A 288358-nucleotide genomic window follows, 5' to 3' on the forward strand; every position below is an offset into this window, starting at 1 on the left:
GCAGGCAAGGAGAGAAGAGGAAAAGATAACATGGTGGAGAAGGTTAGGAGAGGAGTGGCGGGTGGGTGGGTGAAGAGATGGGAGAAGGGGGGAAGGGAGGTAATGATAGGTAGATGATATGAGAGGAGGGGGAGAAGATGGGAGGAGGGGGAAAGTGAAGAGAGGACAGGAGAAGAAAGGGGAGGAAATGAGAGGACAGGTGTGGGAAGAACAAGAAAAGTAAAGAAAAGGAAGAGAGAGGACAGGAAAAGAGAGGTGAATGGTGAAGAAAGGAGGAACATAATCAGTGATTAAAAACTAGGATCCAGCCTGTCCCTTTAAGACTATCTTACTTCTTGCACAGAATAGAAATGAAGAAGCCGAAGGAGAGGAGAGTAGAGGGTGAGAAGAGGAGAAGGTGAGGGGAAGAGAGGAGATGAGAGACATCTGGGTAATTTCACATGCACAGTATATCTTGAAAAAGCATTCCAATTACTGTTTCCCTTTTAGGTTTATATTGGAAAGTGCCATGCACTCCATTTCAATGCACAATTACTGTCTATGATCCTTGATGGTCTCCAGAGCTGTACGGGGCCCATCACTTCCCAGTAAAGGAATGGAAATCTTCTTTTTTTAAAGATATCTAATTGTCTCTTCTTCTGAGCGTCTAACCTGCTGGGCAGACGGGGAAATGCACGGCACAATCAAATTAGCCAACCTGCTGAGGATCAGCTACTGACATAAAGCACATTGCCATTGATCGGTTTGTGTAGAGACGGCCCATGGAGGGCTCGGACCTCCATCACTGAGATAGAAATACTAGCATTAGGACAGAACTCACATGCACCATTTAATACAGCTGTGTTCTTTTATAAAGAAATACATGTATTTGTATATACAACCAACATAAATACCAGAATCTGACTTTATATCAGCTACTGCCATTATCTGTATTGGGTGGGGGGGAAAGGGAGCCCCTTGCCGGGACAAGGCCATCTAAAGCCCAGGGCGAACATGCCAAACGGACAAATGTCCCCCCTTTCCAACTTTCCCCTCCTAGTACAAATACCCTCCAATCATCCCTACTAGCATCAATGGGGGATTACAGTGACAGCCCCCCCCCCCAACACAAATCTTCTCCCCACTTTACTATATCATCTCTTCTAGCACAAATCCTATTCCCCCCATCCCCCCTCCAAACACAATCCCCCACCTTTCCTAGCATACACTCCCAAATTTCCCCTCCTAGAACAATTCTTGTCCCCTGCTGCCCCCCAAATTCCCCCATCCAACACAAATATCTCCCCCCCATCTCCTCGTGGCACCCCCATACCTCGTATGATACCACAGTGCCCAGGGCAGCCACCCCTCCTGCCTACCCCTTGTCCCAGTACTGTGGTGGTGCATTACCATGCGTTGTGGTGTGTTGCAATGCATGTCCAGCGGCAAGGCACACTGGGCTGCCATTAAGAATGAATGATGCCAGAACACATCAACCTGCAGCACATGCATTTCTGTGCTCTGCGGTGGCACAGGTTATCAAGTCTCAATAATATCTGGCTGGCAGGTCATGCTGGGACTAGTAGTTTTTCTATTGCAATGCGCTGAAATACATTGTGGTGGGGGGGAATTGCCGAGACAAGGCCATCTAGAGCCCAGGGTGAACATGCCAAACTGACAAATGTCCCCCTTTCCAACTTTCCCCTCCTAAGCACAAATACCCTCCAATCATCCCTACTAGCACAAATCCCCCCCCCCCAACAAAAATCCCCTCCCCACTCTACTATATCATCTCTTCTAGCACAAATCCTCTTCCCCCATCCCCCCTCCAAACACAATCCCCCACCTTTCCTAGCACACACTCCCAAATTTTCCATCCTAGAACAATGTTTGCCCCCTGCTGCCCCCCAAATTCCCCCACCCAACACAAATCCCTCCCCCATCTCCTCGTGGCACCCCCATACCTCATTTGATACCAGAGCAGTGGCGGCTGGTGATCCGGGGGGGGTATTGGCAGACAGACCACACCAGCTCCAGCCTGCACACCATACCCAAACCCCCCCCCCTTCCCCTGGCAGCAGAGGCAGCGGCTTCCCCTGTGTCTCCTCCCTCCTCCTCCTTTTTGGCCAATAGCATGGCTTCTCATTTCAGCCAATTGGGAAATGGGTCTCAGGACCTGCTTCCTGATTGGCTGGGAGGAGAATCAGTGTGATAATAGCGAATATTCATTTGGCTATTGTCACATAACTAGGTAGGCTCAGGGCACAGTGCTCTGCGCCCTGAGCCCACCCTTTTTTGAAGCCTATTAGAGCCTCTGGCTCTAATCACGTGCTTAAAAAAAAAAAAAATCCATTGGAACCAATGCGTCCGGCTCCCTGCATGTAGATTAGGGGGCTGGACATATGGATGGGGGGGTGGCGCCCCTGCACCCCCAATGAACAGGCCGCCGCTGTACCAGAGTGTCCAGGGCAGCCGCCCCTCCTGCCTGCCCCTTGTCCCGGCCCTGCCCTCGGGACATAAAAATAAAAGCAAGGAGAATGATTAGAGTTGATAACCAATCAATATATTGCTGCTCCTTTATTGTTGAATCAGCAAATGTGTGTGTGTGTGTGGGGGGGGGGGTGTTGGGGTGCAGAGTTGGGGGGACATGACACCAAAACCCTTTTTTTAGTTGTGTATAGAGTGGTGAAGAATTAGACCCCCTGTCATGGTTTTATTGCAGTCTGTCCCCATTGGGGGGGGGGGGGGGGGCGGATGTATTTTTCCTTTTGTCTCCAGAACAGAAGTAGTAGAAGCAGGGCTTTTTTTCAGCGGGAACGCGGGGGAACGCAGGACTGAATGTATGTAATGGCAAGGGGTGCTGGAGGTGTGCTGCAGAGTCTGTTGATGCTGGTTGCTGGGGATCTATTGTCACTGGAGGGAATCTATTATTGCAGGGGGGTCTGTTGCTGGGGAGATCTGTTGTTGCTGGCAGGGGATCTATTGTTGCTAAGGGTGGGTCTTATGTTGCTGGGGTGTCAGTCGTTTCTGGGAGGGATCTACTGTTGAGGAAGAGGTCTATTGTTGCTGGCTGCTGGAAGATCTGTTGTTGCTTCTGGGGGTCTATTGTTGCTGAGGAAGGGGGTGGTATTTTCTTGTAGGTGGTCCATTGTTGCTGGGGGGGGGAGAATTTATTCTTCCAGAGGGTCTGCTGATGCTGGCTGCGAGGAGATCTGTTGTTGCTGCTAGGGAGGGGGGTGTTTTGTTGTGAGTGGTCCATTGTTGCTGGCTGCAGGGAATCCATTCTACTGCTTTTCTTGTCATCATTAACAAGCTCAATACAAATTAGTTAGTACCGCAAATGTTACTGTATTATCTAAAAGGGGTGGTCTTGGGAGGTGGGTAATGGGTGGAACCAAGAAACGGTGCTCGGAGGTGGGTAGGGGGCGGAGACAAGGGGTGACTTGAAAAGGGGGAGTTCCTGCACCTATTCTCTGTGAAAAAAAGCCCTGAGTAGAAGGGTAATCTTTTGATGGGGGACGACTGTCAATGAGGATTTTTCCTCACTTTGGGTCTGTCTGTCTAGTTCTGTCTGTCTGTCTGTCTAGTTCTGTCTGTCTGTCTGTCTAGTTCTGTCTGTCTGTCTAGTTCTGTCTGTCTGTCTAGTTCTATCTGTCTGTCAAGTTCTGTCTGTCTGTCAAGTTCTGTCTAGTTCTGTCTGTCTGTCTAGTTCTGTCTGTCTAGTTCTGTCTGTCTGTCTGTCAAGTTCTGTCTGTCTGTCTGTCTGTCTAGTTCTATCTGTCTGTCAAGTTCTGTCTGTCTGTCTGTCTGTCTAGTTCTGTCTGTCTGTCAAGTTCTGTCTGTCTGTCTGTCTGTCTATCTAGTTCTGTCTGTCTAGTTCTGTCTGTCTGTCTGTCTAGTTCTGTCTGTCTGTCTGTCAAGTTCTGTCTGTCTGTCTGTCTAGTTCTATCTGTCTGTCAAGTTCTGTCTGTCAAGTTCTGTCTGTCTGTCTGTCTGTCTGTCTAGTTCTGTCTGTCTGTCTGTCAAGTTCTGTCTGTCTGTCTGTCTTGTTCTATCTGTCTGTCAAGTTCTGTCTGTCTGTCAAGTTCTGTCTGTCTGTCTGTCTAGTTCTGTCTGTCTGTCTGTCAAGTTCTGTCTGTCTGTCAAGTTCTGTCTGTCTGTCTAGTTCTGTCTGTCTGTCTAGTTCTGTCTGTCTGTCAAGTTCTGTCTGTCTGTCTAGTTCTATCTGTCTGTCAAGTTCTGTCTGTCTGTCAAGTTCTGTCTATCTAGTTCTGTCTGTCTGTCTGTCAAGTTCTGTCTGTCTGTCTGTCTGTCTAGTTCTGTCTGTCTGTCAAGTTCTGTCTGTCTGTCTGTCTGTCTATCTAGTTCTGTCTGTCTAGTTCTGTCTGTCTGTCTGTCTAGTTCTGTCTGTCAAGTTCTGTCTGTCTGTCTGTCTAGTTCTATCTGTCTGTCTGTCTGTCAAGTTCTGTCTGTCTGTCTGTCAAGTTCTGTCTGTCTGTCAAGTTCTGTCTGTCTGTCTGTCTTGTTCTATCTGTCTGTCAAGTTCTGTCTGTCTGTCAAGTTCTGTCTGTCTGTCTGTCTAGTTCTGTCTGTCTGTCTGTCTGTCTGTCAAGTTCTGTCTGTCTGTCAAGTTCTGTCTGTCTGTCTAGTTCTGTCTGTCTGTCAAGTTCTGTCTGTCTGTCTGTCAAGTTCTGTCTGTCTGTCTAGTTCTATCTGTCTGTCAAGTTCTGTCTGTCTGTCAAGTTCTGTCTGTCTAGTTCTGTCTGTCTGTCTGTCAAGTTCTGTCTGTCTGTCTGTCTGTCTGTCTAGTTCTGTCTGTCTGTCAAGTTCTGTCTGTCTGTCTATCTAGTTCTGTCTGTCTAGTTCTGTCTGTCTGTCTGTCTAGTTCTGTCTGTCAAGTTCTGTCTGTCTGTCTGTCTAGTTCTATCTGTCTGTCTGTCTGTCAAGTTCTGTCTGTCTGTCTGTCAAGTTCTGTCTGTCTGTCAAGTTCTGTCTGTCTGTCTGTCTTGTTCTATCTGTCTGTCAAGTTCTGTCTGTCTAGTTCTGTCTGTCTGTCAAGTTCTGTCTGTCTGTCTGTCTGTCTAGTTCTGTCTGTCTGTCAAGTTCTGTCTGTCTGTCTGTCAAGTTCTGTCTGTCTGTCAAGTTCTGTCGGTCTGTCTGTCAAGTTCTGTCTGTCTGTCTAGTTCTGTCTGTCTGTCTGTCAAGTTCTGTCTGTCTGTCTGTCAAGTTCTGTCTGTCTGTCTGTCTGGTTCTATCTGTCTGTCTGTCAAGTTCTGTCTGCCTTTCTGTCTAGTTCTGTCTGTCTAGTTCTGTCTGTCTGTCTGTCAGTCAAGTTCTGTCTGTCTGTCAAGTTCTGTCTGTCTGTCTGTCAGTCAAGTTCTGTCTGTCTGTCAAGTTCTGTCTGTCTGTCAAGTTCTGTCAAGTTTATATTAGGGATTTGGGAGACCCAGGCAGTATCACCAAATCAGAGAATGATTTCCTATTCCAGGATATAATATCTGTAAGGAAGTCATTGTGTCTTCCTGCTCCCGGTTTCAGGTTCCAAGGTCACAGAAGAAGCGGACGAGGCGTCCTCATATTGTGCTGTGATATGAGATAAGGGGATCGGATTGTCTCATGGAAGCAGAGAGAAGCCTGAGTGGGGGAATGAATCTCAGCATTGAAGCTGCACAGCTAATTGATTAAACGTTTACATTACAATTTACATAGAAATAGATATGTGCTATAAAGCCGTGACGAGTGATAAATGAGCCGAGATTGGGCTAATGTGAGAAGGAAAGCGACTCCCATCAATCGGATTATTGAAGCGTCCGGCATTTTTACGTCATTATGTTTCATTTTTCAGTTTTTATGGCTTTATTGTCAAAGAAGTATAAGAATATGTTTCCCATTAGTCCGCAAATATATACTCTGTATTGTCAAAAGTATTGGGACGCCTGCCTTTACACGCACATGAACTTTAATGGCATCCCAGTCTTAGTCCATGAGGTTCAATATTGAGTTGGCCCACCTTTTGCAGCTTCTTCCAGAAGGACATTTGTGAGGTCTGAAACCGATGTTGGATGAGAAAGCCTGGCTCGCAGTCTGCGCTCTAATTCATCCCAAAGGTGTTCTATCGTGTTGAGGTCAGGACTCTGTGCAGGCCAGTCAAGCTCCTCCACCCCAAACTCGCTCATCCATGTCTCTGTGGACCTTGATTTGTTAACTTTTGCGCAGTCATGTTGGAACAGAAAGGGGCCATCCCCAAACTGTTCCCACAAAGTTGGGAGCATGAGAGTGTCCAAAATGTCTTGGTATGCTGATGTATAAAAAGATACCTCACTGATAGTTTCTAAGTCAGCCTTTTTTTAACCAGGGTGCCCAGGCACCCTAGGGTGTCTTGAGGTTTCTTCAGGGGTGCCTTGGCAAAATGCTTAAAATTGCCCAAAAATTGTATATAAGCCAGCAGATGGATGATGCCTGCCTCAGGTTTTCATTGTGCATTATTATGACCTTCTAGCCAACAACCAATGAACCTCCCCTGCCCCTCTCTGTCAGCATTGGGGTCACATTAGCTGATTGATGGAAAAAAAAAATTGAGGGAGAAGAGAAACATTGGAATACTAGTCAGTGCCAGTGTGCAAAAGTGTATTGGATTTGAAAGAATACATCACCTTGCACATGTGTTTGCTTCTGCGCGTGAGCTAACGGGGACGGGGCACTTTAATTTTTTATTTCCTATTTATTTTATCTTTTTTTTTTTTTTTTTAGGTTTTTTTTTTTTTTAATATCACTTTTATTCCTATTACAAGGAGATACAGAGGGGGTCTTGAGCTAAAATTATTGCTCTCTCTCTAAAGTTAGCGTCAATACCTCACATGAGTGGATTGAATGCCGTTTACATATGTGGGCGTGATGTATGTATGACGGGTAACGGGGGCATTTTAATTTTTTTTTTTTTTTAATTTTAATTTTATTTTAATTTTTACACTTTCCCTTTTATTTATTTATTTTTTTTTGATCACTTTTAGTGCCCATTCACACTACCGCGACTTGTCAGGCGACTGGTCAGCCTGACAAGTCACGGTCCATGCAGTGCTACGGGAACTGTTCTAATAGGAGCGACTCAATTCGCTCCGACTTAGAAAATAGTTCCTGTACTACTTCGGGGGCGACATCGGAGCGACTTGCATTGACATTCATTATATGAAGTCCGTGCAAGTCGCGCCGAAGTCGCGGTGCACGCGTCTTCACAGGTCGCCCCCAAAGTCGTGCCGCGGTAGTGTGAACCGGCACTTATTCCTATTACAAGGAATGTAAACATCCCTTGTAATAGAAATAAGCATTACAGGTCCTCTTTAATGTGAAATCTGGGGTCAAAAAGACCTCACATCTACACAAAAAAAAATGGGCTCTTTAAATCCGTTGCTAGGAAGTGACGTATGACGTCACTCCGGTCCTCCAAGGCCATAGAGTAGAGTGGGGGGCCATCTTGCCCCCACTCGACTTCCTGCCTAAGGGGACAGCGGACCGGATCGTTTTCCCCACTACTGATGGGTCCGGTAAGCGGGGAAAACAACTGGGAAGCAGCGGGGGGGGGGGGGGGGGGGCACCTCTCCTGTCGCCCATAAACGTGAGCCCGCGGTGAATCTGCTGCTAAGACCACCCTTATGTTAAAGCGGGCCACCCACTGTTTAAAAAAATACCCGGGTTATGGCAGCTATCTGCTATCTGCTGCCATAACCCCGGTATTTAAAGTCAAATTATCGACGTAGATACACGGTGGGCGATCCGTAAGTGGTTAAGGGACCACCAACTCCACCATCAAGCATGGATCATTTCCTCACATATGGAGCGAGGCTGAAGAAGGGGAGCAACATGTAAGATACCTTGAATATTAAAGTGCTGGCAGCCAACCCAGGAGTGCAGAACTCCCTCCCTTAAAGTCAGTGGTGTATTTAGGTTTTGTGCTGCCCTAGGCCTGACTAAACTTGTGCACCCCCTAATTTACATATGACCCACCCCTTCCTGTAAAGGCCACGCCCTTGACTGTTTACAACCCGCCCTGTCATCTGTGAACCACAGACCACAAGTCTATCAGTGCCCACCAGCGTAGCCTCATCAGTGCCCATCTGTGCAGCCTCATCACTGACCGCTTTATGGGGTTGCCAGACTGATTTGCCTCTTGGACTCTGCCCTCTGGCCCAATTCACCCCACAAGACTGGCACTATATTAAAAGTGTAGCGCAAGTCGACGAAGACTCTTTTCGTGCGGGACCCGGGAGGAGGCTGTTTTTTTTTTTGTGCAGGGTGCAGCTTTTTTGCTGCCCCCCTGCAAAGTGCCGCCCTAGGCCTGGGCCTTGTTGGCCTAGGCCAAGATACAGCACTGCTTAAAGTCACCCTAAAGTTTGTCCTTCAGAGAGTGGTTATGGAAACATCCCTTTACTGATGAATATTCACCTTTCCACCGTAGGTTGATTGGGTCCACGTGCTTTGGTAAGCATATTCAATCCCATAAGGTAAAAATAGTAAAATAAACAGATACAGTGGGTACGGAAAGTATTCAGACCCCCTTAAATTTTTCACTCTTTGTTATATTGCAGCCATTCGCTAAAATCATTTAAGTTCATTCTTCTTCCTCATGAATGTACACATAGCACCCCATACTGACAGAAAAACACAGAATTGTTGACATTGTTGCAGATTTATTAAAAAAGAAAAACTGAAATATCACATCGTCCTAAGTATTCAGACCCTTTGCTCAGTATTTAGTAGAAGCCCCCTTTTGATCTAATACAGCCAGGAGTCTTTTTGGGAAAGATGCAACAAGTCTTTCACACCTGGATTTGGGGATCCTCTGCCATTCCTCTTTGCAGATCCTCTCCAGTTCTGTCAGGTTGGATGGTAAACGTTGGTGGACAGCCATTTTTAGGTCTCTCCAGAGATGCTCAATTGGGTTTAAGTCAGGGCTCTGGCTGGGCCATTCAAGAACAGTCACGGAGTTGTTGTGAAGCCACTCCTTCGTTATTTTAGCTGTGTGCTTAGGGTCATTGGATTGTTGGAAGGTAAACCTTCGGCCCAGTCTGAGGTCCAGAGCACTCTGGAGAAGGTTTTTGTCCAGGATATCCCTGTACTTGGCCGCATTCATCTTTCCCTCGATTGCAACCAGTCGTCCTGTCCCTGCAGCTGAAAAACACCCCCACAGCATGATGCTGCCACCACCATGCTTCACTGTTGGGACTGTATTGGACAGGTGATGAGCAGTGCCTGGTTTTCTCCACACATACCACTTAGAATTAAGGCCAGAAAGTTCTATTTTGGTCTCATCAGACCAGAGAATCTTATTTCTCACCATCTTGGAGTCTTTCAGGTGTTTTTTAGCAAACTCCATGCGGGCTTTCATGTGTCTTACACTGAGGAGAGGCTTCCGTCGGGCCACTCTGCCATAAAGCCCTGACTGGTGGAGGGCTGCAGTGATGGTTGACTTTCTACAACTTTCTCCCATCTCCTGACTGCATCTCTGGAGCTCAGCCACAGTGATCTTTGGGTTCTTCTTTACCTCTCTCACCAAGGCTCTTCTCCCCCGATAGCTCAGTTTGGCCGGACGGCCAGCTCTAGGAAGGGTTCTGGTTGTCCCAAACGTCTTCCATTTGAGGATTATGGAGGCCACTGTGCTCTTAGGAACCTTAAGTGCAGCAGAAATCTTTTTGTAACCTTGGCCAGATCTGTGCCTTGCCACAATTCTGTCTCTGAGCTTTTCAGGCAGTTCCTTTGACCTCATGATTCTCATTTGCTCTGACATGCATTGTGATCTGGAAGGTCTTATATAGACAGGTGTGTGGCTTTCCTAATCAAGTCCAATCCGTATAATCAAACACAGCTGGACTCAAATGAAGGTGTAGAACCATCTCAAGGATGATCAGAAGAAATGGAAAGCACCTGAGTTAAATATATGAGTGTCACAGCAAAGGGTCTGAATACTTAGGACCATGTGATATTTCAGTTTTTCTTTTTTAATAAATCTGCAACAATGTCAACAATTTTGTGTTTTTCTGTCAGTATGGGGTGCTATGTGTACATTCATGAGGAAGAAGAATGAACTTAAATGATTTTAGCAAATGGCTGCAATATAACAAAGAGTGAAAAATTTAAGGGGGTCTGAATACTTTCCGTACCCACTGTATATAACATCAGCTTTAGGCCTCATGCACACAAGACGTTTTTTCCTGCCACTTTTAGGAGCATCAGGCCTTTTTTTTCAAAAGCTTAAGAACACCTCTCCATGTTATTCTATGTGTCCATGCACACATGGGCTTTTGGTGGCATAGGCGTTTTCAAGCTGTAAAACCCCAGGGCAAGCATGTTCTGGAGCAGCAGCGTTACAGCTGTAAACAAGCTGTAAACAAGACTGACGTGGCTAAAATGCAGCATTAGGTTGCGTCAAACATTTTTAAGCTGTAGTAATTGGATCTGGTAGTGGAAAATAGAAGATCAGAGAAACACTGCTGAACGCTAAACGCGCATTAATGCCAATGCAAAGTGCTTCTAAAAAGTGTATTTATACAGCTGCTTTTTCCTGGAGTCGGAAACCAGTTTTGCAGCTCATTTTGTTTAACCACTTGCCGACCGCCGCAAGTACATATACTGCGGCGGTCAGCCCAGTGCAGGCAAAGTGACGTACCCGTACGTCATTCGCCCGCGAGTCAATAGGGGGCGAGCGCGCGCCACCGGAGGCACGCTTCCGCCCCCCACTCGTTCACTGACATCCCCGCGCGAGTGACCATCGGCTCTGATGTCCGCCAGCCACTCGCAATCTCCCACTGGAGAGGGAGAAAGGCAGGCGGCTGATGTAAACAAAGCCGCCTGTCATTCTCCCTGGTGTAACTGCAGAGATCATACGATCCTGCTATGTAGGATCGTATGTCTCTGTGGTTACATCAAAATCCACACCCCTTTACAGTTAGAAGCACACCCTAGGGACACACTTAACTCCTTGCTCTCTAATAAAGTTAACCCCTTCCCTGCCAGTGTCATTTTTACAGTAACAGTGCATATGTATAGCACTGATTACTGTAGTGATGTCACTGGTATCCCCAAAAGTGTCAAAAATGTCAGTCAAGGGTCCGATCTGTCTGCTGCAAAGTCGCAGTCCCGAAAAAAAAATTGCAGGTCGCCGCCATTACTAGTTAAAAAAAAAAACAATAAAAATGACATAAATCTTTCCCGTAGTTAGTAAACGCAATAACTTTTGCGCAAACCAATCAAGATATGCTTATTGCGATTTTTTTCACCAAAAATATGTAGCAGAAAACAAATTGGCCTAAAATGTTAAAAAAATTTTGATTTTTACATTTTTTGGGGGGAATTTCATATTAAAAAATGTTAAAATATTGTTATTTTTTTCAAAATGATTGCTATTTTTTTGTTTATAGAGCAAAAAGTGATCAAAATACCACCAAAAGAAAGCTCTGTTTGTGGGAAAAAAAGCTCTGTTTGTGGGAAAAAAAGGACGTAAATTTCATTTGGGTACAGCGTTGCAGGACCGAGCAATTGTTCGTTAAAGTCACGCAGTGCCGAATCGCAAAATATGCCCTGGTCTTTGAGCAGCGAAATCCTCCGGGGCTTAAGTGGTTAAACGCCCTGTGTGCATGAGGCTTGAAACTTTGTAAAGTAAAGACAATAAATGATATTTATGACACGGTTTTGGTTTCCCTCCTGATTCCATAAACCATGTAAAGTCTGGGAATAGTCACTATTTACTGAGCCATCTCCAATGGTCCGTAGAATGAGGCCTTGGGTCCATAAATGATCTCTGACAGAAGTACGGGAGAGCAGCATTTCTACTGCTCACAAATCCACCGAAATGGCAGACAAGGAACCTCAACAATAACTCTAAAGATTGATTTCCTTTATTAAGTTCTCATTCCTCTTATGTATTGTCCGTCTGCTGTGATCCATCTTGTGCCGCTCGTTTCCGATTCCTTGGTTCGGCCGTAATTCTGCTCTCATATTGATTTCAATGTTCACTTTCAATGCTTTGTGACTGCCTGACCACACATAATGTCGTCAGGTGACACATCTTGAAGCAGTTTTGTTCTTAGATCTGCATTATCTATACACAACAATATAATTACCATCCACTCCATCCAACAAGGGGAGAGAATCGGCCCATGTAATGATTGCATAGATAGGGACATGGATGGCGTGCTTGGCTCCAAGAGTTGGCGTTGAAGTAAAGTGCACAGAAACCCTGAGGCCGGGTTCACATACACAGTATTATCAAAAGTATTGGGACGCCTTCCTTTACACACACATGAACTTTAATGGCATCCCAGTATAAGTTTGTAGGGTTCAATATAGAGTTGGCCCACCCTTTGCAGCTATAACAGCTTCAACTCTTCTGCGAAGGCTGTTCGCAAGGTTTAGGAGTGTTTATGGGAATGTTTGACCATTCTTCCAGAATATTTTAAACTATGGCTTGCGTAGGCAACACATTATCTATGTATTTCCTTACTATTTTCTAGGCATACAGACAATTGAATAGATTACCTTGGGTGTAAGAAAAACGTTGCACCAAATCACATCCACATTCGCGGCCGCCGATCCTGCAGGAGACACTGTGATACCGGATCCTTGGAAGTGGCACGTGCAAGATTCCATTGAGTGGCCTTTTTGTTCCTCATGCAAGATATTGGTTCATGCTTAGCCCTCCAGTCATCTTCCTATATACTTGACGAAATTACCTTAACCCTGTGAAGGGGACTCAGCACCCCCCATATTGAGGTACCTTGGAATCCTGGGAATCCTCTACCGTTGGTTGCCTGCGGCCACCTGCAGCGATCCATAGGGGCGATGACTGGCTTGATCCGCATGAGTGTGTCAGTCTTTCTATATAACATTGTTGTCTGGTCCTTAACCACTTAAGCCCCGGAAGATTTTACCCCCATTCCGACCAGGGGGTATTTTGCGATTCGGCACTGCGTGACTTTAACGGAGAATTGCGCGGTCGTGCGACGCTGTACCTAAACGAATTTGGCGTCCTTTTTTTCCCACAAACAGAGCTTTCTTTTGGCGGTATTTGATCACCTGTGCGATTTTTTGATCACGCGCTATAAACAAAAAAAGAGCGTCCATTTTGCAAAAATAGCAATATTTTTCCCTTTTTTTTATATGAAATTCCCCCCAAAAAAAATGTAAAAATCAAAATTTTTTAAAATTTTCGGCCAATTTGTTTTATGCTACCTATGTTTGGTAAAAAAAATCGCAAAAAGCGTATTTTGATTGGTTTGCGCAAAAGTTATTGCGTTTACTAACTAAGGGAAAGATTTTTGTCATTTTTGTTGTTTTTTTTTTTAACGCGTAATGGCGGCGATCTGCGATTTTTTTTGCGGTACTGCGACATTGCGGCGGACAGATCGGACCCTTGACTGACATTTTTGACACTTTTGGGGTTACCAGTGACATTTCTACAGTAATCAGTGCTATACATATGCACTGTTACTGTAAAAATACACTGGTAGTGAAGGGGTTAACTTTATTTGAGAGGGAGGGGCTGTGTGTGTCCCTAGGGGCGTGATTCTAACTGTGATTGGCTGGGGCTTCAGCTGTATGCAGAGTGATCAACGGATCTACATAGTAGATCCATGTGATCAGCTCTCATACAGCGAGGAGAATGACAGGCAGCTTGTTTACACAAGCTGCCTGACTTTCTCCCTCTCCCCCGCCGATCGCAGAGTGGCCGGCGGACATCGGGTCCGCCGGTCACACGCGCGGGGGGGTCCGTGACCACTCGGGAGCGGGAGCGCGCCTCCGGGGGCGCGCGCTCGCTCCCTAGACCCTCACAAGCTAGTGACGTAGCCCTACGTCACTTTGCCTGTGAGGGGCTGACCGCCGACGTAGATAGTCGTGCGGCGGTCGGCAAGTGGTTAAAAAGGGTCTCTGAGGAAGCAGATTTTGAACTCAAATGTTCAAGTGAAACGCGTCAGCCCTTTTACACCCAGCTCAAACTTGACTGACTTTGTCTAATTGAGGATCAACTAGTTGAATTAACATGTTTGTACCAATGTATACATTGTCTGATCCTTTGATCAGTGAATTTTAATGTAAAACTAATAAAATATTATATTTTTTATATGTCCTGTCTTGGCTGCTTGACTACGTATATTGCACCCTCACATCCTCTAAAGTCCATCATTTTTATTAGATGTTATTGGGACCATTTATTTTGGACCAATTCACACCTGTATTTTATTTATTCTATTTTCTAGACATCTCAGATAAAGATCCTGTACATACAGTACTGTATTATGTGTAACCTAAAATAAGGATGGGTATGGGGGTTTATCCTCATCCTGACCTCACACTGACCATCAACAAGCATGATTATGGAATCATTGGAATGCACCATGGATAGGAACCCCAGCTACGCACCCAGGATAGTGGGATCACCAACATATGGACAAATTCTCCTCACACGTCAATTGTAAAATACGTTTATTCAGATGAAATACATTCACAAGAAAAATGGTCTATAAAAGACAAAAGGCACTAACATAGTTTTTAGGCTCAGGACCTCTATCACACAGAGGGATTGGTATGTTCACCATGATATGCAGTCATTATATATCGCTGCATTTCCCAAAGAAAAAACTGCAGCCTTCCTTGGCTATGGAGAGCAATAAGGCACTGTGGTGAAGAACAGTACAGCACTTTGGTGGAAAACAGTAGGACACTGTTGGAGAATAGAACTTCACTGTGGTGGAAAGCAATAAGGCACTGTGGTGAAGAACAGTACGGAACCATGGTGAAGAACAGTACGGAACCGTGGTGGAGAACACTATGGCACTGTGGTGGAGAACATTAGATCACTTTGGTAAAGAAAAGTATGGAACTGTGTTGGGGAACACTACGGAACTGTGGTGGAGAACACTACAGAACTGTGATAGGGAACACTATGGAACTGTGATAGGGAACACTACGGAACTGTGATGGGGAACACTACAGAACTGTGATGGGGAACACTACAGAACTGTGATGGGGAACACTATGGAACTGTGATGGGGAACACTACGGAACTGTGATGGGGAACACTACGGAACTGTGATGGGGAACACTACGGAACTGTGATGGGGAACACTATGGAACTGTGATAGGGAACACTATGGAACTGTGATGGGGAACACTACGGAACTGTGATGGGGAACACTACGGAACTGTGATGGGGAACACTACGGAACTGTGATGGGGAACACTACTGAACTGTGGTGGAGAACACTACAGAACTGTGATAGGAAACACTACAGAACTGTGATGGGGAACACTACAGAACTGTGATGGGGAACACTATGGAACTGTGGTGGAGAACACTACAGAACTGTGATGGGGAACACTATGGAACTGTGGTGGAGAACACTACAGAACTGTGATAGGGAACACTACAGAACTGTGATAGGGAACACTACAGAACTGTGGTGGCAAACACTACAGAACTGTGATAGGGAACACTACAGAACTGTGATGGGGAACACTACAGAACTGTGATGGGGAACACTACAGAACTGTGATGGGGAACACTACAGAACTGTGATAGGGAACACTACGGAACTGGTGGAGAACAGTAGGGCACTTTGGTGGAGAACAAAATGGAACTTTGGTGGAGAAGACTACAGAACTGTGGTGGAGAAAAGTATGGCACAATGGTGGAGAAGGAGAAGTATGGGTGACATGGATTCTTCCTACTGGCTATCTTGTAATGAGGTCCTCTAAGGACCTGAAAACTAGAGCAGTGACGGGACCGGTCAGAGATGGGCACAGACTTTGCTGGATAACCAGTGACCTCCACACCTGGAAGAGGCATCAGGGAAGGATACTTGACAGCAGAGGCAAATTTAAAACCGATTGAGAAGCATTTTTTTTAACCCTGTTGGGTAGGTAGAATCGATTGGTGGGGGAGATAAAAGGAAGGAATAAAAGCCATTCATGAAAAATAAAAGATTGGAGAAGAGGGGTAAAGGCTCTGGGTCTAACAGTCCTCACCTTATGCTATGCTCTGATGCATGAGGTTGTATATATCATGTCACACTTCATACATGTCAGCACTCGTCTTCATTCATTTTATGCCTTTGGCTATCATAGTGCAGATAGTGGCTATCACATAGTTTAATACATGAGATAAACTCACCTAGAAGGTCATGTCCCTTGCCATTTAAAAGAAGCTGGACTTTGCTCATTTTGTTAAAAACTCAGAACTTCTGAGCATGAAGGAGCATGTAACTCTACCCTATCCCAGTGGTGTATTTAGGATTTGTGCTGCCCTAGGCCTGACTAAACTCGTGCACCCCCTACTTTAAATATGACCCACCCCTTCCTGCCAAGGCCACACCCTTTCCTGTTTTAAGACCCCCCTGCCATCTGCAAACCCCACCCCTTCCTCTTTAGGCTTCACTAGTGCAGCGGCTGGTGCAAATGGACCCTAAGCTGTGTTGAGAGGCTTTTGCTTGCTTCAAGTAGGTTTTCCATACCTATGCAAGTCTAGTTGGATGCTTATGGGGGCACCAGACCGATTTGCCTCATAGGCCCTGCCATCTGGCCCAGTCTGGCCCATAAGAATGGTGCTACACTAAAAGCCAGGAGGAGGCTGTATTTTTTTTTTTTTTTTTTTATGGGGGGATGGCTTTTTTGTCACCCCCCTGCAAAGTGCCGCCCTAGACCTGGGCCTTGTTGGCCTAGGCCAAGATACAGCGTTGCCCTATCCCCCACAATGCAGAGTTCTCAATCTTTAGGCTTGAGTATTGCCAGACCACAGCAAGTCCACAGAACTGTGACCAGACCCAGTTCGGAGCTTACACATTTTGGAATTGCTCAAGTGGGTGCATGGGGTGAAGCTATGGGTAGAAAGTAAATAAAAAGTAGCTAAAATTTACCATAATGAACAAACGTCAGGTTCATTTTATAGTTTCCTGTGGCTCTTCATTGCAAAAATGTAGCAAAAACTACTCCACTAATGCATACATATAGCGCTAGTGGAAAACTTAGGACTCCTGCCTCCTATTAGGAGGAAACACCTTGACCTTAAATCGGCCCTAAATCATAAATTGGCCTTCAGAATTAAGATCTAGAAATCCATTAAAGGCATTTGAGGCATTATTAATGAGTGTTATATACACACAAGAGGAATAATGATGCAGTGGGAAGAAGTATTTCTTCAAATTTCACTTTATTGAATATACCACTCCCTTGGACATAGTTGTCCTGTTTTATAGGGGAGGGGGCGATGTGCTTTTCTTTTTGTGTATATACTACTTACTAATATTCACTAATGGCACTTTTCCACTGCAAGTACCGGCTCGACTCTACTTGGCCCTGCTTGGCCCTGCTTGGCCCGGTTTGCTTTTCCACTGCTGGTACCGCATGGTACGGTGTTGGAACGGTTCGGTACGGAACGGTATGGTTTGCTTTTCAACTAAAGTAGTACTAAAGTTAAGTGGGTGGGATAACAACGGGGTGGGTGGGATTCTCTGACCAATCAGTGGCTAGTAGTGACTGCATGCAAAGGATTGTGTGATATGGTACCAGGTATGGTACCTCTTGGAACCTCAATCGAGGTGGTACTGTTTTTGAGAGCCGTACCGTTCGGTTCCATGCAGTGAAAAAGCGCTGCCGTACAGTACCGTACCGAACCGTTCCTACACCATACCATGCGGTACCAGCAGTGGAAAAGCACAAATGCGAGCCAAACCGTCCGGTTCCATGCAGTGGAAAAGCACCATAATACATCTTCAATGGACTTCTGCATTCTAATAATCTAAGGACAATTTCTGTTCCATCCTCTTGAAGACCTATTATGACATTTAAAGACTCTTCATATTTCTCTTGTGTATATAGCATATGTACTGTGAAAGACACCAGCTTAGTGTTGATGGTAAAGAGTTTCAACTTTTTGGAATTGTCTTTGGATCACAATTTTTTATAGTTGTATAAATGTACACATTATGGATAAATGTGTAGACCACGAAGAGTGTGACCTTTACATGCATTTCCCGGTAAAGTATTCTTCTGAACATTGGTCCAGCCTTTAGATTGGATCCATCCACTTAGTAATTTGTAGTATGATTTAAGAGAATGGTTGGGCAAGAAAATGGCAAACAGCAGTATAATTGCACTTCTTATAATTCTATGATGCTCTGTGGTTTCCAAAACCCTTTCCATTAGCAGCAGCATGAAGGAAACTAGGAGCAAGGACACCTGCAAAGTCAATTTACCCTAACCGGAGAGCGGCAAACACTCTTCCAAGCCCACAAGGAAAGCTCTTAGGGTTAGTGGAATGCAAAATGTAACCAAGTCAAGGAATCAGTCATATATCATAGGTGCTTAATGATCCCTGGATTCACATTAGGTGCTTGAAGCCATTCATGTCACTCCTGGCATTTAATAGAAACATTTAATTAAAGGAGTTTCCCTTTATAGAGATAGAAATAAAGAGATACAAGGAATGATGGTAGGAGTTAATAAAATAAACTTGATTCTTAAAGCTTAGCCATTGGCTTACGTTGGATTGTTACTATTATCTTGGTGCATCTCACTGAACCAGTTCTTAAGCAACATTGATTTGGTTGGTTTGGGTCCAAATGGAGATAGAGAGCTTCCATCAGATTGTGTTTCTATCAGCCGTATAATGTATCATTCGTGTTCAGCTGGTAGAACCTGAAATCCACCTAAAGCCTGCCAAGAGGCATTGGTTGATATCTTAACTGGCTTCTGATATCTCTCCAAGATGTTGTGCAATGGTTGTTGTCATGGAAAAGGAGGCGTGTGCCCGCTCAGGGTTTGAGTGTTTTGGTATGTGTGGACTAAACCACCATCAATGGAGAGTCTACAAAGACCTGAAATATTCAGATTTTATAGCTGGTCCAGATTTTTTACCATTGCCTTTTTCTCATTTATCTTGAGGGATTCCGGGTTTTTTTCTGCTTCTTGTTGAACATTGTCTTTGTGACGTAATACAAAATAAACGGCAATGAACAAGATCAAAGCTCCAATCTCAAAGAGGATCTGAAGTCCAATATACCTAGAGAGAGGACAACGGAGAATAGTAAGGTCAGCGTGTTAAAACAGGCAGCATTGAAATACCTGAACAGGATTAAACCAACACAATATTTGGCTTTATATTAGAGAGAAGAGCACATGATGCCTAAATTACAAAAAACAAAGGAAAAATCATATAATAATAGCCAAAAAGAAAGAAAATTAAAAAAATGAAAAATATTGTAGCAATTCCACGATCAACTGTCTAAATAATACTGTATATCATAATCCCCATAGCATCAAAATATATCTAAAGCCAAAACGTTTTATCATTACAAAGAGTAGGGGAGAGTTAATCATATTCAATCGGGGTGCAAAAAAGGCTTTTCTTTTACCATCTATGTCTTGAGACATTTCCATTTTTTTTCCTGGGCTGTAGACTTAAAGAGGACCCCCCCCCCCCGTGCAATTTTCTTTTCCCTCTAACTAGGTTTCTTGGGGTTTCTCATCATTGGCGGTCAGTGGCACATTAAACTCTCCATCATTAGTAGTCCCTGGCACTTTAAACCTCTCCCACCCATTCATTGGTGGTCAGTGGCACTTTAAACCTCCCTCACCCCATCATTGGTGGTCCGTGGCACTTTAAACCTCCTTCACCCCATCATTGGCGGTCAGTGGCACATTAAACACTCCATCATTAGTAGTCCCTGGCACTTTAAACCTCTCCCACCCATTCATTGGTGGTCAGTGGCACTTTAAACCTCCCTCACCCCATCATTGGTGGTCCGTGGCTCTTTAAACCTCCTTCACCCCATCATTGGCGGTCAGTGGCAAATTAAACTCTTCATCATTAGTAGTCCCTGGCACTTTAAACCTCTCCCACCCTATCATTGGTGGTCCGTGGCACTTTAAACCTCCCTCACCCCATCATTGGTGGTCAGTGGCACTTTTTAAGCCCCCCTCCCAACCATTCATCCTTGGTGATCAGTGGCTCTTTAAACTCTCCATCATTAGTTGTCATTGTCACCTTCTAACCCCCCCCCCCCCCCAATCATTGGTGGTCAGTGGCACTTTAAACTCTCCATCATTATTAATTGTCATTGGCACTTTATGCCCCCCCCCCCCATCATTTGAATCAGTGGCACTAAACTCCCCACCCCCTTTACCAGAAAAAAAAAAAAAAGAACTCACAATCATTTGTGGTTAGTGGCATCCCTCATTATTAGTGGTCAGTAGCACTTTTACACCCCCCCATCATTGATGGTCATTGGCAGTTTTAACCTTTCAAACCCCATCGCTGGTAGTTAGTGGCACTTTAAACCTTCCCCCACCCCATCATTGGTGGTCAGTGGCACTTTTTAAACCCCCTGATGCACCTCCCATCATTGGTGGTCAGTAGCACTTCCCATCATTATTTTTTATTGGCAATTTAAAACCTCCCTCCCAGCATTTTGATCAGTGGCACTTTAAACCAACCCGACCCTCCTCACCTTTAAAAAAATATTCTCACAATTATTGGTGGTCAGTGGCAATGAAACTCCCCCCCCCCCCCCCCCCACCCGTTGGTGTGTACACAAGCTGGTAACACTGCACCATTTAGGAACTTTGCTCAGCAAATAGGCATCTGTCTACCCACCATTTTTTTTTTAAATAATTTACGACAGTGGTAAGGTGGTTAATTAATGCCTGTAGACACGTCTAAAAGATTTTGTGTATCATAAAGAAACATATTTTCAAATTACATATTTGACACTCTACGCCATTCAATCCACAAGACTGAGGACATCTAGTGGGGGATCAGAATTACTGCATCGGACATCTCCAGAGAGGAGGTGAGTGCTGCAGTCAGAGGTGCTTTTTTGTTTTAAAGCCCCCCCCCCCCCCCAGGGGACCCTTTAAAACAATCAGCCCATAGTTGGACATTAATAATCACAAAATAAGATTGCTTACACTAATCCCATTCTCACACACAGACCAGATTCCTCAGCTGTCATTCTTAGTGCCTATCTTAGCAGATCGTCCTATTTCCTGTACTGAACAGAAGAGGGCACTCACCTTTGTCTCAGTAGATTGGTATTGTAGTACTGACAGGCTGCCTTCGATCCGCACCTCTTCCCCCATTGGATGCAGGTACTGTCAATCATACTGCCAAACATCACGGGGCCCGGGAGCCAAGCTGGAAGGGAAAGACTCAACATATTAACTACTTCCAGTCTGGGCCTTTTCTGGCACATTTAGTTAACAATTGGTATTTTTTGCTAGAAAATTACTTAGAACCCCCAAACATCCCTTGTGACAGTAATAGGCAGTGACAGGTACTCTTTATGGAGAGATCGGGGTCTAAAAGACCCCAAATCCCTCCTCTACAGCTCAATGAATTCAAAATGCCCAAATCGGCATTTTTGAATACTGACAGTTTTTTTTTAATTTGGCGCCATTAGCTGCCGAGTAAACTAGAAGTGACGTCACGATGCCGCTTCTGGGTTACTACATCGGAGACCCGATCAAAGCTGAATACAGCTTTGTTTGGGACTCCAACCAGCCGGTGGACGTGCCGGATGGTTGCTTGGGTCTCCCAGTGGGACAGGAGACCCAGGCAGAGCCGCGGAAGGTAGCGGGAGGGGGGGGAGGTCTCCTCACGCTCGCTGGGATAACGGCCTAATGGCTTCCGACCCGCATCGGCTGTTAACTCCTGAAAGCTGACTGCCGGCTGTAAAAACGGTACCGGGGTGATGCCTGCAGCTGCATATTATCCTGCTACAATCACTTCTCCGAGCCAACATACAGGGACACGTACAGGGACAGGTACAGGGACATGTACAGGGACAGGTACAGGGACAGGTACAGGGATAGGTATAGGGACAGGTACAGGGATAGGTATAGGGACAGGTACAGGGACAGGTACAGGTACAGGGACAGGTACAGGGACAGGAAAAGGGTACAGGGACAGGTACAGGGACAGGAAAAGGGTACAGAGACAGGTAGAGGGATAGGTACATGGACAGGTACAGGGACAGGAAAAGGGTACAGGGACAGGTACAGGGAAAGGTACAGGGACAGGAAAAGGGTACAGGGACAGGAAAAGGGTACAGGGACAGGTACAGGTAGAGGGACAGGTATAGGGACGGGAACAGGTACAGGGATAGGTACAGCGACAGGTACGTCCATTCGCGGGAAGTGGTTTAAAATGATTTTTTTTTTTTACTATTTGGGGCTAGTTTTTCTTTGAATAAAAAATAAAAAATCAGGAGATATCCATTATTATTTACCACCAAATAAAAGCCCAATTTGTCCCTGAAAAAAAAAACAAGGTATAATCTACCTGGATACACAAAGTAGTTGTGATGATATGTACAGTTTTACTAACACATGTCAAAGTTGCAAAATTGTGCTTAGGCATTAACATTTGTTTTAACCTTAGGCGCGAAGGGGTTAAAAAAAGTAAGGTAATACCTGTTGATCCTGCCAGAAACTCTGTGAATTAATCACTTCCTATGCTTCACTCATATAGGTTACATTGTTCCCAGCTATATCGGTGGACTACAGAACAAAACCCATGTTATGTAGATAAGGAGAGGAGGAAGTATTCAGTATTCCTACGCTAAGGTGATAATACTGCTCCTCCACAGATACAGTGCGGCGGTAAGGGTTGTCACCCCAGGACAGAAACTGTGTTACTGGCAGGATCACCAGGTGAAAAAAAAGGAAAAAAAGCCTAAAAAAGAAAACAAATGCAGCCATTACATCCAAGGGTTGGTAAGCTGCGATGTCGGACATCTTTGTTCACGGTATCTGATCTCAACAACTTTCTACTTTAAAACAGCAATTTTCAGTGATGTTGGAGAACTTCTCAAAAGAAAACTCACCTAAAATTCTTAAAAGCATGAACTGTATTCCGATGGCCAGAGACTTGTCTGCCGGGCGCACACTCCTGTGGGGGGAGAAAGGTGTGAGATTGCGTATAAGGAACACCAAAGATGAACTCCAGTGGGTGGATGGAGTGGGGGGAGAGGTAAAATCACTGTCACGTTTCAGGAGGTTACACTCCCCCTTCATCAGGGCTTATAGGTTTGACCAACATGTAATGCAAAGTAGAGCAACATTTAATGGGATATCTAGAAACACTTTCCAAACCTTCTGGAGTCCATGCCAGGGCTATCTTACCCAGCCCCAGCCCCAGCCAAGCATTACTCCCGATTCCCCTGTGCATCCCGCCGTCAAACTTAGCAGGTGGCAAGCACCTGTAGGCCCTGCGCTGCTATCAGGTCACTTGGGCCATGGAGGGGGGGGCCCACAACTGCAGGAATGCCTGTCCACCCCCACGGGAACAGGCACACACAGGACAGTCGGGTCTGACTCCCGTCAGTGTGTGTGTTCACCGGACCCAGCCGCCCAACCTGGAAGTTGTCATTAGCCTGGCACTGCTGTACCAATAAATATTGCCTTATCGATAATTTGCATTTTTATTCTCGTGGGTGATTGTGTAGGCGGGGCCTCAGTGCACTGCATTGCCCGGGGCCCTTTAATGCTCTTAAGATGGCACTGGTCCAGGCATATCTATCTATCTATCTATCTATCTATCTATCTATCTATCTATCTATCTATCTATCTATCTATCTATCTATCTATCTATCTATCTATCTATCTCTGAACTAAATTAACTAATAAAGATGGTATCACCTGGATTACCTGAGTATGAGCATGAAGGACGGCGTCTGGGCGGTGCTGGCGAGGGCTCCGGCTAGAAAGGACAGCACCATGAATGGCAGGAAGAGGTGCTGGCATCTAGTCCCACATGTTCCTGGAGTCGCAGTCCCTCCAGAACCTTCCGCTGTGATACAGCGACACCTTGTGTAATTCTGTAACCAAGAATACATTTCTGTATGAGGACACCATACTAACACAGGGTCAGCTCTGATAAATGTAAATGTCTGAGCAACACAAACTATCACAACATCATCCTTCAGGAGGATAAAGTGGTTTTCAAAAACTGCCCTGTATAAATGGAGCTGTGTACTTATATGATGGAGCTGTGTACTCATATGACCATCCTAGTAAATGGAGCTGTGTACTCATATGACCATCTTAGTAAATGGAGCTGTGTACTTATATGACCATCCGAGTAAATGGAGCTGTGTACTTATATGACCATCCTAGTAAATGGAGCTGTGTACTCATATGACCATCCTAGTAAATGGAGCTGTGTACTTATATGACCATCCTAGTAAATGGAGCTGTATGCTTATATGACCATACTAGTATGTGGAGCTGTGTACTCATATGACCATCCTAGTATGTGGAGCTGCTGTGCACTCATATGGCCATCATAGTAAATGGAGCTGTGTACTCATATGACCATCCCAGTATATGGAGCTGTGTACTCATATGACCATCCTAGTATATGGAGCTGTGTACTCCTATTACCATCCTAGTAAATGGAGCTGTATACTTATATGACCATACTAGTATGTGGAGCTGTGTACTCATATGACCATCCTAGTATGTGGAGCTGCTGTGCACTCATATGACTATCATAGTAAATGGAGCTGTGTACTTAAATGGCCATCCTAGTAAATGGAGCTGTGTACTCATATGACCATCCTAGCAAATGGAGCTGTGTACTCATATGGCCATTTATATGGAACAGTGTAGAACATATGACCATATTACAGTGCCTTGAAAAAGTATTCATACCCTATGAAATTTTTCACATTTTGTCATAACCAAAAACATAAATATATTTTATTAGGATTTTATGTGATAGACCGACACAAAGTGGCACATAATTGTGAAGTGGAAGGAAAATGATACATAATTTTCAAATTCTTTTACAAATAAATATGTGAAAAGTGTGGCATGCATTTGTATTCAGCCCCCTTTTCACTGATACCCCTAACTAAAATCTAGGGGAACCAATTGCCTTCAGAAGTCACCTAATTAGAAAATAGAGTCCACCTGTGTGTAATTTAATCTCAGTATAAATACAGCTGTTCTGTGACGCCTTTAGAGGTTTGTTAGAGAACCTTAGTAAACAAACAGCATCATGAAGACCAAGGAACACACCAGACAGGTCAGGGATAAAGTTGTGGAGAAGTATAAAGCAGGGTTAGGATATAAGAAAAAAAATATCCCAAGCGTTGAATATCTCTTGGAGCGCTGTTCAATCCATTATCTGAAAATGGAAAGAGTATGGCACGACTGCAAACCTACCAAGACATGGCCTTCCATCTAACCTGACAGGCCGGGCAAGAAGAGCATTAATCAAAGCAGCCACCAAGAGGCCCATGGTAACTCTGGAGGAACTGCAGAGATCCACAGATCAGGTGGGAGAATCTACCCACAGGACAACTATTTTCTCCCCAAATCTGACCTTTATGGAAGAGTGGGAAGAAGAAAGCCATTGTTGAACGAAAACCATAAGAAGTCCCAGTTGCAGTTTATGAGAACGGAATTTAACTTTTTGGCCTAAAAGCAAAACGCTATGTGTGATGGAAAACTAACACTGTACATAAACCCTGAACACACCATCCCCACTGTGAAACATGGTGGTGACAGCATCATGTTGTGGGAATCATTTTCTTTAGCAGGGACAGGGAAGCTGGTGAGAGTTGATGGGAAGATGGATGGAGCCAAATACAGGCCAATCTTAGAAGAAAACCTGTTGGTGTCTGCAAAAGACTTGAGACTGGGGTGGAGGTTCACCTTCCAGCAGGACAACAACCCTAAACAGAATGGCCCAGTCAAAATCCAGACCTAAATCCCAATTGAGAATCTGTGGCAAGACTTGAAAATTGCTGATAACAGACGCTCTCCATCCAATCTGACAGAGCTTGAGCTATTTTGCAAAGAAGAATGGGCAAAAATGTCCCTCTCTAGATGTGCAAAGCTGGTAGAGAAATCCCCAAAAAGACTTGCAGCTGTAATTGCAGGGAAAGGCGGTTCTACAAAGTATTGACTCAGGGGGGCTGAATACAATTTATTTATAAAAAATGTTGAAAACCATTTATCATTTTCCTTCCAATTCACAATTCTGTGCCACTTTGTGTCGGTCTATCACATCAAATCCCAATAAAATACATTTATGTTTTTGGCTGTAATAGTAACATGACAAAATGTGGAAAATTTCAAGGGGTGTGAATACTTTTTCAAGGCACTGTATATAGAGCTGTGTACTCATCTGACCATCCTATATGGAGCTTTATACTCATATGACCTTGCTAGTATATGGAGCTGTGTACTCATATGATCACTGTATTTAGAGCTGTGCACTCATATGACCATCCTATATGGAGCTGTGTACTCATCTGACCATGCAAGTGTATGGAACTGTGTACTCATATGTACTCCATTATGGAGTTGTGTTCTCATATGATCATTTTATATGGAGCTATGTGCTCTATGACCATCTTATATAGAGCTGTGTAGTCATATAGCCATCTTTTATGGAGCTGTATAGTCATATGACCATTTCATATAGGGCTTTGTACCCATGACCATCTTACAAGGAGGTGTGTAGCCAAATGACTATACTATGGAGTAGAGTACTGATATGAACATCATATATAGAGCTGTGTACTTATATGGCTATCCTGTATGGAGTTGTATAGGCCAAGAGATAGGGGTAAGAGAAGGGCACATGGGCCTTGGAATATAGGCCATAAATTGGTAGAAGGGGAAAAAGGGGTATGGGAAGGCAGCATAGCCCTTGGGATGTGTGGAGGGAAGGGATGTAGACCTCAGGTTGGGTGGAGGAAGTATAGACCTTGGAATGGGGAAAGAAAGAAAATATAGGCCATAGAATAAGGGGAGAGGGGGAGCATATAGGTCTTGAGATGGGTGAAGGGGAAGGGGAAGGGGGTATAGGCCTTGGAATGTGGGAGGGAAAGAAAGAGAGTATAAACCTTTAGGATGGCAACAAGAGAAGGGAGCTTAGACTTTTGGATAGGGGAAGGGAAGGAAGTCTAGGTCATGGTGTAGAGCAGGGATCCTCAAACTACGGCCCTCCAGCTGTTGCGGAACTACACGTCCCATGAGGCATTATAAAACTCTGGCATTCACAGACATGACTAGGCATGATGGGAACTGTAGTTCCTGAACAACTGGAGGGCCATAGTTTGAAGACCCCTGGTGTAGAGGAAGGAAGTATGAGCCTTGGGATGGGGGAAGGTTAAAGAAGTGTATGCCTTGTGATTGTGGGAGGGAGTGTAGGCCTTGTGATTGTGGGAGGGAGTGTAGGCCTTGTGACTGGGGGAAGGGGAAGGACGTGGGGAGAAGAGAAGAGAAGTGAGTGTAGGCCTTGTCTTGGGGGAATGAAAAAAAGAGTGTAGGCCTTGGAATGAGGGGAGGGAAGAAAAGTGTAGGCCTTGGGATGGGAAGAGAGTGTAGGCCTTGCAATCGGTTGATGGGAAGAGAGTGTAGGCCATGTCATGGTCGAGAGGAAAGGAGTGTAGGCCTTAGGATGGGGGATGGTAAGGTAGTGTAGGCCTTGGAATGGGAAGGGAGTTTAAGCCTTGGGATGGGGGACAGGAAGGGAGCGTAGGCCTTGGGATGGGAATGGAGTATAGGCCTTGGGACGGGGGTGGATAGGAAGGGAGCGTAGGCCTTGGGATGGGAAGGTAGTGTAGACCTTGGGATGGGAAGGGAGTGTAGACCTTGGGATGGGAAGGGAGTGTAAGCCTTGGGATGGAGGATGGGAAGGGAGTGTAGGCCTTGGGATGGGAATGGAGTATAGGCCTTGGGATGGGGGGGGGGGGGCATAGGCCTTGCAATGAAATTAATTTTACATGATATCACACGACAGGCAGATTAGTCTGATCTGAATTTCCACTCTGATAATTTACAATTCTCATCCTGCGGCTTTGCCGTCATTTCCCACATGAATTCCCTCTGCAATGGCCGGAGCATTATCTGCAAAGTTCTATTTATTATTTATATTGACTCTCGGAGAGAGGGGAGAATCCGCAGTAATGGAAACCAAAATTACATTATAGAATTGGTTCTCCTTCACCAACTTCCTCCTCTGCAGAATCCGAAAACAAATGGAAAATCTTTCTGTTCCTTCATAATGGAATATTATCAATGAGAACAGTGCACATCGCTCCACCAGTAACTGACGAAACATCATAAATACACAAATTACAGCTAATAGGCTGGTTGTGGATCAGGAAACTCTCATCTCATCTAATGGTTCTTTAAAGAGGACCAGTCATGTCTGGACTTATGTGCAAGGCTGAATATTCAGAGCTTTACCTCTACATAGGAAATATCAGGACAAATTTCACATCAGAAGCATAATAAAGAGACCCTGTCAGGTCTTCCTTCACCATTAGCTGATCGGATTACAGAAAATGACATTATCGCAGCTTCTTACATTCATCTGGTGACCTTCCTTCTGCTGGTGATCCCTCTAGTGATATAAGGATCTATACAGAGGAATCAGGACCTCCTTCCTCCGGCTGGTGACCCTTCTAGTGATTATAAAGAAATATATAGAGGAATAAGGACCTCCTTCCTCCTGCTGGTGGCACCTCTAATGATATAAAGATCTATATAGAGGATTTAGAACCTCCTTCGTCCTGCTGATACCCTCTCTAGTTATATAAAGATCTATATAGAAGAATCTGGAACTCCTTCCTCCTGCTGGTGACTCCTCTAGTGATATAAAGATCTATATAGAGGAATCAGAACCTCCTTCCTCCTGCTGGTGATACCTCTAGTGTTATATAGGTTTATAAATAAGGAAACTGAACCTCCTTCCTCCTGCTGGTGATCCCTTTACTGATATAAAGGTCTATAAAGAGGAATCAGGGCCTCCTTCCTCTAGTTATATAAAGATCTATATAGAGGGATTAGACCTCCTTCCTCCTGTTGGTGATCCCTCTAGTGATATAAAGAGCTATATAGAGGAATCAGGGCCTCCTTCCTCCTGCTGGTGACCCTTCTAGTGATATAAAGATCTATATAGGGGAATTAGGACCTCCTTCCTCCTGCTGGTGATCCCTCTAGTGCTATAAAGGTCTATATAGAGGTATCAGGACCTCCTTCCTCCTGCTGGTGACCCCTCTAGTGATATAAAGAAATATATAGAGGAATCAGGACCTCTTTCCTCCTGCTGGTGATCCCTCTAGTGATATAAAGATCTATATAGGGGAATTAGGACCTCCTTCCTCCTGCTGGTGACCCCTCTAGTGATATAAAGAAATATATAGAGGAATCAGGACCTCTTTCCTCCTGCTGGTGATCCCTCTAGTGATATAAAGATCTATATAGAGGAATCAGAACCTCCTTCCTCCTGCTGGTGATTTCTGTAGTGATATAAAGATGTATATAGAGAAATCAGGACCCTTTTCCTGCTGTTTGTGACCCCTCTAGTGATATAAAGATCTTTATAGAAGAACCAGGACCTCCTTCCTCCTGCTGGTGACCCCTCTAGCAATATAGAGATCTTTAAAAAGGAATTAGGACCTCCGACCTCCTGCTGGTGATACCTCTAGTGTTATATAGGTTTATAAAGAGGAAACTGAACCTCCTTCCTCCTGCTGGTGATCCCTTTACTGATATAAAGGTCTATAAAGAGGAATCAGGGCCTCCTTCCTCTAGTGATATAAAGATCTATATAGAGGGATTGGACCTCCTTCCTCCTGTTGGTGATCCCTCTAGTGATATAAAGATCTATATGGAGGAATCAGGACCTCCTTTCTCCTGCTGGTGATCCCTCTAGTGATATAAAGATCTATATAGAGGAAATAGGACCTCCTTCCTCCTGCTGGTTACCCCTCTAGTGATATAAAGGTCTATATAGGGGAATTAGAACCTCCTTTCCCCTATTGGTGATCCCTCTAGTGATATAAAGATCTATACAGAGGAATCCAAACCTCCTTCCTACTGCTGGGGGTCCCTCTAGTGATGCCCCAAATTCTTTTCTCATACTCTCCTTTTTTGTGCTGATATAATGATGAAGTATACCTAAAGGTATTTTTTTTTTTAGGAGTGTGGAAAGGTAATAGCCTTTACTATTACTGTTTCTGTCATTGCTCAGAACATGGCTTTCCTCTTCCATGCACAGAAACATTTTACATAGTTACATAGTTACATAGTAGGTGAGGTTGAATAAAGACAATAGTCCATCCAGTTCAACATGTGTAGGTGTGTGTGACCCTAATCGTCTCTCATACCCCTGAATGTTCTGATCCTTGAGATGTACATCTAAGAGTCTTTTGAAAGCAACCATACTTCCCGCAGAAACCACCTCTTGTGGTAGAGAATTCCACAATCTTGTAGCCCTAACAGTAAAGAACCCCCCACGTTGCCTGAGGTTAAAACACTTCTCCTCTAATCGCATTGTATGCCCTCGAATCCTCATGCAATCCTTTCGACTGAATAGCTTTTTTTCTATGCTGAGATCACCTTTGAGATATTTATAAATTGCTATCATGTCCCCTCTCAGGCGTCTCTTCTCCAGGGAGAATAAATCAAGCGATTGCAGACACTCTTCCTAATTAAGGTCCTCCAATCCCCTAATTAGTTTACCTGCCCTTCTCTGGACTCTCTCCAGCTCCAACACATCCCTCCTGAGGACTGGCGACCAGAACTGGACAGAATACTGGACACAATATTTGCACAACTTTATTCACCAATCAGCAGGCTGCAGGGGTGTCCTTCACCAAGCTGTACTTGCCACCTGCAGAGGAGGTCAGGGACCTGGCTGTGCTGTCTGGCAGGGATATCTGGATCACAGGGATGACTGAACAGAGTTACAAATCTCTTGGCATCTGCATCCTTTCCCTGAATTCTTCAATTATGACAACCAACAGATACAATGCCATCATACAATCCAACGTAAACACATTTTATGCTCACCATAACTTTATTCGCCTCATAATCAAAATTGACGACTTCACAGCCGGCGTAGCAGGGCGAGATGTACTCAATGCCGTCAGAGCCGCAGATGGGGTTGAAAGCGGTGGCAGAACATCCACAATGGCTGCTGCATTCACTTACATTGTGCCACAATCCAACACTGCAAGATAAAGGGGAACTTGTGAAATATCCGAGAGTCAATCAACTGTCTACCCAAGCATCTCAAGACAGGCTCCACCCAAAATTAAAAAAAAATAAAAAATAAATAAAACATGCATACCTCAACCAGTAAGAGGCCAAGCTTCACATGAGGATTATATCAATAAGTTTTATGACTACTTAAAACTTGTGGAGCTCAGAATCAGAAGAGCATGGCCTAAGCCATACTGGGCACTTTCACCCCCTTCCTGCCAAGGCCAGTTTTCAGCTTTCAGTGCTCTCACACGTTGAATGACAATTGCGCGGTCATGCACCACTGTACCCATATGACATTTCTTTTGGTGGTATTTACCCGCTTGCCGACTTTATACTGTAGATATACGGTGGCAAGGTGGCTCTCCTGCGCTGGATCAACGTACCTAATACGTGATCCAGCACTTTCGGGTTTGGGGCGCACGTGCGCGCCACCGTCAGCTTGCTCCTGCTGTGACTGCACACAGCGGGAGGTGATTGGCGGGTACAGCAAACTTGATGTCCGCCGGCACCCGCAGATGCTTCGGTACACTGACAGAACGGCGGTCTGCCTATGTAAACAAGGCAGATCACCGTTCTGTCACTACAGAAGAGATGGATCTTGTGTCTCTGATAAGCAGGAGCACCGATCCATACCTACCCCCAATACAAACACCTCCCCCACAGTAAGAAAGCACATGTCAGGCACACATTTAAAACTTTGATCGCCCCTGATATTAACCCCTTCCCAGCCAGTGTTACCAGTACAGTGACAGTGCATATTTTTTTAGCACTGTTTACTGTATTGGTGTCACTGGTCCCCAAAAAGTGTCAAAAGTGTCTCCACTGTCCGTCACAATATTGCAGTCCAGATATAAGTCGCTGATCCCCTCCATTACTAGTAAAAAATCAATAAAAATATCCCTTAGCTTATAGGCGCAATACCTTTTGTACAAACCAATCAATATATGCTTATTGGGATTTTTTTATCAAAATTTGTAGCAGAATACTATGGAAGAGCCCTGGGGCCATCGTAAAAAAAAATTCAAAGATTTAGAAATGTTTTTTTTTTTTTTACAGAATTCTGAGTTTGCAAGTCAGAATTCTGAGATTACAAGTTTGGACCATGCTAAAATTTATTAAAGACAATTCTGAGATTAAAAGCCAGAATTCTGAGTTTAAAAGTCAGAATTCTGAGTTTAAAAGTCAGAATTCTGAGTTTATTACAGTAGTCTTTATTAGGATGATTTTAGAACCAATGAGGAATCATGTAGTAACACCCACAGAGCATCTTTCTGCAGACATACATATCTTCTGCTCTGTAAGATTTGTAAATCTATCCTAGTTACAGCACACAGTATATATATAGGGAATTCTGACGTTCAAACTTAGAATTCTGTAAAAAAAAAAAAAAAAAGAAAAATGTTTTCAAACTCAGAAATCTTTGAAATTTTTTTATGATGGCCCAAGGGCTCTTCCATAGAATACATGTTGGTCTAAATTTATGAAGAAATTAGATTTTTCCATTTATAATTTTTTTTTATTTTTGATTTGTTTTATAGCAGAAAGTAAAAAAATATTTTTTTTTTCCAAATTTGCCTTGTTTTGTTTATAGAGAAAAAAATAAAAACCGCAGAGGAGTTCAAATACCAGAAAAAAAAATCTCTATTTGTGGGGAAAAAAAAAAGAACATCAATTTAGTTTAGGTACAGTGTCGCAAGACGGCGCAATTGTCAGTTAATGTAATACAGTGCTGTATCGCAAAAAATGGCCTGGTCATAAAGGGGGGTAAACCTTCTGGAGCTGAAAGGAGGGGGTAAACCGTCTGGAGCCGAAGTGGTTAATCATCACTGGGTTTTTATTTTTGCTAAATAAACCAAAAAAATAACGAAAATTTTGAAAAACAAGTTTGTTTCTGTTATAAAAATCTGCAAATAAATAATCTTTCTTTTTAAGTCAATCTGTATTCTGCTACAGTTCTTTGGTGAAAATAACTCAAATCAGTTATTTATTCTGTAGGAAAGTTATAGAATTTACAAACTATAGGATATTATATCTGACAAATTGATCAATCTCATTTCCTGAGGCCCGAAATGCCAGGATAGTACAAATTTCCCCCAAATGACCTTTTTTGGAATGTAGACAGTCGAAGCCCATAACAGACATGGTGAGTTTTTTGAAGTTGTACATTTTTGGGCATTTTTTTGGGAAAATTAATAAATAAAAAAAAAAAATGTTTGTTTTTTCCAATTTTTTTAAATACTGTCACTAGTGCAGTACAGCGTCAGCATCATAATATAACTGTGGTGGTGATCAGGGATACTGACTGGTGACAGTAAGTAAATTAATAAAAATTAATCATTTTATTTTCTTTTTTTACAGCCCTGGTGATTGGCAGATGAAAGTGCCAATACACTTGTACAGTGGGATACTGCATAAATCCCAGGAGCACATGTGCTTGGGGATTTTCAGCTGGAGAGCAGAGTCCTGGAGGGAGGGGGGTGGCTGCCTCCTCCCCTGTAAAAGTTGCTATGCGCCCTCAGGTGGTCGACCTGAGTGCCTAAAGAGTAGAGAGGAGCTGAACCCGGAGGTCTTGTAGAGCTGACTGGAAGGGAGACACTGAGGGATCTTGTTCTGTCTACAGTGAGTGCAGATCTGTCATGGGGCCTGACCTGAGGGGGGCCATCCCTGCAGCTAGAAGAGTCAGTGGGCGGGTGTCAGTAAAGGAGATACTAGAGAGTATCCTGAAGATAATGTAGATCACCAAGTCTATTGCAAGAGAGAGAGCAAGAAGACTTAACCCTTTCCATACACGTGGCAGTATGTTCAAAGCAGCGTGACTGTTTCCACAAGGAACCTGGTGAGGCCAAGTGAGAGTTGTCCTTATCAACTGTAGATAGTTCAAGTTGGAGTATCCCACTATTCCCTTATTCCATCCAAGTTCCACAATAAATAATAGAAACCAAACACCCCTGGACTGTTTATTGAGTAACAAGCCATTGGAAGTAAGGATGAATGTGTGAACTGTATCCTAAGTGACTGTGTGCTGGTAATCAGAGGAGGCCCAACAAGTTACAGCAAGTCCTACGGGGACAGTGCTACACAGAAGCAGCGTCCTTGGCTGTATAGGATAGGAGGGTTTAATTCTAAATGTAAGGCTGTCAGCAGATCAGTCTCTACAAACTCAGCAGTGCCTAAAAATGTCTAAAATGGGAGAGCAACTGAGCATGTGCAGACCAGGGTGAAACAGTGTATTACTGGATTTTAAGCAGTATAGACACCAGGGGAGGACTGGGCCAGGGGGCAGGGGGGGGGCAATTGCCCCCTGGGCCACTCTGATGTCCCATAAAAAGGCTGCACCGCTTCTGCCACAGACATGCCTAAAGTCATAGGTGTGCGCAGCCAATTGCATTAGGGTGTGCACCCCAAATCTCAAACACACATGGCTTTCTCTGCAGCTTCTGCTGCACTGGACAGTGAATGAATGGAAAGTGCTCTGTGCTGAGCAGCTTCCTGTTCATTCACAAATTGAAGCATAGTAAACACAGTTTACTATGCCTCAGCTATGAATGAATGTGTAGTGAGTGAGTAGGTTCCCTGTGTTAATTTATAAAAGGAAGGCACTGGTAAATTACATATTGACTAGCCTCCTCCCCTGCTCTCCATCCTAAAACTTTCCCCGCAGCAACCTGGGGGAAAGGAGGGAAGCCAGCAGCACTGCAGGTGGGGGCGTAATACAGGGGAAACCTGGGAAGTAGGGGGAATCATCATGGCACGTAGTGATTAGAGTGTGCCCAAGCACACCTGACACACCCCCTGCGCACGCCTATGCCTAAAGTTTTCTGGTGAAGAGAAGTAAAAAATCCTTGCCACTGACCTACTGGGTTGAAGGCAAGAACAGAGCGCAGGCCCCCCCAGCATGGATGGTGTAAACTGTCTGAGCAGAAACTATCCCAGCTCCCCCCAACTGCCCCCTGCTGGCCTGGATTCAGCCAGTAAGTAGAGAGTACCTGGAGTGGAGCTTCAGCCTGGAATGGGGGTCAGGAGGAGGCCGGAAAGAGGGAGAGTGGGAGGGGGGGCCGAATCGCTGCACCATGGGCCTCTGGTTTGTACTTGCCCCCTGGGTCGAAAGTTTCCAGTCAGGTCCTGATAGACACTTATTTTGAATGTACATAGTAATACCTGCAAAATGGGCAGGACTTCATTTTCTGACTAAAGTTCTACTTCAAGGACAGCTAACAACCAACTACTCTTCACACAGAATTTGAATCAGTCGATCAATTTTCGACCAATTAGATTTCCAATAGTTCCAAAAATTTTGAATTTGTTAGAAAATAAAGAAACCAACTGCAACTAAACCCCAACAAGTCCCATCAAGTTGCAATGGAAATTGCACTATTTTTAAGTCCCACAACTGTGAACGCTCTGAAGAAGCCCGTGTTTACAAGTGAAACATGTCAGCACGGTGTCATTACCCTTGTGATGTCCATTTCTAGACCAGACCCTGCAGACTCCTACACCCACGTCATCTACCTGTGGACCGACACTGCACACACACAGGGCCGGTGCTTCCAGTAGGCAAACTAGGCAGCCGCCTAGGGCGCATTGCCACCTAGGGGCGCAGCCATGAGTCGGAACTCTTTCTCCATCATTAATGATCCTTGAGAGCTGAGGGGAGAGGCGGCAGTGGGCGAGGAAGAAGGGACAGAGGAAGATGATAGGTGTCTGGGGCAGTGGCAGAACTACCAGGCCTTGGCTTTCCACCGCTGTTTGGGGGGGCCCCAATAGGCAGGAAGGGAGCCCACCGGAGTGCTGCCTGCATGATGATCCTCTTCAGCTGGAGCTGAATGGCCTAAACCCCGAGCAGGAAGTGTTACTCTGCACTGAGCTGGTTGGCAGCTGTTCACGTCCCTGCAGGGCCGCTGATAGGGGGGGACCACCAGCCCTCTTGTAGGGGGCCCGAGCACACAGGGGGGGCCCACACAGAGAGGGAGATTAGTGATGGACAACAAATACAGAAATCTTCCTCCAGCACCTGAATCTGATCTGTCCCTCTCCCTGCTATCAGCTTTTATCTGTTGAGAAAGAGACAGTCGTCCCTCACTAGTCCCCCTCCCTTGTGTGGGCCCCCCCTCCCAGCACTTATCTCTGCTCAGGAGTTTATTTGTAAATTGTAGTGCATTAGCAGATCCATCCCAGCAAGGAGTGTTGTCTCCAAGGGTTAGAGAGGCTGGATTCACCCCTTTTTTATGGATAGTGTAGGACCCACTGATAATGGGGTACTTTGACACAGTGGTGGGCTTGAGCACGATATGGCCATATGGTGGGACTAAATCCCCATTTTTATTTATGGATTGTCTTCATATTTAATAGTCATTTCTTTTGCATGGTTGCGCTATTCTTTTTTAATATAAATTGTAACGTTGTTTCTCTCTCTCTGTCTCTCTGATCACTGAGCTCCAACTGCCCAGCCTGTATATTTTTCTCATCTCATCTTCTTTTTTATTTAACATAGTTTTTTTTTAGATTTAGCAGGAATTATGCGAGTTATGTTATATTTGTGTCTGATAATAGTGATTTTGTTGTAATTTTAACTAAACATATCTTTAATATTTTCTTGGTGGGGCCCTGCCAGGTAGTCTGTACGGGGCCCCGCGATTTCTAACAGCAGCCCTGCGTCCCTGGGTCGATATTAAGCAGGGAGCGGAGGAGAGCTGAACCTGAGCCGGAGCTTGGCACTGACTGCTGCTTCTCCATCCACCATGAGCCGGTTGGAGCCGTGGTGAGCACTGTGGTCCAGGAGAGGAGCGTCCTGGAAAAAGGAATCACGGTGAAGGAGGGCAGAGTACGGACCACTCTCTTTATACTGCCCAGTGGGTGTCCCCAGAACAGGGGATCGGGGTCCCGGGGTGTGACATGGAGGATCCCTGGTGTGAAAGGGAATCGGGGTCACCAGGTTTGCCATGGTGAATTGGAGTCACTAGGTGTGACATGAGGGATAGGGGTCACTGGGTGTAACAGGGGTTCGGGGTCACCATGTGTGCCCTGAGAAATTGGGGTCCCTTTGTGTGCCATGGGGGATTGATGTCCCCAGGTGTGACATGTAAAAACATCAGGGTCTCTCCGAGTATGACATGGAGGAACATCAGGGGCCCCTGGTGTGACAGAGGAACATTGGGGTCACTGGGTATGACATGGAAAAACCTCAGGGTCCCTGGGTGTGACATAGAGGGACATAAGGACATGAAGGAATATGGGGGTCACTGGGTATGACAGCATAACATGGAGGAACCATCAGATCAGGTTCACTGGGTATTACATAGAGGAGTTTTTAACCCTTTCCCTTTATATCTTGCCTAGGGCGTAAAATAGTCTAGCACCGGCCCTGCACACACAGAGCGACAGGAATGAAGAGTTTTCTGGTGGACCACCTCTATGTGGGTTCTGTCCATGAGTCAATCGCACTATTTTGTTAACTGGGTATATTTATGTAATGTAAGTTCATCTGATCAGTTTTTTTTCCAGGAATGTTTAGAAGAGGGTTGAGGTTCTACCCATATAGTAGGTTGTGAGGTTGGATTTCTAATTGTGGAGGAGTTCCCCTTGTTTATTGGAGACCTTGTAGGACTTTCCATGTAAGGGTGTTTTGGTCCCGTCCATAAGGCATTAGGAGACTTCAGCGTGGCTGGGGAGTGGTGGGATTGCACTGACTTACTTTGTGTATACTGTCCATAGGACACCGAATCACCCACATGTAGCCGGCCTCCTAGCAAGATATTGCACGCACACCGCTCCTATTTGCACCGTCCACACAGCCACAGTCCAGCTTTAGACAGCCAGGTTAGCTGGTGGGCTACTATTTAGTACATCAATGTGCAGACCGCATTCAGCCCTTACCTGTACCTACAGCTATAATATGCAAACCCACCACTGATTGACTCTGTTTCAGCGGATTCAGCCATCCGTCATATACTCCCCATCACATCTGGCCCTGTACTTCCTTTGACTGGCCAACTGTGGTAAAAAACACATTATACTCCATCTGTAGCCACTTGCACTAGTGCCTCTTTGGTTTTACCATCGGATTGGATGAGTGTGTGGTGGGTGCAGTGCTGTATTTTGGCCTAGGCCAACAAGGCCCAGGCCTAGGGCGGCACTTTGCAGGGGGGCAGCAAAAAAATCCCCCCCCCCTCCACCTGAGACTCTTATTGGCCACTGGTTCCTAGAGCCGCCTCTCTCATTCCCCCCTCTCTCTCGCTCTCATCCCCCCCAATCTCTCACACCCCTTTCTCTCTCTGTCTCACCCCTCCTCTTTCTCTCTTTCATCCTCCTCTCTCTCTCACCCCTCCTCTCTCTCTCTCTCTCTCTCTCTCTCACCCCCCCCCTCTCAGGCCACTGGTTGCTAGAGCCACCTCTCTCATTCCCCCCTCTCTCTCACCCCCTCTCTTTTGCTCTCATCCCCTCTCTCTCACACCTCTGTCTCTCTCTCATCCCCCTCTCTCTCTCTCTCATCCCCCCCTCTCTCCCTCACCAACCCCCCCCCTCTCGTGAGATCTCAGGGGTTAATGCTGGGACTTGTAGTCCTTCAATTTTCGGAGGGAGTCACATTCATTAAAAAAGGATTGGGGCAAATTTAAATAGGAGGGGGAGGGCACCCAATTTTAGTTTTGATAACTATTTGTTTACTGGTCACTTTCAACCACTTCCTGCCAAGGCCAATTTTCAGCTTTTAGCGCTGTTGCATTTTGAATGACAATTGCGCGGTCATGCAACACTGTACCTTGATCACCACAAGGTTTTTTTTATTTTTTGCTAAACAAATTAAAAAAGACTGAAAAGTTTAAAAAAAAAAAAAAGTTTTTTGTTTATGTTATAAAATGTTGTAAATAAATGTTTTTTACTGCACTGATGAGGCCGCACTGACAGGCACTGATAAGGAGGCACTGATGGGGTGGCACTGATGGGGTGGCACTGTTATGCAGCACTGATAGGCGGCACTGATAGGAAGCACTGATATGCAGCATTGGTGGGCACTGATATGGCACAAATAGGTGGCACTGATGGGCACTAATAGATGGCACTGATGGGCACTAATAGGCGGCACTAATTGGCACTGATAGGCACTGGTGGGCAGCACTGATAGATGGCAATGATGGGCACTGGTGGGCGGCACTGATAGATGGCAATGATGGAAAGCACTGATGAGGAGGGCTTTGACAGACTCCCTGGGCACTGATTGGCATCCCTGGTGGCCATGGGTGGGTATCCCTGGTGGCCATGGGTGGGCATCCTTGGTGGCCTTGGGTGGGCATTCCCTGGTGACTCTAGTGGCATCCCCCAAGGGTCTGCGCTGGTAATCAATGCTGTGATTACCAGCACAGACCCCCCCTGTCAGGAGAGCCGCCGATCGGCTCTCCTCTACTCGCGCCTGTCAGGCGCGAATTGAGGAAAGCCGATCAGTGGCACTTCCTATTTACTATGTGACCAGATGTGATTGGACACAGCTGGTCCCATGGTAAAGAGCCTACGTCATAGGCTCTTTACCAAGATCGGAGATGCGGTGAGTCAGAGTGCATGTCATATGACGCCCAGTCAGGATAGTGCAACCACTTTGCGGCCGTCATTCTGCTATATGATGGGTGCAGGGCCAGATTAACGTAGGGGCTATTGGAGCTGCAGCTCCAGGCCCCTACCTTTATATAGGCCCCGGGTTGGCCATATTCACTGTTACCGCTCTTCTGTCACCTGTAAACACAGAAGTCTGGCTTCTATGCTCGCTTCCCCAGGCAGCTCCCTCAGAACCTCCCCACACAGCACGAAGGCCGGACAAGGAGGGACATTTGCCGATGCATGGGTGTGTTTATGGGCTTCAGAGACAGCATCCCATGTTGAATTAGGCATGCATGGCTGCACCCTTCCTCCTCTGGGTGCATGCCAAGGCACGGCCCTTAAGGCCCTTCAAAATCCTCAGCACCAAGCCCATGATGCTCTTAATCCGGCCCTGGATGGGTGGGAAGTGGTTAAAGTGTCACCATAGAGTGGCACTGTGGACACTAACATATAAATATGTGCCCCATCCTATATCAGACTAGTGTCAGAAAATTGCGTAGGAAAATGGACATTAATGGCACAACACAACCTTACACAAGACTAAAATAAATTTAAAAATATGCATTTTGTTACAATACTTTTTAAAAAATAATAAAAACAGTTACAATATAAACACAACACGCTAGTATTCAGGATGGACCAGTGTCCTAAGTATTTGATGCAATTGCCCAAAAATATTATAAACCTGGGTCCCTTGGCCAGGGACTACTTATATATCAATAGAGATGGGCGCCCAACACAATGGCCACTTGTCCGATATTGAGGTATAGTCAGCGTCTCTCAGCCTATAAAGCTTGCTGAAAGAGTCAGGGGGTTGGAGCTTTAACAGACAGCCAGAGCTCAGAGGAAAGCAGAAGTTCAGGTGAGTAAATGTCCCTCCCTGATATTTTTTGTTCCGTTTTCGTTCGTTGACAAAAATCTGAATTGATTTTCGTCATAGTTTTTGCCAATTGACTTAATTGGAATGTTTTTTTGGTTTAGTTTTGGTCACTGAAAACATGCAGCTGACGAAAACTATGATGAAATTATTTTCATTGATGAAATAACACTGCTGCCTCAGCAATATGGAGTGCCGGTTTCCACCATCTCATAGGACAGAATAGGAGGCTTGTAACTCCACTTTTATTTCAGACAGTATGTAGTTGAGATTTGAGATCCAATCAGTGTCCATATCTATGAGGTCCAACTGTTGACTGGAGTTTGAGCCCCACCCCCTAGGGGCAGATGGGATACCCCACAACAAAAGTGAGTACACCCCTAAGTGAAAATGTCCAAACTGGGCCCAATTAGCCATTTTCCTCCCCGGTGTCATGTGACTCGTTAGTGTTACAAGGTCTCAGGTGTGAATGGGGAGCAGATGTGTTGAATTTGGTGTTATCGCTCTCACTCTCTCATACTGGTCACTGGAAGTTCAACATGGCACCTCATGGCAAAGAACTCTCTGAGGATCTGAAAAAAAGAATTGTTGCTCTACATAAAGATGGCCTAGTGATGGTGAACCTTGGCACCCCAGATGTTTTGGAACTACATTTCCCATTATGCTCATGCACTCTGCAATGTAGTTGAGCATCATGGGAAATGTAGTTCCAAAACATCTGGAGTGCCAAGGTTCGCCATCACTAGCCTAGGCTATAAGAAGCTTGCCGAGACCCTGAAACTGAGCTGCAGCACGGTGGCCAAGACCATACATCGGTTTAACAGGACAGGTTCCAATAAGAACAGGCCTCACCATGGTCGACCAAAGAAGTTGAGTGCACGTGCTCAGCGTCATATCCAGAGGTTGTCTTTGGGAAATAAACGTATAAGTGCTGCCAGCATTGTTGCATAGGTTGAAGGGGTGGGGTAGGTCATCCTGTCAGTCCTCAGACCATACGCCACACTCTGCATCCAATTGGTCTGCATGGCTGTCGTCCCAGATGGAAGGCTCTTCTAAAGATGATGCACAAGAAAGCCCACAAACAGTTTGCTGAAGACAAGCAAACTAAGGACATGGATTACTGGAACCATCTCCTGTGGTCTGATGAGACCAATGTAGCACCCTCCTAGGTAGGTGATAGTGAGAGAGTATAGTTTTTGGCTCTGTCTGCCTATCAGAGGAGCAGCAGGCAAATCTATATTGTTCTCTGCTTATCGGAGAGCAGGATCTGTTAGTAAGGTTTGCTCATTGTGCTCAGTATGCAATTCATTATGTCTAGACAGTGTTTCACACTGGTCCAATAGGGAGGCATGTTGGACAGTGGAAGGAAACCTGACAAAAGGATGCATAGGCTTTGGTATAGTCCTTGTGATTGGCAGGGGCAGGTCGCCTCAGTGCATTCTGGGATACTGTATAAAAGCCAGGAGCATATGTGCTGCAAGGTCTTTCGCTGGAGGGCAGAGTCCGGGAGGGAGGGTGGCGGCTGCCTCCTCCTTTGTAGCAGTGGCACGTGGTGTCAGGTGGTCGTCCTGAGGGCCAGAGGAGTGGAGCTGAACTCAGTGGTCCAGGAGAGCTTACTGAGGGGAAGACACTGGAGACCCTGGAAAAGCAGTATCATGAGTACAGGGGATCGTGTCAAGGGGCCTGACCTGAGGGGGGCCACCCCAGGAGTAGGATATTCAGTGGATGGGTGTCAGCAAGCAAGTAGGAGGATACTAAGGAGAGTGTCCTGAAGATAAAATCAGTTCATCAAGTCATCTGGGAAAGAGACTTAAAACTAAATTCACCTCAGTGGCAAGGTGGATCAACAGCCTGGCTGTACCAAGCGATAGAAGTCCTCAAATCTTGTGCATAGTTTATCTCACTATTCCCTTCTCCCATCCCTAATTTATCAAAAAAACACAAAAACAACTACATACCCCTGGATTGTTTATTGAATGAGCCAGGAAGAAAAGTGGAAGACTGTTAACGTTAGGGATGCTAATGGCAACCCAGGGGGACCCGTAAGTGTGAAATCCAGCAGTCCTCAAGGGGGAAGTGCTACACCAAGATAAACTTATTTGGTTCAGATGGTGTCAAGCGTGTGGTGGCAACCAGGTGAGGAGTACAAAGGCAAGTGTGTCTTGCCTACAGTCAAGCATGGTGGTGGGAGTGTCATAGTCTGGGGCTGCATGAATGCTACCGACACTGGGGAGCTACAGTTCATTGAGGGAACCATGAATGCCTACATGTACTGTGACATACTGAAGCAGAGCATGATCCCCTCCCTTCAGAGACTGGGCCACAGGGCAGTATTCCAACATAACACCCCAAACACTTATCCAAAGTGACCAAGCATGTCTCCAGACCTAAACCCTATTGAGCATCTGTGGAGCATCCTCAAAAGGAAGTTGGAGAAGTGTAAGGTCTCTAACATCCACCAGCTCTGCAATGTCGTCATGGAGGAGTGGAAGAGAACTCCAGTGGTAATCTGTGAAGCACTGGTGAACTCCATGCCCAGGAGGGTTAAGACAGTGCTGGAAAATAATGGTGGCCCCACAAAATATTGGCACTTTGGGCCCAATTTGGACATTTTCACTTAGGGGTGTACTCACTTTTGATGCCAGCAGTTTAGACATGAATGGCTGTGTGTTGAGTTATTTTGAGGGGACAGCAAATTTACACTGTTATACAAGCTGTACACTCACTACTTTACATTGTAGCAAAGTATCATTTCTTCAGTGTTGTCACATGAAAAGTTAGAATAAAATATTTACAAACATGTGAGGGGTGTACTCACTTTTGTGAGATACTGTATATATTCACTGCCTGCCTTTGGGTATATTATCCTTTAGGATGCCAAGGACGTATCCTACAAGTCATGGCAATCTAAATGGTTAAAAAATAAACTCACGGCCGCAATCTCCCCAGTGGGATTTTAAATAATAGCCCAACAGGGGTATTAATCATTCCCTACTCTTTCTAAAACCAAAAATAGTTTTGTCAATTGGTACACTTTAACCTTCTGGCAAAGCAGATGGAAATGGGAAAATGGGAAAGCCCCTGTCTGACTGGTTACCTGAGATTCGGGTCGGCGTTCGGACTGGCAAACTGCTGGGTAGAACACCCCAGGAAGAGCAGTGGGAGAGCGAGGAGGATGCAGAACAACATGCCGATGACGCACATGGCTCCACACTGCTTAGGCGATAACTGGAATCTCTTCATGATTACTCCACCCAGAACTATACCAGCCATGGCTCCGGGGATGTTCACTGAACCTGCGGAGAGTAAGAGGAGGTAAGCACGTGAAGGACACATAATGGGCTGTTGTATGGTGTGTTGATGTTGGACACAATTTTTCAGAACTTCAGAGGCAGGATTGGGAAATTCTCAGAATGTAGGAAATGTTTCAGGACATGATGGCAGGTTTCAGTTGGCTGAAAAGAATGAGAACACAACCAGAAAGGAAGCTTTGGCCATTGCCCTTCTTCTATGGCAGGGGTCTCCAAACTTTCTAATAAAAAGGGCTAATTTACTGTCTTTCAGATTTGGGGGGGGGGGGGGCAGACTGTGGCCAGTGGGAGTAGATAATATTCTGGCATCAGAAGTAAACAATGCCCCATTTTTGTTGTCAGTGGGAGGAATAGTGCCCTGTTGTTAGTGTCAGTCAGTGAGGGAGCGGTTGAGCCCCATCGTTGTCATTGGAAAGAATTCTGCTCCATCACTGGTGTCAATGCCCCATTTTTGATATAAGTGGGTAGAATTATGCCCCGTTTTTTGTGCCAGTGGAAGAAATTGTGCCTCCAAGGTCAGATAAAAGCAAGCAAAGAGTTGCATCTGGCACCCGGGCTACAGTTAGGAGACCACAGGTCTATGGCACCTAATCTGGGTCCTTATATGCTTATGTTGCCCATTTTCCAATCATAACCATGGCCACAATGGTGGAGGACCAATAACCGGTTCTATAGCAGCAGATTTTTACTTCTAAAGAGCAAAGAAAGCAACCTTGGAGGTTCTAGTACCATATCTATGGAACCCCTGGAAGCCAGAATCCAGAGAGCACCTCTCTCTCCAAATTCAGTTCAATTCAAATAGGTTTTATTGGCAGGACCAAATACTTTTTAGCTGCAAAAGCAATTGAAGAGTTAAGTTGGGGGGAAACCTAGGACATTGTCAGAGGAAAATAATTATATAGGAGAATAGGGGTTTGAGACAGGGGTCTGAGAGATGATTACGGCCATACATTCCTACACAGGTTGAACTGGATGGACTATTGTCTTTATTCAACCTCAACTACTATGTAATTATGTAATAGTAGGTTAGTCCAGGGAGATTATCAGGGGTAAGGTATAAGAAGGATAGGGGTTGAGCCCAGGGGATTTAGAAGTCCTCAACATGTCCATCCAATCTGTGAGATTTCATACTGTGCAGCTATTTTACTCGTTGGATCCCTATCACCCAATAGAATGTGGTTTATTTTTCTCTTCTATAGAAGTTAAGTCCGGGATGAGCCTCTGAAAAAAGAGTGCCCCTCACTGCTGAATACTTGGGACCCCATAGCAGGAAGTAGAAGACCTCATCTTCTAGGGCTCCTTGGTCATACCACTGGCACAGTCTACTCACTTCGGGTTTATAGGTCCGCCTGTGCCACCCTGTGTGACTTCCAGGCTGTGGGTCTGCCTGTCTATCTTTGGGGTTTTGCAGCATCTCCAGGTATGGGGCCAGTTTGCAAGCTCTCTGCAGTAACTGATAAGTAGCTAGTTTTTGGAAGTTTATTCCATGTCTCTGTTCTCCCACATAATATTCTTTGGAATCATTCACTATGTCTTTAATTTGATATTTTGACAGGTCGAAATAATGGTTGACATTTAGATAGGCAAGGTGCTGATGAGTTGCTGCATGCCGCACAGCTTGGATTGCTCCTAGTTGGTCAGTTAGACTTTATGGTGGTATGGGTTGGCGATGCTGTTTGGTAGATGGTCCAAGTATGATAACACCCTCTTCTGTACTGCTAGCTACCCAGCTCAGCACGACAGGCATTGTTGAAGGTTCTCCAATGGACTTTAAGGAGGTTCTTCCAAAAGGAATATTACTGTTCAGTTGGAGTCCCATTTAGATTGGTCTCTGGTAGGTGACAGAGCTCCATACTTCCATAAAGGAGGTGGGGGTGACGACACTGTACTGGCCGTTTTAATTGGAGCAGTTGTCTCATAATCGTTCTCCTTATCCATCTCTTTCTCTTTCTCTGACTCCTTCCCTCCCTCTCTCCCAACCTCTACAACTTTGGAACTCACCGATCATCAGGTTGGCTAAGGATGCTGTGATGGTGAACTGTCTCTCCAGGAACTTAGCCATGAAGGTTGCCAGCCCGCACACCATGGCTGAGAGGTTCGCTTGAGCCATGACTACCAAAAGATAAATCGGGTTCTTCAAGGTCCTGAGCAAAACTTTTGGGAAGACTGAAATAAAAGATTGGATAATAGGAGAGTTGTGTTATATGAGTGATAATGAAATCGACAATCTCTGTACACAGTGAACGGCTTTATATAGGAGAGAAGAATTACGTACAAAGTAAAAGTAAAGATCAGAAAACAGAAAGAAAGAACATGCGTGGAGGTCTGATATAGTAACAAGACCTCAAGTCTTTACAAAAATCCAGGGTTTTAAGTTCTAATTAAACAAAAAAAGTATTCATACAACATGAAATCTTCCAAAAACGTAAATTTATTTTATTGGCATTTTATGTGAGAGATCAGCCCTCAAAAATTCTACTCGCCTGCTCGCATTTTGCGAGTGGAATGATGAGGATGGCGAGTAAGGGCTGTGCTGTATGGGGAATGTATTAGTGCCTGCCGCCATTCACAGAGTAGCCTGCATTCTTCTTCAGAAAAGGGTGGACCTGGGGCGCAGAGCAGTGCACCCTGAGCCCAACCATTGTGTGACAATATCGAATGAATATTTGCTATTGTCACATGGATCCTCCTCCTGATCCTCCTCCTGGCCAATCAGGAATCGGGTACGAGACCCGTTTCCTGATTGGTCGAAAGGCGAACAATTGCCATTGGCCAAGGAGGAGGAGGAGGATTGAGGAGAAGCCGCCGCTGCATCAGGTAAGTGCACGCTGGTCTCTCTGCACGCTGTGGGCCCTCTGCATTGAAAGGGGGCACGCTGTGGGCACTCTGCGTTAAAAGGGAGCACACTGTGGGCACTCTGCGTTGAAAGGGAGCACACTGTGGGCACTCTGCGTTGAAAGGGAGCACACTGTGGGCACTCTGCGTTGAAAGGGGGCACGCTGTGGGCACTCTGCGTTGAAAGGTAGCACGCTGTGGGCACTCTGCGTTGAAAGGGAGCACGCTGTGGTCACTCTGCATTGAAAGGGGGCACGCTGTGGGCACTCTGCATTTAAAGTGGGCACGCTGTGGGCACTCTGCATTTAAAGGGGGCACACTGTGGGCACTCTGCATTTAAAGGGGGCATGCTGTGGGCACTCTGCATTGAAAGGGGGGCATGCTGTGGTCAATCTGCATTTAGGGGGCACGTTGTGGTCAATCTGCATTAGAAGGGGGCACGCTGTGGACACTCTGCATTGAAAGTGGGCATGCTGTTGGCACTCTGCATTGAAAGGGGGCACGCTGTGGTCACTCTGCATTGAAAGGGGGCATTGAAAGGGGGCACAATCCAAACACAGCCATTGATAAGTGGTATTTTTCATCAGAAAGGGGACGTTACACAGGGCTTGCTACTTCTGTACAACGCATAGAAAATCTCTGTCTGAAATTGGCTTCATATTGTTATGCCATATTGTTTGGCATGAAAGGAAGCCCTGCTTTATTTGCCTTAATGCCACTCCTATACTCAGGGAAAGCACTTTTTAGCTTTTATGTTTACATTGATACTGTTAAAGTTGTTGTTGTTAATATTTTTTTTGTAACTTAATTCTGAATAAAACATTTAACAGTGTAATTTTATGAGATATTTTACGAGGGTAGGGGCAGAGCAGGGTAAGGTTTGGGTGGGGCAACAAGTGGCAAGGCCTGGCTAGTAGCTCATGACTTGAAATTTTGAGCCCTGTGATAGATCGACACAAAGTGGCACATAAAAATTGTGAAGTGGAAGGAAAATGATAAATGGTTTTCAAACTTGTTTACAAATAAATATCTGAAAAGTGTGGCGTGCATTTTTATTCAGCCTCTTTTAGTCCCCGTTCACACTGGGGCGACCTGTCAGGCGACCTGGTCGCCTGACAGGTCGCCGTAGGTCGCCTGGCATAGAGAAGCTGTGGACCCGTTCTAATAGGAGCGACACAAGTCGTTCCGACTTAGAAAAAGGGTCCGGAGCTTCTTTGGGGCGACCTGGAGCGACCTGCATTGACTTCAATGTTATGAAGTCCGTGCCGGCCGCTCCGAGGTCGCGGTGCGAGCAGCGCGCCGCGACCTGTGAGGTCGCCCCGGGAAGTCGGATCGCCCCAGTGTGAACGGGGCCTTATTCTGATTTAAAAATAAATAAATGAGAGACAGTGCAATTTTTTGTTCTTAAAGCGGAGCTCCACCCTGGGAATACTTTTTTTTAATAAAAATACCCCCGGGACAGTCAGGGCTAGTACATTCCACAATGGCTAGCCTCTGATCTGTCCTGGGTTGCACTTACCTTTTAGGAGAAATACTTACCTTGAAAAAGTATTGTCCAGCGCTGCCATCTCAGGTGTGGGCAGCTGAAGCCAGCGCAATCCTCTTCTGCTTCCTCTTCCATCTTCTTCGGTCCCACGATGCACTGCACCGGCCCCAACGTCAGTTCCGGTGCCGCAGCGTCATCCCTCCACAGCTTCTGGGCATGCCCAAAAGCTGTTTAAAAGGGAATGACGCGCGCGCACCGGAGCTGACGTCGGGGCCGGTGCAGGAGCATCGATTCCTGGGAGCGATGACGTTCAGCTCCCAGGAATCATTGCAAAGCCAGGAAGTGACGACGGGCCGTGGCCGCCGAGGGGAGGAAGAAGGAAGTAAGGTGAGTATATTTTCTTCTATACGAGGTAAGTAAAAAAAAAAAAAATAATTGCGATTATCCATTTGTTTTGACCCGGAGGGAGAAGATGGAGGTAAGTATAAATTTAGGGTGGAACTCCACTTTAATAAAATAAATATTAAAATAAAAAAAATGATATGTGCCCCCCCCCCCCGCCAAGCTCACGCGAAAAGGTAAGTGAATATGCAGTTACACTTATATGTAAATTGTATTCGCACCACACGTGTGAGGTATTACCACAAATGTTATAACAATAGCAATAATTCTATCATCAGACCTCCTGTGTAACTCTAAACTAGTAACCTGTAAAAGCGTACAAAGCATCGCCTACGGAACTTTTTTTAGTACCGTAGTTTGATGCAGTTCCTTGAGCATGCGCAATTTTTAAGCGTGACATGGTAGGTATCTATTTATTTATTTTTATTTACTAAACTGGATATTATAATGTGCTTTTTCTGCATTAAATTCACCAAAGTGTATTTTTTTCAAGGAAAATTGCTTTTGAAAAACCACTGTGCAGATGGTTTGGAACTACATTTTCCATGATGCTTATGCACTCTGTAGTGTAATTGAGCATCATGGGAAATGTAGTTCCAAAACATCTGGGGGGCCAAGGTTGGCCGTCACTGCTCTTGGGCATTTGCTTAAAAAGGTATAAAATGTTTGGGGATTCTAAGTCATTTTCTAGCAAAAAATAAAAAAAATGTGGATTTTTACATACCGTATATACTCGAGTATAAGCCGAGTTTTTCAGCGTGTTTTTTCAAGCTGAAAATGCCCCTCGGCTTATACTCGAGTCACTGGCTTCACTGTCTTTTTAAAAATGGTGCCACTCGGTGCCGACATGTCACTGCGCATGTGCCACATGCCCGGGAATAGCCGAACGCGTTCAGGCTTTCCCGAGCATCGGCGGCGCATTTGCGGTGACGTATTGGCGCCGGGCGGCACGATTTTTAAATTGAAGGCGTCTCACTGACAGGTAAGTGAGACTCCTCCGCAGCCCCTGCATTTCCTCATGCAGTGCTGCGGGCATGGTACAGGACATTCTCTTGTACCATGCCCGCAGCACTGCATCTCCTGCGCCATGCCTGTACATACTGTGCCATGCCTGTACTTACTGTGCCATGCCTATACCTACTGTTCCATGCCTGTACATACTGTGCCATGCCTGTACTTACTGTGCCATGCCTATACCTACTGTGCCATGCCTATACCTACTGTGCCATGCCTGTACATACTGTGCCATGCCTGTACATACTGTGCCATGCCTGTACTTACTGTGCCATGCCTATACCATCACCTGTGCTATGCCTATACATCACCTGTGCCATGCCTACACCATCTCCTGTACCATGACCTGTGCCATACCTGTACCATGACCTGTGCCATGACTGTACCATCACCTGTGCCATGACTGTACCATCACCTGTGCCATGCCTGTACCATCACCTGTGCCCTGACCTGTGCCATGCCCTTACCATGACCTGTGCAATGCCTATACTATGACCTGCGCCATCCCCTGCACCATGCCCGCAGCCCCTGTTTATCAGATAATACACCGTATCAGCATTTACATTATGGCTTAAAAATTCCAGGGGACAATTCATGACAATAATATTAAGTATAGAAGTTTTTTGTACGGAGAACCATTTTAATGAACTCCAGTAAGCGTAAGGCTCCATTCACACTAGGTTCACACCTAGCATCTAGTGAACGCGTGATTGTACATGTATTTTCGTGCTACACGCATAGGACATCCCATTGAAATAAATGCGCTACCCAATACACGTGGCGCAAAAACGCATAAAAAAAGCACACAAAAATGGGCGTTAACGAGACACTAGGTGTGATCTTCACCTTATTTATAGTATTTCTGGTTGGACTCAATACAAAAAAAAAAAAAGATTAATCCCTGCAACCCTCACCGCCCTACCAGTGCAACCAGGTTGTGCTTCTTCTCTTCAGCCACTAGATGGTGCACGGCACAAGTAACATGAGACATAGGCAAAATAAAAAGAATCCTGACCAATATGATTGAATAGAGTGAGTGGGGAAAGAGGATTTGAGCTCAGAGGCGAACTTTGAGAGTAAGAGGATCTGTGCTAGGCGTGATTTTTTTCTTGGAGGGGGGGGATTTGTGCTGAGGGGGGTTTGGGGAGAGAGATGGTTTGAACTGGGAGGTGGGATGGGGAGCAAAGACAAAGAGTACTGCTGGGACGGGGGATTTGTACTGGGAGGAGGGGGAATTTATACTTAGGAGGTACGCATGCAGGTTAGTACTCAATTTTTTTGTTGGCGGGAGAGTATATTTGCTGACACATAATGCTAATACATCTTGCGGGGGGGGGGGGCAGTTTGTCATGTTCCTCCTGGGCTTTAAATGACCTTGTCCCGCCACTGGGTCACAGCTTTAGAATAAAGGTGTTGCAAAAGTTGCTTTTGTAATGTAGCACCCTCCTAGGTAGGTGCTAGGTAGGTAAAGCCTAGTGTCCCCATCTGCTTATCAGGGGAGCCTGAATAATAGCTAGGCCTGTTACACGTGTCCAGGATGTGATTAATCTGGGCTGAGGGAGTGTCCCCACTGTATCCAATAGGGGTGCCGGTTGGACAGTGGAGGAAACCCAGCCAGTAAAACACAGGCTTTTGTAACTATCCTAGTGGGTTGGCACAGACAGTGGTGCATGCTGGGATATGTTATAAAAGCCAAGGGCACATGTGACAGGGTGTCTTTGGGCGGGAAGCCAGATCCCTGAAGGAGGGTGACATTTGTCTCTCCTTCTGCTGCTATGGAAGGTGGTCACAGGCGGTTGGCAACCTTGGGAAACACAGTGTCCATGGGTACCGGGAAGCATGCCAGGGGGTCTGACCAGGAAGGGGACCACTCCAGTGGAGAGTCAATTACAGGTTTAAGCACACACAGCAAGTGAGAAAGGGGGGTGCCAAGTTAGAATCCTGAAGAGTAGTTCAAACAGGAACACATTATCTATCTTCACTTCAGTGGCAAGGTGAAGCAGCAGGCCTTGCCGCACACTACAGCTAGTTGTCCTCAAGATTGTGCATAGTTGGAGTATCCCACGCATCCCTTCTCCTATCCCAGTTCCAAATAAAAACACAAAAACCAATATCCCCTGGATTGATTATTGACTGAGCCAAGGACTTTCAAATTCTATTTGTCTGCTATCAGTTGCTAAGGGTAACCCAGGGGAATCCAGAAAGTGTAATTCTCAGCAGTCCTCTAGGGGGCAGTGCTACATTACATTTATCTTTGAATGGGCTATTCATTTTTTTTTGCCTAAAGTGAATTTGTTATTTTGTCCGATGTGGAGACAGCAGGCCTATTTCAGCCTTCAAGTCATGAAAGGGATAAAATGTAGTGGACAGCACAGAGTATGTATTGTCCCTTCACAGTGCATTGGCTGCTAATGACATCAGAGGGAGAACTCGTGGGATTTGTCAATGACACTCCAATGTATTTCCAGTATAATGTACAGAAAATCAGCATCACAAACAGCCGGAGCTAAGGCAGACGTGTTAATTGAGCGATTCCCACGTGGACTAGACGAGTCTTCACACCTCAGTCCTGAGGGATCCTGGCACCATCTGTGGACCACACAGAGGACACTCGGAGTTCCTCCACTGTGACAATGGAAGTGGGCCGCTTCCCCAGGGAAACCGCCAACCGCAGATTGTTCAGATCAGAAATAGTACGGTGGTGGAAAGGAACCTTACAAGGACAGGGAGACACTCCTCCGGGAAACCTTATGTGATCAATGGAAGGGGAAAGACATTCTAAATATTTCATATTTAATGTGATTGTGTCCCATTGGAGGCTCGATCACAGTCCATCCAAGTAAGGAATAAAATTAGTTTATTTCCTAAAGTTGGTTGTATAATCTCCTTTTGATTTGCTGAAACTATAATAAACAGTGGGGAAAATAATTATCTGATCCCCTGAAGATTTTGTAAGTTTGCCCACTTACAAAGAAATGAAGGGTCTATAATTGTTATCATAGGTGAATTTTTAATGATAGAGACAGAATATCAACCAAAAATCCAGAAAATACACATAAAACAAATGCTATAAACTAAGTTGCAGTTCAGTGAGTAAAATAAGTATTTGATCCCCAAGCAAAACGTGACTTAGTACTTGGTGGAGAAACCCTTTTTGGCCAGCACAGAGGTAAGATGTTTCTTGTAGTTAGTGACCAGGTTTGCACATATCTCAGGAGGGATTTTGGTACACTCTTCTTCAGGGGAGGACTGGGCCAGGGGGCAGGGGGGCAAATGCCCCCTGGGCTGCTCTGATATCCTGTAAAAAGGCTACACTGCTTCTGCCACAGACATGCCTTAAAGATTCCTGGTGAAGAGAAGTAAAAAGTCCCTGCCGCTGACCTACTGAGTGCGGGATGAAGACAAGGACAGAGCGCAGGCCCCCCCTAGCATGGATGGTGTAAACTGTGTCTGAGCAGAGGCCGGTTCCATGCCCCACTGGAGACTCTCCTCCCTTGGCCAGCCCCAACCGAGCTATCCCAGCCCCCTGCTGTTCAGGTTAGGAACCCAGATTCCGCCGATGAGTAGAGAATACCTGGAGCAGGGCTTCAGCCTGGAATGGGGGTCAGAAGCAGGACGGGAAGAGGGAGAGTGGGAGGGGGGCTGAGTCACTGCACCATGGGCCTCTGGTTTGTACTGGCCCCCTGGGCTTAAAGTTGCCAGTCTGCCCCTGCTCTTCTTTACAGATCTTCTCTAAACCCTTAAGGTTTCTTGGCTGTCTCTTGGCAACTTGAATTGAGTTGCAGTTCAGTGAGTAAAATAAGTATTTGATCCCCTATCTGGCTCCCACAGACAGGCTACAGTAGGTGCTCATGTGGTACACAGATTAGTCCTGACAATTTAAGAAGGTGTTCTTACGACAATTCGTTATGTGTATAAAAGATACCTGTCCACGGAATCTCTTTCTTCCATTCAAACCTCACCATCATGGGCAAGACCAAAGAGTTATCAAAGGATGTCAGGGAGAAGATTGTAGACCTGCACAAGGCTGGAATAGGCTACAAGACCATCAGCAAGAAGCTTGGAGAGAAGGAGACAACTGTTGGAGCGATTATTCGCAAATGGAAGAATTACAAAATAACCATCAATCGCCCTTCGGTCTGGAGCTCCATGGAAGGTTTTGCCTCTTGGGGAAAGGATGATCATGAGAAAAGTGAGGGAACAGCCCAGAACTACATTGGAGGAGCTTGTGAATGACCTCAAGGCAGTTGGGACCACAGTCACCAAACAAACCCTTGGTAACACAATACACTACCATGGACTGAAATCCTGCAGTGCACAGGTCTGTCTGACATTTGCCAATGAACATCTAAATGATTCAGAGAAGGACTGGGAGAAAATGCTGTGGTCAGATGAGACCAGAATTGAGCTTTTTGGTATTAACTCGACTTGCCATGTTTGGAGGAAGAAAAATGCTGACTATGACCCTAAGAACACCATCCCTACAGTCAAGCATGGAGTTGGTAACATTATGCTTTGGGGCTGTTTCTCTACTAAAGGTACAGACCAACTTTGCCGCATGGAGGGGCCAATGGACGGGGCCATGTTTTGTAAAATCTTGGATGAGAACCTTCTTCCCTCAGTCAGAACACTGAAGATGGGTGTAAGAATATCACATATTTATCCATTTGCGTTCTACCACTCGGTCTGGTGGAACGCATACGTCGCATGCTGACGTTGGACGTCACGTGTGACGTCACTTCCCAGCGCCGTTCCGAAGGGCTATTTAAAACAACGGTATGTTTCTTTTTTTTTTTTGTGTAAATGATTTTTATTGAAAATTAAATGCATACATTGCAAATGAACAACCATACAAATACAGTAACATATTGACATGGTACAGGCTTAACGAAACATAACAGTACCAGCCGAACAGTGCCTGTCCCATGGGTGGGGGAGGAGGAGGGGTAAAGGAGGGAGGGAAAGGTACAGGTTAGGTGAGGTAGAGTGGAGTAAGGATGCAGTAAAGAACAATAATGTCAGTACATTAGAACTGGTCTACAATGTTGTTGCCCAGAAGTTCCATTGGGAGTTGAAGGATTGCAGTTTCAATTGGTTGATGGCGATAGCCTTTTCAAATTGATAGTTTGTTTTTAATAATGAAACCACCTCTGACAGGTTCGGGGCATCGGGTGTTCTCCATTTACGTAGGACTACCGTCCTGGCCGCCAGAAGAACATGGGTCACCCAAGGTCTATACATGACAGGGATTTTATCTATACCTAGATGTAATAAGGCCATAGCTGGGGACGGTGAGGTCAGGCAGCCCGTGTGAGAAGATATGTAAGAGAACACTTGGTTCCAAAAACTGCGTAGGGAGGGGCACGACCATAGTATGTGAAGCAGAGTGCCCACCTGGGAGCACTCCCTCCAGCATAGTTGGGAATATTTTGGGGAGAAGCCTGCCAGTCGAAAGGGGGTGTAGTACCACCGATTCGTTATCTTGAGAGCCGTTTCCCAGTGGGTGGCACAGTGTGAATATTTGTGAATCGCCTGGAGAGCTGCCTTCCACTCAGTAATAGAGAAAGTCGCATTCAGGTCCCTGTCCCATCTGAACATGTGTGTGGTCTTGTGAAACGTCACATTGTCCAGCAATATATTGTAGTAGGTCGACAGTCTAGGGGAATGTCCCGACGTGTCTGTGAGTGCGTCCCATAATTTCCCGTCCACGGTTATTTTGCATAATGGGTGAGATAGTAGGAAGTGCGTTACCCTGAGCACTTGGTAAAAGGAGTTGTGTGGGAGTGCATACTTGCGAATGAGGTCGGGAGTTGAGAGCAAAGTGCCGTTATCATAGAAGGAGTTAAGTGACCTAAGGCCCCAACTAGTCAGTAAGCGTGTGGGGAGATCAGGTATATGCAATCGGAGAATAGAAATCGGTAATAAGGTTTCGGACAGAATGTCTCTTTCATTGAGCGGGACTGGAGAGCGACGCCACACCCTCAACGAAGCTTGCATAGTAGGAGGCAGTAAGCGTAGGTCCCAAGCCTTCCATTTATCACTCAAAAGCAGCGCTTTGAGGTCCGAAATGGGTGCAATGTCTCTCTCCAGGTCCACCCAAATCGGGTGTTCGGCAGAGTTTAGCCAATGTCGTAGCTGAGCCAAGACAGTGGCCCAATAGTACGTCGGTATGTCTGGGATCGATGCCCCCCCAAATTGTTTCTTCCGAACTAGAGTCGCGAAAGCACAGCGTGGGTGCTTGCCCTCCCACACGTAGGTCGTCAAGGTCCTAGATAGTTTGAGGAGGTGCGTCGTAGGGAAATGGATAGGGAGAGCTCTGAACAAATACAGCAGTTGTGGCAAGATAAACATTTTATATGCCGCCACCCTGCCGCTCCATGAGAACCACAGGGGGCGCATGCGAGATATGTCGGCATTGATCTTTGCCTGTATTCTGGACATATTTGTTGAGAGCAATTTGGCAGGGTTTGCTGGGAGATCTATACCCAAGTAGTGTATTTTATCCGAGGACCATGGAATGGGAATATTACTCGCGAGGGATATCTGGGAGGCGGAGGGGACCCCCATGTTGAGGACCGTGGACTTGGATGCATTTAATTTGTAGTACGATACCTTACTATATGCTTGAAGTGTATCGTAAGCTGCTGGGAGGGACGTGTGCGGTTGGGTAAGCATTAAGATAATATCGTCCGCAAAAAGGTTTATCTTATGATGATAGGAAGGGAGGGAGAAGCCCATTATACCGGGGTTGGATCGAATGGTCTCCGCCAAGGGCTCAATGACTAAGTTAAAAATCGATGGAGAGAGAGGACATCCCTGACGGGTACCATTCGATATATGGAACTGTTTGGACAGAGTGCCAGCTGTGTATACCCGAGCCGTTGGGGAAGAATACAGCGCTGTAATAGCTGACAGTATTGGGCCCCGAAAGCCAAATTTCAACAACGTGGCTCGCATGTACCCCCAGTGGACCCTATCAAATGCCTTTTCGGCGTCCAAAGTGAGTAGCACTGATGGGGTTTTGGATGTATGAGCTAGATGCATGATTCCTAGGACCCTCCTAGTCGCGTCCGACGTCTGTCTACCAGCCGTGAATCCCATCTGGTCTTTATGTATAAGGGACGGCAATATAGCTTGCAAGCGTTTGGCGAGTATACGGGCGTATATTTTGGCATCGGAATTAAGCAAGGAGATGGGGCGAAAGTTAGCAGGGGTGTTAGGTTCTTTCCCTGGTTTGGGTAGCGTGACAATGTGGGCCCCTAGTATGTCAGGTGGGAGTGAAGACACCTCCATGGCCTTGTTAAACACTGCAACTAAAGTGGGGCTCGTGAGGTGGGACGTGAGCTGGAAGAATTCATTTGAGAATCCATCCGGCCCTGGTGATTTACCCTTGGGCAGGGAGGAGATGCTGGTTTGGACCTCAGACAGTAGAATCGGTGAATTCAACGATTCCAGTTGGTCAGTAGTGAGAGATGGCAGGGACACGGCCGCGAGGAATTGGTCAATATCCGCAGCCGTCGGTTGGTGTTCGCTAGGGTCGTTCCGTAAGTTATACAGCGCGCCGTAGAAATTGGCAAATTCGTCGGCTATGGCCTGCGGGTGTGTGATTTTCGATTTGGTCGAGGGTTGCAGCAGATGTGCAATCCTTGACTTAGCCTGTTTGTGTTTAACCTGATTGGCCATATATTTCCCCGCTTTGTTAGCTTGAAAATAATGTTGTTGTTTAAGGTATTGGAGATGTTTGTCTGACTGTTCTAGGAGTAGGAGTCTAAGGTCCTGTCTCAGCTTAATCAAAGCCATCGAGTCCGCATCGTTCGGTCGTGCTTTGTTGGTCATTTCCAGATTGTGAATGTCAGTCGTTAGGGATGATATCTTGTCCCTCCTCTGCCTCCGAAGCCGTGACTGCTGCTGGATGCACACCCCTCTAATGAAGGCCTTGAGTGCACCCCACAGCACCCACGGGTCGGAGACAGAGGGTTCGTTAATGGCAAGGAACTCATGTATCTCCTTGTTGAGTCTATTTCGACACCCGTCGTCCTGCAAGACCCGGGAGTCACATCTCCAGATACGTGTCGGGGAGAATTTGGCGGATTCCTCTATGGTCAATTCCACCACCGCATGGTCGGACCAGGTGATGTCAGCGATCTCAGAGGAAGTCGCCCTATTCAGCAAAAATAAGTCTACACAGAACAGATCTATCCTGGAATAGGAATTGTGTCTAGGAGAGAAAAAGGAATAGTCCCTTTCCGCTGCATGTTGACATCGCCAAACATCGTACAGCTTCTCTTTATGAAGAAGGGGCCCCAAGGACTGCCGTCGATCCCGGGGGGACGCCGAGGTGTCCAATCCAGGGTCGACGACAGCGTTGAAGTCCCCACACAACAATAAATGACCATATTTAACATCATATACTTGCGGGAGAACTCTCTTCAGGAACCGAAGTTGGTGCGAGTTTGGTGCGTAGAGTACACACAGAGTCATTGGCATGCCATTTATGTCACAGGTGGTGATGATGAACCTGCCGTCAGGATCCAGTACAGTCTTGTGGATTGTGACCGCCAAAGTGTCTCTAAACGCCAGCATCACACCCCGCTTCTTGTCGTCACAGGAGGCAAACAGGATCAGTGGAAAGTTCTTGTGGGTACAGCGAGGTTGATTGTCAACCTGAAAGTGTGTTTCCTGTACAGCTAATATATCAGCTTTCTGTGAGGTAGCCTCCTTCCACAGAGAGCGTCTTTTTGCGGGGTGATTGAGACCGTTCGCGTTGATGGATATCACCTTAATAGTCATGGGTAGACATAGGGATCCTTAGAGCTGACCTTTGGGCGTACAAAACAGAACAAAAATGCATCAGTTGCGAGTCATCCTTACTGTCCAAGGAGGAGGTAGCAGGGGAAGGAGGAATAGGTATGAGGGCAAAAGAAAACAAAAAGCATAAGAAATGGACTGTCTCGGCAGTCCGAGAGCGGAACCAACCGCTAGAAAAACAACAGGAGGCCAGATAGAGGTGCTATCCGTGGCCTAGGACAAAAAAAAAACGTGGGTCCTCAGTGTGCGTTGGGGCTGGGGTGCACTGACGGAGACCTGGAGGATCTTTTGCGCGATGCTACTTGCCATTCAGCTTCCAATGGGCGTAAAGGTGGAGAGAAGGGCGGCAAAGCCTGATCCGCCGGCAGTATGTTCCATCTACGGAGCGCTGAAATCCCTTCTTCCAGGGATCTAATAGCCACAGATGAACCTTCATGGGTGACCAGAAGGGTCGCAGGGTATCGCCACTTGTGTTGTACCTGATGGTTGCGCAGAGCCTTAGTGATCGTGGATAGGTTGCGCCTAGCCTGCAGTGTGTGCTTGGACAGGTCCGGCAAGAGTTGTACAGCGCTATATGGATCCGGTAGCTGATTGTTCTGTCTGGAGGCAAGCATGATGCGATCTTTAGCATGGAAAAAATGCACCCTCATGAGAACATCCCTGGGAACATCATGCGTTAGAAAGGAGGGTTTGGGTAGACGGTGAATCCTGTCTATTAAAAGTTCTGAGTCCGGGATAGTGGGGACCAGAGTTTTAAACAGCTCCGTCGCATATTGCAGAAGTTGTGTGGGGGGTACCGATTCTGGAACACCTCTCAGCTTTATATTGTTGCGCCGACTCCGATCTTCTAGATCGGCGACCTTATTTTTCAGCCATGCGATTTCCTCGGATTGAGTGTTCGTCCTGTCTATAACCATATTGATGGATTCAGCATGGGTATTAACAGTTCTTTCCACTAAATCTATCCTGGAGCCCAGAGAGGAGATTTCTTTAGTTATCTGCCTGGTTTGCTGCTGCATGTCAGCCTGCATAGATGCTCGCAGGGAGTACAGCATGTTCTTCATTGAGGATTCTGAGATAGGGTTCCCCCCCGAAGGGCAGGCTGCAAAGGAGTCTCCAGGAGTGGGGCTGAAGGCCGCTGAGGCCTGATTGTTAAAAGTAAGTTCCATACCTGAATCGTGCAGCGCTGGAGGAGGAGAGTCCCTGCGTTGTCTGTGCTTTGCTGGGCTCCGGGATGACGGAGAAGGTGGCGAAGGTGAACCCGAAGATTGTCCGCTATCCGGGTTTGCAATCATGCGGCGCTGAGGTGGGGTAGTCTGGAGCTGTGGAAGCTTGGGGATCTGCGTCGGGCTCGGCTTCCCGCGCTGCCCTCCGCTCGTGGTCCCGCCGCCATTTTGGCGGAGCCCGGAGGCTTGGGAGATGAGATATCCCGTCATTTTACCGGACTGTCCGGTATCCTTCTTGCGCCTAGCCATGGCGGATGGTCCCCCGCAGGTCACGGATCGTGTCCGGGGTGTGTAGGAGCTTTGTGGGCCCTAGTAGCGGCGTTTGTCCTGGGTGGCCGTGCGGAGCTGACTCAACAAGCAGCCATCTTCCGCGCTGGCAGCCACGCCCCTAAACAACGGTATGTTTCATACCGTTGTTCGTGCAACCGCAACCACTCACCTGGATCCCTTGACCTGCTTCCTTGCTCTCTCTCACTACTGGAGACTGCTGATGTATACCTGTACCTTCTCCTTCTCCGAAAACAGAACCCTGCTGAGTTTGCCTCCTCCTCTGATGTTGATGCCTGCACTTCCCTCTGTCCCCTGAAGTTGCTGCCAGAGTGATAAGTACCCCCTAGGGGACTCTGGTTATTCTCTATTTTTTTCCATATTACTTCAAAGGAGTAAGTCTACTACCACTTGGCCGCCTGCTTACTCTTATTGCATGCTTCTACAATCATGTGAGGACAGTTTCTATCTTAGCCCATCTGCTTGCTCATTCCCCTGTACGCTGCTACTACTACTGTGTGGACTCAGTGTGTGTGTATCACGCTAGTACAGTTGCTGGCGAGTGTACCACTGTGATGAGTTAAGAGATTCTAAAGTAGTCTGACTTAAAATTATCTCTAAGCCTACTCCTGAGTGGTATCTGCAGCTGACGATCCATTCCCCGGACCAAACCTTGAGTGATCGTGACAATGGGTCATGGATGGTTCTTCCAGCATGACAATGACCCAAAACATACCACTAAGGCAACAAAGGAGTGGCCCAAGAAGAAGCACATTAAGGTCATGGAGTGGCCTAGTCAGTCTCCAGACCTTAATCCTATAACAAATTTATGGAGGAAGCTGAAAATTTGAGTAGCCAAGTGACAGCCAAGAAACCTTAAGCATTTAAAGAAGAAAAAGAGTGGACCAAAATCCCTCCTAAGATATATGCAAACCTGGTCACTAACTATCAGAAACGTCTTACCGCTGTGCTTGCCAACAATGGTTTCTCCACCAAGTACTAAGTCATGTTTTGCTTGGGGATCAAATACTTATTTTACTCACTGAACTGCAATGCAATTTATCATCAGTCACAAGCTCCTGTAGTTCTGGGCTGACCCCCAACTTTTCTCATGATCATCCTTAGCAGTGGTGGCTGGTGCATTGGGGGCGCCGCCCCCCATCCATGCGTCCGGCCCCCCAATCTACATGCAGGGGCGCCGGACGCATGGAGTTCAATGTTTTTTTTTTTTTTGAAGCACGTGATTAGAGCCAGAGGCTCTAATTGCCTCTTAAAAAAGCGTGGGCTCGGGCGCAGAGCACTGCGCCCTGAGCCCACCCAGTTGTGTGACAATAGTGAATGAATATTCGCTATTGTCACACGGATCCTCCTCCTTGCCAATCAGGAAGCGGGTCCTTAAACCTGTTTCCCGATTGACCGAAAGGAGAAGCCATGCCATTGGCAAGGAGGAGGAGGGAGGAGACGCAGAAGACTTCACTGAGGGGAAGCCGCTTCCGCCTTATCCCAGCAGAGTTTGATGGAAAAAGTCTGCATCCACTCAACTGCAGGTCACTGTCTGAGAGCTCTCTACTCACCCAGTACAGCTAATACAGCCACAGAGACAGCGCTCCAGGCTACTCACCTCTGCCACCAGAAAGCCAGCCTCTATCTGCTTCCTCTCCTGACACTATCGCTGCCCGTCCACATGTCTCGGGTGAGGGGTGAGTGAGCCGGTGACGGTCGTGCGGGCTGGTGTGGTCCGGGGGGGTATGGTGTGCAGGCTGGTGTGGTCGGGGGGGGTATGGTGTGGTCCATCTGCCGCCCCCCTGGTCCATGGAGCACCAGCCGCCACTGATCCTTACCCCATGAGGTGAAATCTTGCATGGAGCTCTAGACCGAGGGCAATTGATGGTTATTTTGTATTTCTTCCAACAGTTGTCTCCTTCTTACCAAGCTACTTGCTGATGGCCTTAAAGCCCATTCCAGCCTTTTGCAGGTCTACAATCTTGTTTCTGACATTCTTTGACAGCACTTTGGTCTTGCCCATGATGGTGAGGATTGAATGGGAGAAAACGATTCTGTGGACAGGCATCTTTTATACACATAACGAGTTGACGTTAGGAGCACAGGAGGAGGACGTTAGGAGGATAGGGGATCAAATTCTTATTTTACTCACTGAAATGCAACTTAATTCAAGTTGCCAAGAGACAGCCAAGAAACCTTAACCACTTAAGCCCCGGAGGATTTGGCTGCTCAAAGACCAGGGCCTATTTTGCTATTTGGCACTGCGTGACTTTAACGGACAATTGCGCGGTCATGTGACGCTTTACCCAAATGAAATTGACGTCCTTTTTTTCCCACAAACAGAGCTTTCTTTTGATGGTATTTGATCACCTGTGCGATTTTTACTTTTTGCGCTATAAACAAAAAAAGAGCAACAATTTTGAAAAAATAACAATATTTTTCACAAGTTTAACATTTTAGGCCAATTTGTTTTCTGCTACATATTTTTGGTTAAAAAAAAAAAATCGCAATAAGCGGATTTTGATTGGTTTGCGCAAAAGTTATTGCGTTTACTAACAACGGGAAAGATTTATGTCATTTTTAATGTTTTTTTTTTTTTTTAAACTAGTAATGGCGGCGATCTGTGATTTTTTTTGCGGGACTGCGACATTGCGGCGAACAGATCGGATCCCTGACTGACATTTTTGACACTTTTGGGGGATACCAGTGACATTACTACAGTAATCAGTGCTATACATATGCACTGTTACTGTAAAAATGACACTGGCAGGGAAGGGGTTAACTTTATTGGTGATCAATGGGACTGCGACATTCCGGCGGACAGATCGGATCCCTGACTGACATTTTTGAGTGGACCAAAATCCCTCCTGAGATGCGTGCAAACTTGGTAACCAACTACAAGAAACGTCTGACCTCTGTGCTTGCCAACAAGGGTTTCTCCACCAACTACTAAGTCATGTTTTGCTTGGGGATTAAATACTTATTTTACTCACTGAACTGCAACTTAGTTTATAGCATTTGTTTTATGTGTCTTTTCTGGATATTTGGTTGATATTCTGTCTCTATCATTTAAAATACACCTATGATAACAATTATAGACCCTTCATTTCTTTGTGTACCACATGAGCACATACTGTAGCCAGTCTGGGAGCCTGAATTATTGCTGGTCGGTAGACGATCAAATATGTATTTTACTCACAGAACTGCAACGCAATTTATAACATTTATGTGTTTTTTCTGGATTTTTGGTTGATATTCTGTCTCTATCATTTATAATACACCTATGATTAAAATGATAGACCCTTCATTTCTTTGTAAGTGGGAAAACTTACATAATCTTCAGGGGATCAAATAATTATTTTCCCCGCTGTAGGAACTACAGTAACCTGAACAATAAATATGTGTAAAAAATGAATAACCTTTTACCGCATACTTAGCAGTAGGTTTAAAGGAGATTAAACAATCAGATTGTATAATGCCGTAGGAGGCCCCAACAATTCAATCAGTTTAGAAACCAGTCAGGCGGGCCCTCAGCCCACAACATTGTTGGTAAATCAAAATAAGATTGTACAGATTTTATCGTAATGTGTTCAGCTACACATAGTCTGCTTTGACAAGTAATCAGTATGGTATAAAAATATGAAAAGGCAAACAAAGATGTCATTATCAGTGGAGCTGAGAGGGAAGCGAAGATAAAGAGAAAGGAGGGGGGGGGGAACAGAGGGAGGGAGAACGATAGAGGGAAAGAGGGGGGAGGAAGAGGGCAGGATAGGGGGGGGAACAGAGGGAGGGAGAATGATAGAGGGAAAGAGGGGGGGGAAGAGGGCAGGATAGGGGGGGGACAGAGGGAGGGAGAATGATAGAGGGAAAGAGGGGGGAGGAAGAGGGCAGGAGAGGGGGGGTGGCAGGGAGTGGAGAGTTAAGGAGGAGGGAAAGAAGGAGAGAGGGAGAATGGGGAGAACAGAGAGAGGGTGGGAGACAGGGAGGGATAAAGAAGGGGGAGAGGAGAGAGGAACAAGGGGGGAATAGAAAGGAAGAAGAAAGAAGGCAAAGAGAGGATAGAAGAAAGGAAGAGAAAGAGAGGGTGAGAGAAAACGAGAGGGGGGAGGACTGAGAGAAGGAGAGCGAGGGGGAGGGAACAAGAGAGTGGGAGTGGAGGAGAGAGGAGGCAAAGAGAGGATAAAAGAAAGGAAGAGAAAGAGAGGGTGAGAGAAAACGAGAGTGGGGAGGACTGAGAGAAGGAGAGCGAGGGGGGGGGGACAAGAGAGTGGGAGTGGAGGAGAGAGGAGGCAAAGAGAGGATAGAAGAAAGGAAGAGAAAGAGAGGGTGAGAGAAAACGAGAGGGGGGAGGACTGAGAGAAGGAGAGCGAGGGGGAGGGACAAGAGAGTGGGAGTGGAGGAGAGAGGAGGGTGAGACAAAAAAAAGAGAGAGAAGAAAAAAGAAGGAGAAAGGAGAGGCAGAAAAGTGGGACAGGGAGAGAGCAGATAGGGAACTGGAAAATAAAGAGAGGGGGGAGAGAGAGAGGGAGAATGGAGAGAAGGAGAGAAAAGGTGGGAGAATGGAGAGAAGGAGCGAAAGGGGGTGGGAGAATGGAGAGAAGGAGGGGGGGGCAGGAGAATAGAGAAAGGGCGGAAGAATGGAGAGAAGGGAAAAAAAATTGGGAGAATGGAGGGGGGAGGCAGGAGAATGGAGGGAAAGGGCAGGAAAGTGGAGAGAAGGAGAGAGAGGGTGGCAGAATGGAGAGAAAGGACAGGAGAACGGAGAGAAGGAGAGAGAGAGCAGGAGAATGGAGAGAAGGTGGGAGAAAGAGCAGGGGAATGGAGAGAAGGTGGGAGGAAGGGAAGGAGAATGGAGAGAAGGAGAGAGAGAGCAGGAGAATGGAAAGAAGGTGGAAGAAAGGACAGGAGAATGGAGAGAAGGTGGGAGAAAGGACAGGAGAATGGAGAGAAGGTGGGAGAAAGGGAAGGAGAATGGAGAGAAGGTGGGAGAAAGAGCAGGAGAATGGAGAGAAGGTGGGAGAAAGAGCAGGAGAATGGAGAGAAGGTGGGAGAAAGAGCAGGAGAATGGAGAGAAGGTGGGAGAAAGAGCAGGAGAATGGAGAGAAGGTGGGAGAAAGAGCAGGGGAATGGAGAGAAGGTGGGAGAAAGGGAAGGAGAATGGAGAGAAGGTGGGAGAAAGGGAAGGAGAATGGAGAGAAGGTGGGAGAAAGGGAAGGAGAATGGAAAAAAGGTGGGAGAAAGGGGCGGGAGAATGCAAAGAGGGGGAGAGAAAAGTTGGGAGAATGGAGAGAAGGAAAGAAAGGGTGGGAGAATGGAGAGGAGAGAAAGAGCAGGAGAATTGAGAGAAGTAGAGAAAGGGCAGGAGAATGGAGAGAAGATGAGAAAGGGCAGGAGAATGGGGAAGAGGGAGAAAGGGTAGGAGAATGGATAGAAGGCAGGAGAAAGGGCAGGAGAATGGAGAGAAAGAGAGAAAGAAAGAAAGAGGGCAGGAGAAAGAAAGTTGGAGAGGAGGGTGAGAGAAGGGTGAGGTAGGGAGAGGAGGAGAAGGCAGAGAGAGGAGGTGATGGGGGAGAAAGGATAGGTTGGACAAAAGGGGAAGGAAAGAGGAAGATAAAAGGAGAAAGAGAAAAAAAGAGGAAAGAGAAAAAAGTTTGGAGAGGGAGAAGCGTCAGGAAAAAGAAAGAAAGAAAGAAAGAAAGAAAGAAAGAAAGAAAGAAAGAAAGAAAGAAAGAAAGAAAGAAAGAGAGAAAGAAAGAGAGAAAGAAAGAAAGAAAGAAAGAAAGAAAGAAAGAAAGAAAGAAAGAAAGAAAGAAAGAAAGAAAGAAAGAAAGAAAGAAAGAAAGAAAGAAAGAAAGAAAGAAAGAAAGAAAGAAAGAAAGAAAGAAAGAAAGAAAATCAAAGAGTGGAGTGATAGGAAGGGAGAGAGTGGAAGAAAAGGAGAGAGAGAAGAGAGGAGAGAGAAGGGAGGAGAGAGAAGGGAGGAGAGAAGGAGAGGGGCGAGAAAGGAGAGGCAGGAGAGAGGTGTGAAAGGAGAGGCAGGAGAGAGAGGTGAGAAAGGAGAGAGGGGTGAGAAAGAAGAGGCAGGAGAGAAGGAGAGGGGTGAGGAAGGAAAGGCAGGAGAGAGGGGTGAGAAAGGAGAGGCAGGAGAGAGGGGTGAGAAAGGAGAGGCAGGAGAGAGGGGGAGGCGGTGAGGAAGGAGAGGCAGGAGAGAGGGAGAGGCGGTGAGGAAGGAGAGGCAGGAGAGAGGGAGAGGGGTGAGGAAGGAGAGGCAGGAGAGAGGGAGAGGTGTGAGGAAGGAGAGGCAGGAGAGAGGGGGAGGCGGTGAGGAAGGAGAGGCAGGAGAGAGGGAGAGGCGGTGAGGAAGGAGAGGCAGGAGAGAGGGAGAGGCGGTGAGGAAGGAGAGGCAGGAGTGAGGGAGAGGTGTGAGGAAGGAGAGGCAGGAGAGAGGGAGAGCAGATAGGATAGAGGAGGAGAAAAAGAGGGGGAAAAGGGGGAAAGAGTGGCAGAAGAGGGAGAGGGAGAGAGAGAAGGGAGGAGAGAGGAGGATGAGGGAAGTGGGGAGCCTAAGAGAGGAGGAGAGAGAGAAAGAGTGAGAAGGAAAGAGATCGGGAGTGAGAGAGGTGGGAGAATGGAGAGATGGATAGAAAATGGGAGAGATGGGGAGAAATGAAGAGGCCATTATAGAGAAAAGAGGGGACGAGGGAGAGATAGGGGGACAGAGAAGAGCGTCTGCTATGTCTGGAGCTGCTGCCAGTGAGTCTGGTCTCCCTCAGTAATGATGTAAGAGGACCTGTCACCTCAGTCTCACCATTCATTCTGAGAATACATGCAGTTGCTACAAAATGTGCAGCTATTTAAAGAAATGGAGTTTTGTATAATACACACTACTCCATACTAGAGAGAGGTGAGGTGTTATTATGGTGCACATCACCTGAGCTGATCCCCTACCACAAGAAACTATTTCCTTCCCAAAGTGGCAATAAAGCTAAGCGTGCCAGCCATGGTTCCGGGCACTTTGTCATCTTGCTGGCCGCTACTGGCAAGAGATCTGTAACTCACAGTGCAGGTACTGCTGTAGAAAGTGCACACAGCCTGGCATGTAAAAGCGGAATACCTTGGACACAGACCGTGGGACCCCACCATGAATTGCTTTCTGGGGCCCCCCCCAGATGTTTGGCCTCCTGGAACAAATCTTTGGAGGTATTACACACACTCAGTATCTCTCTCATTGCATGTAAGTACACAATTACCAAATATGTATTATTTCTTTATTATATGTTTTATTTCTACATTCTACTCCGCCATCAGGAGCGCAGTGATTGGACGATGAAGAGCTGACATACCTTTGATGAACTTGGACAGGGAGACCTGTTCCTTTGGATCTGGTTTATTTTTAAAGGCATCAATCAGTCCAGGTTTGCTGTCCTCTGTGCCCTCGCTGGGGGCTTGCTGAAAAAAAGAAAATGAATACATAAAAATGTGTGGATTAATCCCCATAGAGCAAAAAAATAAAAAATAGAAATTAGCAGCCATTCACACGTACAGAAATCTTAGATAAAGGAGAATGTCAAGGTTATTTATCATTACTGGCGGCATCGAGTCCTCCACAAAGGCCACATTACAGCACATCAGTGCTTCTAATAACTGAGAGTCTGAGAAAAATGCATTAGAGGAAAATTATAATGGGACCGATTTATTACAGATTAAATTATAATATATGAAAAAAATAAATATAAAAAATGAGTCCTTGACTCTTTACTATGCATGCAGTTTGGTGCACACATAATATGTGCAAGTTTGGAGGGTGCAGGACATTTCTCTATCCCTATGTAGCACCCTCCTAGTTTGTGCTAGGTAAAGGCATTTATTTGCTCTCCTGCTTATCAGGGTGCAGGATTTCTAGTTTTGCCTGTTACATGTGTCCAGGTGTGATTCATTTGGTCTGAAGGAGTGTCCCCACTGTATCCAATAGGGGAGCCTCAGTGGCGTCTCCAGCTTTCATATTTAGGGGGGGGGGGGGGTACATGGGGGGACAGGGACAAAAGGAGGGGGGCCAACAATAAAATGCAATTAAGCCGTTCACTCATTACAGAGGCTCCATCATAGCCTTGTCCAACAATGGGCATCAAAGGTGTAAACATAAAATATTCTGAACAATTTGTCAGGAAGATTTCATGTTTATGCCTTGGATGCCCATTGTCAAGAATATTTCATGTTTATGTGTTTGATGCATCAAGCACATAAACATGAAATACTCCTAACAATGGGCATCAAACGCGTTAGCATGAAATATTCCTGAGAATGGGCATCAAACGCATAAACAGGAAATATTCCTAAAAATGTGTCAGGAATATTTCATGCTAATGCGTTTGATGCCCATTATCAAGAAACAATGGAAACATGAAATATTCCTGACAGAATTTTACAGCTGGACATAGCAAACTTACTGACATGTATTATACATGTTTGCCATGTTCAGCTGTAAAATTCTGTCAGTGTCAGTTCACATTGTTTGTAACATCCCCCATATGCAGCCAGAGACATCCCCAAATACAGCCAGAGACACCCCCACATACAGCCAGAGACATCCCCAAATACAGCCAGAGACACCCCCACATACAGCCAGAGACACCCCCACATACAGCCAGAGGCATCCCAAATACAGCCAGAGGCATCCCAAATACAGCCAGAGACATCCCAAAATACAACCAGAGACATCCCCAAATACAGCCAGAGACATCCCCAAATACAGCCAGAGGCATCCCAAATACAGCCAGAGGCATCCCAAATACAGCCAGAGACATCCCCAAATACAGCCAGAGACACCCCCAAATACAGCCAGAGACACCCCCAAATACAGCCAGAGACATCCCCAAATACAGCCAGAGACATCCCCAAATACAGCCAGAGAAATCCCCAAATACAGCTAGAGACACCCCCAAATACAGCCAGAGACATCCCCAAATACAGCTAGAGACACCCCCAAATACAGCCAGAGAAATCCCCAAATACAGCTAGAGACACCCCCAAATACAGCCAGAGACATCCCCAAATACAGCTAGAGACACCCCCAAATACAGCTAGAGACACCCCCAAATACAGCCAGAGATACCCCCCAAATACAGCCAGAGACATCCCCAAATACAGCTAGAGACACCCCCAAATACAGCCAGAGACATCTCCAAATACAGCCAGAGACATCTCCAAATACAGCTAGAGACATCCCCAAATACAGCCAGAGACATCCCCAAATACAGCCAGAGAAATCCCCAAATACAGCTAGAGACATCCTCAAATACAGCCAGAGACACCCCCACTCCTTGGCAGAGACTCCAGAAGTTCAAGCAGAAAAAAGCTCGCGCACATACCTGTCTTGCAGAGCAGTCACATGGGTTGTGACCAGTTCCTCTCCACTTCCTGTACTTCTCTGTACCAGGTGACCAAACAGTCACATGGTCTGCCAACATCACCAGGGTCCTTCTACTGGGCAGGAACTATCTAGACGCTACTCTGATTGAATTCTAATCAATGAATGGGCGCAGCAAGGGAGCCTTTTGCCGCAGCTGCGCGGCGCCTTGCCATTTAAACAGCATTTTAATTGGGGGGGGGCAGTGAAATTTTTGGGGGCCACTGGGGCCCCCTGCCCCCCCCCCCTAGTGACGCCACTGGGGAGCCTGTTGAACAGTGGAGGAAACCCAGCCAGCCAGTGACACAGACTTTTGTGGCTGTCCCAGTGGGAGGGCACTACAGTGGTGCATTCTGGGATTGGTCATAAAAGCCAATGGCACATGCGACAGGAGGTCATTGGGCGGTAAGCCAAGTCCCGGGAGGAAGGTGACGGCTGTCTCTCCTCCTGTCAGGTTGGAAAGTGGTCACAGGCAGTCGGCCTTGTGGACCATAAGTGTGGGGCTGAACTGTGAGGTCCAGTGGAGACTGACAGTGGAGCAGTGGCAGAGATTCCTGCGTCTGTTAGTACCAGGCAGCCTGCCAGTGGTCTGCCCAGGAAGGGGACCACTCCAGGGAAAGTCAGTGGACAAGAGCCAGCACACACAGTGGGTAAGAAAGGGGGTGCCAAGTTAGACCCTGAAGAGAAACTCAGCATATAGTTAACCTTTGAAATATTCACCTCATTGGCAAAGTGAAGCAGTGGCCTTGCCACACACATCACAGATAGTTGTCCTCAAGTTTGTGCATAGTTACTAGTTAGAGTATCCCACTCATCCCTTCTCCCATCACAGTTCTAAATAAATACTGGGTTCTATGACTGACACTTTTCCTATGGCCCAATGGGCTCAATGGCACACAAGGATACTGCAAAATTCCTTTCTAATGCAGTAGGATGGAACATTGATGCTTCAGCAGATCTATATTCACAGGGTGGTGAAGCAATCCATATAAGGTGGACACATGATCACTAGGGATGATCGAACTTTTCAAAAGTTCGGTTCGGCCAGAACATCCGAACTTCCCAAAAGTTCGGCCCGGATTTCAGAACCCCATTGAAATCAATGGGACCCGAACTTCGGTAATCAAAAAACACCATTTTGAAGCCCTAAAACCCAATAAATGCCCCTAAAAAGTGCCTAGGGTTCTGGGTCATACCCCAGGGACTATTAACCACACAAAAAAAGTTCTTAAAAATTGTCATTTTTGATAGAGAGACAATTATTGAATTCTTTGGATTTAGTATCTGGGGGGTCTAAAAAGTGTGCCTGTGAAGTTTCAGCTCTGTAGCATGTCCAGAACCATAAAAAAAAAAAAAAAAGATTGTTTGTATTAGGTCACTTCTGAACAAATACTACTACTACTACACATACTAATAAACTAGTACATGGATTGCAGGAAAAAACTTACCAGGAAAGGTTAAAGGACCTTAACATGTATAGCTTGGAAGAAAGAAGAGACAGAGGGGATATGATAGAAACTTTTAAATACATAAAGGGAATCAACTCGGTAAAGAAGGAGAGCATATTTAAAAGAAGAAAAACTACCAAAAGAGGACACAGTTTTAAATTAGAGGGGCAAAGGTTTAAAAGTAATATGAGGAAGTATTACTTTACTGAGAGAGTAGTGGATGCATGGAATAACCTTCCTGCAGAAGTGGTAGCTGCAAATACAGTGAAGGAGTTTAAGCATGCATGGGATAGGCATAAGGCTATCCTTCATATAAGATAGGGCCAGGGACTATTCATAGGATTCAGATATATTGGGCAGACTAGATGGGCCAAATGGTTCTTATCTGCCGACACATTCTATGTTTCTATGTTTCTATATGTATATTACACTTACACATATATAGGTGTTATAGAAAGCGGAGCCATATTAGTATTAATTATTTCATTAGCGCAAGCATATATTTCTGCTACTATCACACCTATATATGTCTAGGTGTATATATACATATAAGTATGTGTGTATATATACCCGTATACACAAGTTCAGATGTTTTGCCTGCCTCCAAAAACCCCCAAAAAATGCCTGCAACAACACACCTGGGCGTTTTTTTTTTTTGGCGCTAGCGTTTTTTTGGGCAATTTTTTGGGTTCTTTGGAGGCAGGCAAAACTTCTGTATATGGGTATATATACACACATACTTATATGTATATATACACCTAGACATATATAGGTGTGATAGTAGCAGAAATATATGCTTGCGCTAATGAAATCATTAACACTAATATGGCTCCGCTCCTATAACACCTATATATGTGTAAGTGTAAAATACATATAAGTATGTGTGTATATATATATACCACTATACACAAGTTCAGATGTTTTGCCTGGCACCAAAAACCCCAAAAAATGCCTGCAACAACACACCTGGGCGTTTTTTTTTTTTTTTTTGGGGCTAGCATTTTTTTGGGCATTTTTTGGGGTTCTTTGGAGGCAGGCAAAACATCTGAACTTCTGTATAGGGGTATATATATACACACACACTTATATGTATTTTACACATACACATATATAACTGTAACTATATTGGTGTTAATTATTTCATTAGCGCAAGTAGTGTTTTCTGCTCCTTTCACACCTATATATGTGTATGTGTATATATACATACATGGGTGTGTATATGTACACATGTTCCGATGTCATGCCTGACTCCAAACATGTGCTCAAAAAATCCCTATAAACGCCTGCAGCCAAAAAGCAGGCTGACTGGCGAGAAGCCATATTAGTGCAGCGAATGTGACTTGAGAGAAACTATCTTTTCTCTATAGCAGTCACCCTGATATGGAAGGGTTTGGTCACCCTGCCATAGCAGTCAGTTAACCCTACACTACATTACGGTCACCCTGGCACTTAACACTTTCCCTACAGAAACTCAATTTTTGCATCTAACTAAAGTGTAAAAGAGCACCCTAACTACACTAGATATCCCTTTCCTCACACTAATTAATGCTAAATGACACTTTTAAAGTAAAATTAACAGAACTGCTTCCACTCTCTTCCATGTCCCTGTATTACAATGCTAGGAATTTGGCGGGGGCTATCTTATATACTGGGGGGCGTATTCACTAATGATTGGCCTAGGGACCCCTTAGTCACTCCAATCACATTCCTAGCATTCTCCTGCCCCCTCAATTGGCTTTTGCTAATGGTTCTGGTCCAATCATGGGCTTTTAAAGCCCATTTCCTGTCCTATTGCATTTTGGTCGGTTCTGGTTGCCGAATTCCGAACTTTTTCAGCAAAAAGTTCTAAATTCGGCCGAACCTCGAACAGTCAATGTTCGGGTCGAACCGATGGTTGACCCGAACCGTTCGATCATCCCTAATGATCACAACCTCAAGAGACACTGGCATATAGTTCCTCCACATCCGGAGATAGTAACATCGGACGCCAGTCTGGAAGGATGGGGAGCTCACTATCGAGACCAAGCGGCCCAGGGACATTGGCGATTCCAAACACAAAAAGTGGTTTCAAATATACAGGAACTCAGAGAAGCCTTCCAGGCACTTCTAGCATTTGCTCCTTACCTAAGAGTAAAGAACGTTCTGTTACGCGTGAACAAGGTAGCGGTAGCTTACACCCAGAAACAAGGGGGAACCAGGAGTCTTACACTTCTAAAGGAAGTTTGTCCTATCCTGGATTGGGCTTAAATACATCTAAACAGATCTTAGAGTCATATATGTCCCAGGAGCACAGAACATTTTAGCCGATAGCCTGAGCAGAGTTTGTGTCAAACAAGGAATGGTCCCTGAGTCAGCAAGCCTTTTCCCTTCTGACCAAGACTTGGGGAACGCCAGAGATTGACCTGGCAGCAACACCTGCGAATGCCAAGTGTCAGAGATACCTAGCTAGATCATTTTACCCCTCAGCCAAGGGAGTAGACTGCCTTCACCACCCTTGGGATTTCCAGCTGGGCTACATCTTTCCCCCAACACCTCTGATTGCAAGGTTCCTATCCAGACTGAGGAGATTGGCATCAACAGTGATAGCAGTAATCCCCTTTTGGCCGATAAGACCATGGTTCATGACCCTTCTGCAACTGAGCAGAGAGAGCCCCTTGCTTCTACCAGTTATGCAGGACCTTCTCTCTCAAGGCCAATTCCTACACCCAGCTCCGGAGAGACTGCACTTGATGGCATGCAAGTTGAGAGGAATAGACTCCTAGAACAAGTCTGTTCTGGGAAATTGTATCCACCTTGCTTCAAGCCAGGAAAAAACACTACTAACAGCATATATGGAATATTTGCTAAGGGAAAGGAGTAGAATCTATTGTCTCCAGAAATATTGCAAATCCTGGATTTTCTCCAATCAGGTTTAGAGAAAGGCTCAAGCCCACTGAAAGTTCAAGTTTCTGCCTTGTCCGCCAAAACAGGCACAAAATGGGCTTTGCACCCCCTCGTCATTCAATTCATGAGGGCAAGCCTGAAAATCAGACCTCCAAGGAAACCAACATCTCCCACCTGGGACCTGACGGTGGTTCTGGAGGCACTTTCTCATCTACCCTTTCACCCGGCTGACTCAGTTTCCCTATGGGAGTTGAGTCGACATTGAAGATAACCTTTCTCATAACCTGGGCAAAAAGAGTTTCTGAGATGCAAGCATTACTAATAAAAGAACCCTACTTGGTCTTTTACCCAGATAGGGTAATCTTAGGACCTTCAGACCGTTTTATTCCCAAAGTAGCAACTGCCTTTCACCTCAATCAAGACATAAGCCTACGAACCTTTCTCGACAATCAGGGCAAATCACATCCTTTGGACATAAAAACTACTATCAATAATTATCTTTAAGCCACAAGCTCCTACAGGAAGATAGACGACCTCTTGATTATCCCTCATCATCTCAGGAAAAGTCAATAAGCATCAACATGTACAATAGCATTATGGATCGTTAAGACCATAAAAAAAGGTATACTCAGTCCGACAATTTCCGATACCTGACGGCTTCAAGGCTCATTCTACCAGGGCAGTGGTGACCTCCTGGGCAGCATATTGCAGAGTGTCTCCTGAAACTATATGCAAAGCAGCAACCTGGTCGTCAAGAAACACATTTATGTCGCACTATTAAGTGGATTTTGCTCAGTTAACAACTGCGGAATTCGGAAGATCGGTTGTTCAAGCCAATTCTACGGTTCCATGTTAATAAATGATATTTGCTAGCACCCACTGGACTGCCCAGTTATTTCTCAGTGTGTGCTTCCATGATGCGTCAGAAAAACAGAAAATTATATACTTACCTTACCGTAAATTTCCTTTCCTGCCACATCTTCATGGCAGCACATAGATCCCACCCTTTCTTAGGTGATATATACAGAGAATGCTGTGGGGTCTCAAAAATGTATAGCTAACCAATCCTATTAGGTTGTGGGGGCGGAGTCACAACCCAATGTGTGCTACCATGAAGATGCGTCAGGAAAGGAAAATTACGGAAAGGTAAGTATACAATTTTTTTGTTTTTTGGCGAGTTCCAGATGCTTTTTTCCTGTTTTTTTTTTTTTGTTTTTTTACTGTACTGGGATCCAGTGCCTTTTTGATGCATTCTAGTGCATTTTTTGATGCTTTTTTTTTATATTTGAAGATTTTACATAGTTACATAGTTAGTAAGGTTGAAAAAAGACACAAGTCCATCTGGCTCAACCAATAAAAAACAAAAAAAAAACAGTGATGAAAACCCAACCATACAATCCCATATACACAATCCTATACCCGCAGTTGATCCAGATGAAGGCGAAAAAACCCCAGCAAAAGCATGATCCAATTTGCTACAGCAGGGGAAATAAAATCCTTCCTGATCCCCCGAGAGGCAATCGGATATTCCCTGGATGAACTTTACCTATAAATATTAGTACCTACTTATATTATGTACACCTAGGAAAGAATCCAGGCTTTTTTTAGAGTAATATAGTGAGCTGGCCAGAACCACCTCTGGAGGGAGTCTATTCCACATTTTCACAGCTCTTAGGCTGAAGAAACCTTTCCGTATTTGGAGACTAAATCTGTTTTCCTCTAGACATAACGAGTGCCTCCTTGTCTTCTGTGTAGACCTTAAAGTGAACAACTCAACACCAAGTTCACTATAGGGACCCCTTATGTATTTATACATGGTAATCATATCCCCCCTTAACCACTTAAGCCCCGGAGGATTTTCCTGCTAAAAGACCAGGGGGTATTTTGCGATTCGGCACTGCGTGATTTTAACGGACAATTGCGCAGTCGTGCGACGCTGTACCTAAACGAATTTGATGTCCTTTTTTTCCCACAAACAGAGCTTTCTTTTGGTGGTATTTGATCACCTGTGCGATTTTTTGATCACGCGCTATAAACAAAAAAAGAGCGACAATTTTGCAAAAATAGCAATATTTTTCACATTTTTTTATATGAAATTCCCCAAAAAAAAAATGTAAAAATCAAAATTTTTTAACATTTTCGGCCAATTTGTTTTATCCTACCTATGTTTGGTAAAAAAAATCGCAAAAAGCGTATTTTTATTGGTTTGCGCAAAAGTTATCGCGTTTACTAACAAAGGGAAAGATTTTTGTCATTTTTGTTGTTTTTTTTTTAACGCGTAATGGCGGCGATCTGCGATTTTTTTTCGGTACTGCGACATTGCGGCGGACAGATTGGACCCTTGACTGACATTTTTGACACTTTTGGGGTTACCAGTGACATTTCTACAGTAATCAGTGCTATACATATGCACTGTTACTGTAAAAATACACTGGTAGTGAAGGGGTTAACTTTATTTGGGAGGGAGGGGCTGTGTGTGTCCCTAGGGGCGTGCTTTCTACTGTGATTGGCTGTGGCTTGAGCTGTAAGGACACTGATCAATGGATCTACATAGTAGATCCGTGTGATCAGTGTCTTTACACCGAGGAGAATGACAGGCAGCTTGTTTACACAAGCTGCCTGACATTCTCCCTCTCCCCCGACGATCGCCGAGTGACCGGCGGACATCGGGTCCGCTGGTCACACGTGCGGGGGGGTCCGTGACCGCGCGGGAGCGTGCCTCCGCGGGCGAGCGCTCGCTCCCCAGACCCTTCCAGGCTAGTGACGTTAATTAACGTCACTCTGCCTGGCAGGGGCTGACCGCTGCAGTAAATCTACTTGCGGCGGTCGGCAAGCGGTTAATCTCCTCTTCTCAAGAGAAAATACATTCAGTTCCTCTAATCTTTTCTCATAGCTGAGCTCCTCCATGCCTCTTATAAGTTTGGTTGCCCTTCTCTGCACTTTCTCCTTTTCCCTGATATCCATTTTAAGAACAGATGCCCAAAACTGAACTGCATATTCCAGATGAGGTCTTACTAATGATTTGTACAGGGGTCAAATTATATCTCTCTCTCTGGAGTCCACGCCTCTGTTAATACAAGAAAGGACTTTGCTTGCTTTTGAAACCGCAGCTTGGCATTGCATGCTATTATCAAGCTTATGATCTACCAGAACACCCAGATCATTCTCCGCTATGGATTCCCCCAGATCCTTCTCCGCTATGGATTCCCCCAGATCCTTCTCCGCTATGGATTCTCCCAGATCCTTCTCTGCTATGGATTCTCCCAGATCCTTCTCCATTATGGATCCCCCCAGATCCTTCTCTGCTATGGATTCCCACAGATCCTTCTTCACTATAGATTCCCCCAGATCCTTCTTCACCATTGACTCCCCCAGATCCTTCTCCTCTATGGATTCCCCCAGATCCTTCTCTGCTATGGATTCCCCCAGATCCTTCTCTGCTATGGATTCTCCCAGATCCTTCTCTGCTATGGATTCCCCCAGATCCTTCTCCACTATGGATTTCCCCAGATCCTTCTCCTCTATTGACTCCCCCATATCCTTCTCTACTATGGATTGCCCCAGATCCTTCTCTGCTATGGATTCCCACAGATCCTTCTCCGCTAAGGATTCTCCCAGATCCTTCTCTGCCATGGATTCCCCCAGATTCTTCTCCGCTATGGATTCCCCCAGATCCTTCTCCGCTATGGATTCCCCAGATACTTCTCCGCTATAGTTTCCCCAGATCCTTCTCCGCTATGGATTCCCCCAGATCCTTCTCCGCTATGGATTCCCCCAGATCCTTCTCCGATATGGATTCCCCCAGATCCTTCTCCGCTATGGATTCCCCCAGATCCTTCTCTGCTATGGATTCCCCCAGATCCTTCTCTGCTATGGATTCCCCCAGATCCTTCTCTGCTATGGATTCCCCCAGATCCTTCTCTGCTATGGACTCCCCCAGATCCTTCTCCGCTATGGATTCCCCCAGATCCTTCTCCGATATGGATTCCCCCAGATTCTTCTCTGCTATGGATTCCCCCAGATCCTTCTCCGCTATGGAAGCCCCCAGATCCTTCCCCACTATGGATTCCCCCAGATCCTTCTCCGATATGGATTCCCCCAGATTCTTCTCTGCTATGGATTCCCCCAGATCCTTCTCCACTATGGATTTCCCCAGATCCTTCTCCGCTATGGAAGCCCCCAGATCCTTCCCCACTATGGATTCCCACAGAACCTTCTTTTGATGCATTCAGTGCATTTTAAAAAAAAAAACAGTAAAGAAAACACAACCATACAATCCCATATACAGAATCCTATACCCGCAGTTGATCCAGAGGAAGGCGAAAAAACCCCAGCAAAGCATGATCCAATTTGCTACAGCAGGGGAAATAATTCCTTCCTGATCCCCCGAGAGGCAATCTGATATTCCCTGGATCAACTTTACCTATAAATATTAGTACCCACTTATATTATGTACACCTAGGAATGAATCAAGGCCTTTTTTAGAGCAATCTAGTGAGCTGGCCAGAATCACAGTGAAAAAAAAAACAGGAAAGAAGAAGAAAAAAAGCATCTGTTATGAATTGGAAACATGTCAAAAACGCACCAGAGCGCGCCAAAAATGCCACTTTCCAAAAAAAAAAAAAACAAAAAAAAAAAACGCAATCTTTCTCCCAGCTGTATGAAGGTAGAGTATAATGTGAAGAGCTGCGATACGTTATATATCTATCATTAATCCGGGATAATATTTGTTCTCAGATAACACAGAGCTGGATGAGGACGGGGTCACATGACTCGGCTCTATAATAATGATAATTAAATTATTAATTTCATTATATTATGTATTACATTAATTATTACAAATATATATATATATATATATATATATATATATATATATATATATATATATATATATATAATATAATATAATAAATAATATAATGAAAATAGTAATTTCAATTATTATTATTATTATTATTATATTAATAATTCACAAGTCAAACTGCTGAAAAGGTGGTGTTATGTGGAGGAAATGTAATTATTATAATATATATCAATATCTATCTATCAATATCTATCTATCTATCTATCAATATCTATCTATCTATCTATCTATCTATCTATCTCTTTCATTATAATATACATTTAATTTATCGGAAACGTGTAAAAAAAAGACGCAATCTTTCTCCCAGCTCTATGAAGGGAGAGTATAATGTGAAGAGCTGCGATATGTTTTATATCTAATCATTAATCCGGGATAATATTTGTTCTATAAGGATGGGGGTCACATGACCCGGCTCTATAAACATCGGCTTCCTATATCTCAGGGTTGGAATGTCTCCAGCATTGTGTGAATTCCGGGACTCTCCGGGACGCTCCATCCCGTCCTTTATACAGACTTGGAAGCCATAGAAGGGGATTTCTGTACAGATAAAAGGCTGACATTATACAACACGAGCAACAAATATTCATCCCCTCCCAGGGACACTTCACATCACAGAAACGCAGTCCCCATGGGTTCCAGATGCTTTTCTGCATGCACATTTTTTTTTACACGTTTTTGAAGCGTTTTAGAGCATTCCTGTACAGTCCAGCGCAGGAAAAATTCAGCATATTCTACTTTTTTTTTTTTTCTAGACCTGCAAGCACTGGTGTGAACTTTGCCATTGAAAACCATATAACCTATTTTCCATGCGTTTTTAATGCAGAAAAAAAAACGCAGTGGACTGCATGTGGTGTGAACGGGGTCCTTACATCATAAGTGATACAAAATATTCATCCCCCCTTCAGGGTCTTCACACCATAGAAACACAGTCTGGATGTGTTCGGGATGCTTTGCATCATGCATGGTTTTGGTGAGTTCCAGTGCATTTTTGACACGTTTTGATGCTTTTCAATGCATTTTTGATGTGTTTTTGATGCTTTCCAGTTAATTTTTTACGCATTTTTGGTGCATTCCAGTACATTTTTGACACGTTTCGATGCTTTCCAGTGCATTTTTGATGCACTTTTGATGCTTCATTTGGTGCGTTCCAGTGCATTTTTGACACATTTTGATGCTTTTTAGTGCATTTTTGATGCATGTTTGACACATTTTTGATGTGTTCCAGTGCATTTTTGATGCTTTTTGGTGTGTTTTTGACAACAACAAGGACATGTGCGTTCCAGTGCGTTCCTAGGCTCAGTTCACACTTAGGGCCGGTTCACACTGGTGCGATGCCAGACATCGCATGTGATTTGCACCCGGGGGGGGGGGGTTACCAAAAATATGTAGCAGAATACATAATTGCCAAAAATAACCAAGCAATTTTATTTTTTTTTATTTTTTTGTTATTGGATATGTTTTATAGCAGAATGTAAAAAAATATATATTTTTTTCAAAATGTTTCTGTCTTTTTTTTGTTTATGGCCCAAAAAATAAACTGCAGAGGTAATCAAATGGCACCAAAAGAAAACTATATTTGTGGGGAAAAAAAAGTACATACATTTTATTTGGGTACAACGTCGCACGTCCGCGCAGTTGTCCGTTAAAGTCAAAAGTGTCAGTTAGTGTCCGATTGGCCGCCGCAAAATCAAAGTTCCCACTATAGGTCCATGATTGCCGTCAATACTAGTAAAACAATAAATAAATAAAAATCCCACTATACTGTATATCCCCTAGTTTGTAGAAGGGATAACTTTAGCACAAACCAATCAATATACGCTTATTGTTTTGTTTTTTTGTTTTTTTACCAAAAATATGTAGCAGAATACATAATGGCCAAAATAAAATCAAGTAATTAGATTTTTTTTATTTTTTTTTATTGGATATGTTTTATCGCAGAATGTAAAAAATATATATTTTTTTTTTTCAAAATTGTCGCTCTTTTTTTTGTTTATATTGTTTAGTTTTTTGTTTTTTTACCAAGACTATTGGCCAAAATTAAATCAGAAATTAATTAAAATTAAATAATGGCCAAAATTAAATCAAGGAATTAGATTTTTTTTTATTGGATATGTTTTATAGCAGAATGTAAAAAAAAATATATATATATATATTTTTTTTTTTTCAAAATTGTCGCTCTTTTTTGTTTATAGCGCAAAAAATAAACCACACAGGTGATCAATTACCACCAAAAGAAAATTCTATTTGTGTGGAAAAAATGGACATCAATTTTATTTGGGTACAGCGTCGCACAACCGCAAAATCAAAGTCCCACTATAGGTCGATGATTGCCGTCAATACTAGTAAAACAATAAATAAATAAGAATTCCACTATATATCTCCTAGTTTGTAGACGCGATAACTTTAGCACAAACCAATCATTATACGCTTATTGTTTTTTTTGTTTGTTATTTTACCAAAAATATGTAGCAGAATACATAATGGCCAAAATAAAATCAAGTAATTAGATTTTTTTTTTTTATTGGATATGTTTTATCGCAGAATGTAAAAAATATATATTTTTTTTTTCCAAAATTGTCGCTCTTTTTTTTGTTTATAGCGCAAAAAATAAACTGCAGAGGTAATCAAATGGCACCAAAAGGAAACTATATTTGTGGGGGAAAAAAAGGACATACATTTTATTTGGGTGCAGCGTCGCACGGTCGCGCTGTTGTCCGTTAAAGTCAAAAGAGTCAGTTAGTGTCTGATTGTCCGCCGCAAAAATCAAAGCCCCCACTATAGGTCGATGATTGCCATCAATACTAGTAAAATAATAAATAAATAATAATTCCACTATATATCCCCTAGTTTGTAGACGCGATTACTTTAGCACAAACCAATCAATATATGCTTATTGTTTTTTTTTTTTGTTTGTTTTTTACCAAAAATATATAGCAGAATACATAATGGCCAAAATAAAATCAAGTAATTAGATTTTTTTTTTATTGGATATGTTTTATAGCAGAATGTAAAAAAAAAAAAATATATATATATATATATATATATATATATATATATATATTTTTTTTTTTCAAAATTCTCGCTCTTTTTTGTTTATAGCGCAAAAAATAAACCACACAGGTGATCAAATACCACCAAAAGAAAATTCTATTTGTGTGGAAAAAAAGGACATCAATTTTATTTGGGTACAGCTTCGCACGACCGCAAAATCCAATCAATATACGCTTATTGTTTTTTTTGTTTGTTTTTTACCAAAAATATGTAGCAGAATACATAATGGCCAAAATTAAATCAAGAAATTAGATTTGTATTTTATTGGATATGTGTTATAGCAGATTGTCCATTAAAATAACGCAGTGCCATATCGAAAAAAAAAAAAAAAAAAACGGTCTGGTCATGAAGGGGGGGGGGGGGGGGTAAAACTTCCAGAGGTTCAGTGGTTAGGGTACACTGCCAGCTCATTTAAAATAAATGGGCTCCAGCACGTTAACACACATGGATGTGCTACATTGGCACACATGCATTAATAGAATGCATAGGGTCAGGGCTGGGACAAAGGAAGGGTGGGAGGGACAAGGGTTGGGTGGGAGGTACAAGGGGTGGGTGGGAGGGACTGCTGCCCTGGGCACTGTAGCATCATGTGAGGTAGGGGGGGACCAAGAGAAGATGGAGGGGGAGGGATTTCTTTTGAGTGGGGGAATTTGGGGGCAGCAGGGGGTAAGAATTGTTCTAGGAGGGGAAATTTGTGTGTGTGTGCTTGGAAAGGTGATTTGGGGGGGGGGGGGGGAATTTGTGTTAGGAGGGGGGATGGCGGAAGAGGATTTGTGCTAAAAGAAGTGATATGGTAGAGGTCATTTGTGCTAGGAGGGGACATTTTAATGGGTGGGGAGGGGGTATTTTTGCTAGGAGGGGAAATTTGACGGGGGTTTGTGCTAGGAGTGGGGGGGAGAGATTTGTGCGGGGAAGGGAGATTAGAAGTGGGGGAGGGGAGGGAGGATGTGGTTTTGGGGAGGAAATTTGTGTGGTAGAGAATTTTGCGCTAGGAGGAGTAATTTTTTTTTCTGGGGGGGTATTTTTGCTCGGAGGGGAAATTTGACGGGGGTTCGTGCTAGGAGTGGGGTGGAGAGATTTTTGCTGGGAAGGGGGATTTGGAGGGGGGGATGTGTACTTGGAGAGGAAATTTGAGGTGTAGAGGATTTGTGTGCGCTAAGAGGAGTATTTTTTTTTCTGGGGGGGGATTTGTGCTGGGGGGACTTGAGGAGAAAGAGGATTTGAGCCGGGAGGGGTGATGGGGGGGGGGGCAAATATTTGTGCTAGGAGGGGCAATTTCAACATGGGGGTGAATTTGTCCGTGGAGGAGGGGGAATGTATTCTTAGGGGGTGTGCATGAAGAGTAGTGCTCAATTTTTTTTTTTAGGAGGGGGGATTTTTGCTGACACACAATGCTCATTCATCTTGGGGGGGGGGGCACGCAGTTTGACATGTTTTTCCTGGGCTGTAGGTGGCCTTGTCCTGGCACTGTATAGGGTGATCGGGCTCAGGCTGGCAGCAAACCCTAGGAGCCGTTTCACACTGCGGCGCCACAGTTTGGCCGCAGAGGGCGTGTACCACTGATTTCACCACCCGCGAGTAATATTAGAGAGCTGAGTCAGCCATTTTTGTTTTCTAACTTTCTCTCTGAATGTAGCTGTACACATTACAGAGAAAGGGGGAGGTAAGGAAGGCTCATTCAGCTGTGTGTATAATCTGAACTTTAGCTATTGAACTATGTTAACAACTTTTTTTTTCTTTTTGGTGAAGCAGTTAGTAATAGTGAATATGTAAAAAGGAACCCAAGACTCTGTAAGAAAAGATTTGTGACACAAGCATGCCGGTCACATAGCGCGTAGGAGTATGACTGTAGAGGGGGGGGGGGGGGGTGGAGTCACTTACCAGACGTTGTGGTCATCCTCGACCTTCAAGCAGTGACATCACAGAGGAGGGCACCCTTTCCACTAATTTCACTGCAAACTTTGTTCTGTAAACTGATGAAGTGCAGCTTTGTTTTCGGGGATTTGATGATTGTTATTTTTAAAATTGGGAAGTGCGGAATGCGACTGTCACCCAACTTCCTCTTCCCGAACATCTGTCATCCACTGCCATGTGCCCAGACTTCTTGTGTAACCTGTGTGTAAGGACATGAATGTCCTACATACCCCCAGAAACTGTATATATATATATATATATATGACTGTGGGAGGTTATTAGAGTGTAAGCTCCTCTGGTGCAGAGACTGATGTGACTGGCTCAGTGATCTCTGTACAGCACTGCGGTATATGTCAGAGCTATATGCATGTATAATAATAATAATAGTGTGACTGTGGGGGGACATTAGAGTGTAAGCTCCTCTGGTGAATGGATTAGTGCTCTCTGTACAGCACTGCGGTATATGTCAGAGCTATATAAAATATATAATAATAATAGGTGTGACTGTTGGGAGACATTAGAGTGTAAGCTTCTCTGGTACAGAGACTGATGTGACTGGCTCAGTGATCTCTGTACAGCACTGCGGTATATGTCAGAGCTATATAAATGTATAATAATAATAGTGTGTGACTGTGGGGGGACATTAGAGTGTAAGCTCCTCTGGTACAGAGACGGATGTGACTAGTTTAGTGATCTCTGTACAGCACTGCGGTATATGTCAGAGCTGTATAAATGTATAATAATAATAATAGTGTGACTGTGGGGGGACATTAGAGTGTAAGCTCCTCTGGCGAATGGATTAGTGCTCTTTGTACAGCACTGCGGTATATGTCAGAGCTATATTAATATATAATATTAATAATAGGTGTGACTGTTGGGAGACATTAAAGCGTAAGCTCCTCTGGTACAGAGACTGATGTGACTGGATCAGTGATCTCTGTACAGCACTGCGGTATATGTCAGAGCTATATAAATGTATAATAATAATAGTGTGTGACTGTGGGGGAGGGGACATTAGAGTGTAAGCTCCTCTTGTACAGAGACTGATGTGACTGTGGGAGGACATTAGAGTGTAAGCTCCTCTGGTACAGAGACTGATGTGACTGTCTCAGTGATCTCTGTACAGCACTGCGGTATATGTCAGAGATATATAAATGTACAATAATAGTGTCTGACTGTGGGGGGACATTAGAGTGTAAGCTCCTTTGGCGAATGGATTAGTGCTCTTTGTATAGCACTGTGGTATATGTCAGAGCTATATAAAATATATAATAATAATAGTGTGTGACTGTGGGGGGACATTAGAGTGTAAGCTCCTCTGGTACAGAGACTGATGTGACTGTGGGGGAGACATTAGAGTGTAAGCTCCTCTGGTACAGACACTAATGTGACTGTGGGGGAGGGGACATTAGAGTGTAAGCTCCTCTGGTACAGAGACTGATGTGATTGGCTCAGTGATCTCTGTACAGCACTGCGGTATATGTCAGAGCTATATACATGTATAATAATAATAATAGTGTGACTGTGGGGGAGGGGACATTAGAGTGTAAGCTCCTCTGGTACAGAGACTGATGTGACTGTGGGGGAGGGGACATTAGAGTGTAAGCTCCTCTGGTACAGAGACTGATGTGACTGGCTCAGTGATCTCTGTAAAGCACTGCGGTATATGTCAGAGCTATATACATGTATAATAATAGATTACATATTGTTTACAGTTAGAAGGAGAAGTAATTTTTTGGCAGATCAACAGTAAATTCCACCAAGTTCAGCAAATCTCTGAGACCGCAGATTCTCAAGACTGGAAGAAGATTTTGTTACACAATAAATGTTATTTAGTGATCACATGATCTCAGAAGGATACAATGTACCAGACACATAAACCCCAATACATGAGGAAGCGATGGGATCGCAGTTGATGGTCTATTTCCTGTATACTGGGAGGACTGGATAATTTTATAGTTTACTTTAGATATGTGAATGTGATCAGCGAAAGGAAAATAATTGTATCTATGTGTGTGTGTGTGTGTGTGCTACAATGTATCCAAACACAAAAACAAAATGTAATACATTGTATCCTGTCTGTACCTAGATTTGGTGGCTGCATTTGTTTTTTGTTTTTTTTCAGGCTTCTTACAATTTTTTTTTTGCAAGTTGATCCAGCCAGTAACTCACTTCCTCAACTATGGTGACAACGCTTAGGGGGCGTTCACACTGCCGTGCTGCAGTCTGGCCACAGTGGGGTGCAGCGCAGTGTTTTCGTGTAGGGTACCCACACTTTCCCATAGACTTCTTTTAGATTGGGGCATTTTTTAGGTGTTTTCTGACAGCACATTAAAGATGCAGCTTGCAGGACTTTTGATACGCTTTCAGAAAACGCACCAAAAACGCCCGAATCGAACTGAAGTCTATGAGGAAGCGTGGGAAACCCCTGTGAAAGGGCCCTTACTCACTGTACTCTATGGAGGAGCTGTGTTGTCATCCTAGGACATGCCTGCAAAACACCACCCCCTATAAAATGGGGAGAGGTGTTTTGTAGTCCTCAGTGGCAGCTCGGAACAATCTAAATGATAACAGAACACAGGGACCTATCAGCTCACTGGATTTCTGGCAGGATCAACCACCACACCACAAAAACGCACTCCAAATCTGTTCTGGATGCATCATTGCATGCACATTTTTAGCGTGTTTTTGGCACCTTCCAGTGCATTTTTGATACGTTTTTATGCCTTTTCGATGCATTACAGATGCTTTTTTTCCTGTTTTTTTTTTTTCCCACTGTACTGGGGTCTGGTGCGTTTTTGATGCATTATTTGATGCCTTTCCGTTGCATTCCACATGCTTTTTTTCCTCTTTCTTTCATTTTTTATGCGCTCCAGTGCATTCCAGCGTGTTTTTGATGCCTTTTACTGAATTCCTGTACAGTCCAGTGCAGGAAAAATGCAACATGGTCTACTTTTTTTTTTTTTCTGGAACTAGAAAGCCCCGGAACTAGCTGCACTGGCGTGAACTATGCCATTTGAAACCACAGAAACTACTTTACATGCATTTTTGATGCAGAAAAGAAAAAACGCACTGGACTGCATGTGGTATGAACTGGCCCTAAACCTCCTTTCACACTTGTATTGATTCCAAAGTCATGCATATTTGTAATGCACCTTTGGTGCAGTTTTGGATGGGTGCAACTTTGGCTTTGACCAATGATAATGGATAACTGTCGCATGTATAACATTCAGGTGTGACTTTTGAGCGTTTACATTGCAGCCTATTGCATTGGCACTCAAGTCACTTGAAAGTCGGGCCAAAGTAGGGCAGGAACCTTTCTAATTTTGCTGTGAATTTAAGTTGCACATATTTGAGCGCTTGTCTGGGAAAAACATGGAGTGTGACTTGTCAAGCGACTTTAGTATCCAATGTTGTTGACAGAGTGTGAGGAGAGGAGAGCTGATTAGTAGCATCTCCTCACAGGGAAGGCTTGTAAAGGTAATCAGGGCACTGATTATCAATGCCCTGATTACTATGCAGCCCCAACAGTGCCCATCAGTGATGCCAATCTGTGCCCATCAGTGACACCAGTCAGTGTCCATCAGTGCCACCTATCATTGCCCATAAATGCCACCTATCAGTGCTCATCAGTGTCACCTATCAATGCCTATAAGTTATGCCATTCAGTGGTGCCTTTCAGCGCAAATCAGTGCCTGCCCATCAGTGCCTCCCATACGTGCCACCTATCATTGCCCATAAGTGCCACCTATCAGTCCCCACCAGTGCCATCTATCAGTGCCACCTTTCATTTCCCATCAGTGCTGCCTATCAGTGCTGCATAACAATGCCACCTATCAGTGCCCATCAGTGCCACCTATCAATACCTATAAGTTATGCCAATCAGTGCTGCCTTTAAGTGTCAATCAGTGCCTGCCCAGCAGTGCTGCCCATCAGTGCCACCTATCATTTCCCATAAGTGCTGCCTATCAGTGCCCACCAGTGCCACCTATCAGTGCTCAACGGTGCTGTATATCAGTGCCACCTATCAGTGTCCATCAGTGCTGCATATTAGTTCCTCCTTATCAGTGCCATATCAGTGCCATCCCCTTCAGTGCCCTTCAGTGCCGCCTCATCAGTGCCCATCAGTGCCACCTATCAGTGCCCATCAGTGCTGCAAATTCGTTCCTCCTTATCAGTGCCCTTCAGTTCCGCCTCATTAGTGCCGCCTATCAGTGCCCATCAGTGCCACCTATCAGTGCCGCCTATCAGTGTCGCCTACCAGTAGTTAGTGGGACTGCGACATTACGGCGGACAGATCGGACCCCTAACTGACCCCTAAGTGAAATTTTTGACAATCTTGGGGGGGGACGAGTGACATTACTACAGTAATCAGTGCTAAAAATATGCACTGTTACTGTAATAATGACACTGGCAGGGAAGGGGTTAACCCAGTGCGATCAAAGGGTTAAGTGTATGCCTAGGGGGTGTTTTTTTAACTTTATGGGGGGTGGGGGCTTGTGGAATTAACACAGAGGCCTGTGATCCTTTATAGAAGGATCACATGCGCTCTGTGTTCATTCCAGAGAGAAAAACGGTCTGCTGTGTTTACAACAGCTGACTGGTGTTCTCTCTCAACAGGGAGCAATCGCAGGTGCCCAGCGGCCCCGTGAATCAGCTTCCCTGCTGCCTAATGGGGTCGTGTGCCTCCAGGAGCGCTCCCGCGAACCGCCGTACAGGCACAGTGGTTCGCACAGCTGAGCCAGCCTGCCGCAGTATATCTGCAAGTGGTTAAATACCACCAAAAGAAAGCTCTATTTGTGTGAAGAAAATGATAATAAATGAATTTGGGTACAGCGATGCATGACCGCGCAATTGTCATTCAAAGTGCAAACAGCTGAAAATTGGCCTGGGCAGGAAGGGGGTGAAAGTGCTACCCATTCCGTTGCTCGGTTTGAACTTCAGCAAGTCGTCTTCACCACGTCTAGATGGCTAAGCACATTGAGTTGCTGCCAGGTGATTGGCTGATTAGCAATTTATGTTACCAATCATTTGAACAGGTGTACCTAATGAAGTGGCCGGCGAGTGCATATGAATGGTTATCATTGGAATAGAAGGGGTAGGACTTGTCCTGCGTCTCTGATGTCCAAAGTCTCATGACAAGTCACACAAGTGTGAATGGGGTGTAAACCAGACTTGTCTCGCACCACAAAACACAAATCCTTCACCACATCATGTTATTCAAAATACATTTGCATTGCCATTCATTGCACTAGCATGCAGTAACAAGGCACAAAGCAGCAGTGTGAACCTTACTACAACCTGTTACTCCCTCTGAAATCACAAACTTTGCAAGTAATTGATTTGTGATATACATATAGAAAATGATTACTATTAGGATGTGAATAGTATTGGGCTAAAGTAAAACCAATATAAATTTGTATTAGTATGTTCTGTTCTCTTTTCTTTTCACAGTTATTTCTTATTTTGATCCTCTTTACCCAGTACCACTGAGGAAGCCATACAGGCGAAACTAGCGTGCAGTAATAAGGCACAAAGCGGCGGGGTGAACTAGGGATAGACCGATTATCAGCAAGGCCGATATATCGGAGGCCGATATGCACTTTCCCCGATATATCGGTATCGGCCCCGGAACTGGCCGATATTGCCGATATTTTTGTGATGTCAGTCTGCCTTCTTAGGCCGCCTCCCTCGTCTTGGACAGCCTCGTCTGGAGTCAGGACTAGTCTCACAGGAGTGTATGACAGCCATACACCCACCCACAGCAGCCCGGCGCCAGCAACCCACATCCACAGGCCCTGTACCAGCCAGTCACAGGCACTGTACCAGCGAGCCAGCCAGCCACAGGCACTGTACCAGCGAGCCAGCCAGCCACCCACAAGCTCTGTACCAGCCAGCCAGTCACCCACAGGCCCTGTACCAGCCAGCCAGTTACCCACAGGCACTGTACCAGCGAGCTAGCCAGCCAACCACAAGCTCTGTACCAACCAGCCAGCCACCCGCAAGCTCTGTACCAGCCAGCCAGTCACCCACAGGCCCTGTACCAGCCAGCCACAGGCACTGTACCAGCCAGCCACAGGCACTGTACCAGCCAGCCACCCACAGTCCCTGTACCAGCCAGCCACAGCCACTGTACCAGCTAGCCACCCACAGGCCCTGTACCAGCCAGCCACAGCCACTGTACCAGCTAGCCACCCACAGGCCCTGTACCAGCCAGCCACAGGCACTGTACCAGAAAGCCACCCACAGTCCATGTACCAGCCGGCCACAGGCACTGTACCAGCCAGCCACCGGCACTGTACAAGCCAGCCACCCACAGGCCCTGTACCAGCCAGCCACAGGCACTGTACCAGCCAGCCACCCACAGCCTCTGTGCCAGCCACCCACCCACCACAGGGTGCCAGCTAGCCATCCACCACAGGGTGCCAGATAGCCAGCCACCCACCACAGGGTGCCAGACAGCCAGCCACCCACCACAGGGTGCCAGACAGCTAGCCACCCACCACAGGGTGCCAGACAGCCAGCCACCCACAGGATCTGGACAAGCCAGCCACCCACAGGCCCTGTACCAGCCAGTCACCCACAGCCCCTGTGCCAGTCACTCACCTACCACAGGGTGCCAGCCAGCCACCCACCACGGGGTGCCAGACAGCCAGCCACCCACCACAATGTGCCAGACAGCCAGCCATCCACCACAGGGAGCCAGCCAGCCACGCACCACAGGGTGCCAGCAAGCCAGCGATCAAGCATTAAACGAAAATTAACATGTTCATTACCAGATTTGTGTCAAAAATTGTCTTTATTTTTCAAAACTTTAAATATACAAAATATCGGCCCACATCGGCCGATACCTATACGTTGTGACCAAAATATCGGTATCAGTATCGGCCCTGAAAAAACATTATCGGTCTATCCCTAGTTTGAAACCTACTACAACCTGCTATTCCCTCTGAAATCACAACCTTTGTAAGTAATTGCTATGTGATATAAATATAGAGAATGAATACTATTAGGATGTGAACAAATAGCATTGGGCTAAAGTAAAACCAATATAAATTTGTATTAGTATGTTGTGTTCTCTATACTTTTCATAGTTATTTCTTATTTTGAGCCCTCTTCACCCAATCCCCTGAGGAAGCCATACAGGCGAAACACGTCGGGAACAGCCCTGCCCTTCGACATGCACATACAGTGAATCTATGGGAGAGGCTGAGCTTTTGCATTGAGGGGGGTGATCCTCTTATGAACTTTATTGTATTACTAAACTATTATGTGTTCTATGTTATATGAATTATTTCTGTTTTGTACTAAATTTTAATCTTTTTTGATATTAATAAAGTAAAAAAAAATCTTTATAAATCTATGAATCTCTCTGTATACTGAGTGGGGTAGTAAAGCATCGGGAAAGCCCCATTTTTGTACACCATAAACCTTACTACAACCCTGTACAGATGTCACGTACCTGGTGGAGGTTGAGCTGTAGAGGGGGCTTCTCTTGCACCTCCTGTCCAACACCCCTGGTAGAGATGACAGGCGGTGTGGGGCACAGAGTGGCATGAGGGCCGGTATAGCAGGTGGCACTGGCTGTGCCTTAGCACCGGATGAGCTCCTGGAACTGGAACTCCATGATGCTGGATGAGGCAGGAGCGTAGCCGAAACACAAGCCAAGGAGTCGTCAACAGCCGGGCAGCGCGGGTGCAGGAACGTGAGATGGAAGCAGTGTCAGGATACCAGCCAAAGTCGGTACACAATCTGGTAGCGAGGTACGCAGGCATTAGGCAGGAGCAAGGTCAATCACAGGTTGGGGTCATGGGTAGGCAGGCAGGAATCCAAAGGGGAGTCAAGGACAAGCCGAGTCAGCACAGATAAACCAGAAGCAGGTCAGGGCACAGGTGAACAGGAACAAGCTGAAAGACCACTCAGCAATGTGCTCCTGTCACTGCTCAGTTTAGATAGGCCATTCGGCGCCAATGCGTGCGCGAACGCGCATGCGCACACACACATTTCTTCCTGTGCACACACTAATGTGCCTGGGCATATGCGCCAACGCCTGTTTGGGTCCAGCTGAACGTCTCTTACAACAGACCTGTATGTGTAATACAATAACTTCAATATGGAACAGCAAATAAGGTAGAGACATGAACGTCTAATACGACGGTCGGAAAACAAAAATTTGGGCGCATTTTTACATCCAGTGAGACGGAACAGAATTTGGTGGAAAGAAGATGGTTAAATAGGTTAGTGATTTCAGCCCACATCGTAAATCGATATCCTGCTGTGATCGGTTCTCACCTCTTTCGGCATCTCTCTGGGGAAGAAGAAATACGGGACGGAGGCCATGGCCACAACACTGGCCGCCACAATGAATCCCATCCACCAGGCTCCAATCCAGCGAGGGTCACTCGGAGTGAGGACAATCTCATCTGCGGAGAGATCGGTGACAATCATCATGCAGTGCATGCGGAAAGTATTCACTTTTTCCACATTTTGTTATCTTACAGCCTTTTACTCCAAAATGGATTAAATTCATTATTTTTCTCAAAATTCTACAAACAATCCCCCATAATGACAACGTAAAAGAAGTTTGTTTGAAATCTTTGCATATTTATTAAAAATGAAAAAGGAAAAAATTCCATGGACATAAGTATTCACACCCTTTGCCATGACACTCAAAACTGAGCTCAGAAGCATCCTGTTTTCACTGAGATGTTTCTACAACTTGATTGGAGTCCACCTGTGGTAAATTCAGTTGATTGGACATGATTTGGGAAGGCACGCACCTGTCTATATAAGGTCCCACAGGTAACTGTCAGGTCACCTGTGGCCAGGTGAAAACTGCACCCCGTTGGAGGCAGGGGTGCACCGCAAGGTAGTGAACCCAATAGCAGACTGCTGCGGATGGACAGAAACGTGAGTCCAAGATTCCCCAGGGCGTGGAGTCTAAGACCCAGCAGGTGTTCACCAGAGCCTCTAGTGGGGAGGATGGACTTGGCTGCAGCTGGGCCCAGGTCGTGGCCCCTGGAGTCCCCCAGGTCACGCTCCGTAGGGAGAGAGGGGAAGCAGCCACTCAGGATACAAGGGATAGTGATGGGTAAGCCGAGGTCAGGGCAACAGGCAGACTAGGGTAACCAAGGGACAGGCCAAAGGTCAGGGTCACAGGAAAACAGGAGTAGTCAGAGACAAGCCAAAGTCGGTACACAGAAAGATAGATCACGCACACGGCAGACAGGAACACGAACTAACAAACAATGTTGAACAGCAAAGCAGACCTGCAGTGCGCTGGTTAATATAGACTTCCTGGAATGGCCTGGGGTGGAGCCAAACAGGGAAGAGAGATGATAAAAGCAGCCAAAATGAAGAGTCTGGCCTCTAATGCAGACATGAGGAAAAGGTAAGCTACCAGACACTATTGCATGTCCATAACAGTAACAGTGCATGTCAGAGCACAAACCAAGCCATGAAGTCCAAGAAATTGTCTGTAGACCTCCGAGACAGGATTGTATGGAGGCACAGATCTGGGGAAGGGTACATAAACATTTCTGCAGCATTGAAGGTCCCAATGAGCACAGTGGCCTCCATCATCTGTAAATGGAAGAAGTTTGGAACCACCAGGACTCTTCCTAGAGCGGGCCGCCCGGCTAAACTGAGCAATTGGGGGAGAACGGCCTTAGTCAGGGAGGTGACCACGAACACAAAGGTCAATCTGATGGAGCTACAGCATTTTTCTGTAGATAGAGGAGAACCTTCTATAAGAACAACAACCATCTCTGCAGCACTCTACCAATCAGGCCTGTATGGTAGAGTGGCCAGACGGAACCCCTTCCTCAGTAAAAGACACATGACAGCCCACCTGGAGTTTTCCAAAAGGCACCTGAAGGACTCTCAGACCATGAAAAAACCAAATTCTCTGGTCTGATGAACTCTTTAAAACTGAATGGTAAGCGTCATGTCTGAAGGAAATCAGGCAGCACTCATCACCTGGCCAATACCATCCCTACAGTGAAGCATGGTGGTGGCAGCAACCTGCTCCAGAGTGCTCTGGACCTGCAGAATAGGGCAAAAGTTTATCTTCTAACAGCACAATACCCCTAAGCACACAGCCAAGAAAACAAATGAGTGGTTACCGGACAACTCTGGGTCCTTGAGTGGCCCAGCCAGAGCCCAAAATTGAACCCGATTGAACACCCCTTAAGAGATCAGAAAATGGCTGTTCACTGATGCTCCCAATCCGACCAGATGAAGCTTGAGAGGTCCTGCAAAGAAGAATGTGAGAAACTGTCCAAAAATAGGTGTGCCAAGCTTGTAGCATCATACTCAAAAAGACTTGAGGCTGTGATTGGTGCCAAAGGTGCTTCACCAAAGTATTGAGCAAAGGGTGTGATACCTATGTACATGGGATTTTTTTTTTTCATTTTTTTTTACCTTTTATTAAATTTGAAAAGATTTCAAACAAACTTCTTTCACGTTGACATTATGGGGGGATTGTTTGTCGATTTTTTAGGAAACGAATGCATTTAATCCATTTTGGAATAAGGCTGTAACACATTTAATCCATTTTGGAATAAGGCTGCAACACATTTCAAGATTTATAGAGATCTCACCTAGTCGACCCCCACAAAATAAGAGATGCTGTTGCCATAATAATCTACAAATCCACAGATACAAGACAAGCATGCAGCCAGGGAAGGGGGATCACCTGCTCTGGATAATTGGAACTGAACTGGATTAAAAGTGATTTAAAGCCCAACTCTTTGTTTTTCTCTCCTATGCTAAAAACTTTCCATTTACTCATTGAGTAATTGCAATAAACAATACAGGAGGAGGTTTCAATCAGACAAAGGGAGCTGGAAACCAAGCTGTGTCTGATTTGCTGTCTTCTAGGGATCCTTTGTCATGCTGTGCTCCCTGTGTTAGCAGAGCTCTGTATGAGCAGAGCTCTATGTCAGTGTGCCCCATGTGAATGGAAATGACTGAGACCTTGAAGCCAGATCAAAGTCACATATGCTGAGCTGTCACTGCCTACAACAAGCAGTTGGAAAGAGTAACCAAAATAGCAGAGACCTCCAATTCACTCCCCATCACATCCTACCCCATCTACTCTGATAGCTGGGCAATGGTTAACACTCATGGCGTACAGGTACTCACTGGCTGGGATCTTGTCTATGTCTACATAGTAACGCAGCATGGCCGACCCCAAGATGAAGGCAACTCCGGGCCCCATCACCGTCACCGCAAAGAGAATTCCTGAAATGTGGAAGAGACACAGAATATTACATGGCTGATTTCTCCAGACTCTCCAGACTACAGACATAAAACTCATATATATTACTGTTCAAGTGGGGTAACCAAGACTATGACCCACAAACACATTGTCCACTCCCCATGGTATACTCAGACAGTCACTAATACAAGTGGTAGAGGATGGATGGATGCCATGGCCATGCTGGTGGCTGGGCATGTCTCCTTTTTCAGATATAAGATTCCTTTCTTATTAAGAACATTGGCAGAAGTCCCATTTTTAACGGTCAGGTGATACTCTACTGGGGGCCACTTCTAACAGGTAAGGGCTTCACTATTACGTGAGCAGTGATGTGTCAGGTCAAACAGGACTGGTCACTGGTAAAAACAGTGATGGGGTAGGGCACAATAAGACACAATCCAACAGGCAATGTGCCACCAAGGTGTGACTGCACTTGTGGCTATATTGCGGGGAAAGTTGGGTGTGGTTTAAAGAGGTATTGTTAATGTTTGCATCAGCTTAGTGTATACATCACACACATATGCCTCAGTCCTTGTTGCTATAAATTGTGACAAAGATTATAGTGCATAGAGTGCACTCGTTGGTAGTATGTAACGTACAATATGGCATACAGAGAGCAATGGTCAGTGGTATTGGAAATACCCCCTCTCCCCCATCATTGGTGGTCAGTGATGGTAAAAAGCCCTTTTCTCCCCCATCATTCATGGCCAGTAGCATGAAAAAGTCCCCTTGTCCCCCATTATTGATGGCCAGTTGTCTATAAAAAGCCCCCTCTCCTCCATCATTGATGGCCAGTGGCATTAAAAAGCCTACCTCTCCCCCATCATTGGTGGACAGTGGCATTAAAAGCCCTTCTCTCCCCCATCAATTATGGTCAGTGGCATGAAGAGGGATTCCCCTGTCCCCCATTATTGTTGGCCAGTGGCAGTAAAAAGCCTTCCTCTACATCATTGATGATCAGTGGCAGAAAGACACCCCCCCCCCCAACATTGGTTCATTAGTGATATTAAAACTCCCCTCCTCCCCATCATTTTTGGTCCTTGGCATTAAAGCCTCCCTGCCCCATATTATTCATGGCCAGTGGCAGTAAAAAGTCCCTTCTCTCCCATCATTGATGGGCAGTGGCAGAAAACAGCCCCCTCTCCTCCATCATTGGTGATCAGTGAAATTAAAAAAGCTCCCCTCTCCTCCATCATTGATGGGCAGTGGCAGAAAACAGCCCCCCTCTCCCCCATCATTGGTGGTCAGTGGAATTAAAAAGCCCCCCTCTCCCCCATTATTGGTGGGCAGTGGCAGTAAAAATCCCCCCTCTCCACCATCACTGGTAATCAATGGCAGTAAAAAGTCCCTTCTTCCTCTCCATTGGTGGTCAGTGACAGTAAAAAAAAAAAAACCTCCTCCCCAACATTGGTGGTCAGTGGCAGTATACATCTCCCCTCTTCCTCATCATTAGTGATCAGTGGGGGTTAAAAACCCTCCCATTCCCCATCATTGGTGGTCAATGGCAGTAAAGGGCACCCCTCTCCTCCATCATTGATATTCAGTGACATTATAAATCCCTCCTCTTCCTCATCGTTAGTGGTCAGTGGCAGTTAATAACCCTTCCGTCCCCCATCATTGGTGATCTGTGGCAGTGAAAAGCCTCCTCTCTCCTATCCCTTATGGTCAGCTGCAGCCACAAACCCCCATCTCCCTCATTATGGATAGTCAGTCAGTGGCAGTAAAAAGCCCCTCTCTCCACCATCACTGGTCATCAGTGGCAGTAAAAAGTCCCCTCTTCCTCTCTTATTGATGGTCAGTGATAGTAAAAATCCCCCCTCTTCCCTATCGTTACTGGTCAGTGACAGTAAAAATCTCCCCCTCTTCCCCAACACTGGTGGTCAGTGGCAGTATAACCCCCCCCCCCCTCTCTCTCATCATTAGTGATCAGTGGCAGTTAAAAACCCTCCCATTCCCCCTCATTGATGGTTTGTGGCAGTAAAAAGCCATCCTTTCCCTTGACATTGGTAGTCAGTTGCAGTAAAAACTTCTCTTCTCCCCGACCATTGGTGGCAAGTGGCAGTAAGAAGCCCTCCCCCTCCATCATTGGTGGCCAGTGGTAGTTAAAAAAACCTCCTCTCCTTCATCATTGGTGGCCAGTGGTAGTAAAACACTCTCCAGCCACCCATCACTGGTGCTCAGAGTACACTTATCTTACAGACGTCTGTGTACCACACCTCTGCATTGCTCTGCTCCTCCTGGCCATGTCACTGCAGACACCATGAATGACCTGGACAAAATAACGGAGTGGGCAACGACATGGCAAATGAGGTTTAATGTGGAGAAGTGTAAGGTTTTGCACTTGGGGACTAGAAACATAAAAGCACAATACACGCTAGGGGGGGGAACCCTTGGGGGAATCAAAAATGGAGAAAGATCTGGGAGTCTTGGTTGATGATAGATTAGGCAATAGCATGCAATGTCAAGCGGCAGCTGCCAAAGCCAGCAGTATATTAGCATGCATAAATGCATAAAGAAGGGGATGTATTCCAGAGATAAGACTATAATCCTTCCACTTTATAAAACTCTGGTCCGACCACATCTGGAGTATTCTGTCCAGTTCTGGTCGCCAGTCCTCAGGAGGGATGTGTTGGAGCTGGAGAGAGTCCAGAGAAGGGCAACTAAACTGATTAGCGGATTGGAGGACCTTAATTATGAAGAGCGTCTGCAATCGCTTGATTTATTCTCCCTGGAGAAGAGACGCCTGAGGGGGGACATGATAGCAATTTATAAATACCTCAATGGGGATCTCAGCTTAGAAAGAAAGCTGTTCAGTCGAAGGGATTGCATGAAGACTCGAGGGCATACAATGCGATTAGAGGAGAAGCGTTTTAACCTCAGGCAATGTGGGGGGTTCTTTACTGTTAGGGCTACAAGATTGTGGAATTCTCTACCACAAGAGGTGGTTTCTGCGGGAAGTATGGTGGCTTTCAAAAGACTCTTAGACGTACATCTCAAGGATCAGAACATTCAGGGCTATGTGAGATGATTACAGCCCCACACACACCTACACAGGTTGAACTGGATGGACTATTGTCTTTATTCAACCATATGTACTATGTAACTATGTAACCATTGTGGAGATCACTCTGTCTACTAATAATTGTACACGTCCAGAGCTGAGTTCTAAACAAGTGTTCAGGTACTTGGGTCGTGGACATGTCCTGGACATGTCCTGGACCTGTAGATCCCCAGGATTGTGTTTAAATCTCGGGACAATTCTATGGGATTCAGGGCAGTTGCAGGGTATCCCTTTAAATAGGGTAGCCACATTTGTTTATCACATATGCAGCCACAGTGGTAGTCCTTTGGTCATCCTTATCTCACTGTTACCAATCAAGATCTGTCTGACTGAAAACAACAGATCCTTCAATATCTCTGCAATGCAATGAAACCCTAAAAATGCTCTTGGTAGCCATGGACCATGTCATCTAAGCTGCCAAGGCGTGGGCACGTGAGGTGCTGATATTCAGGCGAGTTATCAATTTGGATGAGAGGGCCATAGAGAGGCATTCTTTTCTAACTCCTCAATGAGGAACGGTAATTAGTGAGTCAGGGGTAAAAACCTACATAGAGAGATACAAAAAGAGGATTAGATGTTTGAGTTTATTAGGTTCAGGGCAGCCATCAGAAATTTTGGGGCCCCTTACACAGCTTTAGGCCTGGGCCCCTCTGGGCCTGACCACCAACATTCCGCAGGGCAACCCTCTTGCCGTCCCACCAAGTCCGCCCACGGACCATCCCACCGAGTCCTTCAGTGCAACCACTTCTTTTTTAACACTCTTATAACTTAATAAATGAAAATGAATCCAATCCATCAAAGAGACATCCCAATCCAGTAAAAAGACAGCCTCATATATTCAGCAAAGAGACAGTGCAATCCAGCAAAGAGACATCCCTTCAGCTGCATCAGCTTACTCTGCAGCCTCCATGCTTTAGCAATTGCTACTTACTACAACAGCAACAACTTGGTCTCGTTGGTTGGGGCCTTGCTGGCTGGGCCCCTCGGAACGCATGGGCCCCCTACATGTGTATGGGCTGTCCCCCCCTGATGGCTGCCCTGATTAGGTTCATTGAGGTTAATAGTTTATGAAACCAGAAGTGTGACAAAAATCAAATAGAACTGAAAATTAAAGTGACTGATTCTACTAGATATCCCTGCATGCCCACCATGAAATAATGATGTATTATTAATATTACATGACCCTCTTGAAAGGCCCGCAGATTACAAAGTCCACCAAAAAACAAGTAACTAATTCCAAAGCAAAGAAGAAGAGGCCTCTTCCCAAAGAAACTCACGTTTAGAAGAGGGCAGAAGGTTTTCTCTAGTGGCCCCGGTGAGCATCCTCATGCCCCTATCATGTGTCTATTACACTTCTACATCCCCCTCAATTGTCCATTACAGTTCTCAACATTCTCCCAAACTTTTCCTTTTACGTCTCTCTCTATTGTCTCTGTCCATAGCTTCTTTATCCTCTCTCCTCTAACCTCAACTGTCCTTTACAGTTTTCTATCTCTCCCAACTTTCCCTTGCACTTCTCTATACGTCGACCTGTCTGTTACTTTCCTATATCCCCAACAACCCCTTTGTGCCTTACAGTTCTCTACCCCCAACTGTCCCTTACACTTCTTTATCCCCCCCCCACCCCCAAGCTCAACTGTCCCTTACAGTTCTCTATCTATCCCAGCTGTCCCTTCTGCTTCATTATCCCCCCAACCTCAACTGTCCCTTACAGTCCCCAATTTCCTACCTCAACTGTTGCTTAAACTTCTTTATTCCCCCCAACCTCAACTGTCCCTTACAGTCCCCAATTTCCTACCTGAACTGTTGCTTACACTTCTTTATTCCCCCCAACCTCAACTGTCCCTTGCAGTTCTCTATCTACCCCAAGTTTTCCATACACTTCTTTATCCCCCTCACCTTAACTGACTCTTAAACCTCTATCTACCCCAAATCCCCCTTACACTTCTTTATCTCCCCTCACCTCAACTGTTCCTTACAGTTCTCTATCTATTTCAACTGTCCCTTTTACTTTTTTATCCTCCTACCTCAACTGTACCTTACACTTCTTTATCCCCCACCTCAACTCTCCCTTACAGTTCTTTATCTACCCCAACTGTCCCTTAAAGACCTCTATCTCCCCCAATGGTCCCTTACACCTCTTTACCCTCTTCACCCCAACTATCCCTTACACTTCTTTACCCTCTTCACCCCAACTATCCCTTACACTTCTTTACCCTCTTCACCCCAACTGTCCCTTACACCTCTTTACCCTCTTCACCCCAACTATCCCTTACACTTCTTTACCCTCTTCACCCCAACTGTCCCTTACACCTCTTTACCCTCTTCACCCCAACTATCCCTTACACTTCTTTACCCTCTTCATCCCAACTATCCCTTACACTTCTTTTTTCCCCTTCTCACCCCAACTGTCCCTTACACTTCTTTACCTCCTTTAACCCAACTGTCCCTTAAATGTCCCTGTCTACCCCAACTGTCCCTTATACTTTTTTATCCTTTCACCACAACTGTCCCTTACACTGCTTTACCATCTTCACCCCAACTGTCCCTTAAAAAAGACTGTCTACCCCAACTGTCCCTTACACTTTTTTATCCTTTCACCACAACTGTCCCATGCAGTTTCCAATCTTGCCCAACTTTCCCTTGCACTCCTGTATCCTCCCAGCTGTCCATTATCAGCTACTATATATGAGGTTCGGCTCCTGTCAAATGGGCTGAAAGTCCAGCGTTCATACGAAGGGCCGAACAAGCAAAGTTCTACGCAAACCAAATTGAACCGCAAAATCATCCCTACTTAAGAAAGATCATAAATATATTCCTGAGAGAGCAAAGCTATTTATATGTTTATTACATATCCCATCCACATACAAATTTCAGAAAACAATCATATTGAAAGAATACCACTCCATTAAAGGTACATTGATATCTCAAAAACTTAGAGAAGCACCACCCTAACCAAACTTTTCTTACCCTCTTCTGCCATACATCTTACCTATGTATAGAGGCGAGTTCCTCTTACTGGCATAATCGTCAATATACGATATTCCAAATGGCTGGATAGGAACTCCACCTATACCGAGCAGGATCTGGCCGATAAAGAGGATGGACAGAATGTTTCTGTTTTCTTGGCCCCTGTTTATGACACATTGGTCATTGTTGTTGTCCAGATTGGATATATCGGGTTGGCAAACATCAGTTATGTTGCTGTAGACGCCTAAAAAGATGGAAAAATATACAAGGTTGAACGATTTGAATGTCAGCCCCAATCAGCACCCCAACCCACATTGAACCCACATCTGATCCTAGGAAAAGGAGAACCAAAAACCTCCATTGCCACAGGCAACAGGTATAGGCATAGGCAGCAAGGACTGACTGCACTTGGGGTTCTGCTTGCCACAAGTCTATATCTAAAACTACTTAGGCTCTCTACATACTTTAACAACAATAATGGACAAACAGCTAAATAACCTAAATATTTATTCAGAATATCCAGATAGTGGAGGATGTAATGTTGGTGCAGATGATGGATTACATTTGGGTGCAGGTGATGGATGTAATATTAATGCTGTTGATTAAATATTTGTGCAGGTGATGGATGTAATGTTGGTGCGGGTAGTGAACGGAATGTTGGTGCTGGTGGTGGATGAAATGTTGGTGCTGGTAATAGAAGAACTATAGATGCTGGTGGTGAATGGAATGTTGGAACTGGTGGTGGATGATGTGTTGGTGCTGGAAGAACTGTAGGTGCTGGTGGTGGATGGAATGTTGGTGTTAGTAATGGAAGAACTGTAGGTGCTGGTGGTGGATGGAATGTTGGTGTTAGTAATGGAAGAACTGTAGGTGCTGGTGGTGGATGGAATGTTGGTGCTGGTGGCGGATGGAGTATTGGTGGTGATAATGAATGGAATGTTGGTGCTGGTGGTGGAATAAATGTTGGTGCTGGGAGAACTGAAGGTGCTGGTGATGGATTACATATTTGTGCAGGTGATAGATGTAATGTTGATGCTGGTAGTGGATGGAATATTGGTGCTGGTGGTGGATGGAATGTTGTTGCTGGAGGAACTGTAGGTGCTGGTGGAGGATGACATGTTTGTACTGGTGATGGGAAGAACTGTAGGGGCTGGTTATGGATGCAATTTTGGTGCTGGTGATGGAAGAACTATAGGTGGTGGTGGTGGATGTAATGCTGGTGCTGGAACAATTGTAGGTGCTGGTGGTGGATGTAATGTTGGTGTTGATGATAGATGTAATGTTGATGCTGATGATTAATAGAATGTTGGTACTGGTGATGGAAGAACTGCAGGTGCTGATGGTGCATGAAATGTTGGCGTTGTGATAAATTATATGTTTGGTGCTGGTGGTCAATGGATTGTTGGTGCTGGTGGTCGATGGAATGTTGGTGCTGATGATGAATGGAATGGTGGTACTGGTGATGGAAGAACTGTAGGTGCTGATGGTGCATGAAATGATGGTGCTGTGATGAATGATATGTTTGGTGCTGGTGGTCGATGGAATGTTGGTGCTGGTGGTTCATGGAATGTTGGTGCTGGTGGTCGATGGAATGTTCGTGCTGGTGGTGGATGGAATATCAGTGCTGTAGGTGGATTAAATGTTGGTGCTTGTGGTGGATGCCATGTTGGTGCTGGTAATGGAAGAACCGTAGGTGCTGGTGCTGCATGAAATGTTGGCTCTTGTGATGAATATGTTTGGTGCTGATGATTGATGTAATGTGGATGCTGATGATAGATGTTAGGTTGATGCTAATGAAGAATGAAATGTTGGTGAAGGTGATGGATTAAATATGTGTACAGGTGATTTATTAAATGTCACTGCAGGTGATGGATGGAAATGTTGGTGCTGGTGGAGGATGTTATGTTGGTGCTAGTAGTGGATGTAATGTTGCTGCTGGTGGTGGATGTAATGTTGCTGCTGGTGATGGAAGAACTGTAGGTGCTGGTGATGGATTCAGTATTGGTGCTGGTGATGGATGCAATGCTGGTGCTGGTGATGGAAGAACTGTAGGTGCTGTTGGTGTGTGAAATGTTGGCGTTGTGATGAATGATATGTTTGGTGCTGGTGATGGAAGTAATATTGGTGCAGGTGATGGATGTAATGTTGGTGCTGGTGGTGGATGTAATGTTGGTGCTGGTAATGGATGTAATGTTGGTGCTGGTGATGGATGTAATGTTGGTGCTGGTAATGGATGTAATGTTGGTGCAGGTGGTGGATTAAATGTTGGTGCAGGTGGTGGATATAATATTGGTACAGGTGGAGGATGGTATGTTGGTGCTGGGGATGGATGTAATGTTGGTGCTGGTAATGGATGTAATGTTGCTGCTGTTAATGGATGTAATGTTGGTGCTGGTAATGGATGTAATGTTGGTGCTGGTGATGGATGTAATGTTGGTGCTGGTAATGGATGTAATGTTGGTGCTGGTGATGGATGTAATGTTGGTGCTGGTAATGGATGTAATGTTGGTGCTGGTAATGGATGTAATGTTGGTACTGGTGATGGATGTAATGTTGGTGCTGGTGGTGGATGTAATGTTGGTGCTGGTGATGGATGTAATGTTGGTGCAGGCGGTGGATGTAATATTGGTGCTGGTGATGGATGTAATGTTGGTGCTGGTAACGGATGTAATGTTGGTGCTGGTGATGGATGTAATGTTGGTGCTGGTGATGGATGTACTGTTGGTACTGGTGGTGGATGTAATGTTGGTGCCGGTAATGGATGTAATGTTGGTGCTAGTGGTGGATGTAATATTGGTGGTGGTGATTGAAGTAATGTTGGTGCTGGTGATAGATGTAATATTGATACAGGCATTGGATTTAATGTGTGTGCAAGTAATGGATGTAATGTTGGTGGTGGTGGTGGACAAAATGTTGGTGCTGGTGGTGATTGATATATTTTTTACTCTTGGTGGATTAAATGTTGGTGGTGGATGTTATGTTAATGCTGGTGGGGGATGTCATGTTGGTGCTAGTGATGAATTAAATATTTGTGTTGGTGGTGGGTATAATGTTGGTGCTGGTGGTGGATGAAATATTTGTGCTGGCTGGTGATGGATGAAATTTTGGTACTGGTGGTGGATGAAATAATTGTGCAGCTGGTGGGTGGTGGAAGAAATAATTGTGCAGCTGGTGTATGGTGGATGAAATAATTGTGCAGGTGATCGATGAACTGTTGGTGCTGGTGGTACGACATTGCTAGTACTGGTAGCACACTTGCCAAAAACCTTACATTTTTCCTGGAGACAAATTCCCCCCAAAGCACTGGGGATATCCAGCTATTATATCTTGAGATGCTTCTACTTGGCTTTGCACCAAGCAACTTTTAAAATTTAGTACATGTTGCTAGAAGAGCACCAAAGTTTTATGACCGGTGAGAACACAAGGACACTTACTGGCATGGGACTTGTCATACTCATACTGTCCCATTATAAAGTGAGGTAGACACATGATGAATCCAGCAATGCAGACAACCAAAGCGCCAAAACCAATGAAGCGAGGCCGGTGCACCCGACTGCCAAAGTAGCTGACAAACACAATGAGAATCGTATTTCCGATCTGAAACAAGAAGACGTTAGAAGGGTTAATGGCGTGGTCACATCTGCTCAGTTCCCTCCCAAATCGCTCCAATGGTCCTCTTGGTTTTATTTTTCTTCAGCAGCTGAATTGGAAGTTAGACATCACTTCCCCAAAGCTGGGTTCTAATCAAAGTGAAACTTGCCAAAACCTTTGTTTGCGTGTTTTGAATAATGTGTGAGAGATTTAGAACCATATACTCCTGAAGAAGCGGCTATCCACCATAACATGTAGGGAAAATACTTGACTACTCCTGCCTGTCGGATCCTATGCAATGTATTTTATTATATTTATTTGCCTTCATTTATTTATGAGTTTATGATTTTTTTGTAATTTAGCACTGTTTTTTGCACACTCATTTATATTATTCGTGCTTGAGCACCTGCTGGACTTTAGGATGTCAATCCTTTTACGGCAGCAGTATGCATATATGTGATAGCAGGGCACGTGGGCCTTAACGCCCAGCCCCATATATATTTGTTGCTGTCTTGTTCAAGGGCAGGGATCTCTTTCTAAACAAAGGGCCAGTTTATTGTCCTTCAGACTTTTGGGGGGCTGAACTGTGACCAGCGGAAGTGGACCGTTTCCTGGCATCAATGGAACTAAACATCACTACATTAGGTATTAGTGGAAGGAATAATGTCCCATTGTTGGGTGTCATCACTACATTAGGTATTAGTGGGAGGAATGTTGGTGTTTGTAATGGAATTGCAACCGCGCAATGCGCATGTGTGCTTCCGTCAGAATACCGCTTCCTTCAGTCTTGAACATAGATATCAGATATTACAGCGCCCCATACAAAACTAGCTGGAACTTAGCTTGTATAGATCTGGAACATTCATTAAAAAAACTCATACACACTATATCCGACAAAGGAGGACCTCCCCCTCCTGATCAGATTACCCCACCGGGTCAGGTGCCTGATTACATTATCATATGCCGATGAAATTGTGTACAGAAATATAATTAACCTGAACTAATTATCTAGCCACCTGGACAGAAACAATATGTGAATGAGAATCCACAACTAGACAATGTTATAATTAACATGTTAATTAACTCAGCACCGCAACAAGGCTAAAACAAAATACATTGCGCATTATCCTACGCATATGTGGTAAGAAAAATCAGCGCAACTAAACTGAAAACAATATCGATCAAATTATAAATAAGTAACCGTAGTGCGAACAAGCAGCTGCTATATCAACTATGCTTTTCACTGCAAAACCAAAAATCAAATTATATCAAAGGTAAAGCGCTACTTAGTGCCTAGCATCAATATCACTGTGCAAATAAGCAAAATATAAGGTGCATGCAAATAATCAAAGTGCCAATGTGCAAAATGATCACAAAGTGCAAAGCATAAATGGTTCTTCTCATAAAGTGCAAATAAGTGTCCATATAAAATGTCTCAATCCATTCATTTAGCTTCTTTGACCCTTTGCAAAATTTGGCTGAAGAGTGTGCTTGAAAGTGCTAGTGCTTCCACCACCACCACCTAAAGATGGCCTCTCACCTTAAAGTTAGACCCGTGTTTTACAACCAGGTCTAAGTAAGCAGTTCCCCTGAGGGGTAAAGGTCACTCCACTACAGGCAACATTCCTTGGAAGTTTATGATGGTGACTCTCAGGCAAACCTGTTGACCACCAGAGCTTGCTGTGTGTATATTTATTATACCATGTGTGGAGTTCCTATATGATATAGAGGAATATACCTGGTTACCTGGTCTTTGGAGGAGGTGATCCATTGGAATCATTGCTTTAGCGTATGCGGCCGTTCCATTAAGTTGGAGGCCCGAGCTTCTGGTAAGCTGCCATTTTGCTACTTATATTCCACGGGTGCACTCCTGCCTCTATTTCTGGATTCTAGTCTTCGGGTCTATCATCACCTCTCTGGGACTTTTATTACCACTTACTAATAATTTTTGGAACACATTTGATGGACTTCTTTGTTCACTGTGTATCTTATGTCATTGGATACTTCACTTTGATATATTGGTTACACCATATTGGATAGCGCTGCACTATTTTTTGCCTTATATTGTCAATCTTACTATTGATCAAGTGTTTTTCAGCTGCTTTCACATTTATTCACTTTTTGCTTACTTGTTTATTCACTATTAGCGCAGGATTTTTTGTGTTTTATTTAACACTCCTTGGAACCTCTTGATGGACCGGGCTTAATATCACCTCAGATCACTCATGGCATCACCCGATGTACTTATAAAAGCTTACACTCACATGGGGTTGCACATTTAAGCTGTGCGGGCTTGTCTCACAAAAATATTAGGAGCTGGCTGCCGAGTTTCCGTCTGCCCAGAAGTCTCCGCCCCTATACGCATTGCGTCACACGTCCAAAATGCTCAACTTCTTCTAGACCCCTCCTGAAGAAGTTGAGCGTCTTGGATATGTGACGCAACGCGTATGGGGGCGGAGACTTCCGGAGTGATCCGAGGTGAATATTAAGCACGGTCCATCAAAAGGTTCCAAGGAGTGTTGCCTGTAGTGGGGTGGCCTTTACCCCTCAAGGGAACTGCTTACTTAGACCTGGTGGTAAAACACGGGTCTAACTTTAAGGTGAGAGGCCATCTTTAGGTGGTGGTGGTGGTGGAAGCACTAGCACTTTCAAGCACCCTCTTCAGCCAAATTTTGCACAGGGCGGAAGAAGCTATATGAATGGATTGAGACACTTTATATATATACACTTATTTGCACTTTATGAGAAAGAACCATTTATGCTTTGCACTTTGTGAATATTTTCCACATTGGTCTTTGATTATTTGCATGCACCTTATATTTTGCTTATTTGCACAGTGATATTGATGTTAGGCACTAAGTAGTGCTGTAGCTTTGATATACTTTTCCTACGTATAAACAAAGAACACCTTATTAAACAGACAATAGCAGGAGACCACCAGTAACAGACTGTCCGTCTCCTACATTGAAGAACCTGGAATCCCCATCCAAGTAATGCCTCGACCATTCAGAAGTCAAAGACTTCATGGCAACGGTCTACAACAGTCTATGAGGCAAAGCTCATACAATTCTATCATTCTGATACAGTGGAATGAATGTATCCTAGGTTTCTTGAGGGATATTGTGGACAAATATCACTGTCCCATTTAAAGCAATCAAAACCACATTCTTGGTGTCCACCAAGTAGTTGTCCTTTATTTTCTTCGTCACCCTGTGCTCCTAATGGACACAGGGTAACTCACACATAAGAGGGGCCTAGGGAGCTAAGAGAGGGATTTCTCAACCTCTCGAAGGTAAGCTGGTTTCATGGACCTCCCAACCAAAGTGACTCCCGTCACAGTGTCAATGGGAGAAATGGTGCACCATTGTTGATGTCAGTTGGCTTATTAGTGTCTCATATCAATGGGAGGAATATGCCCCAAGGGCCTGATAAAGGCACGCAAAAGGGCCACATCTGGCCCATGGGCCTGTAGTTTGGAGACCACTATTCCAGGGGCTCTCCTTTGGCTCCCCATAGAAGTGTGATCAAGCTGGTATAGAAAGCTTATGTTCCACTACCGATGATTGCTTTTGATGATGTCAGCACTGTACAGCCAATCACAGTGCCCCATGATGGGTAGCTCTTCTACCAGCCAGCCCATTTAAAGCTTTGGCTCCAGCTGGCATTAGGGTTTTAAAGTTTATCCAAATCCAAAAAATAAAATGTATTTATTTGCAGCTTACCATTACATAGATTTGGTGGTTCCATGATACCCGAGGCTGGTAGGAAGGCTCCCAGTCATGCGTCACTCTTATTGGCTGCACAGTGCTGACATCATCAACAGCCTGTCCTACCGGCTCCTGGTCATCAGTAGTTGACCATGGACTGTCTATAACAGCTCGGTCACTGTACTGTATCTATGGAGGAGGAATGTTGTCACCTTAGGACAGGACTACAGAAGACCTCTCTTCCCTTGTCACCTATTGGGGGAGGTGTTCTGTAGTCCAAATAGAAAACTGGGAACAATATAGGAGCAGCAAAGAGAGCACAGGAAGTTAGGAGCTCACTGGCAGGATTATGGCAGGATCAACAGGTATAATTTTACACTTCGCTAACAGATTTAGCAAAACACTTTTAATGGTATATTGAACAGACCAAAAAGAGCAAATCAAAGGAGTAAATTGTTAAGACTTACATACACTTTAATCTGCCTGATCAGGCTGAGAGAATTGGTTGGCGTAAGTCTAAACCCATGGTAAATCTGGCCAGTCACTCCAAGTGGAGGGTTACTATGACGGCTCTCACAACCCGCATATCTTTCTTCTAGTGTTTTGCTGCATAATACATACTCATTTTTTATTATTATTATTATTATTATTATTATTATTATTATTATTATTAATATTATTGTCATTAACATTGTTGTCATAATGATAACTATTAGTGCCACTATTATTTATTTATTTTTATTATTATTTTAATTTTATATTCAATTTTAATATCAATAATAACAATAATAGCAACAATAATAAAAATCATAACACTAAAAAATATCAATAATAACAATAGTTATATTATTATTATTATTATTATTATTATTATTATTATTATTATTATTATTATTATTAACAATAATAACAATAACAATAATAATAACAACAACAACAACAACAATAGTGTTATTATTATTATTATTACTATTACTATTGTTATTATTATTATTATTATTATTATTATTATTATTATTATTATTGTTGTTATTATTACTATTGTTGTTATTATTATTAATAATAATGAAAACAATTGTATTAATAATAATAATAATAATAATAATAATAATAATAATAATAATAATAATATAAATAATAATAAATATTATTTTTATAATTATTGATAATTTGCCATTATTATTGCTATTATTATTATTATTATTATTATTATTATTATTGTTGTTATTATTACTATTGTTGTTAGTATTATTATTTTTATTATTATTATTAATAATTAAAACAATTGTAATAATAACAACAACAACAACAATAATAATAATAATAATAATAATAATAATAATAATAATAATAATAATAATAATAATAATAACAATAATAACAACAATAATAACAATATAAATAATAATAAATATTATTTTTATAATTATTGATAATTTTCCATTATTATTGTTATTATTACTATTGTTATTATTATTATTATTATTGTTATTATTACTATTGTTGTTAGTATTATTATTTGTATTATTATTATTATTAATAATGAAAACAATTGTAATAATAATAATAATAATAATAATAATAATATTAATAATAACAATAATAACAACAATAATAACAATATAAATAATAATAATAAATATTATTTTTTATAATTATTGATAATTTGCCATTATTATTGCTATTATTATTATTATTATTATTATTATTATTATTATTATTATTATTATTATTATTATTATTATAGTAATACTATAATAATAATTATAATTAAAATTAATAAAATTATTGTCGGCATTATTGCTATTATTATTGTTATTATTATTATACATTTTATTGTTAGTATTATTATTACTTTTACCTATTCAGTAGAAATTGCATTTACCAGCTCCGTAAGATTTATTTTACATTTTGGCAATCCATTGAAAATTCCCCTCTGATATTTAATTTTTATCATTTTTATCAGTTTGGATGAAGCTGATTGGTTACCTCATTGAAGGATGACAGAATGCCTGATGTTTGACTGGACAAGCCGAAACGTTTCTCAATGGTCGATATGGTGCTCCTCAGGTATCCGGTCAGGAGGAGTTGAGACAGCTGAAGAATTCCATGGCAAAACACGAAGACCTGGGATTAAAATACGTCATATCATAAATATTATGTTCCAGCAGTAGAGCTTAGGTGTAGAAAGCAAGATGAGAGCAAGCACCCTTCTCAATGCTATCCAGCAAACACTGCAACTGTGCTGAAATCTGAACGTTCATTTCATTTACCTACACATACATCCTAAAAAATTGAACAAAGTACTGTGGACATAAGGTTTGTTCCTCTCCCCCCATTGCTGACCCCCCCCCCCCCACTATCCCGAGTGCTGCTCCCCTCCCACCCGTGCTGTTGCTCCCCCAACCCCTTTTTTGGATACTGCTCTCCCCCCATACGGGATGGTGCTCCCCCTGACACTATTGTCAGCAGATCCTGGCTGTAAAAATGACAGCCAGGACTTGCTCTTTATCACAGCTGCAGCCACTGCTAGGCAAATTGAAGCTTCTAAATAATATTCAGAAGACTTATTGAGAAACACAATGTAACAATTTTACAATTTATTTACTTTGTTTCATTCATGTGCAGATCAACATCATTTTTAACCACTTATACACCCACCGGCCACTTTATTAGGTACACCTGTTCAATTACTTGGTATACCAAATTGCTAATCAGCCAATCACATGGCAGCAACTCAAAGCATTTAGGCATCTAGATGTGGTGAAGACGATTTGCTGAAGTTCAAATCGAGCATCAGAATGAGGAAGAAAGGGGATTTAGGTGACTTTGACTGTGGCACGGTTGTTGGTGCCAGACAGGCTGGTCTGAGTATTGGACACAGCCGACCACATAGGTAAAGAGCCATAGCCAAGATCGGGGTCCTGGGACACAGCGCGCCAGCAAATCGCCAGGCTGTGCGCCCCCAGAAGCACGCCATCCTGGTTAAACTGAGCGCCGTCCCAGAATGAGAGCCACACCGCCATGCCGCCATTTGATGTCGGGCGGGCAGGAAGTGCCAATACTGGCACTCCGCTCCTACTTGTAAAAATCATCATTTTTTTTTGCTAGAAAATTACTCAGAACCCCCAAACATTATATATGTTTTTTTTAGCAGAGGCCCTAGAGAATGAAATGGCGGTCATTGCAACTTTTTAAGTCACACTGTATTTGCGCAGCTATTTTTCAAACATGTTGTTTTTGGAAAAAAAACAGTTTCATGAATTAAAAAAAACAAAACGCTAAAGTTAGCCCAATTTTCTTGTATAATGTGAAAGATAATGTTACGCCGAGTAAATAGATGCCCAACATGTCACGCTTTAAAATTGCGCACATTAATCGAATGGCGCCAAACTTTGGTACTTAAAAATCTCCATAAGCAATGCTTTAAAAAAATATTTACACGTTACCTGTTTAGAGTTACAGAGGAGGTCTAGGGCTAGAATTATTGCTCTCCCTCTAACGTTCGCGGCGAACACCTTTACATATGTGAGCATGATGTACGTATGCGTTCGCTTCTGCATGCGGGGACGGGGGCATTTTAATTTTTTTTATTATTATTTTTATTTTTTTTACACTCTCCCTTTTATTTATTTTTTTTTTTACTTTTTTTTTTTTTTTTTTTTTACACTTTCCCTTTTATTTATTTATTTTTTTTTTTTTTAACACATTTATTCCTATTTACAAGGAATGTAAACATCCCTTGCAATAAGAATAGTGCATGACAGGTCCTCTTTATGGAGAAATCTGGGGTCAATAACATCTCAGATCTCTCCTACAGGCTGGAAAGCCTAAAATAAAAAAAAAAAACACAATCTCGGATGTCCAGCCAAGATCATGGCAGTATTTACTGCCAGGCTGGGTGTGACGTCATAACGTCGCGCTCAGGCCTCTGAGAGTCATAGAGACTGCCGAGGACCATCTGGTCTTAGGTATTCCCTATGATGTATAGCGCATACTCAGACTGGTCTGAGGTGGTAAGCGGGGTCCCCCAAGGCTCAGTCCTGGGACCAACCTTGCTCGATTTGTTCATAAACAGCATTGAGGACGGGATCAGTAGTTCGATATCAGTTTTTGCAGATGACACAAAATTAGGCAGGGCAATAACTGCACAGCATGAAGCAGATATCCTACAGAATGCCCTGGACAAAATAACGGAGTGGGCAGCGACATGGCAAATGAGGTTTAATGTGGAGAAGTGTAAGGTTTTGCACTTGGGGACTAAAAACATAAAAGCACAATACACGTTAGGAGGGGAACCCTTGGGGGAATCAAAAATGGAGAAAGATCTGGGAGTCTTGGTAGATGATAGACTAGGCAATAGCATGCAATGTCAAGCAGCAGCTGCCAAAGCCGGCAGAATATTAGCATGCATAAAGAAAGGGATGTATTCCAGAGATAAGGCTATAATCCTTCCACTTTATAAAACTCTGGTCCGACCGCACCTGGAGTATTCTGTCCAGTTCTGGTCGCCAGTCCTCAGGAGGGATGTGTTGGAGCTGGAGAGAGTCCAGAGAAGGGCAACTAAACTAATTAGGGAATTGGAGGACCTTAATTATGAGGAGCGTCTGCAATCGCTTAATTTATTCTCCCTGGAGAAGAGACGCCTGAGAGGGGACATGATAGCAATTTATAAATACCTCAATGGTAATCTCAGCTTAGAAAAAAAGCTGTTCAGTCGAAGGGATTGCATGAGGACTCGAGGGCATACAATGCGATTAGAGGAGAGTCGTTTTAACCTCAGGCAACGCAGGGGGTTCTTTACTTTTAGGGCTACAGGATTGTGGGATTCTCTACCACAAGCGGTGGTTTCTGTGGGTAGTATGGTGGCTTTCAAAAGACTCTTAGACATACATCTCAAGGATCAGAACATTCAGGGGTATGAGAGATGATTACGGCCACACACACCTACACAGGTTGAACTGGATGGACTATTGCCTTTATTCAACCTCAACTACTATGTAACTATGTAACTATGTACATCCGCCAGTGGCAGATTTTTTCTCTGGTTGGGCGAGCCTGTAGAAGCACCGGAGGGCGGCGGGAGGGGACGTCCTCCCCTCCCTTCGCCTTCCACGGCTCTGCCCAGGATCCCCATCCTACCAGGGGACCTGAGCAACCAGCCGCCACATCCACCGGCTGGTTGGAGTCCCAAACAAAGCTGGATTCGGCTTTGATCGGGTCTCCGATGTATTAACCCGGAAGCTATGATTGTTCTTACGGTGCAGGGAATCGCTGGCTAAAAAAATATCTGTGGAAGCAGCTGTCTTTCTGCAAAAGTCCAACATAACCTCTGTCGAGTTATAAAGCTCTACAACCAGCAGGGAGCATGAGCTTTGCCCAAAATTACTAGGGGATGTGTCCGACCCCTGCAGAGAGACTGCTCTTTTCACACATAGAGCAAAGGGTCCTAATCTGCAGCATGCTGGCAGGGGACAGGCTTTTGTACTCAGGTTGTGGCTGCTTTGTAAAGGAAATTAGCTGTAAAACTTCACTCACTGCACTGCGTCAGTCACAAACTACATAGAAAAGCCTGTCCTCTGTCAGAATACTGCAGTAAAGGACCCTACAAACTGCATAGAAAAGCCTGTCCCCTGCCAGCATACTGCAGTAAAGGACGCTTTTTCTCTGTGTAGAAGCAATGTCCTCTCTGTAGAGGTCCAACACAACCCGCCACAGAGCTAGAGCTCTCCAATCAGCAGGGAGCATTAGCTCTCCCATTTTCAGCAGGGGGGGGGGGGGTGTCTGACCTCTGCTGAGAGACCACTCCTTCCACACAGAGCAAAGGGTCCTTCTCTGCTGGCAGGGGGCAGGCTTTTCTACTTAGGCTGTGGCTGCTTTATAAAGAAAACTTTCTGTCTTCCTGACACAGCTGATCAGCTGCAATCCCATGGGGTGAAGAGTTTACTGTTACGCCAGTTCCATAGCTGCCTGTTATCTTATCCCAGTGCTGTCTGTTATCTTATCCCAGTGCAGTTTAGTGTGCTTTATGTAGCTGGGCTTCCCCCAGACTGCTTCCTGACCTGTGCAACTTTGCTTCTTCTCCCCTTCACTGTCAGTTCCCTCTTCAAATCCATGTATCAACTCCTTCTATTTACCCATCTACTAACTAAACCGGCAGGAGCACCAATGCGTGTGCACTGCGGTCCTAATGGACGGCATTATTGGTGTGCGCAGCATATTGCGTTAGTGTGTGCACCCCAGAGCACAAACACACATGTGTATATATCAGCAGAGCAGTAGACAGTGTCAGTATAGCAGAGACTGGTGTCAGTAGAGCAGAGACTGGTGTCAGTAAAGCAGTGGACATATTTTTTGCTTTTAATTATTTTTTAATTATTAATTTTTACTGTTTAATTATTTTAATTTTTTTTTTATAATTATTTTTAAGATCCCAATGGGGGGGGGGGGTGGCTTTGGTAAAATGTCAAGGGTCTAAACAGACCCCTGATGTCTCTCTTTTGAGACAGAGAAAGTGACCGGGGACAGAGATTCCACAAGGCCCTTTCTCTGCAGCCTCAGCTGCATGGGACGTTGAGTGAATGGGAAGTGCCCTGTGCTGAGTGGCTTCCTGCTCATTCACAAACTGAAGCATAGTAAACATAGTTTAATATGCTTCCATTAAGAATGAACCCAGGAGTGATCAGCACAGACCACTCACTGTGTTCATTCAGAAAAGGTGTTGGTCAGTAAATGAATTATTTACAGGCATCTACCCCTGCTCTCTTCCTGAAACTTCCACTGCAGCAGACGGTGGGGGGAGAAGAGGAGAGAAGAGGAGGGAAGGTAGAAGCACTGCAGGGGGGAGACAGGGGGGCGCCAGAAAGCAGGGGGAATCTGCATCGCACAGGGTGATTAGGGTGTGCCCAGGCACATCCAGCACACCCTGTGCGCATGCCTATGGACGGCATACCATCCATTAAGAGAGCTGTGCTTTGACCATGAGTCTCGCACGCACGCATGTGAGTTACATCATCGCAGTTTGGCCAAACGACTGCAGCCCAAGAACCCAGAGAGAAGACCAGATGGAATCTCGCTTAGTAGTGACAGCACACCATTGGAGAAATCAGTTTTTTCAGGTAAGTCTGCCATAATAATTTTTCACCAAAGACTGCTTCTTCTCAACAGGGTTGTTAAAAAAAAAATTGAAAAATATAATTAGGGGCTCATTCACACAGGTATGCTGGCTGTGTGAAGGAGGGGGGTTGGGTTGGAGCCACCTGACCTTCTATGGGTATGTAGTGCCTGTATGAACACAGCCGCAGGCCCTAATTTTACAGGTTATCCGGTGAGTGGTCCCCAAATGCACATTGTCTGTGTTCAGGCTGTACACCTGCATCCAGGGGAGGACTGGCCCAGGAGGCAGGGGGGCAATTGCCCCCCTGGGCTGCTCTGATGCCCCCTAAAAAAGCTGCACTGCTTCTGCCACAGACATGCCTAAAGGATTCCTGGTGAAGAGAAGTAAAAAGTCCCCGCCACTTACCTACTGAGTGAAGACAGGGAAAAAGTGCAGCTCCCCCCCCCCCCCCCAGCATGGATGGTGTAAACTGTTTCTGGGCAGAGGCCAGTTCCATGCCCCACTGGAGACTCTCCTCCCCCAGGCAGTCCTGACCGAGCTGTCCCAGCTCCCTCCAACTGCCTCTTGCTGGCCAGATGGGGAACCTTGATTCGATTAGTAGAGAGTACCTGGAGTGGAGCTTCAGCCTGGAATGGGGGTCAGGAGGAGGCCAGGAAGAGAGAGAGTGGAAGGGGGGGGGGGGGCCGAGTCGTTGCACCATGGGCCTCTGGTTTGTACTTGCCCCCTGGGCCAAAAGTTGCCCGTCAGCCCCTGCCTGCATCCCCACGCCTTTAAAATTGGGACCTTCAGCTTTGGCACAGATCCAGGGGACCACATAAATGAACTAACTGATTCACACTGTACAGACCACAGCTCCCATGTGCCTGAACCCCTAAGGGTCCTTTCACACGGGCTTTCTGATCTGATCGGATGCTCCATGCACCCCTATGCATAGCTCCCAACTGTCCCTGATTTTGAGGGACTGTCCCTGATTTGGAACAAATTCCCTCTGTCCCTCTTTCCTCCTCATTTGTCCCTCATTTGGTCTGATCCATATAGTTGCACTTATAAAATGCACTTTTTAGCTTTTAAAAAGTTTCCCAGTGCCTCTCATCCAATTTCTAAATTGCTGCATTTGTAAATTTCAAAAGCCAGTATAAAGGAATAGTAGTGGTAAAAAAAAAAAAAAAAAAAAAAAAAAAAGCACTTGTGGTTTTAACTGATCTTTTTTTATAATTCTCCTTTAAGGGGGCGTGGCAGGGGGTGTGTCCTATGGCGACATACTTTTTCTAATAGATGTCCCTCATTCTCATCTCAAAAATTTGGGAGGTATGCCCTATGGAGCAGCGGGTGTCAGCGGTGCCATGTCCGCTGACACCCGCTTCTATAAATCCGATCCTGCCCGTGAAGTCCAGATAGATGGAAACCCTATTTTCGGATCGGATCGGATAAAATTGGACAGGCGGTCCGTTTTCATCCGATCTCCCATAGAGGAGAGCGGGAATCTGACAGCTCTGTCTCTGCACTAGCGATCGACCGACATTGGTTTTTCTATACTGATAACGATATTTTGGCCAATGCATATCGGTATCGGCCGATATGCGCCGATATTTTTGTACATTTAAAAAATAAAAGATTTTTTAATTTTTTTTTTCTTGACAGGTACTCTTGTGGAGGGATCTGGGGGTCCAAACCCCTCCTCTGTACTTAAAAGCATTCAAAACGCCAAGTTTGGCTGTTTTGAATGTTGTCATTTTTTTAAATCTGTCGCCGAGTACCCGGAAGTGACATCATGACGTTGAGTTTTCGGGTCTTCGGCGGCCGTGCAGGCTGGTTGCCGGGTCTCCCGGTGGGATGGGAGACCCGGGCGAGCCGCTCAAGGAGGCGGGGGGGACGTCTCCTCCCGCTCTTTGTAATGACAGCCGAACGTTGGTTTACAAGACAGCCGAACGTTGGCTATGGACGCCGGTACCGAAGTGATGTCTCTAGCTGCAGGCATCACTCTGGTACAGCACTTTCCCGAAATATCGGCAATCTCAGGGGCCGATTCTGATATATCGGGGAAAGTGCATATCGGCCCTCGATATATAGGCTTTGCCGATAATCGGTCGATCCATACTCTGCACACAGAGCGGAGAGGTACCTGTCATCCGCCTTCTCAGCAGGGATCAGTGGAGTCCGCCAGGTGGAAAACCCATGTAAAAGGACCCTAAAGCCCCGTACACACGTACCGATCTCCGGCCGAACGATCGGCCGTCTTTTGTCCAGGGCTGTCATGTCTGTTGAAAACTGCAAAAAACTGCACACAAATTTTTTTTGGCCAACAACAGCTGACTGCAGAAGTGATGTCATGTGATGGTTAACTTTCCGTGTGTTTTTTCTTTTCTGAGCATGCCCAGTCTTGCAATTCTGCTGATTGTTGGCCAAATTCTGTACTGACTGGCGAACAATCGGCCGTTCTGGTGTCTGCCTACAAAAATTTTAAAGCATGCACATCAGATTCTATTCGGCCGAAAGTGCGCTGTCGGCTGTTGGATGCATCATACTAACAAGCCTACAATCGGCCGATCGGTCGTCGGCCGAATATTTACGGCCGACAATCGCTACGTGTGTACGGGGCATTAGACCTCATTCACACACAGAGATTTATTTATCAACTCAGTTTCATCTTTTAGATTTAGCATTAACTATGTGAGTTATGTTGGATTTGTGTCTGCTGATAATTATTTTATTGTATTCTTATTGAAATATGGCTTTATTATTTTCTTCGGGGGGGGGGGGGCTGTCATGTAGTCAGTATGGGGCCCCACGATTTCTATTAGTAGCCCTGCTGTTACACAATGTAACTTATAGCGTGCAAGAAAAAAAAAAAAAACACACATAGTGGTGAAAACTGCTAATTCAGGATTGAATAACACTAAAATGGCTCAACATTCTCTACATGAACTGGCAGGACCAGCAGGGCAGCATTCTTCCTGAACTCTGCCATGTATTAATGATATTCACTGCTAATAGGATGACAGCTTGGTATGGAGAAGTGCACACAGACCGCTCCGGTTTGCCTCGGGTCTGTGGGCTCCTCTGCATGAATTAGCAGTTTTTGTTGCATGTGTGTGTGTTTTTTTTTTTCCTCTTGCACGCTATATGTTACATATGAGGTTGTGTAACACTTCACCTGCTATGTACAGTGTGCAATCTTATTTATCCTCCATAGACAACTGCCTGTTGTAGCAAATCCTGTAATTGCCATTCACAGGTGTGAGCCCCAAAGCTCAAACACACGTGTGCGTATATATATATATATATATATATATATTCATATATATTCATATATATATATATATATATATATATATATATTCATATATATATATATATATATATATATATATATATATATATATATATATATATATGAATATATATATATATATGAATATATATATATATACGCACAGTATCTCACAAAAGTGAGCACACCCCTCACATCGAAGTAAGTTACTGGCTGGATCAACTTTCGAAAATATAGTAAAAAGCCTGAAAAAAATAAACCTAATGAGCCACCACATCTAGGTACAGACAGGATACAATGTATTACATTTTGTTTTTGTGTTTGGATACATTTTAGCACACACACATACAGTATCTTACAAAAGTGAAAGTCCCTCACATTTTTGTAAATATTTTATTCTATCTTTTCATGTGACAACACTGAAGAAATGACGCTTTGCTACAATGTAAAGTAGTGAGTGTACAGCTTGTATAAGAGCCGGTGTAACGTTAAAAAACCATACCCCGTGAAGAAACCATACCCCTCGTCACTTCCGGTCTGAAACAGCAGAGCAGCGCAGCAGAGCGCATGCTCAGAGCCCCGGAGACGTAATTGAAGAAGAAAGAAAATCACAAGTGCGCATGCTCGGAGGGTATGATATGTTAACGGCACTAATACTTGCGGCGGAAAAATTAAAACAGTTCTGCTGCAACATCAATCATCTCTTCTCCTCTCCCTGTCACTTCCCTGATCTCCCCTAATAAATATAAAAGCGGCGGCGGGTGTATAAAATGTAAGTGACGGCGATCTGTGCTCCGTGATCCGCTTTTATATTTATTAACCGAGATCAGGGAAGTGACAGGGGAAGGAGCGGACATGAGGCAAGATGCAGAGGAGCTGTTATAATGTAACCGCCGCAAGTTAAACTACCGTGAGAAATCCATACCCTCCGGAAGTGACGAGGGTATGGTTTTCTCACGGGTATGGTTTTTTCACGGAACACCGGTTCACATTAATCCGACTTGTCAGGTGACTTGGTCGCCTGACAAGTAGCTCCCAATGCTGTGCAATGGAACCATTCTAATCAGAGCGACTCAAGTCGCTCCGACTTATAAAAAGGTTCCTGCACTATTTTTTGGCAAAGTCGGAGCGACTTCCATTGACTTCTATGATGAGAAGTCGTTTGCAAGCCGCGCTGAAGTTGCGCTGCACGGGCGACTTCAAAGTGTGAACAGACTCTTACAGTGTAAATATTTTATTCTATCTTTTCATGTGACAACACTGAAGAAATGACACTTTGCTACAATGTAAAGTAGTGAGTGTACAGCTTGTATAACAGTGTAAATTTGCTGTCCCCTCAAAATAACTCAACACACAGCCATAAGTGTTGGTTCACACTATGGCGATCCGACTTCGGGGGCGACTAGTGAAGTCGCTGTGCACCGCGACTTCGGCGTGACTTGCACGGACTTCACATAATGGAAGTCAATGCAAGTCGCTCCTACTTCGGTCAAAAGTAGTGCAGGAACTATTTTCTAAGTCGGAGCGACTTGAGTCGCTCCTATTAGAACGGTTCCCATAGCACTGAATGGACCGCGACTTGTCAGGCAGCCAAGTCGCCTGACAAGTCGCGGTAGTGTGAACTGGGACTTAATGTCTGCTAACATATAGTTACATATTGTTACACAATGTAACTTATAGCGTGCAAGAAAAAAAACACACATAGTGGTGAAAAGTGCTAATTCAGGATTGAATAACACTAAATGGCTCAACATTCTCTACATGAACTGGCAGGACCAGCAGGGCAGCATTCTTCCTGAACTCTGCCATGTATTAATGATATTCACTGCTAATAGGATGACAGCTTGGTATGGAGAAGTGCACACAGACCGCTCGGGTTTGCCTCGGGTCCGTGGGATCCTCTACATGAATTAGCAGATTTTGTTGTATGTGTGTGTTTTTTTCCTTCTTGCACGCTATATGTTACATATGAGGTTGTGTAACACTTCACCTGCTATGTACAGTATGTAATCTTATTTATCCTCCATAGACAACTGCCTGTTGTAGCAAATCCTGTAACTGCCATTCACAGGTGTGAGCCCCAAAGCTCAAACACACACACATATATACTGTATATATATAAATATATATATATATATATATATATATATATATATATATATATATATATATATATACATACACAGTATCTCACAAAAGTGAGTACACCCCTCACATCAAAGTAAATTACTGGCTGGATCAACTTTCGAGAATAAAGTAAAAAGCCTGAAAAAAATAAATCTAATGCAGCCACCTCTCTTGGTACAGACAGGATACCGTGCATTACATTTCGTTTTTTTTTGTGTTTGGATACATTTTAGCACACACACACATACAGTATCGCACTTAAGTGAGTACACTCCTCACATTTTTGTAAATATTTTATTCTATCTTTTCATGTGACAACACTGAAGAAATGACGCTTTGCTACAATGTAAAGTAGTGAGTGTACAGCTTGTATAACAGTGTAAATTTGCTGTCTCCTCAGAATAACTCAACACACAGCCATTAATGTTTAAACCACTGGCAACAAAAGTGAGTACACCCCTAAGTGGAAATGTCCAAATTGGGCCCAATTAGGCATTTTCCCTCCCCGGTGTCATGTGACTTGTTAGTGTTACAAGGTCTCAGGTGTGAATGGGGAGCAGGTGTGTTAAATTTGGTGTTATCGCTCTCACTCTCTCTTACTGGTCACTGGAAGTTCAACATGGCACCTCATGGCAAAGAACGCTCTGAGGATCTGAAAAAAAAGAATTGTTGCTCTACATAAAGATGGCCTAGGCTATAAGAAGATTGCCAAGACCCTGAAACTGAGCTGCAGCACAGTGGCCAAGACCATACAGCAGTTTAACAGGACAGGTTCCACTCAGAACAGACCTTGCCATGGTCGACCAAGGAATTCGTGTGCAGGTGCTCAGCGTCATATCCAGAGGTTGTCTTTGGGAAATAGACGTATGAGTGCTGCCAGCATTGCTGCAGAGGTTGAAGGGGTGGGGGGTCAGCCTGTCAGTGCTCAGACCATACGCTGCACACTGCATCAAATTGGTCTGCATGGCTGTCGTCCCAGAAGGAAGCCTCTTCTAAAGATGATACACAAGAAAGCCAGCAAACAGCTTGCTGAAGACAAGCAGACTAAGGACATGGATTACTGGGTCCATGTCTTGTGGTCTGATGAGACCAAGATAGACTTATTTGGTTCAGATGGTGTCAAGCGCATGTGGTGGCAACCAGGTGAGGAGTACAAAGACAAGTGTGTGTTGCCTACAGTCAAGCATGGTGGTGGGAGTGTCATGGTCTGGGGCTGCATGAATGCTGCTGGCACTGGGGAGCTACAGTTCATTGAGGGAACCATGAATGCCAACATGTACTGTGACATACTGAAGCAGAGCATGATCCCCTCCCTTCAGAGACTGGGCCGCAGGGCAATATTCCAACATAATAACGACCAAACACACCTCCAGGACGACCACTGCCTTGCTAAAGAAGCTGAGGGTAAAGGTGATGGACTGGCCAAGCATGTCTCCAGACCTATACCCTATTGAGTATCTGTGGGGCATCCTCAAAAGGAAGTTGGAGGAGCGTAAGGTCTCTAACATCCACCAGCTCTGTAATTTCGTCATAAAGGAGTGGAAGAGGACTCCAGTGACAACCTGTGAAGCTCTGGTGAACTCCATGCCCAAGAGGGTTAAGGCAGTGCTGGAAAATAATGGTGGTCACACAGAATATTGACACGTTAGGCCCAATTTGGACATTTTAACTTAGGGGTGTACTCACTTTTGTTGCCAGCGGTTAAGACATTAATGGCTGTGTGTTGAGTTATTTTGAGGGGACAGCAAATTTACACTGTTATACAAGCTGTACACTCACTACTTTACATTGTAGCAAAGTGTCATTTCTTCAGCACTTGGAGAGTCTTGATGCCCAAGACAGTGGCGGAACTACCAGGGTCGCAACAGTTGCAATTGCGACTGGGCCCTAGAGTTCCAACACTGTGGGGGGGGGGGGGGCACACCCACACTGCCCAGCCCAGCTTGCCCTGCCCCATTCAGCTTTCCCTGCCCCACCCCACTGCTGTGGTGGGGGGAGTCCGGCACCGCTGCTGTTAGAGGTAATGATAGAAGTCGGCAGAACACTCTCTGCCATACCCACACAGTGGACCGCCCACCCATTCTCTCTGCAGCTCCCTCCATTGCTGCAGACAGTTTCCATGTTGGGACAGGAGGCAGAAACTGGAGGAGAAAGTCAGCTGACCAGCTGACGGCCAACAGCGTGACCCCATGTTGGAAGAAGCATCACTGGAGGCACGACTGACACTGAGAGCAAGTAAGTGCCAGTGCCACTGATCCCCCCCCACCACCACTGCCTCTGTCTGAAACCCCCCCCCCCCCACGACCACCACTGCCTTTGTCTGAACCCCCCGCCCCCCCCCCCCCACCACCACCATTGCTTCTGTCTGAACCCCCCCCCCCCCACCACCACCACTGGTGCATGTAAATTTGACTTCATGATAAATTAAATTTTAGTTGTAACTATCATGATATAAAATAATTGATGCAGGGGCTTTTTAGTGGGTGTGTTTTTTTTTTGGGGGGGTGAGGGGGGGGGGGCAACATGGACCCAGGCAGCACAATGTCTTGGGCCAGCCCTGGTATCAGAAGAGCAGTAGAAGGTGTCAGTAGGGCAGTGGATGGTGTCAGTAGGGCAGTGGGCGGTGTCAGTAGGGCAGTGGATGGTGTCAGTAGGAGACTGGATGGTGTCAGTAGAGCAGTGGATGGTGTCAGAAGGGCAGTGGATGGTGTCAGTAGGGCAGTGGGTGGTGTCAGTAGAGCAGTGGATGGTGTCAGTAGGGCAGTGGATGGTGTCAGTAGGGCAGTTTATGGTGTCAGTAGAGCAGTGGATGGTATCTGTAAGACAGTGGACAGTGTCAGTAGGGCAGTGGATGGTGTCAGAAGGGCAGTGGATGGTGTCAGTAGAGCAGTGGATGGTGTCAGTAGGGCAGTGGATGGTGTCAGTAGGGCAGTGGATGGTGTCAGTAGGGCAGTGGGTGGTGTCAGTAGAGCAGTGGATGGTATCAGTAGGGCAGTGGATGGTGTCAGTAGGGCAGTTTATGGTGTCAGTAGGGCAGTGGGCGGTGTCAGTAGGGCAGTGGATGGTGTCAGTAGGAGACTGGATGGTGTCAGTAGAGCAGTGGATGGTGTCAGAAGGGCAGTGGATGGTGTCAGTAGGGCAGTGGGTGGTGTCAGTAGAGCAGTGGATGGTGTCAGTAGGGCAGTGGATGGTGTCAGTAGGGCAGTTTATGGTGTCAGTAGAGCAGTGGATGGTATCTGTAAGACAGTGGACAGTGTCAGTAGGGCAGTGGATGGTGTCAGTAGGGCAGTGGTCGGTGTCAGTAGAGCAGTGGATGGTGTCAGTAGGGCAGTTTATGGTGTCAGTAGGGCAGTGGGTGGTGTCAGTAGAGCAGTGGATGGTATCAGTAGGGCAGTGGATGGTGTCAGTAGGGCAGTTTATGGTGTCAGTAGAGCAGTGGATGGTGTCAGTAGGGCAGTGGATGGTGTCAGTAGGGCAGTGGATGGTGTCAGGAGGTCAGTGGATGGTGTCAGTAGGGCAGTTTATGGTGTCAGTAGAGCAGTGGATGGTGTCTGTAAGACAGTGGACAGTGTCAGTAGGGCAGTGGATGGTGTCAGTAGGGCAGTGGATGGTGTCAGTAGGTCAGTGGATGGTGTCAGGAGGTCAGTGATGGTGTCAGCAGAGTAGAGATTGGTGTCAGTAGGACAGTGGACAGTGTCAGTAGTTTTTTATTTCTTTATTATTTTTATTTTTTTATATTTTTAAAATGTATTCTTTTTTTTAATTATTTTTTTACAATATGTGTTTGTGCATTTTTTTAGGAGCCCTATTGGGGGGCTTTAGTGAAATATCAGGGGGCTAAACAGACCCTTGATGTCTCACTTTTGAGATGGTGAAAATGGACTTTGGACAGTGATTCCTCAGCTCTTTTCTGAACAGAAAGCTCTGTATAGTGTTTGTGTTCATTCACAAACAGAAGCATAGTAAACACAGTTTACTATGCTTCAATTAAGAATGAACACAATTTTGCAGTCCTTTACATACACATCAGTCCTGACTTCAAGAAGCTTGCAGCTTAAGGTGCCTATCTTACATGTCTACATACATACTAGGGCCAATCTGGACAGCAGCCAAAAAAGGTACCAGGTGGTTTCCCATCTCAGACAGTTGTCACCAGACAAGGTGTCTACATTGTTCTGGTGACAACTCTAAACTGCGGGATTTCCCATTACTTTCTGGGAACCATTGGCGGCAGTGATCACCAAAAGAAAAAGACAGGATCCCCCCTCCCCAGAGAGAACATAGACAGAAATAGGAACCTGACAGAGGGTCCAACCCTTCCGTAATCTATACAGAAGTAAAACAACGTTTGGGCTATAAATACACTTTAAAAGGGAACTACATTTTTTATTTTATTATTTATTTATTTATTTATAGTTTTATAAGTTTTTAAGATGATGTTACAGTTTATGTCTTTGTTTTTTTACTACTTACAGTAAATACAATCTTTGTTTTTCAAATAATCCCTTTATAAACGACACAGGATTCCCAGAGCACTATGGGTTAGCTAACGAGATGGGCCAAGAGTAGGCACCTTGCTTTTGATTGAATTGTCGAATACAATAATATTTGCCTTATTAGAAAAAATACCATTTATACAATGTTTTTTTTTTGAGCTCCCGACAATAATAAATAAAGAAAATAAGAAGAAACTCAATGAACATTCCTATTAATGCCCATATCCAGGCAAATGTAACCATCCACTGCTCTACTGACACCATCCACTGCTTGACTGACACCATACTCTGCCCTACTAACACCATCCACTGCCCTACTGACACCGTCCACTGCCCTACTGACAACATCCACTACCCTACTAACACCGTCAACTGCCCTACTGACACCGTCAACTGCCCTACTTACAACATGTGCTATTATATTGTTCTACTTACAACATCCGCTGCTCTACTGTCAACATCCACTACCCTACTGACACCATCCACTGCCCTACTGACACTATCTACTGCCCTATTGACAACATCCACTGCCCTACTGACACCGCCCAGTTTCCTACCGACACCTTCCACTGCCCTACTGACACCATCCACTGCACTACTGACACCGTCAACTGCCATACTGACACTGTTTACTTCCCTACTGACACCATCCACTGCCCTACTGATAACATCCACTTCCCTACTGACACCATCCACTGCTTGACTGACACCATTCTCTGCTCTTCTGACACCATCCACTGCCCTACTGACACCATCCACTACCCTACTAACACCGTCAACTGCTCTACTGACAACATCCACTGCCCTACTGACAACATCCACTGCCCTAATGATACCGTCTACTGCCCTACTGACACCATACACTGCCCTACTGACAAAGTCAACTGCCCTACTTACACCATCCACTGCTCTACTGACAACATCCACTGCCCTACTGACACTGTCTACTGCCATACTGACACCATACACTGCCCTATTGACAACATCCACTGCCCTACTGACACTGCCCAGTGTCCTACTGACAACATGCACTGCACTACTGACACAGTCAACTGCAATACTGACACTGTTTACTGCCCTACTGACACTATCCACTGCCCTACTGACAACATCCACTGCCCTACTACCACCGCCCAGTCTCCTACTGACACCATCCACTGCCCTACTGACACCATCCACTGCTCTACTGACACCGTCAGCTGCCATACTGACACTGTCTACTTCCCTACTGACAACATCCACTTCCCTACTGACACCGCCCAGTGTCCGACTGACACCGTCCACTGCTTGACTGACTGACACCCAGAGGCGGCTCTAGGCTTTGTGAGGCCTTAGGCAGAATTTAGACATGAGGCCCCACTCACCCCCTTCGCAGAGGTTAAGGAAGAACCCCAAGGCCGAGCATCTTATTACTGCTGCTTGTGTGGGTGGGATGAGTACTGTGGAAACCACATGGGATGAATAGGAGAGGGATGGGACTGGGAACCATGGGGTAGGGGAGAAAGAGGAGGGGGTAAAAAGGGGGGGAGTGGGTAAATGATGAGGGATGGGTAGAGGAGAACTGGAGTGAAACTGAGGGATCCTGGTCTGTATAGTAATAAAAAAAAAGAAGGATTTGTGCTTGCATGAGGGGGAAAGACAGAAAGACAGACTGGGGGACAGATGGACAGACAGGGGGACAGATGGACAGACTGGGGGACAGATGGACAGACTGGGGGACAGATGGACAGACTGGCTGGGGGACAGATGGACAGACTGGCTGGGGGACAGATGGACAGACTGGGGGACAGATGGACAGACTGGCAGGGGGACAGATGGACAGACTGGGGGACAGATGGACAGACAGGGGGACAGATGGACAGACAGGGGGACAGATGGACAGACAGGGGGACAGATGGACAGACAGGGGGACAGATTGGGGGACAGATGGACAGACTGGGGGACAGATGGGCAGACTGGGGGACAGATGGGCAGACTGGGGGACAGATGGGCAGACTGGGGGACAGATGGGTAGACTGGGGGACAGATGGGCAGACTGGGGGACAGATGGGTAGACTGGGGTACAGATGGGTAGACTGGGGGACAGATGGGCAGACTGGGGGACAGATGGGCAGACTGGGGGACAGATGGGTAGACTGGGGGACAGATGGGCAGACAGGGGGACAGATGGGCAGACAGGGGGACAGATGGGCAGACAGGGGGACAGATGGACAGACTGGCTGGGGGACAGATGGACAGACTGGCTGGGGGACAGATGGACAGACTGGCTGGGGGACAGATGGACAGACTGGGGGACAGATGGACAGACTGGCAGGGGGACAGATGGACAGACTGGGGGACAGATGGACAGACAGGGGGACAGATGGACAGACAGGGGGACAGATTGGGGGACAGATGGACAGACTGGGGGACAGATGGACAGACTGGGGGACAGATGGGCAGACTGGGGGACAGATGGGTAGACTGGGGGACAGATGGGCAGACTGGGGGACAGATGGGTAGACTGGGGTACAGATGGGTAGACTGGGGGACAGATGGGCAGACTGGGGGACAGATGGGCAGACTGGGGGACAGATGGGTAGACTGGGGGACAGATGGGCAGACAGGGGGACAGATGGGCAGACAGGGGGACAGATGGGCAGACAGGGGGACAGACAGAAAAGAAAGAAAGGAATGGAAAGAGATGGAGGAAGGGTGTCCCTTAGTTCAGAGTACTCACTGGAAGGGATGGATGGATGGAGGGATCAGGACTCAGGCACCATCTTTCCTCTTCTTGTTCCTGGTCTGCAAATTCTTCCCGCCCATACCTCATCTTCTGAGATGAAAACAGTCGGGGAGTGTGGGCGGGGCAAGCACAGGTGGAGAGGTCGGGAGGAGGAGCAGAAGCAGCTCTTTCTCCTCCCCCGTCTGTGGTCTGTGAGGGAGAAGTGTCAGCGCTGCGGCTCCAGTATTTGGCTGTGATCAGGAGATGTCAGTGAGCTCCCATTCCGCGGTGAGCTGCTCCTGATCACAGCCCCGAATCGTAGCAGATTCTCCTGCTTACAGACTGGCCGGGACTTGGAGTCGGGATTGTACTGATGGCAGGGAGATCCCTGCTGCCAGCCTCAGAGTCGGCTCTGTAACTCGGCATATTAGGCGGCCGCGAGGCCCCTGTGACTGCGAGGCCTTCGGCGACCGCCTAATTTGCCTAATTAGAGAGCCGCCTCTGCTGACACCGTCCACTGCCCTACTGACACCGTCCACTGCCCTACTGACACCGTCCACTGCCCTACTGACACCGTCCACTGCCCTACTGACACCATCCACTGCTCTACTGACACCATCCACTGCTCTACCCCTGTTCTACTGACACCATCCACTGCTCTACTGACACCATCCACTGCCCTACTAACACCATCTGCATAGCACAGAGAAGAAGCAGCCATTGCAGCCTGGCGACCCAATTATTTTTTTTTAATAACATTTTATTGTTTGAGGTGGAGATAAACCAATTAATGAATAATACTGATTTACGACAATTAAACTCCAGAAAAAGTTAAATAAACACAACACCAAAAATGGCAAGTGAGCAGCTGAGAGATATTCAGGGAGAGGAATTGAACCTTCTCATGGAAAAACCATCAATAAGTAAAATAAACTTTGTGATAAAATAAACAATAGATGTCGTGAGGACGCTTTGTGCGCACTGGCGGTATTACCTTGATGTTATTGAGCGGATTACGGCTGGATGCGGTATTCATGGGTTGGGGATCGGCATTATTGTTTTGTCCGCCTGCGGTCATCTTTCCCTTTGTATTTGTGTCCTGCAGAGAAACAGAAAGTCAGGTTATAACAGAATCGGGAAAGACAAATCAGCAGGAATATTTTGATTTTGGGTGGATGCCAGCAGGATGAATCACAAGAACAATTCCATTTCCATATAATTATATATAAAAACATCAGAGGAAAAAAAAGTTTAATAAATGAGGAAATTCTTGCCATGCTGGAAATATTTTAAAAATGGTTATAAATGTTTGTGTATTCTCTGCGGAAAACAAAAAAGATACAATGTATCATAGTTGAATATACAGAATATATTACTGGACATTCTACATCTCCCATAAGGGTTTATTTTCTGATGTTCATGTATAAATACTTTATATATTTAAAAAAAAAAAAATATATATAAATATATACAGTGCATCCAAAAAGTATTCACAGCGCTTCACTTTTTCCACATTTTGTTGTTGTAACGGAACCGCGACAGACAATCTGCTTGTGTGCTTCCGTCAAAATACCGCTTTCTTCAGTCTAGAACATAGATATCAGATATTCTAGCCGCCCCCATACAAAACTAGCCGAGAATAGCTTGTAGAAGATCTGGAACATTTATTGAACAAACTTACATCGAATATATACCCGACTAGGTCAGGTGCCTGATTACATCATATGCAGATGAAATTGTGTACAGGAATATAATTAACATATCTAAGGAATAACCAACACAAACAATATTCTACTTTCGCAACTGATAGATGACAGTGATTTAATTAACTTGAGCTAATTGACTAGCAGACATGCCGTCATCGAGCTCATGAAGTACAATACACATTTCTATAAGTGTAAACACATCCCCACAGTAGACAATAGGTGAGTTAATCAGCACAATCAACAATGTGTGGTAGACAGGTGGTTGAGCTGATGATATTAGCATCTGCCATGAGTCTGACTGTGCAGAGCAGTCCCCTATTGGCAATAGGCAGCTAGGCCTTTAACATGGATTCTAGACCTAGAGTCCCAGAGTCTTGGGTGTGTCTTGGGGTGTTGTGGACTTGAATCCAAAGTAGCATTACTCCAGCATACACCCCACAAAGAGCAGTGTTCCCTCACAAGCCAGTAGGCAAGAGGCTAGCCTGCAGCTTCCTCCAAAAGCCCCTGTCCTGAGTGAGTTAGTCACAGTTATCTTAAAGCCTTTTACTCCAAAATTGATTAAATTCATTATTTTCTTCAAAATTCTACAAACAATCCCCCAAAATTACAACTTGAAAGAAGTTTGTTTGAAATCTTTGAAAATTTATTAAAAGAAACAAAATAAAAAAACAAAAAAAATCCCATGTACATAAGTATTCACGGCCTTTGCCATGACGCTCAAAATTGAGCTCAAGTGCATCCTGTTTCCACTTATCATCCTTGAGATGTTTCTACAATTTGATTGGAGTCCACCTGTAGTAAATTTAGTTGATTGGACATGATTTGGAAAGGCACACGTCTGTCTATATAAGGTCCCACAGTTAACAACGTATGCCAGAGCACAAACCAAGCCATGAAGTCCAAAGAATTGTCTGTAGACCTCTGAGGCAGGATTGTATGGAGGCTCAGATCTGGGGAAGGGTATAGAAACATTTCTGCAGCATTGAAGGTCCCAATGAGCACAGTGGCCTCCATCATCTGAAAATGGAAGAAGGTTAGAAAAACCTGGACTCTTCCTAGAGCAGGCCGTCTGGTCAAACGTAAAGATCGGGGGAGAAGGGCCTTAGTCAGGGAGGTGACCAAGAACTCGGTGGTCACTCTGACAGAGCTCCAGCATTTCTCTGTGGAGAGAGGAGAACCTTCCAGAAGAACAACCATCTCTTCAGCACTCTACCAATCAGGCCTGTATGGTAGAGTGGCCAGACTTAAGCCACTTCTCAGTAAAAGGCACATGACAGCCCACCTGGAGATTGCCAAAAGACACCTGAAGAACTCTCAGACCATGAGAAGCGAAATTCTCTGGTCTGATGAAACAAAGATTGAACTCTATGGCCTGAATAGCAAGTGTCATGTCTGGAGGAAATCAGGCACCGCCCATCACCTGGCCAATACCATCCCGCAGGAACTGGGAGACTAGTCAGGATCAAGGGAAATATGAATGCAGCAATGTACAGAAACATCCTTGATAAAAAGCTGCTCCAGAGTGCTTTGGACCTCAGTCTGGGCGAGGGTTCATCTTCCAACAGGACAACCACTCTAAGCACACAGCCAAGATAACAAAGGAGTGGCTACAGGACAACTCAGTGAATGTCCATGAGTGACCCAGCCAGAGCCCAGACTTGAACCCGATTGAACATCTCTTGAGAGATCTGAAAATGTCTGTGAACCGACGCTCCCCATCCAACCTAATGGAGCTTCAGATGTCCTGCAAAGAAGAATGGGAGAAACTGCCCAAAAATAGGTGTGCCGCATCATACTAAATTTTTTGGTGAAAAAAACCTTTGACTATAGAGAGACTCCGTCCCCAGATTGCAAGTAAAAGCACAAAGTCAAGAATTTGGCAATTTTTTAGCAAAATACACAGCTGTGCCCAATATGAGGGGTACCCCCCATCCCCGTGCTGAGTTCCTGGGTCTGTACACCTGCTGTGCCCATAATGAGGGGTTCCACCATCCCTGTGCTGAGTTTCTAGGTCTGTACACCTGCCGTGCCCATTATGAGGAGTTCCCACTATCCCTGTGCTGAGTTCCCGGGTCTGTACACCTGCTGTGCCAATTTTGAGGGGTTCCACCATCCCCGTGCTGAGTTCCTGGGTCTATACACCTGCTGTGCCCCTTATGAGAGGTTTCACCATCCCTGTGCTAAGTTTCTAGGTCTTTACACCTGCTGTGCCCATTATGGGGGTTTCCCACCATACCTGTGCTGAGCTCCTGGGTCTATACACTTGCTGTGTCCATTATTAGTAGTTCCCACCATCCCTGAGCTGAGCTCCCAGGTCTATACACCTGCTGTACCCATTATGAGGGGTTCCCACCATCCCTGAGCTGAGCTCCCGGGTCTGTACACCTGCTGTACCCATTATGAGGGGTTCCCACCATCCCTGAGCTGAGCTCCCAGGTCTATACACCCACTGTGCCCATTATGAGGGGTTCCCACCATCCCTGAGCTGTGCTCCCGGGTCTGTACATCTGCTGTGCCCATTATGAGGGGTTAATTTTGTTTATTGAAAAAATCTTACAAACAACAACTTATATACAATAAAACCATAATAAATAAATTAATAAATAGCAAATTTACAAAATAATTGAATATAACTATACAAAACCAAAAAAAAAAAAAAAAAACGAACAAGAACATAATAAATAAACCAAATTGCGCACAGCATAAACCCTACGAGAGAGCCAGACTAAGGAACATCACCGTCACCATGCATGTAGCCTTTTATCAAAAATATATTTTATCTGAAAATCTGGGGGAGTGAAGCAAGGACAGAAAGAAAAGCCGCACACCCCGAGATCAACAGGCAGCAGCTACAGAGTCCTGATATTTCTCCACGCCTTTATCCAGGCCTCCTGCTGCCACCTGTCTTTCTCAAGACCCAGAATCTTCCCAACCTCACCCAGAATGTTCTTCACCACCACCTCGACAGGGAGGATTTTACTCCGTAAGGATACCTGGCACCGTGCACTCCACGTGAAATAACGGACTACTACACTAACTAAAAAAAGTGTTTCCAAATCATGATCCCAGAGAGTCTGGAATGTCCCATACATCCACTCTGCATAACTTATATGGGGGGGGAAGGGTACACTCCGAGCCCTCCCTACCCTCTTGTACACCTCTATATTAAAAGGGCACTGAAGCAGAAAATGATCCATGCACTCCACCACTCCTCCACACTCTACTCTCGGGCAGCCCCGATCACTCACAGAGAGAAACTTCAGGTTGCCCTTCACATATAGTTTTCCATGGAAAGTGAGCCAAGCCTGATCCCTAAACTTCATTGGGATTCTCTCCAAATTAATCAAATGCAAACCCTCCCCCAAAACTAGGCTTGGGCAATCCCTTAAGGCCAGTGGTTCGCAAAAAACAGAGCTCATGATCCGCTTCTCAATACGTTTCCTTGGTAGAGATCTGACCTCCCCTGCCGTTACTTGCCACTGCCGAAGTATTTTCAAACAGGGGGCAACATAAGCCGAGAGCTTATCATACTTGACCCTCAGGCTTTTCACTGGCCCACCATTTTCCCAGTGTCGCAGAAAGGGCCTAAACCAGGACTGGAAAATCTTCCAACGGGACAACCATTCTAAGCACACAGCCAAGATAACAAAGGAGTGGCTACATGACAATTCAGTGAATGTCCTTGAATGACCCAGCCAGAGCCCAGACTTGAACTCGACTGAACATCTCTAGAGAGATCTGAAAATGGCTGTGCACTAATGCTCCCCATCCAACCTGATGGAGCTTCAGAGGTCCTGCATTATGAGGGGTTCTCACCATACCTGTGCTGAGCTCCTGGGTCTGTACACCTGCGGTGCCCATTATGAGGGGTTCCAACCATCCCTGTGCTTTGCTCCTGAGTCTGTACAAATGCTGTGTTCATTATAAGGGGTTCCCACCATCCCTGTGCCGAGTTCCCAGGTCTGTACACCTGCTGTCCCCATTATGAGGGGTTCTTACCATACCTGTGCTGAGCTCCTGAGTCTGTACACCTGCTTTGCCCATTATGAGGGGTTCCCACCATCCCTGTGTTGAGTTCCTGGGTCTGCACACCTGCTGTGCCCATTATGAGGGGTTCCCACCATCCCTGTGCTGAGTTTCCAGGTCTGTACACCTGCTGTGCCCATTATGAGGAGTTCCCACCATCCCTGTGCTGAGCTCCCGGGTCTGTACACCTGCTGTGTGCCCATTATGAGGGGTTCCACAATCCCTTTGCTGAGTTCTTGGGTCTGTACACCTGCTGTGCCCATTATGGGGGGTTCCCATCATCCCTGTGCTGAGCTCCTAGGTCTGTACAACTGCTGTGCCCATTATGAGGGGTTCCTACCATCCCTGTGCTGAGTTCCCAGGTCTGTACACCTGCTGTGCCCATTATGGGGGGTTCCCACCATCCCTGTGCTGAGTTATTGGGTCTGTACACCTGCTGTGCCCATTATGGGGGGTTCCCATCATCCCTGTGCTGAGCTCCTAGGTCTGTACACCTTCTGTGCCCATTATGGGGGGGGGGGGGGGGGGTTCCCATCATCCCTGTGCTGAGCTCCTGGGTCTGTACAACTGCTGTGCCTTTTATGAGGGGTTCCCACCATCCCTGCTGGGTTTTAACCTAAATGTATACGATGCAAAATGTAACAGGAGGAGCAGAAAGGTGGGTGGAACCACAGAACTCTCAGGTATGCAGGAACAGAGTTGAGGATCATGGTGGAGAGATTATGTTTGAAAAAAAGTAAATTGCTGTCTCAGCCCACCAGGCTCCGCCTACAACTAAAAGATCACTGTTCCGTGGACATGCCCTTTAAATCCAGGTGAATGAGCAGTGGCAGGGCTCCAGTCAATGCACTTTGATTTCCTCGTAAAAATATAATGAAATAACATTACGGAGTGACTGTTGTAGGCAGAGTGGTGGGGTTACTCCAGTTACTTTGTACACAATGAGTCATTTGCTGTATTCTAAGATATAGCGGGGTAAGGTCCAACGCCAGTGAAGAGCACGCTCACTGCTTTACATTGTTATACCAGCTAAACCCGAATGTACATAGAAATACACAGGAAGCTTCAGGTCTCAGAAGTCCTATAATCCACCATCAATAGTAATGGACCTGCTCCGCCCGCCATCATCAGGAAATTCCCCCACCCATCATCATGAGATCACCCTATACATTACCACTGCATTGATCACTAGATACAGGCAACTATATCATGTGATCCTGCCAACAACACACTTACTATCCTAGGGTGACAACTCTCACAGTGCTGTATCTGTGGAGGAGCAAGGTTGTCAACCCAGGAGAGAAAGTGTGCTGGACTACAGAACTCGTTAACTGGGCCATTTGTTTGAGATAACAGCTACATCACTAATCTGGTCTCAAAATACCAACCAACTCGTTCCTCTTCGTTCCTCCCAGGACCTCTTGCTCTCTAGCTCCCTTGTAACCAGTGCTGTATATTGGCCTAGGCCGACAAGGCCCAGGCCTAGGGCAGCACTTTGCCGGGGGGCAGCAAAAAAGCCAACCCCCCCTTCACCTGAGACTCTATTGGCCACTGGTTGCTAGAGCCACCTCTCTCACCCCTTCCTCTCTTTCTCACCCCCCCTTCTCTCTCTCACTCCTCTCTCTCTCTCATCCCCCCTCTCTCTCTCATCCTCTTATCACCCCCTCTCTCTCATCCACCCCCTCTCTCTCACCCCCCTCTCTCTCTCTCATCCCCCCTCTCTCTCTCTCTCTCTCTCTCTCTCATCTCCCCTCTCTCTCATCCCCCCCCTCTCTCTCTCTCTCTCATCCCCCCCTCTCTCTCTCATCCCCCCTCTCTCTCTCTCATCCCCACCCCTCTCTCTCTCACCCTCCCCCCTCTCTCTCATCCACCCCCTCTCTCTCTCTCTCTCTCACCCCCCCCCTTCTCTCTCTCTCTCACTCCTCTCTCTCTCTCATCCCCCCTCTCTCTCTCATCCTCTTATCACCCCCTCTCTCTCATCCACCCCCCCCTCTCTCTCTCTCACCCCCCTCTCTTTCTCTCATCCCCCCTCTCTCTCTCTCTCTCTCTCTCTCTCTCTCTCTCTCATCTCCCCTCTCTCTCATCCCCCCTCTCTCTCTCTCTCTCTCTCTCTCTCATCCCCCCTCTCTCTCTCATCCCCCCTCTCTCTCTCTCATCCCCACCCCTCTCTCTCTCACCCTCCCCCTCTCTCTCATCCACCCCCTCTCTCTCTCTCTCTCTCTCTCTCATCCCCCCTCTCTCTCTCTCATCCCCACCCCTCTCTCTCTCGCTCACCCTCCCTCTCTCTCTGTACTTAACCCCCCGCTCTCTCCCTCCCTCACCCACCCCCCTCTTTCTCCCACCCCCTCTCCCCCCCCCCCTCTCATGAGATCTCAGGGGTTCATGCTGGGACTTGTATTCCTTAAATTTTGGAGGGAGTCACATCCATCTAAAAGGAAGGAGTGGGGCAAATTTACATGGGGGGGGGCACCCAATTTTAGTCTTGCCTAGGGCAGCACAAAACCAAAATACACCACTGCTTGTAACCACTTCCCATGCTCGCCTGCAGGACTTCTCCCGAGCTTCTCCCATCCTCTGGAAAGCTCTACCCCAACCTGTTCGACTATCTCCTACTTTGTCTACTTTCAGACGATCCCTGAAAACACATCTCTTCAGAGAAACCTATCTGGCATCCACCTAACCATTGTACTTTTATTTTCTCCATCAGCCCATCCCCCACAGTTATTACCTCTTGTATCAATTGACCCTCCCTCTTAGATTGTAATCTCTAATGAGCAGGGCCATCTGATTCCCACTGTATTAAAGTGTACAGTGTACATTGTACTGTCTACCCTCAAGTTGTAAAGCGCTGCGTAAACTGTCGGCGCTATATAAATCCTGTATAATAATAATATTAATAACAGTGCAGAGAGCCAAGGAAGTTATAAGCTCACTGGATTTCTTGTAGGATCAACTCTTACCGTTTTGCACTTTTCAAACAGACATAACAAAATGCTTCCAATGGTGTATTTAATGGACCCAAAGAGAGCAAATAGGAGACATTCATTGTTAGGATCTACATATACATTCATTTATTAACTCCATGACCTCAAAGGGCTTCTGAGATGAATAACAAGCTTAGTTTGACTCATTGGACATGTTCAACTTAATGGGCAAGGATGCTCATTGATTGACCTAATATACCCATGTGGCATATAAGGTCAATGATGTCATGAGACCCCCTGCCCCTTTTTATATACGTGCAGCTGTGGGGCAGGGAATGCCCAGGCCGCAGTTGATTGGGTAACAGTGGGTGGGGGTGGCTGCTTCCTTCTGGGTTTGGTTGGAATTTGGGTTTCTCCGGAACACCAAGCTCAACCCTACTTGGGTCCCATTGGGGCACATAGCAGGAGTATTGAATTAAAATCCATGGGGGTCTGATTAATAAAATTTTATTCCAGCAGAAGTCTAAATCTTATGTTTGTGTGATGTCTCAGATCCTTCCCATCACAGCCCCCCTCATTTTATATCACAATCCCGTTCTCACATCAGTGTCCTCAGTCCCCTGCACACCAGTCACCCACTTAACATCAGTTTCCCCTTGGCACTAGTGTCCAATGTAACCCTTTACGTCACCCCCCCCCCCACAGCACTGCCCCCCTTTTACATCACCCCCCCAAAGCTTTGCCCCCCTTTACATCACCCCCCCACAGAACTGCCCCCCTTTTACATCCCCCACAGCACTGCTCCCCTTTTACATCCCCCCACAGCCCCCCACAGCACTGCCCCCCTTTTACATCCCCCCACAGCACTGCCCCCCTTTTACATCCCCCCACAGCAATGCTCCCCTTTTACATCACCCCCCACAGCACTGCTCCCCTTTTTGATTCCCCTCCCACCGCACTGCCCCCCTTTTACATCCCCCCACAGCCCCCCACAGCACTGCCCCCTTTTACATCCCCCCACAGCACTGCCCCCCTTTTACATCGCCCCACAGCACTGCCCCCTTTTACATCCCCCCACAGCAATGCTCCCCTTTTACATCACCCCCCCACAGCACTGCTCCCCTTTTTAATTTCCCTCCCACAGCACTGCCCCCCTTTTGCATCACCCCCCCCACACACAGAATTGCTCAACTTCACATCTCCCCCCCTCCCCACAGCACGGCTCCCCTTTTCTATCACCCACCTTACAGCATTGCTTCCCTTTACATCCCCCCCCCCCCCCACAGCACTGCTTCCTTCACATCTTCCCTCCACAGCACTTCTCCCTTCACATCTTCCCCCACAGCACTACCCCCAGTTACATCTTCCCCCCACAGCCCTGCCCCCCTTTTACATCACCCCCCCCCCCACACATGATTGATCCCCTTTACATCCCCCCCTACATCTCCCCCCCCCACAGAAATGCCTCCCTTTTACATCTCCCTCCCCCCTCCACATCACTGGTTCCCTTCACATCTTCCCCATATAGCACTACTCCCCCTTACACCCCCCTCCACTTGCCTCCCTTTACATTACCCTCCCCGTACAGCACTTTGCCTCTTTCAAATCACCTCCCCCCCCTCCCGCCACAATAATGTGCCTTGCCTCCTTCACATCTGCAACCCCCTTTAAATAACCCCCCATACACATAGCACTGCCACACTCACGTCACCACCTGCCTCCCTGCACCCCCCTTCACAACCATATCTTCTTGCCTACCTTACACAGGGCAAAGAGTGGCCAGAAGGGACAGCAATAATGGATGGAGGAGAGGAGCAGGGGGCTTCTGAGGTTAACTTTTCCTATTACCAAGCTGGCTATCGATTGCTAGGGCTGCCCGGTGCCCTAGCAACCAATCACCTGCTAGTTAATCTAGAAAGTAAACTTATGCAGCTCCCGCTCCCACCCTCCATCCAGTGTGGTTATGCCTCCCGCTCTCTCATTGCTATCCCCCTTCCTCCCGCTCTCTGCCCTGCCTTGAGAATGACAGTGGTGGAGGCCAGGGTGTAGGAAGGCACCTAAAAGGCATGACTGCAGGTGCATTTAGTGATGCCTGCAATATAACCATACAGGTTATTATGAGATGGGACTATGGAAATCAAAAAGCTCTCCAACCAAATCAGTACGTAGTACAGTAAAGCCATCTTAGAACAGAAAGTATTAATTTGTCTTATTCCATCACATATCCTAAAATAAGAGGATTGTTCCTCAATTTAGGACAGTGGGTGGAACCATGCAAATCATTCATTCAACAGCCCCATGTACAATAAAGAATATAATGCAAATACAGTCTAATATTATGGAGTTATTTATTCTAAGTAGGATATTGGACTGAGAATAGGCTTGCATTTGTATTCCTGGTCCAATGAGCTATGGGCGGGGTATTCCACACCTGGCAGCTAACATTACAATGGACAAGGATGCTTGTGGCACTATTGACCTAATATGGCAACATGGTCATATTGGGTCAATGACATTGACCTCATTTAGCCATGTGGCCATACTAGGTCAATGTTGTCTTCAGATTCTCCACCCATACGTGCAGCTGAACAATGGGGAACGCCCTGGCGGCATTTGATTGGGTAGCAAAAGACAAAAGTGAAAACTTATTTCCAGGTTGGGTCTGAACCGAAGTTTGGACCAAACCTGAGTTCATCCCTATTTGGGTCCAGTTGAGACAATTTACCAAACAGTTTATTATGAGAAGGAATTACGGGAATTTAAAAGCCCTCCAACTGAATCAGTATGTAGCACAGTAAAGACTTCCTAGAACAGCAGGTATTCACATATCTTATTCCATCCCATGTCCCAAAATTAAGAGGATTAGTCCTTGTTTCAGGACAGTTGCCAGAGCCATGCAAAAACCTCCTTTACACCCCAACAGCCAAATATATAGTTTATAGGGCAAACACAGTCTAATATTGTAGAGCCATTTATTCCAAGTAGGACATTAGGTGAGGAATAGGTTTTTTTTTGGTTTCCTCGTCCAATGAGCAGTGGGTGGAGTATTCCCCAGCCCACAGCTAACATTACAATGGACAGAGATGCTCGTCGTAAAAACATTATACTAATATTAGGTCAATGATGTCTTAAGATTCCCAACCCTCTTGTATACATGCAGCTGTGGAGCGAGGAAAGCCCAGGCTGCAATTGTTTTGGCAGCAAGGGGCAAGAGTGACAGCTTCTTCCTGAGTTTGGTCCAAACTCAAGTCCATTGGATCCTTCTCAACATAACCTGTATGGTTACATTGTCAGGTTGAAAAAAGACACATCTAATGGCTTCAACCAATATTAGGATTTCCTCCCAGCTCCCCCCACATTCCTCCTGAATGACGTCTGCATTGATCAGATCCATAGGTGAACAGAGAGTTCCTCACTGGTGCAGGGAATGCCGTTAGTTACCCATAACCTCAAGATCAAGTCTGGGAAAACAGTGATGATTTCATGTCTGTGGTCCCTGAGATCCCCAAGAGTTCAAGAGTCCAAGAGTTATTAGATGGCTTAGCAAAGTTTGTGAGATTGTGTCTTTTTTCAACCTGACTAACTATGTAGCTATGTAACTTTGTAACTAAGTGGCTTGGGGAACAAAATTTTGGCCATTCCATGGCCAGGAAACTCCAATCCATGGCCAGAAAACTCCCCAGACCTTAATTCCATTGAGAATTTGTAATCAATCCTCAAGAGGTGGGTAAACCAAAAAAGAGCACAAATTCTGACAAACTCCAACCATTGATTAGTCAAAAATGGGCTGCCATCAGTCAGGATGTGGCCCAGAAATTGATTGACAGCATGCCAGGGCTTATTGCATAGGTCTTGGAAAAAAAAGGGTCAAAACTGCAAATATTGACTCTTTGCATAAACTACATGTCATTGTCAATTAAACCCTTTGACACTTATGAAATGCTTGTAATTATACGTCAGTATACCATAGTAACATCGGACAAAAACATCTAAAAACACTGAAGCAGCAGACTTTGTGAAAATTAATATTTGTGTCATTCTCAAAGCTTTTGGACACAGCTGTAGATCTATACTCAAAAATGCTAAAAAAAAAAAAAAAAGAAAGTAAACAAAAAAGAGTCAGACTCGATGGACCACATGGTTCCTTTCAGCTGTCACTTGTCTCTGATTCTTTATAAACAATGAATTTACTTCTCCTTGTTGGTCTGTTAAATACACCATTGGAATCATTTTCTTATATTTGTTTAACCACTTTACCGCTGCTCACTAGAGCTCTACTGCGGCAAAGTGGCTCCGTAACGTCTGGCGACGAAGACCTACGTCGCCAGACAGTCTACATCGCCAGACATTCCCCTCTCTCGGCGGCGCGCGCGTGCCGCCGGTGGCTCGCTCCCGCTGTATTCAGTCACAGCGGGAGTTGGGCCAGGGGAGGAGTGGCGGTGATCACCGCCGCTCTTCCCCGATCGTCGGGGAATCGAGTGTGGAGATCCGCCCGCTTCATCTCCTAAGTGACAGGCAGGGTCAGATTGCAGGGTTCAGCATAGCTGAACCTGCGATATGTCCTTGTGTCACATAGTCCCCCCCCCCCCACACACGTCAGTAAGCACCAGGCATACATTAACCCCTTGATCACCAATAAAAATTAACCCCTTCCCTGCCAGTGTCATTTTTACAGTAACAGTGCATATTTATAGCACTAATGTCACTGGTAACCCCAAAAGTGTCAAAAATGTCAGTTAGGTGTCCGATCTGTCCGCCGCAATGTTGCAGTCCCGCAAAAAAAAATCGCAGATCGCCGCCATTACTCGTTAAAAAAAAAACACCAAAAACGACAGAAATATTTCCCTTAGTTAGTAAACGCAATAACTTTTGCGCAAACCAATCAAAATACGCTTATTGCGATTTTTTTTTACCAAAAATATGTAGCAGAAAACAAATTGGCCTAAAATGATAAAAAATGTAGATTTTAACATTTTTTGGGGGGGGAATTTTATATAAAAAAATGTGAAAAATATTGTTATTTTTTCAAAATTGTCGCTCTTTTTTTTATTTATAGCGCAAAAAGTAAAAATCGCACAGGTGATCAAATACCACCAAAAGTGGGAAAAAAAGGACGTAAATTTAGTTTGGGTACGGCGTTGCATGACAGCGCAATTGTTAGTTAAAGTCGCACAGTGCCGAATCGCAAAAAGCGGCCCAGACGTAAGACAGCAAAATCCTCCGGTGGTAAAGTGGTTAATAAGTGCAAAAAGTTACCTGTTCATCCAACCAAAATCTTCCTATGTTCTCTGCCTGTGCACCCCTACCCAATAGCATTGTTTCCAGTTCTCTCTGTGAACTGCACAGAGGGGGTGGTGTTCTGTAGTGCTTTTCTAGGGTAGTGAGTACGCTTTGTCACCCTAAGACATCAAGTGTGTTACTGGCAGAATCACCAATAAAGGAATAAAACCTAAACAGGACAGGTAAGCTGCAATATATCAGGAAGATGTATCTAGCTCTTCACTTACCGTGTCCCAGCTATCCAAATAAGTGTGAAGATCAGAAGATATTGTTAGATAATAAAGTTATTCGTCAAATATTACCTCAACAGATTCCTCAGAGAGCCACCCAGGTGAGGACAATACACACGACTCCTGTCTGCCTTCTCATTGAAGATAACCTGTGTACACTTGTTATTTTTTGTTAGAAGCTCAATAACCTTTAAACACTCAATAAACCAGCCATGCAGCATTCAGCTCACCAGCCAACCAGAGGTTGTAGCTCCGGGCCACAAAGAGCGCGTTCTGTATTACAGGCTGGAGGTTATACAACTCTATCAATAAATACCACTCAGGGCTCTAGTTACACAACCACCCCAGCCTGAATTACTACGCTCTCAGTCAATAGAGCTACCATAGCTGGCTATGTGGTCAAAGTCTGAGAAATTGCTGCAAGAATTGAACTCAGACACCAAAGCTGGTTCTAATGATATTCATAGAGTGGGGTGATATTAGAGAGTTTGGTAGAACATCTACGTATTACATAATCTATCACCACAGCTAGTTCTTGTGACATCAACAGAGTAGGGTGACATTTCGGAGATTGATAGGACATCTAACAGATAATCCAACACCACAGCATATACTGGTGACATTGCAGAGTTTGGTAGAACATCTAAAGGATGATCCAACACCACAGCCAATGTTGATGAGATTAGGTTCACATTGTAGAGTTTTGAAGAACATTCAAAGGATGATCCAACACCATATCCCATACTGATGATCCAACACCACATCTGTTGCTGGTGACTTCTCAAAGTTTGGTAGAACATCTAAAGGATGATCCAACAAAACAGCCTATGCTGATGACATCTACAGAGCAGGGTTATATTGCAGTCTGGTAGGCATTTAATGGATGATCCAATGCCAAAACTGGTGTTGGCAGGACCAACTGGGCTGGGTAATATTGCAGAGTTTGGTAGAACATCTAAAGGATGATCAAACACCACAGCCAAATGTTGATGAGATCAGGTTGACATTGTAGAGTTTGGAAGAACATTCAAAGGATGACCCAACACCATATCCCATACTGATGATCCAATACCACATCTGTTGCTGGTGACTTCTCAAAGTTTGGTAGAACATCTAAAGGATGATCCAACAAAACAGCCTATGCTGATGACATCTACAGAGCAGGGTTATATTGCAGTCTGGTAGGCATTTAATGGATGATCCAATGCCAAAACTGGTGTTGGCAGCACCAACTGAGCTGGGTAATATTGCAGAGTTTGGTAGAACATCTAAAGAATGATCCAACATCACAGCCAATGTTGATGAGATCAGGTTGACATTGTAGAGTTTGGAAGAACATTCAAAGGATGATCCAACACCATATCCCATACTGGTGACATCCACAGAGCAGGGTGATATTGTAGTCTGATAGGACATCTAATGGATGATCCAATACCACAACCGGTGCTGTGGCATCTCAGAGTTTGATAGAACTACCACCACAGCTAGTTCTTGTGACATCAACAGAGTAGGGTGACATTTCGGAGATTGATAGGACATCTAACAGATAATCCAACACCACAGCATATACTGGTGACATTGCAGAGTTTGGTAGAACATCTAAAGAATGATCCAACACCACAGCCAATGTTGATGAGATCAGGTTGACATTGTAGAGTTTGGAAGAACATTCAAAGGATGATACAACTCCATATCCCATACTGGTGACATCCACAAAGCAGGGTGATATTGTTGTCTGATAGGACATCTAATGGATGATCCAATACCACAACCGGTGCTGGTGACATCTCAGAGTTTGATAGAACTACCCCCACAGCTAGTTTTTGTGACATCAACACAGTAGGGTGACATTTCGGAGATTGATAGGACATCTAACAGATAAACCAACACCACAGCAAATACTGGTGACATTGCAGAGTTTGGTAGAACATCTAAAGAATGATCCAACATCACAGCCAATGTCAATGAGATCAGGTTGACATTGTAGAGTTTGGAAGAACATTCAAAGGATGATCCAACACCATATCCCATACTGGTGACATCCACAGAGAGGGGTGATATTGTAGTCTGATAGGACATCTAATGGATGATCCAATACAAGAGCTGATGCTGGTGACTTTAACAGTGTGGCGTAATATTGCAGAGTTTGATGGGCCATCTAACGGATGATCCAACACCACATCTGGTGCTGGTGACTTCTCAAAGTTTGGTAGAACATCTAAAGGATGATCCAACAAAACAGCCAATGCTGATGACATCTACAGAGCAGGGTTATATTGCAGTCTGGTAGGCATTTAATGGATGATCCAATGCCGAAACTGGTGTTGGCAGTACCAACTGGGCTGGGTAATATTGCAGAGTTTGGTAGAACATCTAAAGGATGATCCAACATGGCCCATGCTGATGACATCCACAGAGCAGGTTGATATTGTAGAGTTTGGAAGATCATTCAAAGGATGATTCGACACTACAGCCTACACTGGTGACATCCACAGGTGACATTGCAGTTTGATAAGACATCTAATGAATAATCCAATACCACAACTGGTGCTGGTGGTATCTCATAGTTTGATAGAACATCTAAAGAATGATCCAACACCACAATCTATGGTGGTGAAATCAACAGATCAGGGTAATATTGCAGTTTGATAAGGCATCTAATGGATGATCCAATACCACAGCTGATGCTGGTAGCATTAACAGAGCTAGGTAATATTGCAGAGTAAAACATCTAACAGATGATCCAGAAATACAGCTGGTATTGGTGACATCAATAGAGTGGAGTGATATTACTGAGTTTGGTAGAACATCTAAAGAATGAACCAACACAACAGCCCAATCTACATCAGAGTACATCTAATATATGACCTACCACCACAGCTAGTTCTAGTGACAACTACAGAGTGGGGTGATATTGAGAAGGTTGACTGAACATCGAATGGAGGATCCAATACCACAGCTCATGCTGATGACATCCAAAGGGTGGGATGATATTGTGGAGTTTAGTAGAACATCTAATGGATGATCCAACATATCAGCCAATGCTGATGACATCCACAAAGCAAGGTGACTTTGCAGTCTAGTAGGGCATCTAATGAATGATCCAATACCACAACTGGTGCTGGCGGCACCAACTGAGTTGGGTAATATTGCAAAGTTTGGTATAACATCTATAGGATGATCCAACACTATAGCTCAATCTACATCAGAATACATCTGATATATGACCTACCACCACAGCTAGTTCTGGTGACATCTACAGAGTGGGACGATATTGTGAAGCTTGAAAGAACATTTAATGGAGGATCCAGTACCACAGCGGGTACTGGTGACATCAATAGAGTGGAGTGATATTGAAGAGTTCGGTAGGACATCTAACAGATATCCAACACTACAGCGGGTACTGGTGACATCAATAGAGTGGAGTGATATTGCAGAGTTCGGTAGGACATCTAACAGATATCCAACACTACAACGGGTACTGGTGACATCAATAGAGTGGAGTGATATTGAAGAGTTCGGTAGGACATCTAACAGATATCCAACACTACAGCAGGTACTGGTGACATCAATAGAGTGGACTGATATTGCAGAGTTCAGTAGAACATCTAAAAGGTGATCCAACACTACAGCGGGTGCTGGTGACATCAATAGAGTGGAGTGATATTGAAGAGTTCAGTAGGACATCTAACAGGTGATCCAACACTAAAGCGGGTACTGGTGACATCAATAGAGTGGAGTGATATTGAAGAGTTCGTTAGGACATCTAACAGGTGATCCAACACTAAAGCTGGTACTGGTGACATCAACAGAGTGGAGTGACATTACGCTTTCTGGAACCCAGGGAGGCACACATGTTGTGTACAGCCACCAACACCAGTGAATGACTGCTCTCAGGGAAACCCTAATGGCTTCTGCTTCTACCCACGCATGTTCAAATGGGCCCTTATCCTCAAACATGCCACTTTAATGTTCAGGGAGAAGCACCGCACATGCATGCTTGTTTAAATGCCATTGTAAAAGCCATCAGCATTTCCCTGAGCAAGGCAGCATATAGCCATTTACTTGTATTGGTGGCTGTATGCGGCTCCCAGAACTCACCGAGGATTTCACTCCTCAGCATGCAGGTTCTGCAAAGTGTCCATATGGCCGAGGCCTTTCTGGTACAAAGCATTGCAAAGATATTTACAAATGAATAAAAGGCATTTTTTTTTCGAACGCTAAAAAAAAAAAAGTAAAAATGATGATTAAAAATAGAAATAAAAAATAATAATAGGAGAAGGGAAGAAATGAGTTGATTACGGCAGATTGGGATTAACTAAATAAGGAGTTAAATAGTAAAAAAAAAAAAAAAAAAAAGTTTATTGTAAGGTTGCTATAACTGAATCATATTCAGACTAAAGGTTCTTCCCTTTTTTTCTGCAGATAAGTGAAACAGATGATGCAAAGTAACAATAATGTTGCTTTGTATCTCTGAATCCTGCTACTGAATAGTGTTTACAAACATTGATCAGAAGGGGAATTCTGTATTTACACAGCAAATTCAGGCTGTCATTATGACAGCTGGTAATTACCTGTTAGTCTCCATTCACACTACCGCGACTTGTCAGGCGACTTGTCAGCCTGACAAGTCGCAGTCCATGCAGTGCTACAGGACCCGTTCTAATAGGAGCGACACAAGTCACTCCGACTGAGAAAAAGGGTCCTGAGCTACTTTGGGGCGACCTGGGAGCGACTTGCATAGACATTCATTATATGAAGTCCGTGCAAGTCGCGGCGAAGTCGCGGTGTACACGACTTCACAGGTCGCCCCCGAAGTCGTGCCGATTCAGTGTGAATGCGGTCTAAAAGTGGTAGAGGGAGCAGCAGTGTGAACAGAGGGGCAGGGTGTACCAAGTAAACTCTGAGTATTTCAGTAAAAAAAATTAAGGGCGTATGTAGAATGCCCAAGGTACACATTATTTAATCTGTTTCTAAAGGCAAAAGTTTTTTTTTTTTTTTTTTTACCTTAACCGGTTGCCGACCGCCGCACGACTATATACTGCGGCGGTCAGCCCCGGCCAGGCAGAGTGACATATGGATACGTCACTCGCCTGTCACTGACTTGAGAGCCAATTGTGGGCCGCGGCTTGTTCACTGACAAGTCAGTGCGTGTGACCGGCGGACCCGATGTCCGCCGGTCACACTACGATCGCTCCGGTGAAGGGAGAAAGGCGTAGCGGCTTATGTAAACAAGCCGCCCGTCATTCTCCCTGGTGTAAAAATGAAGATCAGACGGTTCTACTATGTAGGACCGTTGATCTTTGTTTTTACACCAATAGCCATGTCCCTATACAGTTAGAATCACGCCCCTAGGACACACTTAACCCCTCCCTCTCCAATACAGTTAACCCCTTCCCTGCCAGTGTCATTTATGCAATAACAGTGCATATGTATAGCACTGATTACTGCAGTAATGTCACTGGTACCCCCAAAAGTGTCAAAAATGTCAGTCAAGGGTCCGATCTGTCTGCCGCAATGTCGCAGTACCGAAAAAAAAATCGCAGATCGCCGCCATTACGCGTTAAAAAAAAAAAACACCAAAAATGACAAAAATCGTTCCCTTTGTTAGTAAACGCGATAACTTTTGCGCAAACCAATCAAAATACGCTTTTTGCGATTTTTTTTACCAAACATAGGTAGCATAAAACAAATTGGCCGAAAATGTAAAAAAATTTTGATTTTTACATTTTTTGGGGGGGGGGGGAATTTCATATGAGAAAATGTGAAAAATATTGTTATTTTTGCAAAATTGACGCTCTTTTTTTGTTTATAGCGCATGATCAAAAAATCGCACAGGTGATCAAATAGCACCAAAAGAAAGCTCTATTTGTGGGAAAAAAAGGACATCAAATTCGTTTAGGTACAGCTTCACACGACCGTGCAATTGTCCATTAAAGTCACGCAGTAAAAAAATCGCAAAAAAAACCCTGGTCTTTTAGCAGCCAAATCCTCCGGGGCTTAAGTGGTTAACCACTTGCCGACCGCCCACCGTAATACTACTGCGGCAGGGCGGCTCGGCTGCATCTAGTCACGTAGTACTACGTGACTGGAGTACTTGTGGTTTCGGCGGCGCACGCGCGCCACCAGAGCCACGCTCCCGCTGTGTTTAGACACAGCGTGAGGCGGGCCGCGGAAGGAGTGGCGGCGATTGTCACTGCCCTCCCACGATCATCCGGGAAACCGAAAGAAGACCCGCCTGCTTATGTAAACAAAGCAGGCGGATCTTCTCTCAGACAGGCAGGGACAGATCAGCAGTTTCAGCTAAGCTACAACACCGATCTCTCTGTGCCTGTCACAGAACCCACCCCACACACACAGTCAGTAAACATATAGGCATAAATTTAACCCCTTTGATCACCCCCAGTATTAACCCCTTCCCTGACAGTGTCATTACATAGTTACATAGTTTGTGAGGTTGAAAAAAGACATCAGTCCATCCAGTTCAACCTGGGATGTGTGTGTGTGTGTGTGTTTGCTGTTAACCGTACATTGTATACCCCTGTATGTTGTGGTCTTTACGGTGCCCATCTAATAGTTTTTTGAAACTATCAATGCTCCCTGCTGATACCACTGCTTGTGGAAGAGAATTCCACATCCTTACTGCTCTGACAGTGAAGAACCCCCTACGTATCTTAAGGTTAAACCGTTTTTCCTCTAGTTTTAGTGAGTGGCCACGTGTTTTATTGTATTCCCTTTCTCTAAAAAGTTTATTCCTTATGCTAGGGTCATCACCCGTACAATATTTGTATATTGATATCATATCCCCTCTCATCGTCTCTTCTCCAGGGAGAATAAGTTCAGTGCTTTTCATTAGTACAGTAACAATGCATATGTATAGCACTGATTACTTCAGTAATGTCACTGGTACTCCCAAAAGTGTCAAAAATGTCAGTTAGGGGTCCGATCTGTCCGCCGCAATGTTGCAGTCCGTCAAAAAATTGCAGATCGCCGCCATTACTAGTAAAAAAAAAAAAAAAACAATAAAAATGACATCAGTTTTTCCCGTAGTTAGTAGACGCGATAACTTTTGCGCAAACCAATCAAAATACGCTTATTGCGATTTTTTTTTTTTACTAAAACTATGTAGCAAAAAACAAATTAACCTAAAATGTAAAAAAAATTAGATTTTTACTTTTTTTTTTTTTTTTGGGAATGTCATATAGCAGAATGTGAAAAATATTGTTTTTTTTTTTTTTTAAATTGTGTTTTTTTTTTGTTTATAGCGCAAACAATTAAAAAAAAATCACACAGGTGATCAAATACCACCAAAAGAAAGCTCTATTTGTGGGGAAAAAAGGACGTAAATTTTGTTTGGGTACAGCGTCGCACGACCGAGCAATTTGAACAGGCAGGCTTGTTTAGGATTACATCACTCCAAACATGACCCACCCTACGCGTTCCGACATCATGTTGTCATCAAGAATGGTAATTTATTATAAATATTTAACAATGGCTCTTGCTGCTGTCAGTCAAATTATGTGAGGAGGGAGTAGAGGGGGTGGGGCCAAGCCACACCATGTATGTCCATGAATGCACACAGCCCAGCTCGGGAGCAAGCCTGCATGAGTTCCCCCCCATAGCACACAGCTTGCTATGGGGGGCATTTTAAATAGAGGAGAGGCTGAGAGTATCAGCAGGGGACCCCAGAAGAGGACTTAAAGCATAACTCCACTTTTGTTTAGAAAAAAATGTTCCCCTCTGGGTGATCTATGTACATTACAAGGATTTTAACAACCTTTGTTGCGGATTCCTATTATTATCCTGAAGAAATCCCTGTTTGTTCCTCTGTGCCTCTGTGCTGAGTGAGTCTAATGGGGGTGGTTTCATAATTATCAACCAGCTGCTGCTCCAAAAAGGAAAATTGTAGGGTCTACATCTTTTTAGACATTATTTACTATTGGGAGTATCTTACCAAAAATGACATTTTTGTTGCAGGGGATGCCAAAAATCTGACTTGTATCTTAGGCAGACTTCTGGGAAAATATGTGAGCCAATCACACAAGAAGGAAATTAGGTTTCTGGGGGGGGGGGGGGGGGGCTTTGTGTGCATGCGGTCTTGGCGGCGCCACTCCTCCTAATTCAGTTCACTTGTGTTCTGCTGTCTCTGGGGGGGGGGGGGGGGGGGGCTTGGACGCACCATACATTATCCAGGTAGCAATATTGCATTGCGCTTTACAGAAAATTACAGAGCTGCAGATTAACCACTTGCCAGACTCGGCTGTGCATAATCACGTAGATCTATGTGATTGTGTGCATGTGGTCTCGGCGGCGTCACTCCTCCTAATTCAGTTCACTTGTGTTCTGCTGTCTCTGGGCCCCTGTGTGCTCCCCTGGTTCCCCCCCCCCACTATGCTGCCCCCCCTCCCCCCATGCTCCCTCCCCTCTTGTTCCGGCTGCTGCAGGGGATGTGTCAGAATAGAGAACCAGGAAGGGGGTCGGGAAATATGTAATTTACCAGTTCCTTCCTTTTACGAATGGACAGAGTCATAGTCAGTCACATTGTAAAAAAAATAAATAAAATAAAATGATAAAAAATAATTCAATTCAAATACCAAAAAAAAAAGAAAAAAACTACTGGCACCAGTGGTTGAACTTCCAGGATCACAAAGGGCCCTGGCATTCCACCACCGTCCCAAGATGGCAGAAAGGGGGCCCACTGCAGAACTTGTGAAAGGGTCCCGCTGTGGGACCGTAATAAAGGGCCCCCGCAACGAGAGTAAATGGTCCCAGGATAAGTGGGAAGAGCCCCAAGCTTGAAGGGAAGGAGTCAGGGGGGCCCTTCATGGTTTCTTGCACCGGGGACCTGAAGGTTCTAGTTATGCTTCTGACTCCAGCAGTGGATGCAGCATCCCTTACACTACACCCCATAGCGATCGAGCCTGAGCAGAACACTAAACAAACCCTGGGTCCCAACAAAAACCAATGATGGCCTTGTGTACATGACGAGTTTGAAACCCATGAATAAGATGCACGCTTGGTTCTCTCATCTCTCTGCAGGAGTGAAGTTCTTCTTTGTGATGATAATTTGATGAACTCTCTCCCCCAGATTCTCAGCCTTCACCCAAGGCCATCTATCACAATCACATTGTTATCAGATAAAAGGGAATTCTCACCTGACCTCCCCCAGGCCATCTAATGAACCCGGGATAAAGGAGTCCATTGTAATGACATAAAGGACAACATGACAATACAGAAGAGATAACGCCCGCACCCTCTAATGACCCTACAGAAAAGATAACCCTTCACTCTTTAATGACAATATAACACTTTTCTCTAATGGCAATCCAGAAGAGATAACACGGCACTAATGACGATATATACTATATTACCAAAAGTATTGGGACGCCTGCCTTTACACGCACATGGACTTTAACCACTTTACCACCGGAGGATTTTCCTGCTTTACGTCCAGGCCACTTTTTGCGATTCACCACTGTGCAACTTTAACTGACAATTGCGCGGTCATGCAACGCCGTACCAAAACGAAATTTACGTCCTTTTTTTCCCACAAACAGAGCTTTCTTTTGGTGGTATTTGATCACCTCTGCGCCTTTCATTTTTTGCGATATTAATAAAAAAAATGCGACAATTTTGAAAAAATAACAATATTTTTCTACTTTGACAGTTAAAAAATATCAAATATATTCAATTTTTTCATATATTTAGAACAAAATGTATTTAGCTACATGTCTTTGACAAAAAAATTCTCAATGAGTGTATTTTTAACGGCTTTAAGACCGGAAGATTTTACCCCATTCCTGACCAGGCCATATTTTGTGATTCGGCACTGCGTGACTTTAACGGACAATTGCGCGGTTGTGCGATGCTGTACCCGAGTGAAATTGGCGTCCTTTTTTCCCCACAAACAGAACTTTCTTTTGGTGGTATTTGATCACCTGTGCGATTTTTATTTTTTGCGCTATAAACAAAAAAAGAGCGACAATTTTGAAAAAATAACAATATTTTTCACATTTTTTTTATATGAAATTCCCCCCCAAAAAATGTAAAAATCAAAATTTTTTAACATTTTAGGCCAATTTGTTTTCTGCTACCTATGTTTGTTAAAATAAATTGCAATAAGCAGATTTTGATTGGTTTACGCAAAAGTTATTGCGTTTACTAACTACGGGAAAGATTTATGTCATTTTTTATTGTTTTTTTTTAACTAGTAATGGCGGTGATCTGCGATTTTTTTTGCAGGACTGCGACATTGTGGCAGACAGATCGGACCTCTGACTAACATTTTTGACACTTTTGGGGGTACCAGTGACATTACTACAGTAATCAGTGCTATGCATATGCACTGTTACTGTAAAAATGACACTGGCAGGGAAGGGGTTAACTTTATTAGAGATCCAGGGGTTAAGTGTGTCCCTAGGGGCGTGCTTCTAACTGTCAAGGGGGCGTGGCTAGTGATGTAACCACAGAGACATACAATCCTACATAGCAGGATCGTATGATCTCTGCAGTTACATCAGGAAGAATGACAGGCGGCTTTGTTTACATCAGCCACCTGCCTTTCTCCCTCTCCAGCGGGAGATTGTGAGTGGCCGGCGGACATCGGAGCCGCCGGTCACTCGCGCGGGGATGGCCATGAACGAGCGGGGGCGGGAGCACGCCTCCGGCGGCGCACGCTCGCCCCCTACAGTACTACGTCGCTTTGCCCAGGAGGGGCTGACTGCCGTAGTAAATGTACTTGCGGCGGTCGGCAAGCGGTTAATGGCATCCCAGTCTACAATTTTCTTTCAATTTTTTCCTTTAGATTTACCAAAACCATATAATATGAGGTCAAACCTAAACACTATCAATTTGTATGCAATCAGACAGGCCCTTAAGCTGGATACACACTATACAACTTTTGTTGTTCGATTTCCTTTAGATTTACCTTCAATCACGTAGTGCAAGGGCCGGCCTGAGTGCAGACAAACTGAAAGTGTTTAGGTTTGACCTCATATTATATGGTTTTGGTAAATCTAAAGGAAAAAGTTGAGTGTCATGGTCTGGGGCTGCATGAGTGCTGCCGGCACTGGGGACCTACAGTTCATTGAGGGAACCATGAATGCCAACATGTACTGTGACATACTGAAGCAGAGCACGTTCCCCTCCCGTCGGAGACTGGGCCGCAGGGCAATATTCCAACATGATAACGACCCCAAACTCACCTCCAAGATGACCACTGCCTTGCTAAAGAAGATGAGGGTAAAGGTGATGGACTGGCCAAGCATGTCTCCAGACCTAAACCCTATTGAGCATCTGTGGGGCATCCTCAAAGGAACATGGAGGAGAACAAGGTCTCTAACATCCACCAGCTCTGTGATGTCATCATGGAGGAGTGGAAGAGAACTCCAGTGGTAACCTGTGAAGCTCTGATGAGCTCCATGCCCAAGAGGGTTAAGGCAGTGCTGGAAAATAATGGTGGCCACACAAAATATTGACACTTTGGGCCCAATTTAGACATTTTCACTTAGGGGTGTACTCACTTTTGTTGCCAGCGGTTTAGACATTAATGGCTGTGTGTTGAGTTATTTTGAGGGGACAGCAAATTTACACTGTTATACAAGCTGTACACTCACTACTTTACATTGTAGCAAAGTGTCATTTCTTCAGTGTTGTCACATGAAAAGATAGAATCAAATATTTACAAAAAATGTGAGGGGTGTACTCACTTTTGTCAGATACTGTATATACTTTTTGGGGGAGGTTTACAATAATTTCTAGTAAAAGATGCTGATTTTAACAAGTGATCAAAAAATGAAAAAAATTCCCCCGGTAGGCAAATCGTTAAGGAACAGGACGCGCAACATTTTTCCGGGTTCATGTGAGTTTGGCTCAGGGAAATGAATGGTTAATGTATAACAGAACAAGTCTTTCCTTACATATATATTGTGTTTGTGTGTACAAAAGAAAAAAAATGTTCTTAAATGCACAAACAAGCCCAAAATGTCTGCAGTAATACACAATACTAGGTGCGTCCAGGAGAGGGAGGCCCAATCCTTAGCGAGCTGGAAGCTTTCTTATTGATTCGTCTGTGGCTGGGTCGGGAACCTATTCCAAGGACCGAGGCATGCAGAATGGCAGAGAGACTTTTGCCTTACTATCAGTTCTTCCTCCAAAGACTCCCAGTAATCAGGATACATATCGCCTCATGCACGCTGGGCAGTCGCACGGTGCACCGAGCGTTACTAACATTAACCACTTGCCTACGGAGCTTTTCACCCCCATTCTCCCCAGACCGATTTTCAGCGCTCTTGCACTTTGAATGACAATTGCGCGGTCGTGCAATGCTGTATCCATACATAATTTGTATCATTTTTTTCCCCACAAACAGAGCTTTCTTTTGGTGTTATTTAATCACCGCTGGGTTTTTATTTTTTGCTAAACAAACAAAACAAAAGACCAAAAAGTTTTTTAAAAAAAAGAATGTTTTTCTTAGTTTCTATTATAAAATTTGGCAAATAAGTAATTTTTCTCCTTCGCTGATGAATGCTGATGAGGAGGCACTTTTGGGTAGTAATAGGCAGCACTGGTGGGCACTGATAGGCTGCACTGATGAGGCAGCACTGGTGGGCACTGATAGGCTGCACTGATGGGCACTGACAAGGCAGCACTGGTGGGCACTTATGAGGCAACACTGATAGGTGGTACTGAAGGGCACTGATGAGGCAGCACTGGTGGGTACTGATGAGGCTGCACTGATATGCTGCACTGATGGGCACTGATAGGTGACCATGGTGGGCACTAATAGGCAGCATTGATAGGCAACACCGATGAGCGCTAATATGCGGGACTGATGGGCACTGATAGGCAGCATTTATGGACACTAATAGGTGGCAATGATAAGCGGCACTGATCAGGCTGCACTGATAGGTGGCACTGATGGGCATGGGTAGGCGGCACTGATGGGCACTGATATGCAGGACTGATGGGCACTGATAGGCAGCATTTATGGACACTAATAGGTGGCAATGATAAGCAGCACTGATGAAGCTGCACTGATATGTTGCACTGATGGGCACTGATAGGTGGCACTGATGGGCATGGGTAGACGGCACTGATGGGCACTGATAGGCAGGACTGATGGGCACTGATAGGCAGCATTTATGGGCACTGATGAGGAGGCAGTGATTAGCAGCACTGATAGGCACAGATTTGCAGCACTGGTGGGCACTGTTTGGCATCACTGATGAGCACGGTTGGGGCTGCACTGATCATCAGGACACTGATGATCAGTGCAGATGTCCCCTTTTACACTAGCTACTGGCTCTCTCCTCTCCTCACGCTGTGATTGGCTCTTTACACCGCTCTGTAACCAGCTGTGTCCCAATATGACGCCCTCCCAGTACTGGCCGACTGTGCTGTAGCTGTAATTTTGCTATAGCGTGGTCGGCAAGTGGCTAAGGGCAATGGGCACCCAAGGACGAATGCTCAGAATGTAGTCAGCCTGCATTCCAAGCATTCGTCCCTGGACTGCTCCAGTGGAACTTCACCCTCCAAATCCACAATGATTATTTTTAATTCTCATGCCGCTTTCCTTTTCACTGTCCAATCACAGGATAGGGAAGGGACAAGAACTGTAAGTGTAGGTCTCTTCTTCTGGCGGACAGGGCTTACGCTGTGGGGCAGAGCAGTGTGACGCTCAAGAATGGATTAGGAATTACCTATTGCTAATACGTTACAGACTGGCCTATGTTGGCAGCAGATGAATCCATAACAGAAATGTCCATCCACACCGATGGTCCCATATGAAAAGTGCACGAGGACTCCAACCAAAAATACTGACCAAAAACAGCTTACCCCTCCCAATGCGGCCCCCGAAATGATCACACCTTCTAACCCAGTCAATCAGAATTCGGGGCAGTTCATATGAGGGCCTAAGAAGGTCCACCAGATAATCTGTACATGTATGGGCTCCTTATGGCATTTGTAGGATTGAACGCACTTCTGCTTATTTATTCAACTGGAATGTATCATCTCAACAACCAGAGAATGTGAACAGAATGCAGTGATTGCTGGAGGGGAGGAGTTCCTGAAGGGGAATCGCTGGAGTGGAAGAGATCCTCATTCTGTTATTATTGTGCATAAGACAATGCACAGATTATCTGGTGGACCTTCTTATGAGGGCCTAAGAAGGTCCACCAGATAATCTGCACAAGTATGGGCTCCTTCTGAGATTTGTAGGATCTAACGCACTTCTGCTTATTTATTCAACTGGAACGTATCATCTCAACAACCAGAGAATGTGAACAGAATGCAGTGATTGCTGGAGGGGAGGAATTACTGGGGGGGAATCGCTGGAGGGGAGGAATTCCGAATTCTGTTATCACTGTTCATAAAACAATGCACAGATTATCTGGTGGACCTTCTTATGAGGGCCTAAGAAGGTCCACCAGATAATCTGTACATGTATGGGTTCCTTCTGGGATTTGTAGAATTAAACGTACTTCTGCTTATTTATTCAACTGGAATGTATCATCTCAACAACCAGAGAATGTTAATAAAATGCAGTGATTCCTGGAGGGGAGGAATTATTGGAGGGGAATCGCTGGAGGGGAGGAATTCTGAATTCTGTTATCACTGTACATAAGTCAATGCACAGATTATCTGGTGGACCTTTTTATGAGGGCCTAAGAAGGTCCACCAGATTATCAGCACATGTATGGGCTCCTTCTGGGATTTTTAGGATTGAATGCACTTCTGCTTATTTATTCAACTGGAACGTATCATCTCAACAACCAGAGAATATGAATACAATGCAGTGATTGCTGAAGGGTAGGAATTCCTGGAGGGGAAGAATTCCTCATTCTGTTATCACTGCATATAAAATAATGCACAGATTATCTGGTGGACCTTCTTACGAGGACCTAATAAGGTCCACCAGATAATCTGCACATGTATGGGCTCCTTCTGGGATTTGTAGGCTTGAACGCACTTCTGCTTATTTATTCAACTGGAACGTATCATCTCAACAATCAGAGAACGTGAATAGAATGCAGTGATTGCTAGAGGGGAGGAATTATTGGAGGAGAATCGCTGGAGGGGAGGAATTCCTCATTCTGTTATCACTGTGCATAAGACAATTATACAAGTGGGCTGGGCTTTTTTTTTTTTTTTTTTCACTTTTCTTTTCATGTAAAAATCTATTTTTTGATAGAAAAGTACATTCAATTTTAAGCAGCGGCCCTAGAGAATAAAATGGTGTGCATTTAAATTTTTATTATTCCACATGGTATTTGCGCAGCATTTTTTATTTGAAAAAAAATACACTTTTTTGAATTTTAATGCAAAAAAAAAAAAACACTATACATAACTCAATTGTTTTTTAACCACTTTACCACTAGAGCATTTTGCTGTCTTACGTCTGGGCCACTTTTTGCGATTCTGCGCTGTGCGACTTTAACGGACAATTGCGCGGTCATGCGACGCCGTACCCAAACGAAATTTACATCCTTTTTTTCCCACTAACAGAGCTTTCTTTTGGTGGTGTTTGATCACCTGTGCGATTTTTACTTTTTGCGCTATAAACAAAAAAATAGCGTTTATTTTGAAAAAATAACAATATTTTTTAAAATTTTTTATATGAAATTCCCCCCAAAAAAGATGTAAAAACCAATTTTTTTTTTAATTTTTGGCCAATTTGTTTTCTGCTACCCATGTTTGGTAAAAAAAATCGCAATAAGCGTATTTTGATTGGTATGCGCAAAAGTTATTGCGTTTACTAACTAAGGGAAAGATTTATGTCATTTTTGGTGTTTTTTTTTTTAACGAGTAATGGCGGCGATCTGCGATTTTTTTTGCGGGACTGCGACATTGCGGCGGACAGATCGGACCCTTGACTGACATTTTTGACACTTTTGGGGGTACCAGTGACATTTCTACAGTAATCAGTGCTATAAATATGCACTGTTACTGTAAAAATGACACTGGCAGGGAAGGGGTTAATTTTATTGGAGAGGGAGGGGTTAATGTATGCCTGGTGCTTACTAACGTGTGTGGGGGGGAGGTGACTGAGTGAGTCAGGGACAGATCGGATGTCCAGCTATGCTGAACACTCCGATCTGTGACTCCCTGTCACTTAGGAGATCCGCCTGCTCTGTTTACACAGACGGGCGGATCTCCACACTGGATTCCCCGACGATCGGGGCAGAGCAGCGGCGATCGCCGCCGCTCCTCCCCTGGGCCGACTCCCGCAGTGAATGAAAACAGCGGGAGCGAGCCTCCGGCGGCGCGCGAGCGCCGCCTACAGGGGAGGAGTCTGGCGACGTAGGTCTACGTCGTCAGACCTACAAGAGCCACTTTGCCGCAGTAGTACTACGGTACTCAGCGGTAAAGTGGTTAAAATATAAAAGATGACGTTACGCCGAGTAAATAGATACCTAACATGTCACGCTTTAACCACTTAAGGACCAGGCCCATTTCTGACACATGTTGTTTACAAGTTAAAATCGGTATTTTTTGCTAGAAAATTACTTAGAACCCCCAAACATATATATATATACATGTGTGTGTGTATATATATATATATATATATATATATATATATACTGTGTATATATATATATATATATATATATATATATATATATATATATATATATTGTTTTTTAGCAAGAATCTGGAGAATAAAATGGTGGTAGTCGCAATATTTTTTATCACGCAGTATTTGCGTAGCGGTATTCAAATGCGTTTTTTGGGGAAAAAATAAATTTCACTGAATTTAAAGAAAAACTAAACAGTAAAGTTAGCCAACCTTTTTTATATATTGTGAAAGATAATGTCACAGTGAGTAAATAGATACCTAACATGTTACGGTTTAAAAAGATGCACGTTCGTAGAATGGGGACAAACTACGGTACTTATAAATCTCCATAGATGACCCTTTAAACATTTTTAACGGTTACCATTTTAGAGTTACAGAGGAGGTCTAGGGCTAGAATCATTGCTCTCGCTCTGACGATCGCAACGATACCTCACATTTGGGATTTGAACACCGTTTACATTTGCAGATGCGACTTACATATGCGTTTACTTTGGTGCGCATGCTCACGGGGGATGGGGGAGCTTTAAATTTTTTTGCATTTTTTTTTCCTATTTATTTTATTTTATTTTTTATTTTTAACACTGTTTTAAAAAAAAAAAAAAATCTGATCATTTTTATGTTTTATTGCTGTCAAACATCCTTGTGACAGTAATAGGCAGTGACAGGTACTCTTTATGGAGGGATCTGGGGTCTAAAAGACCCCCAACCCCTCCACTGCACTTCAATCTATTCTAAACGCCAAGATCAGCATTTTTGAATATTTTGATTTTTTTTTGTTAAATCCGCGACATTGGCTGCTGAGTAAACCGGAAGGGATGGCACTTCTGGGTTACATGATCAGAAACCCGATTGAAGCCGAATCCGTGGAGGATTTAAATGGCCTCGTCCTTCTGAGCTTGTACGCAGAAGTGAACGCATATGTATGTCACACCCACATATGTAAACTGCGTTCAATCCACACATGTGAGGAATCGCCGCTATCGTTAGAGTGAGCGCAATAATTCTATAATTCTTACTGACCCCAGATCTCTCCATAAAGAGGACCTGTCATGCACTATTCCTATTACAAGGGATGTTTACATTCCTTGTAATATGAATAAAAGTGATCAAAAAAAAAAAAAAAGGGAAAGTGTAAAAATAAAAAAATAAAAATAAAATAAACAATAAAAAAAAAAAAATTAAAGTGCCTCTGTCCCCGTGTGCTTGCGTGCAGAAGTGAACACATACCTATGTCATGCCCACCTGCACTATTCCTATTACAAGGGATGTTTACATTCCTTGTAATAGGAATAAAAGTGATAAAAAAATAATTAAAAGGGAAAGTGTAAAAATAAAAAAATAAAAAAATAAAAATAAAATAAACGTTTAAAAAAAAAAAAAAATTGAAGTGCCCCTGTCCCCACGTACTCGCACGCAGAAGTGAATGCATACATATGTCACGCCCACATATGTAAACTGCGTTCAATCCACACATGTGAGGTATCGCCGCGATCGTTAGAGTGAGAGCATAATTCTATAATTCTTACTGACCCCCAGATCTCTTCATAAAGAGGACCTGTCATGCACTATTCCTATTGCAAGGGATGTTTACATTCCTTGTAATAGGAATAAAAGTGATCAAAAAAAAAAAAAAAATGACAAGGGAAAGTGTAAAAATAAAAAAATAAAAATTAAATAAACAATAAAAAAAATTAAAGTGCCCTGTCCCCACATGCTCGCACGCAGAAGTGAACGCATACGTATGTCATGCCCACATGCACTATTCCTATTACAAGGGATGTTTACATTCCTTGTAATAGGAATAAAAGTGATCAAAAAAAAAAAAAAATGACAAGGGAAAGTGTAAAAATAAAAAAATAAAAATAAAATAAACAATAAAAAAAAAATGAAAGTGCCCCTGCGTGCTCGCACGCAGAAGTGAACACATACATATGTCACGCCCATATATATAAACTGCGTTCAATCCACACATGTGAGGCATCGCCGCGATCGTTAAAGTGAGCGCAATAATTCTATAATTCTTACTGACCCCAGATCTCTCCATAAAGAGGACCTGTCATGCACTATTCCTATTACAAGGGATGTTTACATTCCTTGTAATAGGAATAAAGTGATCAAAAAAAAAATGAAAAGGGAAAGTGTCAAAATAAAAAAAAATAAAATAAACAATAAAAAAAAATTAAAGTGCCCCTGTTCCCGCGTGCTCGCACACAGAAGTGAATGGATACGTTTGTCACGTCCACATATGTAAACTGCGTTCAATCCACAAATGTGAGGTATTCTTACTGACCCCAGATCTCTCCATAAAGAGGACCTTTCATGCACTATTCCTATTACAAGGGAGCACATTTGCAGGGGGGGGGGGGGGGCACATTTGCTTTTGGGGGGCTCTCTTCTCTAAGTGGGGGGGCGATTTCTACAAGTGGAATGCACTTCTAATTCTGCACTTCAGAGAATGCACAAAGTGAAGGAACACAGGAAAGTCTGAGATATACACCACTTAGACTGCAGGTGATCTCTTTTTTTTTCATCCCTTCAACTCTCTCCTTGTAAAATGCACTCTCTGCCACTTCTGTGCTCTATCCTTAAATTCTCTCTACTTCACCCCTCTTCTCCACCCCACAGCTTATATATATCACCCTCACTTCTGTCCTCACCTTATTACTGCACTCACCATCTCCTGCTATTCCTAAATCCACATGTACACAAATCCTGAAGGACACTGGGGCATGTCCCTTCATATAAATCCCACTCTCATATTACCACCCTCACCTTTCTGCTTCTCCTGGCCTCTGGAGACATATCCCCAAACCCTGGGCCTCCATCTACCCACGCTCAATACACCACCTACCCTACACCCTCTGGCTGCAGTCGCAGTCAGCACAATCTAGTTCCAATCTCTCTTCTTCCCAAGACCGGACTCCCTTTCTCTTGCGCCCTTTGGAACGCCCGCTCTGTCTGTAATAAACTCACCTCTCTCCATGACCTTTTCATCGCTAACTCATTTAATCTACTCGCCATCACCGAAAACCTGGCTTCACGAATCCGACACTGCGTCTTCTGCTGCCCTATCCCAAGGTGGTCTTCTATGGGCTCACTCCCCTAGACCAAATGGACGCAAGGGAGGGGGTGTCGGGATCCTTCTAGCCCCACATAGCTCCTTTCAGGTACTTCAGCCGCCTCCCTCTCTGTCACTCTCCTCATTTGAGGTACACTGCATTCGTCTTTTCTCCCCTATTTCTCTAAGGATAGCTGTGATCTACCGCCCACCTGGACCAGTATCAACCTTTCTTGATGACTTTTCCGCCTGGCTACCCTACTTTCTCTCTTCCGAAATCCCCACAATCATTCTCGGCGACTTCAACATTCCTATTAATACTAACACTCCTACCACTTCCAAACTTCTCAATCTAACCTCCTCCTTTGACCTGAAGCAATGGATACATGCTTCTACTCACTCTGAAGGCAATATCCTTGACCTTGTTTTCTCCCACCTATGCACCCCGCACAATCTTTCCAACAATCCTTTCCCTCTCTCTGATCACTACCTTATTAGTTTCACTCTCTCCCTCTCCTCCACCTCCTCTCCCTCCAGCTACCTTACAGTTACCCGCAGAAACCTACGCCATCTCAACTCTTCTTTTCTCTACTCTGCTACCGACCACCTTTATGACAAAATTGCACCCCTGTCCTGCACCAAGCTAGCCACTTCTGTCTACAACGCTTCACTCTTAGCCTCCATGGACACACTGGCCCCCCTCACCACACACCGAATCAGGCCCCGACCCATTCAACCTTGGCAAACCGATAACACTAGAAGTCTGAAAAAGCATAGCCGTGCTCTTGAGCGCCTATGGCGTAAGACTCGGTCTCAGAAAGATTTCAACCAATATAAATCCGCCCTCCAAAAATACAATTCCAGTCTCCACACTGCCAAACAGACCTATTTTATCACTCTCATTAACAGCCTATCATCACGCCCCCGACAACTCTTCGCTACCTTTAACTCTCTACTCCGTCCTCCACTACCCCCTCCCACCAACTCACTCACTGCCCAGGAGATTGCCTACCACTTCAAACAGAAGATTGATACAATTCGTAAGGAGATCGTTGCTGTTCAGATACCTTCCTCCATGCCTTATGCTTCACGCCCACAGGTGCGATCATTACTTCCCTCATTCAACCCTGCCACTACAGACGAGGTTGCTAAACTACTTGCTAACATCCACTTAACAACCTGCCCTCTGAATCCTGTTCCCTCGCAAATGATACGTTCACCTTCTGGCCCTATTCTACGCTCTCTAACCCACATCTTCAATCTCTCCCTCTCTTCTGGCATCTTCCCCAACTCTCTAAAACATGCACTAGTCAGTAGGGATGATTGAACGGTTCGGGTCGACCATCGGTTCGGCCCGAACATTGGGTGTTCGAGGTTCGGCCGAATTTAGAACTTTTTGCCCAAAAAGTTCGGAATTCGGCAACCAGAACCGACCAAAAGGCAATGGTTCAGGAAATGGGCTTTAAAAGCCTGTGATTGGACCAGAACCATTAGCAAAATCCAATTGAGGGGGCAGAAGAATGCTAGGAATGTGATTGGAGTGACTAGGGGGTCCATAGTCCAATCATTAGTAAATACGCCCCCCAGTATATAAGATAGCCCCCGCCAAATTCCTAGCATTGTAATACAGGACATGGAAGAGAGTGGAAGCAGTTCTGTTAATTTTACTTTAAAAGTGTCATTTAGCATTTATTAGTGTGAGGAAAGTGATATCTAGTGTAGTTAGGGTGCTCCTTTACACTTTAGTTAGATGCAAAAATTTAGTTTCTGTAGGGAAAGTGTTAAGTGTCAGGGGACCGTAGTGTAGTGTAGGGTTAACTGACAGTGACTGCTATGGCAGGGTGATCAAACCCTTCCATATCAGGGTGACCGCTATAGAGAAAAGCTAGTTTCTCTCAAGTCACTTTCGCTGCAGGGATATGGCTTCGCCGCCGCCATCCTTTTACACCTATATGATCTTTTTTTGGGGGGTTCTGGACATGCTACAGAGCTGAAACTTCACAGGTACACTTTTTAGACCCCCCAGACACACAATCACACAAAAAAAGTTCTTAAAAGTTGTCATTTTTGATAGAGAGCCAATTATTAAAAAAAAAAAAAATAAATAAAAATTCTTTGGATTTAGTATCTGGGGGGTCTAAAAAATGTACCTGTGAAGTTTCAGCTCTGTAGCATGTCCAGAACCATAAAAAAAAAAGATCGTTTGTATTAGAACACTTTCAGCACAGGATGTTGGCTTCTCGCTTTTTACACCTTGCCGATTTAATAGCAGGCGTTTTTTTGGGCATTTTTTTTTTGGGTTCTTTTGAGGCAGGAAAAACATCTATATACTAAATCCAAAGTCAAAATCAAAAAATCTTTTTTTCTAAATTTTTTCAATAATTGGCTTTTTTATCAAAAATGACAATTTTTAAGAACTTTTTTTGTGTGATTAATAGTCCCTGGGATATGACCCAGAACCCTAGGCACTTTTTAGGGGCATTTATTGGATTTTAGGGCTTCAAAATGGTGTTTTTTTTGATTACCGAAGTTCGGGTCACATTGATTTCAATGGGGTTCTGAAATCCGGGCCGAACTTTCGGGTAGTTCGGATGTTCTGGCCGAACCGAACTTTTGAAAAGTTCGATCATCCCTACTAGTCAGCCCCATACTTAAAAAGCCCTCACTGGACCCAACCGATCTGAACAACCTACGCCCTATTTCCTTGCTCCCCTTTTCATCCAAACTCTTCGAACGTCTAGTCTACATCCTACTGTGCGACCACCTTGCCGAGAATAGCCTCCTTGATCCCCTTCAGTCTGGATTTGGGCCTCAACACTCCACTGAAACTGCACTCCTAAAGCTGACAAACGATCTGCTAACGGCCAAAACCAATGGACACTATTCTGTACTCCTACTTCTGGACCTTTCTGCTGCCTTTGATACGGTTGACCATCCCCTCCTCCTCAAAAAAACTCCATGCCTTTTGTCTCCGTGACTGTACTCTTCACTGGTTATCTTCCTACTTATCTAACCACACCTTTAGAGTTACCTACAATTCTACTTCCTCCTCTCCTCTTCCCTTCTCTGTTGGGGTCCCCCAAGGCTCTGTTCTTGGACCCCTCCTATTTTCAATCTACACCTCCTTTCTAGGTCAGTTGATAACCTCCCACGGCTTCCAATACCACATCTACGCTGATGATACCCAAATCTATCTATCCACCGCCTCAGCCCTCTCCCTCAGTCTCCTCACGTATCACTAATTTACTATCAGATATATCGGTCTGGATGTCTCACCACTTCCTCAAACTCAATCCATCCAAAACCGAGCTTATAATTTTTCCTCCACTGCTTGCCCCTTCCCCTGATTTCTCTGTCAATATCAATGGCATTACCCCACAAACCCCACATCCAATCGCTGTCCAAATCTTGCCCCCTCAGCCTCCGCAACACCTCCAAAATACGCCCCTTTCTAACCAAAGACACAACAAAGCTCTTAGTTCACTCCCTGGTCATCTCGCACCTTGACTACTGAAATTCCCTTCTCATTGGCTTACCTCTACACAGGTTATCCCCCCTTCAATCCATCATGAATGCTGCCGCCAGACTCATCCATCTCACCAATTGCTCAGTGTCCGCTGCTCCTCTCTGTCATGTCCTCCACTGGCTTCTGCTCACCCAACGAATTAAATTCAAAATACTAACAACATCTTACAAAGCAATCCACAGCCTAGCCCCCAACTACATCACTAGCCTAATCTCAAAATACCAACCTAATCGCTCTCTTCGTTCCTCTCAAAACCTCCTGTTCTCTAGCTCCCTCATCACCTCCTCCCATGCTCGCCTCCAGGACTTTTCTAGAGCCTCTCCAATCCTATGGAACTCCTTACCCTTATCTGTCCAATTATCTCCCACTCTATTAGCTTTTAGGCGATCTCTGAAAACCCTCCTTTTCAGAGAAGTCTATCCTACCAACCCCTAACAAATGTACCTCCTTTTTCTCCATCAACCCATCCCCAACGATTATTGCCTTTTGTTTCACTTGACCCTCCCTTCTAGATTGTAAGCTCTAACGAGCAGGGCCCTCTAGTTCCTCCTGTTTTGAACTGTATTGTAACTGTATTGTCTTCCTTCACATTGTAAAGCGCTGCACAAACTGTTGGCACTATATAAATCCTGTATAATAATAATAATAATAAAAGTGATCAAAAAAAAAAGAAAAGGGAAAGTGTAAAAATAAAAAAATAAAAATAAAATAAATAATAAAAAAAAAAAATGAAAGTGCCCCTGTCCCCGCGTGCTCGTGCGCAGAAGTGAATGCATACCTATGTCATGCCCACATGCACTATTCCTATTACAAGGGATGTTTACATTCCTTTTAATGGGAATAAAAGTGATAAAAAAAAAAAATTAAAGGGAAAGTGTAAAAATAAAACATAAAAGGTAAAATAAATAAGAAATAAAAAAAAAATAATTAAATTGCCTCGTCCTTCCAAGTTTGTACACAGAAGTGAACGCAAGAGAAATAATTCTAGCCCTAGACTTCCTCAGTAACACTAAACTGGTAACCTGTAGAAATTTTAAAAGCATCGCCTATTGAGTTATTTAAGTACCAACAGATGAACAGAAGGATCATGGCAGGGAAAAGGCCCGTACACACGTACCGATCGTCGGCATGCAAACGTCGGCGGACGAAAGATCTGCCGACTGTACGCTTGTTAGTATGGTGCCTCCGACAGATGTCAGCGCACATTCTGCGGACAAGAGTCTTTCTTGCAAACATTAAAATTTTTGTATGCCGACACCAGAACGGACGATTGTTCGCCAGTCAGTACAGAATTCTGCCGACAGACCGCAGATTTGCAAGACTGGGCATGCTCAGAAAAGAAAAAACACAGGGAAAGTTAACCATTACATGACATCACTTCTGCAGTCGGCTGTAGTCGGCGGACAAAATTCTTGGGCAGTCTTTGCACTTTTCAACAGACACCGACATCCCGGGGAGAAAAGACGAACGTTTGTATGCTGACGATCGGTACGTGTGTACGGGGCTAAAAAGGGTCAGAAGGATTCTGTTCTAGAATTGGAACTAAGGAGTTTTGGTTTGAAGAGGGACAGAGGGTTTGGCCCCAGAAGAAGGACAGAGGGATAGTGGTAGAAGATCAGGGACAGAGGGGTTCTGGTCTAGAATTAGAACTAAGGAGTTTTGGTTTGAAGAGGGACAGAGGGATAGCGGTAGAAGATCAGGGACAGAGGGGTTCTGGTCCATAATTAGAACTAAGGAGTTTTGGTTTGAAGAGGGACAGAGGGATAGCGGTAGAAGATCAGGGGCAGAAGGATTCTGTTCTAGAATTTGAACTAAGGAGTTCAGGTCTAGAACTTGAGCAAAGGGGTTCTGGCCTGGAAGAAAGAAGGATAGCGGTAGGGGAAAAGAGTTGGAGGGGTTCTGGTCTAGAAGAGGGACAGGCATCCCTATAAAGTTGAACTCTTACCAGTGTCTCTAGTCTCAGGCACAGTCCTGGTCGGTGTAGTCAGATGGGACAATCCTGAGCTCAGACAAGCCTGGGCTGCATTATCAGAATGAAAGGCCAGCAGGGTGCTTGGTCCTACCAGTCCCGGAGAAGTGACATCGGTCACTCTGTCACATAATGCAACTTCTGCCAAAAAGTAACAATGAGCAGAATTCTTTGTCTTTTTTTTTTTTTTTGTTTCCCATTTATTCTGCTGACTCTTTTCATCTCCCGGAAACAGAGGAATTAAAGGGTTGACGTTCCTTCCTCTGCTGCCCACACTCTAACAACAATCTACAGTACACACATGACTGACTACTGTACTCTTATAAGTGAACTCTGGCCAAAGTATGAGGGAGCATCAGAACCTCTTCTAGGATTAGGCAGGAGGAACCAGCGAGCGTTGCTGGTGACCCATCAGATAGACGCCCCGGAGGTGTTTTCCAATGGAATTCGGGGGCACCACAGAATTTAGTTAAGGACAGAATTGTTATTTTGTATGTAGATTAGCGCTGTTTATATAAAAGAATAATTAGTGAAACTGGGGATTTTTTTTCTTTGTTCATTTGCCATTAAAATAATAATAAAAAAAATCACTCATTTTTGGAAATAAAGTTTTATCAACACAAAGTTGCATTGGTTCCACAAACAACTAATATGTATCTATGTAATATGTATATGTAATGAGCAGTCCCGGCCATGCACCGCTCTTTACGCTCCTGGACGTTCCCCTCACTACGTCCAAATTCATTTTTTACATACATTCTCTTTGCATCAGACTGGGGTGGGACCCGGCAGCGCACTCTGGCCATTCCTTCCGGATAGGAGCGGCTACGGCTGCTTCGGGGAATAATACGCCAGGCCATATCATTAAAAGGCTTGGTAGGTGGGAGTCGGACGCCTTCCAAGTGTATATACCGCACCCAGAGAAGGAATTGAGATTAGCTTTTCGCAAGCTTGTGTCCTAGATGTTTTGAATAAAGTGTGTTGTTTGCTTACTCTTTTTGCCCTCTTTATTTACAGGCTACCCCCCTTACGTCGGTTCAGGCACACCACACCGACTGTCCTTACCAGGGGGTGTCGACTTTTAGTTTTGACCACAAGTGTGCGGCCGCAGGCCGGTATTTGTGGGAGGAGCTAGCGGGCTTTATAGCGCCGCCCCCCCCCTCGGATCGTCACCCCACCCTCCTTCACCCCTTTTTTCTCTACCTCTTTCCCTTGGGGGTGCCCTCTTTATTTACAGGCTACCCCCCTTACGTCGGTTCAGGCACACCACACCGACTGTCCTTACCAGGGGGTGTCGACTTTTAGTTTTGACCACAACTAATATGTAGCGATGTACCGAAATCTCGCCCGCCGAAAATTATCGGGCGACAATAGGGTATTCAGCATTGCGCCGAAAGCAAAAAAGGTGCCGATAATGGCTGCTGACAAGACCCATGAATTTGCAGGGATTTCACTGTGCTTATAGTCTGTTTTTCGTAGGTTAAAATGCATCAAAAACACAACACCGGTGCATTTTTTTGATGCATTCTTGCTGCGTTTTCAATGGTGGTGACCAAATATGCACCGAAAATGCAGCAAGCAGGATTTGTAACACCGCTTCTAAAAGTTCCGATAATGGGCAACAATAAATTCATTTTTTATTTAAGTTCATGATATTAATTGAAAAGTCAAATATAATACACTTATTTATAAAAAAATATATTTTTTATAAAAAAAAAATCTAGTTTCGGCCAAGTGCATCCTGAATTTTCGATTTCAGCACCAGAATTTTCATTTTAGTGCACCACTACTGGAGTGTAGAGGGATTATAACCCCTGTCAGGTTTTTATTGCTGTGTGTGCCCAGTTAGGCTGCACTCACATTTGGTATTTTGTGAAACTGCACAACATTTTTGTTTGTTTGCATTCTTGCGCCACATGCATATGGCAGCCCACTGTGATATCCTGATACACTCCCACTGTGATAGCCCAATATACCCTCACTGTGATATCCTGATATATCCTCACTGTGATGGCCCAATACACCCCTGCCATGATATCCTGACATATCCATACTGTGATATTCTGATATAATCACACTGTGATATCCTAATATACCAACACTGTCATATCCTGAAACTATATACTGTAGCTCCACTGTGATATCCTGATATACCGCCACTGTGATATCTCAATATACCCGCACTCATAGTTGCCAACATTTGAAAAAAATTTCCAGGGACACTTTGCAGCACAGCTATCAATTACTTACCACACCCACTTCCCCGAAGCTCCGCCCACTCCGCATAATTAATCTCCGCCTATTTATCAGATTATAGGGTCTACTTCATAAAGAGAGAATTACAGGAAATTGAAAAGGGAATTGAAAACTTGAGGCCGAAGTAGCAGAGTTGGAATAATTCTCCCATTCAGCTGCACTACTTCTCATCACAATTCCCTGCAATTCTAAAGTGTGAAATGTGCTCAGGTGTGACCATAGAAAAAATGGAATATGGAAATATAAATAAAGTGCAAGGTGTAAATAAGTACGATTATACTATCTGCTATAATTAGGTTTTATCGTACTTATTTACACCTTGCACTTTATTTATATTTCCATATTCCATTTTTTGTACGGTCACACCTGAGCACATTTCACACTTTATTCACCTGTCTTTGAATTCAGCCCTCTGTAGGGTGATCATTTTCATTTACATAAAACAATGTGGCATCCTTTCCTTCCTAACACATTACCCAGTCCATACCAGTATAGATCCTAACACATTACCCAGTCCATACCAGTATAGATCCTAACACATTACCCAGTCCATACCAGTATAGATCCTAACACATTACCCAGTCCATACCAGTATAGATCCTAACACATTACCCAGTCCATACCAGTATAGATTCTAACACATTACCCAGTCCATACCAGTAAAGATCCTAACACATTACCCAGTCCATACCAGTATAGATCCTAACACATTACCCAGTCCATACCAGTATAGATTCTAACACATTACCCAGTCCATACCAGTACAGATCTTAACACATTACCCAGTCCATACCAGTATAGATCCTAACACATTACCCAGTCCATACCAGTATAGATTCTAACACATTACCCAGTCCATACCAGTATAGATCCTAACACATTACCCAGTCCATACCAGTATAGATCCTAATACATTACCCAGTCCATACCAGTATAGATCCTAACACAATACACAGTCCATACCAGTATAGATCCTAACACATTACCCAGTCCATACCAGTATAGATTCTAACACATTACCCAGTCCATACCAGTATAGATCCTAACACATTACCCAGTCCATATCATCCTAACACATTACCCAGTCCATACCAGTATAGATCCTAACACATTACCCAGTCCATACCAGTATAGATTCTAACACATTACCCAGTCCATACCAGTATAGATCCTAACACATTACCCAGTCCATACCAGTATAGATCCTAACACATTACCCAGTCCATACCAGTATAGATCCTAACACATTACCCAGTCCATACCAGTATAGATCCTAACACATTACCCAGTCCATACCAGTATAGATCCTAACACATTACCCAGTCCATACCAGTATAGATTCTAACACATTACCCAGTCCATACCAGTAAAGATCCTAACACATTACCCAGTCCATACCAGTATAGATCCTAACACATTACCCAGTCCATACCAGTATAGATTCTAACACATTACCCAGTCCATACCAGTACAGATCTTAACACATTACCCAGTCCATACCAGTATAGATCCTAACACATTACCCAGTCCATACCAGTATAGATTCTAACACATTACCCAGTCCATACCAGTATAGATCCTAACACATTACCCAGTCCATACCAGTATAGATCCTAACACATTACCCAGTCCATACCAGTATAGATTCTAACACATTACCCAGTCCATACCAGTATAGATCCTAACACATTACCCAGTCCATATCATCCTAACACATTACCCAGTCCATACCAGTATAGATCCTAACACATTACCCAGTCCATACCAGTATAGATTCTAACACATTACCCAGTCCATACCAGTATAGATCCTAACACATTACCCAGTCCATACCAGTATAGATCCTAACACATTACCCAGTCCATACCAGTATAGATCCTAACACATTACCCAGTCCATACCAGTATAGATTCTAACACATTACCCAGTCCATACCAGTATAGATCCTAACACATTACCCAGTCCATACCAGTATAGATCCTAACACATTACCCAGTCCATACCAGTATAGATCCTAACACATTACCCAGTCCATACCAGTATAGATCCTAACACATTACCCAGTCCATACCAGTATAGATCCTAACACATTACCCAGTCCATACCAGTATAGATCCTAACACATTACCCAGTCCATACCAGTATAGATTCTAACACATTACCCAGTCCATACCAGTACAGATCTTAACACATTACCCAGTCCATACCAGTATAGATCCTAACACATTACCCAGTCCATACCAGTATAGATTCTAACACATTACCCAGTCCATACCAGTATAGATCCTAACACATTACCCAGTTCACACCAGTATAGATCCTAACACATTACCCAGTCCATACCATCCTAACACATACCAAGTCCATACCAGTATAGATATCCAGCATGAGATTTTTCCCATTGAGGATTGAGGTCTGTTTTCATTTTTTTTGAGCAATATATATATATATGCACACACATACACATACACGGATATGTACACACATTTATCTAGAGCTAGAAAACTATATATATGTATCAATTAACAGGTGTATAAATTATATCTATAAAAAAACATTATTGATAGTAGTAATTAATGGAGTGTGAGGCCTCCAGCTTGTCGGAAGGTGCTCTGTCTCCCCCTGCTGGCGGATTTTGGAAAGTGCACCATGCTGACACCCTGCCTTCGGTGACACGTTAAATTTGCGACAGGCGGGAAGAGTGGGCACAGAGGGAGAGACAACCTGCTGCCAGAACTACAACTCCTAGCTGGGGTGAGAGCGACACTGTGTGGCACAAAATTAAAAAAAAAAATGGGACAGTTGGCAGGTAGGCCAGTGTGATATCCCAATATACCCACACTGTGATATCCTGATATATACCTGCTCTGTGATATCCTGAAGCTGATATCCCGATATACCTGCACTGTGATATCACGATATACCCGCACTGTGATATGCTGATATACCCCCACTGTGACATCCCGGTATAACCGCACTGTGATATCCCGATATACCTGCACTGTGATATCCTGATATACCCACACTGTGATATCCCAATCTGCCCACACTGTGATATCCTGATATACCCCCACTGTGATATCCCAATATACCCACACTGTGATATCCTGATATATACCTGCACTGTGATATCCTGAAGCTGAATACCTCCACTGTGATATCCCAATATACATGCACTGTGATATCACAGTATACCCGCACTGTGATATCCTGATATACCTGCACTGTGATATCACGATATACCCGCACTGTGATATCCTGATATACCCCCACTGTGATATCCCGATATATACACACTGTGATATCCCAAAATAACCGCACTGTAATATCCCGATATACCTGCACTGTGATATCCTGATATACCCACACTGTGATATCCTGATATACCTGCACTGTGATATCACCCGCACTGTGATATCCTGATATACTGTACCTCCACTGTGATATCCCGATATAACCACAATGTGATATCCTGATATACCCACACTGTGATAGCCCAATCTGCCCACACTGTGATATCCTTCCTGATATACCCCCACTGTAATATCCCAATATACCCACACTGTGATATCCTGATATATACCTGCACTGTGATATCCTGAAGCTGTATACCCCCACTGTGATATCCCAATATACCCACACTGTGATATCCCGATATACCTGCACTGTAATATCATGATATACCCGCACTGTGATATCCTGATATATACACACTGTGATATCCTGATATAACCGCACTGTGATATCCTGATATACCTGCACTGTGATATCCTGCTATACCCACACTGTGATATCCTGATATACCCTCACTGTGATATCTCAATCTGCCCACACTGTGATATCCTGATATACCCCCACTGTGATATCCCAATATACCCCCACTGTGATATCCCAATATACCCACACTGTGATATCCTGATATATACCTGCACTGTGATATCCTGAAGCTGTATACCCCCACTGTGATATCCCAATATACCTGCACTGTGATATCACAATATACCCGCACTGTGATATCCTGATATACCCCCCACTGTGATATCCCGATATGTCCACACAATAATATCCCGATATAACCGCACTGTGATATCCCGGTATACCTCCACTGTGATATCCTGATATACCCACACTGTGATATCCCAATATACCCGCACTGTGATATCCTGAAATACCCCCTCTGTGATATCCCAATATATCCACACTGTGATATCCCGATATACGCACACTGTGATATTCTGATATACCCCCACTGTGATATCGTGATATAACCCCACTGTAATATCCCAATATACCTGCACTGTAATATGCTGATATATAACCGCACTGTGATATCCTGATATATAACCGTACCGAAATTTCCTGATATATACCCGCATTGTAATGTTCTGATATATACCCACATTGTGATATCCTGAAACTGTATATATCCCCACTGTGATATCCTGATATACCCGCACTGTGATATCCTGATATACCCCCACTGTGATATCCCAATATACCCCCACTGTGATATCCCAATATACCCCCACTGCGATTTCCCAATATATCCACACTGTGATATCCTGATATAACCGCACTGTGATATCTTGATATACCCGTAATGTGATATCCTGGTATACCCCCACTGTGATATCCCGATATATACACACTGTGATATCCTGATATTCCTCCACTGTGATGTCCTGATATACCCCCACTGTGATATCCCAATGTACCCGCACTGTGATATCCTCATACACCCGCACTGTGATATACTGATATACCCGCACTGTGATATCCCGATATACCCGCACTGTGATATTCTGATATACCCCCACTGTGATATCCCGCCGGCGCCACTGTGAAATGCTAATATACCAACACTGTAATATCCTGAACTGTATACCGCCACTGTGATATCCTGACATACCCCCACTGTGATAACCCAATATACCCGAACTATGATATCCTAATACACCCACACTGTGATATCCCGATATACCCCCACTGTAATATCCTGATATATCCACACTGTGATATCCTGATATACCCGCACTGTGATATCCCAATATACCCCCACTGTGATATCCTGATATACCCACAATGTAATATCCTAATATATTTCCGCACTGTGAAATCCTGAAACTGTATGTTCGCCCTTGGCTCTAAATGACTTTGTCCCGGCACTGACCTCCGCTGTCATATCCCAATATACCCGCACTGTGATACCCTGATATACCTCACTGTGATACCCTGATATACCAGCAATGTGATATCCTGAAATATTCCCACTTTAATATCCTGATATATCCACACTGTGACATCCCGATATAACCCCTTGAAAAAGTCACGTGCGTAGTGACGCAACGCGTCGGGAGGAGCCAGGTTACGTCACTTCCGATTTACGGCCGTAGCCGGAAGTCGCTGTTCTTTACCGCATCTGCAGCTTGTATCCACTGCTTGTCATTATCTACCTAGATGTAAGTGCATCTTTGGTTGGAGTGATCCATAAGGAAAGGAGAGAGATAGCTAGTTTATTGCAACACCTATCATTGAAGCTCTGAGAGTGTATTAAGAAGATTGAGTTGTGGAAATTACCTATCCATCCACTCATTCTAAAGATTATCATCGGTCCAAGTGATATTTATGAGGTGAGCGGCCATTGCACACAGTTTTATATTCTGTTCACTGGAGTGAATTATCACGGTCATCAGACAACACTTTCTGCACGTATTGGTTTTTATTCACAAGGAAGTCACCTGATATATTCATTGTTTTTACCTGCTCAAGTCACTTTATTGTTGGGAGTCACTATTGATTCACATGATTCACCATATGGACTATTTTTAGACTTTATTTTTGTTGATCCTGCCATTTGCATTGCTGCACTATATCACTTTTTCTGGTACATCACCTGCACTATTCTAATCTTTATCTATCATCTTTGGATTTTTTAAGAGAAGAAGATTGGCTTTAACACATTATTTAGCCATCTGTACCACACATTCATTGTGATTATTATTTATTCTTTTGATTATTATATATTGGTTTTTACACTGAAGTTTTAATATTTTTATCACTTTTTACTGATGCACCATTTTTACTAATGACTCATCTCGTACCAATTTATCCATCTGTACCACATGCCCACATTATCATATTAGTGTCAGTTTCCTTTCACTTTTCCTTTACATTGGATTCACATATTGGAAGATATACTTCATTCACCTTCTAGAAATTATCCATCTGTACGGATGCGTGTATTTATCCATCTGTACCATTTTTTATCATAGCAATCTTTATTATTTTTTAACACATCAGTTTTACACCTTACATAGTTACATAGTTAGTGAGGTTGAAAAAAGACATCCGTCCATCCAGTTCAACCTATGATGTGTGTGTGTGTGTTTGCTGGTAACCGTACATTGTATACCCCTGTATGTTGTACATTGTATACCCCTGTATGTTGTACATTGTATACCCCTGTATGTTGTACATTGTATAGCCCTGTATGTTGTACATTGTATACCCCTGTATGTTGTACATTGTATACCCCTGTATGTTGTACATTGTATACCCCTGTATGTTGTACAACGTATACCCCTGTATGTTGTACATTGTATAGCCCTGTATGTTGTACATTGTATACCCCTGTATGTTGTACATTGTATACCCCTGTATGTTGTACATTGTATACCCCTGTATGTTGTACATTGTATACCCCTGTATGTTGTGGTCTTTAAGGTGCCCATCTAATAGTTTTTTGAAACTATCAATGCTCCCTGCTGATACCACTGCTTGTGGAAGAGAATTCCACATCCTTACCGCTCTTACAGTGAAGAACCCCTTACGCATTTTAAGGTTAAACCGCCTTTCCTCTAGTTTTAGTGAGTGGCCACGTGTCTTATTGTATTCCCTTTCTCTGAATAGTTTGTTCCTTATGTTAGGGACGCCAGTACAGTATTTGTACATTGATATCATATCCCCTCTCAATCGTCTCTTCTCCAGAGAGAATAAGTTCAGTGCTTGTAGTCTTTCCTCATAGCTTAGATCCTCCATTCCCCTAATTATTTTAGTTGCCCTTCTCTGGACTCTCTCCAGTTCCAGCACATCCTTCCTGAGGACCGGTGCCCAGAACTGGACAGCATACTCCAGATGTGGCCGGACCAGAGTCTTGTAGAGTGGTAGAATAATCTCTTTATTTCTGGAGTGAATCCCCTTTTTTATGCATCCCAGTATTCTGTTGGCTTTGCTTGCAGCGGCTTGGCATTGCATGGCACCTGGATTATATGGATTGTTTTGGAATATGAATCATACATGAATTAGCGCTGATTTTTAAAATTGACTTATACATCCCGATATAACCGCAGTCAGCAAGTTCTGCAAAGTTTGGGATGAGAAATATAAATTATTTTTGTCTTTGGCAGCTTTTCTTGGATTGTCGATGTTTCTTTTGATGTGTTCTCTCCCACCCATTTGTTCAGCTAGTTATATCCCATTGTATGCTGATGTGAGGTAGGGCCAGGAATATGGAAAATTGTTATCAAATACTTACCGTAATTTTCCTTTCCTGGCCTATCCTCACATCAGCACAGGACTCCCTAGTGGCCTGTCGCAGGCTAGATTTTCGAACACGTCAGTGGGGGAGGGGCTGTCTCTTATTTAGGTAGGAAGAGGTGGCCCTGTGGGCTCCAGAGGAGTTGTTAACCCATTGTGTGCTGACGTGAGGATAGGCCAGGAAAGGAAAATTATGATAAGTATTTGATAACAATTTTCCGTAATATCCGCACTGTAATATCCTAATATACCCGCATTGTGATATCCTGATATACCCGCATTGTGATATCCTGATATACCCGCATTGTGATATCCTGATATACCAAGAGAGAGCTGGTAAATATCCTATTCAGGGTTTACATATCTCCCAGGCTCCTTTCCTATACATTTAGGGATCTCTGATCCACGGTCCAGTTTGGGTCTTGATTCTCTCCCCTCGGTCAATTTATTCTCATCTGAGACACAGCCAGAGCTCTCATACCTGGGGAACAGACAAGGCCTGTCTGAGAGAGCTGCTGAGGTTGGTAAGGAAGGCTTACCAACCTCAAGTTGTGTACAAGTTGTGTATACCGAGACTGAGCAGTAGGCTTGTTCAGCCTGATAGTAAAGACTGCAGTTGTATAGCTAGTGCCCGGGTATGGCTAGGATTTTGTTTTAGAGTTTTTGCCTTATTCTGTTTCTGGAACTTTGTACAGCACCTGTAAGAAGCTTTGTAAATAGAACCAATACAAACTGCACTGTTTGGACCTCCTCACTGAACTGGTATCTGTGCCTGCAAGTTTGCTCACCTAGGGAGTCTGTGTAACTGCTACCTAATCCCCCCCCCCCCCCCAAGCTTGCAACCCGCACCATAATATCCTGATATTTCTGAGATCTCTTTTCTCTGGTAAGTTGTTACATTTTCATCACCTTTTCCTCCTCATTGCTGTGCTCTAATCTCCTTTCCTGTTGCTGAAAATACTTTTCTGTTGAAGTTCAGGCAAACGCTGATCCCATCTAACCCCCCCCCCCCCCCCCCGTGATGTTCTCATATGTTTCTCTTTGAACATCATCCAGATACTTGCAGGATTCCCTTTAGAAGAGGCCGGGAATGACAGCGCTGTGTGCACCCCCTACAGCGAGGATAGGGGGAGGAGGACAATACTATACATGTCCAGGAAAACTCACTCTACACATCCAATTCACTCACTGTACGCATCCAATTCGCTCACTCTACACATCCAGATCACTCCCTATACACGTCCAATTCGCTCACTCTACATGTCCAATTCACTCACTCTACACGTCCAATTCACTCACTCTACACATCCAGATCACTCCCTATACACGTCCAATTCGCTCACTCTACACGTCCAATTCACTCACTCTACACGTCCAATTCACTCACTCTACACATCCAGATCACTCCCTATACACGTCCAATTCGCTCACTCTACACGTCCAATTCACTCACTCTACACGTCCAATTCACTCACTCTACACATCCAGATCATTCACTATACACGTCCAATTCGCTCACTCTACACATCCAATTCGCTCACTATACACATCCATTTCACTCACTCTACACGTCCAGATCACTCCCTCAACACGTCCAGATCACTCACTATACACGTCTAGATCATTCACTATACACGTCCAATTCACTCACTCTACATGTCTAGATCACTCCCTCAACACATCCAGATCATTTACTATACACGTCCAGAACACTCGCTATACACATACAGGTCACTCCTTCTACACATCCATATCACTCCCTTCACAAGTCCAGATCACTACCTCAACACGTCCAGATCACTCACTATATACATCCAATTCACTCACTCTACACATCCAGATCACTCACTACACATGTCCAGGTCACTCCCTCTACACACCCAGATCACTCCCTCAACACATTCAGATCACTCCCTTAACACCTCCAGATCACTCCTTCTACACGTCTAGATCAATCACTATACAGGTCCAGATCACTACCTCTACACATCCAGATCACTCACTATACATGTCCAGATCACTCACTATACACGTCCAGAACACTCACTATACACGTCCAGATCACTCACTTTACACGCCCAGATCACTCACTATACACGCCCAGATCATTTACTATACACATCCAGATCACTCACTATACACGCCCAGATCACTCACTATACACGCCCAGATCACTCACTATACGCATCCAGATCACTCACTATACACGTCCAGATCACTCACTATACACGTCCAGAACACTCACTATACACGTCCAGATCACTCACTTTACACGCCCAGATCACTCACTATACACGCCCAGATCATTTACTATACACATCCAGATCACTCACTATACCCGTCCAGAACACTCACTATACACATCCAGATCATTTACTATACACGTCCAGAACACTCACTACACATGTCCAGGTCACTCCCTCTACACACCCAGATCACTCCCTCAACACATTCAGATCACTCCCTTAACACCTCCAGATCACTCCTTCTACACGTCCAGATCAATCACTATACAGGTCCAGATCACTACCTCTACACATACAGATCACTTACTATACACGTCCAGATCACTCACTATACACGCCCAGATCATTTACTATACACATCCAGATCATTTACTAAACACGTCCAGAACACTCACTACACATGTCCAGGTCACTCCCTCTACACACCCAGATCACTACCTCTACACATACAGATCACTTACTATACACGTCCAGATCACTCACTATACACGCCCAGATCACTCACTATACACGCCCAGATCATTTACTATACACATCCAGATCACTCACTATACATGTCCAGATCACTCGCTATACACATCCAGATCACTCACTATACAAGTCCAGATCACTCACTATACACGTCCAGATCACTCACTATACACGTCCAGATCACTCACTATACACGTCCAGATCGCTTACTATACAAGTCCAGATCATTTACTATACACGTCCAGATCACTACCTCTACACGTCCAGATCACTCACTATACACGCCCAGATCACTCACTATACACGTCCAGATTGTTTACTATACACGTCCAGAACACTCACTATACCCGTCCAGAACACTCACTATACACGTCCAGATCACTCACTATACAAGTCCAGATCACTCACTATACACGTCCAGATCACTCACTATACAAGTCCAGATCACTCACTATACACGTCCAGATCACTCACTATACATGCCCAGATCACTCACTATACATGCCCAGATCACTCACTATACAAGTCCAGATCATTTACTATACACGTCCAGAACAGTCACTATACACGTCCAGAACACTCACTACACATGTCCAGGTCACTCCCTCTACACACCCAGATCACTACCTCTACACATACAGATCACTTACTATACACGTCCAGATCACTTACTATACACGTCCAGATCACTCACTATACACGCCCAGATCACTCACTATACACGCCCAGATCATTTACTATACACATCCAGATCACTCACTATACATGTCCAGATCACTCGCTATACACATCCAGATCACTCACTATACAAGTCCAGATCACTCACTATACACGTCCAGATCACTCACTATACACGTCCAGATCACTCACTATACACGTCCAGATCGCTTACTATACAAGTCCAGATCATTTACTATACACGTCCAGATCACTACCTCTACACGTCCAGATCACTCACTATACACGCCCAGATCACTCACTATACACGTCCAGATTGTTTACTATACACGTCCAGAACACTCACTATACCCGTCCAGAACACTCACTATACACGTCCAGATCACTCACTATACAAGTCCAGATCACTCACTATACATGCCCAGATCACTCACTATACAAGTCCAGATCATTTACTATACACGTCCAGAACAGTCACTATACACGTCCAGATCACTCCCTCTATACATCCAGGTCTCTCCCTCTACACATCCAAGTCACTCCCTCTACACGCCCAGATCACTCACTATACACACCCAGATCACTCGCTATACACACCCAGATCACTCCCTATACACGCCCAGATCACTCGCTATACATGTCCAGATCGCTCACTACACAAGCTCAAATCACTCGCTTTACACATCCAAATTGCTCACTATACACATCCAGATAACTCACTATACAAGCTCAGATCACTCGCTATACAAGCTCAGATCACTCGCTATACACGCCCAGATCACTCACTATACACGTCCAGATCGCTCAATACACAAGCTCAGATCACTCGCTATACACGTCCAGATCGCTCACTATACAAGCATTTTAAAACATGCTGGTTGGTAACAATGAGACAGGTCCTCTTCTGTCCATCATGGTGACACCTTCTTCCACCTCTAGCTTCCATAAGGGACAATGAAACCATTGCATTGTGATGCAGTGCCGTTTTAATCCGAATGTCACCCCAACGCACCTGCCAAAAGGACCTGCACTGCAGCCAGCGCAATGTATTGCATGCAGCATTTTTCTTTTTTCAGCACACTGCATGTTGGTGAGAGAAATTCTCCTCCTATTTGTCAATGGAACAGTTGTCCCTATTCCTGTCCTGGTGACAATTCCAAATCTCAGTCTCTTTCAGCCTCAGGACCGATGATGACCAGGACCAATAAAGATGGTGATTTCCCCCCAGTGGGGGACATAGACTGCAATAGAAAATTCCATAGGGCTTCTACTCCTACCTCACTCCACCCAAAACTAAAAAAAACAAAATCCCTGACTATAAATACGCTTTAGGGGAAGTAATGCGCAGACCTTTACATAGAAAGCATATGAAGAACACAACTTTATAAAAAAAAAAAAATGCATAGCCAATTCACTTAGTGAAAGTACATATACATTCATTCTGTGCAAATGAGGCAAAAAAAAAGGAAAAAACAAATACTTTTAGGCTATTTCCCATACTGGACAAATGTATTTCATTGATTTAAAACAGAAAATACCAAATATGGTCACTAGATGGCAGTCTCCTTTTGATACTGAGCACGACCTGGTGGCCAAATACGGTGTTTTAGATTGTTATAGAAACATTCGTCCAGCACAGGAAATAGCCTAATAACATTTGTTTTTCTTGCCCCGTCACACAGAACGCATGTACATGCACTTTCATCATCACATCCCATCAACTTGTGCCAAGCGAGTGAACGACCCGGACTGCTGAATCCTTGATAAAAATGCACATTGTGTAACTTTGGCTGCAAACGGAGATTTCACAATGTTTTCTGCTCTCGGCTAAAGAGAAACTTCTCCTTTCTTTTTTTTCTTTTACTGTAATATTTGTTTTATTTTTTTTTATAAACTGTTTTTTTTTTTTTTTTTAATATCCCTTTCGCTATCTTTTTTTACTCATTGACACGGGCAGAAAAAAAACTCTGCTGTGTTTTAGAGAAGTACAGGGGGATTGTTTTTTATGCGAAATATACTTAGAAACCCTAAACATATATATATATATATATATATATATATATATATATATATATATATATATATATATATATTGTAACAGGAAGTCAGCTAAATCTGGGAATGTAGTCACAGGAAGGAGATACATTTCCACCTGACTTGGAAAGTCCATTAATTAATTTAGGGTGTTGGCTACAGAGCTAGCCAGCAGGAAGTTGAGGGGCCTTCACCTGTTCAGAATGAGGGAGTTGAGGCTCTATAATTTGTTCAGATGCTTGGTGAAGAGAAGACTGTGTCTGCAAAATATGCAGAAGAACGCGACCGTGCAAAAACGGAGGCGCGTGATAACGAGAGCAAGGCCCTGTTCTTGGCTCGCTCTTTGGAGGAAGTTCTAGAGTGTAAGGCTGAACTAGAAAGTGTTAACAAACGCCACCTAGTGGAGAAAACTAAGGCTGTTGGTGAAAACGTGAAGCAAATGAATTTCAAGTGCCTTTCAGAGAATATTTCTAAAATGGAACTGGTGAAAGACGGGTGGCAGAAGTTTGATCGTGATCTTGAGATACATTCCATGTGGAATTCAGATAGAGAAAAAGAACTAGGTGACCTTGAGCGGTCAAATAGTTCAGCAGAAAGTGCATTGAAGAAACCTGTTGTTTGCAAGCACTTTTGGGCTATTTCTCTGTGAAAACGCACCCCCCAAGGAGTCATCTACGCCTACCACCGAGCTAATCCCTTACAATATATACACACACACACACATATACAGTGCCTTGTGAAAGTATTCGGCACCCTTGAACTTTGCAACCTTTTGCCACATTTCAGGCTTCAAACATAAAGATATAAAACTGTAATTTTTTGTGAAGAATCAACAACAAGTGGGACACAATCATGAAGTGGAACGAAATTTATTGGATATTTCAAACTTTTTTAACAAATTAAAAACTGAAAAATTGGGCGTGCAAAATTATTCAGCCCCCTTAAGTTACTACTTTGTAGCGCCACCTTTTGCTGTGATTACAGCTGTAAGTCGCTTGGGGTATGTCTCTATCAGTTTTGCACATCGAGAGACCGAAATTTTTGCCCATTCCTCCTTGCAAAACAGCTTGAGCTCAGTGAGGTTGGATGGAGAGCGTTTGTGAACAGCAGTTTTCAGTTCTTTCCACAGATTCTCGATTGGATTCAGGTCTGGACTTAGACTTGGCCATTCTAACACCTGGATATGTTTATTTGTGAACCATTCCATTGTAGATTTTGCTTTATGTTTTGGATCATTGTCTTGTTGGAAGACAAATCTCCGTCCCAGTCTCAGGTCTTTTGCAGACTCCATCAGGTTTTCTTCCAGAATGATCCTGTATTTGGCTCCATCCATCTTCCCATCAATTTTAACCATCTTCCCTGTCCCTGGTGAAGAAATGCAGGCCCAAACCATGACACTGCCACCACCATGTTTGACAGTGGGGATGGTGTGTTCAGGGTGATGAGCTGTGTTGCTTTTACACCAAACATAACGTTTTGCATTGTTGCCAAAAAGTTTGATTTTGGTTTCATCTGACCAGAGCACCTTCTTCCACATGTTTGGTGTCTCCCAGGTGGCTTGTGGCAGACTTTAAACAACACTTTTTATGGATATCTTTAAGAAATGGCTTTCTTCTTGCCACTCTTCCATAAAGGGCAGATTTGTGCAGTATACGACTGATTGTTGTCCTATGGACAGAGTCTCCCACCTCAGCTGTAGATCTCTGCAGTTCATCCAGAGTGATCATGGGCCTCTTGGCTGCATCTCTGATCAGTCTTCTCCTTGTATGAGCTGAAAGTTTAGAGGGACGGCCAGGTCTTCGTAGATTTGCAGTGGTCTGATACTCCTTCCATTTCAATATTATCGCTTGCACAGTGCTCCTTGGGATGTTTAAAGCTTGGGAAATCTTTTTGTATCCAAATCCGGCTTTAAACTTCTCCACAACAGTATCTCGGACCTGCCTGGTGTGTTCCTTGTTCTTCATGATGCTCTCTGCGCTTTAAACAGACCTCTGAGACTATCACAGTGCAGGTGCATTTATACGGAGACTTGATTACACACAGGTGGATTCTATTTATCATCATTAGTCATTTAGGTCAACATTGGATCATTCAGAGATCCTCACTGAACTTCTGGAGAGAGTTTGCTGCACTGAAAGTAAAGGGGCTGAATAATTTTGCACGCCCAATTTTCCAGTTTTTTATTTGTTAACAAAGTTTGAAATATCCAATAAATTTCGTTCCACTTCATGATTGTGTCCCACTTGTTGTTGTTTCTTCACAAAAAAATTACAGTTTTATATCTTTATGTTTGAAGCCTGAAATGTGGCAAAAGGTTGAAAAGTTCAAGGGGGCCGAATACTTTCGCAAGGCACTGTATATATATATATATTTTTTTTTTATATATATATATATCTATATATTTTAAATATTTTTTTATTTTTAGCAGACCTTCAAGGGAATAACATGGTGATTGTTGCAATTTTTTTTTATGTCACAGCGTATTTTCGCAGCCATTTTGCAAATGCAATTTTTTTTTAAAAAATACACTTGATTAAATAAAAAAAAAACATGCTCTACACTAAACACTACACTATATTGTCAAAAGTATTGGGACGCCTGCCTTTACGTGCACATGAACTTAAATGGCATCCCAGTCTTAATCCAAAGAGTTGTGATTTTCTTCTGCTTTTTATTTTTTTTCTAACACAAAATCGCTTCAAAAACTATTCATTAAAAAGTCGAATATAATACAATTATTTATAGATATAGACAGAGATATTCACCATATTACCAAAAGTATTGGGACGCCTGCCTTTACACACATGAACTTTAATGGCATCCCAGTCTTAGTCCGTAGGGTTCAATATTGAGTTGGCCCACCCTTTGCAGCTATAACAGCTTCAACTCTTCTAGTGTGTCTATGGGAATGTTTGACCATTTTTCCAGAAGCGCATTTTGTGACGTTGGACCTGGCTTTGCAGTCTCCGCTCTAATTTATTCCAAAGGTGTTCTATCGGGTTGAGGTCAGGACTCTGTGCAGACCAGTCAAGTTCCTTCACCCCAAACTCACTCATCCATGTCTTTATGGACCTTGCTTTGTGCAGTCATGTTGGAACAGGAAGGGGCCATCCCCAAACTGTCCCCACAAACTTGGGAGCATGAAATTGTCCAAAATGTCTTGGTATGCTGACACCTTAAGAGTTCCCTTCACTGGAACTAAGGGGCCAAGCCCAACCCCTGAAAAACAACCCCACACCATAATCCCCTCTCCACCAAATGATTTGGACCAGTGCATAAAGCAAGGTCCATAAAGACATGGATGAGCGAGTTTGTTGTGGAGGAACTTGGCTTGTGTTGAAGGGACATTGGCACTGATAATCAGGACACTGCTTATCAGTGTCATGATTATCAGTGCAGTCCCAACAGTGCCCACCAGGGCTGCCAATCAGTGACAATCAGTGCCGCCTGCCAGTGCCCATCAGTGTCACCTATCAGTGCTGCCTATTGGTGCCGCCTCATCAGTGCCCACCAGTGCAGCCTCACCAGTGCCCAGTAGTGCCGCCTAATCAGTGCCTATTAGTGCAGCCTCATCGGTGCCCATCAGTGCTGCCTCATCAGTGTCCATCAATGCAGCCTTATCAGTGCCCATTAGTGCAGCCTCATCAGTGCCCATCAGTTTAGCCTCATCAGCGCCCATCAGTGCCAACTATCAGTGCTGCCAATTAGTGCCACCTCATCAGTGCCCACCAGTGCAGCCTCATAAGTGCCCAACAGTGCCGCCTCATCAGTGCCCATTGGTGCAGCCTCATCATTGCCCATCAGTGCAGCCTCATCAGTGCCCATCAGTGCTGCCTCCTCAGTGTCCATCAATGCAGTCTTATCAGTGCCCATCAGTGCAGCCTCATCAGTGCCCATCAGTGCTGCCTCATTAGTGCCCATCAGTGAAGGAGAAAAATTACTGCAAAAAATAAAAATTGCACAGGTGATTAAATACCACCAAAAGAAAGCTCTATTTGTGTGAAAAAAATGACAAAAATGTCATTTGGTTACAGTGTTGCCTGACCGCGCAATTGTCATTCAAAGTATGACAGCCCTGAAAGCTGCAAATTGGCCAGCAAGGGGGTAAAAGTAAGCAAGCGGTTAAAAACCTTCAATTTCGGTTTTAGCACCAGAATTTTACATTTCGGTGCATTGCTACTGAAAACGCGCTGAAAACACGCGCATGCAGAAACACGCAGTGAACACAGAGGTGGTGCAAATGAGCCCTTAAAATCCCCTCCAGCCCTTTCTTGCGTGGTGACGTATGCAAACACACTGCAAATGCACACGGACGTGCGTAGACAGGCTGCAAACATGTATAAAGACGTGCAAACGCGTACAGAGGCAACCTCACTGTCAAGAAAATTAATTGAACTGAAGGCGCACAGGGAACGCAGAGATCGCGGTGTAAATGAGCCCTTAAAGTCTCCTCCAGCCCTGGCTTGCGTGGTGACGCACCAACAGGGGGGGGCGGGTCCGTGACAGCCAGGGCTGACTAAATGGGGGTAAATAAGACCCAGCAGTGTTAATTTCGTCGACTAAAACCGACTAAAATGTTTTCGTCGACTAAATTAACACAATTTTAGTCGACTAAAATAAGACTAAAACTAAAACAATTCAAATGACTAAAATACGACTAAAACTAAAATGGCATTTTAGTCAAAAGACTATAATTAAATCAAAATTTGCTGCCAAAATTAACACTGGTGCATGCTCAAAGCTTAATACCATGAATAATAACATATTAAATTTTTCACTCCAGGACCAGCAGTAGTATATAATGAGTTTGGAAATTGTAAAGAAATGCTTAAATAATGCATTACAAATTACAATTGAACTACACCCATTCGATTATAGATGACTAAAATTTGTTTTAGTCGACTAAAATGTAGGACATTTTAGTCGACTAAAATGTACTGGAGTTTTAGTCGACTAAATACGACTAAAACTAAAACACTTGCAGAAGACTAAAATGGGACTAAAACTAAAATGCCATTTTAGTCCTAAGACTAAGACTAAAACTAAATTGAAATTTGCTGCCAAAATTAACACTGAGACCCAGAAGATGGGCGACATCTAGTGGAATAAAGGAATTACTGCGGGGGATTGACGGTGACTGTTGTAGCAAAAAGCTTCCAAAGCTTTTTTTTAGTTTTTGAATTTTCGAGTATTTATTTATTTATTTATTTTTTTTACATAGTTACATTGATACAGTTGCATGCTGTTTAAAAAACGAAAGACAAACGAGAAAAGCGCACACCACACATATGTATTGCCGACAGTAAAAATAAGTCATGACTTTTTACGTTGAATACCAGGGTAGTGGCAGCAGCTAGCTGCCATAACCCGGTATCATAATTTTCTGTGGACGATTAAGCGTTGGATAAAAGTGATCCCAGTGTAGGGTTGCCACCTGTCTGGGATTCACCCGGATAGTTCGGATTTTAAATTATGTGTCCGTGTTTCAGACTTCCTGAAATCTGGGCATACTATTAAGACTGAACTGTGGCTCCCCAAGTACCCATAGGCATGTGCAGGGGGTGTACCGGGTACCCTAATCACCCCATGCAGTGCAGATTCCCCCTGCTACCCCGGACCCTCCCCCTTATGCTACAACATGGGTGAAAGGAGCCAATTGCCTGCGCTTCTATCCTCGGGTGAGTGAGCTCACCATCCACTGTCTGTGACTGAAGTCCTCCCCTCATTCTCTTCTCTCTCCTGCTTCCGAGCAAGTGAGTACACTAAGGTAAGGAGGACTCGGATATAAGGGGTGATCTGCAGACTCTGATGTAAGGGAGGTATTGGGAAACCTGATTTAAAGGGGGGATGCTGGGAACTCTGATGTATGTGGGGGCTTTGGTGAGCAGAAACCCCCTTATACCAGAGTCCCTTATACCAGAACCCTGATTTAAAGGGGGATGCTGGGAACTCTGATGTATGTGGGGGCTTTGGTGAGCAGAAACCCCCTTATACCAGAGTCCGCATTGCCCCCCCCAAGGACCACTAACGTGTTCATTAGCCACAGGATCACTTTTAGAGGTGGTGGGAGAGGTGCCCCCCCCCCACACACACACTGCTTCACAGTGGATTCCCAGTTTACCAGAGCTGTGGGTAAACCCGGAAGTGATCCACTGCACTAGATGGCTCGGCTCTTTACCCTTGAAGGACCGGAGCAACCACTGATAACACGTCTGGTTCTTGGAGGACCGGAGCAACCTCTGATAACAGGTCTGGTTCTTGGAGGACCGGAGCAACCTCTGATAACAGGTCTGGTTCTTGTAAATGAGAGATCTGGGGTCTTTTTGACCCCGGATCACTCAATCAAGAGGACCTGTCATGCTTTTTTCCATTACAACGGATGTTTATATAATAGGAATAAAAGTGATTTAAAAAATAAAATAGAGGGACAGTGTAAAAATCAAAAGTAAAGTAAATAAGAAAAATAAATAAATTAAAAGCGCCCTATTCCTCAGTGCTCGTGCGCAGAAATGAACGCATACGTAAATCATACCCCATAAACGTGTGCAAAGGGTGTGCCAGGTGTGCACGGGCACACCCAAATAGTCCCATGTGGCGCCGATTCCCCGTGCTGCCCAGGTCCTCCATGTGTTGTGCCCCCCCCCTCCCCCCACAGCACTGCTGGCTTCCCTCCTCTCCTGTCAGCTGCTGCAGGGGATAATTCAGAATGGAGAGCAGGGGAAGGGGGCCAGTAAATATGCCATTTATTGGCCCCTTCCTTTTCTCAATAAACACAGTATTCAGTATTCACACTGTGTTCATTCATAACTGAAGCATAGGAAACTGTGTTTCCTATGCTTCTGTTTGTGAATGAACAGGAAGCCTCTAAGTAAAGAGCACTTCCCATTCATTCACCTTGTAAGCAAGAAACTGTTTCAATAAACAGTGTTGCACTATTACTCTATTTTTTGTACACATGATACTGGCCACTGGAGAGGATATTGAGCAAAGGAATGGATGTTGCTATTGTGGGAAGGATCTTCAAACGGCAGGAGTGACCCCAGATCAGATATATATATATATATATATATATATATATATATATATATATACACACTGTGTGTATGTGTGTGTATATGTATATATATATATATATATATATATATATATATATATGTATATATATATATATATATATATATATATATATATATATATATATATATATATATATATATATATATATATATATATTTTTTTTTTTTTTTTTTCTTTCTGTTTTTTTTTTTTTGTTTCTTTTAGCAGAGTCTCAATAGAATAAAATGACGTTATGCGGCATTTGTGCAATGGTTTTGCAAATGCAATTTTTTGGGGAAAAAATACAGCCAAATGAAAAAATGAATAAATAGATAAAAAAAACAGTATTTAATCCAATTTTTTTTTTTTTTTTTTTTTTAAATATGACAGATGATGTCACACCGAGTAAATAGATACTGAACATTCCATGCTATGAAATCGCACACACTCGTGGAATGGCGACAAATTAAGGTACCTAGAAATATCCACAGCTGATGCTTTCAACACCTTTACAGGTTACCTGTTTTGAGTTTCAGAGGAGGTCTAGTGATAGAATTATTGCTCTCGCTCCAACGTTTGCGGCGATACCTCACACGTGTGGTGCGAATACTGTTTACGTATGCATATGCTCTTTCAATTTTTTTTCCTATTTATTGTACTTTTTATTTTTTACACTGACCCTTTTAATTTTTTTATTATTTACTGTTTTTTATCACTTTTATTCCTATTACAAGAAATGTAAACATCCCCTGTAATAGAAATAAGAATGCAAGGTCCTCTTTATGGAGATATCTGGGGTCAAAAAAGACCCCAAATTTCTCCTTTACCTTTAAAAGCAAAATATAAAAAAAAATATATTAAAAATTTTAAATACTCTCTTTGGAAGCAGTGGAAACAAATTGTTACTGAATGTTCTGCTACATAAGTTGCTCAATGCTCATCTCTTTTCCCTTATATTTTTGTAGGAACGTTTTGATTTATATATTTTTCTTTCTACTCCGTTGTTTGATAAAATTAATAAAAAATATTATAAAAAAAATAAAAGAAAACATTTTTTTTTTTGATATTTGGCTTTTTGAAAAAAAAATAGTTTTTTTCGGGCAAACTGGTGGAAACGGTAAGCCCAGGAAACTCCGGCGAGACGTCCCCTCCCGTCACTTCTGAAAGCATCCCAGCGGCTAAACCACTTGCAAACCACAATGTGTATATATATATACATATTGCGGTCGGCGTGCAAGGTGTTGGCGCTTCCCTGTTTTTCTCTCGTTTATCTTTTGCTCAGCATAATTAGTAATCATAGCAGCGACTTCACGCCTTATCAGATGCTTAGTCTGAGACTTCAATCAGACAAAGGGAGCTGCAAAGCAAACCATTCAACTATGTTTATCAATATATCATCTTTAAGACCAGGCCTTTCCTGGAACTTTTTGTTTGCACGTTAAATTAGTATTTTTTTGCTAGAAAATTACTTAAAACCCCCAAAAATTTAATATATATATATTTTTTAGCAGGAACCCTAGAGAAAAAAATGGTGATCGTTGCAATATTTTATGTCACACCATATTTGCGCTGCGGCCTTTCAAACGCAATTTAAAAAAAATACTTTTTTTAAATAAAAAAAAAAAACAGTAAAGCTAGCCAAATTTTTGTTATATAATGTGAAAGATGATGTTATAAATAGTACATGTATATAAATAGGTAAAAAATAGATACCTAATATGTCACACTTTAAAATTGCACAGGCTCGTGGAATGGCGAGAAACTACAGTACTTCAAAATCTCTGTAGGTGACGCTTTAAAGAATTTTTCAGGTTACCACTTTAGAGTTACAGAGGGGGTCTGGTGCTAGAAATGTTGCTCTCATTCTAACGATCGCAGCGAGTGGTTTGAACACCATTTACATATGTGGGCGCGACTTACGTATGCGTTCACTTCTGCGTGCGAGCACAGAGGGACGAGGCACTTTAAAAGAAAATAAAAAATTCTCATGTATTTTACTTTTTTTTATTTTTACACTGTATTTATTGTATTATTGATTTATGTATTTATGTATTTATTTATTTATTTATTTATTTATTTATTTATTTATTTATTATTACTTTTATTCCTATCACAAGAAATGTTTTTTCTAAGTAAGTAATTTTTTATTCTCTTTTTTTGATCACTTTTATTTCTAATACAAGGAATGTAAACATCCCTTGCAACAGAAATAAGCATGACAGGTCCTCTTTATTGAGAGATCTGGGGTCAAAAAGACCCCAAATCTCTCATGTACCTTTAAAAAGCAAAAAATATAATTTTACTTTTAAGGAAAAAAAAAATAATCCCTGAAAGACGGAAGTGATGTTGGACATCGCTCCGGTCCTCCAAGAGCATATAGGCGAGTGGGGGCTATCTTGCCCTCTCTCAGCTTCCTGCTAGGCACCCTTTAGATTGAATAGGCTCCGGGCTAATCGACAGGTCCAGTAAGTCCGTAGAGGACCAAGAAGTGGTGGTGGGGGGGTCACCTCTCCCGCCGCCTCTAAAAGTAATCCCATGGTAAATCCGCCACCAGGACTACTTTTATTAGATATAGAATCGCCAAAACAGTACAAAAAAATTAGGGATGCACCGATCCAGCTTTTTTGGAGCCGATACCGATATCTGGCGAGGTGAAATCGCCGATACCGATACGGAACCGATCCGGAGCTACACACAAAGCAAGGGGCTGCAAAGCCGCTGCTTCATGCTTCATGTGTGTGGCTCCTCCATTCATAGGCGGAGTGCATCTGATATCACTCCGCCTGTGAGCCGCTCCTAATACAGGAAGTAGCGGTTCCCATCCCATACTAGTACTGCACCTAGTAAGGGATGGCTGAGCCGTTACTCAGCAAAAACCGGATCGGCCCGTGGGATGGCTGAACTTTACCAATCTCCGATCCAGCTATTTTGTCCAGATCGGGGCCAATTTCCGATCCGAATATCGGATCGGTGCATCCCTAAAAAAAAAATACCAGGGTTTTGGCAGCTAGCTGCTGCCATAACAAGGGTATTTAATGTCAAAGTAATGACGAAAATGTACTGTGGGCGGTCGTCAAGTGGATATAGATAACCCACAGTGCTCTGGGAATCCTTTGTCATGCATTAAATGCTGTCCTGCTGCATAGTGAATAAAAGGGGGTTGCTCACTCGGCACAGGCACCATTCATGTCATTTTTCTCAATGAATACAAGGCATTCTCTGATCAGACTGGGTGGAGAGGTGGGGTGGTGAGGTCACAATCTCCACCTCATCCAATCAGTGAACACTTTGCATTCATTGAGAAAAATACAAGGCGTCCGATGAAGGATTCCGTACCAAGTGAGTGTCCCCTCCATGTTCACTTTGCTGCGCGTGGGATCTGACACACAGCTGCGATCACTGTAGTAGCGGTGACTACTACAGTGGTAGATTTATAATAGGAGAAGGTCATTGTTAGGGGTGACATACACATTAAACACAGCTGTGAATTCAGAGACATCAAATAATTTCCTATTACACAATGACATTGACATAACCATTAAAGTATCCCAATAAAACCTCTACGATCCCACCAGAATAACATCATCGATTAATACCACATGCCAGCCCGGCGTGGAGCACAGATGTTCAAACATGGAAATGAAATGTTATTTTGTAATAAAGCGGAGATGCCAAAAAAACTTTCATTTCAGGACGTCGGTGATACAGCAGAGGAGGATTATGGGAAGAAGTTTTTGGCCGTTAGTACGCTCCTTGATAGGAAACCATCAATCAAGGGATTGGGAAAGACTTTGGATCTGACAGATTGGCGAATATCAGAGAAGTGCTCTAATCTGCCAATCATACTGAAATCATTTTAATTTTTTCAACCATTTAAATAAAATAAAAAAATACCCCAAGAGGAAAAAAAATGGGGCAAACTTGATGGCTCGGTGGACTGCTTGGTGTTTTTCTGCCATCACTCTTTTATGGTTTGATAACTAAAACAATACCCTTTATAAGGTTCTTCATGCTTCCTGCTTTGCCCTTGGCTCCCTCCCAATCTGTCATTTTAGCTCTCCGGAACTCCTCCTTTCCCTCAGGACTGGCAGGTGGTTGCTCGGGTGCTCGGATGTTCCCATGTACTTGTAAGTGCCAGGTTTTTCGGAGGGAGGAGTGAAGTCATCCCTCCCAGCCTTCTGTGTCAAGAAAAAGGGACACCATTTGATGTAAAATGTTATGCTGCCCTCTGGAAGGTGACGAAGGTTCAGCAAAAGTCCAAGTGGCAGTTGGTCTTCACTAGAGTTCCTTATGGTGGGGATGGGCCAGAAACCCATGTGATCTAGGTTTATTTTGCTGAAGACTAGCACCAGGTCACAGCCCCCAGTATTGCCCCAACCAAGGGGGGTGGTTGGACTACAAAGGCTATGGTGTGGAGATTTTTTACAGGGCTGCAGAGGAGGCAGTCAGGTCAGGCAGAAAGGGGAGTAGTCAGGTCCAGGCAGAGGTTAAGGCATACAGTAGGCAACATATAAGTCACACCTAGGCAGGGAAAAAGGCAGAAATCAGAAGAGAGAATAGTCAGGGCCAGGCAGAGGTATTGGCAGGGGAGAGAGTAGTCGGTCCAGGCAGGGGTCAAGGCAGGTGGCAGGCGAGAGAGTCATCAGGTTCTAGCATGGGTAGAGGGAAGCAGCAGGTGAGAGAACACTCAAGTCCAGGCAGGGATAGAGGCATGTGGCAGGCACGAAAATAGTCGGGTTTAGGCAGAAGGCAAGACAGGTGGCAGGCAAGTGAGTAGTCAGGTCCAGGCAGAGGTCGAGTCAGGTGACAGGTAAGGTTGTAGTTCAGTCCAGGCAGGGATTGAGGCATGCGGTAGGCAAGAGAGTAGTCACACCCAGGCAGGGGTCAAGGCAGAAAGCAGAAGAAAGAATAGTCAGGTCCAGGCAGAGGTATTGGCAGGTGAGAGAGTAGTCGGTCCAGGCAGGGGTCAAGGCAGGTGGCAGGCGAGAGAGTCATCAGGTTCTAGCATGGGTAGAGGGAAGCAGCAGGTAAGAGAATACTCAAGTCCAAGCAGGGATAGAGGCATGTGGCAGGCACGAAAGTAGTCGGGTTTAGGCAGAAGGCAAGACAGGTGGCAGGCAAGTGAGTAGTCAGGTCCAGGCAGAGGTCGAGTCAGGTGACAGGTAAGGTTGTAGTCCGGTCCAGGCAGGGTTTGAGGCATGCGGTAGGCAAGAGAGTAGTCACACCCAGGCAGGGGTCAAGGCAGAAAGCAGAAGAAAGAATAGTCAGGTCCAGGCAGAGATATTCGCAATTGAAAGAGTAGTCAGTCCAGGCAGGGGACAAGACAGGCAGCAGGCAAGAGAGAAGTCAGGTCCTAGCAGGGGTAGAGGCAAGCAGCAGCTGAGAGAGTAGTCAAGCCCAGGCAGGGGTACAGGCAGGTGAGAGAGAAGTCAGGTACAGGCAAGGGTAGAGGCAGGCAGCAGGCCAGAAAGTAGTGAGGTCCAGGCAAGGGTAGAGGCAGGCAGCAGGCAAGAGAGTAGTGAGGTCCAGGCAGGGGTCGGGAAAAGGCAGCAGGGTAGTCAGATCCAGGCAGGAATAGAGGCAGGTGACAGGCAGCAGAGTAGTTGGGTCCAGGAACAGGTTGGGGCAAAAGAGTAGTCAGGTCAATCCAGATTGGCAACTGACAGACAAGAACTATTGCACTTTATCTTTGGGGTAGCTGAAAATAAAACACAGCACCAGCCATTTCAAAAAAATGGTATTTAAATGCCCCTGTGGTCAGGGGACACACCTGATGCCATTTCAGGGATCTCTGGAAGTCCCGGAGGTTGTGAGGTGCTGAAAATCCTGGCAAACCCAGCTGAGATTCTGTAAGTATTGTAACAATATGCAGAGAAAGGATACACCCCCCACCACACCCCCTCATTAATTAATATGCAAAAAATTATTGGTTAAACGCAAGTGGGTTTTTCCACCGCTACCTTTGTGGGTATTAAAAATACAATTTATTACAACTTTGTATTCCTTTTCAGGGTAACATACCTGATGTAGTTTCCCAATTTGTCCAAATGCCCCCTGTGCTAATCTGTGAACCTGGGATACTAGAGCCACTTGGGAGCCCTTTTAGGGCATTGCTGGCTAAGCCTGGAACAAGTACAGCTCCTAGTTAGGCCAGAATGAGTTTCCCTGCAGGCATTCTCAAAGCAATCCTCAGCCCCATGCTGATGGTACCCCCACTGGATCAGGGGAACCACCAAAGGGTCAGGCAGGAATGGGTCAAAGAGCAGCCATGACATAGACAACACCTTTAAAATAACAAAATTTATTTTGCTACCAGCAAGGTATAAGTTCCTGAATATATCATTGCATCAGCTTCTGTCACCACCCCCGTAGAACAGACTGGAAAAGGGAGAGGGCAGCTGCCAATCAGACTCTGCGGCATGCAAAAGGAGACAAGGGTGGGCAGAGTTGATGATATATCAACTGCTCTTTCACTGTCCAATCAGCAGTCAGGGGGTGTGGAGGTGTCACCGCTGTATTCCTTACCTCTTACAGAGAAAGTGGTGTCACCCTCCTGGCCGTGCTCTGTGTAGGAATCACAGAAGTGGCCGGACAGAATGACACATCCACATCATACAGGAATGACACATCCACATACAGGAATGACACATTCACATACAGGAATGACACATCCACATACAGGAATGACACATTCACATACAGGAATGACACATCCACATACAGGTGCATCTCAAAATATTAGAATATCATCAAAAAGTTAATTTATTTCAGTAATTTAATTCAAAAAGTGAAACTCATATATTGTATACAGATGTGTAACACACAGAGTGATATATTTCAAGCATTGCTTTCTTTTTATTTTGAGGAATATGGCTTACAGCTAGAGACACTCCAAAATTCAGTATCTCAGAAAATTAGAATATTGTGAAAAAGTTGAAAATTGTAGACACACTCGAATCAGCTAATTAACTCAAAACACCTGTAAAGGTTTCCTGAGCCTTTAAAATGTATCTCAGTCTGGTTCAGTAGATTACACAATCATGGGGAAGACTGCTGGCTTGACAGTTATCCAGAAGACAGTCATTGACACTTTCTTAAAGGAGGGTAATCCACAAAAGTTCATTGCTAAAGGAGCTGGCTGTTCACAGAGTGCTGTATCCAAGCATAATAATGGAAAGTTGAGTGAAAGGAAAAAGTGTGGTAGAAAAATGTGCACAAGCAGCCTTGGGAGGATTGTGAAGCAAAGGCCATTCAAGAATTAGGGGGAGATTCACAAAGAGTGGACTACAGCTGGTGTCAGTGCTTCAAGAGCCACCAGACACAGACATATCCAGGACATGGGCTACAACTATCGCATTCCTTGTGTCAAGCCACTCCTGAACCAGAGACAATGTCAGAAGCGTCTTACCTGGGCTAAGGAGTCTGAAGGAAGAGTGGAGAGGCACAGAATCCAAGTTGCATGAGGTCCGGTGTGAAGTTTCCACAGTCAGTGATGATTTGGGGAGCCATGTCATCCGCTGGTGTTTTATCAAGTCCAAAGTCAGCGCAGCCCTCTACCAGGAAATTCTAGAGTACTTCATGCTTGCTTCTGCTGACCAGCTTTATGGAGACGCTGATTTCATTTTCCAGCAGGACTTGGCACCGCCCACACTGCCAAAACTACCAATACCTGGTCACAAACTCGCCTGACCTAAACCCCATAGAGAATCTGTGGGGTATTGTCAAGAGGAAGAGGAGAAACACCAGACCCAACAATACAGATGAGCTGGAGGCCGCTATCAAAGCAACCTGGGCTTCCATAACACCTCAGTAGTGCCACAGGCTGATCGCCTCCATGCCACGCCATATTGATTCAGTATTCATGCAAAAGGAGCCCCGACCAAGTATTGAGTGCAGTGGCGGCTGGTGCTCCATGGGCCCGGGGGGTGGGGGGTGGCAAACGGACCACACCATACTCCCCCAGACCACAACAGCTCCAGCCTGCACACCTAACCCCTCCCGGTTGCTGGCTCACTCTCGCTGGGCAGGCAGCGGCCGGGGTGGCTTTTCCTCCAGTCTCCTCCATGGGCTTCCCCTGCGTCTGCTCCCTCCTCCTCCTCCTTGGCCATTAGCATGGCATCTCCTTTTCGGCCAATCGGGAAACGGGTCTCAGGACCCGCTTCTTGATTGGCAAGGAGGGGAGAATCAGTGGGGCAATAGCGAATATTAATTTGCTATTGTCAGACAACTGGGGGGCTCAGGGCGCAGTGCTCTGAGCCCCGAGCCCACCCTTTTTTGGAAGCCTATTAGAGCCTCTGGCTCTAATCACATGCTTTAAAAAAAAACCCATTGGAATCCATGTGTCCGGCGCCCTGCATTTAGATTAGGGGCCGGACGCATGGATAGGGGCGGCGGTGCCCCTGCGCCTCCAATGGACGGGCCGCCACTGCCCAACAATGCAGACGAGCCGAAGGTTGCTATTAAAGCAACCTGGGCTTCCATAACATCTCAGCAGTGCCACAGGCTGATCGCCTCCATGCCACACCGCATCGATGCAGTAATTCATGCAAAAGGTGCCCCGACCAAGTATTGAGTGCATACTATACTGTACATGGACAGACTTTTCACTAAGCCAACATTTCTGTATTAAAAAATCCTTTTTTTTACTGGTCTTATGTAATATTCTAATCTTCTGAGATACTGAATTTTGGGGTGTCACTCGCTGTAAGCCATAATTATCAAAATTAAAAGAAAGAAATGCTTGAAATATATCTCTCTGTGTGTAACACATCTAAAAAAAATATGTGAGTTTCACTTTTTGAATCGGATTACTGAAGTAAATTAACTTTTGGATGACATTCTAATTTTATAGGATGCCCCTGTTTGTGTATTGCAGCAGCTTGCCTGGAATTCAGCTTTAATCCAGTAATCTTTCTTTTTAAATTGTTTATATCTGTCTTTAAATTATTATACAAACTGATTAAAGAATAAACATTCATTACCGGTTGCAACTGTGACACGGAATTCCCAGAACACTATGAAGGTCTGTAATCAGACTCTATAGCCATAGCCCCTTCCTCTCCCCACAAATTAGAAATTATGTCTTTATAATCACAATAACAAAAAAAGTCCCTCTGCATTGTGTATAAAGGCTGTTTGATTCTGTCTCCTCTGTTACTCACCTTCTTTCACTGCCCCCAATCCATCTCCTGATAGAACAGAGTCAGGGGACAAGCTGCACATGCTCAGTTTGGTGTGTATTGCTAGAATTTTTTTGTTTTTTTTTTGTTTCTTGGGAGGATGCATGTGATCAGCACAGGGCCAATCAGCACTGTCCAGACAGAGGGTCAGGGGGTCCTGCAGCCTCATAGGGCAGCCAGGGAAGAATGAAAACATAGAAACATAGAAACATAGAATGTGTCGGCAGATAAGAACCATTTGGCCCATCTAGTCTGCCCAATATATCTGAATCCTATGAATAGTCCCTGGCCCTATCTTATATAAAGGATAGCCTTATGCCTATCCCATGCATGCTTAAACTCCTTCACTGTATTTGCAGCTACCACTTCTGCAGGAAGGTTATTCCATGCATCCACTACTCTCTCAGTAAAGTAATACTTCCTCATATTACTTTTAAACCTTTGCCCCTCTAATTTAAAACTGTGTCCTCTTGTGGTAGTTTTTCTTCTTTTGAATATGCTCTCCTCCTTTACCGAGTTGATTCCCTTTATGTATTTAAAAGTTTCTATCATATCCCCTCTGTCTCTTCTTTCTTCCAAGCTATACATGTTAAGGTCCTTTAACCTTTCCTGGTAAGTTTTTTCCTGCAATCCATGTACTAGTTTAGTAGCTCTTCTCTGAACTCTCTCTAGAGTATCTATATCCTTCTGGAGAGATGGCCTCCAGTACTGCGCACAATACTCCAAGTGAGGTCTCACCAGTGTTCTGTACAGCGGCATAAGCACTTCTCTCTTTCTACTGCTTATACCTCTCCCTATACATCCAAGCATTCTGCTGGCATTTCGTGCTGCTCTATTACATTGTCTTCCCACCTTTAAGTCTTCTGAAATAATTACTCCTACAAGCTTTAACCAGACACTAATAGTACATGCAGTGCTTTAAGTGGCCCAAAAGAGGTGCCGGTACTCTATTATAGCCTATACATTTTTTCGCCCCCCCCCCCCCCGCCCCACATCAGGATCCCTTTAGAGCACCCCCCCCTGGCCTGGGCTGGGACTCTGGAGCAGGAGGACTCAGTGGTGGTGACTGATCTGGCTCTGGAGTGGGAAATATTCTTGGGGGGGGGGCAATTGAGGGCGCAGATGTCCAAAATGAGTGTACTGGCACGCTAAGGCACATGGAGAGGTGGCGGTATGCTCAAGAGCCATATTTGGAAGTGGCGGTACTGAGTACCAGTGCATACCGGCCCACTTAAAGCACTGTGCATACGTATGCTCGCAAACACGCCTAAGGTCTTGTGCACACGTGCGTATGAAAATATGCTGCACAACTTGGCGGGAAAAAAAAAATCCCTTTACTGTTGCATTTTTATGCGCGTTTACGAGCGTATGTATGCGTGTTTACAAGCGTACATATGCACGTTTACGGGAGTACTGCGTTTAGATGCATATGAGCATAAACTCATTCTACTGGCTAGAATATTCATTTATTCTAGTCATTAGAATACATTTACACGCATATGCCCACCCTTTAGGCGTGGCTTTGGGCGTACAGGTGTAAATTATGCTAGAAAACTCCATTCCTAATGCAGGTTTGGGGTTTATTTTTTTATGACCCTCAACGCTGCCCTTAAATATGCCTGTAAATGACACAATGTGCATTTGCACATTAGATAACCTAGAGCTGCTTTTTAGTGGCATAATAGAAAAAATGGCGGACGCCTCTAACAGCAGCATTTTTTCTGCCTTTGTACATGAGGTCTTAAAGGTGAACGTCAAATTGAAAGGGAAACGTGGATCGTCCCTAAAAAATGCATTGGGGTACCGCTGTCAATCAAAGGAGGGGCAGGGCTGGCGTGACGCTGATGCAGAAGGTGTTGCCCTCCATCCAAATTGTAGTAGGACGCTGTGAGTGGGCAAAGTGACGTCAAACATAGCTGGGTATGTTCTCCGTCTGTGTGCTCTGCAGTTTCGACAGCAAGATTCCAGCTTGGAGCCACCATAGATACAGACCTGGACCTCAATGCAGCGACTCCATGGATGCAAAGTGACCACGCTGATGCAGTAGGTGTTGCCCTCCATCCAAATCGTAGTAGGACACTGTGAGTGGGCAAAGTGACGTCAAACATAGCTGGGTATGTTCTCCGTCTGTGTGCTCTGCAGTTTCGACAGCGAGATTCCAGCTTGGAGCCACCAGAGGTACAGACCTGGACCTCAATGCAGTAATTCCATGGATGCAAAGTGACCACGCTGATGAAGTAGGTGTTGCCCCCCATCCAAATCATAGTAGGACATTGTGAGTGGGCAAAGTGACGTCAAACATAGCCGGGTATGTTCCCCGTCTGTGTGCTCTGCAGTTTCGACAGCGAGGTTCCAGCTTGGAGCCACCAGAGAAACAGACCTGGACCTCAATGCAGTGACTCCAGGTATGCAAAGTGACCACACCAGCATGGACCTGCTTCTGGTCTTGGCGTGGTCAGATCGGAACAGGAAACGAGGAGAACCGGCCAGATGACCGAGGATTTGTCAGCGACATACAATATAAAAACATTTCAGGCTACATGTAATAAAAACTGTATGAATAACCCACCACACGTATGGAGTCTTCACTTTTGGGGTGATATACATAATTTCTGCATTCTTTAGTCCTCATAGGACAATTGTGTGGGTAGGGGGGTCTCTGATTCGTGAAATGTGTTTTGTGTCCCGGTTTTATTGTGATGCACCCTCATTCTCTGCCACCTGATAGAAGTGGAGTGATCTCTCCGCATCTCTGGGCACTAAGGAGGTGAGAGTGGGGAGTGCCCTCCTGACTAGTCCCAGGTGCAGGAATTATACAACCCTGCTAGACCCTGAAGATTTGACCGGCCTAGGGGGTGGAGCAATTCCCTCCATCCTCAGAGATATCCAAAGGAGAAGACAACAGAGATAGATGGAAGAAACAAAGGGACTGAAAGAGAAAAATGGGGGGGGGGGCAAGAGCAAGCTGATGGAGGGAGGCAAGGCGGAGGAAGCGAGATGGGAGAGAGGTAGAAGAAAATAGGAAAGAGAGATTGGGTGAGAAGGAGAGAGAGAGGGGGGGGGGAGACGGGGGGGGGGTAGAAGAGGGGTGGACAGAAAGAAGAGGTGAGGGGAGAAGTGGAGAGGAGAGGAGAGGAAATGGGAGATAAATGATGAGGGGGAGAGGAAGAGAGGAGATGGGGGAGAAGTGGGGAGCAGGAGAGGAAAAGAGAGGTGGGGAACAGGATAAGAGAGATAGGGGGAGAGAGAAACGATGGGGTGAGAAGAAGGGGGAGGGGATAGAGAGAAATGGAGAGGGATAGGAGAAATTGGGGGGTTAAGGGGGGAGAGGGAGAGAAGAGTTGGGGGGAGAGGGACAGGAGAGATGGGGGGTGGAGGGAGAGAAGAGATGTGGGGGAAGTGGGGGGGGGGTAGTGGGAAAGAGAGAATAGGAGAGGGATTGGAGAGATGGGGGGGAGAGGGAGAGAAGAGATGGGGGGAGAAGGAAGAGATGGGGGAGTTGTGGGAAGGGAAAGAGTGAAGAGGAGAGGGAGAGAAGAGGAGGGGGGAGGAAGAGAGAGAAAAGGAGAGGGAGAGAAGAGATAGGGGAGAGGGAGAGAAGAGATGAGGGAGGGGGAGAGAATAGATGGGGAGAGAGGGAGGGAAGAGATGGGGGAGAAGGGGAGGGAGAAGATATGGGGAGTGGGAGAGGAGAGATGAGGGGGAGAAGGTGGAGAGGAAGAGAAGAGAGGGAGAAGGGGGAAGAGGAAAAGAAGAGAGGGGGAGAAAAGGGGAGGGATAGAGGGAAATAGAGACAGGAAGAGGGATAGGAGAAATAGGGTAGAGAAAAGATGAGGGGAGAAAGAGAGACAGGGAGAGGGATAGGAATGATGGGGGGGAGAAGAGTTGGGGACAGGTATGGGAGAGAGGGGGGGAGAAGGGTAAGAGTGGGAGTGAAGAGATTGGGGAGAAGTGGAGAGGGATAAAGGGAAAAAGAGAGATGGGGAGAGAGATAGGAGAGATATGGGGGAGAAAATGGGAAGGAGTGGAAGGGGCAAGTGAGAGAAAAGTTGGGTGTAGAAGTGTGTGGTGGAGGAAGAGAGATGAGGAAAGGGAAAGGAGAGAATTAGGGGAGAAGGGGGGAGGGAGAGAAGGGATGGGGGAGAATTGGGGGGGGAGGGGGAGAGGGAGACAGAAGAGATGGGGGAGAGGGAGAGAAGGGATGAGAGGGGTGGGAGAGAAGTGTTGGGGGGAGAGGGAAGGAAGAAATGGGGGAGGGGAGAAGAAATGTGGTGGGGGAGAGAAGAGATGTGGGGGGGGGGGGAGAAAGGCAGATGGAGAGAATTGGGGAGAGAGAGAGAAGAGCTAAGGGAGAGAAGAGAGGGGAAGAGAAGAGATGGCAGGGAGAGAAGAAAGATGAGGAGAGATTGGTGGAAGAAGGTATAGAGGAGAGAGGGAGAGAAGAGATGGGGAGATAATTAGGGGGGGGAGAGAGAAAAGAGTTGGGGGAGGTATGGGAGAGATAGAGAGAGAAGGGTAAGAGAGGGATAGAGCAGATGGGGGAGAAGTGGAGAGGGATAAAAGGAAAGAGAGATGGGGAGAGAGATAAGAGCAATATGGGGGGGGGGGAGGGGAGAGGGAGAGAAAAGTTGGGTGGAGAAGTGTGTGGTGGGGAAAGAGAGAAGAGGAAAGGGAAAGGAGAGAATGGGGGGAGAAGGGGGGAGGAGAGAAGAAATGGGGGGAATTGGAGGAGAGAGGGAGACAGAAAAGATGGGGGGAGAGAAGAGTTGGGAGGAGAGGGAGGGAAGAAATGGGGGGAAGAAGAGGTGTGTGTGGGGGGGGGAATTGGGGGGGGGGGTCAGATGGAGAGAAGAGATTGGGGGAGAGGGAGCGAAGAGATGAGGGAGAGAAGAGAGGGGGGAGAAGAGATGGAGGTGAGAGATCGGGGAGAGGGAAAGAAAAGATTGGGGAGAGGGAGAGAAGAGATTGGTGGAAGAAGAGATAGAGGGGAGAAGGGGGGGTGACAGAAGAGATGGGGAATTGGGGGGGGGGGGGAGAGAAGAGATGGGGGAGGGAGAGAGAGAAGGGGATAGGGAGAAAAGGGATGGGGGAGGAGAGAGAGAGAAGAGATTGGAGGGAGTGAGGGAAAAATGGGGGGGGGGAGAGATGTGGGGTTGTGAGAGAGAGAAGGGTGGAGAGAGAGAAGAGATGGGGAGAGGGAGAGGAGAGGGAGAAAGAGAAGGGGAGAGGGAGAGAAGAGATGGGGGAGAGAGAGAGGAGATGGGGAGGGAGAAGGGGGTGGGTGTAGAGAAAAGATAGGGGGAGAATTGGGAGAGGGGGGAGGGAGAGAAGAGTTGGGGGGAGGTATGGGAGAGATGGAGGGAGAAGGGTAGGAGAGGGAGAGAAGAGATGGGGGAGAAGTGGAGAGAGGTAAAGGGGAGGAGAGATGGGGAGAGAGATAGAAGAAATCTGGGTGGGGGAGAGAAGGGGAGAAGGAGAGAAAAGTTGGGTGGAGAAGTGTGTGGTGGGGGAAGAAAGATGAGGAAAGGGATAGGAGAGAATGGGGGGAGAAGGGGGGGGAGGGAGAGAAGAGGTGGGGAGAATAGGGGGGGAGAGGAAGACAGAAGAGAGGGGGGGAAATGGGGAGAGGGAGAGAAGGTATGAGGGAGTGAGAGGGAGAGAATAGTTTGGGGGAGAGGGAGGGAAGAAATTAGGGGGGGCAAGAGATGTGGGGGGGGGCAGTGGGGGGCAGTGGGGGGCAGTGGGAGAGAAGAGATGAGGGAGAGAAGAGAGGGGGAGAAGAGATGGAGGGGAGAGAAGAGAAATGGTGGAGAGGGAAAAAAGAGATTGGGGAGAGGGAGAGAATAGATGGAGGGGAGAGAAGAGAAGGGGGGGGAGAAGAGATGGAGGGGAGAGTGAGAGAAGAGATGAGGGGGAGAAGGGAGGGGGATGTGACAGAAGAGATGGGGGGAATTGGGGGGGGGGAAAGAGATGGGGGAGGGAGAGAAGAGATGGGGAAGTGAGGGAAGAAATGGGGGGACAGAAGAGATGTGGAGGAGAAGTCAGGGGGAGGGAGATAAAGAAGGGCAGAGGGAGAGAAGAGATGGGGGAGAGAGACAGAAACGATGGGGGGGGGGGGGTATGGGGGAGAGAATAGATGGGGGGAGAAGGGGAAGAGGGAGGGAAAAAATGGGGGGGAGAACAGAAGAGATGGGGGGGGGAGAAGAGATGGGGGGAGAGAATAGATGGGGGGAGAAGGGGGAGAGGGAGGAAAGAAATGGGGGGGAAATAGAAGAGATGGGGGGGGAGGACAGAGAGGGGGGGGGGAGAGTTGGAGGGGAGAGGAAGAAAACAAATAGGGGGAGGGAGAGAAAAGATGGGAGGAGAAGGGGGAAAGGGAGGGAAGAAATGGGGGGAGAGTAGAGATGTGGGGGAGAGGAAGAGAAGAGGTGGAGGAGAGAGGGAGGCAAGAAATAGAGGGGGGAGAAGAAGAGAGGGGGGGAAGGGAGAGAGAGAGAGAATAAGGTTTAGAAAGAGGGGGGGGGGGAGAGAGAGATAACGAGAGGTAGAAGAAAAATGAGGATATGGGGAAAAGAGGAAAAGAACTAATAAAGAAAGCAGTGTAGTTTTTGTCTATATTGGGTGACATAAAAATCAGGATGGAAATGCTTTGGGAACGCTGCCAGACAGATCCATGACATCCCTGAACCCCAGTGCTAGAATACATCTCAAAGCTGACTCTTCCTTCTGCTCTGCAGTTGGTATATTTGACTTATACAATACAAATTCCTGGGATTACAAAGCCCTTCTCCCCCCCTGCGGAGGAAATGCCTGCGGAGTGTAGAAGTGTGACACATACCACCCATACCTGTAGACATTGAGAAATCTGAACAATGCAGCCTATGGGCTGTGCTCACACCTGGACTATGCACACCTGGCCCGCTGACACACACTCACCTGATTCATACCAGCCCCGGCACACTCTGTCACCATTCCTCTTCAATGGAAAAGTGAAAGTTATTTCCTATTTCTCTGGGAGGAGCTGTAATTATAGGGAGAGCTCTACATGGGTGTGTGATGAAATGAGAGGACTTTTCCACATTACAGGCCTCTCATTCACTGCAGTTTATTTTGGATTGCGAGATTCTACATTTAGAACATGAAAGTTGGCAAAACAGAGAAACAACTGTGTCTTTATGGGTGTCTGTAGTTGGCAATCTCCCCAGCAAAATACAGAAAGACACAGGTGAGTATAGAAGGGCCCAATCAAATCCTTGCTCAAAGGGTCCTAGAAGCCCCCCCCCCCCCCCCGGGCACCATATTGAGTATTGTGGGGTGTTCTGGACATTTTATAGATAGACAACTCCTATCCTCATATTGATTGGTGGTTCCAAATTAATAATAACTACTGCAGTAGGGAAAAGACACAAAAAGATACACCCCGCATCTTTCCAAAATAACTGTTCTGCTTTATTTGACGCAATTGAAGGCTTTTATACGCATGATTACGTAGGTATCACATTATTATTACAATTGTACTTTTATGGTAACAAGGGGCGTAACATAGGCAGGCTAATTCTAATCAGGACTAGAAAGAATGCAAACATGTAATGAAAACATTAGTGCTGTGTGCACAATGAGTGCGGTGTGCAATACAAATAAAATATAATACAATAATATACAGGATGTACACTTTTCCTTTTTGATCACTAATAGTGTTGAGCGAACACGGACTGTATTATTCGTGTTCGTACCGAATAATTGGATTTTTTTTACCCAAACACGGACACTTTACTGTATATTCGGGTAAAAATCCGTGTTCGGCCGTTTTATTTCTGGGTTTTGCATGCTTTGGCGCTCTTTTCATGGCGGGCTTTCAACAGCCAATCAACAAGCGTTTAACTGGTGTGCCTTAAGCCATGCCTGCAAATGTATCAGTAGCTGTGATTGGCCGTCTGAAGCATGTGACCAACAATGTTCCCTCTAATTTTTTACTGTGCTGAGCAAATAAAAACATTTCTGAGCGCAAACCTTTAGATTGAGCAATGGGGGGGGGGGGGGGGGGGGACGTCAATGCAGAGTGACCAGCTTGCCCCAATCAACTGCAGAGTGCCACAGCAATGCCCCCAATAAACTGCAGAGTGCCACAGCAATGCCCCCAATAAACTGCAAAGTGCCACAGCAATGCCCCCAATAAATTGCAGAGTGTCACAGCAATGCCCCCAATAAACTGCAGAGTGCCACAGCAATGCCCCCAATACATTGCAGAGTGCCACAGCATTGCCCCCAATAAACTGCAGAGTGCCACAGCAATGCCCCCAATAAACTGCAGAGTGCCACTTCAATGCCCCCAATAAACTGCAGAGTGCCACAGCATTGCCCCCAATAAACTGCAGAGTGCCACAGCAATGCCCCCAATAAATTGCAGAGTGTCACAGCAATGCCCCCAATAAACTGCAGAGTGCCACAGCATTGCCCCCAATAAACTGCAGAGTGCCACAGCAATGCCCCCAATAAATTGCAGAGTGTCACAGCAATGCCCCCAATAAAATGCAGAGTGCCACAGCAATGCCCCCAATAAATTGCAGAGTGTCACAGCAATGCCCCCAATAAAATGCAGAGTGCCACAGCAATGCCCCCAATAAACTGCAGAGTGCCACAGCAATGCCCCCAATAAATTGCAGAGTGTCACAGCAATGCCCCCAATAAACTGCAGAGTGCCACAGCAATGCCCCCAATAAACTGCAGAGTGCCACAGCAATGCCCCCAATAAATTGCAGAGTGTCACAGCAATGCCCCCAATAAAATGCAGAGTGCCACAGCAATGCCCCCAATAAACTGCAGAGTGCCACAGCAATGCCCCCAATAAATTGCAGAGTGCCACAGCAATGCCCCCAATAAAATGCAGAGTGCCACAGCAATGCCCCCAATAAATTGCAGAGTGCCACAGCAATGCCCCCAATAAACTGCAGAGTGCCACAGCAATGCCCCCAATAAATTGCAGAGTGCCACAGCAATGCCCCCAATAAAATGCAGAGTGCCACAGCATTGCCCCCAATAAAATGCAGAGTGCCACAGCATTGCCCCCAATAAACTGCAGAGTGCCACAGCAATGCCCCCAATAAATTGCAGAGTGCCACAGCAATGCCCCCAATAAACTGCAGAGTGCCACAGCATTGCCCCCAATACATTGCAGAGTGCCACAGCAATGCCCCCAAAAAACTGCAGAGTGCCACAGCAATGCCCCCAATAAATTGCAGAGTGCCACAGCAATGCCCCCAATAAACTGCAGAGTGCCACAGCAATGCCCCCAATAAACTGCAGAGTGCCACAGCAATGCCCCCAATAAACTGCAGAGTGCCACAGCAATGCCCCCAATAAAATGCAGAGTGCCACAGCAATGCCCCCAATAAAATGCAGAGTGCCACAGCAATGCCCCCAATACATTGCAGAGTGCCACAGCAATGCCCCCAATAAATTGCAGAGTGCCACAGCAATGCCCCCAATAAAATGCAGAGTGCCACAGCATTGCCCCCAATACATTGCAGAGTGCCACAGCAATGCCCCCAATAAATTGCAGAGTGCCACAGCAATGCCCCCCCGCGACCCCGTGCACTTACCTCACGGACGGTCACGGCACTCTGTCTTCAGTCCCCGGCTTCCAGCTTCCCGCGTCTCCATCCTCCCGAGTCCCGGCGCCTCCTCCTCGGCCAATGGCATGAAGTTGGCCTTTCGGCCAATCAGGAAGCGGGAGGACCCGCTCCCTGATTGGCCAGGAGGAGGACCCGTATGACAATAGCGAATTTTCATTCGCTATTGTCACACGATGGGCGTGCTCTCGGGGTGCACGCTCTGCTCCCTGGCCGCTCCGTCTGCGGCTGCGCTGTCTAACTAGGTGCTTGCGCGGGACGTAATTTCCACTGCGCGTCCGCGCACGCGCGCACCTTAAAGGGAACACTGGTGACCAAGTCTTTATAAGTTCGAGGCAGCGCCGCAGCGGCGTCATTCTGCTGCTTAGATCAGGGAGAGAGCACACATCAACGTGCTGCCTGCTGATTAGAGAAAGACAGGCAGGAAAAAACCATTTGTGTCCGGATAGAATTGAGGGTCAGGTCGGAGTGTTTTAGGCAGGGCGAGTTGTAGGCATTTTAGTGATAGAGTCTGCTGAATTTTAGGGAAAGTGTGTTCTACAAACTACAATCGATATTGCTGTGTGGTGTGGGATAGGAGATAGGCAGGTGTCAGTGATCCACATCAATTTTGCTGTGTGTGGGCTGCAGTGAACACAATCTTTTTGGGGTGCAGTGAACACAATCTTGGTGCAGTGAGCACAATCTTTTTGGGGTGCATTGAACAAAATCCTTTTGGGGTGCAGTGAACACAATCTTTGTGGGGTGCAGTGAACACAATCTTTTTGGGGTGCAGTGAACAAAATCCTTTTAGGGTGCAGTGAACACAATCTTTGTGGGGTGCAGTGAACACAATCCTTTTGGGGTGCAGTGAACACAACCTTTGTGGGGTGCAGTGAACACAATCTTTTTGGGGTGCAGTGAACAAAATCCTTTTGGGGTGCTGTGAACACAATCTTTGTGGGGTACAGTGAACACAATCTTTGTGGGGTGCAGTGAACAAAATCATTTTGGGGTGCAGTGAACACAATCTTTGTGGGGTGCAGTGAACACAATCTTTTTGGGGTGCAGTGAACAAAATCCTTTGTGGGGTGCAGTGAACACAATCTTTGTGGGGTGCAGTGAACAAAATCCTTTTGGGGTGCAGTGAACACAATCTTTGTGGGGTGCAGTGAACACAATCTTTTTAGGGTGCAGTGAACAAAATCATTTTGGGGTGCAGTGAACACAATCTTTGTGGGGTGCAGTGAACAAAATCCTTTTGGGGTGCAGTGAACACAATCTTTGTGGGGTACAGTGAACACAATCTTTGTGGGGTGCAGTGAACAAAATCCTTTTGGGGTGCAGTGAACACAATCTTTGTGGGGTGCAGTGAACACAATATTTTTGGGGTGCAGTGAACAAAATCCTTTGTGGGGTGCAGTGAACACAATCTTTTTGGGGTGCAGTGAACAAAATCATTTTGGGGTGCAGTGAACACAATCTTTGTGGGGTGCAGTGAACAAAATCCTTTTGGGGTGCAGTGAACACAGTCTTTGTGGGGTGCAGTGAACACAATCTTTGTGGGGTACAGTGAACACAATCTTTGTGGGGTACAGTGAACAAAATCCTTTTGGGGTGAAGTGAACACAATCTTTGTGGGGTGCAGTGAACACAATCTTTTTGGGGTGCAGTGAACAAAATCCTTTTAGGGTGCAGTGAACACAATCTTTGTGGGGTGCAGTGAACACAATCTTTTTGGGGTGCAGTGAACAAAATCCTTTTGGGGTGCAGTGAACACAATCTTTGTGGGGTACAGTGAACACAATCTCATACTTCTGAAGATTTGAGGGTGCTGCCTGTTCCATACTCCTCCTACTCCTCATCCATCCTTTTAGGGGTACAAACAATAGTAATTGGGGCCTAGTGTGGTTGTGTACGTGTGAGATACATACACTTTTTTTTTTATCATATTTTCTATTCCACTATTTAATTAAAACCTTTGGGTATAAACAATTAAATTGCGTGATAGTCTGTGTCGGTACGTGTGAGATACACCTTTCCAATTTTTGGGGCGCATCTCATACTGCCGAGATTTTGAGGGTGCTTCAGTCTGCCTCCTGCCTGCTCCTCCTACTCCTCTTCCTCATCCTGCCTTTAGGGTACAAAAAATTGTAATCGGCAGGGCCTAGTCTGTGTTTGTACGTGTGAGATACACCGTATTATAAAATTTTTCCTATTCCGCTATTCAATAGACACCCTTTTGGAGTGTAAAAAATTAAATTACGGCATAGTCTGTATCGGTACGTATGAGATACACCTTTTAAATTTGTTTGGCGCATCTCCTTCCCCCGCCAAGGATTGCAGGGCGCTTCAGTTTGCCTCCTGTTCCCAACTCCTCCTACTCCTCTTCCTCATCCTGCCTTTAGGGTACAAAAAATTGTAATCGGGGCCTAGTCTGTGTTTGTATGTGTGAGATACACCGTATTATAAAATTTTTCCTATTCCGCTATTCAATATACACCCTTTTGGAGTGTAAAAAATTAAATTACGGCATAGTCTGTATCGGTACGTGTGAGATACACCTTTTAAATTAGTTTGGGGCATCTCCTTCCCCCGCCAAGGATTGCAGGGCGCTTCAGTTTGCCTCCTGTTCCCAACTCCCCCTACTCCTCTTCCTCATCCTCCCTTTAGGGTAGAAAAAAATTTAATCGGGCCTAGTCTGTGTTTGTACGTGTGAGATACACAGTTTTCTATCCTATTCCGCTATTCAACATACACCCTTTTGGTGTAAAAAACATTAAATTGCGGCATAGTTTGCATATTTGACTGTGAGATACACCCGTGCGATACTGTTGTTGTTTTGTTCCGCTATTCAATAAACACCTTTCTAGGGCAAGATCTTAAATTACAGAAATATGAGGAGACCGTCAAATAAGGGCCGTTGACTGGGTCGTGGTGCTGCTGGTAGAGCTCCTGTTGCAAGGAGAGGACGTGGTCGATCTGTGCCAGCTACACGCACAAGTGAAACACCTTCCTCAAGTGTGAGTAGGCGACAAAACCTGCATCAGTATTTGGTAGGGCATCATACGCCTCTAGAAGTGATGAGGCCAGAACAAGTGGAGGCGATAGTAGATTGGTTTGCTGCTATCAGTGCCTCCAGTTCCTTCACATTGTCTCCCACCCAGTCTACTGCAGAAAGGTCAGAGTTGGCACCTGCAGCCAATGTCCAACCGTATTTCACCTCACCCCCTTGCAAATCAGGCAAGCAGTCTGAGCCCCAAGCCATACAGCAGTCTCTTATTCTTTTTGAGGACTCTGTCAGCAGGGTTTCCCAGGGCCATCCACCTAGCCCTGCCCCAGAAGTGGAAGAGATTGAGTGCAGCGATGCCCAACCACTTATTTCTCAAGATGAGTACATGGAAGGACCATCACAGCACGTCTCCGATGATGACGAAACGCAGGTGCCAACTGCTGCGGCGTTCAGCATTGTGGAGACCGACAAGGAGGGCAGGGGTGAAGACTGGGTGGAAGATGATGTGGAGGACGATGAGGTCCTCGACCCCACATGGAATGAACGTCATGCAGGTGACCTGAGTAGTTTGGAGGAAGAGGCGGTGGTCGCACAGAGCCACCAGCACAGCAGAAGAGGGAGCAGGGTGCAGAAGCGGAGCGGCCGTGCCCTAGACACTACGCCTGCTACTGCCCAACGCAGCAAGGGAACGAGCGCACCAAAGTCAGCTCAAAGGAGTTCTCTAGTGTGGAAGTTCTTTAGAAAATGTGCTGATGACAGGACACGAGTCAGAGCCTGAAGCGAGGCATAAACCTTCTCAACCTGAGCACAACTTGCATGATCAGGCATCTAAGTGCAAAGCACGAGCTGCAGTGGAGTACACACCTTCAAAACCAAGAAACGTCTCTGGCTCATCCTGCTTCCTCTTCTGCTGCAGTCTCGGCCGCTCCAGCCACATCTGTAGTCATACCGGCACCTGCCACCCCGCAAACAGACGATCTGTCAGCAACACCACCACCTGGGTCACCAACAACCATCTCCACAATGTCCCGTGGAAGCGTTCAGCTTTCCATCTCCCAAACACTTGAGAGGAAGAGGAAGTACCCCCCTACCCACCCGCGATCCCTGGCCCTGAATGCCAGCATTTCACAATTATTGGCCTTTGAAATGCTGTCATTCCGTCTGGTGGAGACACACAGTTTTAAAAAGCTTATGTCGGTGGCTGTCCCACAGTACGTCGAGCCCAGCCGCCACTACTTTTCCAGGCAAGCCATCCCTTCCCTGCACAACCAAGTGGGGGAAAAAATCAGGTGTGCACTGCGCAACGCCATCTGTGCCAAGGTCCACCTAACTACCGATACGTGGACCAGTAAGCACGGTCAGGGGCGTTATATCTCCCTAACGGCACACTGGGTAAATGCAGTGGCGGATGGGCCTGAGGCGGATAGCAATTTGGCGCATGTCCTTCCACCACCACTGAGGATTGCAGGGCGCTTCAGTTTGCCTCCTGTTCCTAACTCATCCTACTCCACTTCCTCATCCTCTAGCGCCTCCTCATCCGGACAGCGTAACACCTTCACCACCAACTTCAGCACGGCCAGGGGTAAACGACAGCAGGCAGTTTTACAACTTGCCTGTTTGGGGGCAAACCACACACCGCGCAGGAGTTGTGGAGGAGCATGGAACAGCAGACAAATGAGTGGTTGCTGCCAGCGAGCCTCAAGCCCGGCCTGGTGGTGTGCGATAACGGGCGAAATCTCATAGCAGCTCTGGGCCTAGCCGGTTTGACGCACATCCCTTGCCAGGCGCATGTGCTGGATTTGGTGGTGCAGAGGTTCCTTAAAAACTACCCCGATATGTCAGAGCTGCTGCAGAAAGTGCGGGCCGTCTGTGCGCACTTTCGGCGTTCTCACCCTGCTGCTGCTCGCCTGGCAGCGCTGCAGCGTAACTTCGGCCTTCCCGCTCACCGCCTCATATGTGACGTGCCCACAAGGTGGAACTCCACCTTGCACATGCTGCAAAGACTGTGCGAGCAGCAGCAGGCCATAGTGGAGTTTCAGCTGCAGCACGCACGCGTGAGTCGCTCTGCGGAACAGCACCACTTCACCACCAATAACTGGGCCTCCATGCGAGACCTGTGTGCCTTGTTGCGCTGTTTTGAGTACTCCACCAACATGGCCAGTGGCGATGACGCCGTTCTCAGCTTAACTATCCCACTTCTATGCCTCCTTGAAAAAACAATTCGGGCGATGAGGGAAGAGGATGTGGCACAGGATGAGGAGGAGGATGAAGAGGTAACATTTCCAAGGCTTTCAGGGCAGTCATTCGCAAGGGGCTACGAGGGTGGGTTCCTGCACACACAAACGCCAGGGACACAATTGTCCAGCAGGGGCACAGTTCTGGAGGATGAGGAGGATGAGGAGGAGGAGGAGCTGGAGGAGGAGATGGAACCATGTTCACAGCAGGGTGGCACCCAGGCCAGCTCATGGCCATCACTGGTGCGTGGCTGGGGGGATACAGAGGACACGGACGATACACCTCCCACAGAGGACAGCCTTTCGTCGCCTCTGGGCAGCCTGGCACACATGAGCGATTACATGCTGCAGTGTCTCCACAACGACCGCCGAGTTGCCCACATTCTAACTTGTGCTGATTACTGGGTGGCCACGCTGCTGGATCCCCGTTACAAGGACAACGTACCGTCCTTAATTCACTCACTGGAGCGTGATCGCAAGATGCGCGAGTACAAGCGCACGCTGGTAGACGCCATGCTGCTGGCATTCCCATCTGACAGCGGGGCCACAGTGGAAGCACAAGGCAGAGGAGGAGGAGGAGGTCGCCAACGCAACCAGGGCACCGCCAGCACCTCAGAAGGCAGGGTTAGCATGGCTGAAATGTGGAAAAGCTTTGTCAGCACGCCACAACAAACAGCAGCACCAGCAGCTCAGATGGAACGTCTTAGCAGGAGGCAGCATTTTACCAACATGGTGGAGCAGTATGTGTGCACACGCCTACATGTAGTGAATGACGGGTCTGCCCCCTTCAACTTCTGGGTCTCCAAATTGGGCACATGGCCTGAGCTTGCCCTTTACGCCTTGGAGGTGCTGGCGTGCCCTGCAGCCAGTGTATTATCTGAACGGGTATTTAGCACGGCTGGGGGCGTTATAACAGACAAGCGCAGCCGCCTGTCCAGAGACAATGTGGACAAGCTCACGTTCATTAAAATGAACCAGACATGGATCCCACGGGACTTTTCCGTACCTTATGCAGAATAGCAATGGATACCGACCTTACCCACCCATTGTTCCATTTTTGCTCTTTCTCACTCTTTTGGGGTGTACCCTCATTTAAAATTTGTGAAAAGAAGCAGTGTTGGCTACCTCGTCCTCCTCCTCCTCCACCGCCGCTTCCACCTACACCGCCCATAGGTGTGCGCAGCCTATTGCATTAAGGTGTGCACCCCAAAGTTGAAATACACATGCATGTGTTTGCCTACATGTACATGGCCCCGATACATTACTCTCCCTGCTGGCAAAGAGAAATAGAGCAGAGCAGGTCCGAGGGAGATCTTTCCCATCTCCTCACTGGCAATGCTATGTGCCCTAGGTGATTAGGGTGTGCCCTGGCACACCCTGTGCGCACGCCTATGACACCGCCACATCCACCACCACCTCAACCTCCCTCCTACTCCATATGGGCCTCGTCCTTCAGAGATGAAGAAGAACATTGTTTTATTTTTCTGGTTTTTTTTTTGTTGTTTTAAGTTATTTCCCTATCCACATTTGTTTGCAGAGCACTTGCCATGCTCTTAATTACGTTTTGCTGCCATTTGCAGCACTCTAGCCCTTTCCTTTGGTGTTTTAGAGCCATTTTAGTGCCTGAAAGTTTGGGTCCCCATTGACTTCAATGGGGTTCGGTGTCCGGGAAAAGTTCGGTAAAAGTCCGGGACACGGACCCGGACTTTTTTTTAAAGTTCGGCCGAACCCGTCGAACACGGACATCTAGGTGTCCGCTCAACCCTAATCACTAACCATGCCTGCTATCACCTTTAACCTGGAACCTCCTCTCTTTTTTTGTTTATAGTGCAAAAAATTTAAATCGCACAGGTGATCAGATACCACCAAAAGAAAGCTCTATTTGAGGGGAAAAAAAGAACGTCACTTTTATTTGGGTACAGTGTTGCACTTAAAGTAACGCAGTGCCGAATTGCAAAATAGGGCCTGGTCATTAAGGGGGGAAATGTTCCGGTCTTAAAGTGGTTAAAGCATTTGTTAACCTTAAAAAAAATATATATATCCTGTTCCCTTAACCACTTTACCACCGGAGGATTTTGCTGTCTTACGTCCAGGCCACTTTTTGCGATTCGGCACTGTGCGACTTTAACTGACAATTGCGCGGTCGTGCGACGCCGTACCCAAACAAAATTTATGTCCTTTTTTTCCCACAAACAGAGCTTTCTTTTGGTGGTATTTGATCACCTGTGCGATTTTTACTTTTGCACTATAAACAAAAAAAGTGCGTAAATTTTGAAAAAATAACAATATTTTTTCACATTTTTTTATATGAAATCCCCCCCCCCCCCCCAAAAAAATGTAAAAATCAATTTTTTTTTACATTTTTGGCCAATTTGTTTTCTGCTACCTATGTTTGGTTAAAAAAAAATCACAATAAGTGTATTTTGACTGGTTTGCGCAAAAGTTATTGCGTTTACTAACTAAGGGAAAGATTTCTGTCATTTTTGGTGTTTTTTTTTTAACGAGTAATGGCGGCGATCTGCGATTTTTTTTTGCAGGACTGCGACATTGCGGTGGACAGATCGGACCCTTGACTGACATTTTTGACACTTTTGGGGGTACCAGTGACATTACTACAGTAATCAGTGCTAGAAATATGCACTGTTACTGTAAAAATGACACTGGCAGGGAAGGTGTTAATTTTATTAGAGAGGGAGGGGTTAATGTATGCCTGGTGCTCAATAACATGTGTGGGGGGGAGGTGACTGAGTGACACAGGGACAGATCACAGGTTCAGCTATGCTGAACCCTGCAATCTGTCACTGTCTGTCACTTAGGAGATCCGCCCACTTTGTTTACACAAGCAGGCAGATGTCCACACTCGATTCCCCGACGATCGGGGAAGAGCGGCGGTGATCACTGCCGCTCCTCCCCTGGCCCGACTCCCGCTGTGACTGAATACAGAGGGAGCGAGCCTCCGGCGGCGCGCGTGCGCCGCCCACAAAGGGAGGAGTCCAGCGACGTAGGTCTACGTCGCTGGACAGGAACGAGCCACTTTGCCGCAGTAGATCTCCAGTGAGCGGTCGGCAAGTGGTTAAAGCATGTTATACAGCACAGTGCTTTGCTGTGTCATTTGGCCCCTTCTATCACCTAAAATACCTGGCTGATCCTGCCTGGCTATGTCCTCCCCTCTGTAAACTGATCACGGTATACCATGGCTGCTGGGCCCTGACACTGTGTTCAGTCTACGTTAGAGCTGAACGATATTCGATGCTCACATCGATAGTTCATAGCGATAGTCACATCACCAGAACATGCGATGGAAGACAGTGTGGAAGGCAGAGAAGTCGGGACTCCCAGTGAGTAGAAGTCGGCCCTGCAGCTAGTTCTCCTGACTGAGCGGTGAGCAGCGGCACAGCGAACCAATCCCAGTGACGGCTGGTGCGTTGGGGGCGTTGCCCCCCTATCCATGCATCCGGCCCCCTAATCTACATGCGGGGCGCCAGACGCATGGAGTTCAATGTTTTTTTTTTCTGATTTACCTGATTAGAGCCAGAGGCTCTAATAGGCTTCAGAAAAGGGTGGATACGGGACGCAGAGCACTGCGCCCTAGCCCACCCATTTGTGTGACAATAGCGAATGAAAATTCTCTTTTGTCACACGGATCCTCCTCCTGGCCAATCAGGAAGCGGGTCCAAGACCCACTTCCCGATTGGCCGGAAGGCGAACCCATGCCTTTGGCCGAGGAGGAGGCGGGAGGACTCGAGCTGACGCGAGGGACTTAGGAGAAGCCGCCGCTGCAGGTAAGTGCACTGTTCTCTCTGCATTGAAGGGGGTATGGCACTCTGGTCACTCTGCGTTGAAAGGGGGCACGGCACGCTGATCACTCTGCATTGAAAGGGGGCACGATGGTCACTCTGCATTGAAAGGGGGCACGCTGGTCACTCTGCATTGAGAAGGGGCACACTGGTCACTCTTCATTGAAGGGGGCACGCTGGTCACTCTGCATTGAAAGGGGGCACGATGGTCACTCTGCATTGAAGGGGGCACGGCACACTGGTCACTCTGCATTGAAAGGGGGCACGGCACGCTGGTCACTCTGCATTGAAAGGGGGCATGCTGGTCTCTCTGCATTGAAAGGAGGAAGGGCACGCGGGTCACTCTGCATTGAAGGGGGCACGCTGGTCACTCTGCATTGAAAGGGGGCACGCTTGTCACTCTGCATTGAAGGGGACACGCTGGTCACTCTGCATTGAAAGGGGGCACGCTGGTCACTCTTCATTGAAGGGGGCACGCTGGTCACTCTGCATTGAAAGGGGGCACGATGGTCACTCTGCATTGAAGGGGGCACGGCACACTGGTCACTCTGCATTGAAAGGGGGCACGCTGGTCACTCTGCATTGAAAGGGGGCACGATGGTCACTCTGCATTGAAGGGGGCACGGCACACTGGTCACTCTGCATTGAAAAGGGGCACACTGGTCACTCTTCATTGAAGGGGGCACGCTGGTCACTCTGCATTGAAAGGGGGCACGATGGTCACTCTGCATTGAAGGGGGCACGGCACACTGGTCACTCTGCATTGAAAGGGGGCACGCTGGTCACTCTGCATTGAAAGGGGGCACGGCACGCTGGTCACTCTGCATTGAAAGGGGGCATGCTGGTCTCTCTGCATTGAAAGGAGGAAGGGCACGCGGGTCACTCTGCATTGAAGGGGGCACGCTGGTCACTCTGCATTGAAAGGGGGCACGCTTGTCACTCTGCATTGAAAGGGGACACGCTGGTCACTCTGCATTGAAAGGGGGCACGCTGGTCACTCTTCATTGAAGGGGGCACGCTGGTCACTCTGCATTGAAAGGGGGCACGATGGTCACTCTGCATTGAAGGGAGCATGGCACACTGGTCACTCTGCATTGAAAGGGGGCACGCTGGTCACTCTGCATTGAAAGGGGGCAAGATGGTCACTCTGCATTGAAGGGGGCACGGCACACTGGTCACTCTGCATTGAAAAGGGGCACACTGGTCACTCTTCATTGAAGGGGGAAGGCTGGTCACTCTGCATTGAAAGGGGGCACGATGGTCACTCTGCATTGAAGGGGGCACGGCACACTGGTCACTCTGCATTGAAAGGGGGCACGATGGTCACTCTGCATTGAAGGGGGCACGGCACACTGGTCACTCTGCATTGAAAGGGGGCACGCTGGTCACTCTGCATTGAAAGGGGGCACGGCACACTGGTCACTCTGCATTGAAAGGGGGCATGCTGGTCTCTCTGCATTGAAAGGAGGCAGGGCACGCGGGTCACTCTGCATTGAAGGGGGCACGCTGGTCACTCTGCATTGAAAGGGGGCACGCTTGTCACTCTGCATTGAAAGGGGACACGCTGGTCACTCTGCATTGAAAGGGGGCATGCTGGTCACTCTGCATTGAAGGGGGCACGCTGGTCTCTCTGCATTGAAGGGGGCACGCTGGTCACTCTGCATTGAAGGGGGCACGCTGGTCACGGTGCTGGTGACTGGTTTGCTGTGCCGCTGCTCACAGTGCTCATTTGTCTTTTGCTTTTTGAATTTGCCCCCCCCTGCCCCTACCTGCAGACGCCCATGCTAACAGGGTGTGTGGACTGGATGTGATGGGTCTGTTAAATTTTAAATTGTATTTATTACCCTCACATCAAGTTATTATCAGACCTTTAGATTTCATCTTTGTAGAAAATTCTAATGTATCCCATCCATCTTGGCTTTGATGAGTATTATGGCAGCTGTATTATAATTATCAACCACATATTAATCTAAACTAACCCCAATATTACAAGTTTTCCCAATAACCTGTATTTTATTGTGTGTCCTCAAGTCGCCCCAAGTCGCTTGTCATAACAAATGCAATGTAAATGAATTAGAGCCGTCTTAATATGCACTACTGAAGTCGCTCCGACTTTAGAAAAGGTTCCTGTACTACTTCAAGGCGACTTGTATCGGACTTGTGCCAATAGACTACAATGGGAGTCGCCTCCAAGGCGGATCCTTATCTTTTGTCAAGCGACTGTGATCCGACTTTCCAGGAAGAAGAAGGAAAATTAGCCAGGCATTCCCCACATTGCAGCCATGCCTACAGTTCCTATATACCATTATCTCTGCCTGGTCTGTGTGAGTGGCACTGGTGGACACAGATAAGTGGCACTGGTGGGCAGTGGCACTGGTGGACACTGATTTGTGGCACTGATACGTGGCACTGATATGTGGCACTGGTGGACACTGATTTGTGGCACTGATACGTGGCACTGATATGTGGCACTGGTGGACACTGATTCGTGGCACTGATATGTGGCACTGGTGGGCAGTGGCACTGGTGGACACATACGTGGCACTGGTGGACACTGATACGTGGCACTGGTGGGCAGTGGCACTGGTGGACACATACGTGGCACTGGTGGGCAGTGGCACTGGTGGACACTGATACATGGCACTGGTGGGCAGTGGCACTGGTGGACACATACGTGGCACTGGTGGGCAGTGGCACTGGTGGACACATACGTGGCACTGGTGGATACTGATACTTGGCACTGGTGGGCAATGAGGAAATGAGTAAAAAAAAAAAAGAAAAGGGGAATTAGGTCACAACACATCATATTCTGATTGGCCAAATACAAAGTCGTACAAAGTCGTCTATCATATAAGTTGTTTAAAATAATTTACAAGTCGCGCTGAAGTCGCGCTGAAGTCGCGCTGAAGTCACGCTGAAATCGCGCTAACAAGTCGCCCCTTATGAGGCGACTTTCTGGTCGCGGTAGTGTGAACCGGCTCTTAATCAATTAAAATATATTTATAATAATAATAAAATTGTTAACATCACAGCAATCACATCACATTAATACTCGAGTGATAATCTCAATATCACACCCTAATTCCAATATATCTCCATAGATATATCTCCTTACGTTCTACCTAATTTCTTTCCATTTTTTTTTTTTAAATGCACGGTTTCCACTAATAAAGGATATTTATTATGTGTTATTCTATACTTTGTGCACTTTTTCTCAATTTAACCTTCATTTTACCATCCTGTTTGGGAAACAGATTCAAAATAACTGTGATCACATTGTTTATCATTAGAATAATGAACCCCCGCACATAATGTTATGATATACGTGTAGTCATATCATGGGTGACCTTGCCAGATATCACCAATGTCTCATCCTAGTACATTCCTTTCATGAATAGAAAAAAAAAAAAAAAAATATTGTTGGGTTTTAACTTTGATAAATTCTTACTCTGTCTAAGGATTATTAATATTTGTTGCATATAAGTAATCTTATTTGTGTTTTTTGTGTTATTTATTTGTGTAAAATAGCATTATCCCGATAACACCTATGTACGGGAGACAGCCAATAGAATCTCACCATCTGCAATATGTAGCGGTGTTTCCTTCCGTACGTGCATTCCAAGACCTGAGGAAGTCATACGTTGATGATGAAACGCGTAATTTTGGAACACACATAGGACACGTGACCGGAAGCACCCCTTGGAACGCACGCGGTGTCAGCGTTCCTTAGCTTCCCATACCGGGTGCACACCGTTAGGGTGCACTACCCATGGTCAATTTTTTATAGCTTGCATGTTCCATCACTTGTCTTCATGCTTGGCATTTGGATTTTGTGATTGACTTTTATTTGGGACTTTTTATCATTCATTTAATGAAACCCTTTTTTAATTGGACTTCACTATAAGCCTTCCTTACATTTTTTTCCACATAAACTACCCGGAGTCTGCACCCTTCAGGGTGCCATACAGGTGGAGCAGAAACCAGGACCCAGGAGAGGAACGAGGGCGATCTCAGGGATATCCTTGGTGGAGGAGACCACTCTGAGCCTGATTGATCCCCCTTGCTGTAACGCAAGAGGGGATCCACCATCTCTGGTGAGTTTTTCTGACACACTCCCTGAGCACACAGTGGTGGCCTTTGATCTTCACCCTCAGAACTCCCCCTGGGGACCGGTTGTGTTTACTGACATGCAGCCCTGCATGCCACCATTTGTACATCATTTATAGGATGTATAAAAACAGCGCTACTAGGCATAAAATAATAATAAGATAAGTGAAATATATCAGTGACAACCTCTAAAATCAATCATAAAAATAATATACCAAATGTAAAATTATTTTACCGAAAAATTGCTGTGCTTAAATCATTAACCACTTAAGCCCCGGAAGATTTTACCCCCATTCCGACCAGGGGGTATTTTGCGATTCGGCACTGCGTGAATTTAACGGACAATTGCGCGGTCGTGCGACGCTGTATCTAAACGAATTTGGCGTCCTTTTTTTCCCACAAACAGAGCTTTCTTTTGGTGGTATTTGATCACCTGTGCGATTTTTTGATCACGCGCTATAAACAAAAAAAGAGCGTCAATTTTGCAAAAATAGCAATATTTTTCACATTTTTTTATATGAAATTCCCCCCAAAAAAATGTAAAAAACAAAATTTTTTAACATTTTCGGCCAATTTGTTTTATGCTACCTATGTTTGGTAAAAAAAATCGCAAAAAGCGTATTTTGATTGGTTTGCGCAAAAGTTATCGCGTTTACTAACAAAGGGAAAGATTTTTGTCATTTTTGTTGTTTTTTTTTTTAACGCGTAATGGCGGCGATCTGCGATTTTTTTTGCGGTACTGCGACATTGGGGCGGACAGATCGGACCCTTGACTGACATTTTTGGCACTTTTGGGGTTACCAGTGACATTTCTACAGTAATCAGTGCTATACATATGCACTGTTACTGTAAAAATACACTGGTAGTGAAGGGGTTAACTTTATTTGGGAGGGAGGGGCTGTGTGTGTCCCTAGGGGCGTGCTTTCTACTGTGATTGGCTGTGGCTTCAGCTGTAAGGACACTGATCAACGGATCTACATAGTAGATCCGTGTGATCAGTGTCTTTACACCGAGGAGAATGACAGGTGGCTTGTTTACACAGGCTGCCTGCCTTTCTTCCTCTCCCCCGCCGATCGCCGAGTAACCGGCGGACATCGGGTCCGCTGGTCACACGCGCGGGGGGGTCCGTGACCAGGCAGGAGCGGGTGCGCGCCTCCGGGGGCGCGCGCTCGCTCCCTAGACCCTCACAAGCTAGTGACGTAGCCCTACGTCACTTTGCCTGTGAGGGGCTGACTGCCGACGTAGATTGGCGTTAGGCAGTCGGCAAGTGGTTAAAAATCCAAATTTAAAGTGCAAAAAAATGCATTAATTGTGCAAATAGTGCTAAATAAGGTGCAGTCCAAAGAAAGTTTTTCACTTAAATAGATATTCATGCTCAAAAAAGTGCTTGTAGTGCTCCACACAGAACCCTTTATGGGATGCACTCACCAAATTCAGGAAAAATGAGAGCCTTAAATCTGCAGAGGTTACTGCAGGACAACCAGTATGGATGGATGGATGAATGGGTGAGATCTCCAGAGCACCTTCAGCCTCCTCTATAGTATCTCCCAGTTCAGAATGCTCAAAGAAAGGAGGGAAGGAGCCAAATAGTGAAGCCCGTATGATATTTATTGCTTAAAAGTCTTTGAAAATGCCCATTGTAGGCGGGCGAAACGTGTCGACGCGCTTCCTGGCAAGCTATCGTCACACGTCGTCCCTTCCTAAACCACCGTGGAACGCACGCCGGTAGCGTACCCAGAAGCGGAATGGTTTGAGCTGTGACCACTAAATGTGATTATACGCTGACACTTAACGAATGTTTGTGAGTAGTTTTTACATACTTTTAAGCAATAAAAGTAATAATTTAATAAAATTATGAATCATTACCCTTCTTGTCCTTTCTATGACGAATTTACCATGTTACTTTGCTGGTCACACTTCATTCAAAGTCCCACCTTTTGTGTTTGTTGTGTTTTCGCCATTGTTAAGCCTAGGTGGACTTGTTGCAGGTTTATGGACACTTTCCAATAGGAATACCTTTGCACTATTGCGCCAACTGTGTTTGCCTGGCATTGCTAATATTTGAACTTTTCATAGTTTATGAACATTGTATGATAATATTCATTCAGACATAGCATTTAAGTGTGTATTACCTATCTTTCACCAGCCCATTTGGAACAATAACTTTATTGGTTGTTGTTAATGTCAGAATTTTTCCATCAGCCTTTTTAACCACTTGCCGACTGCCTAACGCCGATCTACGTCGGCAGTCAGCCCCTCACAGGCAAAGTGACGTAGGGCTACGTCACTAGCTTGTGAGGGTCTAGGGAGCGAGCGCGCGCCCCCGGAGGCGCGCTCCCGCTCCCGCGTGGTCACGGACCCCCCCCCCCCGCGCGTGTGACCGGCGGACCCGATGTCCGCCGGTCACTCGGCGATCGGCGGGGGAGAGGGAGAAAGGCAGGCAGCTTGTGTAAACAAGCCACCTGTCATTCTCCTCGGTGTAAAGACACTGATCACACGGATCTACTATGTAGATCCGTTGATCAGTGTCCTTACAGCTGAAGCCACAGCCAATCACAGTAGAAAGCACGCCCCTAGGGACACACACAGCCCCTCCCTCCCAAATAAAGTTAACCCCTTCACAACCAGTGTATTTTTACAGTAACAGTGCATATGTATAGCACTGATTACTGTGGAAATGTCACTGGTAACCCCAAAAGTGTCAAAAATGTCAGTCAAGGGTCTGATCTGTCCGCCGCAATGTCGCAGTCCTGCAAAAAAAATCGCAGATCGCCGCCATTACGCATTAAAAAAAAAAACAACAAAAATGACAAAAATCTTTCCCTTTGTTAGTAAACGCGATAACTTTTGCGCAAACCAATCAAAATACGCTTTTTGCGATTTTTTTTACCAAACATAGGTAGCATAAAACAAATTGGCCGAAAATGTTAAAAAATTTTGATTTTTACATTTTTTTGGGGGGGAATTTCATATAAAAAAATTTGAAAAATATTGCTATTTTTGCAAAATTGACGCTCTTCTTTTGTTTATAGCGCGTGATCAAAAAATCGCACAGGTGATCAAATACCACCAAAAGAAAGCTCTGTTTGTGGGAAAAAAAGGATGCCAAATTTGTTTAGGTACAGCGTCTCGCGACCGCGCAATTGTCCGTTAAAGTCACGCAGTGCCGAATCGCAAAATACCTCCTGGTCGGAATGGGGGTAAAATCTTCCGGGGCTTAAGTGGTTAAGGCATTGCAAAAGGGTCATCATTGTTTGTGGGAATTATTCTACATTTATGCACACTTACATATATAATTTAATTTATTTCAATTATCAATATATTTTTTCATATATATACAGGTCTACTTGGTTGGTGGCAGACTGGAAGGTGAGTACATCAGACTGGGGGCTGGCTGGCTTCCGTCAATTTTGAAAAAATAACAATATTTTTCATTTTTTATATGAAATTCCCCAAAAAAATGTAAAAATCAAAATGTTTTAACATTTTAGGCCAATTTGTTTTCTGCTACATAATTTTGGTAAAAAAAAAATCGCAATAAGCATATTTTGATTGGTTTGCGCAATAGTTATTGTGTTTACTAACAAAGGGAAAGATGTCATTTTTTTTGTTTTTTTTTTAACTAGTAATGGCTGCGATCTGTGATTTTTTTTTTTTTGCGGTACTGCGACATTGCGGCGGACAGATCGGACCCTTGACTGACATTTTTGACACTTTTGGGGGTACCAGTGACATTACTACATTAATCAGTGCTATACATATGTAAAAATGACCCTGGCAGGGAAGGGGTTAACTTTATTAGTGATCAAGGGGTTAAGTGTGTCCCTAGGGGGCGTGATTCTAACTGTAAAGGGGAGTGGCTTTTGATGTAACCACAGAGACATACGATCCTACATAGCAGGATCATATGATCTCTGCAGTTACACCAGGGAGAATGACAGGCGGCTTTGTTTACATCAGCCGCCTGCCTTTCTCCCTCTCCAGCGGGAGATCGCGAGTGACCGGCGGACATCGGAGCCACCGGTCACTCGCACGGGGATGGCCGTGAAGGAGCGGAGGCGTGAGCTCGCCTCCGGCGGTGTGCGCTCGCCCCCCTACAGGCTCCTGGCCGAGCGACGTAGTACTACGTCGCTTTTCCGAGGAGGGGCTGGATGCCGCAGTAAATGTGCTGTGGGCGGTCGGCAAGTGGTTAAGTTAGTTTTACCGTCCTAAAATCTGCTTTCCTTATTTTGTTCTGATATCCCTTGCATCCCAGGTACTGTAATCCTGTACTTACCTTACTCTAGTTCCTATGATCAGAAGGGCAGCCATAATGCTCATCCCATCTTCCCACTCTGACAACATATAAAGTATTCTGTTTGAGCCAGGGCCAAAAATTGTTATTCCTATACAGTTTGACTCTCATTTGTCTGTTTTGGCTTTTTCTCATATATTAGAATTTACTAGTTGTAGTGCCTGACCCTAAATTCATCACAAAACTTAATATCAAAATTTCCCTTTATGTCTAGTGTTATATTTGTCTGTCACCCTTCATCCATCCTGCTCAAATAGATAGCTGTTCCTCTAGCTGTTTAACCACTTGCCAACCGCCGCAAGTACATATACTGCGGCAGTCAGCCCCTCACAGGCAAAGTGACGTACCGGTACGTCACTAGCCTGTGAGGCTCTGGTGAGCGAGCGCGCGCCGCCGGAGGCGCGCTCCCGCTCGGTCACGGACCCCCCCCGCGCGAGTGACCGGCAGAACCCGATGTCCGCCGCTCACTCACAATCGTCCGTGACAGCGGGAGAAAGGCAGGCGGCTACTGTAAACAAGCCGCCTGTCATTCTCCCCTGTGTAGGAACAGTGATCATACTGTTCTACTATGTAGGACCGTTGATCGTTGTTCCTACACCTCAAGCCACAGCCAATCGCAGTTAGAATCACGCCCCTAGGGACACACACAGCCCCTCCCTCTCAAATAAAGTTAACCCCTTCACTACCAGTGTCATTTTACAGCAACAGTGCATATGTATAGCACTGATTACTGCAGTAATGTCACTGGTAACCCCAAAAGTGTCAAAAATGTCAGTCAAGGGTCCGATCTGTCCGCCCCAATGTCGCAGTCCCGCAAAAAAAAATCGCAGATCGCCGCCATTACGCGTTAAAAAATAAAACAACAAAAATGACAAAAATCTTTCCCTTAGTTAGTAAACGCAATAACTTTTGCGCAAACCAATCAAAATACGCTTTTTGCAATTTTTTTTTTACCAAACATAGGTAGCATAAAACAAATTGGCCGAAAATGTTAAAAAAATTTGATTTTTACATTTTTTTGGGGGAATTTCATATAAAAAAATGTGAAAAAGATTGTTATTTTTTCAAAATTGTCGCTCTTTTTTTGTTTATAGCACAAAAATTAAAAATCGCACAGGAGATCAAATACCACCAAAAGAAAGCTCTGTTTGTGGGGAAAAAAAGGACATAAATTTTGTTTGGGTACAGCGTTGCATGACCGCCCAATTGTCAGTTAAAGTCGCACAGTGCCGAATCGCAAAAAGTGGCCCAGACGTAAGACAGCAAAATCCTCCGATGGTAAAGTGGTTAAGGGCACCTTAGCTGAGTGATGGAGAAAAATTCAGGGAGAAGAGAAACAATGGAACACTAGTCAGTCAAATGTATTTGCTTTGGAAGGATAAACACTGGGTGTCCTACTTGTGTGGATGTAGCGGTGTTATGCAAAACTAATAGAATAGTTTTTACATTTTAGAATGAGGTGCCTCAACACTGTCCAAAATTATTAAAGGGTGACTTGAGACTGTCCATAATTGTTAAAGGGTGCCTCCAGACTGTCCATCATTTTTAAAAGGTGCCTTGACTGAAAAAAGGTTGAGAAACACTGATCTTTAACACTCTGATGGACAGTAAACAGTGACAACATAACATAACCACCAATCAATACAGTTTGATTAAGGGGAGTAAAATAGGTACCCTTTGTCCCACAAATGCCTTAACGATCAAGGAAGTCTGATAACCCAAATGTAAGCAAAAGGCTTACCTCAGCCGGCGGAATATCAAAAATTCCTGGACTGTCTCAAGCTCCTCGTTTCGGATTCCCCTGTATATTCCCTCCTGGCTGGCTCGCCATCTGTTCTGGACATTTTATAGATAGGCAACTCCTATCCTCATATTGATTAGTGGTTCCAAATTAATAACTACTGCAGTAGGGAACAGTTATTTTGAAAAGATGCAGAGTGTATCTATTTGTGTCTGTTCTGGCTTAAACACAGAAAAATGTATTAAAAATGCCAGATTCTCCAATTAGATAAATCATCTACCTAACATAATTCTAAAGAGCAGACACATTTCAGGGGCTCAAAGCACCCAACTCAGTTTAGTGACACACGTTATTAAGGTCCATCTCACAGGGGCAGTTGGGGGTAAAAACAGGCAGCTGATCTGTGTTTTTCTATCACCCCATGGCTGCCTGACTCAAGCCTACCATGGCAGAGGTGGTACGCATGCCACGGTTGTTAAGGGTTTAACTTAGCTTGTCCAGTTTGATTCTGTCAAATTGCCTCATTGAGGTCAATGGGACCTGGCCACAACCAAACTTGCCTATTGAGATCAATAGGAATCCACTATTGATAATATGGCATGGTATTTCAATACAAAATCCACCCCATGAAACTGAAAATAAAATGGCAAAAAACAACAAATTCAAGAGGCGGCAGGAGCACCTTCTGAACTTCTGGAAGCCATAGCTATACCTCAATCTGATCCACCACAGATGTTGTTTTTGAGGGGTTGGTGGAGACTGCTGCCCGTGTGAAAATTACCTTACTATCCTTCTATCCATTTACAATGCCACTGTTGTTGTGTAATAACTCAATGCCAGCATTTAGGCCCTGAGGAAGTGGGAGTTTTTGACCTCTTGTCACAAAAATAAACTGACTGGACTAATTTAAGTTTTGTGGGACTCACCACCTTCTAATGATCATCAAACTGCTCAAAGTACCCATTGGGGCACTCCAGTTGACAGAGAGCTGCCTTCAAAAGTTGAATCCAAACTGATTTTCACCTACTCTGGGGTCCAGTGCTCCATTAATACATATACTTAATAATATCATTCTAAACAACCATGAGGGAAAAACCTGAGATACTAGTAGAGCTTAGAATGGATGGATTAAAAAAAAAATGTAGCCAAAGTTCTGCAAAAATTGAAGTATTTTTGTTTGCAAGATCATTCTTGGGATGACGGCAACCACTACAGCAAAGAAGACCTGGAGCACTTAGAAGATCTAGGGGCCATGCCAAGGGTGCTGGGGTCTAACAATCAGGGTCGGTGCTTCCACTAGGCAAACTAGGCAGCCACCTAGGGGCGCAGCCATGAGTCGGCACTCTCTGTCCATCATGAATGATCCTTGTGAGCTGAGGGGACGGGGGGCAGTGGGGGAGGAAGAATCGACAGAGGAAGATGCCAGGTGGCTGGGGCAGTGGCTGAACTACCAGGCCCTGGCTTTCCACCACTGTTGGGGGGGGGGGGGCAAGAGGCAGGAAGGGAGCCCGCAGGAGTGCTGCCTGCATGATGATCCTCTTTGGTTGGAGCTGAGTGGTGTAAACCATGGGCAGGAAGTGACTCTCTGCACTGAGCTGGTGGGCAGCCGTTCATTTCCCTGGGTCAGTATTAAACAGGGAGCGGAGGAGAGCTGAACCTGACCCCAAGCTTGGCACTGGAGGGCGGCACCTTTACTGGAGCAGAAATGATGAGGCACCGGAATGGTCTGAGGAGGTTGGGGATTAGGGACGCACGGAGTTCTCTGACTGCTGCTTCTCCCTTCACCAGGAGCCGGTTGGAGCTGTGGTGAGCACTGTGGTCCAGAAGAGGAGCATCCTAGGAGAAGGAATCAGCAGGATCACGGTGAAGGAGGGCAGAGTGCGGGCCACTCTCTTCAGTGAGGTGCCCCGGGAACAGGGGATCAGGGCCACTGGGTTTGACATGGAGGTTCCCTGGTGTGAAAGGGAATCAGGGTCACCAGGTGTGCCATGGGGGATAGGGGTCACCGGGTGTAACAGGGTTTCGAGGTCACCAGGTGTGCCATGAGGAATTGGGGTCTCTGGGTGTGCCATGGGGGACTGAGGTCCCCAGGTGTGACATGGAGGAACATCAGGGTCCCCAGGTGTAACATGGAAAAACATCAGGGTCTCTGCGTGTGACATGGAGGAACATCAGGTGCCCCTGGTGTGACATGGAGGATCATCGGGGTCACTTGGTGTGGCATAGAGGGACATTACGGTCCCCAGGTGTGACATGGAGGAATATGGGGGTCACTGTGTATGACAGCATAACATAGAGGAGCCTTCCCTTTTTATTTTATTTTTTGGGGGGCGGGGGCGCAAGTAGCTGGTCTTACCTAGGGCGTAAAATAGTCTAGCACCAGCCCTGCTAACAATGCCCCTGCCTATATGATGTTTTTATTGGGGGGGTTACGTTAGCACCTGAAAGACTCATTGCACCCTCAGGCACCCTAGTGAGGTGACAACATGTGGACCTCTGTCGGCTTTTTTCTTGTTTTACTAATGTCTTATTTCCCCATCTCTGCTCTCTTCACCAGTGTCCCTCTACCTTCTGTAGTACCGTCAGTGCTGCTCACCCCTGGACAGAGTGCAGTCTATCTACCTGTGGACAGGTAGCATCCAATACACCTTCTGCCCAACACTAGAAAATAAACATCACACAAGGATATCGGTATGTATCATAAATATACAATGTCCCACATGGCGTTCCTCCAGATGCAATGAGTCGGCACACTGATCCTCTCTAGAAGGCAGCAAGTGCAGGTTTGAGGTCTAGAATGTGACGGAACCGTAACCGACAATGTTTTTGCGTTCTTCAGTCAGTAGACCGCTTCCTACAGTCTTGAACATAGATATCAGATATTCTAGCCGCCTATTGCAACCAAGAACTAGACCGCACTCGTTTTAGCTGCAAACTCTGAAACTCATTTATTGAACAAAAATACAAAATTTTTATACACTTGAGAAGTATGTCAGTCACTACATGAACAATGACCCGAATATTTACCCAAAACATCACACAATGGTTTAGATAAGGAGGTAGGACTGACTCATGGCTAATCCCCCTCTAGCAACTACTTTAGCTGACAAGGATATCATTAACATGCTAATTACCTTAGCACTTAAACAAGCCTAGGTGGAGTACATAGAATCAACATAATCAACAATGTGTGGAAGCAGGGGCTGACTGGTAACTTTCAGCCCAGGGGGCAAGTACAAACCAGAGGCTCATGGTGCAGCAACTCGGCCCCCCTCCTGACCCCCATTCCAGGCTGAAGCCCTGCTCCAGGTACTCTCTGCTCACCGGCTGGATCCGAGTTACCGACCTGGCCAGGAGGGGGTGGTTGGGGGGAGCTGGGACAGCTCGGTTGGGGCTGGCCAGGAAGGGAGGGGAGAGTCTCCAGTGGGGCATAGAAACGGCCTCTGCTCAGACACAGTTCACACCATTCATGCTGGGGGGGGCCTGCACTCTGCCTTTGTCTTCAACCCGCACCCAGTAGGTCAGCGACATGGACTTTTTACTTCTCTTTACCAGGAATCCTTTAGGCTTGTCTGTGGCAGAAGCCTCTGACCACCCCTTGCATCATGTCCGTTGCCTCTAACCGGACCACCACCTGCACCATGTCTACAGCCACTGATCACCCCCCCCCCCCAACCATGTCCGCAGCGACTGATTACCCCCTGCACCATGTCTGCAGCCACTGATTACCCCCCCCCAACCATGTCCGCAGCGACTGATTACCCCCTGCACCATGTCTGCAGCCACTGAATACCCCTCGCACCATGTCCACAGCCGATGATTACCCCCCCCCGCACCATGTCTGCAGCCACTGATTACCCCTCGCACCATGTCCACAGCCGATGATTACCCCCTGCACCATGTCTGCAGCCACTGATTACCCCTCGCACCATGTCCACAGCCGATGATTACCCCCTGCACCATGTCTGCAGCCACTGATCACCCCCACCCCAACCATATCCGCAGCGACTGATTACCCCCTGCACCATGTCTGCAGCCACTGATTACCCCTCGCACCATGTCCACAGCCGATGATTACCTCCTGCACCATGTCTGCAGCCACTGATCACCCCCACCCCAACCATATCCGCAGCGACTGATTACCCCCTGCACCATGTCTGCAGCCACTGATCACCCCTCGCACCATGTCCACAGCCGATGATTACCCCCCACCACACCATGTCTGCAGACACTGATCACCCCCTGCACAATGTCCGCAGCCACTGATCATCCCCCCGAACCATGTTCCCAGCCACTGATTACCCCCTGCACCATGTCCGCAGCCACTGATCACTCCCACACCTCCCCTATTTATACTTTAAGCACTTGCCCCTCCATAGGTCTCTGCACGGCCCTGAGCAGCACAAGGGGCCAATTGGTTCTTGTGCTGACAAGAAGCATGCTGATAGGAGGAGAGAGCAGAATTCACATCACTGTACCTCTTCTCCATTCACTGTCCAGTCACAGGTTGGGGCATGTCCGGGATTACCTTGGCTCTGAAGGTGTGGGTTGAATGATGCTTTCCATCAGACTGAGGACATATAGTGGCAGTAAAAAGTACTGCAGGGGAAGGTGAGTTATTGAAGCAAAAATCTGGTTTTGTTATTTTATCTAGAATTAAGCTCTAAGAAATAAAGCTTTTTGGCCCCCGGACACTTATTGAAGGCTCACTAAAAATAAATGGGCACCCAAAATATAACGGTCAGCTACATATTTTCATGTGTTCAGTGTGAAATTTCCAGTTTTGTCACAGGTTTAGTATAACAGCTGCTGAGATAAGATACCAGCCGCATGGGGAGGGCATTGTATTTAGTGATTTACTGTAGAAGTTGCATTGTGAGAAGGAGCAGCCGGTGCTATAAAACAAGAAGCAGAGCCTCTCTGCAATGACGTCAGGACCTGTGACATCAGCAACCTAGATATGAAATAGTACCTTGTGATGTCACAGAGGAGAAGCGACAATGGTCAGCGTGCGACCAGCATATTCGCTGTCCTCCTGCCACACAATTACCGGCCTGTAAGACTTGCATGCTTGGGTCCAAGAAATATGAAGGAGTGCCCGCAGAAACAGACCAAGAGCTCCATAGTGCCCGCCCCTTTTATAGAGTGCTCCATAGTGCCCGCCCCTTTTATAGAGTGCTCCATAGTGCCCGCCCTTTTTATAGAGAGCTCCATAGTGCCCTCCCCTTTTAAAGAGTGCTCCATAGTGCCCGGCCTTTTTATAGAGTGCTCCATAGTGTCCGCCCCTTTTATAGAGTGATCCATAGTGTCCGCCCCTTTTATAGAGTGCTCCATAGTGCCCACCCCTTTTATAGAGTGCTCCATAGTGCCCGCCCCTTTTATAGTGTGCTCCATAGTGCCCGCCCCTTTTATAGAGTGCTCCATAGTGTCCGCCCCTTTTATAGCGTGCTCACATGTGTCTGCCCCTTTTATAGAGTGCTCCGTAGTGCCCGCCCCTTATATAGAGTGCTCCATAGTGTCCGCCCCTTTTATAGAGTGCTCCATAGTGTCCGCCCCTTTTAGAGAGTGCTCCATAGTGTCTGCCCCTTTTATAGAGTGATCCATAGTGTCCGCCCCTTTTATAGAGTGCTCCATAGTGTCCACCCCTTTTATAGAGGGCTCCATAGTGTCCGACCCTTTTATAGAGTGCTCCATAGTGTCTGCCCCTTTTATAGAGTGCTCCATAGTGTCCGCCCCTTTTATAGAGTGCTCCATAGTGTCCGCTCCTTTTATAGAGTGCTCCATAGTGTCCGCCCCTTTTATAGAGTGCTCCATAGTGTCCGCCCCTTTTATAGAGTGCTCCATAGTGTCTGCCCCTTTTATAGAGTGATCCATAGTGTCCGCCTCTTTTATAGAGTGCTCCATAGTGTCCACCCCTTTTATAGAGGGCTCCATAGTGTCCGCTCCTTTTATAGAGTGCTCCATAGTGTCCGCCCCTTTTATAGAGGGCTCCATAGTGTCCGCTCCTTTTATAGAGTGCTCCATAGTGTCCGCCCCTTTTATAGAGTGCTCCATAGTGTCTGCCCCTTTTATAGAGTGATCTATAGTTTCCGCCCCTTTTATAGAGTGCTCCATAGTGTCCGCCCCTTTTATAGAGTGCTCCATAGTGTCCACCCCTTTTATAGAGGGCTCCATAGTGTCCACCCCTTTTATAGAGTGCTCCATAGTGTCCACCCCTTTTATAGAGGGCTCCATAGTGTCCGCTCCTTTTATAGAGTGCTCCATAGTGTCTGCCCCTTTTATAGAGTGATCCATAGTGCCCGCCCCTTTTATAGAGTGATCCATAGTGTCCGCCCCTTTTATAGAGTGCTCCATAGTGTCCACCCCTTTTATAGAGTGCTCCATAGTGTCTGCCCCTTTTATAGAGGGCTCCATAGTGTCCACCCATTTTATAGAATGCTCCATAGTGTCCGCCCCTTTTATAGAGTGCTCCATAGTGTCCGCCCCTTTTATAGAGTGCTCCATAGTGTCCACCCCTTTTATAGAGGGCTCCATAGTGTCCACCCCTTTTATAGAGTGCTCCATAGTGTCCACCCCTTTTATAGAGTTCTCTTTTCTTTTCTTTTTTTGTTTTTTTTTTTTTTTGTTTTTTCTTTCTTCCTTGAGAAGAGGAGGTGAGGGAGAAGGAGAAGAAAGAAAAAAGGAAGGGAAAGGTGAGGGAGAGGGGGAGGAGAGGGAGAGGAGAGGGGAGGAGAGTGAAGGGAAAGGAGAGGGGAAATGAGAAAGGAAAGGAGAGGGGAAATGAGAGGAAAGGGGGAAAGAGATGTGAGAAAGGGAGAAAGGAAAGGAGATTAGAGGACAAGAGAAAAGAATAAGGAAACAAAGAGGAGAAGAAAGGTGATAGGAAAGGAGAGAGGAATAGAAAGAAGGAGAGGAGAAGGGAGGAGAGGAAAGGTAGGGGGAAGGAAAGGAGAGGAGAGCAGAGGAAAGGAGAGGAGAGGAGAGGAAAAAGGAAAGTAGTGGAAAGGAGAAGAAGAGAGGAGAGGAAAAAGGAAAGTAGTGGAAAGGAGAAGAGAAGGCGGAGGAGAGGAATGAGGAAAGGAAAGGAGAGTAGAGGTAAAGAAAGAAAAGTTGAGGAAATGAGAAAGTAAAAGAGAGGGGAAATTAGAGGAAAGGGGAAAAGAGAGGTGAGGAAAGGAGAAAGGAAAGGAGATTAGAGGACAAGAGAAAGGAATAAAGAAAAAGGAGGAGAGGAGAAAGGAAACAAAGAGGAGAAAAAAGGTGATAGGAAAGGAGCGAGGAAAAAAAGAAGGAAGGGAGGAGAGTAGAGGAGAGGAAAGGTAGGGGGGAGGAGAGGAGAGGTAAGGTAAGGGAGAGGAAAAGAGAGGTGAGGTAGGGGAGAGGAGAGGAGAGAAAAAAGGAAAGTAGTGTAAAGGAGAAGGGAAGGCAGAGGAAAGGAATGAGGAAAGGAAAGTAGAGTGAAGAGAAAGGAAAGGAGAGTGGAGGAAATGAGAAAGGAAAGGAGAGGTGAAAGGAGAGGAAAAGGGGAACGGGAGGTGAGGAAAGGAGAAACAAAAGAAGATTAGAGGACAAGAGAAATGAATAAGGAAAAAAGAAGAGAGGAGAAAAGAAACAAAGAGGAGAAGAAAGGTGATAGGAAAGGAGAGAGGAATAGAAAGGAGGAGAGGAGAGGAGAGGAAAGGTAGGGGGAAGGAAAGGAGAGGAGAGGTAGGGGGGAGGAGAGGGAGAGGAGAGGAGAGGAGAGGGAGAGGAGAGGAGAAGAAAGGAGAGGAGAGGAAAAAGGAAAGTAGTAGAAAGGAGAAGAAAGGAGAGGAGAGGAAAAAGGAAAGTAGTGGAAAGGAGAAGAAAGGAGAAGAAAGGAGAGGAGAGGAAAAAGGAAAGTAGTGGAAAGGAGAAGGGAAGGCAGAGGAGAGGAATGAGGAAAGGTAAGGAGAGTGGAGATGATGAGAAAGTAAAAGAGAAGGGAAATTAAAGGAAAGGGGGGGAAGAAATGTGAGGAAAGGAGAAAGGAAAGGAGATTAGAGGACAAGAGAAAGGAATAAAGAAAAAGAAGGAGATGAGAAAGGAAACAAAGAGGAGAAAAAAGGTCATAAGAAAGGAGCAAGGAAAATAAAAAGGAAGGAGAGGAGAAGAGAGGAGAGGAGAACAAAGGTAGGGGGGAGGAGAGGAGATGTAAGGTGAGGTAGGGGAGAGGAGAGGAGAGGAGAGAAAAAAGGAAAGTAGTGGAAAGGAAAAGGGAAGGCAGAGGAGAGGAATGAGGAAAGGAAAGGAGAGTGAAGAGAAAGGAAAGGAGAGTGGAGGAAATGAGAAAGGAAAGCAGAGGGGAAATGAGAGGAAAGGGGGAACGAGAGGTGAGGAAAGGAGAAAGGAAAGGAGATTAGAGGACAAGAGAAAAGAATAAGGAAAAAAGAGGAGAGGAGAAAGGAAACAAAGAGGAGAAGAAACGTGATAGGAAAGGAGAGAGGAATAGAAAGGAGGAGAGGTGAGGAGAGGAGAGGAAAGGAGAGGAGAGATGAGGAGAGGTAGGGGGGAGAGAGAGAGGAGATGGAGAGGAGAGGAGAAAGGAAAGTATTGGAAGAGAGGCAAAGGTAATGGGGAGGTGAGGTAGAGGAGGATGAAAGAAAAGAAAAACAAAAAAAAAATTGGAATGGAGAGTAGAAGAGAGGAATGGAGAAAGGAAGGAAATAGAAGGGTGAAGGCCGGGCAAGAATCCGCCACGTTGGATCTAAAACGTTGCTCATCTGGGAGCCTGCTGGTAGTTATGGATCCATATCTTCTGAACAATGCACATCTGCAACAGCATCGCCATCTAGTGAAAATAGTGCCGGCCCCTTTTTATATATATATTTTTTTTTTTACAATTTTTTTTTTTACTTATTTCCTTGAAATTATAGTTAACAAGCAGCCACGTCTGATCTAAAGCTTTGCTCATCTTTGACCATGGCTGTGGTTTTCTTTAAATCCATATGTTCTCCTACACAGCACCATAAAAATAGAACTTTGCACCAGCAGTGCCATCTAGAGGTCATATCATAAAACTGCACTCAAATTTATGAAACCCCTTAGTGAAATATAGATGTAGGAAGTGCAGACCTCCTTCTGAATATGTTAGTTGATTTAGTTGATTAGCTCTCATGCCCACCTATGGGTTCAGAACTCTGATTACCACCTGCAGAAAGTGACGTCAGAACTCCTGAAGTGCGCACCTTTTCCAAGTCAGGTCGAAACGCAATATTCTCCGCGGACACATTCAAGATAACCGGCAGTTCAGGGATGCTGGGTGCTGTAATGACCATAGGTTGGAAAATTTGGATACCTAAAGTGAAGAAATGCCATCAGCACACCAAGAATTCCTCTAAAGGGCCCAAAGCTTTATTCCGTGGTCACATAATAAATATGTAGCAAAGTTTCGGAGCCATGCAGGGCCCCTTCATCAGGCAATTAATGGTCACTTGCCTGATGAAGGGGCCCTGTGTGGCTCCGAAACGTTACTACATATTTATTATGTGACCATGGAATAAAGCTTTGGACCCTTTTGAGGAATCCTTGGTGTGCTGATGGCATTTTTCCAAGTCAGGGGCTCAGAAAGAGATGAACCATCTGCAAAAGGAGTGGGATGGCAGACACCTTTTCTCAATTTCACAGATATTTTGCAATCCACTGTTAACGTCCGACATGAGCTCCTGTACTGAACCCCCCCCCCAGCCCACCGGACTCTCCCACTGAAAGCCTGATTTCATCTTTCAGCTATTTTACACACCATAACATTAATAAAAAAGTCAGATATAATTTCTGTGAAGGAAAAAACAAGTGAACAAAAGGTGATTGTAAAGTATATCATGCTTACCCCTCTATTAACTGGCATCCAAGTACCTTTCTTACCTTCTATGGCACCAATGGAATTACCAAAATCTGGGCAACTCTAATAGGCTTATAGCTTCCAATCTGAAACTTGTCACTTGGCTTCACCCCTCCCATGAGAAATTCAAAGCCATGAGTAAGATACAGGAGATGAACAGGCCAAGGGCCATACATAGTAACCATCCTGGGGCTTGTAGGGCTCTCTAAAAAGTAACATGGACACTATGGGGGAAATGCTGGGTGAGATTTACCTGGGCTTTTTTAATGGAGAAAAGGAAAGTAATGGAGGGGGAGATATGAGAAGAATGAGAGGGAGAAGAAGAGATGAGGCAGAAGGAAAGGAGAGATGAGGGAGAAGGAGAGATGAGGCAGAAGAAGAGATGAGGGAGAAGAAAAGGAGAGATGAGGGAGAAGGAGAGATGAGAGAGAAGGGAAGGAGAGGGAGAAGGAGAGATGAGGGAGAAGGAAAGGAGAGATGAGGGAGAAGGGAAGGAGAGGGAGAAGGAGAGACGAGGGAGAAGGGAAGGAGAGATGAGGGAGAAAGAAAGGAGAGATGAGGTAGAAGGAGAGAAGGAGAGATGAGGGAGAAGGGAAGGAGAGAAGAGGGAGAAGGGAAGGAGAGGGAGAAGGAGAGATGAGGGAGAAGGAAAGGAGAGATGAGGGAGAAAAAGAGATGAGGGAGAAGGAAAGGAGAGATGAGGTAGAAGGAGAGAAGGAGAGATGAGGGAGAAGGAGAGATGAGGGAGAAGGGAAGGAGAGGGAGAAGGAGAGATGAGGGAGAAAGGAAGGAGAGAAGAGGGAGAATGGAAGGAGAGGGAGGAGGAGAGATGAGGGAGAAGGAAAGATGAGGGAGATGAGGGAGAAGGGAAGGAGAGAAGAGGGAGAATGGAAGGAGAGGGAGAAGGAGAGATGAGGGAGAAGGAAAGGAGAGATTAGGTAGAAGGAGAGAAGGAGAGATGAGGTAGAAGGAGAGATGAGGGAGAATGGAAGGAGAGGGAGAAGGAGAGATGAGGGAGAAGGGAAGGAGAGAAGAGGGAGAATGGAAGGAGAGGGAGAAGGAGAGATGAGGGAGAAGAAGAGATGAGGGAGAAGGAAAGGAGAGATTAGGTAGAAGGAGAGAAGGAGAGATGAGGGAGAAGAAGAGATGAGGGAGAAGGAGAGATGAGGGAGAAGGGAAGGAGAGATGAAGGAGGAGAGATGAGGAAGAAGGATAGTGAGAAGGAGAGGAGAGGAATGGAAAGGAGAGGACGGGAAAGGAGAGGAAAAAGGAAAGCAGTGGAATGGAGAAGAAAGGAGAGGAGAGGAAAAAGGAAAAGGGAAGGCAGAGAAGAAGAATGAGGAAAGGAAAGAAGAGTAGAGGAAAGGAAAGGAGAAAATGAGAAAGTAAGAGATTAGAGGACACGAAAAAGGAATAAAGAAAAAGGAGAGGAGAAAGGAAACAAAGAGGAGAAAAAAAATGATAGGAAAGGAGCGAGGAAAATAAAGAAGGAAGGAGAGGAGAAGAGAGGAGAGGAGAACAAAGGTAGGGGGTAGGAGAGGAGATGTACGGTGAGGTAGGGGAGAGGAAAATAGTGGTGAGGTACGGGAGAGGAGAGGAAAGGGGAGGAGATGGAGAGGAGAAGAGGAGAGGAGAGGAGAGGAGAGAAGAGGAGAGAAGAGAAGAGAAGAGAAGAGAAGAGAAGAGAAGAGAAGAGAAGAGAAGAGAAGAGAAGAGAAGAGAAGAGAAGAGAAGAGAAGAGAAGAGAAGAGAAGAGGAAAGGTAGGGGGGAGGAGAAAGGAAACAAAGAGGAGAAGAAAGGTAATAAGAAAGGAGAGAGGATTAGAAAAGAGGAAGGAGAGGAGAGGGAGAACGAGAAGGAGAGGCAAAGGTAATGGGGAGGTGAGGGAGAGGAGGATGAAAGAAAAGAAAAACAAAAAGAATTGGAATCGAAAGGAAAAGAGTAGAAGAGAGGAATGGAGAAAGGAAGGAAATAGGAGGGTGAAGGCACGGCAAGAATCCGCCACGTTGGATGTAAAACTTTTCTCATCTGGGAGCCTGCTGGCAATTATGGATCCATATCTTCTCCTACACAGGACCATAAAGTGGAATAATGCATCTGCAACAACATCGCCATCTAGTGAAAATAGTGTCGGCCCCTTTTTATATATATTTTTTTTTTTACAATTTTTTTTTTTACTTTTTTCCTTGAAATTAAGGGTAAAAATCAGCCACGTCAGATCTAAAGCTTTGCTCATCTGTGACCATGGCTGTGGTTTCTTTAAATCCATATGTTCTCCTACACAGCACCATAAAAATAGAACTTTGCACCAGCAGTGCCATCTAGAGGTCATATCATAAAACTGCACTCAAATTTCTGAAACCCCTTAGTGAAATATAGATGTAGGAAGTGCAGACCTCCTTCTGAATATGTTAGTTGATTTAGTTGATTAGCTCTCATGCCCATCTATGGCTTCAGAACTCTGATTACCACCTGCAGCAAGAGACGTCAGAACTCCTGAAGTGCGCACCTTTCCAAGTCAGGTCGAAACGCAATATTCTCCGCAGACACATCCAAGATAACCGGCAGTTCAGGGATGCTGGGTGCTGTAATGACCATAGGTTGGAAAATTTGGATACCTAAAGTGAAGAAATGCCATCAGCACACCAAGGATTCCTCTAAAGGGCCCAAAGCTTTATTCCGTGGTCACATAATAAATATGTAGCAAAGTTTCGGAGCCATGCAGGGCCCCTTCATCAGGCAATTAATGGTCACTTGCCTGATGAAGGGGCCCTGTGTGGCTCCGAAACGTTACTACATATTTATTATGTGACCATGGAATAAAGCTTTGGACCCTTTCGAGGAATCCTTGGTGTGCTGATGGCATTTTTCCAAGTCAGGGGCTCAGAAAGAGATGAACCATCTGCAAAAGGAGTGGGATGGCAGACACCTTTTTTCAATTTCACAGATACTTTGCAATCCACTGGTAACGTCCGACATGAGCTCCTGTACTGACCTCTCCCCCCTGCCCACCAGACTCTCCCACTGAAAGCCTGATTTTATCTTTCAGCTATTTTACACACCATACCATAAATAAAAAAGTCAGATATAATTTCTGTGAAGGAACTAACAAGTGAACAAAAGGTGATTGTAAAGTGCATCATGCTTACCCCTCTATTAACTGACATCCAAGTACCTTTCTTACCTTCTATGGCACCAATGGAATCCCCAAAATCTGGGCAACCCTAATAGGCTTATAGCTTCAAATCTGAAACTTGTCACTTTGCTTCACCCCTCCCATGAGAAGTTCACAGCCATTAGTAAGATACAGGAGATGAACAGGCCAAGGGCCATACATAGTAACCATCCTGAGGCTTGTAGGGCTCTCTAAAAAGTAACATGGACACTATGGGGGAAATGCTGGGTGAGATTTACCTGGGCTTTTTTAATGGAGAAAAGGAAAGTAATGGAGGGGGAGATATGAGAAGAATGAGAGGGAGAAGAAGAGATGAGGCAGAAGGAAAGGAGAGATGAGGGAGAAGGAGAGATGAGGGAGAAGAAGAGATGAGGGAGAAGAAAAGGAGAGATAAGGGAGAAGGAGAGATGAGGGAGAAGGGAAGGAGAGGGAGAAGGAGAGATGAGGGAGAAGGAAAGGAGAGATGAGGGAGAAGGAAAGGAGAGATGAGGGAGAAGGGAAGGAGAGGGAGAAGGAGAGACGAGGGAAAAGGGAAGGAGAGAAGAGGGAGAAGGGAAGGAGAGGGAGAAGGAAAGGAGAGATGAGGGAGAAAAAGAGATGAGGGAGAAGGAAAGGAGAGATGAGGTAGAAGGAGAGAAGGAGAGATGAGGGAGAAGGGAAGGAGAGAAGAGGGAGAAGGGAAGGAGAGGGAGAAGGAGAGATGAGGGAGAAGGAAAGGAGAGATGAGGGAGAAAAAGAGATGAGGGAGAAGGAAAGGAGAGATGAGGTAGAAGGAGAGAAGGAGAGATGAGGGAGAAGGAAAGGAGAGATGAGGGAGAAAAAGAGATGAGGGAGAAGGAAAGGAGAGATGAGGTAGAAGGAGAGAAGGAGAGATGAGGGAGAAGGAGAGATGAGGGAGAAGGGAAGGAGAGGGAGAAGGAGAGAGGAGGGAGAAAGGAAGGAGAGAAGAGGGAGAATGGAAGGAGAGGGAGGAGGAGAGATGAGGGAGAAGGAGAGATGAGGGAGAAGGGAAGGAGAGAAGAGGGAGAATGGAAGGAGAGGGAGAAGGAGAGGTGAGGGAGAAGAAGAGATGAGGGAGAAGGAAAGGAGAGATTAGGTAGAAGGAGAGAAGGAGAGATGAGGGAGAAGGAGAGATGAGGGAGAAGGGAAGGAGAGAAGAGGGAGAATGGAAGGAGAGGGAGGAGGAGAGATGAGGGAGAAGGGAAGGAGAGGGAGAAGGAGAGATGAGGGAGAAGGGAAGGAGAGAAGAGGGAGAATGGAAGGAGAGGGAGAAGGAGAGATGAGGGAGAAGAAGAGATGAGGGAGAAGGAAAGGAGAGATTAGGTAGAAGGAGAGAAGGAGAGATGAGGGAGAAGAAGAGATGAGGGAGAAGGAGAGATGAGGGAGAAGGGAAGGAGAGATGAAGGAGGAGAGATGAGGAAGAAGGATAGTGAGAAGGAGAGGAAGGGAAAGGAGAGGACGGGAAAGGAGAGGAAAAAGGAAAGTAGTGGAATGGAGAAGAAAGGAGAGGAGAGGAAAAAGGAAAAGGGAAGGCAGAGAAGAAGAATGAGGAAAGGAAAGAAGAGTAGAGGAAAGGAAAGGAGAAAATGAGAAAGTAAGAGATTAGAGGACACGAAAAAGGAATAAAGAAAAAGGAGAGGAGAAAGGAAACAAAGAGGAGAAAAAATGATAGGAAAGGAGCGAGGAAAATAAAGAAGGAAGGAGAGGAGAAGAGAGGAGAGGAGAACAAAGGTAGGGGGTAGGAGAGGAGATGTACGGTGAGGTAGGGGAGAGGAAAATAGTGGTGAGGTAGGGGAGAGGAGAGGAAAGGGGAGGATATGGAGAGGAGAGGAGAGGAGAGGAGAGGAGAAGAGGAGAGGAGAGGAGAGGAGAGGAGAGGAGAGGAGAGGAGAGGAGAGGAGAGGAGGAGAGGAGAGGAGAGGAGAGGAGAGGAGAGGAGAGGAGAGGAGAGAAGAGAAGAGAAGAGAAGAGAAGAGAAGAGAAGAGAAGAGAAGAGAAGAGAAGAGAAGAGAAGAGAAGAGAAGAGAAGAGAAGAGAAGAGAAGAGAAGAGAAGAGAAGAGAAGAGGAAAGGTAGGGGGGAGGAGAAAGGAAACAAAGAGGAGAAGAAAGGTAATAAGAAAGGAGAGAGGATTAGAAAAGAGGAAGGAGAGGAGAGGGAGAACGAGAAGGAGAGGCAAAGGTAATGGGGAGGTGAGGGAGAGGAGGATGAAAGAAAAGAAAAACAAAAAAAATTGGAATCGAAAGGAAAAGAGTAGAAGAGAGGAATGGAGAAAGGAAGGAAATAGGAGGGTGAAGGCACGGCAAGAATCCGCCACGTTGGATGTAAAACTTTTCTCATCTGGGAGCCTGCTGGCAATTATGGATCCATATGTTCTCCTACACAGGACCATAAAGTGGAATAATGCATCTGCAACAACATCGCCATCTAGTGAAAATAGTGTCGGCCCCTTTTTATATAAATATTTTTTTTTTTACAATTTTTTTTTTTTATTTTTTTCCTTGAAATTAAGGGTAAAAATCAGCCACGTCAGATCTAAAGCTTTGCTCATCTGTGACCATGGTTGTGGTTTTCTTTAAATCCATATGTTCTCCTACACAGCGCCATAAAAATAGAACTTTGCACCAGCAGTGCCATCTAGAGGTCATATCATAAAACTGCACTCAAATTTATGAAACCCCTTAGTGAAATATAGATGTAGGAAGTGCAGACCTCCTTCTGAATATGTTAGTTGATTTAGTTGATTAGCTCTCATGCCCATCTATGGCTTCAGAACTCTGATTACCACCTGCAGCAAGAGACGTCAGAACTCCTGAAGTGCGCACCTTTTCCAAGTCAGGTCGAAACGCAATATTCTCCGCGGACACATTCAAGATAACCGGCAGCTCAGGGATGCTGGGTGCTGTAATGACCATAGGTTGGAAACTGTGAATACCCAAAGTGAAGAAATGTCATCAGCACACCAAGGATTCCTCTAAAGGGTCCAAAGCTTTATTCTATGGTCACATAATAAATATGTAGTAATCTTTCAGAGCCACGCAGGGCCCCTTCATCAGGCAAGTGATGGTCACCTACCTGATGAAGGGGCCCTGCGTGGCTCCGAAATGTTACTACATATTTATTATGTGACCATGGAATTAAGCTTTGGACCTTTTTGAGGAATCCTTGGTGTGCTGGTGACATTTTTCCAAGTAAGGGGCTCAGAAAGAGATGAACCATCTGCAAAAGGAGTGGAATGGAATACTCATTTTTTCATTTTCACAGATACTTTGCAATCCACTGGTAACGCCCGACATGAGCTCCTGTACTGACCCCTCCCCCCTTCCCACCAGACTCTCCCACTGAAAGCCTGATTTCATCTTTCAGCTATTTTACACACCATACCATAAATAAAAAAAAGTCAGATATAATTTCTGTGAAGGAAAAAACAAGTGAACAAAAGGTGATTGTAAAGTGTATCATGCTTACCCCTCTATTAACTGGCATCCAAGTACCTTTCTTACCTTCTATGGCACCAATGGAATTACCAAAATCTGGGCAACTCTAATATACTTATAGCTTCCAATCTGAAACTTGTCACTTGGCTTCACCCCTCCCATGAGAAGTTCACAGCCATTAGTAAGATACAGGAGATGAACAGGCCAAGGGCCATACATAGTAACCATCCTGGGGCTTGTAGGGCTCTCTAAAAAGTAACATGGACACTATGGGGGAAATGCTGGGTGAGATTTACCTGGGCTTTTTTAATGGAGAAAAGGAAAGTAATGGAGGGGGAGATAAGAGAAGAATGAGAGGGAGAAGAAGAGATGAGGCAGAAGGAAGGGGGAGGGAGAAGGAGAGATGAGGGAGAAGGAGAGATGAGGGAGAAGGAGAGATGAGGGAGAAGGAGAGATGAGGGAGAAGGAAAGGAGAGGGAGAAGGAGAGATGAGGGAGAAGGAGAGATGAGGGAGAAGGAGAGATGAGGGAGAAGGAAATGAGAGGGAGAAGGAGATATGAGGGAGAAGGAGAGATGAGGAAGAAGGGAAGGAGAGGGAGGAGGAGAGATGAGGGAGAAGGAGAGATGAGGGAGAAGTAGAGGGAGAAGGAGAGATGAGGGAGAAGGAGAGATGAGGGAAAAGGAGAGATTAGGGAGAAGGAGAGATGAGGGAGAAGGAGAGATGAGGGAGAAGGAAATGAGAGGGAGAAGGAGATATGAGGGAGAAGGAGAGATGAGGAAGAAGGGAAGGAGAGGGAGGAGGAGAGATGAGGGAGAAGGAGAGATGAGGGAGAAGTAGAGGGAGAAGGAGAGATGAGGGAGAAGGAGAGATGAGGGAAAAGGAGAGATTAGGGAGAAGGAGAGATGAGGGAGAAGGAGAGATGAGGGAGAAGGAAATGAGAGGGAGAAGGAGATATGAGGGAGAAGGAGAGATGAGGAAGAAGGGAAGGAGAGGGAGGAGGAGAGATGCGGGAGAAGGAGAGATGAGGGACAAGGGAAGGAGAGGGAGAAGGAGAGATGAGGGAGAAGGAAAGGAGAGGGAGAAGGAGAGATGAGGGAGAAGGAGAGATGAGGGAGAAGTAGAGGGAGAAGGAGAGATGAGGGAGAAGGAGAGATGAGGGAAAAGGAGAGATTAGGGAGAAGGAGAGATGAGGGAGAAGTAGAGGGAAAAGGAGAGATTAGGGAGAAGGAGAGATGAGGGACAAGGGAAGGAGAGGGAGAAGGAAAGAGGAGGGAGAAGGAGAGGGAGAAGGAGGGATGAGGGAGAAGGAGAGGGATAAGGAGAGGGAGAAGAAGGGATGAGGGAGAAGGAGAGGGAGAAGGAGAGATAAGGGAGAAGGAAAGAAGAGGGAGAATGCGAGATTAGGGAGAAGGAGAGATGAGGGGGAAGGAGAGGGAGAAGGAGAGATGAGGGAGAAGGAGAGATGAAGGAGAGGGAGAAGGAGAGATGAGGGAGAAGGAGAAGCAGAGATGGAGAAGGAGAGGGAGAAGGAGAGAAGAAGGAGAAGGAGAGAAGAAGGAGAAGGAGAGGGAGAAGGAGAGATGAGGGAGAAGGAGAGATGAGGGAGAAGGAGAGGGAGAAGGAGAGATAAGGGAGAAGGAAAGGAGAGGAAGAAGGCGAGATGAGGGGAAGGAGATGAAGAGGTGAGGGAGACAGAAAGGAGAGGGAATAAAAGAGAACGATCTAAGAAAAAATGTAAATAAATAAATAAGGAAATTTCAAAAAAGAGTAGAAGAATGGAATGGAAAATAGGACAGGAAAGGTAGGGCAATGAAGAGGAGAGTGGAGGGAGGGAGAGAGGGAGAGGAGAAGGAAAGGAGAGGGAGGAGGAGAGGAGGAGGAGAGGAGGAGGAGAGGGAGAGGGAGAGGGAGAGGAGGATGAAAGAAAGGAAAATTTAAAAAAAGGAAAATAAAAGGAAGAAAATAGGAGTGGAAAGGTAGGGCAGAGAGGGAGAGGCAGAAGAAGAGGAGAGGGAGAGGAGAAGGAGTGGGGAAGGAGAAGGGGAGGTGAGGGAGAAGGGAAGGAAAAATAAGAAAATAGGAGGGGAAAGGTGGGGCAGTGGAGGAGAAGAGCAGAGAGGAGAGAAGAAAGCAGAGCAGAGGAAATGAGAAAGGGGAGAGGAGAGGAGAGGAGAGGAGAGGAGAGGAGAGGAGAGGAGAGGAGAGGAGAGGAGAGGAGAGGAAAAAGGAATGTAGTGGAAAGGAGAAGGGAAGGCAGAGGAGAGGAACGAGGAAGGGAAAGTAGAGTAGAGGAAAGGAAAAGAAAAAAAGAAGGAATGAAGAGTGAAAAGAAGGGAAAGGAGAGTAGAGGAAATTAGATAGGAAAGGAGAGAGGAAATGAGAGGAAACGGAGAAAGAGAGGTAAGAAAAGGTGAGACAAGGAAAGGAAAAAGGAAAGAAGAATAGAGAACAAGAGAAAGGAATAAAGAAAAGATAGGAGAGGAGGGGAAGGGAGGGGAGGGGAGAAGAGAAGAGGGGAGAAAGGAAAAGGAGAGTAGAAGAAAGGTGATTGGAATGGAGAGAGTAACAGAAATGAGGGAGGAGAGGAGAGGAGAGAGAGTATGAGAAGGATTGGAGAGGGAGAAGGAGAGACAAGGGTGATGAGGAGATGGGGGAGAGGGAGAGGAGAATAAAAGAAAGGAAAAACAAAAAAAAATAGAAAGGAAAAGAGTAGAAGAGAGGAATGGAGAAAGGAAGGAAATAGGAGGGTGAAGGCAGGGCAAGAATCCGCCACGTTGGATGTAAAACTTTGCTCATCTGGGAGCCTGCTGGTAGTTATGGATCCATATGTTCTTCTACACAGGACCATTAAATGGAATAATGCATTTGCCACAGCATCGCCATCTAGTGAACATATCATAAAACTGCACAGATATTTCTGAGGCCCTTACTGAAGAATATATATAGGATTAAACTAGGGACCTCCTCCTGAATATTCCTAGCTGTGCCATGCTTATCCTATGACTTCAAAACTCCAAGCATCGCCTATAAGAACCTGAGCAGCCAATAACTGCAGAACACAAGAGAAGGGAGCACTTTGTATGGTCAGGGGCTCGGAAAGTGATGAAGAATTTTCAAAGGGAGAGGTCAGACATGGCGGCTTTTCTTTCTATTCCTTCTTCTTTTTATATATATATATATATATACAGTGGGTACGGAAAGTATTCAGACCCTCTTAAATTAGGAAGGGGTTCTGGTCGTCCCAAACGTCTTCCATTTGAGGATTATGGAGGCCACTGTGCTCTTAGGAACCTTAAGTGCAGCAGAAATCTTTTTGTAACCTTGGCCAGATCTGTGCCCTGCTCTTCAGGCAGTTCCTTTGACCTCATGATTCTCATTTGCTCTGACATGCATTGTGATCTGGAAGGTCTTATATAGAAAGGTGTGTGGCTTTCCTAATCAAGTCCAATCAGTATAATCAAACACAGCTGGACTCAAATGAAGGTGTAGAACCATCTCAAGGATGATCAGAAGAAATGGAAAGCACCTGAGTTAAATATATGAGTGTCACAGCAAAGGGTCTGAATACTTAGGACCATGTGATATTTCAGTTTTTCTTTTTTAATAAATCTGCAACAATGTCAACAATTCTGTGTTTTTCTGTCAGTATGGGGTGCTATGTGTACATTCATGAGGAAGAAGAATGAACTTAAATGATTTTAGAAAATGGCTGCAATATAACAAAGAGTGAAAAATTTAAGGGGGTCTGAATACTTTCCGTACCCACTGTATATAAAATAAGGAAGGAAGGACAAACGAAAGGAGACAGGAAAGCAAATAAGAGGAAAGTAATGGAGAAAGGAAAGGAGAGGAGATGTGAGGACAGGAGAGAGAAGAGGACAGGAGAAAGGAAAGGAAAGGAGCGGAGATGTGAGGACAGGAGAGAGAAGAGGACAGGAGAAAGGAAAGGAGAGGAGATGAGAGGACAGGAGAGAGAAGAGGACAGGAGAAAGGAAAGGAGAGGAGATGTGAGGGCAGGAGAGAGAAGAGGACAGGAGAAAGGAAAGGAGGGGAGATGTGAGGACAGGAAAGAGAAGAGGACAGGAAAGAGGAGAGGGAGGAGAAAAAAGAGGAGAGGGAGAGGCAGAAAAAGAGGAGAGGGAGAATTAAAGAAGTAGAGAGGGAGAAAGAGAGGCATGGGAGAAGAGGAGGTGAGGGAGAAGGATAGATGAGGGAGGAGGAGAGATGAGGGAGAAGGAGAGGGAGAAGAAGGAATGAGAGGGAAGAAAGGGAAAGGGAGAAGGAGAGATGAGGGAGAAGGAAAAGAGAGGGAGAAGGAGAGATGAGGGAGAAGGGAAGGAGAGGGAGAAGGAGAGACGAGGAAGAAGGAGAGATGAGGGAGGAGAGGGAGAAGTAGAGACAAGGGAGAAGGTAAGGAGAAGGAAAGATGAGGGAGAAGGAGAGATGCGGGAGAAGGAGAGATGAGGGAGAAGGAGAGCTGAGGGAGAAGGAGAGATGAGGGAGAAGGAGAGATGAGGGAGAAGGAGAGATGCGAGAGATGGAGAGATGCGGGAGACGGAGAGATGAGGGAGAAGGAGAGGGAGAAGGAGAGGGAGAAGGAGAGATGAGGGAGAAGGAGTGATGAGGGAGAAGGAGAGATGCGAGAGACGGAGAGATGCGGGAGACAGAGAGATGAGGGAGAAGGAGAGGGAGAAGGAGAGGGAGAAGGAGAGATGAGGGAGAAGGAGTGATGAGGGAGAAGGAGAGATGAGGGAGAAGGAGAGATGAGGGAGAAGGGAAGGAAAGAAAGAAGGAGAGATGAGGGAGAAGGGAAGGAGAGGGAGAGATGAGGGAGAAGGAGAGATGCAGGAGACGGAGAGATGAAGGAGAGATGCGGGACAAGGAGAGATGAGGGAGAAGAGAAGGAGAGGAAGAAGGAGAGATGAGGGAGAAGGAGAGATGAGGGAGAAGGAGAGGGAGAATGAGGGATGAGGGAGAAGGAAAGGAGAGGGAGAGGGAGAAGGAGAGATGAGGGAGAAGGAGAGATGAGGGAGAAGGGAAGGAGAGGGAGAGATGAGGGAGAAGGAGAGATGAGGGAAAAGATAAGGAGAGGAAGAAGGAGAGATGAGGGAGAAGGAGAGATGAGGGAGAAGGAGAGGAAGAAGGAGAGACGAGGGAGATGGAGAGGTGAGGGAGACAGAAAGGAGAGGGAGAGAAAGAGAAGGATCAAATGAAAAATGTAAAAAAGTAAATAAATAAATAAGGAAATTAAAAATAAGAGTAGAAGAATGGAATGGAAAATAGGACGGGAAAGGTAGGACAATGAAGAGGAGAGTGGAGGGAGGGAGAGGAGAAGGAGAACGAAAAGGAGTGGAGAGGAAGAAGGGGAGGGAGGCAGAAGGAAAAGAGAGGGAGAAGGAAAACAGACAGAATTGAAGAGGAGAGGGGGAAGGAGAGGGAAGGGAGAAGGAAAGGAAAGGGAGGAGGAGAGGAGAGGAATGGGAGAGGGAGAGGGAGAGGAGGATGAAAAAAAGGAAAGTGGAAAGAAGAAAGGAAAATAAAAGGAAGAAAATAGGAGTGGAAAGGTAGGGCAAAGGAGAGGAGAGGGAGAGGCAGAAGAAGAGATGGAGAAGGAGAGGAGAAGGAGCGGGGAGGGAGAAGGAGAGGTGAGGGATAAGGGACGGAAAAATAAGAAAATAGGAGGGGAAAGGTACGGCAGTGGAAAGGAGAAGAGTGGAGAGGAGAAAGAAGAGCAGAGGAAATGAGAAAGGTGAGAGGAGAGGAGAGGAGAGGAGAGGAGAGGAGAGGAGAGGAGAGGAGAGGAGAGGAGAAGAGTGGAGAGGAGAGGAGAGGAGAAAGCAGATCAAAGAAAATGAGAAAGGGGGGAGGAGAGGAGAAAGGAATGTAGTGGAAAGGAGAAGGGAAGGCAGAGGAGAGGATAGAGGAAGGGAAAGTAGAGTAGAGGAAAGGAAAAGAGAAAAAGAAGGAGTGGAGAGAAAGGAAAAAGAGAGAGGGAATGAGAGGAAAGGGGGAAAAAGAGCTAAGAAAAGGTGAGGTGAGGAAAGGAGAAAGGAAAGGAGAATAGAGGACAAGAGAAAGGAATAAAGAAAAAGAGAGGAGAGGAGAAGAGGGGATGGGAGAGGAGGGGATGGGAGAGGAGGGGATGGGAGAGGAGGGGGTGGGAGAGGAGGGGATGGGAGAGGAGGGGAGAGGAGAGGAGAGGAGAGGAGGGGAGAAAGGAAAAGGAGAGGAGAAGAAAGGTGATTGGAATGGAGAGAGGAATAGAAAGGAGGGAGGAGAGGAGAGGGAGAACGAGAAGGAGAGGAGAGAGAGAAGGATAGACAAGGGAGATGAGGAGGTGAGGGAGAGGGAGAGGGAGAGGAGGATAAAAGAAAGGAAAACCAAATAAAACAAGAAAGGAAAAGAGTAGAAGAGAGGAATGAAGAAAGGAAGGAAATAAAAGGGTGAAGGCAGGGCAAGAATCCGCCACATTGGATGTAAAACTTTGCTCATCTGGGAGCCTGCTGGTAGTTATGGATCCATATCTTCTCCTACACAGGACCATAAACTAGAACAGGGATCCTCAAACTACGGCCCTCCAGCTGTTGTGGAACTACACATCCCATGAGGCATTAGAAAACTCTGATAGTCACAGACATGACTAGGCATGATGGGAGTTGTAGTTCCTGAACAACTGGAGGGCCATAGTTTGAAGAGCCCTGAACTAGAATAATGCATCTGCCACAGCATCGCCATCTAGTGAACATATGATAAAACTGCACAGATATTTCTGAGGCCCTTACTGAAGAATATATATAGGATAAAACTAGGGACCTCCTCCTGAATATTCCTAGCTGTGCCATGCTTATCCTATGACTTCAAAACTCCAAGCATCGCCTATAAGAACCTGAGCAGCCAATAACTGCAGAAACCAAGTGAAGGGAGCACTTTGTATGGTCAGGGGCTCGGGAAGTGATGAAGCATTGGGAGAGGTCAGACATGGCGGCTTTTCTTTCTATTCCTTCTTCTTTTTATATATATAAATAAAATATACTGGAAAGGAAAGAAGGAAGGACACGGGAAAGGAGACAGGAAAGCAAATAAGAGGAAAGTAGAGGAATGGAGAAAGGAAAGGAGAGGAGATGTGAGGGCAGGGGAGAGAAGAGGACAGGAGAAAGGAAAGGAGAGGAGATGTGGGGACAGGAGAGAGAAGAGCACCGGAGAAAGGAAAGGAGAGGAGATAGGAGGACAGGAGAGAGAAGAGGACAGGAGAAAGGAAAGGAGAGGAGATGTGAGGACAGGGGAGAGAAGAGGACAGGAGAAAGGAAAGGAGAGGAGATGGGAGGACAGGAGAGAGAAGAGGACAGGAGAAAGGAAAGGAGAGGAGATGGGAGGACAGGAGAGAGAAGAGGACAGGAGAAAGGAAAGGAGAGGAGATGTGGGGACAGGAGAGAGAAGAGTACCGGAGAAAGGAAAGGAGAGGAGATGTGAGGACAGGAGAGAGAAGAGGACAGGAGAAAGGAAAGGAGAGGAGATGTGAGGACATGAGAGAGAAGAGGACAGGAGAAAGGAAAGGAGAGGAGAGGAGATGTGAGGACAGGAGAGAGAAGAGGACAGGAGAAAGAAAAAGGAGAGGAGATGGGAGAACAGGGGAGAGGAGAGGAGAGGACAGGAGAAAGGAAAGGAGAGGAGATGGGAGGACAGGGGAGAGGAGAGGAGAGGACAAGAAAGGAAAGAAGAGGAGATGTGAGGGCAGGAGAGGAGAGGACAGGAGAAAGGAAAGGAGAGGAGATGTGAGGGCAAGAGAGGAGGGGACAGGAGAAAGGAGAGGAGAGGAGATGTGAGGACAGGAGAGAGAAGAGGACAGGAGAGAGAAGAGGACAGGAGAAAGAAAAAGGAGAGGAGATGGGAGGACAGGGGAGAGGAGAGGACAGGAGAAAGGAAAGGAGAGGAGATGTGAGGGCAGGAGAGGAGAGGACAGTAGAAAGGAAAGGAGAGGAGATGGGAGGACAGGGGAGAGGAGAGGACAGGAGAAAGGAAAGGAGAGGAGATGTGAGGACAGGAGAAGGGAAAGGAGAGGAGATGTGAGGACAGGATAGAGAAGAGGACAGGAGAAGGGAAAGGAGAGGAGATGTGAGGACAGGAGAGAGAAGAGGACAGGAGAAGGGAAAGGAGAGGAGATGTGAGGACAGGAGAGAGAAGAGGACAGGAGAAGGGAAAGGAGAGGAGATGTGAGGACAGGAGAGAGAAGAGGACAGGAGAAGGGAAAGGAGAGGAGAGGAAAGATAAAGGAGAAAAGAGAGGAGAGAGAGGAAAGGAGAGGGGAATGGGAGGTAATGAGAAATGACATAAAAGGAAAGATCAGCAAGTGTGAGAAGAATAAACCCCCTGAGAAGAATAAACCCCCTGTGACCTGGTCTTGCGGTGGGAGTTTTTCTGCAGGAAGTTTTCCCCAATCAGAATTATCCTTCCCAGTTACAAACACTTAGACTTAGATAGTTAAAGGAGTTCTATAGTCACACCCCTCCCCCCTTTATTTTATAATATCAGCATTATTATACCAATACGAAAAATACTCAGATCTGAAAATCGAGTGAGTTCTGCCTGCAGGCCGTCTCTTTCTGCAACTTTCTGGATTCCCTGCATGCTTTTCAGCTTCTTTTCAATTTCTAAAGACTACATAGCCACAGAGCGCTGGGCACAGGGCTGCATAATCCACAGAGCTCTGGGTACAGGACTGCATATTACACAGAGCACTGGGTACAGGACTGCATAATACACAGAGCACTGGGTACAGGACTGCATAATACACAGAGTGCTGGGCACCAGGCTGTTTCTCCGCATCCTTTTCTTCTGTGTGCGGAAGTTAATTGCCAGGCGGTGGATCTATACTGAGGTGCTGACTCTGGAGATGTGGATACGGGTGGTGAATGCTGACATTGTGTTGTACAGGATGACGTACGAGGCTAGGGGGTCCCTACGACGTAGACTCTTTACCATGTGTCCAATCATAGAGCTGGTCACATAGTAATTAGGAAGTGCCGTTGATTGGCTTTCCTCAGTTCGTGTAGAAGAGACAGGCACGAGTAGAGGAGAGCCGATCGGCAGCTCTCCCTACAGGGGGGGGGTCTGCACTGGTAATCAGAGCATTGATTACTAGTGCAGACCCTTGGGGGGATGCCACTAGAGCCACCAGGGATTGCCCATCCCATGGCCGCCAAGGATGCCCACCCATGACCACGAGGGATGGCAATCAGGGGTCAGGGACCCTTTCAGTGCCCTCCCCATCAGAGCTGCCCATGATTGCCATCTATCAGTGCTGCCCACCAGTGCCCATCATTGCATTCTAACAGTGCCGCCTATCAGTACCCATCAGTGCCCATCACTGCCACCTATCAGTGCCCATCAGTGCTGCCTATCAGTACCCATCAGTGCCACCTATATGTGCCCATCAGTGCCGCCTATCAGTACCCATCAGTGCCACCTATCAGTGCCCATCAGTGCTGTCTATCAGTACCCATCAGTGCCACCTATCAGTGCCCATCAGTGCCGCCTATCAGTACCCATCAGTGCCACCTATCAGTGCCCATCAGTGCCGCCTATCAGTGCCCATCAGTGCTGCCTATCAGTGCCCATCAGTGCCGCCTATCAGTGCCCATCAGTGCTGCCTATCAGTGCCCCACCAATGCAGCATATCAGTGCTGCCCATCAGTGCTGCATATTAGTGCCAGCCCATCAGTGCCACCCCATCAGTGCCTCCCCATCAGTGCCTCCTCATCAGTGCTGATCAGTGCAGGAAAAAACGTATTTATTTACAAAATAATATAACATAAACCAAAAAAACTTTTTTTTTTTTTTTTCTTTTTTTACTTTTCGGTATTTTTTTATTTGTGTAGCAAAAAAGAGAAAACCTTGCAGTGATCAAATACCACCAAAAAAAAGCTCTATTTGTGGGGGAAAAATGACATAAATTTGGTGTAGGTACAGTGTTGCACGACCGCGCAATTGTCATTCAAAATGCAACAGCGCTAAAAGCTGAAAACTGGCGTGGGCAGAAAGGGGGTGAAAGTGCCCGGTATTGAAGTCGTTAACAGGCAGACCTACTTTTTTTTGTGCTTTCCCGTGCGTCCGGCAGCTCATTGAATTCACTGGGATGTCAAAAATTAAAAAGAACGCACGCTCCAACGCGTGCTTTCCAGTTTTTACCAACCTTTAAAAAAAAAAAAAATCTGATCCAAAGCATTGCAAAGGTTTTTACAAATAAAATAAAGATTTTTTTATTTTAATTTTTGCACATTTGCAACGCTGCACTTGGAAGGAAGAAAGAAAAAATGGATGGGACAAAATACTGTCAAATTCTTGAGGAAAATCTGCTGCCCTCTGCTGGCAGAAATTTGTAAATGGTAAGAAGGTTTCCCTTCCAGCAGGACAATAATCCAAAGTACACAGCAACAACGAAGGACCGCCCACCGTGCATTTACGTCACTACTTTTGACAGTTATGGCAGATTCGCCGCGGGATCCGCAGATTACGGATTCGCTACGGGATCACTTTTATGGGCGACGGAAGAGGTGAAACGCCCCCCCCCCCCTCCCTCCCTCCAGTTCCTGGTCATTTTCCCCGCTTCCCGGAGCCATCGGTAGCAGGGAAAACGATCCAATCCTCTCTTGTGCTGGGCAGGAAGTGGAGTGAGGGTAAGATGGCTCCCACTCTACTCTATGCCCTTGGAGGACCAGAGTGACGTAATACGCCCAACGGCCTTAAAGGGCCTATTTTTTTTTTTTATTAAAAATGATTTTTTTTATTATTTTTTTTTTTTTCTATTGCTTTTTAGTGTAGATGTGCGATGTGAGGTCTGTTTGACCCCAGATCTCACATTAAAGAGGACCTGTACTGATTATTTCTATTACAAGGGATGTTTACATTTCTTGTAATAGGAATAAAAGTGATCAAAACATTTGACTTTGTTCGGGACTCCAACCAGCCGGTGGATGTACCAGCTGGTTGCTCGGGTCTCCCAGTGAGACGGGAGACCCAGGAAGAGCAGGGGAAAGTGGCGGGAGGGGGGGGGGACGTCCCCTCCCACTCGCTGGGATAACGGGCGAGCGGCTGCTGAGCCCCATCAGCTGTTATCTACTGAAAGACGACCGCCGGCTCTAAAGAACGGTACCGGGGTGACGCCGGCACCTGCAGATCATCCCTCTACAACCACTTCTCCAAGCCAATGTACAGGGACAGGTAAAGGTACAGGTACAGAGACAGGTAAAGGGACAGGTACGTGTACAGGGATAGGGACAGGGACAGGTATAGGGACAGGTAAGTGTACAGGGACAGAGACAGGTAAGTGTACAGGGACAGGTATAGAGACAGGTAAGTGTACAGGGATAAGGACAGGGACAGGTACAGAGACAGGTAAGTGTACAGGGACAGAGACAGGTACAGAGACAGGTAAGTGTACAGGGACAGGTAAGTGGACAGGGACAGGTACAGGGACAGGTAAGTGTACAGGGATAGGGACAGGTATAGGGACAGGTAAGTGTACAGGGACAGGTACAGGTAAGTGTACAGGGATATGGACAGGGACAGGTAAGTGTACAGGGATATGGACAGGGACAGGTATAGGGACAGGTAAGTGTACAGGGGCAGGTACAGGTAAGTGTACAGGGATAGGGACAGGGACAAGTATAGGGACAGGTAAGTGTACAGGGACAGATAAGTGTACAGGGACAGGGACAGGTAAGTGTACAGGGACAGAGACAGGTAAGTGTACAGGAACAGGTACAGAGACAGGGACAGATAAAGGAACATGTAGAGGGACAGGGACAAGAACAGCGACAGGGAAAGGTACAGAGACAGGGACAGGTACAGAGAAAGGGACAGGTACATGGACAGGTAAGTGTACAGGGATAGGGGCAGGGGCAGGGACAGGTATAGGGACAGGTAAGTGTAGAGGGACAGGGACAGGTACAGGGACAGGTAAGTGGTGTACAGGGACAGGTACAGGGACAGGTAAGTGTACAGGGATAGGGACAGGGACAGGTAAGTGTACAGGGACAGGTAAGTGTAGAGGGACAGGTACAGAGAAAGGGACAGGTTCAGGGACAGGGACAAGAACAGGGACAGGGAAAGGTACAGAGACAGGGACAGGGACAGAGAAAGTGACAGGTACAGGGACAGGGACAGGGACAAGTACAGGTACAGGGACAGAGAAAGAGATTATATTATTATATTGTGTGTTTTGCAACTTTTATTTTTTCTCCAAAATATGCATTTGATAAACAGTGGTGCAAAACATGCGCAATGCAAAAAAAAAAAAATTGCAACTACTCTATTTATTTTTTTTTTCTACAGGGCTTTTGCTTTCTGAAAGTATATAATTATATGTTGTGTGGGTTTTGCGTAATTTTATGGCCAAAATCTTCAAAAAGTGCCACGCTGAAAAATTAACAGGTAAATAATGAACAAGAAAATGATCATATAAATAAATCAATAGAGGGAAAAAGAGAAAAACTCAGATAAATATGCAAGTGACATGCATGCATCAAATAAAAGAAAAAATAAATGTTTTAGAGGAGAGGGGACGGGGTTAAATAAATGGTCTCCCGCCATCTCTATGACTCTTGGAGGCCGGGTGCAACGTTATGACGTCAATGCCGTCTGTTCGGCTGGAAAGGCTGAGAACGTTTTTTTTTTGTTTTTTGTTTTTTTTATTTGTTATATTTCAGGCTTTCCAGCAGAGAGGAAAGATGTGGGGTCTTAGAGACCCAACATCTCTCCATAAAGAGGACCTGTCATGCCTTATTATTATTATTATTACAAGTGATGTTTGCATTTAAAATTATAAAAACAAAAAATTAAAGGGAAAATGTAAAAATAAAAAAAAATTAAACAACATAAAAAATTAAAGGGAAAGTATAAAAATAAAATTAAATAACATAAAAAAGTTTAAGGGAAAGTGTAAAAAAAAATAAATAAATAAATAACATAAAAAAATTAAAGGGAAAGTGTAAAAATAAAAAAAAAATTAAATAACATAAAAAAATTAAAGGGAAAGTGTAAAAGTAAAAAAAAATTAAATAACATAAAACAATTAAAGGGAAAGTGTAAAAATAAAAAAATTAAATAGCGTAAAAAAATTTAAGGTAAAGTGTAAAAGTAAAAAAATTAAATAACATAAAAAAATTAAAGGGAAAGTGTAAAATAAAAAAAAATAAATAAATAACATAAAAAAATTAAAGGGAAAGTGTAAAAATAAAAAAAATTAAATAACATAAAAAATTAAAGGGAAAGTGTAAAAATAAAAAAAATTAAATAACATAAAAAAATTAAAGGGAAAGTGTAAAAATAAAAAAATTAATAAAATAAACAAAAGAAAAAAAAACAATTAAAGTACCCTTAGCCCCTCATGTTCGCATGCAGATGTAGGTCTTGTCCACATATGTAAACGGCGTTCAAAGTACACATGTGAGGTATTGCCGCGAACGTTAATGCGAGTGCAATAATTCTAGCAGAAGACCTCCTCTCTAACTCTAAACTGGTAAACTTTAAACAATTTTAAATTGTTTGTGTTTGTGTTTAAAGTGGAGATTTTTAAGGTATCAAAGTTTGGCGCTATTCCACTAGCGTGCGCAATTCTAATTCATGACATGTTGGGTATCTATTTACTCGGCATAACATCATCTTTCACATTATAGAAAAAAATTGGGCTAACTTTTTTTTTTTTTTTTTTAATTCATGAAAGTGTTTTTTTCTCATGAAAATTGCACTTGAAACATTGCTGCGCAAATACCGTGTGACATAAAAAAAAAATCAATGCCCGCCATTTTATTCCCTATATATATATATATATATATATATATATAATATATAATATATAAATAAATATTATGTATGTATATATATATATATATATATATATATATATATATATATATATATATATACATTTATATAATATTTTGGGGTTCTGAGAAATTTTCTATAAAAAAAAAAGATAATTTTTTACATGTAGGAGAGGAGTGCCAGAATTGGCCCAGTAAGGAAGCGAATAAATAAGGAATTCTCTTGTCTATATTGTGTATTTTATGATGTGTTGGAACATGTGTCCTAGGCTGTGAATGGGTTAAGAAGGAAGCTCCATACTGCCCCCTGTGGCGAGGAGGGAAACGTGTACATTGGAGATATCGCACTCAGTGGATATCTTCTCCTGCAGCAGTATATATATATATATATATATATATATATATATATATATATATATGATTCTATGATATATATAAATAAACCGGAACCAGAATAATTTCCTTTTTATTTATAAATATAATTTTTTGGGATTTTTTGCTGGTGTTGGATATATATATGGATATGGATATATATATCCAACACCAGCAAAAAAAATCCCCAAAAAGTATATTTATAAATAAAAAGGAAATTATTCTGGTTCCGGTTTATTTCTATTTTATTTAAAGTAAAACTAAAGTCTTTTTTTTTTTTTTTTCTTCATTTAGAAGGGAGGCTTATCACCCCGGTCAGGTTTTTCTGTCATCTGTGTCCCCATTGGAGAGATTTCCCTTCACTTCCTGTCCCATAGCCACAACGGGAAGTGAGAGGAAATCCCTCCGAAGTGAGGGAATCCTGGCTGTCACCAAAACTAGAGATTTATTCCTGTTCTGGGGACAACCCAAATTTGGGGAAAAAAATGTTCTCACTTTCAGTGATAACTGTAAACATTATGAATAGAGGGTGAATTTCCCTAACGGGGACACAGAGAGCAATAAAAACCTGGCAGGGGTTTTAATCTTATCCATTATAGATCCCTTCCCACCTATCACATCCATTATAGATCCCTGCCCACCTATAACATCCATTATAGATCCCTGCCCACCTATCACATCCATTATAGATCCCTGCCCACCTATCACATCCATTATAGAGCCGTGCCCACCTATCACATCCATTATAGATCCCTGCCCACCTATAACATCCATTATAGATCCCTGCCCACCTATCACATCCATTATAGATCCCTGCCCACCTATAACATCCATTATAGATCCCTGCCCACCTATCACATCAATTATAGATCCCTGCCCACCTATCACATCCATTATAGATCCCTGCCCACCTATCACATCCATTATGGATCCCTGCCCACCTATCACATCCATTATAGAGCCCTGCCCACCTATCTATCACATCCATTATAGATCCCTGCCCACCTATCACATCCATTATAGATCACAGAGCCCACCTTTCACATCCATTATGGATCCCTGCCCACCTATCACATCCATTATAGATCCCTGCCCACCGATCACATCCGTTATAGATCCCTGCCCACCTATCATCCCTTATAGATCACTGCCCACCTATCATATCCATTATAGATCTCTGCCCACCTTTTATCCATTATAGATCCCTGCCCACCTATCACATCCATTAGAGATCTATGCCCACCTATCCTCCACTATAGATCCCTGTCCACCTATCACATCCATTATAGATCCCTGCCCACCTATCACATCCATTATAGAGCCCTTCCCACCTATCATCCATTATAGATCCCTGCCCACCTATCACATCCATTATAGATCCCTGCCCACCTATCACATCCATTATAGATCTCTGCCCACCTATCGCATCCATTATAGATCCCTGCCCACCTATCACATCCATTATAGATCCCTGCCCACCGATCACATCCATTATAGATCCCTGCCCACCTATCACATCCATTATAGATCTCTGCCCACCTATCGCATCCATTATAGATCCCTGCCCACCTATCACATCCATTATAGATCCCTGCCCACCTATCACATCCATTATAGATCTCTGCCCACCTATCGCATCCATTATAGATCCCTGCCCACCTATCACATCCATTATAGATCCCTGCCCACCGATCACATCCATTATAGATCCCTGCCCACCTATCACATCCATTATAGATCTCTGCCCACCTATCGCATCCATTATAGATCCCTGCCCACCTATCACATCCATTATAGATCCCTGCCCACCTATTGCATCATCCATTATAGATCTCTGCCCACCTATCGCATCCATTATAGATCCCTGCCCACCTATCACATCCATTATAGATCCCTGCCCACCTATTGCATCATCCATTATAGATCCCTGCCCACCTATCAAATCCATTATAGATCCCTGCCCACCTATCGCATCCATTATAGATCCCTGCCCACCTATCACATCCATTATAGATCCCTGCCCACCTATCACATCCATTATAGATCCCTGCCCACCTATCGCATCCATTATAGATCCCTGCCCACCTATCAAATCCATTATAGATCCCTGCCCACCTATCGCATCCATTATAGATCCCTGCCCACCTATCGCATCCATTATAGAGCCGTGCCCACCTATCACATCCATTATAGATCCCTGCCCACCTATCACATCCATTATAGATCTCTGCCCACCTATCGCATCCATTATAGATCCCTGCCCACCTATCACATCCATTATAGATCCCTGCCCACCGATCACATCCATTATAGATCCCTGCCCACCTATCACATCCATTATAGATCTCTGCCCACCTATCGCATCCATTATAGATCCCTGCCCACCTATCACATCCATTATAGATCCCTGCCCACCTATTGCATCATCCATTATAGATCCCTGCCCACCTATTAAATCCATTATAGATCCCTGCCCACCTATCGCATCCATTATAGATCCCTGCCCACCTATCGCATCCATTATAGATCCCTGCCCACCTATCACATCCATTATAGATCCCTGCCCACCTATCGCATCCATTATAGATCCCTGCCCACCTATCTATCACATCCATAGGGATCACCAGAGCCCCTGACAGATGGAGGAAATTATTAGGTGAGTCATCTCTCTGATGTCTGGTGAGATGAGATACTGTATGTCAGTATGTGGGGGGGGGGGGGGGGGTAACACAGTAAAACAAAGCCCCCCCCCCCCCCGAACTAGAAACCAGGCAATTTAAAACCTCAACTCCGAGCTCCCTCCCCCCTTCCTGTGTCCCCACAGCTTCCATTTATTGTCTCTCTGTATTTTCATTCTCCTCTCTTCTGAAGCTTTCTGTTCTTAATTTGTCATTAGATCCTCTGTTGGTTGGATGGTCCTCACCGATGGAGAGGGAAGCATTAGTGTGATGATGTCAGTGCGGCTCACTGCTCCAGTATACAATAAATGGAGAAAGCTGTGGTGTCCCTCAGGGGGTGGGGCCATGACACCCTGCACTCACAGTATGTACTTAGCCTTCCAGATTGAATAATGCTGGGTGTCATTCTACCTGAAAGGCTGAGGACATCTTGTGGGGATGAAGAGGAACTGCAAGAGAAAGCTCAGAATTGAAGATGAGTATTTCAGTTTGGTCAACTTTTTTTAACCACTGCCTAAGAATCTGTCCGTCTGTCTGTCCATCTGTCTGTCCCACTGTCCGTCTGTCTGTTCCCCTGTCCGTCTGTCTGTCCCTCTGTCCATCCCTCTGTCTGTCTGCCCCTCTGTCCGTCTATCTGTCCCTCTGTCTGCCCCTCTGTCCGTCTATCTGTCCCTCTGTCTGCCCCTCTGTCCGTCTATCTGTCCCTCTGTCTGCCCATCTGTCCGTCTGTCTGTCCCTCTGTCTGTCTGTCTGACTTTCTGTCTGTCCGTCTGTCTGTCCCTCTGTCTGTCCGTCCCTCTGTCCATTCCCCTGTCCGTCTGTCTGTCCCTCTGTCCATCCATCTGTCTGTCTGTCTGTCTGCCCCTCTGTCCGTCTGTCTGTCCCTCTGTCTGTCTTTCTACCCCTCTGTCCGTCTATCTGTCCCTCTGTCTGCCCTCTGTCTGTCTATCTGTCCCTCTGTCTGCCCCTCTGTCCATCTATCTGTCCCTCTGTCTGCCCATCTGTCCGTCTGTCTGTCCCTCTGTCTGTCTGTCTGTCTGACTTTCTGTCTGTCCCTCTGTCTCTCTCTCTCTCTTTTCTCCCCCCCTCTCTCTTTCTCTCTCTCTCTCTCTTTCATCTTTCACTCTTCTCTCTCTCTCTCTCGCTCTCTCTCTCTCACTCTTCTCTCTCTCTCTCTCTCTCTCTCTCTCTCGCTCTCTCTCTCTCTCTCTCACTCTTCTCTCTCTCTCTCTATCTCCTCTCTTTCTTCCGCTCTTCTCTCTCTCTCTTTCTCTTTTCTCTCTCCAATCTCTCTCTTCTCGCCCTTTCTCTCTCTTGCCTTTCTATCTCTTTTTTCTCTCTCTCTATCTCCTCTATTCTCTCTCTTCTCTCTTTTATCACTCTTTCTCTCTCTCCTTTCTCTCTCTCCTTTCTCTCTCTCTTTTTATCTCTCTCTTCTCTATATCTCTTCTCTCTCTCTCCCCCCCCTCTCTCTCTCTTTTCTCTATATCTCCTTTCTCTATTTTTCTCTCCTCTCTATCTTCTCTCTTTTTCTCTCTTTCTCTCAGAATTGTATAAATCCTGATGAAGGGATCTCAGTCCTCCGGACAGGGTGTATGTTTATTGGGGGGGTGACTTTCCGCTTTAATCGATGGCTAACGCGGTACAACATTCGGCTACCGCTCAGAAAGACGAGAAAAGTAAAACGTCCACAAAAAATCCGAACTTTCCCCGGTGGTCTCTTCTCTTCTGCTTCCCTCTTCCAAGTCCACATCTGTTTTCCTCCCCACCCCCCTATCTTCCCCCAGAGATCTGTCCATATGTGTTGGCGATGTCTGAGGGACACACGGATTATCGCAGCCTTTCGCCAGTCTTCGGGACGTTTTCCTCCACGTTTCTTTGTGTCCGTCTCTGGGACTCGTAGAACCGTTGGATGATCCCGAAGACAGAGGAAGTTTCTGAATCCTTCCCGGGGACACAACTACAACACAGATAGCCAGGAGTCTGGGAAGGCAGCCAGGGAATTCCTTGTGCCAGACGTCACCGGGTAAGTTTGTCTTTAACTGCTTGAGGACCATCTACAGAACAGAGGCCTCCTTTATAGGGCGTCCGTATAGAGAGCCGATGGTCACACGACCAATATTGCCACTGGAACCCACCCAAAAAAACTCTATCGATAACTGACACATAACTCTGATGGATACTTTGTAACACCACCCAGGAAAACATGAAGGCGGGGTGTTTCAACTGAGAAACACCCCTCCTTGTCAAGCCCCTCCCCTCTCCACTTATCAGCAAAGAAGAGAAAGACGAACACAACTTGTTCTCCAAATAAAAACACCAACAAGTGTCTGTGAGTACCCAAAATAATGACAAAAAAAAATACTAGAAAATATTTTAATCTCATTAACCCTTCCTGTGCCAAGAAATCCAAGCCCCAGGCATTTAAGATTTTCACAAACTTCTGGGGTACAAATATTTATTTTTTTTTGGCAATGTTTAAGAATTCGTTTTAGGCAGTGTTTTTTTTTTTTTATATTTATTTTTTTGTGCAGGCTTAAATCTGAATTTCTCATTTTTTATTTTTAATAATGGAGGGATATTAGTTTAGGGTGAGATTAGTTTTGGGGGAAATAATACCTATTTCATATATATTTTTTATTATTATTTTTAAACTAATTTATTTTAATTTCATTTTTGTGAAAAAAATACCTGCTTCATATGTTTTTTTTTTAATTTATTTAAAATAAAAAAATGTATTTTATTTGATTTTGGGTGTGTTAAAAGGAATATCTACTTTATAAGTTTATTTTTTTATTTATTTTTATTTAAAAAATAATTTACCCACTTTGTATCTTTGTATGCTATTTTTCTTTTTGAATGTATTTTAAAAATAATTTATTTTATTTCAGTTGAGGGGGTGGGGTGTAAAAAATAATAACCACTTCATATGTTTCTTTATTAATGTATTTTTGTTTACTTTTTTGAGAGGGCGTTTGAGAGGGCGGTTAAAAAACAAATAACACCTGCTTCATATGTTTCTTTGTATGTATTAAAAAAAAAAAAAAAAAAAAAAATATATATATATATATATATATATATATATATATATATATATATATATATATATATATATATATATATATATATATATATATACATATATATGTGTGTATGTGTGTGTATATATATATATATATATTTTTTTTTATACATAAAAAGACATATATATAAATATATATATATGTGTGTGTATGTGTGTATAGATATATATATATATATATATATATATATATATATATATAATTTTTTTTAATACATAAATATATATATATGTGTGTGTGTGTGTGTGTGTGTGTATATATAAAATTTTAAGGGGGTGGTTAAAAAATAATACCTGCTTCATACATTACCTTTTTCATTTATTTAAAAAATAATTTATTTATTTTATTTGAAGGAGGGGTTAAAAATAATAACCGCCTTTTAGACCCCGTTCACACTGGGGCGACCTGTCAGACGACCTGGTCGCCTGACAGGTCGCCGTAGGTCACCTGCCATAGAGAAGCTGTGGACCCTTTCTAATAGGAACGACACAAGCTTCTTTGGGGCGACCCGGAGCAACCTGCATAGACTTCAATGTTATGAAGTCCGTGCCGGCTGCTCCGAGGTCGCGGTGCGAGCAGCGCGCCGCGACCTATGAGGTCGCCCCGGCAAGTCGGATCGCCCCAGTGTGAACGGGGCCTAATGCTTCTTTATTAATGTATTTTAAAAATAATTTTTTTATTTACATTTTTAAGAGGGCAGTTAAATAACACTTGCTTTATATGTTTCTTTTTAAAATATAAAAAAAAAATAATATATATATATATATATATATATATATATATATATATATATATATATATACCTTAGATTGTAAGCTCAATGAGGGCAGGGACTGATGTGAATGTGCAATTTATATATGTAAGCGCTGCATAAATTGACAGTGCTATATAAGTACCTGAAATAAATAAATATATATATATATATATATATATATATATATATTTTTTTTTTTTTTTTTTTTTTTACAGGGGGTGGTTAAAAAATAATACCTGCATCATACATTTCTTTTTTCATTTGCTTCAAGAATAATTTAATTTGTTTTATTTGAAGGAGGGGCTAAAAATAAAATCCGCCTTATATGTTTCTTTTATAATTGCATTTTAAAAATATTTTGTTTTTCCTTCCCCTTCCTCTTCCCCCTCTCTCTTCCCCTCTTCACTTTTATTCTTGTCCCCTCTTGTTCTCTTGTTACCCCCTTCTCCCTGTTTCTCCCCCCCCCCCCCCCCCGCCCTACTTCCTTCTGCATACATCTGTTGTAGCACCTACAACGTCTGAGTTTGGTTCTACCGTGTCGCTTTAACTACAGTTTACTGGTTACCTGTTCGATTTATTCACTCATTTTGGCTGCCTGTAGCCCATGTTTATCCTGTTTGATTGATACCCGTGTGGTTCCTCTCATCCCCCAGCCTCTTCCCACACGGTACGGTAGACTTGGGTACCCTTTTAGAATAACAATTGGTTGGTTTCGCCTCCCCACCTGGGCACAGTGTGCTCCCTTTATGGGGTGCCGATGGGTTGGCGATGCCAATCACTACTCTCTCGTGACCGCCCATTCTGCCGCCCGTTGTCTTCTAACCCTCACCATTTGCTGTAGTTACAGTTATTGGTCATGTTTTGTTACCGAGCTTTGTTTGTACTACTTCGCATTATTCTGAGTGTCACATGTTGTTACTTACTTGTATTATTTAATAAAATACTTGAAACAGAAAAAAAAAAAATATTTTGTTTTATTTTCGTTTTTTAAGGGGGTGGTTAAAATTAAAGAGGTTGTAAAAATTTTTTTTTTTTTTTACAACCTGCAAGAGAAAGACATAATGAGCTAGTATGCATTGCATACTAGCTCATTATGAAATACTTACCTTAGAACGAGCCCCCGCCGTGCCGCTCTCTTACCTGTATGACGGGCGACATGACATGTCGCCCGTCTTCCGGGATCGCGGCATCCGGTCATCTGATTGGCCGGAGCCGCGGTGACGTCACTCCCGCGCACGCGCGCGGGAGCCGGCGGTCACGGCACGGGGCTCTGAAGGAACGGCACGATCAGCCGTTCCTTCAGAGCGCATGCGCCAGTGACGTCACTGGCTGCATTAAAGGTAAATATCTCCTAAATGGTGCAAGTTTAGGAGATATTTACAGTACCTATAGGTAAGCCTTAATATATGCTTACCTATAGGTACAACTTCCTGAGGAGGGTTTACTTCCTCTTTAATACGTGCTTCATATGTTTTTTTTTTTTCAATTTGTTTTAAAATATAATTTTATTTTCCTTTTTAAGGGGTGGTTAAAAAAAAAAAACAATATGTACGTCATATGTTTTATTCTTAATTCTTTTTTAAAATAATTTATTTTATTTACTTTTAAAGGGGGGGTTGGTTAAAAAATAATACCTGCTTCATATGTTTTTATTATACTTAATTTAAAAAAATAATTTATTTTATTTCATTTTGAGAGGTGTTTATTTTTAACTAATTTAATTTTTTTAGTAGGCAGTTTTCTTTTAGGTGCACTATATTTTTTTTTTTTTTTTACTGTAATTAAATATTATTGTTTTTACTATTATTAAAATTTATTGTTTTTAAAGTAATTAAATTAAATGTTATATAAAAGTTTATAAAACCTTCTGCGGTTGCGCCTGTTCTTTAGTCTTTCTAGGGGAAAAAAAATAAAAAATACCAGGGCTAGGCTAAAATTATTTTACTTAAGTCAGACCTAAAGAGGAGTCCATTATCTGTTACAGGGAGGGAGGGGGAAGGGGGGATTATTTTTAGTAGTTATGTGATCTGTGCGCTGATTGTATTGCTTTGTTTAACAACTTCACCTAAGAAACTTTGAATTTTCAAACTCCCAAAAATAATCCTTTACTTTAATCCACCCTCTAAGTGACCCACGTTACCCAATCCACGTACAACTCTGGCGCTAAACATGAACGCTGCTGCTAAAAATGTTCCTAACCCTGAAGGTCAGCCATGACCCTGGTGATAATAATATTTGAAAAACGATACTGTCTGTGTGACACTGATGCAAATATTTCTGCTGCTAAATGAGAACTCTGCACTGCCTTAACCCTCTTTGGCATGGAGTTCACCAGAGCTTCACAGGTTCTCACTGGAGTCCTCTTCCACTCCTCCATGATGACATCACGGAGTTGGTGGATGTTAGAGACCTTGCGCTCCTCCACCTTCCGTTTGAGGATGTCCCACAGATGCTCAATAGGGTTTAGGTCTGGAGACATGCTTGGCCAGTCCATCACCTTTACCCTCAGCTTCTTTAGCAAGGCAGTGGTCATCTTGGAGGTGTTTGGGATCGTTCTCTCTCTCTCTCATTGGAGGGATATCCCTCTGCATGCTGTAGGCCTTCTGTAATTGTAGGTATTTTTTAACTCTAGAGGTACTTCCCACATAGGGAATGTGGAGAGCCGGTTAGGAATCAATAGAGGAGGGTATTTCTGGTCTTTTCCTCCTTTTCTTCTCCTTGAAACGGAATACTGCTGATACTTTATATTTGTGAGTGGTTTTCCCTCCTTCCAGGGGGAGGCTTGGTGTGGCTGGTGGTCCCAAAGCTCCCGATTCCAATTATTGTTTTTTATATTTACCAAACGTTTCCCAGAACCTGAAGAAGTGGGGTTGGAGACCAACCAAATGCATTTGATATATAGGTTTACCAGTTGGGAATCAATAGGGGAGGGTATAACATTGGTATCAAGTTTATGGTCTTTTCCTCCTTTTCTTCTCCTTGGAAGGGAATACTGCTGATACTTTATATTTGTGAGTAGTTGGCATTCCTCCCAGGGGAAGGCTTAGTGTGGATGGTGGCCCCAAAGAATCCAATTTTTTTGGTGTTCATATAACAAATGTTTCACAGAACCTGAAGAAGTGGGGCTCAAGACCCACAACACAAATCGTGATCTATTTTTTTACTGGTTGGGAATTAATAGTGGGGTTTATTACATTGGTATCAAGTTTCTAGTCTTTTGTGAGTATATGTGAGTAGTTGGCCTCCTCCCGGGAAGAGGCTTGGTATGGTACCAAGTTTCTGGTCTTTTTCTTATGGCGGTCACCCTGACATGGAAGAGTTTGGTCACCCTGCCATAGCAGTCAGAGTCAGTTCACCCTACACTACACTACGGTCACCCTGACACTTAACACTTTCCCTACAGAAACTAGATTATTGAATATAACTATAGTGGTATATAGTACCCTAACTACACTAGATATCCCTTTCCTCACACTAATAATTGCTAAATGACACTTTTGCAGCAGGAGTAACAGAACTGTTTCCACTCTCTTCCACAGCCCCTGTATTACAGTGCTAGAGATTTGGCAGGCTATGTTATATACTGGGGGGCGTATTCACTACTGATTGGCCTCTGGACCCCCTAGTCACTCCAGTCACATTCCTGGCATCCTCCTGCCCCCTCAATTGGCTTTTACTGATGGTTCTGGTCCAATCACAGACTTTTAAAGCCCAGTTCCTGTCCCATTGCATTTTGGTCGGTTCTGGTTGCCGAATTCGGCCAATTTTCGAACAGTCAATGTTAGGGTCGAACCGATGGTCAACCCGAACCGTTCGATCATCCCTAGTACCAAGTTTCTGGTCTTTTTTTCCATTTCTTCTCCTTGGAACGGAATACTGCTGATACTTTCTATTTGTGAGTGGTTTTCCCTCCTTCCAGGGGGAGGCTTGGTGTGGCTGGTGGTCCCAAAGCTCCCGATTCCAATTTTTGGTGTTTATATTTACCAAACATTTCCCAGAACCTGAAGAAGTGGGGTTGGAGACCAACCAAATGCATTTGATATATAGGTTTACCCGTTGGGAATCAATAGGGGAGGGTATAACATTGGTATCAAGTTTATGGTCTTTTCCTCCTTTTCTTCTCCTTGGAAGGGAATACTGCTGATTCTTTATATTTATGAGTAGTTGGCATTCCTCCCAGGGGGAGGCTTGGTTTGGCTGGTGGCCCCCAAAGAATCCAATTTTTTTGGTGTTCATATAACAAATGTTTCACAGGACCTGAAGAAGTGGGGTTCAAGACCCACAACACAAATCGTGATCTATTATTTTACTGGTTGGGAATTAATAGTGGGGTTTATTACATTGGTATCAAGTTTCTAGTCTTTTGTTAGTATATGTGAGTAGTTGGCCTCCTCCCGGGAAGAGGCTTGGTATGGTACCAAGTTTCTGGTCTTTTTCTTATGGCGGTCACCCTGACATGGAAGAGTTTGGTCACCCTGCCATAGCAGTCAGAGTCAGTTCACCCTACACTACACTACGGTCACCCTGACACTTAACACTTTCCCTACAGAAACTAGATTATTGAATCTAACTATAGTGGTATATAGTACCCTAACTACACTAGATATCCCTTTCCTCACACTAATAATTGCTAAATGACACTTTTGCAGCAGGAGTAACAGAACTGTTTCCACTCTCTTCCACAGCCCCTGTATTACAGTGCTAGAGATTTGGCGGGGCTATGTTATATACTGGGGGGCGTATTCACTACTGATTGGCCTCTGGACCCCCTAGTCACTCCAGTCACATTCCTGGCATCCTCCTGCCCCCTCAATTGGCTTTTACTGATGGTTCTGGTCCAATCACAGGCTTTTAAAGCCCAGTTCCTGTCCCATTGCATTTTGGTCGGTTCTGGTTGCCGAATTCCGAACTTTTTCCGCAAAAAGTTCGGAATTCGGCCAATTTTCGAACAGTCAATGTTCGGGTCGAACCGATGGCCGACCCGAACCATTCGATCATCCCTAGTACCAAGTTTCTGGTCTTTTTTTTCCATTTCTTCTCCTTGGAAGGAAATACTGTTGATACTTTATATTTGTTAGTAGTTGGCCCTTCTCCCAGGGGGAGGCTTGCTGTGGCTGGTGGTCTCAAAGCTCCTGATTCCAATTTTTGGTGTTTATATTTACCAAACGTTTCCCAGAACCTGAAGAAGTGGAGTTGGAGACCAACCAAATGCATTGTGATATATAGGTGGCCCCCAAACAACCCAATTTTTGGTGTTCATATAACAAATGTTTCACAGGACCTGAAGAAGTGGGGTTTGAGACCCACAACACGAATCCTGATCTATTATTTTACCAGTTTGGAATTAATATTGGGGTTATTTACATTGGTATCAAGTTTCTGGACTTTTGTGAGTATGTGTGAGTAGTTGGCCCTCCTCCCAGGGGGAGGCTTGGTGTGGCTGGTGGTCCCCAAGCTCTTAATCCCAATTTCTGGTGTTTAAGTTTACCAAACGTTTCCCAGAACCTGAAGGAGTGGGGTTGGAGACCAACCAAATGCATTGTGATATATAGGTTTACCAGTTGGAATCAATAGGGGAGGGTAGAAAATGAATAACAAGTTTATGGTCTTTTCCTCTTTTTCTTCTCCTTGGAAGGGAATACTGCTAATACTTTTCTATTTGTGAATAGTTGGCATTCCTCCCAGGGGCAGGCTTGTTGTGGCTGGTGACCCCCAAAGAACCCAATTTTTGGTGTTTAAATGGTATCAAGTTTCTAGTCTTTTGTGAGTATATGTGAGTAGTTGGCCCCCTCCCGGGAAGAGGTCTTTCTGGTCTTTCTGGTCTTTTTTTCCATTTCTTCTCCATGGAAGGGAATACTGTTGATACTTTATATTTGTTAGTAGGTGGCCCTTCTCCCAGGGAGAGGCTTGGTGTGGCTGGTGGCCCCCAAAGAACACATTTTTCGGTGTTCATATAACAAATGTTTCACAGGACCTGAAGAAGTGGGGTTTGAGACCCACAACATGAATCCTGATCTATTATTTTACCAGTTTGGAATTAATAGTGGGGTTTATTACACTGGTATCAAGTTTCTGGTGAGTATATGTGAGTAGTTGGCCCTCCTCCCAGGGGGAGGCTTGGTGTGGCTGGTGGTTCCAAAGCTCCTGATTCCAATTTTTGGTGTTTATATTTACCAAACGTTTCCAAAAACCTGAAGGAGTTGGGTTGGAGACCAACCAAATGCATTGTAATATATAGGTTTACCAATTGGAATCAATAGGGGAGGGTATAACATTGATATCAAGTTTCTGTTCTTTCCTCCTTTTCTTCTCCTTGGAAGGAAATGCTGCTGATACTTTATATTTGTGCGTAGTTGGCATTCCTCCTAGGGGGAGACTTGGTGTGGCTGGTGGCCCCCAAAGAACTAAATTTTTGGTGTTCATATAACAAATGTTTCACAGGACCTGAAAAAGTGGGATTAGAGACCCACACAAAAAATTGTGGAATTAATAGAGGGGAGTTTTCGATTGGTATCAAGTTTCTGGTCTTTTGTGAGTATACTGTGTGTGAGTAGTTGGCTCTCCTCCCAGGAAGAGGCTTGGTATTGTATCACGTTTCTGGTGTTTGCCTCCTTTTCCTGTCCTTGGAAGGGAATACTGCTGATACTTTATTTGTGTGAAAAGTTGGCCCTCCTCCCAGGGAGAAGCTTGGTGTGGCTGACGATTCCCAAGCCCCTGATCCAAATTTTTGGGGCCTGTACGTCAATAGGAACAAATCACATTCACAATATGCAGTAATGAAAGTGCATGCTGATAAAACAAACAACAGAGTCAAAACATTTTGCAGGGCAAACTAGATGTAGTATTTGGGGTCCGTGTACTCTCTCCACTCCTGTGTACCCGGGACCTGCCTAACTACATATTAATGGATAACCTCAGATTTGGGACAGGCCACCACCACCTTGTCTATGCAGATATGGCAGCCATAGTTCCACTCCCGATTTACTCGGTGGAACTCTGTACAAGTGGCGGTCCTTTCCACAAGCACCTGATGATGTTTGGGCACCTGTAAATGGTCCCAGACAGCAATCTCGTAACACTGCTGCCACTGAGCCTCTAAGGTATGACACAAAGCTTCCAAGACATAGGATAACCCAAGTTCCCTAGCATCCCTGACCATCCGCAGCTGGAGCCACGACAACCACATGAGGTGGCGGCTCTGCCCCTGTCCTTGGGGCAGGTAGAATAGTGGGTGTTGAGGGGTCTCCAGGGCACTGCTGGTCTACTTCCCTTTCTCCTCCTCTGACTCTTTGTAAGGAGGGCTCTAGGTCTCCCAGGGGTTGAGGACCTTGTGATAGCATCTTTTCTCAGGCAAAACAGTGGTGGGAACAGGTGAAGATGATGCAGGTGAAGTGACGTGAGCCACATATCCTTCCAGCTCCTCCACCACTGCAGTACCTTTAGGGGCGTCTCACAAAGCCCCAGGCTACTCCTTGAGCTCCTCACAAGGGGCTGAAGGCTCACACACCCCCACCGACTGTGGTGGTTCCTCGGCAGGTAGGGCAGATGGCTGTACCTTCAGTGGTCCTAGAGAACCACTTCCCTCTGCTAGATGTGCTGCTCTAGGTGGCATGCCTCAATCGCCTCCATGCATGATACCTCTGATGCAGGATCTCAACTAGGGATAATCGAACTTTTGAAAAGTTTGGTTCGACCAGAACACCCGAATTTCCAAAAGTTCGGTTCGGATTCCAGAACCCCATTGAAATCAATCGAACTTCTGGAATCATAAAACACCATTTTGAAGCCCTAAAACGCAATAAATGCCCCTAAAAAGTGCCTAGGGTTCTGGGTCATGCCCCAGGGACTATGAATCAGGCAAAAAAAAGTTCTTAAAAATTGTCGTTTTTGATATATATATATATATATATATATATATATATATATATATATATGTAGATATGTATACCCCTAACCCAGAATCTGCATACTGGGGTCACCCTGACATGGCAGAGTTCGGTCACCCTGACATGGCAGAGTCAGTTCACACTAAACTACACTACGGTCACCCTGACATGGCAGAGTCAGTTCACCCTAAACTACACTACGGTCACCCTGACATGGCAGAGTCAGGTCACCTAAACTACACTACGGTCACCCTGACACTTAAAGCTATCCCTACAAAAACTAGATTTTTGAATCTAACTATAGTGGTATATAGTACCCTAACTACACTGCATATCCCTTTCCTCACACTAATAATTGGAAAATGACAATGGAGCTTTACAAGCAGCAGGAGAAACACAAATGCTTCCACAGTCTCTGTATTACAGTGCTAGAGTTTTGGCGGGGCTATGTTATATATTGGGGGGGCGTATGGGGGGTGTATTCACTCCTGATTGGCCTCTGGACCCCGTAGTCACTCCAATCACATTTAACTGATGTTTCTGGGCCAATCATGGGCTTTTAAAGCCCAGTTCCTGTCCCATTGCATTTTGGGCGGTTCTGGTGGCCGAATTCCGAACTTTTACCGCAAAAAAGACCCGAACCATTCGATCATCCCTAATCTCAACAGAGTTTGACCCCACTGGCACTGGGGGAGGGAGTTCGCTCAATCCCATGGTCCATGGGGGAGCCCTGGTGGGTGCTATCCTTCTCCTCCTCCTCCGCCAGGTCTTGAGAGCCCAGGTGTTGCTCTGCAGATGATGTGCACACGGTGGTGAACTTAGCAGCAATGGCCCATAGTGCATTGTGTCTTGGCAAGGTACCAGGTAGTCACATGGAGCCTCCCCGACTAGGAGCACCTCAAAGAGGAAGGCCCGGCATTCCCCACAACAGGCCCAGGATGTGAGCCGATGTCAGGGCTCCACACTTTGGACATACAGAGACCAAGGTTTCTGTGATCCTCGTGCGGCACACCGCCAGACCCCTTCTGGACATGGCACAAAGACCAGTGTCCAGAGAAACATCATGGATATCAGATGATATAAAGTGGGACCATGTCACCTAAGCTACAGGCTGTTTTAATTTTTTTTAACTCTTATTAAAAAAATTTAAATTTTATTTTTTTAGGGGGAGGTTGCAAGTAGCTGGTCTTGCCTAGGGCGCAACATAGTCTAACAACGACCCTTTCTGAAGTGTGAATTTAAAAGATGAACCGAGATATCCTTCTTGTTCTTCTTGCATCAGTCATGTCGATAGGTGGAGATAGGAAGACGGTGAGAGAATCACACTGCTTTACAATGATCTTAAAATAGATGTGGACAGAAATAACACATGACTCTGGGTGGCAAGCAAATTACAATAAAAAAAATTTTGAAATCGAAACTGCTCTTCCGTTACAAACTAGTTTGACTAGTTAACAACAGGAGTTGATGCTTTGTGGTGGTTGCCAACACTTTCTCCTTTTTCGGCCTACTACAAAATTAAAGTAGGACTCCTCTCCAGAAAAAATAAATGGGGGCGAGGAATGGGTAAACTGTGGACTTTTGCATTAAAGTTTATCTATGGTTTTATCCAAAAGAGTAGGGAAGGGTTTAAACCTCCATTTGGGACCACTTTCCCCCCTAGGCTTTGAGTCTTCACTCCATATTTGATAGGTTACTGCTCCCACTGAACACCTCCCACTTTACTAACACACCCCCCAGGACCCCTTTCCTCCACCTCTTCCTACCTCCCATTCCATTATTTTTTACTACCTGATGCTTATTTCATTCTTGGAATTACGTGGGTTGGCTGCCATATTTGTGGTGCCATGTCCTAGTTTGTTTGGTTTGGTATAGAGACCAAGAAAATCCAGAGGAGAGTTGTTGGAAGGGAGTCCAACCATTCTGGAACTGAGTGAGTAGTGATCCTGCTATACAGAGGAAATGTGACTGCGAGGTAGCCTTGGTCTCACAAGCCAGTGCAGTGCAGCCAGGAGTTGTGTAAGACAGCCAGGGGCATGCAATACTGCTGAAAGTGTGCTCAGTACAGCCAGGAGTTCTGCAAGCCAGCCAGGAGTTGTACAAGTCAATCTAAGAGTTGTGCAATACAGTCCGCATTACAGTACAGAGCCAGAAGCCTAGCAGTCCTCAAATTGTGTATTTCCACAGTTGTGGGGTATCCCATGTCCCCAATCCCTATCTAAGTTCCTGTGTACAATAAAAAACAAAAAAGAAACCCCTAGACTGATTCTTGAACCAAAGGAAGACTGCCGAAAATGCTGTGTGCCTGGCTGTGCCTTCTGTGGGTGGAGAAAATAGGCCCAAACAACCAGTGGCTCCTGCGGGGTTAGCGCTACAACGGTGAACAGGATCAACAGAGAGGGTGACCCCCCCACCAGTTGGGACAGACACAACAATACAATCTTGACAGGGGTTCCAAACCCTTTCCCATTCCATCTAAAACAAAGCAAAACAATAAAAAAAATCCCCTATCCCTCCCGTTAAATAAAATCCCCTCATTCCACCTGTACAAACGAAAGAAAAAAAAAAAAAAAAAACCTACTCAACACTGCACTTTCGCCCAAAAAAAAGAAAAAAAACAAACCTACTCAACACCGCACTTCCGCCAAAAAAAAGAAAAAAAACAAACCTACTCAACACCGCACTTCCGCCAAAAAAAAGAAAAAAAACAAACCTACTCAACACCGCACTTCCACCAAAAAAAAGAAAAAAAAACAAACCTACTCAACACCGCACTTCCGCCAAAAAAAAAGAAAAAAAAACAAACCTACTCAACACCGCACTTCCGCCAAAAAAAAGAAAAAAAACAAACCTACTCAACACCGCACTTCCACCAAAAAAAAGAAAAAAAAACAAACCTACTCAACACCGCACTTCCGCCCAAAAAAAAGAAAAAAAAACAAACCTACTCAACACCGCACTTCCGCCAAAAAAAAAGAAAAAAAACAAACCTACTCAACACTGCACTTCCGCCAAAAAAAAGAAAAAAACAAACCTACTCAACACCGCACTTCCGCCAAAAAAAAAGAAAAAAAACAAACCTACTCAACACTGCACTAACGCCAAAAAAAAAGAAAAAAAACAAACCTACTCAACACGCACTTCCGCCAAAAAAAAAGAAAAAAAACAAACCTACTCAACACCGCACTTCCGCCAAAAAAAAAGAAAAAAAACAAACCTACTCAACACCGCACTTCCGCCAAAAAAAAAGAAAAAAAACAAACCTACTCAACACTGCACTTCCACCAAAAAAAAAGAAAAAAAAAAACAAAACTACTCAACACGCACTTCCGCCAAAAAAAAAGAAAAAAAACAAACCTACTCAACACCGCACTTCCGCCAAAAAAAAAGAAAAAAAACAAACCTACTCAACACCGCACTTCCGCCAAAAAAAAAGAAAAAAAACAAACCTACTCAACACCGCACTTCCGCCAAAAAAAAAGAAAAAAAACAAACCTACTCAACACTGCACTAACGCCAAAAAAAAAGAAAAAAAAACAAACCTACTCAACACGCACTTCCGCCAAAAAAAAAGAAAAAAAACAAACCTACTCAACACCGCACTTCCGCCAAAAAAAAAGAAAAAAAACAAACCTACTCAACACCGCACTTCCGCCAAAAAAAAAGAAAAAAAACAAACCTACTCAACACTGCACTTCCACCAAAAAAAAAGAAAAAAAAAAACAAAACTACTCAACACCGCACTTCCACCCATGGCGTTTAGGCTAGTGTGATGGTACAATGGGAATGCTAAAGATTCCAAATCTTGCAAGAAGGTGTCCGCAGGTGTTCTTTTTCTTCTACAAGTGTAATGCGGAGATTTTTTTATACAGCTAATAAGGGGATCTTGCATTTTAGAGTGTCATTTAAAGCATTTATAAAATTTTTAAATAAAAAAGTAACATTTTTAAAAATATAAAAGCATTTTAAAAATGTAAAGCCCTATGTATTTATTTATTTAGTTATTTGGAAAAGTATAAGTTATGGTTAACCCCTTTGCACCTAAGGGCTCTTTCACACAGTCCGTCCGTCGGTCCGCCAATCCCCCGCTGAGCAGGAGGATGACAGCTGTTATCTGTGCTGTGTGCGGAGACACAGCTGTCAGTTCCCCATACATCTCTATGGGGGAATCGGATGGGAACGGACCGTCGGTGGGGGGGCGCCTTGACTCTAACCCTAAGGGAATGGGGGGGGGGCACAGTTTGGCATCCTTGCACTGGATGACCTTATCCCGGCACCTGGTGACTGGTCTTGTCTCTGCCCCTTGCTATGCCTTTCTGTGGGCAGCCTGTAGTGGGTGGAGCCTGCTGGGTCCCTTCCATATCTGTACAGGCTTATGTACAGAACAGTGATGACGTTACTGCCAGTTTTTCAAGGTAACGTCTAGGTTTGTAAAGGCATTTGGAGCACACAAAGTGTGGAAAGTGTACCGAAAACCTTGTCACTCCCCCAGAACTTTCCCCAGCCGGTAATTGAAATGGTCTGTGGTCCGTGGTGGGCAGCCAGAGATGGTGACTCGTTTGATAAACCGCAGTCCAGCTTGAAGCACTTATGATAGAACACAGCTGAGCAGGAATGCAGACGTGTCCACTAGCAGAGTATCCAGGAGTCTTCTAATGAGACCCCTTTTTTAATTAGCTCTCTCCTAATTAGTCTGGAAGAGCAACATTATGCAAAAGCTCTGTGAGACCCAACCCATTTACCTCTTAATGGTCTTTTGACCTCTTAATCTCCCTCTTGAAAGTTCTTTTACATTCTTGTGGTTCTTGTCCACTATGGGTCTCGTGTCCTTCCTTAAGGCCCGTACACACGTACCGATCGTCGGCATACAAACGTCGGTGGACGAAGGATCTGCCGATTGTACGCGTGTTAGTATGGTGCCTCCGACAGATGTCTGCGCACAATCCGCGGACAAAAGTCTTTCTTGCAAACATGAAAATTTTTGTCTGCGGACACCAGAACGGACGATTGTTCGCCTGTCAGTACAGAATTCGGCCGACAGACCGCAGATTTGCAAGACTGGGCATGCTCAGAAAATTAAAAACACAGGGAAAGTTAACCATTACATGACATCACTTCTGCAGTCAGCTGAAGTCTGCAGACAAAATTCTTGTGCTGTCTTTGCACTTTTCAACAGACACCGACATCCCGGGGAGAAAAGAGGAACATTTGTATGCCGACCATCGGTACGTGTGTACGGGGCTTTAGCCTTAAATGTGTTTTAGTTTAGCCACTTAAGCCCCGGAATATTTTACCCCCTTCCTGACCAGGCCCTATTTTGCGATTCGGCACTGCGTGAGTTTAACGGACGATTGCGCGATCGTGCGACGCTGTACCTAAACGAATTTGACGTCCTTTTTTTCCCACAAACAGTGCTTTCTTTTGGTGGTATTTGATCACCTCTGCAATTTTTACTTTTTGCGCTATAAACAAAAAAAGAGCGACAATTTTGCAAAAATAACAATATTTTTCCCTGTTTTTTTATATGAAATTCCCCCCAAAAAATGTAAAAATCTAAATTTTTTAACATTTTTGGTCAATTTGTTTTCTGCTACATATGTTTGGTAAAAAAAAAATCTCAATAAGCGTATTTTGATTGGTTTGCGCAAAAGTTATTGCGTTTACTAACTAAGGGAAAGATTTTTGTCATTTTTGTTGTTTTTTTTTTTAACGAGTAATGGCGGCGATCTGCGATTTTTTTTTGAGGGACTGCAACATTGCGGCAGACAGATCGGACCCTTGACTGACATTTTTGACACTTTTGGGGTTACCAGTGACATTACTGCAGTAATCAGTGCTATACATATGCACTGTTACTGTAAAAATGACACTGGCAGGGAAGGGGTTAACTTTATTGGAGAGGGAGGGGTTAAGTGTGTCCCTAGGGGCGTGATTCTAACTGTGATTGGATGTGGCTGTGTGAGTAACAGCACAGATCAACGGTCCTACAAAGCAGGACTGTATGATCTCTGCAGTTAAATCAGGGAGAATGACAGGCGGCTTTGTTAACATCAGCCGCCTGCCTTTCTCCCTCTCCACCCGACGATCATGAGTGACCGGCGGACATCGGGTCCGCCGGTCACATGCGCGGGCTTCTTAGGGAACGAGCGAGGGCGGGAGCGCGCCTCCGGCAGCGCACGCTCCCCCCTATTGGCTCCCAGGCTAGTGACGTACCGGTACATCACTTTGCCTGGGAGGGGCTGACCGCCGCCATATATAGTCGGGCGGCGGTCGGCAAGTAGTTAAAAATCGTTATACTAATGTATAGGAAGATACCATTTAGGAAGATCCCAAACACATCTATAGTACAGGTCCAGAGGGATAATAAGATACATTAGACCTCCTAGGCTAGGGTAATGCAGCCAATCTACAGTATCTCACAAAAATAAGTACACCCCTCACATTTTTGTAAATAATTTATTATATCTTTCCATGTGACAACACTGAAGAAATGACACTTTGCAACAGTGTAAAGTAGTGAGTGTACAGCTTGTATAACAGTGTAAATTTGCTGTCCCCTCAAAATAACTCAACACACAGCTATTAATGTCCAAACCGCTGGCAACAAAAGTTAGTACACCCCTAAGTGAAAATGTCCAAATTGGCCCAATTAACCATTTTCTCTCCCCGGTGTCATGTGACTCGTTAGTCAAACAAGGTCTCCGGTGTGACTGGGGAGCAGGGGTGTTAAATTTGGTGTTATCATTCTCACTCTCTCATACTGGTCACTGGAAGTTCAACATGGCACCTCATGACAAAGAACTCTCTGAGGATCCGAAAATATGAATTGTGGCCAAGGCCAGTGATGGTGAACCTTGGCACCCCAGATGTTTTGGAACTACACTTCCCATGATGCTCATGCACTCTGCAGTGTAGTTGAGCATCATGGGAAATGTAGTTCCAAAACATCTGGGGTGCCAAGGTTTGTCATCACTGGCCTAGGCTATAAGAAGATTGCCAAGACCCTGAAACTGAGCTGCAGCACGGTGGCCAAGACCATACAGTGGTTTACCAGTACAGGTTCCACTCTCAGAACAGGCCTCACCATGGTCGACCAAAGAAGTTGAGTGCACATGCTCAGCGTCATATCCAGAGGTTGTCTTTGGGAAATAGACATACGATTGCTGCAGAGATTGAAGGGGTAGGAGGTGCAGCCTGTCAGTGCTCAGACCATACGCCGCACACTGCATCAAATTGGTCTGCATGGCTGTCGTCCCAGAAGGAAGTCTCTTCTAAAGATGATGCACAAGAAAGCCCGCAAACAGTTTGCTGAAGACAAGCAGACTAAGGACATGGATTACTGGAACCATAACCTGTGGTCTGATGAAACCAAGATAGACTTATTTGGTTCAGATGGTGTCAAACGTGTGAGGCGGCACCATGTAAGGAGTACAAAGAAAAGTGTGTCTTGCCTACAGTAAAGCATGGTGGTGGGAGTGTCATGGTCTGGGGCTGCATGAGTGCTGCCGGCACTGGGGAGCTACAGTTCATTGAGGGAACCATGAATGCCAACATGTACTGTGACATACTGAAGCAAAGCATGATTCCCTCCCTTCAGAGACTGGGCCGCAGGGCAGTATTAGAACATGATAACGACCCCAAACACACCTCCAAGATGACCACTGCCTTGCTAAAGAAGCTGAGTGTAAAGGTGATGGACTGGCCAAGCATGTCTCCAGACTTAAACCCCATTGAGCATTTGTGGGGCATCCTCAAACGGAAGGTGGAAGAGCGCAAGGTCTCTAACATCCACCAGCTCTGTGATGTCATCATGGAGGAGTGGAAGAGGATTCCAGTGGCCACCTGTGAAGCTCTGGTGAACTCCATGCCCAAGAGGATTAAGGCAGTGCTGGAAAATAATGGTGGCCACACAAAATATTGACACTTTGGGCCTAATTTGGACATTGTCACTTAGGGGTGTACTCACTTTTGTTGCCAGCGGTTTAGACATTAATGGCTGTGTGTTGAGTTATTTTGAGGGGACAGCAAATTTACACTGTTATACAAGCTGTACACTCACTACTTTACATTGTAGCAAAGTGTCATTTCTTCAGTGTTGTCAAAAGATATAATAAAATATTTACAAAAATGTGAGGGGTGTACTCACTTTGGTGAGATACTGTATATTATTTTTGATATTCTAACAAATCGTAATTTCTTTCTGTTAAAAAATATGTTGGTTGGTACGGCCCTATCATATTGAAGTATGGATGTGCACAGGATAGTTGGAGGAGAAATAGGGCAGCCGTGGATCTGAGCCAGCCAGCACTTCAGCAGCAGCACACAGATACAACTCAGGCGGGTTGCTGAAAGAATTGTAGCAAACAGAAAAAAGCCGCTCAGGTGAGGCAAAGCACTCCGGTGCTGGTCGGATCCGCCATCCAATAGTCAGGTATTCAAGAAGAAAGTTTGACCGCACTCAGGAGTAGATGAACTGGAAGTGTTTATTCCCATAAACATAAATACACAGGTGCATAACAGAGACAAGGGACAGGTTGACGCATTTCACGATTCTATTGATCGCTTACTCATAATCATGATTATGAGTAAGCGATCAATAGAATCGTGAAACGCGTCAACCTGTCCCATGTCTGTGTGATGCACCTGTGTATTTATGTTTATGGGAATAAACACTTCCAGTTCATCTACTCCTGAGTGCAGTAAAACTTTCTTCTTGAATACCTGATTATTGGGTTGCTGGCAGCGGTGGGCTGCGGGCACCGGAGATGAAGCAGAGAGGTGGAGACACTGGAATGAAGAAGATCACACACACACTGACCGGTCCTTCCCTACTGCCAAGTCACTCCCTCTCATGCTGCTGCGCGCCAGAGAAGAAGGAGGTGGGTGGATACAGCTATACAGTGAAGCACTAGGCACAGACCTCTCTCCGCTCGGCCTCACTCTGAGTGAGACTGCGACGTCACTGGATGCCAGACTCCAGGCGGGGCGGCCCTAGCAACCAATTCGGGCAATCTAGTTTAGAAGGGTGGCTATGTCCCGGAATCAGTAATATTTTATTATATTTTATCGGGGGGGGGTCCCCGGGCACATGTGCCCCATGGCATTTATACAGTCACCCAGCATGCAACGAGGCACTTTCCTCTGCCAATAGCCTGGGCTGTAAAAATGCCTGTGCCTTCACTTGTTAGGTTTCCATCCACTGTCCAATATGCCTCCCTTTTGGACCAGTGTGAAACATTCAGACAAGCTAAGCTGCACCTGAGCACCACGAGCCGATTCTACCAATGGATCCTGCTCCCTGGTGGGCAGTGAGCACTCTAAATTTACCTGGCAATCTTCCTGGTAAGAAAGACCCAAAAACTATACTCTCTTCTAGCACTTAACCAGAAGGGTACTACACTATGAAGGAATATTAAGAGTCCTATATGAGGGCCAGTGACTCTTCCATATCCTATTTCATTTATTCTACTTGGAACCAAAAACCAGGTGGGCTCTGTTTGAGGCTACATTCACACCTGAGCGTAGCGTTTTCGCACGTTTTTTTTACCGCAATTTTTACCGTGATTTTACTGCAATTTTTACCGCGATTTTTGTGCAGGCGTTTTTAGATTGAATAGAAACCAATGGAAAACGCCTGTAATCTGCCCAAAAAGAAGCTCATGTATTTTTTTGAGCGTTGGGCGTTTTGCTCACAGCGTCAAAACGCTCAGATGTGAACAGGGGCCATTGAAATGAATAGGATTTGTCTTGTTGGGCGTTTTGAGAGCTGATCCTAGAGCAGAAAAACTCCCCAAAAACGCCCCAAAACGCCTACATGTGAACGGAGCCTAAGACTTTCACACTGCTCCGCAAATGCATTTTTGGTGCATTTCTGTCACATTTTCTGGATTCCTGATTCCAATCATGCACCTGTGAAACAAAATAGTTTACTGGAGAATGTTTATTTTATCATGTCCAACATTTTAAACTTCTGTCAGCGACGAATATGTGAAAAAAACTAAACATTTCCATTTTTTCTACAGGATATTGTAGAAGAATGAGATTCCTCCTGTGTACAAGCTTCTTCCTCTCTCTGATATTCGGGACTCCGAAGACACATGCAGTACGTGGAATACTGATCAAACAGTAAAATATAAAGTGCCATTTCACTTGAGTGGATATTTTAAGGGCGTTTGAGTGGTTTTACTGTACATATTCACCATCACATTACAAAGACGGTATATCTCAAGCTTCGTTCTGGAATGATAGATCACAATAACAAAATGTCAAGTGCCAATAGAACATTCAGATCTTGACTTTAGGATGTGACTAACTGCACATTATTAGACCTATTAATCTCTGTTTTGTTACATTATAATGCTTATTTATGAAGTGCAAGTCTATTACATAACATAATATTACATAACACTGCCCTGACGAGTTTGGATTGTAAAAGGTAGAGATACATAAAGTACAATAGCTAATGGCTGCTGGTGATGGGAGTTAGTTACATTAAATACATAAGGGAAGGTAGACGGCTGTGGAAGGAGGTGGAGCAGATGGGTAAACCAGTAGGGAAGGGAGATGGCAATGGCTGGAAGTGAGGGCAGTTGAGTACACTGGATATAATAAAGAAGGGAGATGGCAGTGGCTGGAAGTGAGGGCAGTTGAGTACACTGGATATAATAAAGAAGGGAGATGGCAGTGGCTGGAAGTGAGGGCAGTTGTGTACACTGGATATAATAAAGAAGGGAGATAGCAGTGGCTGGAAGTGAGGGCAGTTGAGTACACTGGAGATAATAAAGAAGGGAGATGGCAGTGGTTGGAAGTGAGGGCAGTTGAGTACACTGGAGATAATAAAGAAGGGAGATGGCAGTGGTTGGAAGTGAAGGCAGTTAAGTACACTAGATATAACAAAGAAGGGAGATGGCAATGGTTGGAAGTGAGGGCAGTTGAGTACACTGGAGATAATAAAGAAGGGAGATGGCAATGGCTGGAAGTGAGGGCAGTTGAGTACACTGGAGATAATAAAGAAGGGAGATGGCAATGGTTGGAAGTGAGAGGAGTTGAGTACACTGGATATAATAAATAAGGGAGATAGCAGTGGCTGGAAGTGAGAGGAGTTGAGTACACTGGATATAATAAAGAAGGGAGATGGCAATGGTTGGAAGTGAGGGCAGTTGAGTACACTGAATATAATAAAGAAGGGAGATGGTGCATTGGTACGCTGGTGCTGTGGTAGCTAACTCGGCTACCACTGGGGGCGCCCCGGGTTCGATTCCTGGCCAATGCAAGTCAAAAAAAAAAGAAGGGAGATGGCAATGGTTGGAAGTGAGGGCAGTTGAGTACACTGGATATAATAAAGAAGGGAGATAGCAGTGGCTGGAAGTGAGGGCAGTTGAGTACACTGGATATAATAAAGAAGGGGGATGGCAATGGTTGGAAGTGAGGGCAGTTGAGTACACTGGAGATAATAAAGAAGGGAAATAGCAGTGGCTGGAAGTGAGGGCAGTTGAGTACACTGGATATAATAAAGAAGGGAGATGGCAATGGCTGGAAGTGAGGGCAGTTGAGTACACTGGATATAATAAAGAAGGGAGATAGCAGTGGCTGAAAGTGAGAGGAGTTGAGTACACTGGATATAATAAAGAAGGGAGATGGCAATGGCCGGAAGTGGGGGCAGTTGAGTACACTGGATATAATAAAGAAGGGAGATAGCAGTGGCTGTAAGTGAGGGGGAGATGAGTACACTGGATATAATAAAGAAGGGAGATGGCAGTGGCTCGAAGTGAGGGGAGTTGAGTACACTGGATATAATAAAGAAGGGAGATAGCAGTGGCTGGAAGTGAGGGCAGTTGAGTACACTGAATATAACAAAGAAGGAAGATATCAGTGGCTGGAAGTAAGGGAAGTTGAGTACACTGGATATAACAAAGAAGGGAGATAGCAGTGGCTGGAAGTGAGGGCAGTTGAGTACGCTGGATATAAGAAGGGAGATGGCAGTGGCTGGAAGTCAGGACAGTTGAGTACACTGGATATAAAAAAGAAGGGAGATGGCAATGGCTGGAAGTGAGGGCAGTTGAGTACACTGGATATAACAAAGAAGGGAGATGGCAATGGCTGGAAGTGAGGGCAGTTAAGTACACTGGATATAATAAAGAAGGGAGATGGCAATGGTTGGAAGTGAGGGCAGTTGAGTACACTGGATATAATAAAGAAGGGAGATGGCAGTGGCTGGAAGTGAGGGCAGTTGAGAACACTGGATATAACAAAGAAGAGAGATAGCAGTGAGAGTACACTGGATAGAATAAAGAAGGGAGATGGCAATGGCATGAAGTGAGGGCAGTTGAGTACACTGGATATAGTAAAGAAGGGAGATGGCAATGGCTGGAAGTGAGGGCAGTTGAGTACACTGGATATAACAAAGAAGGGAGATGGCAGTGGCTGGAGATGGTGGCAGTTAGTTACATTAGATACAATCACTGAGAATAAAAAACCTGATTTAGCTCCACATTCCCACATGCAAAACAATATATTAATTGATTCAACTCACTGTATCCACTAGAAAAAATGTTTATTTAGGCCAAGCAATGAAAAAATTAGCAACAAAACTGGTATCACATCAAACGATAAACACTACTACTATTAAAAAGCGAATGTCCACCTCATGAGCATGTCTATAACCACAATGTATCTGTAAAGTTATTGTGCCCTTTCCCCTGGCTAGTGCTGCTAGTGGATGGGGATATGTACAGGGTCCAGTAATACTGGATAGATGGTCCTGCAAAGAAACAGTCTGGTATAGTCCCTGAACTGGATGTTAATGCCACAATACCTGGATATAACCAATAAGAGAAATTCACACAGTTCATATCAGATTGTAAAAAGGTGCAAACTGATAATGGCAATGTGGGATATATCCAAATAGAGTTTGAATGTTGCAGTGGTCTAGAGCAGTGGTCCTCAACTCCGGTCTTAAGGGCCCACTAACAGGCCAGGTTTTAAGTATTACCTTGGGGAGATGCAGACTAGAGTACTGCAATCACTGAGCAGCAAATGATATCACCTGGGATGTATTTCAGTTATCTTGCAAACCTGGCCTGTTAGAGGGCCCTGTAGGCCAGGGTTGAGGACCACTGGTCTAGAGGAGCCTATGTAGTCAAGGTTCTAAGGGTGCAGTAATGAGGAGATCCCAACCAAAGGTCAGATATTGTCTGCTGCACCAAAACAAATCTCCATGTCTTGAATTACTCCCTGGCACTGTAAAGCTGGCCACACTGTGGTCCATGACCCTTAAGCACAGTTCCAAAGATAATAGTTGTAATCCATAAAGGTCATGGTATGATATCAAGACATTAAAAATCACACATCCATGAGAAGTAAGATATACTTATCAAATCCTGTTGCGTGTGGATCTCCTATGGCCAGTAGAAGGGGCTTTCATTGCAGGGTGTAGCCATCCCATAATGAAAGTTGGGTTCACTAGATACAAAAAGGAAGGGCGATGGCAGTGGATGGAGGTGGGTACACTAAATACAAAGTTAATGAAAGTAGTGGATGTCCAGTAGACTAGATACAAGAGAGAAGGAAGATGGCAGTGGTTGGTGTTGATGACAGTCAGGAACACTGAACAGCGGCTGGAGGGGATGTCAGTTGGGTACACTAGATATAAAAGGAAGAGAGATGGCAGTGAATGAAGGTGGTGGCAGTTGGGTACACTACTAGATACAATAGAGATGGAAGATGGCAGGGGATGAAGATAGTGGCAGTCAAATAGGCTAAATACAATAAAGAGGGAAGATAGTAATGGATGGAGGTGTTGACAGTCAGGTACACTAGTTATAATAGGAAAGGAAAATAGCAGTAGATGGAAGTGATAACTGTTGGGTACATTAGACACAACAGAGAAGAGCGATGTCAATGGATGAAGGTGGTGGCAGTCGAGTAGGCTAGATACAATAGAGAGGGAAGATGACAATGGATGGAGCTGAAGACTGGTGGGTACGTTAAATACAAAAAGGCAAGAAAGGTGGTAATGGATGAAGGTGATGCAATTGGGTGCACTAAATACAATGGTGAAAAGAGATGGCAGTGAAGGAAAGTTGGCAGTTGTATACTGTGGCAAACACAGCCACTGTATATTGTCCTTCGTGTATGCATTATGTTTATTGCATCTGTATACCTTTAAGAACCAAGCGTGTGTGGATTCATGACACATAGACAATGGTCTGGACTGGAGACATCTCTCCGCATGGGGGTGTGTATTGAGAGACTGCCTGTTTACCATAAGCTCATTAGGTTATCTGTAGCCTGTTTCAATGTACAAATGTTCAGTTTCCATTGGTTGTTCCTTGTCCCCCCCCCCCCTTTGGCAAGGTTAAGGGGAGTTTCCCTAACTGTGGGTAAAACTGTATATCTTGGAATTTAATAAACAGTTTAAGCTCAGCATGTTGAACCCTCAACACCTGTGTGGATTGTCTAGTTCTTAGGAGGGAAGGATGGTATAATGCTACCTGGATTGTTGCATGCTGTACCTGCCTATTTGGATTATTACCTGTTTTCCTGTCTATCAGAGGAGACCCTGTAGATTAAACTACTTCTCCGTTACATATACACTAAATACAATAAGGAAATAAGAAGGCAGTGTATGGAGGTGGTTACAGCTGGGTACACTAGATACAATGTGAAAGAGAGATGATAGTGGATGGAGGTGATGGCAGTTGGATAAACTGAATACAATAGGGAAAAGAGATGGCATTGGATGGGGGGTGATGGTGTCTTGGTACACTAGATACATTAGGAAAGAGCTATAGAGGAGGATAGATACATCTTACAATATTATCCATCACAAAGTATAGATGTGCAAGTGTGGTTATTAGAATACCAGACAATACAATGTCACAGTAGTCAATGCAAGAGGTAAATACTGTAGAATTCATATTAGGCCTCTAGTGGACACTTCAGTTAAGGAGCATTTCTGAGACATTGTCATTCACTAATCTCTGTGCTCTCTTGGTCCTAAGTTCAGTTCCCACCAGGCATCTGCTTGGCATTCATATGTTTTTCTCATGGTTGTATGCATATCTTGTCTATCCTTATCCCTGCAGGCCCCCAGCTGTCCTCTAACTATGAACAGCAATGCCTTTGATGACCGGTATGAAGGTTGTGAACAAGAAATGGACAATGCAATCAAATACTTTCTACTTGAGCAAGAAAAAGAAACTAACCCTGATTTTGGTCATGCCTGGGATTTCGCAATGGAGGCATGGGACGAAAGCAAAGAGTATCTAAGTGAAGAAATCCCTGATGGCTTCCGGGATGAGTATGGGGTTGCCATTATCATTTACTCCAATGACACCATTTATTCCGATTTTAACGAAGCTGTGAGGAATTATGATCGGGAAAATTTCAATTACCATTCATTGCATTTCTTCATGACCCGAGCCATGAACCACCTGAGAGTGGACTGTCCATCACCTGTGTACAGAGGAATAAACGGGGTACGTCTGTTACCTGAGCATATCGGGGAGAGAATCCGATTTGGACAATTCACCTCTTCCTCCAGGAATCAAACGGTAGCAGAGAACTTTGGGATGAGGACTTTCTTCAACATAAGCACCTGCTTTGGGGCAGACATACACAATTTCTCCTCCTATCCAGGGGAAGAGGAGGTTCTTATACCGGTAGACGAGGTCTTCGAAGTGATTCACTTTTCCAGGGATGATGGCGAAAGCAGATTTGTCCTCCAAACAATGAATGCCAGATGTAATTACTACAACTGTGACTTCTTAAGAAAAGGTTAGTAAAAGCTTTTACCAATTTATGGCTCAGTCTGGGGCTTCATCTGCTTAAAGCAGAAGTTTTTTCTCAATAATTAAGCACTATAATGGTTTTTGCTTAATTTTATTTTTGATTTAAACATCTTTTTTGTTAAAGAGCAGAGTGAAGTTCACTTTAATGCAACACAACACAGTCAGAAATGCCCATACTTCTGGGTATGAGGAAGCGCCTGTGGTTCACTCATCTTCCATTTACATGGCATC

General features: G+C 45.0%; 2 protein-coding genes across 3 annotated transcripts in view; one reads left to right on the plus strand and one right to left on the minus strand.

The window, feature by feature from the left end:
- Positions 1-18855: 18855 nt before the first annotated feature.
- LOC309547573 (solute carrier organic anion transporter family member 2B1-like) lies at positions 18856-142110 on the minus strand (the record flags this gene model as incomplete). Its single annotated transcript, XM_082247444.1, is given in 18 exon segments — positions 18856-19024; positions 21037-21157; positions 22848-22912; positions 23671-23840; positions 30841-31000; positions 43596-43794; positions 45811-45975; positions 67194-67299; positions 91712-91842; positions 94565-94663; positions 100733-100954; positions 104145-104307; positions 109998-110135; positions 128718-128822; positions 141962-141975; positions 141978-142005; positions 142008-142058; positions 142060-142110. Coding segments are annotated over 18 exon segments (2157 nt in total).
- A 120234-nt stretch (positions 142111-262344) lies between these two features.
- LOC309547575 (ecto-ADP-ribosyltransferase 5-like) overlaps positions 262345-288358 on the plus strand; it is a 36704-nt gene continuing 10690 nt past the window's right edge. Inside the window, exons 1-3 of one of the 2 annotated variants that reach the window (XM_082247446.1) lie at positions 262345-262639; positions 282359-282438; positions 287423-288113. In XM_082247446.1, the coding sequence (XP_082103572.1) occupies positions 282373-282438; positions 287423-288113 (757 nt within the window). In that variant the 5' untranslated portion in view covers positions 262345-262639; positions 282359-282372. Of the gene's footprint in view, positions 262640-262795; positions 262942-282358; positions 282439-287422; positions 288114-288358 lie in introns of those variants that run through there. The other variant, XM_082247447.1, reaches the window with a different exon arrangement.

Source organism: Pelophylax lessonae (assembly GCF_965119305.1).
Source record: "Pelophylax lessonae genome assembly, chromosome: 2".
Taxonomy (NCBI): Eukaryota; Metazoa; Chordata; class Amphibia; order Anura; family Ranidae; genus Pelophylax; species Pelophylax lessonae.